The sequence below is a fragment of the Ammospiza nelsoni genome, chromosome 4, assembly GCF_027579445.1.
Source record: "Ammospiza nelsoni isolate bAmmNel1 chromosome 4, bAmmNel1.pri, whole genome shotgun sequence".
Classification (NCBI taxonomy): Eukaryota; Metazoa; Chordata; class Aves; order Passeriformes; family Passerellidae; genus Ammospiza; species Ammospiza nelsoni.
In genome coordinates this window covers 55,639,114-55,927,471 of record NC_080636.1, presented here as the reverse complement: position 1 = coordinate 55,927,471, position 288,358 = coordinate 55,639,114, and the positions used below count along the sequence as shown (strand labels likewise).

General features: G+C 40.7%; 2 protein-coding genes across 12 annotated transcripts in view; both read left to right on the top strand.

Annotated features, from left to right (window-relative positions):
* ARHGAP24 (Rho GTPase activating protein 24) overlaps positions 1 to 100,260 on the top strand; it is a 250,779-nt gene extending 150,519 nt beyond the window's left edge. For 3 of the 7 annotated variants that reach the window (XM_059470849.1, XM_059470851.1, XM_059470850.1), the window contains exons 4-10: positions 70,046 to 70,168; positions 81,676 to 81,883; positions 92,251 to 92,383; positions 93,148 to 93,221; positions 93,604 to 93,725; positions 96,288 to 97,359; positions 99,534 to 100,260. In XM_059470849.1, the coding sequence (XP_059326832.1) occupies positions 70,046 to 70,168; positions 81,676 to 81,883; positions 92,251 to 92,383; positions 93,148 to 93,221; positions 93,604 to 93,725; positions 96,288 to 97,359; positions 99,534 to 99,777 (1,976 nt within the window). In that variant the 3' untranslated portion in view covers positions 99,778 to 100,260. Of the gene's footprint in view, positions 1 to 29,200; positions 29,437 to 39,541; positions 39,608 to 70,045; positions 70,169 to 73,490; positions 74,292 to 81,675; positions 81,884 to 92,250; positions 92,384 to 93,147; positions 93,222 to 93,603; positions 93,726 to 96,287; positions 97,360 to 99,533 lie in introns of those variants that run through there. The other 4 variants (XM_059470853.1, XM_059470854.1, XM_059470855.1 and 1 more) reach the window with 4 other exon arrangements.
* A 35,436-nt stretch (positions 100,261 to 135,696) lies between these two features.
* MAPK10 (mitogen-activated protein kinase 10) lies at positions 135,697 to 282,360 on the top strand. Of its 5 annotated transcripts, none has more exons than XM_059469783.1 (14): positions 135,697 to 135,730; positions 185,677 to 185,833; positions 201,975 to 202,046; positions 211,481 to 211,650; positions 228,913 to 229,042; positions 230,901 to 230,959; positions 231,916 to 232,054; positions 233,018 to 233,183; positions 236,329 to 236,400; positions 257,711 to 257,893; positions 260,109 to 260,233; positions 269,382 to 269,445; positions 269,901 to 269,978; positions 274,992 to 282,360. In XM_059469783.1, exons 3-14 carry the CDS (start codon positions 201,981 to 201,983, stop codon positions 275,132 to 275,134), a joined length of 1,395 nt encoding a protein of 464 aa, XP_059325766.1. In that variant the 5' UTR covers positions 135,697 to 135,730; positions 185,677 to 185,833; positions 201,975 to 201,980; the 3' UTR covers positions 275,135 to 282,360. The 5 variants fall into 5 exon arrangements, with proteins under 5 accessions (XP_059325766.1, XP_059325764.1, XP_059325765.1 ...); XM_059469781.1 differs by lacking the exon at positions 135,697 to 135,730 and adding an exon at positions 135,767 to 136,121; XM_059469782.1 differs by lacking the exon at positions 135,697 to 135,730 and adding an exon at positions 135,767 to 136,121 and having other exon boundaries at positions 201,975 to 202,073.
* Positions 282,361 to 288,358: the final 5,998 nt, after the last annotated feature.

The window sequence follows — 288,358 nt, the reverse complement described above, 5'->3', positions numbered from 1 at the left end:
TATGCTTCCTCAGCTCCCAGCCATGTCAAAGCAGCCAGTTCTGCTAAGTATCTCCAGAAGCAAGGTCCCTGACAAATGCCGAGCTTTTTGGACTTGTGGTCCTCTGCCCTGCTCTGACACATCTGAATTCTGGAGTTGGCAGTGCCCTGCTCCCTTGAGCTACTCCTGGTGTGGGGCTGGCTGGCAAGCCAAGGTGTAGTGGTGTCACAGCAATCACATGCAGTCTAGAGGGTACATCTGGAATGGTGTTTTTGATTGGATATGGAATACCATTCTCAGCCCTGAAACATGGTTTGTATTACCATATTCTTTCTGTTAGTGCTAGGAAGAAGTTAGTATCTTGCCCAGAATTGTGTATGCACAAGAATGGTGCTGCACACTGCAGCCACAGGATTCCTGTGACTGATTGTGGGTGTAGATTCTTTACCTAGAATACACCTAGGATGTGCAGCCATTTCAGAAAATTCTTTCTTGAATATTTGTGAATTAAATTTTGAATAAGAAATCAAAAGTTGTTCTACCTTGAATTAATGTATTTCAAAATAATGTATCAAAACTAGTGTATGTTGAAGAGGATGATTCACTCTTCTTTTACAAGGGAAGTTCACCCTCACAGTTACTGAAGGTTGCTGAATGTTATTAAGTGTTTGTTGTGACACTTGACCTTAATGTCTGTGGAGCTCTGTGAATACTGGAAGTCTCGTTCCAAATGGCCTTTGGGCACCTCAGAAATTGTTTTGATTTTTGTTCTTTTCCCATTCCACTATGAAACCTATAAATATTCAATGGTTAGGGTAAATTTTTCAGATGCTATACTATGCTAACAAGTATTTAACCCCTGTGATGTAAGGAAAAGAAACATAATTCCTAAATGGAGGAATTTCATAATCTTTCGGAAATGTTTTACAAGAGACTTGTTGTAGATTTTGGTTTTGTTATAACATTTTAATGTTCTGGCTGCTGATGCTGCTTCAGGAGAACTGCAGAATGCTGTATCCAGGCCAGTCTCTGACTGACCCCACTGCACAGACAAGTGACAGAAAATCCAAAGCAGAAAGGCTGACATGGGGTGGGAGAGTTTCTCTCCAGATACCCAGCCTGGGGAGCGAGGAGAGCGTGCAGCTCCATGGATGCAGGCATGGAATTGTCAGAGGATCTGGGGCTGCCCCTTCCCTGTGCACTCTGATCCCAGAGTCCTGCATCTGTGTTTGGCAGGGTGGATGGGACTGAAATCTACTTCAAACATACTGCAAAAGATTAATTTAAAATAAACAGAATAGATGGTAGAGCTGGAGGGAAAATGATACCTCTCTGGGGGTGCTGGGATCAGGTTTCAGCCTCCTGTGCCCCAGCTCAGCTGGAGTTCTTATTCTCTGACATATTTGCAATATAAATAAAGCTATGTGTTTAAAAAAAGTCTGTACTATAGTGCCCAGCACTGTTTAACTTTTAAGAGCAGATTTACAGAGCAAACTAAAATAGTTCTTCTTGCCTCTTCTTCTGTGGTGTCTCTTAAATCTTCTTGAGAAATTTTTACATTGAAACACACCACATTAAAAAAATAATCCCAAGTGCAATTGGAGTTAGTCCCAGTTTACAAGGTTGGAATGTCCAGCAAACTGGTTAAGTTATGCCAAATTCTTTCAAAGACAGCGGGATTTAGGCTTGAGTTTTTGAGCAAACTAGGTGAGCTGTAAATACAGGTTTTGGTTGGGTTTTTTTCCCTCTCTGTGGAGGTTTAGGTTGGGTATGAGGAAAAGGGCCTTCACCCAGAGGGCACTGGAGCAGGCTCCCCAGGGAAGGGGTAACAGCTTCAAGCCTGCTGGAGCTCAAGGTGAATTTGGACAAGGCTCTCGGGCACAGGAGTTGGACTTAATGATTTTTGTGGGTCCCTTCCAACTTAGAATATTCTGTGATTTTATGACCTGAAATTGATTGCCTCCTGCTTCAGATTGCAGAGGGATGGAAACAGAACTTGAATGACCATGAAGGCCATGCTGTGACTATTTCTGGTGTTTGAACCACTTCTCTTTTCATGTAGTTTTGTAGTAAGTGGACAGATTTATTAGGGCTTGTGCTGGAAAGTCAGTATTTATGATCTGAGAAGCTGCAGATGTGTTGGTCTGTGCTGCTACACCTCATCTATCAAATATGTGAAAATGTTTGGCAAAATTGACTTCTCAGTGAAGATGAATCTATGTTTTTATCAGTACTGCAAAGCTTATTATTATCATCCAGAAAGGAAAATTTGCACCAAATCGGAATCCTGTCACAAAGTTGTTTTGTGGTTTAGCATCTTCCAAGAGAGTATTTGGCCTTCTTGTTCGTATGTTTAGCTGCCAGTATCTCAATGTTTACTTAAGAGACAATACTATAAATAAAACATGTGGTTTCATTAATGTTGAGGGACAACTTAGTTGTCAACACAAAATGCTTCTCTGTCGATCGTACTTGTGACTGGCTCACTGATTCCAGTAGTAATTTGCCCAAATACTCCAAAAATCTTAGTCTTTTTTTTTTTTTTAATCAATTGGAAATGACCTCTGTCTGGAAAACCACCGCTTAGAGCTTTGCAGCATTACATCTGACTCCTGATCCCAGTGGCAAAGTTCCCAGCAACTTAGTATAAACAAGAAGCAGCCCAATTATGACAGGATATTTTGGAAAATACTATCATACATTGAAATGGGAAAGAGGATTTTAGGTTGAAAACTACTAGGTACCACGTCTTAATTTTGCTGTAACAGCTATGTTTAAACATCCCCTCTCCCCCATTTCCCCATATGAATGTTCTGGGGGGTAAAAGCATTGCAAGGACTTGAGTAACAGCATGTGGTCAGGAAGTCTGTTCCAGATTTCCAGATTGCATCCAAAAGCTTTATATGTAATAAGATACACCACAGCTCTGAGAGTATGTTCTTACGTGGAAAATCAAACAATAACATTGGAAACTGGTCTGTTGTTCTTTGTGTAGCTTATTGCATTATAGAACTCCATGGAAGAAGAAACCCATACAACCATGCCCTCTCTAAGATGTTCCTTACCTATAATTTATTATAAATTAAAAAAAAAAAAAAGAGGACTCTGTGGTTTAGTTACCTGTGAAATGTATTGACCTTTAAATAAGAAAAGCAGGATTTTACTTTGGCTGGTTAGAAACTTTCTCTTGAATTGACTTAGAACAAGGTTTTCAAAGATCATGTCCTGTTTCAGCAATAAACAACACAATTTTAATAATGAAAGCATCTATGGGGTATGTTTATATTCAGCAGAAGGGATGTGTATATATAAATAGAAGGATGTATACTTGGTATTGTTTATTTTTATATGTAATGATATGTTTAAAAACACTTTGTCCTTTTTGAGGTCAGAATTTATGCTGCTATAGATAAAATCCATCCACAGGGGTGATTGTTTTCAGAAACTTCAAACAAGCAGTGCAACATCACAACTCTTCCACTCCTGTCCTCCATGCAGCATCCTCTTGGGAAGCTCTTTTGCCTTTAATGAATACCTGAAAATTCAGTGTTGTACATAGTGTAAGATGTGTAGTGTTAGATCTATTCGTAGCAAAGGATTTTTTTATCCTTAAAAGATGAACTTTTGCATACTTGTCATTATATAGGAAAACACATTTTAAAATGAGCAAGTGTGGTATAATCTTTAAAAGCTTTTGTCAGTTATAAAAATGCACTTCAAAGGTGGTGTGTAACTGTTCTTTACCTTTTTTTCTTGTACCTAGAATTTGACAAGATTCTGGCATTGGAAGAATTTTATTTTGGGGGTTTGGTGGTGGTGAGGAGGGTGATTGCATGTTTTCCCTTGATATTGCAGAATTTTGGGGGGGCTAATAAGGAAATACAGATATTTTTGTCCTGCCCTGTATCTAACCAGCCACATATTTGACAGTGTTGTGCATATTATGAAATCATGTCAGTATGTCCCATGAGGCTCAGCCAAAGATGAACTTTGTGTTCCTTTAATGGCAGGAAGCAGAAGAAAAAGGAAAAGGGCATTCATGTACTAATGCTTCCCATTCTGAGCTGACTCTTTTTTTTTTTTCCCTCCCAGATGATTTAGTGGTGTAGCCACTTAATGGCCTCAAATAGCACTAAAATAAACAGCTGCTTTCAGTACTTTCTAGCTAATGCAGCCTATCAGCTCAACGAGTCATGGCAGAGCCATTAGATTCACTTCATTACTGATGGAGTGACTGGGAGACTGCAGGCAAAGGTGTTTCCAGGAATGGCAGGCAGCTTAGCATCAACCTGATGTCTCACAAGTCCTGCATGCTTTTCTGTGGATTTGTTTCGGGAATCACAGGGAAGAAAATCTGGGAGCATGCCTAGCTTCTGAGAAGTGTTGGCAGTAAATTATGATACCACCCTGAGTTTGTACAGTACTCTTAGGATCTTGGTCCTCTTAAGAAGCTGCTTTCTGGAGGGGCCGAGGGAAGAAGGTGCAGTTTCAACTGGGGAAGTGTCTGGGTGAATAAGGTCTAAGTTAAAGGGAAGTCTTAAAGATCTTCCTCTTTCTCAATCTGCACTGCCTGGGAAACAAGACTGCACAACGTTTGGGAAAAAAGTGGTAGAGAAATCTCTAGCAGATGTATATGCTTTTGTTCTCAGACTTATGAATGTTGGAGTCAACACTTAGTTGGTGAAATATGCATCCTGGAAGCCTGCATTTGGACCTTGAAGTGACTGCTGTTGGATACTAAATGAATAAAACATGTGGTTCAATACAATGGGGGCTCTCTGCAGTCTCACAAACAGGGAGGCCATGCTCTTGCTGACATCCAGCAGGAACTGGGAGCACTGCAGCTCATGGAGCTGCCTTTTGACTGCCGTCTATCAGTGTCCCCTGCTCCCAGGGCCATCTCTTTGTCTTGGACCTTCTTCCTCTTGCTCCTGATTTCTGCTGGGAGCATTAGTGTAGCCAAACCATCCCCGCTGGTGACTGGGGCGCTCAGCTCCTCTCGTGTAGTGTCTGGGATTGCTGTGAATCTCATTTAAGTAGTTGTTGTGCTGTTGCTGAAACTTACTGTCAAGCAGCTACCCACTTGTGCAGCCCTTGTGGGTCTTCTTCTGTTCTTAATATTTCCTGGTTTTCCTGCTTTGGAGACTGTCCAGCTCCCCTTAGCTCACTTGTGTTGGTCAAACACTGCTGCCTTGTGATGCTGAGTGGCCCTTCTGCAGCTGTGCTGGGAGCACATGTCCCATTTTAGATTGCACAGGCTGATGGGAAGCAAAAACCAAGCACATTTCTCCTTCAGGAATGGATGTTTGCTGGAGTGAAATAGTAAGAAAAAATGCGACTCCTTTTTTTCCTCTCCTCCTACTTTATGTGGCCATCTTGTTCCAAATGCTGCTTGGACCTTGTTGTTCCTTGCTTGTTAGTGGTTGTGGATGTAGTGTGACACATTTATCTTGGGGATTGGAATGTGCTTGGGAACCATGAGAATGTCATATATTCATTTAAAGTCTGTAAAATTAAATAAGAAAGTGGTGGATTGAAAAGGAATTCTAAACCCAGGAAGTAGGAAGTACCAGTTGTGGTGGTTTGAGTTCCAGTTGTTAGGAAGCCCCCAGAGTTTATAAACAGAGGGACAGTGTTGTTTCTGCTGGCAAGTGAAAGAGTGGGTCTGGAGGCTGCATCCAGCCTTGATGGTTATTCACTTGTTACACTGTAGGAAATGGCTTGACCTTCTAAATAATTATTAGCCCACTTATTTAGACATGCAAAAATGTATGACAGCAGTGGAAAAAACCTCCACCTCCAATATATTCTTCATAGCATAATAGTTATTCGGCCATTATCTGATTTTTGGGTCCTTGCAACTGTGTCTGCCTGTTATTTCTCCCAAGGAGACATTTTTTTTTTCTGGGAGTAGGAATGTAGCCTAAAGATGTAGCGTGGGAGAATATATTTTTCTTCAGTGCCACGTAAATGTTAGGTTGATCTCTTCCAAGAGAAATGTTTCTTGACAAATGGAAGTAGTAATGCTCTCTAGCACAGGAGGTTTTCCTAAGGGAGCTTGCATTTAGGAAAAGATATTTTGCTTTCTAGGAGAGAAAATTCATATCTGCAAACTGTGGTGCCAGATGGACACTTGTGTTCCCCAAAGTTGATATTTCTGAAGGCCATTGGAAGGTTTTACATTAACTCAGAAAGTAAATAAAAGAGAAATTCAACTAGTATCACGAGGTGGAAAGTTAATTCCTTGTAAGTTTAATTGTCTCTTGACTGTGAGCCAAGTTGCATTCATGGGGTATTTGATACACCTGCAGATAAGAGTTTCGTGCTACAGTCAGAAATTTGAATGTTTGCGTGACTGGTATTGCAGACACCTGGGCAAAACAAGGCTAAGCTCATCAATTTTTTATTGATAAAGTAAAAGCATACCAGTAAAAGCTTTTATGTGGTATAGATAATCCCAGTTTATGCTGCATTATTAAGATAGTAAATGTGAATGGGATTTTATAATTTGATTTATTAATACATTTTTTTCTTTTGAGAACTAAAATTGGAGGTATTTTATCCTACCATGTTTATTAATTCTAGTCAGTGAAAGACTCAGAGGGAAAATAAGGCACATGTCCTGCAGCTGCTTTTCCATATCTGGAAGTGGTCCTTGGAAGCCATTAAGATTTGTATATGAACCTGCATCCAGTTTTAAAGATTATTCCATGGAGTGTTGTGCATGCCATGAAGTGTGCTACCAAAACCACTGAGATACTTGTTGGAGCTGTGTGTTGTATGTCACACATGAAGGAACAGGCCCTCCCAGTGTGTGAAATTGTGAGTTCTCAGTGCAGCTTTGGCAGGGCAGCTGCTCTGTGCCCACACTTGGAGAAGGGAGCTGTGCTTTCTCTGTCAGTACTTAAAAACTCAGTTCTATTAAACCTAAAGATCTTTGGGTGTCACCAGACTAAGGCAGGGATAAATTGGAAAATAAAAGCACTTTTTGTGTCTGTGAGTCATAACCTTTTCTGCTGCTTTGTAGCAGTGGCCAGCTAAGCCTGTTGTAAGCCTGGAATTAAAGGGTATGATCCCTAAGTGTTTTCCCTGCTAGTAGCACACATGGAACAAGCCCTTCCTTTCTGGCACAATATTTGCCTTCAGCCTGGTTGCATGTGAAGCATGAGCTGTGCCCCAGGATGCTGGGATGTGAGCTCTGTGTGGAGTCCTTGAGATGTGTGTGCCATGCATAGGGAGGCCTTAGCACCAGTCAGGGCATTAGGTACCCTGAACAATAAAGGATTTGCCTTAAGGTGTGGAAGAGGGGAAAACACGATGTAAGCTGGGATTTTCCAGTCTGCTGAGCCTTGTTCTTGAGACTCACATAATAAAAGAGCTAAAAGTGTCTATTGAAGGGTTTAATAAAGATTTATTAAATAAGAGAGAAATAGCCTTCAGACACTTATTCACTGCCTTTTCCCCTTCCTGAGCTGACTTTAAGGCACTGTTATAAATAGCTGAGTGCACAACCAAGCAGTGGCTTGAAGAAGCTCCACGCTGGGCTCAAAACTGTAAGCACAGGTAATTTTAAGGCTGGGATGGTGAAATGTAGCAGGTTTCTGCAGAGGGCAAGAAGGTTTGGGCTCTGGGTGCTATTTCTGACTACTGACATCTTAGCTACTGATAGACTGCATACAGCACATGAGGCTGAAATCATCCTTCTGACAGCATGTCCCAGGGCAAGGTATCCTCTTGGGAATGCTTCAGGAATGTGATCTTTATGCTTAGGTTTTTATGGATCTGTGTTAGGGATACGTAGATATGGTTTTTGCCCAAGTCTTTCCTACATGGGAAGCCTTCCTGCTGTTAAGACCTGAAACCCCATAGCAGACATAGAATACTGCAGGCACCAAATGGAGACTGAGAGACAGTTAGAACAGAGTTAATAAATCTGATGGAAAAGTCTGTTAGAGGCGGGTCAACGTGGAATGGGCACTTCTTCCCAGAAGAAGCAAGGAAATTGCAAAAGCCAGGAAAAGCCCACTCTTGTAATTGGAAGCCCAGGACCTAAAACTTGGGAAGTAATGTAGCTTGCTGGAGAACTCAGAATCAACACAGAGCAAGCCAAGGTGGGAGACTGAATTATCTATAAAACTGCCAATGTGAAATGGTTTACTTTCCATGTCCAAAAATGTAATAAACATATTTAAAATACGATTTTCCTTCTGTTCTTGAAACATCAGTGACTGAAACAGTACCAGTTAAAATTCTCAGTAATGGGGAGACAATACTGCTGTGGGTCTGCTATTTCAATTAATTGAACTGACTCTGTTTAAGAAAACAGTGAAGCCAGGAAGCTTGGGAAATAAATGGTAACACAGACTCCCCTTAGTTCCTGTTTAGAGAAATAGTTTCTCCTTTGGGCTGTTAAAATGTCTCCAGAGCATCGGCTGTGCATTTAATGTCTGAAGAGATTGGCAGTTAATAACTTGAATTTAAGAGAGGCAGAGATAAAACTGTCCATCTGTGCTGATAGTGTTATGTCTCCTGATTTGTGTTCACAGTTCATGTTTCCTGTGGTGTGGGAGGACAGAAGTAGTTCATACACATTTCTAAAGACATCAAAATATGCATGCACTGGAATGCAAAAGATGATTAAAATATCACAATTTGCTACTTACTGTAACTAATCAGCCCAGTCCACTGCATTTCTGAATCCCTCATTTGATGGAGTTTTTCTAATACTGTTTTTAATGAAAATGCTGAAATTGCAAGTAAAAATTATATATTTTGCTACTGTACATTTTATAAAGTCAAGTCATGGCCACAAAAAAATGAAGTACTGCATTTCTCTGGAAGACTGATGGAGATTTTACAAAAATATTTGCATAATGTCTGTTACCTTTGTTCTGCTACTGCTCTCAGTGGAGAAGGAAAGGATTTGAAACTGTTGTTTTATTTGTGTCTGTTACTTTGCCCACTGTAACCCAAGAAGTTCTGGTGGTCTGCATTTCCTGGGTGAGCCATTAAGAAAAATAGTGCCTTACCTGTTGTTTCTGAAAAATTTGGATGAGAAGACACTGATTTACACATCTTGATGCCTGTGCTTGAGATAGAAGTTGAAAGGGAATGTAGTTTGTCTTTTTAAGTTACAGACCACTTTCAATTGTCATTTGCCATTAATTTTTTTCCCCACATTTTTTTTCCCACTCTTCTTTTCTATTTAGGATGGCCAAATATTAGCAACCTGGAGTTCCCTAACCCTGGAACATGCCAGTTGTCTGAGACTTGATTAATTTCCCCCTAACAAAAGTGTTTGTGAATGATGCTGAAAAGGCTTGGAAGATGTGCTGACATTCATTGGCATTAATTTTTAAAACTTAAAATTATTCTGGGCCTGCAATGTTCTTGTTATGCCACCTGGTGCAAGGCAGACATGAAGAGATGCAATTTAATGAAATGGTTCTGTGAAAAGGTCACAAGGTCATTGTGCACTTCTGCTGCATCCTGGAGTAGCAGGAAGAAAACCTGGAGCACTGCTAGATAGTAATAAATTCTAAAAATCTATTGTAGTTTTAGGAATCAGAAATAGTATGGCATTATATAGCAAAAAGCAGCAGAAATGTGGGTAATTTAGTGTGTCACTACATTTTTTAAGGTCAGATGGTCTCTGAATTCTTCTGCATTAATTCCTCTGTGGGCAGTGCACTGAGTCTTCTCCCACTGCTTTTTGGAATTGGATTAATACCACTGAAGGCTCTTGTCTACCCAGGCTGCTGACATGAACTGTACAGCAACATTTAGATGGAAATTCCTGCCTTCCTCCCATGCTAAGGGACTTCAACTACTCATTGTTGCTTGAAAAATATTTATTCAATATTACAACCCAGAAAATCTCCTAGAGACTCGTGCTTCCTAATGGGAATGCACAAGCAGCCTGGCTGGTGCTGGCTGGGTGAGCACAGCTTGGAGTGTGCACAGGCATCACTCATTCTGCTGGAGTTTCTGTGGGCTCTGCACTTCTCACTTGGCTTGGCAGCTGTTGTCTGCATGAACAAATCCATCTCCCCTTTCCCAGACCACATCCTACTGGCATCCTGACCACAGGAAGCGAACAAAAGGAAACATTATACAGAATAACTCTTTTTCAGGGTGCTCCGAGAGTCAGGGATTTTACACAAACCCCAGATTTATACCTGGAATTCTTCTTGTAGTAGAGAAGCTTGTGCCCAGATTTCTGTCAAGGAATGCTGACAGGGTGGGCAGGCAGCCCAGCAGGAATCAGCTGGGCATTCTGGGGCCAGGGAGCCAACTGTGCTGTCAGCAGGGTAGGGAAGGGTGCCTGCTCCAGTCTGGGCTCTCCTGTACAAGGAAGACCCTGATGTACTCAAGTGTCAGGGGGATGCTGGAGCAGTGACAGGAGAGGAGAAGCTGAGGGAGCTGCCTCTTTTCAGCCCTGAGGAGATGAAAGGGACATATGCTAGAGGGGAGGGTACAGAAGAAGAAGGGAAGAGAGACAGAAATAAGCTTCCCCACCCTGTTCCTTGGTGAGCATTTGAGTATTGCTGACTGCTTTTAGAGCAGATTTTTGATACCATGGGTAGTAAACCAAAAATTTTGCTGCACAGGGATAAGGTAAAGGAGATGAACACTATTTTTTTGCACCAATATAATTGCTTGATGTTTATTTTGATCCCGCCAAGCAGCCTGAATCCCACAGCATCACACCAGCTCCTTCCTCCTTTCTGCTCTGAGTTACCCTTTCCTCAGAAGGGAGCTAATTCCTATCTGCATTCAGGGGGACAGCCTGCTCACGTGGCTTCAGTGCTTCCAGGGATCCTTCTGGATTTGTGCCCTGCCCCAGCTGGGGCTAGCGAGCAACAGGCATCCATATGGGAGGAATTTATATTGTCTGAGGGGCCTGAACACTGAAGTACTGTAAATGGTGTTTTCACACAGTGCAGCTAATTCCCACAGTTTCCATTGCTTTAGGCTGTTGCTTCTGATGAAAAACAAACAGCATAGTCTGGGAGCTGAGGAATGTGTCTGCAGCTCAGTCAGCACGAGGCCTGGCCTCTGCTGGGCTGGACAAATGGAGCTGCACAGGGATCTGTGTGGTGCCTGGACAGATCAGGGGTGTCCAGGCACAGCGCTCAGTGCTCCTCAGTGCCAGGGCCACAGTTCTTAGGGACTCCTGGAGCTTTATGCAGCTTCTCCTTTGTCCTGTTGCCTGCCTTTTGCTCAGACCTTCCTGCTCCTCTCTCAGTCTTTCCTACTGTTGTTGAGTCCCCCTTGCAATTTGCATGCTGCATTTTCTCTTGAGGTGAAATGTGTGATTAAAAAACCAGTCTGGTTTGGACACTACTTAATAATTCTTCTAGTGTGCAAGGCACATGGTTCCAAATGCTGTTATTGGTGATCAGCACACATTTATCACACCAATAAATAATTCTCTACTTCTTGCACAGGACAAACTCAGCCTTTTTTGGAGGCCCTCCATGCACAGCAAAATACCTTGCTTTGTGTAGTATCTAGGAATTTTTCCTTAGCTAATTCTGGAAGAGATATGGAATTGCCCTCTATAAAATGCATTCTGTCTAACCGTGCTGTGGTTTAACATGAAAACTAATTGAATAATCTTTTCCATGAGCTGCTGTTGGACATCAGCCAAGTCATTTCCACAGTATCCATCCACCTGTTGGGAGGAATTAACAGTGGGTTTGGGGTTTTTTTGAGGAAACCCTTTCATATTTTACCTAGATGCAAGAATAACTTTGTACACAAAGAGCTTGTTGCCAGTGCTACAAGGACCTTTTCATTCTTCCCTGCGAAAACGTAGAGATAGTAAAATGAAACTTTAAAAGACCAAATTAAATTATCAGTGGAACTTCAGACATTGCACATCTGCCTTTGGTTATTTGAGTGCTGGGAAATGCAGGTAAATCTGTGCTATGTAGAATATCACACAAGGAGCAGACTTTGTCAGAAGTGAGTCACCAAGGTTCAGCTGTGTGTCCATGACCAGGATTGGCTGATACCCGATCAATAAATTGCTTTTGGAGACCCACAGATGCCCAAAGGCCTGCAGCCTCTTCCTGACAAACCTGAATGTGTTTGCAGTCTTGCAGAAGACTCCTTGCAGGAGAATGCCATACACTTGTGTAGCTCATACAGCCTAAGCTGAAAAGTGTGTGTCAGCCCTGGGCTGAGAAGGAAACCAGTTTCTGGGTAATGATGTGATGAATGTCTCTGGGCTGTCTGGGAATGCCACAGGCAGCACTCCCCTTCACTCCCTCTGGGAAATGCCATGGCTGTGTGCATGCATGTCTGCCACAGAGGTCAGGGAAAGGAGTGTGTGCAGTTGGGACTGGTGCTCCTCCTCTTTGCTGCATTTTGGGAAGAGAAGAGGGGATATTTTTGTCATACTGACCGGATCAGATGTGACAGCTCAGTGTTACCAGCAGTGCCTTGGGAATGTGACATGAGTTCCCAGCAGGACAGCACAGGCTTTGAAGACTCAGAATCCTTGGGGACAGAGTAGTCAGTGCTTAGTATGTTTAGCAGTATTTCCCCTGTGATCTGTAGCACTTCTTATTTTGGCCATGGTACTCAGAAATTTCATTTGAGGTCACAGAGGTTCCCAAGTGTACTCTGATTGGGATGGTTGAATTGTTTCAATGTGCAGATGCTACTGAACAATCTCTGTGTAGGGTTGGCCTCCTGTCCTTTTGTAGGTAAAAACAACAAAACCAAAAATACAGTTCTCTGAGATGGAAAGAGTTTGTGCTTTATAATGCTGCCTCTGTATATGCATCTATAAAATCACATTTTAATTAAGATATGAGTGTAAAAGGGAGTTTTGAAGAGGGGTGTAATGCCTTGCACATGTCCAGGAGGTTGAGTTGTTAATAATTACAGTTATGGAGTTGCTATGCTAAGTTCCCTCTCAGGAAAAGATGATATTGGTTTCCGAGTCAGTGCATTTTTTTCCCCTCACAAACCGCTTATGTACAGGGAAACTGGGGTGGGGTAGGGGGATAAGTTACATGGAGATCTCTGCTGGCTGCACCAGGGGAGTTGCCAAGTGCATGAATCTGTATGTGATGGGATTACAGAGCACAAGATTGAAAAGTCAGTCAAAAACCAAAAACCTGAGTGCCTCTTGTAGTGCACACAATAAATGCAGTATTTTTCCCAAGTTAATGAAGATGCAGATCGGGGACAGTGCTAGGCTCTGCCCTCTGGCCTGTCAGTTCCTGGAATTGCTTCAGCTCTTCAGTTGTCGTAGATGCAGCCATGGCAGGCCATACTAAAGTGGCCCAAAAAAGGGGGAAGTTTTCCACTTGGAGGCACATTTTTTCCCATAAACCTTCAACCTTTAATCCTACTAACTCCAAACAAACCCTGACCTGGAAAAATCTTTACAGTTTCTTTTTTTCCCCTTCAAGTGTGGGAAGAGAAGTCCCTTAACCTTTGCACAACCACATATTAATCTCATTTCCTACTTATCATGACCTAGTCATTTGGAAATTGCAACTACACTTAATTTGATTTTTCTTTCTGAATTTTTTATATTATGTTTTTGTTGTTTCCCTGGCTCTTGTTTTTTGGTTCAGCACTGGTTCATTAAACTTCAGTCACAAATACCAGCTGGAGGGCTCACAGCTTGTTGTCATTTCAGCTAATCAGACATTTGTACATCACAAGGGGTTATTGCATATGCATGTGAAAACTAGGGCTCTCTCCTATTGTTCCTTCCCTTTCTTGGGAGACTGTGGCTGATCACTGTTTTTCTTTATGTTGGCCCACCAGGATCCACTTTTCTGAGAGCTTAGCATAATAATACTCTTTTTTTCTAGCTGATTCCAGAAGCTGTGCCATCCTCTGCTCCCTGCTGCTTCTGTTGTCCTTGTGCAGTATTTTGTAAGTTAGCACAGGCATTTTAGGATGCTAGAATGCACCTTATGTGTTGCTGTACTTTCAGTCAGCAGGTAAAGTCCAACTGTTGTATCTCATCACTTAATTGAGTAATAGAAATTAAAAGATAGAATTAAAGTTGCCTCAGAAGAAAGTACACTATTTTGTACTGCTGTGGGAAATACTGTAAGCTGTAATGGCAGTATTTCTGAGTGATCAGTAGCTGCCACTAGGTTTGATTTAAACCATTAACAGCAAATGCTCAGATCTCAAGAGATGTTGTAACCTTCCTGTAGCATAAATATCCTGGGGAAAATCAGAAACTTAGGCTGCTTTGAATTAAAAAGAAATAATAAACAAATTGAGTTATGGATTATGATGGGCAGTTGACACAACTATTTTTTTAGGGACATGCACCTCTTCAAAGAGGGAAGGAGATGGCTTTTTTCTCATATATCTTCCATTTGCTGGAGGCTTCACAAAAGATTTTCATTTGAAGCCTAATATTAGCACCATACCTTTAACTCCCTGATACTGCATAGCAGAACATCTTTTCCCATGCCTGTGTTTAATTGCTGCAAATCCAGCAGTTCCCATGACTTGTTACAAATTCTTTCCACTAAAATTGCTGAATCTTGGAATTCAAGCCATCAAAAATCGCATCTGTGAAAGTAATGAATCTTACATCAAATCCTGAGTGATTTGACATCACTTCCTTAACCGTTTTCCATGTTCTCCCTCCCATTGCTAGTTTGCCTTTTTTTTTTTTTTTTGGTAGAACTGTGCTCGCCCATCTGGGAGCAATATTCTTTTTTTTTTCCCTGAAGGCCTTACTGCTTAGATTGCAAGGGCAGTGTCATAGCAAACCCAATTGCTGCTTTCTTACTTTGATTGCAGTAGAACAACACATTCAAAACTTGGCATGAACAAAAAATATCTCTATAGGCCTTTCAAAAGTGCCACAGGTATGGATTTCTTGTTACCAGCAGGTACAACCCAAGTGTGCTGACAGCATTGCTGTAAGGGAGCAGGCTGCCTCAAGCAAGCTTCACTGGCTAAATTGGAAGAAAAGCAAGTGTAAGTGACAGTAGGAATTGTGAACAGCAGTGGGTTTTTTTAATCATACCAGACATTATTTTTAATAGAAATAGTAGCTTTGCTGGGGGCTATTTTAATAATGCCTTAGATTGCAGTTGAGATTGTCTCTGCACATTCACATTGCAGCACACACACATATATATATATGTACTGAAAATTCAGTAGCCTGCTGGCTCCCAAAGGAGTTGACTGCATAATCAGACCACTGTACAGCTGAGCAGTCTCTAAACCCCAAAGTTCAGCAGATGTGTTGCTCCTCCAGAGCATATGTACCAGAGAAACAAAAAACGTAGGAAAAGTGGCCTGACTTCTTTCAGTGGTGTGGGGATGTGCCTGTTCATTCTGAGAAGTAAACCAAGATGTCCCTGAGAGATTACTCTGTCCTGTATTGACTTTTCTTCTTTATTTTTTCCACCCTTAAAGTAAATGAGGTCAACTTGAGCTTTCTAAAACCCTTATTGGAAATCTTTTTCCCAGAGTTAAAGAAAGTGTTTGAATGAGTTTCCAATTAAGAAAAAAAGGCCCTTAGTAATATAAATTAGTTAACACCCACTGAAGTAGTAAAAGAAACCCCAAACAAATGAAGATCAAGCCTTTGAATGTATTCTATTTCCTTCCCTTAATATGTCCAGCATAAAGCAGGTGAGAGATGAGATTCTTGGTAACTGTGGGCCTGGCCCAGGAGTGTTCTGAGGGAAGGTACAAGTGGCTTTTACAGCAACAGTTCTATGTTAGAACCCTTCCACAGGGCATTTGCATATTCCATACAAGATCAAAACAACACCATAATAATTCCAGTTCATTTTACTTACAGCTACATTTGAGGAGAGCTGCCTATGCTGTAATATGTGCTTCCCTACATTCGCATCTTCCTTGATGATCCCCAGTTATTATACATTATCAAAAAAATTGCTGCTCAGCTACTTCCCTGCAAGGGTAATTTCTCTGTTACAGACTTCGATTCAGATGGTTGCCCCTAGATCAAAGCTGAGACAACAGGGCGCACATCTACTTAGAATTATCTTTATTATTAAATTAGCAAACAAATAATAAGAGTATTTTTGAAACAAGAGGGAGCAAAGCTTGGTTCTTGTTACCCAGTACCCATGGTACAAACCATGCCACTATACAAATGAATAGTTTCAGGTGATCCATCTGCCCTAAGTGCAAATAGATGCCACATTAAAGTGGGGGAAGATTACATTTGTAATTGCTCACCATTTATCTTTTTCTTGAAACATTTATGGTTCATGAAACATTTATACCCATTTATGCTAAGAAGCAAGTAGAAAATAAGTGATTGCACAGGGTGTTAGTTTTCTGAGGCAGAAGTGCACAGATGCATTCAGTAAACTTGAAGGAATAATTTACCCACTTTCTTAAGAGAGATGTGGACATTTTAGCATTACCTCCTTTTCTCCTGCAGAGAGGTACTTCATCTTCTCTAAGAGCAGAGCACAGTGGGATTTTGTTGTAAAGTAGCTAAGAATAAGTGCTTAATAAAGAAGGTGTAAGTCCTGGTGAAATTATGCACAAACAGCCAGTCCCTAATTCAGTGGGGAACCTCCTTCATGTTCATTCCCTTTATGTTGGCCCTTAGGACATTACCTTTGAGCAGAAAAAAAATACTGTGCTTATGGGGCACAACTGGAGGATCCATGATGGCAGAGTAATGTGATTTGTGGATCCCCAGCACTGAACTGCTCCCTTGGGGTGGCAGAGCAGGGCTGGACCAGCCTTTTAGTGCTGCTTTTCTGCATTTTAATCCACCTGCCTGTGCACAGCTCATCTCCAGGCTCCCTCAGGGTGAAACATTTCCTGGGCTGAAAAGAAATCCCTTCTAGCTCCTGAACACATGCACTATGTGCTTCCTTGTATGAACTACTAGGTGATATCCTCTCCCCTGGTGCTGTGGGTATGGCAAACTCTCCCTGCTGAAGGGAAGAGAGGCCAGGGCCAAGCCAAGGCAGCTCTGATGGCAAGCAGGGTCTTAAAACCCAAGTCTGGGAGAACCTTCACAAGGAGGCTGCTCACTTTGTAGTTCTGTGCAAGTCATGCTGAAATAATGTCAAATGATTTGGCATTTGCTGGTTACCAGCTAAGTATGGTCCCAGGAGGGTGTAAAAGGAAAAAAAAAAGTTGTACAGTAATTTCATAGATGAGTTTTGCAAGATCAGTAATGTTGAAAGGTGCTGAAGTTCCTTTTCAAGTTTTGATCCTTGAAAGGTGCTGAAGTTCCTTTTCCTTTTGATCCTTCTTTTTGCACCTTCCCTTGTGCTCTAAAGCATGACTTCATATTTACAGCTTGTGAATCACCTTAGCTTGGACCCAGGTTGTTTTTCAACCTCTGATTATCTTTTAATATGCACTTAATAAAGTGAGCCACTTACTGACTAATTGCTGTAATTTGCATATTGATAAACTGAAGTGATGGTAACTGAGCTTGAAAAGCTCTGTGAGCAATTCCTGTGGAAGACAGGGAATATCTCTGTTAATGCTGCTTTCATGAACTGTAGTTGCTCTCATTGTCTTGGAGCATCTTTGATTCAAAGGGCATTTGCTTAGAATCACACAAATGAGCAAACTTGCTTGCTCAGCCTGGACTGGTTTTTCTTCAGAGAGGCAGATCTCTGGTAGGAGAAGATTGTACTCCTGCATGCTGCCTCTGCTGACAAGGCTTGCTGTTTCTTTTGAAAGCCCTTTGCCTTTCTCCATTGTGTGGCTGACCCTGCAGCATTCCTGTGTGCCTCTGCCTCTTTGAGCAGTATTTTGAGATCAAACTGTTCACTCTGATCCATTGCATATTATAGCCTTTGGAAGTGGAACTTCCCTAACTGGAAAAGAAACTATTACCCCATCAAAATGTACTATTTTCTTACATAATTCAGATGACCTGCTCTATAAACTGAATATAGGGTCACATTGGCTTTAAACAGCTGTGTCCTCCCTTTGACATTGCAGGCAATTACTTTGCCCTCAGTGGTAACTGGGTTGCTTTTTGTAATGCAAGCATTTCAGAGTTTCATTAACGTGGTTCAGCGCCTGGGGCAAAGGCTTGCTGGCTCCTCTGCCCTCCCTTGTCCAGATGTGCTGTGCACAGGGCAGGTGGGTCACCCATGGGCTGTGCCTCTCCTTGGATGCCAGCATGCATGGTGAGACTCTGTGCACCTGCAGGTTAAACTGTGCCCTGGGCACTCTTGATGCCACCAAAATGTGGATTATGATACAGGACTTCCCTTGAGTGGCCAAGCCGTTCTCCAAGTACATTTTTCCTGTCTTAAATCACAACTGTGGTTTTTCAAGGGAATCCTGAGCAGATAAGACAGAAGAAAATATGGAAGAAGGCCTATTTCAAATTAAGGCAAGCTTTCCATCATTTAAAGGTTTTTCCCCTGAAATCTTAAAAAAGGCCTGTAATTATATGGTATTTTCCCAAAGCAGATGACTTTAACCAAGAAACTTGGCTTATGCCTTCCTGTAGAGCAGCCAAAGGAGAGGTAATATTTACCAGATTTGACATGAGAGGTCAGTAGGAATGTAAATAGAGTAGTCCTCCAAAAGACACTAAAGCCAGAGCAATCATCCTACAGCTTTGACAAATTTGCTAACATCTGTTCTGGTGTCATTTCTGCTGTACAGACCTGCCATTAACCATGGAGATGAAAAGGCTTTAATTAAATGAGCAGATTGACATGTTAAACTTTGATAACATTGTGCCATCTGGGTGGGTTATATTTGCAATTCTCTCTGCAGCTTCTTAGATTTAGGGTATATTTCAGCACTGTCCTGGTTATTTTCGGGAAGATACACTGACCCTAGCGCTCTGGGGTTCCTAAGGCAAGGTGTCAGGCTCTAAGTATGTGTAACAAGATGTGTATTGCAGCATCTCACTTCTGAGCTGCATAACTTTTGTTCTACAGTTTTGGTTTTGCAGTTAGGTCTGGTCTTACTAACACTTTGCTACTTAGTCCTGGCCACAGCTGCTACTGTAGATTTCAGATAATAGGAGCATAAAAATTACTTACTTACCATAACTAAACTTCAGTCAATAGGTAGTCAGGATGGGTTACAGATTAAGAAACCTTTAAGATGTGCTTTAAAACCCCCACAACTATTCATAGATTCATCCCTGCTGGCAGTGTGTCGCTGGGTTCGTACAAAGTAGTCAGTTCAAGAGAAGATTGCTCTTAATTAAGGTGGAAATTGATAAGTCAAATTTTGCAGTGCTTTAGATGTCTAATGTGCTGAGTGTATTCAGTTTACACTGCAGTATTTGTCATCCCTTCAACTTGTAATAGATTGGAGCAGGGTGTTTATTATGATGAGATGCTGTTATAAATAAAAGGCTTTTACAGCTTCAGAGAAAATCTTTATACAGCTTAATTGTGTAGACAGGTTCAATTCCCAGGAAGGCCAAGAGGGAAATCAGTTGATAATTTTAATCCAGAATCAATTTTCTTTAAGCTTTTGAAATGTGCTCATCCAAGTTTTTCATGCAGCAGCTGGTTTCTGCTGAAGTAGCAGGTGGAGTGTGGCTGGTGTGTGACTTCAACTGGGATCCCCTTTGTACAAAACTGAGTATCTGGTGAACAGATGAACCTGTTGGAGTTCAGGTAAATACTTACCTGTCTGCCAATACTCTTTCATCTCTGAGTGAGATAATCTTTCTGCTGCAACCTATGAGCCAGTGCTAAAAGTACTGCTGCTAAATGCTGTTTTTCTGCCTTTTTAGCTGCAGGATGCTGTCTCCAATGTTTCAGGAATCTAAAGGATTTGTCAGGACTTGAAGAGGTTTTAATGGCTGAAAAACTGCATGGGAGGCTATGGATAAAATTCAGTGGTCTGGGTAGAGTGCAGGAAAACAGCTTGACTCTCCCTCTTCGAGATGATGACACTTGAAAAACTTTATAACCTGTACTTTAGTTTTTGTTTATCTGGTTTCTTTGGAGTACACGATGCAGGATTGTCTTTGACCAGTTAAGCCACCTTTTATCCAAGAAACAACAAGCTTCCTGACAAATGCCCATGACTTGCACTGTTTTTCATCCCCATTTTTGTGTAATCACAGTTTGAAGGAAGCATGTCAGCTGAGACAGGTGTGTTTGCAAATCCTGATGATGTCAGATTGTAGCTCATTTAGTATGGGGAAGGACATTTGTAAGTGCTGTTAGTCTGGCTGTAATACCATGTCTGCGTACACATTTTGTCTGGATAGGCTTCAAAGAGAAATCAATACAGGCACCAAACAAAGGAGTCCTGATACCAGATGTAGGTATAAAGGAACAGGGAGAATGATACACAAAATATGGGATAGTGAATGCACATCTGCAGTTTGGAACATGCTGCATTTATAGTATTAATGAGAAATTCCTGTATGCTTTTGAAGTTCTCTTACTCCACTGGAAGCTTTTGAAAGGACTTTTGCAGGACATCACATATCCTGTGAGTCACACTGTGTCTGAAGGCTGCCGCTCTACAACTGTACTGGTTGGAAACATTTTGATTTTTTATCCTTCAGTAAATAGTACTGGCTGCTTCCAGATGTTACTGAACAGTTGTGACTCCTGCTGTGCAAGTGTGTAGTATATAGATGCATACAGAACACCTGAACCAAGGCTTGTGGATTTTCTGTGTGCATGTGTTTCACCTGGGGAGAATGGTCCAGCTGGGGTTGATTTGGCTTAGTTCCTCAGAGTTCCCAACATGCTTGTAATTGACACAGATGCATTTAGGATGTAGCATGCATCAGGGTGTTTAATTTCTTATTGCTCCCTAAGGATGATGTGTTTGTAAAGGGAAAACCAAATGTGCTTTATCTACTTTGAAAAGTGTGCAATTGTAGGAAGTATAGGAAAAGGTCATCTAAACAGTGTAAGACCATGGAACTATATTGGGTTGCTATAAGGGTAGTGATTACAGTCTCAGAAATCGCAATCTTGTTTCCCAGAGGATGATGCAAAACTGCATCTTGTGTTCCACAGACATCAGGATTGCAGTGAACCTGCTGCACAGGTCAGGGGAGCAGGACATGGGGGAATGCTCTAATGAGCTCTGTCAGAGTAAAAAGCTCATAAATATCACTGGAGCAGTGAATCTATCCCCAGGCCTCTGTTTGGGTGTAATATAGATCCTTCATGAAGTGCTGGCAGCAAGCCTGGATGTTTTCTGACAGGGCTCTGCTCTCAGCATGTTTTGATCCTGCCCTTTGGAAGATACTCATGACTTGTTTCTTGTCTAGCCTGGACTTACCAAGAAATTAAGGGTTTTTTATTAGCTGCCAAAAGTTGTGCAGGGAGTGTGACAGCCCAACTCCAACAGCCAGCAAAAATGGGCTGCTCAGGTAGGAGGCTGTGTGGAGTGGTAGATTCCAGGATTCCCTAGGGATGGCCACTCCACACTGCAGCTGAGCAAGCCAAATTGGAAATAAGCTCATGGCAATACCCTGCTCTCACTTCAGAACAGGAGCATCTGCTGAGAACACCTCTACCCTGGGCAAGGCAAATCTGTTGTTTATTTTTAGCCTTGTTAGTGATGGAGTGAGTGGTGGCAACAAACAGGGAACAAATACACTACATTTCTGTTCCTGGAGCTGCCTCTCAGGTCTGTTTTAGATATTTCACTGTTGCCCCATTACATATTCAGCTCTTTGGTCCCCAGCACAGGAGTGAGACCAGGGGAAGGGATACCACTCTGAACTACCTGGCCTCATGAAAGGTGTCTCTGCCCATGGCAGGGCAATTGGAACTAGATGGTCTTTAAGGTCCCTTCCAAACCATTCTATGATTCTATAATACATTCATTTTGCTGTGTAGCTAGAGGAATAATATGTTTATGTAACTGCCTTCTCAAATATATTTTATTATCATTAGCCATAAGAAAAACTATTCTCTTGTCTTGGTCCCTGGAAGACAACAGTTATACCTAGTAGACATTCGTTATTTTAGGACTTACCTGTGTGGGATATGGAAAATGAGTTTTCACTACTCTTCTTTTGTCTCAGCTTATGAACTACACAAAAGCCTCTGTGGACAGAAGCAAGATTTCTGCCTTCTTCCTGTGTTTTCCCTTGACCCTTTCTCAGAGTTAAAGCAATGCAAAGCACAGAAACTTATCTTTACCTTCCAGCTTGCTGTTGAGTCTGTGTTTTTGGAATAGTTTACTGATCTTACCTGCCAAGTTGTAGCTGATGTGCCTCTCTGTGTGTGAGTTGTGAAATGGTGGTGCACAGCTAGTTCTTGCCTTGTCCTTGCTATTCTTTCCCAGGTTCTTGCTATCTCTCCCAGGACCTTTGGAATAAACATAAAAATATGGAAAGGAAGAGTGATCTCCTGACAGAGCCCGCATTACACAGGATGAGACAGGTCCTTCATGGAATTGATGCTGTAACCTAGGAAAACTCCTGGAGTCCATATGTGTAATTTGTGTATTATTAATATTTATAAATTATAGCTGTAAGTCAGCTTTTTGTAGGATCTTTGAAGGTCCCACAGATGATCTGTAAAGACAAAGCCTCTTTACTGAGCTTGACATCAGAGGTGCTACTGATTACAGTAATTTTTATTGGGATGCTTCTCCAGCAGCCATGGGAGTGAAGCCAGTCTCATTTCATTGGAGCTGATTTACAGGCGTCAGGCTGTGGCAAGTTTCAGTCATCTCAGACTAGGGCTGTGTTTGAACTGATGCCCCAGGAGGGAGCTGCTTTAAAGAGCTGGATTCATAACTGCTGCTGCAGATGCACTGGTGCATGTGTCACTGAGCTGTTGGAAAAATTGCTGGGAAGCAGACCCAGAAGATGTGCTGTCTGGTTCTCAAGGGCTAAGAGTTTGAGAAATTTTGTTTGCCATGTAAGAGCAAATAATGTGCTTTTCTGGCTCACATGGAGGGTTGTTTTCCATGGTGAAACCTCAAAACTATGTTCACCTTCAGAACCTCTGCTTATTTTTTGACTTCCTCTCTGGATTTGAAACCAAGATGTTGCTGTCACCACATTTCACCTTGATACAGAGGGAGACACAGGTCCCATGTGCTCTCTTTGACTGAAAGTTGACATGATTATGTAATAAGTCTTGAATCCCCATCTGAGCTTTCTGAATTCCATGTTTAATTAATAAATTTTTATTTACTCCTTCTTTTCATAAACCAAGGAAGTAACAGCTGGTGTTTGCTTATGTCAAGCAGACAGATGCCTCACACGAACACCATACTTTTCCAGCATCAAAACTGAAAGGGAGTTAATATCTGAAGGGCAATTTGTGGATGCATCTGTGTTTATGAACCTGTTCATTCCAAATGTAACAACCAGATTTAAGGGGAAGATAGCAAATATGTTGTTCTTATGGATTATAATTTCACTGTAATTTTTTTCTGATGTTTTCTTCCAGACCTGCTAATGTTTCTCCTATCTCCCATTCCCCTTAGGAACAGGTTCTTTGAAAAACAGCATATTCTGGCAATTTTTTCTTGTGACCTAGCTCTTGGAGAGGGTTTCTCTAAGCTGCAAGGCAGAACAGCAGCCAAAAATGTAATTGGGCAAGTTAAATAGTGTGCAGCTGAGAGCCCTTTGCATGGTACAGCTGACAGAAGCTTCCATGAGAAGATCTCAGCATGATATTCAGGGTTATTTGGGCATCCCGGAGGGCTGCACGAATATAACCAATTCCAAGCCCAAATACACAAACATATGGAGAAAGACTAATTTCTTACATATCAGCTGAACTGTGTTTGGATTGCAGTGAAGTTGGAAGGAAATGGAGGAAAGCATTGTGGAAGATTTATTCTTGTGCTGGGATATGCAAAACCAGATGCTGCATCTGTATCACAGAGGAAATAATTTCTGTGATTGTAATGTCCTCTTTGCTGTTATGGTTGTGTGTGTGACTGACTTTTCACCTGTCTATGAAATGTGTACAGCGATTTTATCCAGCAGAACAACTGAAAGGACAGCTCAGCTTCTCCTAGGGCTGTCTAGTAATGCCTATTGCTGTAATGCTGCCTTTAGTAATGCTGAGGGACAAGCTGACAGCTTTGCTTTCAGCAGAGATTTATTGACAGCAGAGACTGCTGATAAAGTGCAGGGCAGATCGAAATCTGGACATCCTCACATGTTCTAGGCACTTTTAACAAAGGACCCCAAGTGTTCTTGTCACACTGAATTCCCTAAGCAGTTGGGGATTTATGGGTACTTCAAAGATTCCCCTTGTAGTGTTCTGCAAGTACCTACACTGCATAGCTGTCTTCCTCCATACCTCCTCCTTTAATATATTTGTGGTCATATTGTTAAACACATCCATAAAACACAAGGGATATGCTCAACAGCTAAATTTACATTAGCATATGATCCTTAATTCACATTTCTGGGTGTTACTCCCATTTTGCATGGGTGTAGCCCAGGTGGCACCTCTGAAAACCTGCCATAAAGTACTAAAAATGAAGAGAATTAGAGGCTCAAATCCCATTTAAGCACACACTGTGAAAGAAAGAAAGAATTTTGTTCTGAAGTCACATGAAGTATTAAAAATTACCCCAGTATGCAAAGTTGAAGTCTCTCCAGGAATAAGGAAGAATCTTTTGAGTGGGATGTGAAGTGGATACTCTAAGTGGCAGATCCCAAACCTTAGAGACAGAGCAGAAACCCCTAAGCAGTTGGTTTTGTCAGTTAAGAAATTTAATTTATTGCTTCTCATGGTACTTGGGGAGAAAGTAAAATGTCTGGCAAAACAGCTTCCCTCAGCCAGCTGGCACGAAAAGAAAACTTGTTGAACAGTCTGGATTTAGGGAGCTGCAGTCAGGACCATGACATTTGCAGGCTGCAAAGTTGCTGTGTTTCCCATCTTGCTGTCCCTCCCTTGTTCCCTGCCCACCTACACACACAGCTGCTCCCTGCCCAGGCAGCCCTGGTGTCCACCAGTGTCCAAAAATGTGAGGAACGCAGCCCCACAGTGCTGCGCCAGCCACTGGAACACGTGCTGTTTACAAAATACTGCTCTAAATATTCCCTGGTGCCACAGAGAACAGAATTGGGAGGCAACAAAGGCAACAGAAGGAGATTTTTTTGCCTTTTTAATGAACTCAGGAGGCTAGGAGGCTATTGCTAGCATAACTTTGACTGGGAGCAGTGACTTATCTAGGCTGTGGGAACTTGCATTCAGACTCTGCTCCTCTGAGCCCTGGGGAGGGCAAGTGGACCCAGGGACTGTGCAGGCTTGTGGCACAATTTTTTCCTGGGTTTCTTCAGTGCACTCCCAAGCCCAGCTGATTCACTTAGGTACAGCAACAGAGAGGATTAAGGCTAAACCTGATTTGTAATAAGAAATCCTACAGCACAACGCCTTGGATTTTTGTCTCAAATAGTTAAAAAATCCTGCTGTTTTCCAGGGTATCGTTCTTGCTCATGTGCTTTTGACCAAAATATGCAGCAATCTTACAGGTTGGCTTCAAACCAAACTGGTCATGTAGTGTCTCCCACCACTATACGGGACCACCATATGATTTAGGTGGATGTTCAGAAGGAATTTGCTCAGGACAACAGAGAGCTTTAACCTCAGCAATTCAAATGGAAAATGGTGCATACTTGCTGTGATGTGGTTCAGCTGTCTGCAGGGCCTTGGCAGTAGCAATCTTGCTGCGAGTTCAATAGTGAACTCTAAATCTTGGCAGCTGTGGGCCAGTATTTCCACTCGTCTTTCCATGCATGCTGTCAGCCAACATCTGACTCTTTGGAGAGTGGCTGCCTGTTGAATACTTGCATCACTGGCTTGCTTTTAAACAGGAGAGGTGAATTAGTCACCAACACTGAAAAGTTCTCAACACTTTCTTCACGTCCATCTCACCAGCACTGCTGGGTCCTAGACTTTGGGAGCAACAATCAGATTGGTGCAAGCACAAACCCACCATTTTTGCGGGAGGAAGAATTGGCATGTGAACTGTTTCAGGAGCTTGACCCCACAGATCCATGGGCCTTGACAACATCCATTTGAGGGTGTTGAGGGAGCTGGATGGCTTCATTGGGAGTCTGCTCTCCCTAATCTTGGAGATCAGAGGACATCAGAGAAGGCTACAAGAAGGCTGAACTCACCTGAATATACAAGAAGGGCTTAACAGAGGATCCAGGAGGTTACAGGCCCATCAGTGATACAAGGCCCTTCAGTTCCTAGGAAGTTACCAAAGGAATCCTCCTGGAGCTATCACAAGATAGGTGAAGCAGGTGATTGGGAAAAGCCAGGATGGATTCACCAAGGGCAAATTGTGCTTGACAGAGCTGATCACCTTCTATGGCAAAGGAAGTGCTCGGTCCAAGTGGGGCAGGTGGTGGACATTGTTTGTTTACCTGGATTTCTGCAGGGATTTCCAAATGGTTTTCCACAGCCTCCTCCTGGACAGACAGACACATTATGGTCTAGACAAGTGATGCTTGCAGTGGGTGGGGAACTGGCTGGCTGGAAGCACCCAGGAGGTGCTGGTAAACAGCTCCTCTTCAGGCTGGTGACCTGTCACAAGTGGGGTCCAAAGGGATGGATACTGGGCCCAAAACTGTTTAATATCCTCACAAGTGATCAGTGTGATGGGACCAAGTGCACCCTGGGGAGGTTTGCCAACAGTTCCAAACTGAGTGGGGAAGGGGACACTTCAGAAGGGAGACCCACCCTGCAGGAAGACCTGGGTAGACTGGAAGAGTGGGCTGCCTGGACCATATGAAGCTCAACAAGGCCAAGTGTAAGGTCTTGCACCTTGAAAAAAATATAATCCAGGGGTGCAGCACAGGCTGTGTGTGAGCTGCCTGGTGGGAAGCAGCTCTGTGGAAAGGGCCCAAGGGGTTCTGGTGGACAACAAGCTCAGTATGAGCAGACAGTGCTGCTGTGGCAGAGATCCAGTGGGATGCTCCACCAGCAGAGATAAAGGATCATTATCCAGTTCTACTCATTGCTTGTCAGGCCACACCTGGAATACTGTGTTCAGTTTTGGTACCCACAATACAAAAATATGTAGACAAGCTGGAGGGGTTCCAGAGAAGGGCCACAAAGATGATCAAAGGACTGGGAAGGCTGCCATATGAGGAAAGGCTGAGAGAGATGGGTTTGTTCAGCACTGAGAAAAGAAGGCTTAAGGGAGGCCTTATATATATGTTCCAGTAATTAAAGGGTGCCTAGAAAGATGGAGACTCCTTTTTACAAGAAGTTGCATGGAAAAGGTGAGGGGTAGTGGTCACATGTTATTCCTGGGGAGATTCCAATTTCTGTGATCATTCCATGAACTTACTGGAGGAGAAGCAGCTCCAGAAAGCAGGCTGCTCAGACCTGGGGGACGGGTGATGTCTGTAACTCTCTCATTGCCCTTCCAACTTTGTAGAATTGTGAATTATCCAGACAAACAATGTTGAGAGTGATACTTGCTCAACATGACTGCAAGAGGCTGTGACTTAGGGCTGTGTTCATATTACCAGCAGTGTTCCCATGGATTTCAGTAGGGAAGGAGCTGCTTTGTAACATTGGAATATGATGTATTAGGAGGGGAATATTTCTCTCCTACGGTGACTTCACTGGGTGCAGCTGGTCCTCAAATGTGTTCTGAAGTAGTTTCTCATTAGGATCAACTCATGGGAAGTAACAGATGGTGAAGTGAGACTAAATTAGTGAGAACATTGTGCTCGGTTAATGCTCTTTCTCTCTATAAATAATAGCTGGCGAGTGGAGCAGGGATGAGGACATTACACGGTTATGTTTGTGGCTACCTCTGCTGCTGCTACATAGATGTTATATGATGCCTTCCAGCATGTTTGGTCAGCACTAGAAAAGAACAGAGAGAATTTGCCAGCCCTTTCACGAGGGTGAAAAGATTGCAATTCTGCTGCAAAACAAATAAAATCTGAGGAATGCTCAAAGACTTATGAGGGGAAACAAGTGTGGGAGACAGCTTTACATTAACAGACAGTCAACTTCTTCATACAAAAGTGAAACAAAACCCAGCGTCTCTCCTCTGATATTCCCAGTAAGTCTCCAACTTTTTATTTACTTCTATCCTAAAACCTTCCTTTGAAATATATGTATTTTAATAAGACTTAACTTGCTGTGGTTCAGACATCCTGGCTTGTTGTCAGGCACACTTCATGGCTGGAACAACTAGTAGGAGAATCACTGTGGCTTTTCCAGCCTTTTAGAATGCCACAAGCGGCTGCTGCCAGCCATCACCTGCCCCTTCCCATTTCTTTGTGTGACACAGTGTGAATATGTGTGAGGCTGGCATCCACAGACTGGAAGTTTTACATTCAAATCTGCATCTGCCATCCCGGCTCAGATATTGGCAGTGGCTCTGGCATCTTTGTTTTGAATGACATCTTCTGCAACTTTGGTCGTCAGTGATTTTTTTTTTTCCAGGGCACAGCAATGAAAAGCTTTGCAAAAAATAATTTCTCCTGAGGTTTAGTTTTTTTTTCTTCTGGACTTGTCAGCCTGTGCCATAAACTTACCTTATGGGCCATTTTGAAGACTTTTTTGCAGACTTTATTCAGTGTCCTGCAGGACATATGCTTCTGTTAGTGAGCTTCTTGAGGTGTTGGCCAGGATAAAATCCTTCTCTCTTCCCCATACTAGACCTAACTCCTCGGTGGAAGCAGGTGCTCATACAATTACAAACAAACAACACAAACCCTAGCAGTGTGAAACTTTGACTTGCAGGAGGACACACAGATCTCTGAACGGCTCAGAGACTAAGGAGATATACTTCCTCCAGGGATCTTTTATCATAAAAGCAGCTTAAGTGACTCACTCTTCCCGAGGATATTCTTAAAACAACCCCACTCAGTTCGCCTTTTAGTGGTCAGAAAGAAGATTTATTTTGTGCTGTCTTTCAAAAAAAAAGGAAAGAAAGAAAATATTTTGAAAAAAGTCAATGGCTGTATTTCCAAGAGGATTTGGGCTGTATTAGAGGTCTGTAAGGCTCACTAATGCATGGGCTGACTGGCACTATCTTCACTCAAGCAAGTGCTCCAGTGAAAAATTCAGTGCTATTTTTAGTTCCCTTACAACAAACTGCTTGGTTGTGAGGCCTGGGGAGCGGTGACACCGTGATCGCGAGGGGTCTGCTGCAAAAGGCAGAACGACGAGGCACGGCAGCGTGCTGGCCACGCCGGGCACTCCGGGGGATGCACAGGGGAGCACGCCAGGAGCAGCTATTTCAGATCATCTCCCGAGCCTTGCTCTGCCCACGAGATGAAGCTGCTGGCCAGAGTCAGGGCATGAAAGCGTTAGCTGGCTGGCTCTATCTGCTCCTGCCCTTAAAGATTTCATTCCATAGATTCCTGTCCTGACCGTCAGCTTTTAAGTCGTCTCCTCTCGTTTCTTAGCCTTTTCTGGGATTCTGCAGGCTCTTTAGGCAACTTAGCAAATGGCAGTGGCGGGAGAGAGATAAGTTTCCCGAGCGGAAGGCGTTGTGCTCTGCTGGAAGCCCCGCCGTGGCAGTGCCTGGGTGAGTAGCCGGGAAGGAGCCGGAGCCGCAGCCGGCGGGGGTCGGTCCGAGCGGCCGGAGGGGCTGGAGCCGGGCCCGGGCCGTGTCCGGGGGCCAGCGGCCGCCGGACCCCGCCTCGGCCGCGGCGCTCCCCGCAGGTCGGTGCCGGTCCCGGGGGGCTCAGGGGCAGCTCCTGGGCGCGGTGGTCGCCATTCCTGGGCGGTGGAGTCACGGCCGGGCCGGGCGCCAGGGCCGGGCCGGGCTCGGCCGCCGGTGCCAGGTGAACGCCGGGCGGCTCCGCGGCGCTCCTGCCCCGCTGGGACGGCAGCGCTGCCGGCGGGATGGGCGCCCGATCCCGGCTGCATCCCGCCCGCCTCCACCCGGGTTCCAAGCGCTGTGTGCAGCCTCTGCCAGCCTGCCCTAAGAACGAGGATCCCGGCCTGCTGGAGCGGCGGCGGGGCTCGGCAGGGAAAGTTGTGCGTGTGTGAAGTGCCGTGGGGAGGGAGCGGGGCAGTGCTTTGCTGTCTCGCATTTGCACCCTTTTGGTTCAACTCGGCTTTGCAGCGCTTGTGGATTCCTTGCCTCAGAGTCAGAGCCAGGCTTTGGAGTGAGCGTTGATGCAGTTTAGCTGCATTGCTTTGTTTTAAAATAACTACATGTGTTTCACCCTTAATGATACCATTATCTTGAAATAGCTCGATGTGCTGCCTCCCTTGAGTTACTTGGTAGAAAAAACAAGGAAGGGGAACTGCTGAATTCCCATGAACTTTGTGTTCATAGATCCTGCTAGGCTTTCAGCATGCTGAGCTGCTGTAGCAGTCTTCTCCGTGTTCTGGAAATGTGTATTGCCAAACTATTCTCTGCTGTTGTGGTCACGTTCTCTGCCCTAGCTATGCTTAAGGTACATTTGAAAATACAGGTGGAATGGCACATCCATAATGGGGATTTTAGTGTACTCCTGTTAGATCTGTGCACCCATATATTAACAGTGCAGATGGTGCAAGCAGAGTAGCTATAGCATGTGCTGGCTTACTTGTGCATTAAATTAGTTCATATAATTAGATAATAATCAGTTATGCTCATGGGGGACGAAGGAGTTAATGTTTTGGTGCTTGTCTAAAAAAAAATTCAAATACCCTGTTTTGTTCTCACTGGTTGTGGCCAATCCAGAGTTTTATCCTCTAGAAATAGTCTTCATCACTAGTTGCCAGTTTGAGTGCTAGTTACTAAAACAAGACAATTAGAATGAAAAGTCAGTTACTCCATGGCCTGAATTCAGTAAACCGAGTCTGCATGGTTTAGAACTTGTTATACTTTCAGAGTAATTAAAATGAATTATTTGGGTTTTCTTCTGGCAGAAAGTAGAAGTGCATGAGATTTTATTAAAACTTCAGTGACAAATGTTGTAGTGTTAGGGCACTTCTCTGGGACATGTTGTACATGTCAGTGTAGATGAAAGCTCCGTGTTTGGTTATGGTGATCAAATGCACAAATTTTACCAAACTGCTGGCAGGGCTGACTGGATATTTCTTGATCAGTGTTGTGTCTTTCCATCTACTTGTCCTGTTATCCTGAGTGTTTCAAGGGCAGGTGCCACACAGCCCACCTCTAGAAATACCCTGTGGCATGTTGTGGTGTTTGTGTTTGCACAGAGGATACTTGTGCACAGTTATAACCCTGACAGCTTTTAGGCGAGCAGTGCAGTTTGTGTCTGGCACATGCTAGAATCAGCCTGGCACAGGGGACACTCTGTGTGACTAACTGCATTGTCTCATTTTGACACTCTGGTACCTCTGTATTGGAAAGATACATGGCCCTCAAAAGACAGGCTCCATTACCTCAGGGATACTGCAGTCCTTCTCAGCTACCTACAGATTCTGTCCATACCCTGCCTGAGGACAGCTCGAAGTAGCAGCACTTCAGTTGGTGTTTGGTAGTGCAAATATGAGAGGTAAGGGGAAGGGAGTTGCAATGCTTCTGAGAACTGTTAAGAAGTGAGTATGTGTTTACACAATATTTGGATATAAAACTGCTTTTTTTCCCTCACACCCTTGAGCCTTTTAGTTAGGTGAGTGGGTGAGATGCTGTGCTGCTGGTCACACATCATGCCCTGAGCGCAGGAGAAGGTGGTTCTGCAGGGTGTGTTGTAACACCCTGATTCTGGAGCTGCTCATGGATAGAGCTCCCTCCCTGTGCTCTGCAGGATGACCTGCTGCTGCCTCTGGGCTTCTCTTTCCTAAATGAGGTTACACTTGTACTTCATTGTCTGTGCAGGTTCTGAGACAGGTCAGAAATCTCATTTGAAGGAGGTGAAGTTCCTTCTGGCTTTATTGTACCAGTTGGGAAGTGATGGATTGCACATAAGCTCTGCACCTGCTATCTCTTGCAGGCCATAAATCCAAGTGATGCAGCTCAAAAGCAAACTGTAAAGTCCAGACTGACACTGTCATTTAAATGGCAATTCAGAGAAATATTGGTTTCTGAGCTACGGCTAAAGATGAGCAGGTGTCAAATTAATTCTCATGTCCTCTGAATGCAGTGCAGTAAGTCAAATTATCTCAGCTGTTTTAAAACAACTTTCTGGGGATTTTTTATTTTTTTTTCCCCCTGATCTTTGTTAGCTAATTCAAGTAGAAGTGACTTATAAATTAAACATCATTTTCTAATGAATCCAACTCATCCCTCTTAAGCCAAGTCTGATACAAAACCAAACTCATTTTAATCATTAAATGAAGTCATTGACTTTTTTGTCTGTGAATGTCAGATGGTAGCAGATTACTGAAGTACTTAACCTGAACATTATCCATAGACTGCAGCTCCCTCTTCTTCCAAGATATAGTTATGAAATGTTCTAATACCATGCATGTAAAAAGTTGGAAGTTCTCAGCATTCATTCCTGCTGGCAGAGGAGCAATTAGAAACTTATCGTGGCAACAGATTTTGTGAATAATGCAGGGGTTTTATTTAGTGATAAAAGGAAGTGTCAGACTTTCAAAATGACCAGGAACATGTTGGGGTCATTTAGGTTGTCACAAGAGCTGCTCTGAAACCTTCCCCTTTTCCAGGCTTGCAGCTAGGTCCAGGACCAGTGCACTTTTCAGCCCATCTGACAGCAGGGTAAAGAGGGAGCCTTGTACACAAAACTAAAAAAGTCCAGTTTCTGTGGATGAGAAGGGTGTTAGAGAATACCTGAACTGACATTTTACACTTAGCCATAAATAAAAATGGGGCAGCTAGTAGCAGCAAAGAATATTTGTGAAAAATAAGCATAGTATGTTTAGAGATGGCATGGGCTAGAAGAGAATAGAAATAGAAGAGAATTTTTCATTTGGAAGGGACCTATAAATACTTATTCAGTCCAATTGCCTGACCACTTCTCTTGATGAAAAGTTAAAGTGTGGTTATTAAGGGCACTGTCCAGATGCAACAGTCTTGGGGCAACAGCCATGTGTCTGAGAAGCCTATTGTAGTGTTTATCCATCCTCTCAGTAAAGAAATGCTTCCTAATGTCCTGTCTAAATTCCCTAATGCAGCTTTGAACCATTCCCAGCAGGAAAATACAGGTAATACTCAGCTATCTATGTGCTAGGAGTGTTTCCTGAAAATGTGTGGAAGAGCTAACAACATCCAGCAATTTTTTCAGCTTCCCTGTTTGCAGTCTGCTTCAGGCTTCATTTGGTTTCCTTTATTCTCCCCCTGGGATATCTCCATTGCAGATGTGTTGGATTTGTAATGAGGAAACACTAGGTTTCCAATACTTAGTGAACAAATCTCTGAAATGTTTCCTCTAACAGTTCAATTCCTCTAACTTCAATTCCTCTAAGAATTCACCAAGCTTGTCTGTGGATTTTAAACTTCAGCCAGTTAGGGAGCCAATTAATGGTGCTGTGTTACCAGAGGTAAAAGATAGTGTATTTTGGCACCATTTGTTCATGTCTCCCCATGGCTTGCCATTGGGGTCTTTGTTTCAGTATAAAAGGGGGTTAGTGGCTTTGGACATCTCTGTTTCTGCGTGCTACTAACAGGAAAACTAATAAAATGATAGGTTGAAGGTGTAAAATATAGCCCCAGAGTGATTTAAAATATGGGAGAGATGGCAGTACAATTGGAGCTTGCAATAAATGGTCAAAGATAAAATGGAAAAATCTATCCTTATTAAAAGTGGTGTGTGCAATATATTTATTTAGGCACTCAGAATCAGGAGAGTTGTGGCTGCTTCAAATGAGAAATGTGTTCTAAGGAAATACTTTCTTCATTTAAATTTAATTTGAGGAGGTTTGAAAGTAGAATTCATTCTTGTAGAATTAGATTATGCCCTGGTTGTTATATTTCCCTCTTCCACATCATCTTGTCTCTCTCAGTTCCACAAATAGCTTTTTCATCTTGGTTGCCACTGGCAAAAGCCTGTAAGTAGGATTTTTGGACACATAGGAGTGAATCAGAAATTCTGTGGTTGGAGGTTTTGCAGTCATTAGGAGGAGGTGCCGGAGTGATAGAAGGTCGGTCACTTGGTCAGATTTAATCCAACTGTAAGTTTTGGGGTTTTTTTCAGAAACAGGATGATAATGGTGAGGATATAGTGCCAGCAAGCAACCTCAGTGCTGAGTCACAGTGTCATCTGCCTTTCTGCAGCCTATGGAAGCTGCATCTCACATGCTCTTCCTTCAGAAATCAGGGTGCACACCTTACCCAGATCACACTGTGACCACCAGGAGTGAATCTTGGGCCACAACCAGTGCATTTCAGTACTGACATCCTGAGGGGAATAAGAAACATGGGCTTATCTTTGTCCTGTTTCTGCCTCCAAAAGATGAGATAGAGATTTCATCTCATCTAGAGATAGACGGGGAAAGGCAGATCTTGTTTTGCCTTTCCCCTGGGGTACTCTGGTACATGGCAGAGCCATGTCTCTGTGGCTGGGAGAGGTGAAGGGTGGGATGCTGCCTAAGAGCAGAAGAAGCTGATGGAAGCAGCAGAGCAATAGAATGAAGATTCTTCACCAAAGTAGTTCTTACCTTAAGCAGTCCTTGTCAGATCCTACAAGGATGTGTGGCCACTGGTGGGATCTGTCTGCTTTATAAAGGGCTTTGAATGCCCTGGACAATGTGATGTTCATCAGGCAAAACAGGAAAGGCAGCTATGCAAGTGCTTCAGCCTTACTCCTGTACTCCTTCCCAGCCTTACAAAACCTGACCTAACACCCTGAGGTTCACACCTGGAATAGAGAGGACTCTTAGGGGAAAGAAACAAATGCTGTGGGGGTTTGGGGCAGAGAAGATGATAAATTGCACACACTTTTGGTAACCTTAAGGGCAGCTAAGGGAACTGTCAAAAGCATTTTGCAGGCCAGCTTTCAAGCAGGAGTACAATTGTGCAGTGCCCAGGCTCTCCTGGGAGAGTCATCCTTCACCTGCCAGCCCTCCCTCCTGTCTCAAGGTGGCCAAGTTGTGGTCCCAGCTGCATTTGAATCCTTCTGCTTAGCAGAAGGATACCAAGGCAGCAGTGGGTGCTTGTGAAATGCAGTCACTGCTGTGTAATTATTACATCAGGGCCCCTGAGGTATGTGCCCTGGTCCGTGACTGGACTTGTGATGCTGGCTGGTGCAGCTGGCACGTTGTTCATTCGGGCCATGGAATCTTGCTTTAGTGGGAAATAATCCCCTGGGGGCAAAATCTACAGCTAGCCCAGCAGATTGCCATGGTAGGAGCAGCAGCCTGTCCCCTGCCCTTGCACACACCCCCCTGCCTGTTTGCTCCCCTGCACCTCAGGGATCCTGTCCTTCTATGCTGTAAGAACCCGGGCACTGGCAGCTTTCAGCTTCTGTACTGAAAGGAGTTGATTTCTGCTTTTTATCACCAAAACTGAAAGGAGGCTTTTACTTAGAGATAGCAATAGGTAGTAGTGAGAGAGCCATTTCTGCTTCTGCTTGTGTGGGTCCTCATTCTGTCTTTTTAAAGCAAATAATCAACCAGCTTTTATAGGTAGTGGTTTCTAACAGTTCTCACTGATTGCAAATACCTTATTTATCTATTTAGATTCCTTCCAGTTCACCAAGTAGCATGTGAAATTACTGAGTTTCTGATGGGTGTCTGTAAAATCTCGGTTAAGGTATGGTGGGACAGCATGTTGTAGTTATTTAAATTACAACTTTTTTTTCTTTAAACAACAGGATACTTTCTTGACGTACTTCACTTCAGGTATGACCTTTGTGTCTCTGCTGGTACATTTTTGAGTTTATGATGCACTTCACATTCCTATAAAGTCTTTCACTGAGCGTTCTAAGAGTCTTTACAAGATGTAATTAACTGAAATACTGTGTCTCCCCTGTGAGGTCAGTAAATACCCTTAATTGCTTTTTGCAGAAAGAGGAAAATATGGTAGAGAAATTTTAAAGGAATTCACCAGTGGTGGGTGAAAAGCTACTGAAGAGGCAGCAGCAGAGGCTGTGATTCCTGAACCCTCTCTGGTGTGCACCATTTCTCTTTCTTACATAAGCATGCATAGGAACGATGTAACCCAGCAGAGTGAGGTAGGATGTAGGTCAGGTTTCTTTTGTCAATGCATCTTCTGCTTTTTGACCTCTAAGTTGCTGAAAGCAACAAAAGCCTGTGGATGAGGGAGCCTTTTCAGAACTGGTTAAAAAAGCAACAAGCAACCCCTGAAAGCCTCAATCCCCTCTAAAGAGCTATTTTTAGGAAGCTAAATCAAAGAAGAGTCCCCTGGGGGGTCTGTACACAAAGTTGCTGTCTGGCTGCCTTCAGATAGCTTAAAGTTTTAATGCACTTGTCAGGCTGTCACCTTCTGTGCCTGGTGAAAACAGAGAGCAGGCTGAACGGGCTGTCGGGGACAGACAGACACTTCTTCAGGGCTGCTGAGGCCAGGCCCATTCACTGGAGGTTTTGGAAAGAGGGAATGTGCAGTGTTAAGATGACTTTCAGTCCCATTTTGATGAAAAGTTGTTGTTCACTCTGTTCTGAGTTTAAAGGGGAAACAGATTTCCACTGTGTTGTTGTTGACTGCTTTATCAGAAAAATGGCAGCAGAACCTTGAGCAGAAATTACTATATGTATTGCTAACAATATAAATGTGATGCCTAGCTTTAAGGACCACCAAGGAAGGAAGCTTAACAGGGCATCATTGTCATTTTGCAGCTGTGTGAAAAAGCTGTGTCTGTCCCTTCAACCGTGCTCCACACCACGTGGAAGTTCTTTTTTACCTTTGAGTACCTGGTGGTTTATTTTTCCTGAAAGCAGAATAGCTCTAATGACAAGGTTGGAAGGACTTTGAGGCATCCTGAACATCCTGAACGCAGAGGCAAGAGGGGACAGCACAAGCTGCTGTGTTGTTGAGAGGAAAGGGAATAAAGTGTTGGAACCAATGTCAGAGTGGCAGTGCAGAAGTGCCAGGGGAAGACAGTCCTTGCTGTGGTGCTCTGAAACACTTCTCTGGGAGCTGAAGCACTACTGGCTTTGTACAAAGCGGGCTCTTGACTGTGAAAGTTGCAAAGTAGCCAGGAGCAGCTGGGACAAGGAAGGCAAAACCTTTGTTTCCTTGAAGCCCTTGGCACTTTCTTTTACCCAGCACATGTTAAATAGATATAGTAAATGCAGTCGTGCAGTAACAAATTTGATGAGCTGATTTAGGTGAAATGAGAAACAATGAAGAGTTAACTCTAGATTATTATTGCTTTGATGTTTGCAGCTCACATATTTTTTTCTTAGAAAATAAATCACCTGTTTTTACAGGGACACTAGAAGGAAAGCTTGGAGACAATTTGTTTTTATTTCAGCTCAACCGATCAGGAATAAAAGCATGTCACTGTTGTGAGAGTGGAGCTGCTTTGCCCCAAGAAAGCCTCCTTAAAGCAGGGAAGGCTGGAGCCACTAGAGATTCCTGTGGCCTTGAACTGTGCTGGCACAGGATAGCTGTTGAAACAGCAGTTATCACTAAGAATTGTTTGGAATTCTTGCCTAGAGACTTTAACAGAATTAGCAACTGATCATTCTGGCTGATAGTGAAGAATTGTGATAGGTCAGGGGGTGACTTAAAACAATCTAAAATAAGAGCAGGTGCTGGGGGCACTCATTTAAACCCACAGGAAAGTAGGGACAAAATGAAGAGGGGCAGGCCCACGATCTGCTGTGTAAAAACTGGGAAGTAGTTTATTAGCGAATAAGCCATCCCAGTCAGCCATCTGAACTGAAGGAGGCTGGAGTGGGGAGTGTGTCACCTATGGCATGGGAAGAGACTGCAAGGTGATGCTTTCATCCCATTGTTTCACAGGACATAGGTTTGGTAGGTGTCATTCTGTATATGAAATTGGTGTGGTGATTTTGCATTAAGGACACTCTGCCTTACCTCCTGTGGTTATTGCTGTTAAATTTGGCCTGTGAGAGTGATTTGGTTGTTGAAATGGAACTTACACGGTGGAAGTGCCTTGGTGCTTGCTCTAACACTGTGCATCCACAGCTATCTGATGGTGCAGCAATCCCAAACGAGCCCTGCTGCAACCAGGCATTGGGAGCTATGGCCTCACACCTGGCCATGCCTCTGCTGGGTGTCAGGCCTGTAGGAAATCACTGTTACCAAGCTAAATGCCTTAGTGCTTGTCAGCCAATTCCAGGTATATTTTTAAACTACCAGGAAGTTTGAAATTTCCTTTATTGTGGCAGCAAAAAATTGGTAATACAGGCAGGGGACTTCAGTGTAAAAACTCTTCCGGCTTGGAAAAGATTGGGGTTTTTTGGGGTGGGAAAGTCCCACAAACCCTCCTGCTGCTCATCCCTTTTTCCTGTAGTGTGCCTGTGTTGTGTCTGCTGCATTGCAGATGGAACCAATGTTTCTCTTGCATCTTATTATGAACTGGTGGAAGTGTGTTCAGTTAAACAGCCAGGAACCAGAGTCAGGACAGAGTGGACCTGACCTTTATTTCTGATGGCCTGTCTTCAGAGTTCATGGTAGTATTCCCGGTGGTGCAGTACCTATGTAAAGATAATAATTCCTTTTTTCCTCTTTCTGTGACTAATATGGCTAAAGCTATCATTTAACAGCCAAAGACAGTCTGGATCAGGAAGGACTTCTTGGCCGTAAGGAGGTAAGGTGCAGGACTGTATAGCTGATTAATTATTGGATCTGGAAGAGGCAATACTGAGATGTCACTGTTTGAAATTTTCTATAGTGCTTTGTTAGCTTCCAGTTTGGGGAGAACTTAACAGGCTTGAGGATAAAAATGTAGCTTTAGTCTAGAAAATGTAGTTTACTGAATGACACCCTATTGGTGGTAGGTACCTGAGCATTTTCAGCACTGAGATCCAAGCATTGCAAAACCACATGACAGGAATGTTTTTTTTTTCTATAATCTGTAGGATTGACCTCAGTGTTACGAGAACAAAACCAGTGTCATGCTGTCTATCCCTTCTGTTACATGTCCCTGTGGATTTTTTACCTATTTCATGTATTTCTGCAGCTACCAACTCATTGAAGTATTGGATCAGTATTTTGGACTAATTTTGAGTGCACTGTATATATTCAGGGCACTGAAGATAGTCTCCTAGTGCAGCTGAAACCACACTGTGATCTGAATTGCATGACTAAAGTGAAAGGAGTCCTCTTAGATTCATTGCTTGACACTTAATATCCACAGAAGACGGTGGTTGCGTACTCATATGCCATAAAAGAAGTGAGTATATCTAAACCTGTATAAATAACACTGTGGGATTAAGTAGTTTGCCATCCCCTCTTGCAGCCACTTTTACATCTGACAAATCAAAGCTGCCGTTTGTAAAGTGGCATTTAAAAAGGCCTCAGACAGCAGCCCCAGAGGCAAGGCTGCTCTCCCGTGGCTGGCAGCCAGCTGCCTGGGAGGCAGCGCCATCCCACTCCCCTGCCCCTTTCCAGGGCACAGGGCTGTGTGAGGCTGCTGCAGACAGCAGAGGCATTAACAAGAAATGGCTCTGCCGCCTGGAAACCGCTGTGGCAGCGTAATCTTTGTCCAGGGCTGTTTAGGCAGCAGTCTGAGCTGCCCTAATGGGAGTAACACATACATTAGGCCAGTGCTGGAGAGCTGCACGGATATGGGCTGTTGGTAGCTGCAGGTGGGGCTGAGCTGGGACAAACCAGTGCATCCACACTGTCCTGGAGAACTGGAAAGGAGCTTGGGACTGGAAAGGAGCAGCAGCAGTGAGGAGCAGAGGTACTCTGGGTGCTCTTTGGTTTTGTACTGGGCAAGTAAAAGCAGCAGCAGTGTTTAGAAGGACATTGTGTTCATGGTGAGGTGGAAAACTCTCTTTTTCAAAAATGTATACTACTAGTTCTCCCAGCATAAATATCACCAGATAAAGTTTGTTTGTTGTATTCATTTTGAATGGGTTTGCCAGGACTGTGATCTGTAGTCTTACAAAGATGTTTGCATCCCTGCAGCATATGCTTTAATCTCTTTCCAAACCTTAGATCTGCTGAAACTTACCTGTATTGTGGAAATTTCAGCTTTGGTCAGTTCCTCAGAGTGAGCATGTGGGACCTGTGGCTATAATGCACTTCCAGCTGAGGGGCAGGGCAGTGCTTCCTGATGAGCAATTTCCACTCTGTCTGCTCTGGAGGAGCCAGTGCATATGTCATCATGTGCTGTGAATTTATTCCCAGTGCTCCTGACAGAAGAGAAGCCTGATTCTGGAGTCTCAATTTTTTAGATAACAGAAATAGAAATTATTTTTTTCTTTTCCGTTCTTGGAGAGAACTGTTTCAGTAAGTCCTACAACAAGGCAGGATTATTTATGGGTGTGTTTTGGGGTTTTTTTCCCCATCAAAAATGAATCACAAGGTTAAGGAAAAAGCCTCTCGACTTCCCCAAAGTAAGATCAGAATTAGAACAAGTCAAGAATGTGTTAAATTTGTTCTGCAGCCATGCTCTCTAGCTGTTACAGATCACAGGGGCATAGAATTGTGGTAGTTTGAAAAGTTGTCAGCAAACAAGAAAATAAATGTAACTCTCATACTTGAAACAAAATACCAGCTTATTTTGTCAGAGACTTCACAAACATGACTGCTTTTTTAACATAAGCCTGCTATGAGACAGATTTTAATGCAGCAGAAGCAGTTATGCTCAGATTTAGAAATGGATTAAGTGAAAGAGAATTAGAGGGTAAACTGTTGTTCTTGTAAATAGACAGAAAATAACATACTGAAACATGATAGTGTTCCAGGGTATTCTGATACACAGCTCTGAGGAAAAAGTTGACAATGTAACTCAAGAAAGAAATTGGGATTTATTGTGGTTGTCTCTCAGAGACAATTTTCAGGTGACCTGAAGGTTTATTTGTGGCACCTTCTCTTTCCAGTGCTACAGTTCAGCTGTCAACCTTTTTATCAGAATAGAGTGGTTGGTGAGAGGAAGCATGGGAGAACAACCTGGAAGGATTGGCTGCATCTCTATCAGCTCTGTACCTGACTGTACCAAAGGTCAGGGCAGTTGCCCAAAAGCTGCAGAGGTTTGGGAAGAGGTAAAAGTGGCAGAGCAGTTTGCAGGGATGGTATTTTGTATCATTTCAGCAAAATCTACAAGTCTCTTGCTGGGTGGAATTAGAGCTGCAGTACTCATTCAGTGTTTGGTGGTAACTTGTTAGATCTGGATGGAAGATATCCTTGCTTTGATAATTAAGTTCTCCAACTTTTTCCATCCCAATTTTTGGTCTTCCTTCTGCTGGCTTTGGTATTACACTACACATAAGCTTTTCTTCCATCCTCATTGCTATCACCGAGTTGGAAGGAACTGACTCCTCCAGTTTGTTCAGCCAGCTGTGCTCATAAAGGACTTTGCTTCCAGCCCAGATGCTGAAGAAGGCAGTTCTGTTCATGGGTCAGCTTCCTCAGCACAGGAGTCTGCAGGGGAGCTTGTCCTTGGTAACTCCTTCGTTATCTCATGCTTGAATTGCCTCACTTTCACGGCCTTGATTGTACAATGTGTGCAGAGAGAGGGCAGTGGCATCTCACACCTGCCCTGTCCTTAGTGCTCCTACTGCATCTGCATTGACGTGACACAGTGGGAACTATAAAAGGGGATCTGGATCAGCTGAGGCCCGTCCCTCTGGAGAAAGCAGGATTCCAAGGTGTGTAAAAGTCATGCAAGCACTGATAACCTGAAGAACCTCTTTGTTGTATAGTGTGATGTAGTTTAGTTGCAAGATTTAGCTCAGCAGTTCTACTCGGAACTAGAGGAATTTCCCAAGGATAATCTAAGGATGGGATCTAAAAAATGTTCTAACTCTTTTGAGGCTCAACTTAAGTGCTTGTGGTATTGGAGGCAACAAATGTCCTGCTTTGCAGTAGTGTTCACAAAAATGTGTTTCTTTCTATTTATCAGGCCTTTCATGCTGTAGTGTTCTATAAACCACATGTCTACAAATCCAATTATTAATGACTTGCTTTTTTCAGAGCTTGATAGCTTAATACAGGGAATGTATGGGATGCCTAGGACAAACGATGTCCCTTACAGCACATTGTACTTTCCTGCCCCTTTCCTAGCACCTGCAGCTTTATATTCCTTAGTTTGTGCTTGTTTCTCTGTGAACAGAGGCTCGTGTTCAGCAGCTTGCTGTTCAGCATGGCTTTCCAGGAGAAATGATAACGTGAGGAGTGTCCCTGACCTTTTTGTCCTTGGCCATAAAACCCTTTCCATTGTATGCAGCTGCATGTACAGCAGGTTGGTGTTTGCCTCCTTGAAGCACGTTAGGGATTAACCTTTTGCAAAAGCCAATTGGAGACAGTGAAACCTGCCCACTACTGCCACCTCTCACCCCTCTCCTTCCCTGGCTTGGGATTCTGTTTGTTTTTTGGCAAATAGAAACATCTGTCTTGCCCCAGTGAAATGAGAACGTGAATGAGGTTTTTGGAGACCTTCTGCACTCTGCCTTGAAAAGTAAATTTACTCAGGGATGGAGATTATTTTGGAAGAGTGGGAGCGAGAAAGTGATGCCTTTGTCGCAAAGGTGGAGAAAGCAGCCTGGTGGTTATGTTAAAATGCCTTTAATATTGACTGAGTCTGCTCAGAAGAAGAGAATGCTTATATTATGTGCTGTGGCTGAGGGGATGTTGAAATACAGGCAGGAATTATCAGGCAGGTTTCTGTCAGGGCTGTCATCACTGTTGTGTTTCTCTTTGGCTTTTAAATCCTTTCCCTGTTTGTTAAAAGAGCAATTCACAGAACACCTTTCCTGGTGAGAGCTTGTTTTACAGTTTTGGGATCTAGCTTTCCATTCCCAGGTGAAAAACTTTGGAAAAATGTAAGGGATGGATGACTGCAAGAATAACAAAGTGTAAATTAGTTGAAGATAAACATTTTGCAGTATGTTAAATACTGTCTGTGGGCTAAGACACAGTGTCCCTTTAGTGGAGAGATACGGAAGCATTTCTGAGAAAAACAGGACTGGGTTCCTATGGGGAAATGGGTGGGAGAGAGGGAGAGGAGAAATGAGAGCAGTAGAAGTGCCTTGGGCAGGCAAATGCAGATAATGGTGCAGAGCAGAGGGAAAGGGGCTGTGCTGCAGATCTCCTGCGTGAGCTCTGGAGGTCACATCGGAATGCCAGAATTGAAGGCCCAGGTGCTACAATTTTGGCTCTTGCGGCTGCAGGTGACCTCCAAAGAAATGCCCCCCAAACAAACAGCATGGTAGGGCTGGCCCCTGGAGCTCAGCTAGCAAAAGGTACCAGTTTGGGATATTAAACAGAATTTACAGTCGTTTCCACCTCAGTGATTATGGCTTTGTTTTTAGTTTGACTGTTAAGTATACATTGAGTTCAAAGCTGGGACGGCAGAAACATTTGTTTGCATCATGAACAGAAAGATCATTTGCAAACATTGAGGATTCAGATCAGCTTTCATGCTGGCAGGTAGTTGCTTGACCCAGGTCAAGAAACTGGGCAGCATTTCATGGGCTTCAGCCCAGACTGGCCCAGCTGGCCCAGGGAGTCAGGTTCCATCCCCTTTCTTGCTGCTGGGATCCTTCTGCTAAACCAAACAACACAAACACATCTGTCTGGTTCTGTACAGCAACAGACCACAGAAATTGCTGCTGCTCTTTATGCCTTCCATTTAATTCCCCATATAATGTATTTAATTTCCCATCTTAATGGTTTGTTACTAGAATTACAAAATGCCATCTTGCTTATAAAATAAGCAAAATGCCAGAGTTGGCAGCTAGGTCCCAGGTAATGTGTTGGCATAGTGTCAAAATGACTTGGTAGCAATCAGTGTGTCCCTGGACAAGGTATCAGTGTGCTAATGAATGTTTAAGTGTTTACAGTAGTTTTACTGCAGTCAATAAAAGGGGTGAAGATGGAGGAAAGCAGAGGAAGTGAGGAGTGGAACAGGTGGTGGCTGGAGTCTACCTGGGGAGCTCAGTGGGAGCTGCCTGCAGCCACAGGCAGCTTTGGGCATTGCCCTGACCACACAAACCAGATAAAGTATTTTGTGTTACCCAGGGCTTGGGTGCTCTAGTAGAAGAGGGCTGGAGCACTTGCCTGATGTTCTTGGTTAACTAAAGTCATACATGAAGTGTATCTGAATTTGCCAAAGAGGTCAGGTAAAAAATGTGAGTAGATTTTGTATGATGTTTCCAACAAATAACAAGTCAGGTGTTTTTCCTTTTGAGACCATATTGCCTCTAACATTATCAAGATTGCTATTAAAATATGGCATTAAATGAACAAAATACTTTATTGCATTATGGTGTATTTTTACTGCTCTGAAGTGTGCATTTACAGTTTTGTTTTACCAAGGAAGCCAAAAAGCTTGTCATTTTCAGTCAGTGAAAGGACTGTTTGGCTTTCTTTGGCCAGTGTTCCACAAACCCACTTATTCACATAGCTATAAATACCTTAATATTTTCCTATCTACACATTTTGATTTATAACAGCAGCAGCTTAAGAAAATAACTGCTTTCCCAGTCTACAGTGAACTGCTGAAAAATACCCTCACATGTCTTTTCCTTTCTTAACTGAGTTATACACATGACAGAAAAAACCTGACTATATGAAAATGTGTGTTGTCTTTGGGCCACAGCCTGTGATGGATATATAAATAAAAATATTTATGTGAGGATCAAAGGTATTTGTTGAGAGAGATATTTGAGAGGTATTGCTGTAAACAACAGCAATGAAGGCCAAGGTCCCTGAGTGCCCAGTGACAGAGCAGACTGAACCCCTTCCCTAGGTGTGGGGTGAGTTAAGGAAATGCTGACTTCACATTCTCAACCTCTTCCCCAATTATGAACAGGTTCAATTAGAAGCAGATCTGATTGCTGTAGCTGTCTGAACCGTGTTTTCTTGTCCCTTCCTCTCCTTGCCATGCAAATGTGTGTGTGTGAGGGACCCAGAGCTTGAGGACCTCTGCTCCAGCCTCCCCTAATATTGCTTTTCTAGGCAGGGTGTTAGAGGAGCCTCAGTGACTGTGTTTGCCCTGCTACCTCACTGCCTCATTCAGGGAACCTGTTGTGTTTTGTTGGCTGGACTGCCAATGCATTTCAAAAAATAAAAGCATAATTCTCTCGTGTGTCACAGGTCGCCTCTTCCTGTGGAGGGTTAATTCGCAGATCCTGGGGCAGGCTGGAGAGATGATGAGGGAAAAGGCATGTTTGTGCTGCTAAATGTAATCAGTAGAGCAGAGGGCTTTACTTGGGATGGAGCCATTTGTTTTCTCTTCTTTCATATTTTTCTTAGGTAAGCAGAAGTTTGTTTCCTGACTCTTTTCTGAAATAGCAGTCGATAGTTTAATGAAAATGAAGCAGCAGTGTTTCAAGGACTACAGATGTGTTCTTTTAATCTTTGCAGCCCCAGAGGGGATGAGCAGCTACCTGGGTGGGTGCAAAGCTGGTGGGCAGTTGCTGCCACACAAGGGCTTCTGTCATTGAGGCAGAGCTGTGGCTGCTTCTGGTGCATCCCCTCCTGTTGCTCCAAGAGAGCCAGGCCCATGGCATCTGCTGGGGCTATCAGCTGGTTAAGCCCTGGCTCTGATTTCATCTTTGTGGGGTCATTAGCAACTTGGCATCTGCTGGCAGCTAGCATGTTCACCTTCTCATAATGGGCTTTTGTTATCATTGCAGTTACCAGGGCCTCTTGCAAAGGGGAGCTCCACATGTGCATTACAATGAATAGCTGTGTGCTAGAGCTATTCAGATGTGGTTGTTGTCACCCTGAGAGCCAAAAGTTAAGTCTGTCTTCTCTTCTCTGTGTGATCACAACCCTTGGCTTAGGAGTGAATGTTATATGAAAAGCAGCCTGGACTCAAGGCACAAAGTCCTGATTCAAACTCAGCTCCCGCTAAGTGTTTCTAGGGGATGGGGCTCAGGTGCTGCTTTCTGGTGCAGGGCAGTCACTAATGAAAATGCTTCACTCAGATGGTTTCTGCAGTTCTGTCTCTGTGCCTTGATGCGCTGTTGTTGTCTGGGTTGCTATGGCTGTGCCAGCATGGGGCTGGCTCCCCTGCAAGGAATCATGAAAAGAAGTGGCTGCCTTTCTGCTCTCTTATCAAAATGTGCCAGGGGTGCTCAGCGACCTTGGAAGGCCTGTGTTTCTTAATAATCCATGTCTGCAGCAGCCAGTTGTTCAGCACCTCTCCGTGCCTGTTCACTGTGCTGGCTGTGATGGCTGCTAATGCCTTTTGCAGGTGCTGGGAACAGAGCAGAGCTGCTGTTGTTCAGCAGCTGTTCAGAAGTAATCCCTGTGTGAGGCAGCCTTGGCTGTTTAACTTGGTTTTGGGGTCTCTGTTTAGGAATGCTGTCTCCAGTGAAACAGCAGTGCTGATGGCAGGCAGCAAGTTGCCTGGTTCACTTGTTGTGACTACAGTAGTTCTCTGGGGTATCACCAACAACACAAGGTGCTATGAAAGTTGCTGGGTTTATGGAGAGAGTGGAACATCTGCTTCCTACAAAAGCTGTTGCCATAGCAGCTGTGTGCCTTAAGAATGGCTTCCTAATACAGTCTAGGTAATTAATGTGTACTCTAAGGGTTAAATGAAGTACAGAACAATCAGTTCAAGAGCCAACATTGGGCCTTGTGCTAAGCCATGAGCACAACTGGAATCAACCTTTAGGGCCAGCAGTCCTCAGCCAAGCATCTCCACACCCATCACACCAGCAGTACGTAGGCACGTCATGTTCAGAACTGCCTACTGTAGGCTGAACTTAGATGGAAGCAGGAACGGGGGTGAGGAAGCCAAGACAGAGACTGGTTTGCACATTTTTCTGCTGCAGGTATAGGAGAAGAATGAGGCTGGAGCTACAAATGCAAGCCACGGCATGGTTAAATTCCTGAACTGGCTTTTTTTGGTTTTTAACTCTATGTCATGTATGATTGATCTCTAATTTCTGCCTGCTGGGAGAAGGAATTTCAGTGTCAACTGTGTTTTCATTCTCCTCTTGCCGCTTCAGCGTGGAAAATGGTAAAATGTCATTTGTTTGTATAAATATTTTACATTCTCATTTTTCATTTGTGTTGTCTTAAACAAATCAAAATTGTTTGGGACCGTAATAGCCTCATTTTACTGAGGCACTATTATGAATCTGTAATGAGAGGCTAAATGAACAGGGAAGAGGGGGAAATAAGAGTTTTGTCAGATTCTTGCATATAATACAAGTTCAGGACCGTAAATCCCAGTGGTGCTTCATTGCATGTGGAGTCCAAGGGCTGGGTGTAGTGCAGGGTTTCATTCTGACTAAAATCCTCATCAAGCTCCTCATCTGTAGCTGTCTAATGGGATGGAGTGCTCCTTCCTTTGTGTGCCAGCTTTGGGCTGAGCACCACGAGCACTGTCTCCTGTTAGCCCTCATTGTCTTGAACAAGACCAAGCCATGCACATTCATTTACTTCTAGGCCATTCATTTACTTCTTGTTTTCTTCTACTGCTGTAGTCAGGAGGTTTTTGAGACCCATCTGCAGTCTTTATGGCTGCACATATTTATCCAAATGCTTTGTCACATTGATATTTCCTGAAAAATCCCTTCACCCAGGATTTTCTGCTGGGAAGCTGAGGAGCCTCAGAGAAAGAGGAAAACAAATTCTTATCATTTGCTTTTCCAGTGTGGTGCTCACATGTGGAATGTGTTTGGAGATTGCTTACCAACAGGTGGTAGTTCCATTGGTTTCATGTGCATTGTTTTGACTTATTGGCCAATCAGGGTCAAGCTGTGTCAGACTCACGAGTTTTCATTATTATCTTGTTAGCCTTTTTAAGTGTCCTTTCTGTATTCTTTAGTATAGTATAGTAAAGTAGTCCTTAATATAATATAGTATCATAAAATAATAAATTAGCCTTCTGAGAACATGGAGTCAGATTCATCATTCTTTCCATCGTCCAGGGGTCCCAGAAAATACAATACTTTAAAGCACCTGGTAGAAATTGTAGCTGCCAGTTAATGTTTATCTTCAGTGTCTTGAACATAGAAACACTCTTCTCCTTCCTTCTTCTACCATTAATTTTAGCTGTGCAGGTAAAATGTGTGTTATACAGCCCCTGTGGATAGTGCCAAAGAGGAGCTGGTGCACAGGGCCCATGCAGTGTCTGGTGCTGGGCAGCCTCAGATGATCTGCTTTGCCACCCTGGCCATTGGGTGCCCTGGCACCTGTGCCTCTGCAGCCTGTGCACTGCAGCTTAGTCTGCACAGAGCTCTTTCATTTTGGGCTGGGAGCTGTGAGATGAGGTACATTATTACATTTCCAGCCCCAGGCACTCACTCTTCGCTCTCTTGATCTCACAATTTACCAACTGTGTGTTTTTCTCAAATATGTCAGAGAAAAGTAAATTTGTAATTCCATCTCATTTTTCTTCAGCAATTACACCGCTCAAGGTTATGTGTTACCAAACTGAATTACAGGCACAGAGTGTTGAGTTGGAAGTATCACTGTCAATAGATACTGCAGTTACTGTGCAGTAATAACAGATCTGTCACATCAAGAGGTAGGGAGCCATAACAGCATGGTTTAGAGCCTTTTTCCTTGTGCTCCCTCTACCACAACTTAGTGTGACAATTGCATGAATCAAAACTGAAGCAAAGAGTCTAAGGATGTAAAACCTGGCAGACAACTATACTCCAGCTTGAAATGCCATCTTGGTATGTATTAACATGTGCTTTGCATGAACTGAAGGACTGGAAATATAGCTGAAAGAATGAGTTCTGAATGAGCAGAAGAGGGAAGCTCCTTTTTAATAAATGATAGCCAAAAATCTACTTTCTTCCCTTCAAAGCTTTGGATGTTAGTGCTGTCTTCATAGCTGGATCCCTGCTGCCCTCTAGGAATTTTTAATGAAATATTGTCAGCAGTATGACCATACCTGTATTGCAAGCTAGAGATTCCTTTATTAGTGTTCAATAATAGTGTTACTGAAAACACTTCAGATTTCTACAGGGACTGCTGGATTATCATTTCTTATTTTTGTAAGACCTTCAGGAGTTCTGCAGAGCCTCCTCATTACTGCAGTGTTCCTCAAGGCACTGGCAAAGTAAGAAGAAAGTGACTTTAAATAAATTAATAGATCAGATTTTTCATGCATTGATCAACACTCAGTGTCAGATTTCCAGTAGAGAGATTGTGTGCAGCAAATCTAATAGAAATGTAATTTCCATCATTAGAAAGGAGTTCTACCCTAAGTACCCCATAGCAGGATATTTAACATGGCATAGCATTGGACGTAATGGCTCTGTGTGTTATAATGCGATCTAGAGTCAAAGCAAAACCCAAACTGGGAAGGAAGTTTAATTGCAAACTGGCACTTTGTACCTCTGACAATAAGGGTCAGTATTGATGCCTCATCATCCTTCTTCCTCTCATAGGATGGAATAAGTGATATGAAAGCATTGTGTGGGATCCAGCCCCTGTTATGAAAATAGTGGATTAAGTAATTGTCTGTGCTTAATGAATGCAGCTTGGTTAGCTGGGATTAGTCCAGAGAGAAGTGCAATGAGAATGCCAAACCCTGGGCAACTGAGTATCCTGGAAGGTCTTTCTAGGGGATTACAAATTTCAGTTTAAATTAAAAAATACGCTGAAATTTGTTTAAGGGATAGACCCTCAACAAGTGATTTAAGACAATATTGTAATTAATACTTAAGAAGTGGAAGAAGCTCCACCATGATTGATGTGAGTCTTAGAGGCACAGAGCATCAAAAGTAATACTTGAGTATCCTGAATTCCCTGCAGAGAAATGGCACATGCGCAGCAGAGCACAGCCTGGCTGTTGGCAGGGCCCATTCTGCTCTCACATCCCGGCTTCTCGGGGCAGCAGGAGGCAGTGGGGGATCACAAGGTGGAGTTTGTGTGCTGCAGAGGTGAGGCATGGATCATTGCCTGCTCTCCAGCCCTGTTTTCCCAGGATTCATGCACTGAAATAAGCTCAGTGGTACTCAGGTGCTTCTCAGCAGCAGGAGGGTTTCTGGAGCAGGTCCTGACACAGTGTGCATGTTGAGTGGAGCTGCAAGAGCTGGCTGCAGTCTGGGCTCTGGCTGCTGCATTCATTCTCATAGTTAAATTCATTTTTACATGTGACTAGAAACAAAAAGATATGTTCATCTTTTTTGAAGACCAGATGAGAAGGACGGCAGTGTCTTCCATAAAATTGAAAATGAAAGATTCTTTTTGGGTAATGTGTTTTGTTCTAGTAGGTTTAGTTATGCATTCTTTCATGACATGATTACCATTGATATCAGTAGCTGTTTGAGATATAAACAGCAGTGAGATTTACATTTTTATCATAAGTTAAAAATCAGCATGCAAAAGCCTACTATAACTATGCTTGGACAAGTTTAACCCTACTGTTCTCAGTGGAAATATTCCAAACTTGCACTTCACATTGGGGTTAGGATTGGCTGGTTACTTCTTGTGTAGTCACATAATACATCTGTCATCCTGTGCAGTACAGAAAAGTCTTGATGCAGAAACACGTTTCTATTTATATGTTGTAATCAATGAAACATATATAACAGATGTCTGAGGTGAAATAAGCAGCTTAAAGTCAGAGCTGGTGGAAGCTAATACAAATCCCTGTAGTGAAATTAGGGATGTAATTTGCTATGGACTGATTTACAGGAGGGAAAATACTATCACCTACCCAGAGCTGGTAAGACACATAATGAATTTATGGTTATTGCTGTTAATGGATGTCCTGAAAACTGTGTGGCTTGCATCTGGCTCCTGCAGTCTAGCACATGAGGTTGTTAGAGAGGGAATTTATTTGTTCAGGGGCAGATAAATCCCCAGCACCTCTTTGAGCAGGTGGGACAGATTTTTGGCAAGTCTCAAATCAAAGAGGAGGAGCACCCTGGGCAGCCTCTGTGAGCAGAGCATGGTGTGGGGACTGGGTCACAGGGTCACTGCAGCCACTGACCCTGTGGCTGTGCTGAGGTCTGTGCCCCACTGGTTATCACTGCTGTGTCACTGTAATACTTTGGGATTTCCCTCCCCAGGTCCCCACGTTGCAGTGTAACATCACTGCAGTCTCAGTTCTGGAGGTGTAGGCTTTGTTTTTTTAAACTTGAAATATTCCCATGTTATTTCACAAAGATCAGTGGCTGTCAACCCAGACAGGTTCTCTGTGCCCAGTTTTCTGTTAACAGACTTTAAAAGCATCACTTGGGACCTGCCCTTCTGCTGGAATCTGGTGGATTCTGCTACCAGGTCTCACACGCCTGCTTGGTGATTTTGGAAACCTCAGGTGCTTCCTGTGCCCTCCCGCTGCTGTGTTTCAGTTCTGGCTGTGCTTTCAATGGGAGTGCAAGGACCTAGGTCTGGTTAAGGGCACAGAGACAAGCCTCAGTCCACTGCTGCTGGGCTGGTACAGCCTGCTGGAGTCCTCAAGTCTGTCCTTCAGGAAGCACTGGGGTCTAAATGCCCTTTATTCCCGGTGCATAAGCAGCCAGATGCTTATCTTCCTGTGGCACATACCTGAGGCTTTTGTTCTCACAGGAGAAATTAATGCTTCTCCTGATAAGTGTGGCTCCCTCCTGTTGTGTGGCCAGTGCCCCCCACCAGCCAGGGGGGAGTCAGGAGCTGTGCTGAATCCCTAGCTCAGCTTTCCTGTTGAAACTGGACCCTGAAGCTGGGGATGGAATGGAGGTTCCCACTAAGCTTGAAATGCCTCCACTGCTATCCACTCAGGGGGACATGGAGAACTGCTGAATCAGTTCTTTGCACGATTTACCATCATTTTTAGGAGTCTGTAATTTCATTAATTTCTCTGATAGAGGAGTTATGGTTTGGATTTACTTGGAATTTCTGTTGTTGTTGTTGGAGAAATTTTGTTTCTATTTTATGAATCAGATAATTTGTCACTCTGAATTTCAAGCACAGACTGTGTGGTGTGTTTACAGTATTTTCAGCAGAGGATTGAGGCTGAGAGCAGCTTCATGACCACATGCAATATGCAGTTCTTTCAGAAGACAGTGTTTTTTATATCAATAACCATCATATGTGCCTTGAAAACTGGTGTGTCAGTAAATATCTGTTCTTGTGGTAGGCCAGTGAAAAGTCTGTGCTTACTTGACAGGTGTAAATTCTGCTTGTCTAGCTCTCTGTAACCTCACAGACCACTCATGGAGCTTATTTTGATCAGCAGTTGAAGTAGCTCCTTCTTTTCTAAGTCATCACAAACAATGAAATATTCACAATGAAATATTCATTAAATGTCTCTGATCATCTTGGATCATTTGCAGATCACATGATAGAAAAAGTATTGAAATTGTGTGCAGTAAAGGCTGTATTGCACATCAGTATAGCAGCCTTTTTTTTCCTGGTAGTGCCATGGGGAAGACTGTACTGCCTGCAGCAGTGTGCACATGCAGGGTATGGGAAGGACAGTCTATGTCTTGGGGAAGTGTACCCAAGTGTCATCAGCAGGTGGACAGGATGGCAATGTACTTATTCATCACACTGTCATCTGAAATTTTGCATAGGTAATTTTCTGTGTTTTCATCAGTCTTTTGTAAATTTCTAATGCTATGAAGCGTCTGGGTCCTGGCATCCACAAATGACCAAGTAAATTACTGGTTCCCAAAACCTGGCTGTGATACTTGTCTATTTCTCCAGTATCTCTTCCAAAAACAGCTCTCTGAATATTTTTTTGCTTTATGGAGTCCATGGTCAGGATCAGGAACTCCTTTATGTTTAAATTAGCATTTCAGGGACTAAAGACAGAGGAAGTGGGTTTGGGTAGAGAAAACATGTTTGTTTTTTAAATAGTGTCTCTACTACACTTACCCAGGTGAGAAAATGCAAGGTTTTCTTTTAGAACTTGAGCATTCTTCCTCCCTTCACTGAATGCAGCCTGGGAACAGTTTCAGTGTGGTTTGTCCTTGGAGAGGATTTGGTTTTTTAAGTGGTTGGCTCTGCAAATCCCACAGTCTCCCTCAACTTGCTCCTTTCTACACTAAGGGTTTTGGCTTACACCAGGTACTATATGCACTGGGATAACTTCTTTGGATAGCATTTCATTCCTTTAAAAAAAAAAACAATTGCATGCACATCAACAAAATACCCAGCAAAGATGTCTTTAGATGACAGCTACATTTCAGTTCCCAGATGTATGTCATAACCCTAGAATGAAGTTCCTGATTCCACTCAACTGAAGTGCTTCACCTCACCCTTTCACTGCAGAGAATATTCACCCACTGTAGTTTGTGATGCAAATGACATCAACCTGCAGTTTCCTTCTAGCCCTGTATATTGGGGTGGGATTAGCAGTTTATCCCAAGCGTAGTCTGGAAGCATAACTCTTCTCTAATGGAATTGCCTATTGGTAGCCCAGCACTGGAATCAGACACTGAATTCTAGGGCAGGAAAGGCAAGTGCCCCTAGTTACAGGATGGCATGCAGGCAGCTGATTTGAGGATGCAGCTACCACCTTTCATGATTTAACTCTTGCAAATTATCCTTGTGAATTTACTATCAGATTGTTTTTCTGTGTGCAGGCAAGATTTTCCTGTGTGCAGTGAAGGTACTTCTGTCTCGCCATCTTAAGTGTCCTTCCAACTAATCAGATAGCCATGCTGGGAGTGAGATAAGATGTGATTTTGTTTTGACTGCCTCCAAGGTCAGAGCTGTTGTTTGCCTGGCTTCAAGCAGATTTGGTAGGCTGCTGATATCCGTGTCTGTCTTCTTTTGATGATAAGCCTCCTTTGTCCCTTCGAGGGAGGGGAGAAATGGAGAGGCCAACTGCAAAGAAGCATGTGTTTTCCAAGGCACTGCAGGTGAACTGTATGGATATCAGAGCAAAAAGCTGTGGAGCTGCCTGGAAGGTTGCTTGTGACCAGAGCTGCAGGCAGCACACAGGAGTAGTGCATTTTGAGCAGTGTTTCCCTATTCCCACCTGTTGAACAGCCATGGTCTCTGTGAGAGCCACACATCCACACTGGACATGAGCAAGGGCCAAGGTGAGCTGTTGGCAAGGTATGCAGAGCTTCCTGTGGTGTTCTGGAGTTGTGGTAAGCCAGGCTGTGATGGTGATGGGACGTGGTGGGAGCAGCCCATGTGCTGGACAGAGCCAAGTTCAGCTGGGGACCCTGGCAAGTGACAGTAGGCAGTCTGTTCCATGGCTGAGCTAGCCCTGGTGATGTGTCTGTGACCTCTGCAGCAGTGTGGGGAGCAGTAAAAGGGCTCTCTGGTGCATACCAGTACACCTTATCTGCTGAGCACTGCCTGCTCCAGGATGGCTCTGCAGCAAGGTTGTGCTGTGATTTCTTTCTCAGTGCCTTTAGAGAGAGGCCACTTGTATGAAAGTCAGCTGAGAATGACCATCTCCTGAAGGTGTGGGGCTGGCTCTTCCTCCAGCAGTCTGAGGGAAACCTAGCAGCCTCTGACACAGCAGGTCTGGTGCCCAGCTCTGGGTGGGTTTTTCCCACTTGTGTGCTTAAATACTAATGGGAACTCAAGTGGTTCTGCTGCAAATCTGAGAACAGACATGCTGTCTGGGAGGTTCAGTTTTGTTTGGTGGTGTCCCAGAGAAATTCAGTTTGCTTTGTAAACAAACTCTTGTTCAGAGGTTTTACTGAGGCAGCGTGCAGCTGCTTCCACAGGCTTGAAGCCTTATTTTAAAGCTTAGCAAAAGCAAATAGATGGACGTGTTGGTCAGACATGCCTGTGTTGCAGCTGCCCCTCACCAGCAGACAGTAGGGTGGAATATTTCATGCAGTCATGTGGGTATACTGAATTTGTTGAGTAAGTGGAGTAAAGTGACTGTAACACTGGGATGTGCAGTGGCAATGTGCTGGTGTATAGGTGTTGTACCTTTTACAGTGAGGTGGCACATTATTTTAATATAAATTTTATATGTATTTTTATAATTATAACTGGCCCTCATGAGCAGATCTCTTCCTGAGCTGGTGTGTTTTATGGAGCTGTAAGGGAAGTTTCTGTGCTGCTGTTGGGAGGGGATTGTTGGAAGGAGATACTCCTGCCCAGTCTCAGGATGTCCTCTCTTCTCTCTCCTGATGCAGTATGAATGGGCTGTGTGCATCTCTTGGTTCTTCTCTGGGATGGGGGGTTTTCTCATGTCATGGGAGGATGAATGAAGCTGTTCCACAGGTGCTGCAGTTGGCTGTTAGATTTCAATATGCTTTCAGCCTGGGAAAGGTAATACACTAGCAAAGTTAAAGGAAGGGAATATTGCAAGTGGTTGGGTTTATGGGATACCTGAGGTAAATGGAGTAAAGCCAATGTATAGTTGGCTGGATGCTCACACATACATATAGATGTATATCTGGAGAGTTGATCAGAGTAATTCTGGAGTGGTTGGAGAATCCCAGGTGCTTTAGATTTCTGGAGCCTAAACAAAGTGTCCAAGTCCTGCTGTCAGCCACCCCTCCCTTAGCATTTCCAGATGTGTGTCCTTGTCCAGTCAAGCCTCCTTGGAGCTGAAATTGCATCCCCATTATCCCATTCTCAGAGGTCACTCCTGAGATCCCATCTTAGCACAAACACAGTCATTTGTGGCCTCTCTCCACAGGTAATAACCTTGCATTTTATGAGTTATGTCTTCAGATCTGTGAGGTCAGGAGAATTAATCACGTTAAAAAAAAAGAAAGGCAAAAAAAGGTGGCTATACCTTGTATGGCAAGAAGGCCTCTCTTCTAAGCATGGAAATATCATTCCCCATTTTAGCTAAGAGTTTAATTTTTTCCTGAGGATGTGGGCTTCAGGAGCATCATGCAGTGGGAGACTTGTTCTTATTTATGCTTTGGAAGCCACCAGTTTCGATGTTGGGATGGATGTGTCAGGATTTCACCCCAGAAACAGGGATCCATTCCTACCCACCCATTCTTGTGCAGATAAACACCTTAATTTCATCACTGCATACTGGAGCAGAGCTGTTGGACGTGATAGCAGAGTCCTGCTGAGAAGCAGTTACTGAAAGAATTAACCTTCCAGTGACCCAGCCTCTGTGGCAACAAATCTGTCTCCCAGACCTAGGAGTGTGGTGTATATTTTAGTACAGTCATGGAAGTTGCCCTAGAAGGTCAAGAGCAGAGATCTGTGAGCTTAGCTACATGGCTAAGCAAGATCTATTTTAGGGAGAAAAGCTATTAAACTGCAGAAATCTTATTAGCAGTCCTAAATGGTAGACTTTGCCATTAGTTTTTTGAATTGCAATCTTGGTATGTTTGAGTTCTTCAGATTCATTTGAGGCATTCTTCTGAGAATTGTGCCTACATGGTAGGAATGCATAGTGACATTTAGTTTAACAAATTGATTCATTACCTCTAGATTTGTTTACCACTCTAATTGTATCATTATATTTCCACTATCGTTTTGAATTAACTTACACTGTCCCCTCAGATAGTGCTGCCACTTTCATTTTCTCTTCCATGGGATGTTGTCTCCTTTATAATTATTTTATCAGCATTTAAAAAGTGTTTTATGCCAGAATAATAAGCAGAGTAAGGCAGAAGCATTTGCCCCCATTTAGAGTATCTGAAGGTCAGGAAAATGACACAATTTTCCCAAATTCCTGAGTTAGTAGCAAAGAGCTCTGTGACTGTGGAAAACAGGTTTTGCTCATCTATCCTGTGCCTGATTATTGGAATATTCATGTGGCAGTTCAGGCCTGCACAGCATAACTACTGAAGCAGCCAAGTGCTGGGAAAAAGGACAACCTGGTCACTGGGGCACAGGACTGGATCTGTGAGCCTTTGGGACTGTGTTAATCCATTTGTTGATCTGTCAGTGTCCTCCCAGCTGGAACAGAAGTTATTTCTGTAAGTAGTCCAGGCCCCTAAGAAGGAAGGCTCATGGATTACTGCTGCCAGATGCCTTTCATGGCATTGATAGTTAATCCTTCATTAGAGGAGAAATCATGTTCTTTTATGTAAATGAAGTTTAGTTACTCTGTGCATATCAGTTAGAGAACAGATGAATCTGAATGTCGAAAGGGCCATTTCCCCACTCAGTCTCTATCCAAGGGCTAAGACCTGATTCACTGGGAGTGATTCTGCATGAGAAGTGAGTCTAGTCAGGGGCTCTAAAGAGAGAAATCACAGCAGAAAATGCACTCCCCTGCCACAGCAGACTCAGGCAGGAGCTCCATCCTACAACAGGTGAGTGCATCATTTCTCAGAGCCTCAGTAGCCTGAGCACAGGAATGACTTTTCCTGAAGTGTTGTCCCTGAAGTGCCACATGGGTGTACCCAGGTGAGGTTTGGCTTGGCTCATTCAGGTGTGGCTTAGCAGGATGGCCACAGCCAGCACAATTCTCATTATGGCCTAGTTCTTGTATTATGGACCCTGCTTCCCAGCTGGGGTTTTTTAACCGGATTGGAGTTACTTCTTCCCTTAGTCATGTCACTTTTCTCCATCTGTGGGTACTGTAGCGGCTCCAGGTGGAGAGATTTGGCTTTTTGTCTTTTTTAGCTGGGTGTCCTTTGGTCATTCAGCTCAGTTTTCATGCCATTCATTTCAAACAGATCTTTTCTGCTCAAAAAATCCCCAACTACTGGGCTGCCAAGCATAGGTTTCTCCCTTTCAGTGCTGTATAGTCACAGAATAATTTACAATGCTGGGCATTGGCTGATGTATTTAATATGTAAAGAATATGATGAGATTAACTGAATGGGACCATCTGTCAATCTGCAGAAATTAAGTTGTAATAAGTTTTAGTCTCTTTCCCTCTTTGATTAGGCATAATCAACTTGAGTTTTATTTTTTTGTAAGATTTTATTATGGAATAAGAGGTTCTCCTGTGAATTTTGTGCTTTCAACTTCAAAATGTAGCCTGTGTGATGGAAAGGGTATTCCTGTTCACCTTGTAATCAATAAGTGTTTTTACAGTAGAATAATCACAGGAGGCAACACAGAGTTCCAGGGAATTTGCTTAAATCCTTGAACATTTAAAGTGACTTTGTATCCAATTTACTTCTGTAACAGTTTGGAAAGTGACAGGGGAAGTATGTTTGCAAAGGATCACAGAGATGTTTTGAAGAGGGATTCTTTGAAAGGAAGTGAAATTTGCAGTGCAGGCACCAACACATGGTTGGGTCTCATCTAAGCATCCTCTTTCAAGTATTTTCCTTTGCTCCCCTTAATTTTTCATTTTGAAAACCTAAGCAGATGCTGGTACCTAGGAGAGCACTTCTGTATCCCCCAGCACTGGCTGAACAGCCCTTCAAGAAGGGTTTGATGAGACTGGTTGCACTCCATGTGTGTGTAGAAGCAAGGAGACCCCCAATCCACAGCCATTCCTATAGACTAAGGCTGTTCTAAGGCTGCTGTACATCTGTTGTTGCCTTTGGGCAAGGTAGAATTAGAATTGGAATTCTGCTCTGTGTGATTGCATAAAACAGCAGCAAACTAAATGTCTCATTTTGGGAGAGGAAATTGCAAGGGGAAGGTGGTTTTGAACTGGGGGCTAATTTCTTTGTGTCTGATAGATTGACCTCTCAATTTGAGGAGGTTCTGTGGCATGTAGCAGAAGCGACTGCACTTGCAGTGTGATGGGGAACTTCTCTTTACCTGGCAACTGCTGGCTGTACCATAAAATACTTGAAGAAAGAAAGTGCTGTGTCAGGCTCACCTGGGGTTTCTGCTCAGCTCTTGTGAGTGCAGCTGTGCCTCTGGTGGGGCTGTGCCACCTAAAAACACCCTGGTTTTAGGGCAGCCTCCCTCTCTGTCCATGCTGAGTGCCTGGCTACACTCCAGAGGGACTCAGCAGTTCAGCTGGGATAGCCATCAGAGTCTGTGTCCCTGTCAGAGGACCTAATGTGGGAAACCTTACAAGAGCTGGCTCTCACCCAGACTTTGTGATAATTGCCAGTTCTAGCTGTGCCACTGATACTGAGAGTCTTTCTAAGATACCAGAGTCACCTTTCCAAAAAATCACTCAGGATTTGGCAACTTTCATGTACAACATGATACAAGATCCTACAGTTCTCTCTATATTTTGAATAGGTGATGAGTATTGGTGATGCATTGGGTAATCTCACTGGCAAATATTTCTCTCTTATTGATTTATATCTTAACATACTTTTTTTTGGTCCTTGTTTTTTTTAAATATCTTCTGCCATACGTGCTGTGTGGTTTAGGGACAGTGCTCAGCACACTTAACAAGAAAAATACTCCATACCCTCCATATGGAAATAACATCCTCAGTGAATGGTAACCTGTCAGTGAATCAATTACCTTTATTTTGAGTGTTTAAACTTAGTTTAAGCATAAGGCAGAATTTTAAAGGATCTGCCATAACTTGGCATTCAGCAGTTTTGTAGATTCTAACGTAGCTGGAGAATCTTGTTAAACTTCAGTGAAATCTCTTTGTCTAACTCCTAGCTAACATTAGCATTCTCTTCTGTTCTGTGAGGACACCAGAAAGTTGTGGCAGCTTCTGTGGAGTGGCCTTAGTTTACAGTGCACATGGTGGTTATGGACAGTGAACTTCTCAAAGCAGAGCTGATGGTAGTTAAATTCCCGTCTCCTGTTTTGTCAGTAGTAGGTATTTGTACATCATCATCATTAGGTCCTTATCCTACACTTACAACTTCCTCTGGGTTAAGGCTCTGTGTTTCATGAGGGGGCACTGATTATCTAGAGGATAGATGCTGTCTCTTCAGTATTAGCTAATGTCTGCTGAGTCTGTGGCTTTGTTGGTTAATGCATTGTTGTCATCCAGATTGTCAGTGATGGATTTTTTTGTTGCCTTTCCCATTATCAGACTTGGAATCCCTTCACTGGTGCACAGAAATTTGCCAATAATTGTGTACCAAAATCAGAAATGCCTGTTGGTAACCTCTCAGGTTTGTCTTGCAGTCATGCCTTTACTATAAGGAGTCCATGTTTCTTCCCTACCAGAAAAATCAAGGATCTTGAATAACTTATTCTGCTTAATTGCAGATTACTTCATAGATTTACTGATATTTCTTACAAAGTAAATGGTTTGTAGGTACTCACTGTATAATGTCCTTTAAAAAAGAATACTTTGAAATACACTGGGTTTCTTTTTGCAAGCACTTTCTGTTAATGCACTCTGCCAGATATAAGACCCAAGTGATTTTTGTGTGAAAAAACCATTCCATGGTATATGGGCTCCAGCTGTCAAGGCAAAGGTATAGACTTACCCAGATCAGTAGTAAATTCACTCTGGGACTATTCTTGCTCATTATTGAGAGGGGAAATGCAGACCGTATCATGGACATGTCTGTGTCATAAATAGAGCAGAACAAGGCTGAAATGATGTTTTGTTCATCCTGCTCTATTGCAAGGTGTGGAGATGGACAGAACACTAAGCTCTGTTTGTGCTTTGCAGATAACTGGTGTTTGATGGCTCTTTCCACATGAAAGCTGTGCTTGAATCTGACATTTCAGAGACTGAGATGTCTAAAGGACTGGTTGAGCTGATAATTCATTAAGCAGCACACTTTTAAGTCAATATTAAATTGATATCCCAAAATAGTGCCAAGAGGCACAGTGTTTCTGGCTGATTTTAGATGAGCTGTGGAACAAATGTCCTGAGCTGATGACTAAAATCTCCTGCTACTTTAGATAAGCAAGGTTGTCTTATGCTGAGACCTAACACTCTATTAGGTAATTGTTTTTGGCATATGTCAATTAGACCACATGCTTTATTTATTTACTGAACTGCTAAAACATGAATTTGCATTATTAAATAAGTGATGCTTCAATAAAATTACATGTATGCATAATGTATACTCACTCATTTAGGATATTTGCATCCTTTTGCTTTTGTATCTATGCCACAAAGAGCTGTTATTTTTATCTGGGCTCAGATTTGAATGAGCTAAAAGGACTGGCTGCTCTCTGGGGAGATGAAGTGTTTCTGTGTTTGGGTCTAACTCAGTGCAGACTGGAAAGCACCGTGTCGAGAAGCAGGGAGGAGTATGGTCAGTTCCTGATGGAGAAAGGAAACTGTTTTTCTTGGAAGCTTTTGGAAAGACATTATCTATCTAGTTAACAAAATAATTGTCTGTAAAATTAGAAGGTATGCAATGTCTTCCGTGTTTGGGGCAGATCACTCTACTTGTAGGCCACTGTATGAAACAGAATTTTAAAAGAGTGTCTCAAGTTATCACTGTCACATTCACATTTTCTGAAAAATCCCTTTGCCTAGGATTTTTCTCCTGAGAAGCTGAGAAGCCTCAGAGAAAGGGAAAACAATTATTATCCCATTTGCTTCTCCTGTGTTGTGCTCCTGTGGAATGTGTTTGGAGATTGCTTACCCACAGGTGATTGTTCCATTGGATTCTGGTGTGAGTTGTTTTTGAGTCTTTGGCCAATTGGTGCCAAGTTGTGTTGGACTCTGGAAAAAGTCACGAATTTTCATTATTATCTTTTAGCATTGAGTATCATTTATGTATTCTTTAGTATAGTTTAGTATAGCATTCTTTAATATAATATAGTATCATAAAATAATAAATTAGCCTTCTGAGAACGTGGAGTCAGATTCATCATTCCTTTCTGCCACGAGGATCCCAGCAAATACAATATTATGGCTTAGCCACAATTCACTGTCCTGGGATAATGGATGGTTGTCTCCTGATGGAAGTTCTTTTGGCTGACCTCTGTGAAGAAATACCACATGAATTGAGCTGGTTTGTACTGAGTTAATTCCCCACCTTGTGTTGTGCACACAAGAGCATGCTTAGACTGATAAAGGAGCATCTCGATCTTTACCTGCCAAAGGCTCAGGGCATTCCATATTCATGAGGAACAGAGAGCTTAATGAATGGATGCTGAGAGCTGGAGAGCTGAATGAGCAAATGCTGAGAGCTGAAGTGAGCATGTGCTTTGAATGTTGTTCTTGTTAGTCTGTGAGAACAACCTTGCTCTGGCATCCTGACATGCTGGCTTTGCAGCCCAAAGTTCACGTCCCAGTGTGTCTATAGGTAGGCCCTGCCAGTCCCTGGGTGAATTTACACTTGAGGACTGCCATTCAGGTATTGATCCTTCCTTTCTTAAAATCATCAGAAGTTTTAATTTCCTGCTAGATCAAATGTCATACAAATATGTGCTGTGGACCTGACCTTTCAGAAAAATCCATTTCAGGTTGAGTGTTTGCACTTCAGTGCAACTCATGATGAGAGGCTGAAGGGCAAAGAAAGAATTTGGTAGTGCAGGGCAGTCATTTCCCCAGCAGCAAAAGCTCCAGGATCTTGTTTTTTTCCCAAAACAGAGTCCTAAAAGTCAAATTCTTTTAAAGCATTTTTTACATGTTTGACTATGACTACACCAGCAAATGCATGGGACTTTTTCCCCTCTTTCCTTAGAAGCTTAGATATGTTTGCAGAGACTTCCCCTAAAATCAGCTTGGAGATCAGCCAGATTTCAAATAACATAATGCTCATTTTGGTGTCCAACCTGAGAAACTTCAAAGAAGGTTCTTACTCTCAAAAGACAGTAATTTATCTTCAAGATGTGTCATGTGGGGCAGAGAAAATAAGTTGCTGTAGTAATTTGAAATTATGCTTTTCTCTTAGAATAAATAGTTACAACAGGTAACAGTGAAGTCATCCACAAGTTCTTGCACTACCAGTGATGTTTGACATTATGTGACCCTCAAACTCCTCCCTTCATAGGTCACTGAAAAATTCATGTTCTTCTTTCTCTGCTGTTTATTCTAGGAGGTCTCAAACAAGTTCTGTTGTCTGATAGGAACAAAGCTGTTGTTCAGAAAATAAATCTCTCTTGTCTCTGTCCCCAGGAAACAAGCACTGACAATTTGGTCTCTTTTGTGTGTACAAGTTTTAACTAAAAAAGCCACAGTATATTTTTAATGGTTTGTGACATTAGGCAAAACTCTGCTTTATTTTTACTTTCTTTAACTCAAAATTGCAGAGGACAGCTCTTTATGGTTCAAGTTTTGGAAGTAGGGCACTGTAACAGCACTGTACATTTATATAGACAAATGTGGCATGCAATGTTTTTTTTTTTCCTCTAACTGAATCAATATTTTATAAGCCTCAAGTCCTAGTAGTAATGAAGGATATAGAGGAGTGGATATCTTATGTCCAGACTCTTGGCTTTTGTTTATTTATGCTTTTCCCATCTTTCTGTCATAAAAAAAAGCCCACATGAAATTCCATTGCAAGAAGCAGTGTGTGCTCAGGGGCTGGTAAAGTGCAGAGCTGTGATGGGGTCCACACAGATGGATGGACTACTATTAAAACCTGTAAACAAACAGTTCTGTGTGGTGTGCCCTGAGCAAGAAGAGAGATGAGATTTTTTTTCAAGTGAGAGTGGCACTGGGAAAGGGCAAAATACAGAAGCGAGCTGTGTTGGCACCAACATCTTAGAGACAGGGAAGGGTGGGATGAACAGACTCTGTAAAATAGGTGCTACTTGTGGTCTGTGGATGAGGAAGAGGTGGAGGATTGTGAAATCTGTTTGAAGCATAGCAGAAGTTCAAATTAGGAATAAAGGAAGGGAAGCAAAAACGGGAGGGAAGAATGAGACATGCCTGAAAAGATTAAAGGGCTCTGAAAACATTGGAGCTCTTACATTGTGCGAGGGATGATTTGAATTCATGTCTCTCTTCCTTATTAATGATCTCTTTCTCATACAGTTATAACTGTTGATGAGCAAGCATCATAGTTCTTTGCCCAGGCATTTAAGCAATAATTACAGCTATGCAAACGCAAAATGCTTAAATATGGCACTGCTTTTATGCTTTTATTGTGCAAAACACTGAACTTACTCTTACACACTGATGGTGCTGCTCCTGTACCCCTGCAGCACAGGAGAGACCTACCTGTACAGAGTGTTCATTGTGTCACACACGAGGAATTCATTTCCTGAGCCTGATTTCAGATATCTGACAGCAGCTGGTTCAGTGCTTCATGAAAACAGCTCATTCTGTTGAAGCAGCCCTGCTGTCTTCCAGGCATTCTGAAAGTGGGGGAATTGTGCTAGAGCACAATGCCCACCAGGGAATGTACTTGTGTTAGCAATCTTTTGCCACTTAGCACTTAAATTAGGCTTCAGCTTTTATGTTGAAAAGCTAATATGTCCCTTTCAAAAAAAAAATACACCCATAGTTTAGAACACTGCTGTTGCAGATTATTAATGCTGAAGATTGGCTGAATATGAGCAAGAGAATGTTACATTTGTACTGAAGTATTTAAAAAGCAGTATCCTCATTACTGACTTGTTCACAGTTACTTGATTTCCCTTCTAGGAAAATGTCTTAATTCTTTGTGAAGACAGAAATTTAATAGGGCACCTGATTTGGTTTGCTAGTGAAAAAAAGGTGATTTTGATAGGTCTGTATTTCAAAGCTAGATTCCTCAGTGGTGGTGGCATCAGTCAGTTAAAGCGCAAGTGTTTTTTCAGACACGTCTTTGTCCTTTACATGACTCAGCAACCTTGAGCCAAACAATGACGGCAGGTAGAACAGGGCAGTCCTGGGAAATTGTAATTGGAATTGTAGTTTGTAGATCTCCCTCAACACAATCTATTACCTCTCGTTAAGGCTTTAGAGGTAATGCAGCTGTGTAGTGTTCTTCTGAAGACATGAGTTTTTGCATGGTCATTAAGAACCATTGATTGTCCAGACTTTCTTTTTTGTAGTTAAAAAAAAACAAACAGCAGTGACTTGAACTTAGGCTGTGTACTCCTTTCGTCATTCTCAGATGAACAGAGGGAAGGCTATAAATTCTTGGTCAAGTTTTATGCAGTCAGGAAGAACAGGACCAATTACCAGGCATATGCAGAATAAAGAAGCTTTTTGGAATTCTAAATAAACAAACAAAAACACAGAAAAAATCCCAGAGAGAGTAAGTTTCAAGTAGCTTTTTCTCTTTTGGTTTTCAAGTTGGTCTTTTGAGATGCAGCAGTTGCTCAGCCTTCAACATAGATTGTCACTTGCTATGAAGAAAAGTTTTCAATGAATCCTGAACCCAAGAAGACATTAAAATCTCATTAAAATACAATTACATTCTGCAGCTTAGCTCCTTGGTTTGTCTTTGCTCAGCCTATGCTTCAACCAAGCTGTTTGCAGTTAGGGTTTTACACTGTCCCACCTATGAACATGAAACATTTTAGTGTTTAAACTCATCTGCTAGTTCCATGGAAGTTTGAAGGATAAATTGTCAGCTCAATGCAGGAGCCCAAATCATCCTTGAAAGAAGCCATGTGTGATTTTCATCACACTCAAGGTGCACAGGGTTCATCAACAGAAGGAGTGGCCAGCAAAATAGTTCTTGCATTTCATTGAAGTTTAACAACTATGATGGAGTTCCTTGTGTCACTTGAGGATGGATGTATTCCATAGTTTCCAGCTTTGGTATATGGAAGACAAATGTGCAGATTTGAACTGTAGCACATCAGTATGCCAAGTCAGACCTGTGCTTAAAGCAGCAGTGCTTTTACTATCAAGGTTGAGTAACCAAAAATTTCTGGGTTTTTTCTTGAACAAGGAGTTTCATTAGAAAAAAAAAGGAGAATAAGGTTGTTCATATTTTCTCTGATACTGCCTCCACAATTTGCTGAGATGATTTCTGCTCTGGATTAAAATGTCTGAATACAAATGCTTTAAAATGAAAGTTAATGAAGGAAATCCAGGTGGGTTTTTCTAGAGACATAGATTAAGTATGTCAGTTAGTGTACAGTTCATTTGCAGCAAAGGGCAAAATTTAGGAACACAAAGTGTAGTGAATTTGATCATGATTATTGGTGTTTTGCTTGTGAAGAAATACTAATTGGAGTCCTGATCAGAAATGATAAATCACACAGTTTAACCATTCACCTGAACGGAGAAGAGTATGCTGGGAGGTGGTGGAGAAATGGGAGTTTCTGTTTGAATACCATATGGAAGTGCATTTAGTGTATTCATCTGAAACATCAGAATTTTGCTATTTACCATTTTATCAAATTTTAAAGCATCCAAGGAGGAGGATGTTTCTGGAGAAAACTTAGTGAGTTGTCTTGTAAGGCTAGTTTGCCTTTGATATTCATTCAGTTCCCAAGCTGAAGAGAGTATGGGTTTCAGAAACTGTGGCTAAGAGAAATGCACAAGGGAGTAGGAAACTGTTTAACTTTGAAATTGGTCCCCAGTTTTATTTTAATTTTTTGTTTAGAATGAGAATGTTCTTGTGAGGTTGTCCGTGACATTCTCAGCTCAGAAAAAATTGGATTAATCCTAGTTTTTTGATGTTCCTTCTGGGAGAAAATTCTCTCTTAAACAGTTGGTATTAATTTAATCCTTTCACATTCCATTCTCAAGAAATGCTGGAACCACTCTTCACAGGAAATCCAAGATCCTTTTTAAAGGACAAAGGCAATACTTGGTGCAGAGTTCAGCTGGGGTACATCCAGGTAAAGGAAAGGTGTTGGCTCAGACAGGAAGAGTCTACAAAGTAGTAAAAACACCTTTCAGGACTGGGTGCCAGAATGTCTGTGCCTTCTCCTTTAATGGATGGGCTGTAAGCAGCTGCAGAGCTGCTGAGCCTGGTACTTCAGGGAGCAGTCCCCCCTTAAATGCAGTGCCTGCTCCCAGTGGCTCTCCAAGCGGGAGCTGTGGCGCTGCATCACCAGCACAGCCTGGTCCCTTTCTTTTCCCCTGCAGAGTGGATCCCTGCAGGAATTGACCTCTCTGTATTTTAATTGTAGGTTTGGAGTGTGGAGTTTGGTTTTTTATTTCTGGATGCTGGCAAGAGTTGTTAAAATCTCTAGCTGGTGCTGGGGGTACCAGCAGCATCAGTCTGTGGGTCAGTGAGCCCCTGAGCAGCAGGACAGAGCACTGGGCACTGTATGGGTGTTATGGATAGATCCCTTTAATGAATAAGAGCTCCTTTCTGCTGCTGCCAAGGAAATAAAGTGGATTAGGGTCTGGTTAGGGCCACAGGAGTAACATTGTGTGATGGTATATTGTCATTCTGAGACTCCAGACAGTGTAGATCCAATTACTTTTGGCAGTTTCCAGAGGCTGGAATGTACAGGATATACACATCAGTGGTGCAAACAGAAGCTTTTCATCTCAAACATGCCAGAGTCAGCTTCTTTGATCAGGTGGGTTCTGCTCCTTCCAGCTCCTGTGGCACCTGCAAATTAACAAAGGGGAAAAGATGGGGAAAAAGTGGAGTTCATATTCCAGCCCCTTGAGTTGGCTGTGCTGTTCACAACCAGGCCACGTCACACAGGCTCAGGCATTTCTTGGACTGCGAATGCAGGCAGGGAAAATTGAGAGGGCATAACCTGAAACTAGAAAACAATATAGGTAAAATAGGTTATGGTTTGCACATGGAAAAAAGTATGGATTTACATCTGCAATATGACTTCATGCCGAGCACCATTTTCAAGTTGATGTTCTTAATGCTGATATCTGTGATATGAATAGATGTCTGATTATTGGAGATGATGATCTCCTCATGCTTCATTGTGGTCATAGCAAAAGTATTAAATGGAAAAAAGAATGGAAGTGGATGTTCCAAACAATGTCTTTAACAAATCTCCTGCAGAACTACTGAAGATTCAGAAAGGTCCTAATTCTGTTTTTGTTTTTCTGATATTTCTTATCTGTGATGACTTCTTTTCCAAATCATGGTCATTTCTTCTTGTATTATCTTGTAAATTTTGCATTTAAAATATACTCTCACTAAAAATTAATATTTGCAGTAAAACACAAATCCAAGTGCTATTGTGTCCCAAAAAATCTTTTAATGAGGCTTTAGTTAATGAATAATATCTACACTAACACACAAGTAGGAGAACCCTGCAAGATCCAATATTGTGTGTGAAAGAAAGGGATGTGAATTACAAAGTAGCTCCAAAATTGCTATAAAATGAAGAAGCTCTTTCTGTTAGGAAGGCTTCACTTTCTCATTTCAAGGTAATGTAGCCAAACATTATGCTTTCCTTCTCTGCAGAATCAGGCTGATTGTGTGTTGGCTCAGTGGGTGTTTACCTGAGCTAAAGTACTGCTCTGGAATTCACACTGTAAATAAGCTAGCTAGACTTCTGGGATTAATCCACTCTATCTGGAGAACACCCTCCAATTTGTCATAACATGGTAACTTGGTAAATACTGCATCATCTGTTAAGCAAGTATTACATAATCTGTTGAGTTTAAATATGCAGGCTATTAAAAGAATATGGATCAATCTGGCAGCACCTGAGAGTACCATCACGTGTCATGTTTTTTGTTGTCTCTGTAGTGAAAAAGCCACATCACCACTTTCTTTTTTCATTGCTGGATCTGATATGTATTATGTTTATGCATGTTTTTTGGGTTTTTTTTGTGTGGCAACTTGCAAGATCCTAGTCCACTGAAATGAAAAGGAGCTGCAGTGCAATATGATAAATAATTTCTTCAGGTTTTATAAGCCACCAAAAGGATTCAATTGTGGTGCATTATTTTTCTCTGTGCTGTATTTATTACTATTATATTTAATAGCTGTAAGAATATATTGAGGTTTTATGCTTCTGTCCTTAATTTTTGGTCTTTTTAGGGTGAGAACTATACATGATGTGTAAAATACTGTTGAAGTTAACCGAAGGATAGTATCATGTCTCCTTTTTGTCCTTGAATGAGAAATCTGTCATTTTTCTGGTTTAAATTGATATGTAAAAGGTAAAAATGGGGAGCAAGTTCCCAGGGCCTGTGGCTGTGTGTTTTCTGCAGGGCAGGGTTGATGTGGAATGTTAAGGTCTGGGATTCTGATGCTTCCCTGTCCCCTTACCCTTGTTCTCTGTGGTAAAAAGGATAGAACATAGCACGGAAGTAAGACCCTTGTTTTGTCCTAACCTTGTATTGGTATTTCTTGGTATTTCTCTTGTATTGACACTTAAAATAAGTTCATCCTTACTATATCTTAGAAAAAAAAAAAAAAACAACCAGTGTTCTTTAGACTTTTAAACTGTGGTATGGTCTAAAATGTACTGTAGTTTAGGTTGTTGCATTATTTGTTTTGATGCCTTTTTGAGGAACATAGGGCATATGAATGGCTGAGTTTTGGCTGTAGAAAACCAGAATCTCTGTTTACCTCCAAGTTAAAATTTAAGTTTTGAATAATTATGCAATCCTTAAGAATAAATTTTCAGTAGAATCTGCAAATGTCTGGCTTTTGTGTTCATCAAGTTTCAGTTAAGTCTCTTTTACAGTTGTGTGTCCTAGTTCTGTAAAGCCTGGTCTACAGGAGTAATTAATACAGAATACTTGGGGCAGGATTTTCTAGTCCTTAAGAAATTTCTCTTTAAAATCCTAGCTGTGTGAATGCCCAGCACTAAGCATGGCACTCTTCCAGGAGCAGTATTCCTGTTGTAATGAGCAGAGATATTTACTTTAGATATCACTAGGATAAAAATGGGAAGGTAAGAAGCTGGAAAGATGTGAATACAGGACTGACAGGATTTCTAGGTGTATTGCATTTGTGTGTGAAGTACTGGTGTATGCCCTTGGCACAGTGAAAGGGCATTAAAATGCCACTCTTTTTCTGGAAGGGTTTGGCATTCTGCAGTGCTGGAAAGGTGGTTTGAATCCTCAGTGCCCTTGCACTAAGGTGCCTTTTAGAATGGAGATTAAACAGTACTACAGGTCTGAAAACATGGAGCTGTGGCAAGCCAAGCTCTAGTTTTGACCTTCTTGGTGTGGGCCCATTCTTTACAGAAAGGATAAAAAGGCAGCGTGTTCCCTTTTAATCTAATCCTCATCAGAGCCGCCCAAGGCAGCAGGCTGTGCCGTGTCATCTGCCTTCTCCTTAGGTAGTCACAGCAGCACTTGGGTGTATCAAGTGTTACTGCCCTGAATGTGGCACAGTGTGTTCCTGAAAATAAGAATGGAGTCATCCCCGCTTGTTCAAAGCACCCTTATCAGTCTCTGCATTTATTCTCTCCATCGTGGTACAGTAACTGCTGCAAAATTTGCAGTGCCTGTATCAAGTTACAGATTAGTGCAGGCCCCCGTGGTTCTTGGAACAGCATGGGGCTGTTTTTGTTTACTGATGACATTTATCCTCTCATTTCCTTTTGGAAGCATGACAGCTCCTCAGTGTCTCATGGGCAATGTACTTACAGGACCTTCTTTTCATGCCATGTCTGTCAGCGAGCACTGCACAGTGTCCACGTCTGCTTGCTGTGGTGCTTCCAGCAGCCAGAGTGGCAGGAGCTTGGCTGGGCAGGGAAGCCAAAGGGTTCCTAAGGCAATTTTCTTGTGTTGCAGGAGCAGACCGGGAGCGGATGACAGCCAATCATGAGACCTACCTCCTCATGGCGAGCACGCAGAATGACATGGAGGATTGGGTGAAATCCATCCGCAGGGTTATATGGGCACCCTTCGGAGGAGGTGAGTCATGGAAGGAACATGCACTGCTCACAGATGCACAAAGGCTCACAGGGGCTCTTGTGCTGTCTCTGAGTCACAGCCAGGGTTTGCAAGTAAAGAGGAGGATGGTCTAGATCTTTCCAGAACAGTGGAGTAAACATGTTTCCATGCAGAGGGCTCAATTAAAAGACTTTGAACGGTCTGGAACTGCTTCCCTTGGTGAGGGTAGCACATGATAGTGTGAGGGGAAGTTTTAAAGAAGATTGGTCTTGTATGAAATCAGCTTTCCTGCAGGGTAATTCCTTTGGTCACCAGCTGAAAAACCATCCATGGTGTTTCTTAAATGCCTGTTGGAAAAGCTATCAGCAGTTCTCCTGCCAGTGACAGCTAAGAGCAGTAATAGTGTTATATAAAGCTGTGCCTCAGAATATTAGCACTAACAGTGTGGGAATTTGATTGGCATCTCCAAGGATTTCAGTAGTACTGGACCAAAATTTATCATTGGGAGTCTAGTTGCCTTTTTTAAAAGCTCTCTTACATTGAATGGGTTGCAAATTATTGTACTAATTTTCATCATTACTATTCTGGTGATAATATCTATATTATGAGTGTGATTGATACTCTTGCACAACATGTCTGTATGTTAATCAGTCTGTTGCTTGGACCTCTCAAATCTCTGAGTCTAGAAATATTTTCTTATACCTGTATTGCAGCAAGTGAATATTGTTGTCTGCAGATTGCTGGAAAAAAGTCAGGAGGGCAGGATTGTCTGTGCTGTTTCACGATCAAGAAGTGCAGTTATCACTGAAAACTCTTTTTGCTGATTTCTGTCTCTGAACTGCTGGGTAGAACACAGGAGGGAGGAGGATGGACTAATGGAAACTTTAAAGAAAACTTTTCTTGTAAGTCACTCATCTTCCTTTGTGCTTTATTCAGGTCACACAGTGTTTAGGAGAGGACTTTGGCCTCACTGGTGGGCTGCACTGAGGGACTTGGCCAGCTAGGGCCTGCCTTGCATCTCTGAAACATGACTGCCTTCTCCATGGTTTCTCCTGGGAAAATGTGCCTTGAAAAGATGGTGCAAATCCGTCATGTCACTGGCATCTGGCCCTTTATGTTAAATAAGATGGCACAATCCTGAATCTGGGAATGTAGGTCTTAAAATGCTTTAAAAAAAAAGGAAAACATACCAAAAAACCCCAAAACTCACCACGTGAAAGGTTTATCTTAAAAGGCTACAGGTATAGGGACTTGGTTTGGGAAAGAGAAGATATAAGTAGCACAGTCTTCTGTAGTCAGGCTAGGTAAGAAACCTGTTTTTTTACATAGCACAAAGATTACCCATCCCCAGCTCTCTCTGCAGAAAGCAGGCCTTGTGATGAGCTCCTCAGCATTCTCCTGCTCCAGTCCAGTAGCAGCATAAGCTGCTGTGGCAGGAATACATTTGGAGGCTTAGCAGAAGTGGATTTTTCAGAGTATCTTTGTGGATTTTTGTGCTTCCTGCACCACAGTATCTTTCTGTGGCAGATAATAGGAAAAGGCAGCCTTGCTGTTCTCCTGCAAGTGGAGGTGTCTCCACATGTCACAGGCAGGGAGCTGCCATTAGGTGAAACTAAATTCTAGCCCAAGTCAATGAAGAGGGCTACAAATAGAAACCAAATCTCTCAAGTCCTGACCCTGTGCTTTCTTCACCAGCTCCTCATTTGCTTTTATAGGGCAAGAGCTATTTGTGATTTGCAGCTGGGAATCCTTCCAGCCACCAAGAAAATTCTCAGGACACCATCATTGTAGCAGCAATGTTTAATGCCAGTTACTGAGGGAGGCACCTCGCTGAGGATTTTACTTGCTGATTTGCATGAAACTACAGGGGTGCAATCCTTGCATTACCTTTCCAATTCATTTGCAGTTAAAACACTTCCAAGTATGTTTTTATTTTTCTTTTTGCATTTCTTGAGCAGGTATACTGATTCAGGGTTGTTTGTATTGGGAAGCAAACAGTTAACTCCCTGGAAAATGCAAAAATAGCTGGAACATAGTTTAGAGTGTGGTGTTCATGGAGAAGGCTTGACTGTGATAACAAGGCAGAGGCAGTATCCTGGGATGTGTCATCATTAAGAACCAAGTTTCCAACATGTCCTCCATTTTATTCACTACTTGATAGAGCTATCTTAACAAGTATAAATAAATCCTGTTAACTCTTCTGTAATTATGAATGACCAGACACAGTCATATTTTTCTTATCCTTGCTATGGGGATGTTGCTACAGCTGCAGCAACAGTCTGACTCTTCTTAAGACAGGCACTTCTGCCTTAAGATGTCTTAAGAGCCTGCCTTTCTGATCTGTAGCTGCTGAAGTTAAAAATGGTTTTACATATTAAAAAAGATACAGGAAAGTTGCCATCACATGATGACGACTAGCCACTAACAAGTAATTACTTGCAACACAACATTATTTCAGACAGCTAATTAATCAAAACACTTGTTTTGTATCAGCTTCCTGAATTTCAGTGCTTAATGGTAAACCACAATAGCCTGGTGTCACACAAGTCAAGTGCCACTTTGAGTAACATGTGAATTTTCTGGTTCTTTTAAGCAGTGTAAGTAAGCTCTGTGTGTGTGTGCAGCGGATGTGTACAAGCCTTGCTGGGCCACTAACATTTAAAGTTTGTCTGGCAGCAGGAGAAGACTCCTGGTACCAGAGCGAGGAACTCTGTAAATAATTAACCTTATCATTAAATTGTTATTTGTTAACCTGTGCTGGAGGGAGAAGGTGGGAGGGGGGCAGGTGGGAATCTGCTAAGATCATCAGAAACAGGTTGTTTTTTGCACCAGAAGAATAAGGTGACTGTGGAAAGAAAAATCTGAAAGGGAAAAGAAATGCAAATGAGGCAGGCCGTGTAATGCCTGTTTGCACATGAAATTCCCCTCCTGATTAGATTAAAAAGGCAATTTTTTACAGAGCCTGCAAGTAAGCGGGGAGGGAGGAGGCGAGAAGAAGGAGCAGGAGCATTTTAGCAGGGGTGGGTAGTAGTGTAAGGTCTGGCACCTCCTGCAGGAGCCGGGCGCAGCCCGCTCGCTCTCCCAGCCGCCGCACATGACAGGCACAGCCTGAAGTCAACTCAAAGTCACCCGAGGAGCCTCAAACCTGCGCTGCGGCTGCCGCGCCGCGTCCGCCCCGCACCTGCTGCACGCAGGCGGCAGCAGCAGCACTGCCCTGCCAGCCCTGCTGCAAACCCTGCTTCCAGCCCTGCTGCCTGCCCTGCCGCCAGAGCATCCCCGCTGCAGGCACGGATTCCTCAGCCGCTCCCGGGATCCTGCCGGCAAGGATGCGCCGCTGCCGCATCTGACGCGCCTCTCCCCGGAGAGCTCCTGGTAGTTGGAAGGCAATAAAACAAGCGAGGAGCCCGTGAGAGCATCACACGAGGAGCTGGCCGTGTGAAAGGACTTTGGGGAGGAATCTGGTATGGACAAAGAGCTTTGACTGTTATTTTTGCTTCTCGGGTGCGGAAATAAAGGGTGCCAGCAAGGAGCGTTGTATCCTGAAGGATTCTTCTGTGGCCTTTTTGGTATTGTTCTTCTCTTTCCCCTTGCACACCGCACAGTGCTGAGCTTCTGCTGTGGAATTAGTCTCTGCCACTCAGCCTCCTGTTCCAGCTGGGAGGAAGAGGTCTTTCTCCTGTCCATCTGTGCAGGCATTTCTGTTTGAATGGAAGATACATCTTTTTGCTGAAACTCTTTTGTTGTGACATTGCATAATAGGCAGTTGTCTCACTGCAGGAAATAAAAGAAACTAAAGGAAATAGATGGAAAGAAATTGTTCCCCAAAGCAAAACTGAAGCAGGGAAAAGAACATCGAGATCGTTTCAAGCCCTACCCAAGATCTAGAAGACCACAAATCTCCTAGCTCCAGAGGAAAATACACTATTACAAAAACTCCTCAGCAGTCAGTAGCGATGATTAATCGTGGTGTTTTGTCTGGATGCTGCTGGTGAAGGAGAGCTTTGGAGGGACGTGGGGGCTCTGGCCTGTATGATGCCTGAAGACAGGAATGCTGGAGTCCGCAGCCCAGGTGCCTTAGCAGCAGCTCCCTTCATTCCCAAAACTACTTACAGGAGAATTAAGCGCTGCTTTAGTTTCCGCAAAGGTAGGTGTGCTCTGCGCTGTGCTGTGCTCTGCTGCGCTGGGGAAGCCTGGCTTCTGAGAAGGCAAGGGGGTCTGCTCCGTGTGCAGGGGCAGATGAGAGCACCCAAACAAAAGGCATTAAACAATGCATATGCCAACATTCCACGAATGATTTATTTACTCCTTTGTTCATTTGTTTGTAGCTGGCCAGCGGATACTGTCTCCTCTACATAATAGCCATGAATGCGGGAATGAGGTGGAATGAGACAAGATCATTGCAGTGCCTCTGAGCAGAATTGAGTGAGAGCACTGAGGGAATTAGACGTGTGATGCTCTGAGTTGCCTGTTTGGCAGAACATCGGAAAGAGAGTTTATATTTGCATTTTGTCTATGTGGGAGGAGGGAGGGAGGAGAGGGAGCAAAGCAAGGTGATCAATGTTTATCTGTGCAGAAGCTTGAGTCCTTGATTTCAGAGGTTTCTGATGGAATGAAGTGTAGCTCTACAATGCACTGTCCTGGTGCAAGGGCTGCATTGCCACTTCATAGTGCTGCCCTGCAGCCTGCCCTTGCCTTTTCACCTGCTGCATAGAGAGGTTTATAGCCAGTTTTGTTTTGCATTGCACATACCTCTGTTGAAGCAGAGCATGAAAATACTCGAGGTAAAAGGGCAAAGAGGAGACTGGATGTCATAATATGTCAGCTGAAAGCACTGGAATGGAAACACATGTCTGAGACAGAGATACAACGAGGGATAGTAAGGTGTTAGGGCACTTGGGATGGGTGGGGAGAAACTGTTTCCATGACAAGGACAAAAACTTTGTGTGGGGGGGAAAAGAGAATGGATATTAGTACTGTTTTAAAAGCTCTGCTGGACTGAGAAATCAAAGTGAAAGGGCTAAATTGTCATGTTCTTCTGAAGTGTGAGAAATTATTTTACAAATTTTACAAATAATATGTACAGATTATACAAATTCTGTCACCTTCTTCTGCTGCTCCTTCCTCGGCTGTTGCCCCGTGCTGCCGTTTGCCCTTCTGCAGGAGCAGGCAGCTCTTTGCTCCCAGCCTCAGCAGCAGTGCAGTGACATCATTGCTTTCGAGGGCTGGCGAGCAGGCAGGCAGGCAGGGGCGATGTCTTGGAAGGCAGGATCGCAGGCAGCGAGGGGCTCACTGCAGAACTGCTGCAGAGATCAGCTCTCACATGCAGCTGAGGGAGCACTGGGAGCTGCTTGCCCCCTGTACCCCCTCCCCAGGGCCCTTGGGGGCTGGAGTTCAGTCCTGCTGGAGGCTGGCCAGGAGGATGTGCGTGTGTATTGCGTTTCAAGGTGTCGGTGTGAATTAGAGCTGCCTGTGCCCCGTTTATGCCCTTAACTATTTTAGAAGTGTTTGGAAGTTGAATAAAGGATTAACTGATAATTTTGCAGACAGCTGCCTTTGTGCCTGGGTACAGCCTTATCTGCTCCAAGAAGAGCTTCAGCTGTTGATTCTTCCCCCATATGTTCTGATACAGAAACTTTCCATGTCTAGAACTCCCAAGTGAAGCAGCAGCACCTGGAGCAGAGGACCGAGGGATGGAGGTGATGCTGCTGATTTGCTCTCCTCTATGTAAAATTTGTTTTGGTTGCTTTCTTATATACATTTTCTGTCAAGGCCCCTAGAATCAGAGCTGTGGAGTGCTGGGGCATGTATTTAACTTGATCAATATCCCACTGAAGTCAACAGAAAGATTAACAGACATTAACTGGATTCAGTCAAGCCCTTACTGTGGGGGCACTGGCACATTAGGCTAACTGCACTTGTCTTATTAATTCATTTACTGGATTATGGCAACTTCATTTGCAGATTGTATACTTAAGTATAAAAAAAAAAAGGCAAAATTAGCCTTCTGTAAACCTAATCCATAATTGCATAAAGCAGATCAATTAGATCTAAGCTGTGCAACATGATGCAGAAAATAAAATTAGCGGGGAAAACCAGTGGCTAGTGGTGGCAAGACTTATAAAAGAGAATCATAACATCATCTTCACCAATTATATCAGGTGAAGAACCCTGATATATGATATCAGGTACAGAACCCTTTCTGGAAATCCAGATCAAAGTTCCATTGTGGTTGGCACCAAAAAATTAGATGCCATACTTTTGGGGTTTGGGAGTCACGTCATAGGAGAAGTCAAAGCTCAGAGGGCAGCATCTGAACAGAGACAGAGCCAAACATCTTTAAACTCCAGCTTGAAGCAGATGCTCTCTGTTTAAAGTACCACCACAGAACTTCCATAGAGAACATGCAGGGTCAATGGAGAAAGCGCACAATGTTGAGAACATTCAATAATGTGGTGAATTTGAGTAGACAGAGTTGTGGAGAGGGAGGTGGCATTGGCTGTGGCCAGAAAAAATAGTGCAGGCTGTGATGTGATCAATGTGACAAGTTCCTGGTGATGTTTTCAAGATTGTCTCCTTTCCTTTCCTGGATCTAATTGTGCTCTTGTATCAGAGTTGTTTTTGCAAGCAGGTTATTGGGGTGAGCATATGTTCTAAACTCCAGGGTGGGAGTTTATCTTACCTTACTCAGGCAGGAACAAAATTCTGCTACCACTGGTTTTGGTGGGGCTTTTCCTCTCCTGTACATTACAAAATTCTGTAGAGAAGAAGAAAATACTCCCTGTCTTTGATCCACTCAAAACATCACTTATTGCTGGGGAACATCTGAGCAGAAAGGTGATGGAAAATAATGATTAAAAGCTCTTTACTAGGTGTTGTGTGGTCATGACAGCCACTTCTTTGTGTTATTGCAGGACCTTTGTTCCCAGCCCCACTGTTGAAAGCCATTCATCTGATCTGTTATTTTCTGTCAATGAATTACTGATGAAGAATTAAGAGCTGTTCAAAAATTCATATCCAGATTCTAAGCTGGGATCAGTTCCTTTAACCTTAACTGACCCTTTCTGATCAGCACAGCCCATGAAACCAGAACTTGGTTTGGAAGCACCAGGCTCCCTTGGTCCTCTGCTGCACATGTACAGGTGTGGGTCACCTATGAAAACATCAGCCCTCAGTGCCTTTTGCTGTCTGAAACCTTCTGGTTCGCTGAATGTGTGTGCTGTGGTAGATCTAGAGTGGCAGGTGGCCTTTTTTGAGATATTCCTTATTTCAAGCCATTCCTTATGGGCAGAATTGCCACCTAGATTTTTCTCCTTTATTCCTCCTGAATCAGAAGTCCATGGACTTTAGATGTGATGCCTGCCTGTGTTCAGTTAGCTGAGGAAATCATTGACTAATAGCATTCTTAGATTTTAAAGCCATCCTCTAACTGTGACTATGTACCATGCAAAATAACCACAGTGCTTCCACAGCTCCTGAGAAGACACGTGCAGAATTTGCATACAGAACTGTGGTGTTTTTCATGAGGTTTTTGGGTATCTGTTAAGCATGGAAGCCCAGTTTCTCAAAGTGTTTACAAAACTTGTGCCACGGGAATGTTCTAGTTAATGAGTAACTGCTCAGCATGCCCTTTACCAACATGTGATTTTCCTCTTTGATGTTATGCGTGATCTTGGCTTAATTGGATATAGCTTTACAGACCTGCAAGGGCTCTCTGAAAAAGCAGTGCTGCTGATTAAATCTAATGACTGGTCAGAACTGGATCCTGTGCATTTCCCTGCCTTCCACCAGCTGTGGGGAAGCCAAACTAGTGCTATTCTGAACCTCACGGTTTCTTGTTGATTTGTTTCTCCTGTGGTACCCTATCCCAATGATAAACCAAGCCACAGGTCAGCTGTTGTGTATCTGTGCATTTCTGGATTTTGGAGACATTGAGATTTAGGAGCCACTTGAGTTTGGATTAGAACATGAGTTATGAGGGCTCTCTTCTACTTCCTTCTCCAAAAAAGATGTTATTGTTTAGTTGCTGTAGTGGAAATTTACTCCTAAGAAACAGCATTTGAGATTATCTCAGTGATTTTGGTTATAATCTAGTCTCCACAACTTGGACTGTCTTTTCCTTCCTTCTTTATAAAGGAGGTACAAGTAGTTACCCATTACAACTTCATTTTCTCTGCCAAACATTATGGAACTGCAGTTTTCACAGGAATACCTCTGCTTCTAAATAGTCAACCTCTTAATGCTTGTAGACTGTTCATCTGCAGCATCTCTGTAGCAGTTAGCTGTGGCATGAGAGGGGATGAAAGCATTAGAGAGGGGAGAAGGTATGCCTTACCCAGGAGACAGCAGAAGGATGATGAGCCAGGTAGAAGCTATGGCAGCATGATGAGGAAGCAGAGTTGTCATGTTTCTGTCCCTTCTGCCCCTGGCAACAGAGTGCCTTTGCCATAAGGCATCAGCAGCAAGTCTGTAACTTCAGGTCAATATTTGTGCAGGCTTATCACATTTCATGGCCAAGTTCTGCCTGGTGCGGTGTTCCATGTTTGTTAGGTGGAGGAAATGCTTCCTTTGGAGAATCTAGTTCAGGCTGCACTTAGACACCAACCCAAGCCTGCCTGAGATTAATTCTAGTGCCAAACAAATTGAAAAATAGTGTTTAATTCCAATTACAGACATCTTAGTGCTTTCTGGTTCCCACCTGTTTTCAGTACATTTTCTGTTGTGGTGCATCAGCAATTTATAATAATATGGTAAGGGTTTTTGCTCCCACTGCAAAATAGCCTTATTCTGATTTTATTCATTATCTATTAGATGTTCTTTGAAAACCAATTTTAAAATGAGCAAAAAATAAAAAGGCAGCATCAAAAAATGTATTAATAGAAAGTGATGTATTTTGACTGCAGTGTCATTACTAATAACAGTTCCAAAGCACTCTGGTCTAAGAACTTACTCTCTCCTACAAATGGAAGCTGCAATATGCACATTACTGATTAAAGAAAGTTAGCGTGGTCAGAAGAAGATATAACCAGTAGCAGAAAGCTTATTCCTGCCAATTGTACTGTCAGTGGGCATGAAGTGTAGTTATGTGTGCATTCTGGTATAATTTGAATATCCTATCATATTTTGTTTGAAAAGAGGCAAAGAGTCTAGTGTTTAAAACCAGGAAATCTCATGCATTCTTGCAAGGAGGCTTAGGCTGTATGTTCATAGGGCAAACTGGAGTAGGATGGCCCAGTCTTGTTCCTAAGAATAAATAACCCCAGGGAAACAGTTCTGGGGAAGGGACCTGGGTGTCCTGGGGGACAGAAAGCTGGATGTGAGCCAGCAGTGGACCTGGCAGCAAGGAAGATTTGACAGCAGTCTGGGCAGTATCAGCAGAAGCAGAGCTAGCAGAAGGAGAGGAGGGTGATTAATGTCTTCTGCTTAACATTTTTTAGACCATATCCAAATATTGTATCATTTAACAAGCAAAAACCCACCAAACCCAGGAGGTGGAGATAATGCTAACGTGACTTGAGCAAAGGATCACCAAGGGGTTGAGGAGCTAGAACACTTGCCCTTTGAGGAGAGGCAGAGAAAATGGGGCTCATTCAGCTGGGAGAAGGGACAGACTGGGGGGCACTGAAGTGCAGCCTTCTCGTATATTAACAGCTTTGAAATCCCCAGAGTCTCATAATCACACAGATTCCTTAACTGACTTTCAGTGGACTTTCCTCCCTAATTCCACTACTTTGAGAAGGAGAGTGTAGCAAGTGGAAGGACTTGATTTTCGGTGTCAACCAGCTGCAACTCTTGGAAGATACAGGAAACACAAATTCAATTAATATTCCTCCCATCCCCATAGTCAGTTTTTAGGAGGTTAGGAAGGTATGCAATAATTAAGAAAACATACTTAGCATACTTAGCTCCTTTGCTAACCTCAAGGACCCAAACTTTGTGGATGCTACTTCTGTCAGTATTCTTCGAAGCTTAACTCTGAAATTGCAAAAATTCCTTCTTTAAGTGCTAATTGTTGGGCTCTGGGTTTTGTACAGCATGTACAAAAGGAGTAATAAGTAATGACTGTGTGATGTTCATTCCCCTTACCTACTGCTGGTTTTGGCATCCCCAAGTGTGGGTACCATGGCAATCACAAAATACACTGCTCTGCATCTCAGAGACTCTCTGGATGTCTTAGCAGGACATCATTTACTCTCTCCAGTTACTTCCTCTGCTACAGTAAAAATAATTGCTTTTAACTACAAACCTCAGACCTTCCATACAGGAAACTTGAGACCTGCCCTACATCCCTGTGCATTTGCAAGGCAGCTGTCCTACCTACAACTGAGGTGTAAGTTACCTTTCTGTTGAAGGAAAAATGTACACATGAAAGGTTACCTGGATGGATGCTTCAATCTGAATTGAAATATACAGGTGAATTAAGTTTTTAAGTCAAAAGCAAAAGCTATCTATCTCCATTTTGAGCTTTTTTTAGAGAAAGCAAACCAAAACAATGATGTTTTTCTTGTTGAATATTTTATGTTTTTAAACCAGCAGGAACAGTGTGCTCAGTGGATGGCACAATTTACTGCCTCTTTTTTTTTTACATACTTTACAGTGTACGTCATTGCAAAAGCGAAGTAGTCATTTGGTCTTTAATTTCTGATCGTGACTGCCTTAGAACTATTCATTGTCTTGCTATATATAGAAATTGAATTGCCTTGCTTCAGCCCTAGTACTGTTCAGCAAGTGGTGGTCTCAAGAGAGAGCTTCCAGCACAGATGACATCCCTGAACATTATTGTGCTGCTCTGCACTTTGAAAGGAGAGGCAAAATAAGCTGTAAAGAGTAGCTGTCGTTCCAGTGGTAGCGCTGATATCCTCAGATCAGGGTTGAAATTAATTCTGTCAAAAAACCTCCATTTTCTTCTGAGCTTAAGGACGAATTCAGGTTTCCCGCAGTTCATCTGACATATTTCACCTTTCACGTCAGGAACTTCTTTTCGTACACAGAATTTATTACTGCTAAAGCAGATGGTGATAATGCAGTTGGCAATACGTAATGGATTTATCATTGTCTATTTGGAGAACAAAATAGTAATTTCATTTAGTAGCCACAAAATTCTGAGTTATAAATATTTTTCCCTCCATGTTATGTTTTTGGAACTGATAGAGGAGTACTTAATAAGTAGGCATTAACCTAAAAAAAGTGGAGATATTAATCACTTTTGAATCAGAGGTTTTATGACAGAAAATCCTGTTTGTGTTATTTCTGTTTCCTGTGCCAGTGATCTCACAAATAATTTAGTGTTTTATTTTAAATAAATGTTCAAATGTTTAAATAAGTGCTCAAATGTTTTTGGAAAACATGTCAGCACTGTATTTCCAGAAGAGTGCCAATGGTGAAACTGAGCATTCTGTTCTTAAGAAAGGAGTAGGTTAATTGTGCAGGCATTTAAATGACCTGCAGATTGCGTGGGTTGCAGGAGAAGGGTGGGCTCCTCCGATGTGTTTGTGCTGCTCAGCTGAGTCCGAGCTCTCTTTCTGGTGCAGGCATTTTCGGGCAGAAGCTGGAAGACACGGTGCGGTACGAGAAGCGCTATGGGAACCGCCTGGCTCCCATGCTGGTGGAGCAGTGCGTGGACTTCATCCGCCAGCGGGGGCTGAGGGAGGAGGGCCTCTTCCGACTGCCTGGGCAGGCCAATCTCGTCAAGGAGCTGCAGGATGCCTTTGACTGTGGAGAAAAGCCTTCTTTTGACAGGTAAAACCCTGCAGCTGTTCCCCACGCCCTGCAGCCCAGGCAGGGCACGGTGTGCTGGGCTGGCTGACCCACAGAGCTGTGAAACACATGGCAGCAGCAGACAGAATGACATGTTTTTGTAGGTTTCCCTGTATGTTTCCCATTACTGCTCTGAAATGTCTTCTTTTTTGTTCTGACTTTGATGTCTGATTTCAAAGCGTTTCTGGAGAGTTTCCTTTTGTGAAAAGTTGGTAAGGAGAAGTATTGCTAATGTTTTGGCTTAATCAAAAATATCTGGATTGCCTTGATCTTAATATCATTTGAAATGCAGTGGTGATGCTGGCATTTAGTCAGTTCCACAAAGGAAGAATTTCTGTTATCACCAGCCTCAGTGTGTTCTGTTACCCATAATACTGACTGGAAGGGAAGATACTTTCATGCATTTCTTTTTAATTTTGGGCGTTTGGTCTTACTTACTTGAAAGTCACTCTGACCATAAAAACAAGCCTATGTGGTCTTGAGGGTCCAGGTCTGATTTGTGTTCCATTATTTATGCAATTTTACAGAGTTAATGAGAGTTTCTGGGCCAAGGGAAACCTGGTCCTGTTCACACAGCTGGGTATGACTTTACTCTCCTGTAAGTAATTGTAGTCCCCTGTGATTTTTGTACTGTCTTCCTGTAAGCATTGGCAGCAGTGATGACGTGTACAGAGTGTGCAATCAGAGAAACAGCACCAGTGCATTATGAGTGCCACATGGACTTCTTAACTCTGACCAGAATTAGTATGATGGTCATGAAATTCCAGTTGAAGAGACTGTTAAACAGTGGTTGTCCTCAGCATGTGCCCTAAGTGACATCCATAAGTGACATCACACCCCCACAGTGGCACTGGCTTGCTTTGCTGCAGTTGTGGGCCCAATGGGAGTTAGGAGGAAGAGGCAGATTGCATTTATTATGTGAGACCTGTGTCTGATAGCAATCCAAGTAACAGGAAGGAAACTGTAGCTTGATCTTTTAGTGCAAAAACATGCCATAATTCAAACCTGGTTGCAGGAAATCATTTAGGTGCCTCCATTCCCTGTTTCTGTGAAGTGAGCAGATTCATTAAGCTTGAAGGTTTGTGCATCAGATGCACAGAAGGCAGGCACTTGTAATGTTCTTTCATCTCCAACAGTTTCCTCAGTCCTGACCCTCAGTTTAAAAGAAAATGTAAGAATCTATAACGTTCTGGAAAAGTGACTTGTCTTCCTATGACGTTATTCGTTTCTCTTTTGAAGGTGAGTTAGCATAATTGATGAGTAAATGACTTTATGGAGCCAGAGCACTATGGGAAGTGGCTGTGTTAGTTGATGAATGTTTATGGCATGCTCACTCACTGTTCAAATACCGTGAAGCTTATTTAAAGATGGTGAAGAAGCATCTACTGGGTACATTTCCTTACTTGGACAGTATGATAAATATTACTGATAATGTCTGTCTCTACCAAAGGGTAGGCAAGTGGCAGAAACAAAAGGTTATTTTTTCTGTGCCTGTAAACCAAATAATTGTAGAGGAAATGCTTAAGGAAACAAGCCATCCTGAACTGTGGGAAGATGATGTACTGAACACCCCACTGAGAGGTACAGCTTGGAGGAAGTGCACAAATTCTAACTACTCCAGACAAATGAGACCAGGGCTCAGCCGCACTAATTCTTTTTCAAGGTTATCTAGCAACATCTGTAGCACAAACTAATGAGCCCCATGAACAGGTATGCTGGCTGAGCTTTAGCAGATGAAAAGGAGAAGAGATTTTACATGCTACTGCTGTGAAGGATGCGCGTAATTTCTACTCTAGCAATTAGAAACAGCAGCAGGAGCTGCCTATAAATCGCTGGTCCTGCAGTTCTGCTTCTGAAGCTCAGAATTTATAGAACACTGACCTTGTATGTCCCCATGCCTTGCACAGGGTGCTTTTCCTGTTTACTTTTTCACATTTGAGTTTGGAGAGGTGTGATTCAGGTGTAGCAGTGGTTCAGAAGTCAGGCATAAACTCTGCTCTGATCTCTGCATCGTTTCCTTTGGCTATCTGCTTTTTCCCCCAGCCTTTTGTTCCATTTGTAAACTCTTTGAGGTGAAGTTCATTTCAAAGTAGTACCTGTGAGTAGAGTACCTGTATGGTGACCTTGGTTTGGGGTAACTTTTCATTGTGCTGAACAGCAGCATGAGCTCTGGGTTTGATGCAGCCTGTTTGGTAAGCTGAGCTCTTGGAAAGTGGCCACAGTATAAATAGTGCTGTAGAGAAAGAAAAAAACACATACATTAGGCATCCATGCTCACTTTTTCTTGTGAACGTCTAGATCCACTGTGTTTAATCTGTAATTAATTACATGTTATTATTAGCCAAAAGTCCCATCATGCAAAATCCACCCAGGTTCTCTCTATTAATTTACATCGATAGCAACAGAGATTTTTGCAGTTGGAGCAGAGCTGACATTTTTGTTCCTGGGGCATGGAACACAATGGAATACAGGTCACACTTCCGTAGCAGTGCTGGGTCACTGGCTCTGGCAGGGAGAAAGACTGGCTGCTGTCATCAGAGTTGGAACTAACACAAAGAGAGCTGGTGTTTGAGGAGTTTGCCACTTTCCATACTCACTTTTTTTCCATGTGCAAGTGCATGTTAGTCAGACAAACACTTCAGAACATGTGAGACATGTTGAAATATATGTGAAAATAGGCTTTATTTTTGTGTGACAAATTGCTGTTGAATAATTCTTCTTCTCTTTATGCCTTCATAGCCGATTCAGTAAAATATGTACCATAGAATTAAAGACAAAACCAAAAGTAAGATCATATACAATGGTTAGTACTCCTTTAAAATGCCATCTGTGTTTTAAGATGGTTGCACACCTCACCATGCTCGTGTTGGGAGATGGAGTTCAGAGGCACAGATCTGCTCTTTGCCCAGAGTTCAGCTGCTATCCATGGTTCTGTGGAGCCCCTGTCCTTCTTTGTCCCCTCTTGCCTTCCTGTCTGCACCCCCCTGGCAGAGAAGACCACAGAGCAAGCACAACCAGAGCAAATAAAGCAAATTAGAAACAATGGGAATAGCTTCACTCAGAAGAAAATGCAGAAAATTTCATATTTTGAAACATATAAAACGTACCTGAGAAATGGTTGCTGTCATGTGAGTTAGGAGCTGGGTGTTCCAATTCTGAAGTCAGTTACAAAAAACATAGTGGAAAGAACCTCCACTTAGTAATTTTGATCTTGATCTTATGATTGGAATAAGATGTTGCTGAGGAATTGTGTATGAGAATGGAACAAGCATTTAAAAATTTTCCGTCTCACCGACTGAGAAAATTCTGTGTCTGATTTGAAACATCCAACACCTCAGGCCCCCTCTGACAAACACTGGAACACCATCATTTCTTGCTGATCAGTATTGGAAAGGTGAGGTGCAGCTGCTGCAGCTGAAAACTGCTGAGGCCTCTTCTGTGAGGAAAAACACAACGCCTCAAAATTGTGTGTCAGTTTAGAAACAAAAATCAATAAATACCTCACTCCCTCTGAATGTATCTGTACATATTGTGAAATTTGCTCTAAGGAACTAGCTGTGCAATTAGGCAATCACTCATGCTTGCTACTATTTGAAATATCCTTGGTATTTCCAGTACAGCTCCACCTCTGTGTAGAATTGCCCCCTCCAGGGAATCCATTTTCTTCCCCCTTGGGGTATTTGCTTCTCTCTCCTTGTGTGTGTGGCTTATGTTTTACTTATAAAGTCCCTCATCTCCTTTACAAATCATGCATTTGTAATGACACAAAGTGAATTATGACCATTTGTTCTGTGAAATTAGCACAGAGAATATGGCACTGCATAAGGAAAATTGCATAAGGATTTGTTCTACAGTTTTTACCTTGGAGGGGTAAAAATTGGATTTCTTTTTCCATATTGCCTCTTTTCATCTGCTGTTCATCACAATTACTACCAGATGACATGTGAGATAAGATTGCTCAGGGAGAAAAAAATATTTGAAATGTCACTGAAACATATATTAATAAAAAAATGATATGATTGATGTGTGTGGCTTGGATTTTCATAACTATTACTGATGAACATAGTTCAGTGGTTCAGAGAGTTTAAAAGTTACATAGCTCACCCGCCAGCATTTGTGTGCATGCACAAGAGAGGAGGAGAGCACATAAATGGATATTTAGCAAAACAAAGTCCCTAATACGTTCTCTTATGGGTATGAATTGCTCTAAAAAAGGAACAAGATGTTACTGCACTGGTCACCATTGCAGTCAGCTGAGAAAAGGTGCCTAAGTTGGTAGAACGTGATAGCTGGCAAGTGCTTATTCACTGGAGCCAAATAATCCAAAATGTAAAGCTGTTATGTTCGTAGGCATTTAATCACTGGGGTTGTTGAAGCAAAATAAGACAGTGACAAGGATGAGGTGAGAAGAAGCACATGCACAATTCTTTTTCTTCTCCAGAGGAGGAGAAAAATATTAAAAGAAGAATTTAAAAGAATGTTATAAAGTTTTGGTGAATTCTGGAAATGGAATGTGTCTCATTTGGGCTGCAGTCTGCATGGGCACTGTGCAGATGGCAAGCAGAAAACACTGGTTGTAAAAGTTGTTCTTTGTTTTTCAGATCCAAGCCTGTACATAAGAATTTGTTTAGAAGCAGATAGTTTCCCACAAAGAAGGCGCTTCATATGCCTTCCTACTGGCAAAATGCAGTAATCCCTTAAACTCCACATTTTTATGTGAAATGAATCTTTACTCCAAGGCTTGTTCCTGCCAAACACAAATGGCCTTAGGCCTGTGACAATTCCTGTTTGTTTCTGCTGGTTCCAGCCTTTCTTCCCTGATCCTCTCAATCTGCTCATCAGCTATGCCTCTGGACCCACTTCATGTCCTTTCCAGTTCCAGCCCTTACTCTAACCAGCTAACAGAAATAATCACTGCATATGGCACAACTTAAAGACCTAGTCTAGCAATTAAATACTCATTAGGAGATATATCTAGTGTGTTGCAAGGGTCATTAAATTAGTTTAATTGGTGTCCTGTTGTGTTTTTAGTTGGGTTTGGTGTCCTCAGAGTGTTTTTAGTTACTGGCAGTGAATGAACATTTGTAGTGACTTTGCATAAATTTCAATTTCAGAAATGGTTGGTTTGTCAGCTCTGATAAAAAAAAAAGTCAGCTATGTATTTCATATGCCACTGATCAATGATTTCTTAGAGGGCCATGGTCATCTTTAGGAAAGGATGACATTTTGTTACCCTGTGCAATGTCTGAGACAGTGAGGTTTTTAAAGCCTTCTTGAAAAAAACAGATTGCAAAATTGGTGGCTTTCTCTTTCAGTAAACAAGAACAGGTAGGTTATTTGTTGTGAGTTTCCATGTTTTTACATATGCTTGCAGTCCCTGAAAAATATTGGAGAATCTTAACAGTTTTTCTGAACAATCTATCAAGAGAAGATAATTACCAGTATATTTAGTGGAGCTGGTAGATCTTTTTCCTAGAGGAAACCCAGCTGTTTCTTAGACCTCTGGCCACCTTACCTGAAAGCACTTTTGTATGTTTAAGGACCTGTATTTTTTGAAGTAATTTTTAACATCCTTCCCCATGGAGTTTGTCTTTTTCCTTGTCCTAAATTGCTGTCTTCATTGCTGTTTTTAAAGCCTTTATAAGCCTGCATAAATTGGCTGCTGTTACAATTACTGCAGTTGGTACCTAACTCAGAAATAGAGTCCGCCAGTCTTCACCATTCCTTGTGGACTGTGGAAGGTAGCATGCTTCCAGGACAAAGGAGCAGGATAGGCTTGGTTTATTTCTCTGTCTAAACCAAAAACAAGAATAGAAATCAGTTATTAGCTTATACTAGAGGCAGACTGATAAATGCTTTCATATATGCTTCACAAGGCGTGGGCAAAATTTAATGAAGCACAGGACTGCTTGTACTAGATCTCTCCATTATGTAGGAAAATTATCTAGAGTAATGCTTTGAAAATACCCACATAGAGGAAGAAAAATCACATAGGACATTAAGTTAACCTGACCTTTGAATTTCTGGACCAAAGCCTGTCTCCCAAAATCAGTCAAACTGGTACACAAAATGTAATGTTCTCCTTTGTTTTATTACCAGGACTCTTAAATTGAATTACAGCCTCGCCGCTTATTGTTCCCTATTGTTTGTTCTTCATGCAAACTGTTTATGTGCCATCATGATCTAGAGCTATTTTTGGCAGGGCATTAATCTTTTTGTGATGTGACCTTGCCTTGTTAATACTTCCTCTCGGGGAGTTTACGAGGGCTTGTTGGCTTTGTGCGTGGAGCGCTGACTGCAGCTCTCTGAGCACGCTGTCTGCTGCTCGGAGTGTGAGGGCTCTGCCTGGATTGCTGGTGACCTGCTGGGCTCCAGGGATATTGTTTATGGTGGAGGGAGTGAAAAACTGCAGGGAGTGTAATCAGTCTGACAGGCACTTCCACGGTGTCTGTGGTATCACAAAGGAAAGTGCTGTCAGAACAGCAACGCCATGAGAGATATTACTGACAAAGCTCAGATGAATGGGCCTTTGAATATGATGACTAAGGAGAGGCTGGGACACGTTTGCATTTGTCATGCCTGTGCATGAACAGTGCTGGAGCGGGGGCATGCTCCTTTGGAAATGCCACCATGAATGCAGGATTAATATTTCAGTGAGATAAGTCATCTTTCTTAGACCTCCCACCACAACATGCCAAAATAGCTGTTCCTCAGCTTGCTGCTGCTTTTTATGTTACATTAAATTCCCCACTTTGTGCTTCGTCATTCCCATTTCAAGCTTGTAATTGTGCACTTGGAGAAAGTCTGCCTCAGTTAATGAGAGTTGTTCCAATTTAGATAACAGAGGATTTTCTGCCAGAATTGACATCCTGTGTTTTAATAAAAATTAATGAATGCTTCTAATCATGTTAATTATGAATGTGTAATCATAAACCACTTTGATATTACACAGTCAGATAGCAAAAGAAATATGATGATAGGTATAATCATTAAATTTCTGTAGCTGTAATGATTCTGGAATGTAGGCAAGGACAGTGCTCAAGGGGGAAATTCTGCCCTGTCTTAAGCTGATCAGTTGTAACTGAAAAAAGTCCATGAGGAAAAGGTCCTCCATAGGCCTGCAAAGATCCATGTTTTAAAAACTACACCAGTTATCCTCAAGGCAGAGATCTAAGTGCTGGTTTTTGACTTAGACTGTCGATGGAACAGTGTAGATTAGAAAGGGAAATAAATGCTCCCAGCCCTCCACTTCAGCACTTGTTTGAAACCTACAGCTGTCCTCTGTGGCTGAAAAGTGTTTAGTGGTATTTGTGGACTAAAACACCCAAAATACAGATGCATTAGGACTGAAGTGTGCCATTTTAAAATTTTCCCCTGTAATTTAAAGCAGAAGGTGAAAAAAATAATACTACATTGCAAGGTCTAAAAAAGTCCCAGATGCTGAGAGACAGTCTTTTAGTTACATTATTTATAAAAATAATGACATTTTTTTACCCACAATTACACTCAAAGAAAGTTGCTAGCTTTTGTCTTAGTGTTCATAAAGCAGAATTTAAAAATCCAGTTCTTAAAGAGCTTGGCAAGCAGTATGTCTGTGTATGCAGGCTGTGTTTATTTTGTTTGTGCTGCCCAAATCTGTATGGTAATCTCTGTACAGATAGATTAAGTCTTAAGAAGTGATCCAGTACTGTTAAGGGAAAAAAAACCCAAATATTCCAGAATCTTATTTTGTGACCCCACCATCTTGTGGCAGTCTGTGGTATTGCTGTAGGAAAAAAGATTTGAAAATTAGTTTAAAATATTGTATATATGTCTCTGTCTGCTGATTGTGACCTGGGTTTCTAATCCCATTTTATAAAAGACCTTTCTACATACTTGTAAATACAGCATGTGCTTCAGGAAGTTAATTTGAGAGCAACACTTGCCATTTCCTTCCTCCTCAGCATCCTGCCTCCCTGTTTCTCTCTCAGTTCTTCCATGGCAGACCTGCAATTTATGGTACTCAGCTTACCTCTTGCAGTGATAACCTAACAGTACTTCACACCAAAATAAGAAAGTTTAGAAATTGCATTAAATTTCAAGGCTTCTGTCTCCTTCTTCAACCTTTTTTATCCTTCAGCTGCTGTGCCCTCTAGGAACAAGTATTCCACAGCAAGGACTGGTGTGAAATCATTCTTACATACTACAGGAAGCGTGATCCTGGCAGTACAAAGAAGGGAGGATGTTACTGTGTAATCCCCTTACTGAGAGACCTGTGTGCCACCTTCTAATTGTTCTTCAGTAATTTCCCTCACTTACCCTGTTTGATCCTTGTATTTTGGAAAGACCTCTCCAGTTTTATGCAAATAGACTCTGTAAAGAGGGGGTTAAGTCCTTCAGCAAGGTGTGAGGAGTGTCCTGGTTTAAATTAAAAAAGCAGTAATAATAAAATCATCAGAAAGATGATCAATGCTGAGTTGAGATTAGATAGAGCAGAAAGGTTAGAGGCCAAATCTGAGCTAGCATTTGAAATACCATTAAAGACTACAATCAGACCTAGTTTCATGCTAGTAGTTCCCCACATCTGTTATATATGTATTCAAAAAGTTTGGGGGGTAGGCAAATACCATTTTGAATTCCAGCCACTCTACAACAGAGGGTTGCAATCAAGAGATTAGAATTTGAACTTTGTTTAAAAATGTGGGTTTGCATTAGTGGTTTACAGAGTTTCTCTGGAAAACTTGTTTTGGAATTTGGGCTGGGAATTATTCATTCTGGAATTAGAAATGTTTTCTGCACATTCATTTTGAGGAGTTTGGTGGTGGTGAACATTAAAACATACACAGTGCTTTATCATCTCTCTTTGCTTTATCATCTCTCTTCTTCTGACATACCATACCACATTACTCTAAGGCTGTTCCCACCATTCCTGTTAAGATTTAACTTAGTAAAAGCCATTACTGCTTTAACAGATTATTCCAAAATAATGATTAACATACCTCTAGCAAAGCTTAAATGTGTCAAATACCAATGGCTCCCTTTGAGATACTGTGAGTTAAAAAGAAATACTCCATGTGTGAAGTCTTCAAAGAAAAAGAAAATACATAATAATGCACCTTGTAGGCGTGTGTGCCTTTCCTGTTTCTTATTAATGAAATGAGCAAAATTTAGTGCCCCTTCTGTGATTTTTCAGAAATCAGAGGGAAAGATAGCAGCTTGCAGTACAATTCTTTATCTGAGCCAGGGTAAGCATGTAGAACATTCCAGTAAGGATTTGAATAAATGCCTGAGTAGCTAAACCCAGGGATGGAGCCAGACATAATGCAAGAGAGATTTCTTCATGCTAACTTGTGCCTTATGTCTAATTTCTACTTACTTATTTTTAGATAAATACTGCTAGGTTAACAGGAGTGTAATTTACACACCACAGAAACATTGAAGCAAGTGTGATTGCATTGTCTGAACTTGTGGTTGTGATCCCTCTCTCTGTGTTACTTTAATGTGCCTGATAAACAGCTGAGGCTCCTACTAGCTGTATCCAAAAAAGCCTTAAATTTCTGCAAATGCAGTCATGGGAGGCACATGTTGCATCAGGCCTTTGACTGCTGGCCCTTTGATGTTACCTGTGCTACAAGCATTCACTCATTTTCTGTTTGGTGCCTCTGCTTACTTGGTAGAGGATAGAGCTAAAACTCATTTCCCAGGGATTTGTGGTTCTGAGTGTAGTTTATCAAGGTTTTCAGTGTAAGAGTACAGCTATAAGGCACAGCAGTCATTTAGTGGGATCCCACAGGAAAAAGACACATATCAGGGAAAAAGCTTTAATTCCAGTAGGTAGATTTCAACTAAATGCCTGTGGTAGATATGTTTCCTTTAAAACCTGCTTCTTGAATAGTGGTAACAGAGGATGTGGTGATAAAATGGAATTGAGACACACTGGGCATGTTTTGGGAGCTGGGGCCATCTCTAGTAGGAGAAAAATTCCCAGTGTGTAAATGCCTTGTTTCTAGCTCAGGTGAAAATGAAAAGTGTCATTTAGGATGAATTTTGCATGTCTGGAGGGAGATGCTTGTCAACAAGAGGCAGGATCTATCTCCTCCATACCTGTCTCTGCAAACAGGGCCTTATGTGTAATTATTTATGGTAATAAATCACTAGAGCTGATGGACATTTGCCTGTGGGTATCCTGAGTTCTTTATAGGACAAAAAAATCTAACGAAAAACAGATTACAGGTAGGGTTTGTAGATACATATATATTGGTGATGAGTAAAGTGTGGAGTGGCAGTGGAAAAGTGGCAGGTTTTAACTTGTCAGTCTCACAGCATCATCCTGATTCACATTAATGACTTCTTGTATTCCACCCCAACAGCAACACAGATGTGCACACCGTGGCTTCACTGCTCAAGCTGTACCTAAGGGAGCTCCCAGAACCAGTTGTACCATATGCAAAGTATGAAGATTTTCTTTCCTGTGCCAAAATGCTCAGCAAGGAGGAAGAAACGGTGAGTTGGTAACTCAAGTAAGATGAAATAAAAAACTGTTCCAGTTCTCAGGAGGAGAGAAGCTGGCAGTTGTCCTAATTTGAATGAGCATCTGTTAATTGAAGCAGGTTTTGTATGAAAATTCTTGCCACCTGGGTCCTTGAGAATTCAAAATAAAAGTGTGTAGCATAACCTTAGCTGTATTTATTGCATGTCTCTGAATCCAGTTCGAGTAAACATCACTGTAGTCAATAGCTTCCATTTTGCATGGAAGAGATGTATATTTTCATGGATTAGACTCTGAACTGTAAGAGGAAGGGTCTTGATGGTTGCTGTTCAACTCTTTCTGTTAAATCAGGAGTCATTTATTAGTCAGAATCTACTGTGGACCAGAAATGGATAAAATAACCAAATAGTTTCTTGTAGGAAATGCCAGCTAGTTCAAACCAGAACTGTTCCTGAAATGCTTAGCCTTGTTGTCAGCAGGAGGAATGGAGCTGATGCTCAAAAAAAGAAAGAATGAAAGAAAAAGAAAAGACATGATGAAACCAAGATATTTATTTTCTTGTTTATTTTTTTTCCAGAGTTAATCCATGTTAGCCTAATCCAAAATGGGTTCTACAAGCTGCTTGTTCTTTATCATAACCTGTATTTAATGCTGCTCTTTCAGTAGTGTGTCTGTTGTGTTGTAATTGGAATTGCTGACTTTTTTTTTTTTAAATCTCTGATAAAATATTAAAAAACTGTGCCTACTCACTCTGTATTTTTCCTTAAAACTCTTAAAGGGCCTGAAGGAACTGGTGAAGCAAGTGAAGAGCCTGCCAGCTGTCAATTACAATCTGCTGAAATACATCTGTAGGTAAGTGTTCTTGCAAGACTATCACAATGGTATTTATAAGTGTGAGCTGACAGGCAGACCTGTCTGTCTGTGTGCCCTGAAGGAAAAACATTACTCACACTTGGAGGGCTGGAGAACTCAAGTGAAGGTACCAAAATGGTAGGTTTACTGCATGACTAATGAGTAATTTGCTCTATCAAGATTGTGACTTTTCTTTCATAAGCAGGCAAGGAGTGCAAGAAAGTAGAAGTGAACATATTCTATCCTCTTGACAGGACCTTGTTTTTCTCATTTCTAACTGCAGTTATTGGCTTTGTTTGCATTTGGAATACAATACTTAAACTATGTTAGGAAACAATCACATGATTTGACTTTTTCCTAATTCCTTACATGTTCCCCACAGATTCCTTGATGAAGTGCAGTCGTATTCAGGTGTGAACAAAATGAGTGTGCAAAACCTGGCTACGGTTTTTGGCCCCAACATCCTGCGCCCCAAAGTGGAAGATCCTCTGACTATCATGGAGGGTAAGCTTACTGTACATAACTTGTAAGAGAAAAGAAGAAATGTCTTTAGGTTTATTACCAACATATACCAGTCTGTGCAGTAAGTTCCATGTATCTGTTATATAGAGACAGAAATTTTCAACCTGAATGAGCTTTTGGGTTAAATCTTGCAGGCTAGTGTGAAAACTACTGGAATGTGCAGTATTGCATAGGGACTTTGCATGAGATTGTTCTGCCTTGGCAGCTTCACTAAACATGGACCTTCTCTCTCAAAAATTCCTGCAAGCACGGCATGTTCTTACTCAGCACATGGAGTTGGAGTGCAGTTAATATTTCACCTGTGCTTCTTGAGGACAAGGAACAGCTCAGGTTCACACTGCAGTGACCCATGTAGAACCCCCACGAGGCAGTTGTGTATTCCATGCCTTGCTGAACAGCAGGAATCAATTTACCAGATTGATTGCATGCTCTCATTTACAGCCATGTTCAGCTGTAGCATTTTGCTGTGATTAAGACAAAAATATGGACATGACAATGTCCTCCAGTGACTGACTTTCTTCTAGTCTTAATTTTTGCAACTGTAACTCTGCATGAAGTATACAATGCCTTTTCTGCCATCAAACATGTTTTGTTTAATGTGTAGGATTTACTCAGCTTTCTCAAAAATTAGGGCTATCCATAGACTGTACACTGAAAATTTTAAAAATGCAGTTTTCATGGTTTATTTCATAGTGTATGGAATTAGTCTTTTCCTGTGAGTACGATGCTTTTTCTCTTCCCGGATACAATTCCCTTTATACTTTGTTCATTTACTTGTTTATCTGAAACCTTTCTTTTTCTTCTCCTTCTTTTTAATTCTTATGACAATGACCATGTTGTTATGAACAGAAACATGGCATTGCCAAATCATACATGAATTCTGTGAATACTGTCTGGAGCAGCTCTCCAGCCTGCTTATCAACAGCCCTAGAATTAAAATGATGGTGCCTGTTGCAGGAAACGGGATGGGTGCTACAATCTCTGTAGGAAAACACATAACACTTCTTTAACTATTGAGAAACAGGTTTGATTAAACAGATTCATGACGTCTTCTAAGCATTACTGTAAGATTTGATAGAAGACAGTGCTGATTTGCAATTGGGCTACACATATTTAAATGTATAGGGACTTTGAACAAAGACTACACATTGATCGGTGCTCATGGCCACCCTTCATCATTTCTCTTTGCCTTTTGGAAGATACAGAGTGCTTTTCTTGCACAATCATTCAAAATAAAACATGCAGCTCTGGGGAATCATATCTTTATTGATGGGGATCAGGAGTTGGTTTTGTTTGATTCAGCAGAGATTTCTTTCAGAACTCCAGCCACAGGGAATTTTTTTCCCCTATCAAATGCAGTTATAAAAGTTGCCTGAGGACAAAGCAATGTTTGTAGTAAAGTTCTGCACACAACAGGTAATGTTCTAAGAAGGAATGCAGCTAAGTGTGCCAGGGGATTAGCTAAGTGAATTTTCCTGCTGCCTAGTTCTAAAGTATCATTTTGCCTCAGCAAACAAACAAGTGAGAACAGCTAAAAAAGATACTGAGTACCCTCATTGAATTGACTCTTGGTGTACATGTATTTTAAAAGAATGGGATATAAAATCCAGAGTATTATAGAGAAGTTGATGTGAAATGACTTTTGCACAGTGGGAATTTATTGATTAGAAAAGCACAGCATGCCTCTCAAAGCTTTTTAACAGTTTAAAAATGAGGTGATTATTATAACTACCTTGACCTTGTTCCTGAAATATTCTTAATAAACCATAATGAGGGTCTGCGTAGCAAAATAGAGTTGCACATCTTTATCATGCCAAGTCCAGCTCTAAATGCTAGTGTGTAAATTACAGTGTAGTCAAGTGGTGTGCACACCAAGGGGCTGCTCTTTTAGAGAAGAGGTGGCCATCTATTACAGGAAGCAGCAAGCTGTGGTCCTGCATTACTTCCATAGTGTGCTATAATGTGGCATAGTTCTCTGGCTGTGTTTAACCACCATGGAGTGGTTAAATGCATTCACATTAAATTAATTCTGTCTCATTACTGCACTGTTTCGCTTCAGAAGACTAAAATGTCTGTTCCAGCAGTGCAAATCCCTTGCCTGCCCGTTTGCTGTTAAACTATCAGGCATAAGTGCTGTGCCAGAATGAGACTTTGGTTTTAAAACGTTCCCCACATTGAGTGGAGAGCCATCACTTAGAATGATGTTACCGTGTTCTGCTCATTATCTCCTCCTGTGGTCTTCATGGGATGCAGTTACTGTCACAGTAACAGCCTCTTTGCAAATGTTCCCGTTGTTTTTAGGGGTCTGTGAGGCCTTGCTGGCTTGATATGATGGAAGGAAGAGATCATGCTGATGTGGCCCTGTAGCCAAGAGGCACTTCAGCCTTCTTAAACATTCAGGGTGTTACACAGATGGCTGCATTGTGTCAATGTTTGTATAAGCTCAGTGTTAGCTAGGTATTTGTGGAATCTGGGAGATAAAATGTATTTACGCCTTAAATAAAACAGGCCATTCACAACCATGTGCTTGGTGTCCCCTTTCAGGTACAGTAGTAGTCCAGCAGCTCATGTCAGTGATGATTAGCAAACATGAAGAGCTGTTTCCCAAGGATGTAGACCCTCAGATGGGACCTGAGGTGTGCAACAACAACAACGAAATTCCAAAGAAAACCACTGCAGGGCAGCTACAGAACAAAGAGAACAACAATACCAAGGAGACAGCAGTGAGGCGCTGCTCGTGGGACACACCCGAGTCTCCCCAAAGGGGAAGCATGGACTGTGAGTCTCCGACTGCTCTGCCAGGCAGCAAGACAAACAGCCCCAGGAACAGCATCCAGAAACCAGATGTCACCAGGAGCCCGCCACTCATGGTGAAAAAGAATCCTGCTTTTAATAAAGGTAGCGGCATAGTCACCAATGGGTCCTTCAGCAGCTCCGTGGAGGGCTCGGAGAAGAGCCAGGCCGTGCCAAACTGCTCCCTGCAAGCCAGAAGAACGTCATCCCTGAAGGGGCCGGTGACCAAGATGGGCACCCACAGCGTGCAGAACGGCGGGGTGCGCATGGGCGTCTCCAGCACAGACGGGCACAGCACCAGCCTGGGCAGCCGGAGCCCGGGCTGGGCGCCCAATGGCTTCGTCACCCTCAGGGACAACAAGCAGAGGGAGCCCTCGGTGGCCGAGTCGGGCCAGCACAACAGGCTCTCCACCTACGACAATGTCCACCAGCAGTTCTCCATGGTGAACTCTGATGACAAGCAGAGTGTGGACAGTGCTACCTGGTCCACATCCTCATGTGAGATATCTCTCCCAGAGCACTCCAACTCCTGTCGCTCATCCACCACCACCTGCCCTGAGCAGGACTTTTATGCGGGTAACTTCGAAGACTCTGTGCTGGATGGGCCACCCCACGAAGAGCTCTCTAACCCCGGTGACTATGAGAACAAAAGTGACAGGAGGAGTGTGGGGGGCCACAGCAGCCGAGCCACCAGCAGCAGCGATAACAGTGAAACGTTTGTGCCCAGCAGTACCAACAACCACAGTGCTTTGCACAGCCTGGTGTCCAGCTTGAAGCAAGAAATGGCCAGGCAAAAACTAGAATATGAGACAAGGATAAAAAGGTAAGATGGTTCAGCGCTCTACCATCTGACTGCCTCTTGCAGAGTAAATCCAAGTTTTTCCTCTCGTGAATTGCACTAGCTGCAGTCACTGCTGTGTCACTCACTAGATGCTTGCCAATGGTTTGTCATCTTTCAGTGTTTACATTGCTTCAGTGATACTGTGATCCAGAGGAGTTTTGTTCAGAGCAGTTGTTTGCCATGTTGTGACACATTATTCTTTTGGTGTCAAAAGTAAAACCAGAACCTTGTGAGTGTCTGTATAAAATCTAATTACCAAAATCAGTAGCCTCTCACAGTGTTTCTGTTATTTCATGCTTATTATTGAGAGAAAGGCAACTGAGTGTCACCTTTCAGTGAAAGCATTGTTGTGTCATATTCCACTTGTAGGGGTTTTTTTTGGGACTGGGGAGACTGCTGGACTCCTTTGCAGTCCTCATTCCTCTTGAGAAAATGCAGCATCTGCTCATTGTCCTGTCTTTGCTCTGCTGCTGAGCCTTTCCTTCAAAGCTCAGACCTGTTAAAAGAGGGCAAGGGAGGGAGGAGGGTGTCTTTATCTACAGACAGTGCAGACTCTACTCATACAGAGCAAGGTTGCTGGGGTGGGTGGTTGTAGAGATCAGTGAATAACTTAAAAGTCTGGGCTTAGCATTAATTAATGCACTCAGCAGTGTGGAGCTGAATGTGCTCTCTTACAAAGGTTCCTCAGTCAAGCTGTTCAGGACTTTCTGTTCTCACCTCTGTTACACAGCAGCTCTGTGCTGTGGTACCTCTGGCACTGCAAGTCATAGATCACAGTGTGAGAGCTGCAGGCAACAGCAGCTGCCAGTCAGAGTGCAGCACACAGGGTGTTGCAGTCTTTCACCTGCACCACTCTTTCCAGCATGGTGTGCAGTGCAGTGAAGCACTTCATGTACAGTTTAATATGTGTGCTGACTGTGTTTAGCACTAACATCTTAGGAGGGTTTGGGTTGGAATGGACCTTAAACATCATGCAGTTCCAACCCCTGCCATGGGCAGGGACACCTCCCACAAGACCAAATTGCTCAGAGCCCCATCCAGCCTGGCTTTGAGCGCTGCCGGGGATGGGGCATCCACAGCCTCTCTGGGCAAGCTGTGCCAGTGCCTCACCACCCTCACAGTAAAGAATTTCTTCCAAACATCTCATCTAAACCTACTCTCTTCCAGCCTGAAGCCGTTCCCTGTTGTCCTATCACTACACCTCCTGATGAAGGGTCCCTCTGGCTTCCCTGCAGGCCCCCTTCAGATAGAGGAAGGCTGCAATGAGATCTCCATACAACCTTCTCTTCACCAGGCTGAACAGCCCAAACTTTCTCAGCCTGTCTTTGTAGGGAAGGTACTCCAGTCCTCTTATAACTCCATGGTCCTCCTCTGGACCTGCTCCAACAGGTCCATGTCCTTCTTTTGCTGGAGGCACCAGAGCTGGGCACAGCACTCCTGGTGGGGTCTCACTAGAGCAGAGCAGAGGGGCAGAATCCCCTCCCCCACGCTGCTCTGGATGCAGCCAGGATACAACTGGCTTTCTGGGCTGTGGGCACACATGGCCAGCTCATGTTGAGTTTTTCATCAGCCACCACTCCCAAGTCCTCCTCAGCAGGGCTGCTCACAGTCTCTTGTTTGCCAGCCTGTAGATGTGCCTGGGGTTGCCATGGCACAGGTGTAGGACCTTGCTTTACTGAACTTCATGACAGCCATATTTACACATACATACACTGCCATATTTGCAAATAATGCAGCGGGCAGGAGAAAGGAGATTAGCAGTGAAACAGAGACATTCAGGGCACTATTCTGACCTTGTGGGTAACTACTGCAACTAGCAGCAGCTGGGTGTCAACACTTCAGAAAGTAAAGTAAATAGTTAACCTACTCCTGGAGAATTAGATGGAGCTGTTTGCTTCTGTGCCTTTTGCTGTTCAAAGGCATTTTCTAATTGAGCTACCAAAGAGACAAAGGTATTTTTTAACAAACTGTCAGAGAGCTTGCCCTGTGAGAGCAGTTCATGGATGAAGCCATGGTTTGTAGATACACCCATCAGAAATTCAGTCTAAGCTTTAGAAATGAAAAGATGTGTAGGAATTTGTTGGTGGTGTGTGTTTCTGCTTGAGTGAGTGAGGAGTGCTGCTCAGGACCTGTCTGCTTTTATTTCCCTCATGCAGCCTGGAGCAGAGAAACCTCACCCTGGAGACTGAAATGATGGCCCTGCATGAAGAGCTGGATCAAGAGAGGAAGAAGTTCACAATGGTAGAAATCAAAATGCGTAACGCGGAGCGGGCGAAGGAGGATGCAGAGAAGAGGAATGATATGCTGCAGAAGGAAATGGAGCAGTTTTTCTCTACTTTTGGGGAATTGACGGTGGAGTCTCGCAGACCAGAAAGAGGCAACACCATCTGGATCCAGTGAGCTGTGGAAGCATAGGCTGTGGGACTTGAGGAAGGGCTTGGGGGTATTATACTGTATCAGGTGGCTGGTCACCTGTCTGAGGCTAGTACTCAGCAAATGTTACAAACCCTTGAAGGAGGAAATCATACATACATTAAGCAGTCATATCTACAGTGTGTACTTACCAAGTTATACTCTTTGAATGCTTCATGAGACTACTGTCAAGTGTTACAACTGGATATGTGTATATAAATTTAAAAACCACCTTAGAGCAAGAGATGTATCTGAAGAAATATTTTAATGCAAGTCTTGTATTTAAACTGGTAAATTGAGATGTTGTTGCAATCAAGCTTTATATAAAGGCTTTTCTCCCTTGCACTTAACATAATAAGCTATTTTTGGCATTGTGTTACCATCAGCTTATTTTGTATATCAAATGGGTTTTTTTTGTTTTTGTTACCCCTTTTGCTGGGGAGTGAAGATAAACAGATATGTTAAGGTAAATGTGTGGATGGTTAGCCCTGATTTGCGTCGCTTTCAAACATAGCAGGATTGAGAAACTGAAATATGGCTGAAGAATGCCATGGGAAAAATAAAGCAATACTGCTTTCACAGAGTTGATGGCCAGGGGACCAAGTTCTAGGGTACCCCAATATTAAATAACAACTGAGGATATGAAGTCAGTCTAGACTGGAGTCAGTGACAGAGGGATAAACTGCTGCTTGTTTGGGAGCAAATGTGGGTGACCAAGGAAGAAGTTGGGGATAGGGGAATGGGGGACTTGAGGAGAAGTTCATCACATGACCAGAGTTTTTGGTGTACCTTGAAGAAGCCCTGTGCTTCATCACTGCAGTTCAGAGCAGGGATATAAAACAGTTGTTCAGACCATGTTTGCATCTGAATTACCTCTGCACTCTGGGTGAAGGTAAGTCCTTTTTGTAGTGCTAGTGAAGGGACACACAGGGAGGTTTAACTGGGAATTCTGGTAACCTTGTCGGTGTAATGGGTATCAAAAAAAATAATAAAAAAAATGTCCATAGTAGAAATTGCTGGAGCAGCTGGCAACAAACAGTAAATAAGGAAGAAAACACACCAACATATTCACCACTTGTATTTACAGTGTATATTAACAAGTTATCACACTGTCATGAATGCTTCAAGGGATTATTGTCAAGTGTTACAACTGTGAAAGTTCCAGGCTCTCAGCATCACCAAGGGAGCGCCTAGAGGGAACAGCCTGGAGCGTCACAGCAGGCAGAGTGCCAATGGAAAGAAACAGCAGAGCCATCCTGTAAATTAATCATTTGTTTGGCATCTTTAAACACAGTAAGTATAACCTGTATTTTCTCCACCATGTTAAGAATGTTTGGTTTTAACTTAGGGTTTAGGGCTGCAGTATTATTAGGGAGGGTTTTTGAGACATCTTGGCTTCCCTCTAGTGTCTCTTAAATATATTGCAATTAGTTTTTAATTCCAGCTGAAAAAGATTGATGAAGGTGGCTTCAAAGAACCTTCTTGGTTATGGTATAGATATTAAACAAGTATTAATTGGATGTGGGAATTAGACTGGGAAGCAAACATGAGATTTTAAGTTTCAGAGAAATACAGAGCATTACATGTGGTGCTTGTGGATGCATTGTTTGTGTGTGGTGAGGTTCAAAGTCCTGTCAGGGCAGCTGTTGTATTGACTGCTGTGAACATGTCCAGTGCACCACCAATCTGTGTGTAAATCAGAAAAAAGTCAGAAGGGAGAGATCAAGGTATGAGTTGTATGTTTTACATCAGTTAGCAGCAATCACAACATGTAGCCACAATGGTGAGAGAAGAAAACAGATTACTATGTTAATTCTGGTTTTTTAAATTGAACGAGACCTTGATAACTGATGCAGTAGGCTTCACAATTTTAGCAATATCTGACATCTGTTGACATGACATCAAACCTCTAAATATTTTCTTAACTGGAATTTCTTTTTTTACACTAGATGTATACAGTAGTGAATGCTTCTATCAAACCTTGTGTTAGGCAGAATTGGTCTGTTTGTTTGAAGATTGACTTTGCCTGCATTTGAAGCTTACCTTCATGTTTCAAAAGGTATTTTAGTCAGTTCCTCAGAGAATGTTCAAATTCCAGTTACGTGGCTAAGCACTGACACCCAAATTTCTTGCTTTGCAGTCCAGAACAAGATTTCATCTCACTGTCTTGCAGAAATCATCTGTACAGAGGGGGAACTTGAGCAGGCACAGCAAACTTAGAAAATACCACTGACAGCAGATGTCCATTCCCATCGTGATCCATCCAAAGTACCCCATTCCACCTGTGAGATTGCAGCAGCATTTAGGCTGTGGTGATAAAGTTTATTTAGGTCCTTTAAATCTTCATGCTCCTGTTTTGTCCAAGTTCTTCAAAATCACAAAGTCCTAGATGTTTCTTATGTTCAGAATCTAACACTGGTCACTTCTCAGCTGGATGACACCATTCCCGGTGGCCCACAACTCATGAGCTGCTCTGTTCCCTTCAGCATGTCCAGCCTGTGTGTGCAGTGACCTGCTGGGGAGGACATGCTGATGGAGCCAAGTGGCCAACAGATAAAATCACATTCCCTCTCATTCAGTGCAGTGGAAAGGGGCAAGGTTTATTCACAAGATTAGGGTTAATGCAGATTGAGCCTGAAAAGGCTGTGAAAAAAAAACCAGTAAGGATTTCATGTAGTGCATTTGTAGATCAGTGTCTCTCATAAAGGATTCCTATCTGCTGAGGTACTGAATATAACTGAGACAACTCATTTTATCACCAGTTTGTGTAATGAAACTAGTAAAGTCATTACAGGCTAAGCTAACAGTGTTACCTGCTGCAGGAGAGCACTAAGTTTCAAATATCAATTAAAATAAGGTTAATAAATTTGCTTTCAGCTCTTCCTCACAGGTCTGTGAGCTCCCCAAGTTAATAATCTGTTGTATGAGTTCACTAGCCAGCCCCAAGCTGAGAATGCCAGTAGAGCTCATTCCAGCACATTGTCCCTCCGCCTCATGCGCAGCTCACAAGAGACAAACCTTTTAGAATTAAACAGCACAGATGGTGGGAAAAAAATCTGTTGAGCTGATGACCTTCTGGTGCAGTCCCAAGGTTCACATTACATCCAAAAGCATGGTTTCAAGACATACAAGCAGGCTAGAGTAGGGGCACAGAGAGTAAGAGAGTGGTGCACACTTAATCCCATCGCCAGCCACATCATGGGAACACTGGGATGGGTGCTCATACCCTTATGTGCTCTCGCGCAGCAGACTGGAGAAGTGGCAGACACACCCCATAACTCTTGAGTGTTAGATGCTGGTGCTCTGCTTTGAGAAGCTTTTGTCTCCCCTTCTGTTTGTGAGAGTCCTGCTACACATTTGGGGTGTGCTCTGGTGCAGCAGGATAAATCAAGTTACTACACATCTTTGCCACATGTTGTTATTTCAGCAAGTCAGCATCAGCTTCCCAAACACAAAGATTAATAAATAAAATACCATGTGAAGGGATTTGCAAAACTGGTGTTAGGTTTTCATGAGAACAAAGAGGAAAGGAGCTTGCTGATATTACTGCTCTTAAGCAATACTTGATCAAGTAGTTAAAGTGCTGGTCCAGAAATTTTTGAGAAAGATAAAATTTCGTAAAAATCCTTAATATTTAACAAATATTTCTTGTGTAGCATCCCTAGTGGGATGGAACAGAGTCAGGGTAAGGACAGAATGAATAAGCAGGTAGAGTGATTTGCACATTTTGACAGCCCAGTCAAAACAGTGAGTTGCCTCCAGCTGCTCTAAATTTGAGCACTTCCTGGATGAGTGAAACTCCTAATTAATTTCCTTTCTTACTCTAAAGTCCCTCTGGAGTCTGTCCATTGAAGAGGAGAGTGCAGACTCTGTGCCCCTGGCAAATCTGCAAGGAAGCAGAGGAGATGGAAAAGGGAGATGGGCAAATAGAAATTAACATGTACTTATGATGTGGGCATGCAAAAATAGAGGAAACGGATGGGAGAGATGAGGAAAACAAGGAAGTTAATATACCTGAAATTGCCATGTGTAGGTGGTAGTAATCTGCCTTCTGTTACGAGCATTCTTTGAGAATGTTGTGTTATTCTTTCAGAGCTTTTTTGGCTCCCAATTGCTTTGTGGGCTGACACCAGGAGCTGGCTCAGCTGTTCCACGACTACCTGCTTTGCTTTTGTGGGTTCTGTGTGCCAGCAGAGTGAGTTCCTGTGGGGCAAAGCCCAGCACAAAGGCATTGTGACAGGAGGGAGGGAGCCCAGGAGGCCGGGCAGTTCCCCTGGGTTGCAGCACTCGCTCTGCAAGCTGCTGATGGCCCTGCTCTGTCATCCAGCATCTCTGGAGCAGCGCTGCTCAGGAAATGAGATTCACGCTGATGCAAATTGCCGTGCCTCTGCAGAGGCTCAGGCAGCGGTGGGAGACACTGAGAGCTTTCCCTGCCAGGCTTTTAGAAGCTGTCATAATGTGTGTAATTACAATTAGCATCGGTGATCTAGTTTTATTGGGAAACGATTTTATTGGAAAAAGGCTTGTCAGCAATAAAACAGGTTTCTTTAGTATGCCAGTAATAATGGAGAATGCAAAAAAAATTTTGAGGCCAGAAACATGATCGTGATGCAAATGTATTCCTTGCTTTTTCCCAGAGGGATCCAGGATAATGAGCTTTATATGCAAGACAATTCCACTATTGAATCTTATAAATGCAAGAATGGAAAACCCCTTCTACCTCTGTGTATTACTCTCTTCATGAGAAAGAGGTTTAAAGTGATTAATGTTCAGTAGCACTTTGTGTTTAAAATACTATTATGTGCATAGCTGTAATTTTTTAAGTGTGTGGTATTTAGGAGGTGACTGGGCTTGGGACCAAAATAGGTAATTTTGAGCACCAGTATTTTCTCTGTTGTTCATGGGACAAAGGTGCAATCTTGATTTTTTGACCTTAAAAGTTAACATTTACTGAAATGTAGTCTACAGTTCAGTAAAAACAGTGGTGATTATTGCATGTAACACTACTTGCAAATTAATTTCCTAAACTGTAACAAAAAATGTTCTCTAAATCTTCAGCATTGCTGAGCTATGCTAGTAGCTGGTATTTTTGATTGTGCATTCTGTGTATCAAGATGAATGACAGAACGTGGATTTTGGCAGAGCAGGATGACAAATGTAGTGCTGTTCCCACTTTTAACCTAGACTGAGCACTCTGGTGAGGTTTTCCTTAATTTCCTCTTGCAGATGTGTGTAACAGTGAGACCTTACTCTGAGGATAAGTTGTGTGTGGAAAAAGTTACAAATTCACACCTCCCTCATTCCATAGGAGTTCCCATGAGTAGACATGCCTTAATACTAATAGTGCATGTGGCTAATGGATGTATTTGTATAGTTTAATGGTATTAATAGTGAGTGTATCACAAATGACTTAATTTATATTCTTCTGTCTGACTGGAGGGACCTACATCAAAGGAGGCTGAAATGGAAAGTAAGCAGGGTATGAACCATGGCAGAAATGAAGCATCTCTGGAGGCAATTCCAAAGGCCATTAAGAGAACAGTTCATGAACTATTAATGTATTTCTGTGCTGCCAGCTAGGCCTGTTTTTCCCAAGGCCCAAAAAGCACACTAAGCTATTAAAAACCTTGTCTAACAAGGGAAGAGGTGGAGACCTGCTAGTATCTACCCAGGAGGATATGCTGGGTAAAGATGGACAGCTTTGATGCCCTGGAGCCAGCAGGCGCTGGGTACATTTGCAGTAGCTTGCAGGACCAGGCACATGTCCCAGTTGGGGCTCTCAGTGCCCAGTCCAGCCAATAAGCCCAAGTGGCATCCATTTTAGGAATAGTTGTTTAGAAGAACTTCTTCTGTGTGGATTCTGTGTTCTTCTGTATTGATCACACACACTTTAGAGGTGTGTGGTGCTGTGGATTAATGGTGTGACAGGTTTTGTTCCCTGACAGTTTCTGGGCAATTTTTAAGAAAATATAAACAAATTACTTGTATTCTACTCCTCTGCTATTCAAGTTCTACTGTCAAGGCAAACAGGAAGAAAGAGGGGGGGGGGGGGAAAGAAAACCAGCTCCAGTTGTAGTATGTGTTTCTTTGTTTAAACCTTATAGTCTCAGTGGATCTGTATAAACCCTATTCTTTGCAAACCTGTAATTCCAATGCACTGAAGCACACCTCAGGCAGGCCCTGCTCTCTGCTACTTTAGTTATGCATTGCAGTACTTAACAGTAAATCTTGGTTTTACTGTGGGGAGCCAAATCCATCACACCTCAGCAAAGGCAATTAAAAATGCAGGTTGGCAGGAGACTGAGGTCCACCCTGATGAACACAAATCAACAGGCCTGTCACACACATTGATTTCCTACTTAGGAATTTTAAAAAATTACAGAATAGTCAGGTGTGAATGTTAGGTATAAATATTGCATTGATTTTGATGTGAAATAGAAGAGGAATATATAGTTAATAGGTGTGTGCTGAACACATACAGAGATCAGCAGAATGACTTTGATTTGGCCTGAGAAGCTGGAGTAAAATCAGTGACCCCCCTGAGGGCAGCAGTAATGCATCACCTTCGTGTGATTGCTGCCACTGAGGGTGGTGATGTTTAACTGAAAGCCTGTGGTACTGCAGAAATACAAATCTGCTGTTGTCCTCTACAGAGTCTCCTCTAAATCATGCAGGGCCTAATTAAAGTCCTTAGAGACTTGTTAAAGACTTAAATTTGGGATCAAACATGGCCTACTATCAACAGAAGATGGCAACCAGAAACTGCTTGGGCAAGTTCCAGAAAACTGTCCACAATCTCGACAACTTACTGGTTGTTCTGTGGTTAATCTCTGGGCATCTGCTCTGTTGGATTTATTTCCTTCTTCCTGATCCACTTTTGTTGAACTCTTGACACTGCAGCACCACTTAACAACAAATATTCCCTAAGTTCTGATTTATGCATGGCATGTATGAGATGGGGACACAGTCAGAAGGCAAGAGAGATGTCATCCTGCTAGAAGCAATGTAGCCACAAACCCCTATTCTCAGCACTGCAGAGGCTTTCAGGTGGATTATCCTGCACTCTGTATGTACAGACACGCTGTCACAACCATGACAGTGCTGTGCAGACAGAATATCTTTGTTTTTGCAGGCTGCTTAGTGCTGAATTGGCTGGTGTGGTGAAGGAGGAGGTGCCAGTGGATCACAGGAGCTTGTACATCAAGCAGTAGAATCAAGAGCTCCCTCATTCAGAGGGGGACTGCCCAGGAATTTAGAGATGAATGCAAAACTCTGCATCCCATCTTCTTTCTTCTTCTTCGTGGATATGGAGGGGCAATTGAAAGGCAATAAAGTGACAGAAAGATATAAATTTGTATTAAGACCAGACTGTCTGAGACGATACAGTATTGGGAAATTTCTGTGTGCCAAGTACTGTGGTCTGGCAAAACAAGCCCTTCTTGGAAGATAGCTCCAGCCCTAGGTGCCTACAGGATTGGCCCAAGAGAACAAAACCCAGGCGGTGGCTGAGTAATTGCCCAGGAATGCAGCAGAGAGGAATCAGGTAAATAATGGACTGTGTCTCTTTGTCCAGAGGCTGTGAAGTGACACCAAGGAATTGAATGTCAGGGAAGCTTTCTTCCTACCTTAGGGGAATGCGTGTTGTGCTTGATGACACAGCAGAATTTTCTTCTTCTTGATGGGACGTGTTTGGCAAGGACAAGTTCCATCATCAAGGTAGACTTGAAGATGTCTCCTGCTCCTCCTAATTGTTTTGGCTGCAGAAAAGGAAGGGCATCTTGAAAATCTGTGAAACTTGATGGCACTTTTGGCAGTGACCATTATCTACCCTTATACAATTTCCTCTTGGTCAATTGTAAATATCTTTAATATCTTCCCCCACAGGGTCCTAATAGCCATTGCTAAAGTCTTCCTGGTCTTCTTTTCAGCTACTAACTCAGTTGATTTCTAAGGTTTTCTGTGGACCACTAACAGCTTAGACCAAGTATCTGCACCACATAGCAGAAAATACTAGCAGAAGAAAAGCAGTCACAGAGTAAACCTTCAAATATAGATAGCTGCGATCCCAATCCAGGAACTGTGTGTTTTGATAAATCCCAAAGCCTTGAGCTTTTCATATGTATATATATTTTAGGAAGGATTGACCTACTCTATTGAAATTATGTGAGCTTATTATCAGGCCAATAATCACCTAAAAAACCCAACGAGAGAAGCAAAACCAAATAAATCACAACACCAGAACCTGCTTCTATCTTTAAATGCTTCCTCACATGCAATTCAAATGTTTGATGCTAACACCGAATGCCATTACTTTGCACATAAAACTTGTTAAATGTGTGAATTACTTGTTTTTCAAACTGATGTAGTGGAAGGAAAGGCTGCTCTCATCCTCTTCTATTTCAGTGAGAATCGTGCTTGCAGAATAACCGTGAAGGATGGCAATGGTTTCAAGCTTTAAGGACTTCTTTAGAGGAGGAGTAGATAAATACACAGTGATATATAAACAGATAGTACTCCATCTATATCTGAAAAGATAAGTGAGATTTCCTGAGACACATACAACAAGGCATTTTATTTTGTCCTATTTGACTCTAGTAACCACAGCATTTCTTGCTTGTGACCATTTATTCTTACTCAGAAGCTAAGGTTATCTGCAGCAGCTAAAATAACATAAATTATGTTGCCAGTGAGGCAGTTCCCCTGAATACTGATACCAAGAAGAAAACCCTCACAGCCTGCAATTCACATTAGGGAGTCATTTTTGGTAGCAAGAGCCTTACCATGGGCTCTGTGCCTCTTCCTCCAAGGCTTCAATCAGTGCTTACACACCTGTTCTTGGAGTGTTTTGTTGGTCCTTTAGATCAGTGCTGTGTAAATATAGAATATTAAGTTTATCTGGAGCTACTGCAGTCTATAAATATTCAAGTGTCTGCTACCAGTGTTGTGGATGTGAGATTCACGTTGCACTAATGGAAATTATAAATTCAATCACAAATGAGGAGGACTCTTGAGAGACACTTAAGTGCACTGCAGTATTAGACATCTAACAAGTAAAATATCCTAATAGAAAGGAAAATAACTGTGGCTTCTCAGTTACACTTCACAGCTAGTTCTCCAAATATTCTTTCTCTGCATCGGAATCTCAGTAAAGCTGAGAGTTCTGAAAAAAAAAAAGGAAAAATATTCCATTTTATATGTTTTGTGAAATGTGATTATTTAGTTCTGCCACCATGTACATGCCACTGTGTGTTCAGAGAAAGGGATGATGTTGCTTATGTGGTTCCTTCAGTCTCTCTGGAGCAGTTCTCCTCTGTGTCCTTGGAAAAGAAAATGGAGGGGAGCCTGGTATAAGAGAGTTTGCCATGTAAGGACTGATCCATGCCTCAGCATTCTCTACTGGGAAATCCAATGCCTTTTCAATCTCTTTCACCCAGATTTATTTGTGTGACCATTTTATTCTTAACATTCTTATGTCCCCTTGTGCTTTCCAATGATTAGGGGAGATGGGATTCAGCCATATTCCTGCCTTATCACCTGTGCCAAGAGGTTTTCTGCATCAGTGCAAATGCTTTTGTAAAGGGATTTCATTCTGCTAGCTATCAAGTGTTGCAGTAGGTGCTTCAAATGCAGTGTTGCATAATAGTGTGACTTGTTCAGAAAGCACATTGTAATGCAGGTTTTTAATCTGGGTACCAGTATCAGTGAAGGATAACAACAATTTCCACACTCTGTAGCTTCCTGAGGCTACAGCACAGGTTCTGTTTAGCACAGCACAGCTCATGTTCCAAAAAAGTTCAGAGCTGTTAATTACAAATTTATTGAAGGTTTATATGAGTGCATGTGAGCACATCTGATAAAGCCTACATCTAATCCTGACTTGATAGGTGCTGATCACAGACACTTCACAACTGCCATGCTGGCATAGGAGTTTAGGAAGCACATTGCTGTTTGGAAATAATTCCAGGATATCCTGAGCAGCATTAGGGATCTGCTGGGTAGGCAGAGAAGGATTATTATTTTTATATATTGAAATTTCTCCAGTTTAATCTGTGTGATTTTTTTAATGGGAGACAGGAACTGAAAATTCTGTTTTCTGAATACATGCAACCACTTTGTTATTAAAAAAGTGAACAATAACTTCTGGTTATTCTCAAATCCAGAAAGTGTTTCGCTCACATGGCATGGATCAGAGTGTAATGGGCAGCAATCATCACATTTATCAAATTTATTGGAAATCATCAAGTGCCTTTTAGCCTTTGTCATTCAAAAAGCATGCCACATTGTCGTCATGAGTTAAGTTTGGAATTACTAGAGCCAACGCTCCAAGTGAACTTCTTTATTGACCACCTCTTTTTATGTCCCTGTTAACTTTGTATCTTTCCTGTTGTTTCAACACTTGGCAACTTGATATGCTTTTCCTATGCAAAAAAAAATTACTGGATTGTAGCAATATGAAAACATCCCTCTTTGCATGTTCTTCTACTTCATTTTGCAGGAAGTTTTCCATCAAATCATGTTACAGCTCCTATCATCAAAATCAGTTTGGGAGCTCTGTACTGGTGCAAACAGTTTTCGTAAGGTGTTGATACCAGAAAGAAGAGTTCAGTACAAAATGCCATGCAGAACACCTTCTGGGAATTGCTGCAAAAGCCTTTTTAGGGAAGGTGTTTACTGCTCAGCTCAGAGATTCACCCACTGGACTAAGAGGAGAAAATACTGCTTTTTGTTTGCTTGTTTGTTCAGAAGAAAGGAAGTTGTGTTTGCTGTTACAACATCTAGCAATGGCTGCTCTGTGAACTAAAATTTGAAGCTTCTCAAAGGGAAATGAGAATTGCAATCCCAAACTGAGCCCCTGTGGCTAAATCTTTTTGATGTGTTCATTAATTAATTACCCATAGCTGAAGGAGATTAGAGCAGAGTTCAAAGCTGAGAAATATGCAAAAGAAAATACTGTATTAGACAAGAAAATTAACTGTAAAAAGTCTAGTTGAGTTTATTAGGGTCTTGCTCTCAGGAAAGTTTCACCAGACATTCTAGTGAATATTTAATTTCAATAGAAATCCAGCTCTAGAAAGTGTTGACGTCTCAGGTGTTTCTGTATTGTGCCTTTTAAAATATGTGCTGCCACAGCTAATTTAGTACTTCTGGAATTTATTTATAGCCAATCATACTTTTGTGAGTTTGAGGTGGACTGAAGAAGAGCTTGTCATTCCTTCTGGAGTTTCTGGATGTGTAAAGCTGTTGTGATGAATCTAACCTAAGCCTAAAGATAATAGCAAAATATTGCTTGAATTAAACTTTCTTTGTAACCCATAAAACCAGGCACAGACCCCAAGCTTCTAAAATAAGTTTACAGGTTAATTAAGATATTAATCTTTTCATCTGTAATTTCTGGTAAGTGCAGGTGAAGCAGAACTATACAAAGGAAAGATGGATTACAGTACGAACCCTACAACTCAGCCTTTTATTACATCATTTTGCCAAATAAAAGAAAATTAAACAAAGAAAACTAGCAGTGAAGCTGCAGACAATGAAGTGGTTTGCAAAGATGTATAATGTTTTTACTGAATAATCACATTGGGCTGAAACCAGCCAGCCAAACAATGAAAACTTAAAATCAGATTTCCTCACTGTGGGATGGGCAGTGAGTTCATTAAGGTGTATGATTCATTTAAAATAGCTTTACAATGCAAAGGATACAAATCCCACATACTCCAGCCTCTCTTCTAAATAAAGGGCATTGGCCTAGACTTGCACTTATTAAGTTCACTTGAAATATTTGAACTTCAGCTGTGGAATTTCCCAGTCTCCTCTTCCCCATGTCAGTAAGGGGTTGGAGCAGTACAACAGGTGAGTGTAATTTCTCTGATACAGACTTTTCTCCCTTCCTAGTCTCCCGTGGCACTGTTTCCTTCAGTTCTATAATTAATTAAGCAGTGAAAGCAGGAGTATGTTGGCTTGAAATGCAGTTCAAGAAACCATCTTACTTCCTTATCAGTGTGTTTCCTGCAAGATGAAAAATGCTGTGACTTATGAAGCTTCCAGAGAGGAATCCCATAAGGTGGGATTAAACAGAAAGATGTTCTAGGGTGTTCCCTGCTATAATGAAAAACTGTAGTAAATACTTGACTAGAATTCTGGGACCACTGGAATTAGAATTTAGAGTGTTAGGGTTTTTTTAAGGGGGAGTTAATTTCTCACTTTGTGAAGGTTTTATGAGCTAGAAGAGACTAATGGTCACTAAATGGTTTGGGACTACTTGTGAAAAAGTTTGCCTCAGCCAGGATTGAGAGGTGGCAGTGCTGTTGTCTGACCAGAAATTCCTTCCCCCCTGCTTGTGGAAAGGTAAATACAGGCTGGAGGCAGGTGTGGAATGGAATATGTCCCTGGGTCTTGGAGGGGAAGAGCAGATTAATGTTCCAGTAGCACGACAGACGTGGCAAGTGCAGGCTGGTGCTGCTGCAGGGCTCCTGCTCTGTGCACTCTGAAAGGTGGTTGGTGCTTCAGGGGACACTGGAAGAGAGAATTATGGTTAGTCCTTAAAAGCTTTGACAGTACAGTTTGAAAAATAGCCTGGGAGTGGGGCACAAGGGTAGAGAAATAGAGCTGAGAACCACATCTCCAGTGAGGTAATACTGCCTGCCACCAGAGAGCAGATTGAAAAGCCAGCTCAGGCAGGAGAAACTTATGCCAGGGCCACGGGTGAGCTGCTTTATCCTTGCAGATAATGGAGTGTGGGTGTCAAAAAGCTGAACCAACTGCCTTGGATCTGAGTTTTAAAGTGTATTTTTATATATATATATACATGTGTATATATATATATGTGTGTGTGTATATATACATACATATATATGTATATATACACATGGCTTATGTAACGTCTTAAAATACCAGTCTCGCTCAAGTAACTGAAATGTATTTCAAGGAGCCAAGATTTAAACTTTGCACATATGTCTAAGAGCTGTGTGTTACTTCTTTGTCACTACTCTACTAACAGAGGAAAGATTTCTCAATTACCCATTTTTTCCTAGCCCTTTTAACAAAGGCTCTCTAAAGAGTGGAAGTGTAGCTTTTTTTCTCCTTTAATTATTTACTATGGAATTCTATTTTACAGTTGCAAGCTCATCTTAATTTAGGATTTGTAGGGGAAAAAAATACAAAGGACTAGTTTCTAACTCACAATGTGCTGCTTACTGACAACCTACTAATGATTCTGCAAGCAAATCAATTTCCCCCACCTGTTCTATTTTTGATATGTGTGTGTTCATTCAGCAGCTGGAATTTATGGCTGAATATGGCAGCAGTACAATAGAATATTTTCAGGTTAAGAAAGTTATGTTTATTGGCTCTTTTGATGGAAATAAGATAAAAACTTTGACCAAGCTCCATCTTATAAGCTGAGCTATGATAATTCATAAGGGGTCAGAGCTTTCTCTTGAAACTATCTAAATATTTAAAAAACCCAAAGAAGTGTTTAGTTTATCTAGGACATGTTTCCAGTCCAGAGTGTAGAAACCACTAACTCAGGGCTACTACAGCATCCCTGAAGTGCCACAGGATGGCAGCCTTTCAGAGTAGTGCCTTGTTATCCTGTGGAAAATCCTATAACTCATTTTCTGCCTGAAAATTGATGAGTGTTCTGGTGTACTTCTTTGTTACAGAAACCACTGTCCAGCTGCATCATATTGTGTTTTGTCTGGATGGTCACAGAGCTTGAAAGGTTCTTCTCTGTGGTGCAGTCTGCATGTTAAGCCTGAAGCTGACATTAAAAAACAAGGGCAATTAAATATGGGTGTGGAATTCTAGTTCTGGGTTTTCTTCTTTAATCTATACTGTGCTTAACAGAGCCTGGAGGGTTAATCTCTTTTCCGCTTGCATGTGATGATTTGCTTTGCTTAGTTATTCATATCCTTCAAATACTTCCAATGACATTTTGTTTAAGGTGAGATTGCAACCTTATAAAGTACTTTGAATAAGGACAGCCGTTATTGTGGGTGGTATATGAAAAGCAGTTGTTACTGTTGGTTGTTGCAAAAGAGATTCCTGCACATGTGCAGGTCTCTAAGATTAGCACAGACAGTGAAGAAATTGTGTTCACATGGAGCTGACTGTCTCCATAAACTCTGCAGGACCTCAAAATTTATACAACTTTAATACCCATATAAAGAATTAATCAGTTCCACATGAGTTTGCGACTGTGTTCACAGGACAAGAATTGCAAACTTTTTTTTTAAATCTTGATCTATGACTCCTTAGTACATGATTGTGATGTCAGACAACAGCTTTGAGGTTACATGGGAGTTGATGATTGCATCAATTTGAAAACTCAATCCTTATAAAATGAAAGCAATAGCTACTTCTACATAAATCAAGAGAAGTACCAGGAACCGAATTCTCTTCTGAAGCAGCTGCCTGGGTCACATAAAAAAATGTGTGACCAGCAGATTGAGGGAGGTAATTCTGCCCCCCTACCCCACTCTTGTGAGACCCCACCTGGAGTGCTGCATTCAGCAGGTCTAGATTAGATATTAGGAATAAATGTGTTAGGAGGGTGGCGAGGAACTGGCACAGGTTGCCCAGAGAAGCTGTGGATTCCCCATCCTTGGAAATGTTCAAGAACAGGTTGGATGGGACTCTGAGCAACCTGGTCTAGTGGAAGGTGTCCCTGCCTATGGAACTGGATGATCTTTAAGGTCCCTTCCAACCCAAACCATTTTGTGATTTTATATTGAACCCAAGCCTCATTTCAGGGCATCATTGATCTTGTTGTTCCCAAAATCATCTTATACATATTTTGTCTACTGAACACATAGCAGTCTTAAAAACAAACCCAGATTTTTACCCTCTGTTAAAGGGCATGACAGAATATTGCCAGCTGCTCACATTTGTTCCAGCAGGGCATCATCCTGTTGAGTAAAGCTTCCTTCAGAGGCCTATCTTGAGCACCTCAACATGAGTGTGCAGGGCAATGTAAAGTAAAGAATCTCTGTGTATTCAGCAGGACCTTGCTGCCCACAGCCAACCCCTCTGTGGTGGAACCTGCTTGCCATGGATTCTAAAATAAGGCAATTATTTATGTTAATGCGGATCAAAGGAGAAATGGGGCCAAATGCACAACTGTATTATATAAAGTTTTCTTGGGCTTTCTGGGATTATTTTGACTGAGCTGCTCTAACCACAATTCATGAGCCACAGTCTCAGTTTGCTTTGGTGCACCAAAGGGTGCAGATCGTACTTAGAGCAAGCACACTCTGCAAGCATAGACTTGCAGTCATAAAATCAATGTCTAGGTTCACAAACAACCAATGCTTTATTAAAATAAGGACATCAAAAATTAAACAATATCAGAATTTTCCCCATTATTAACATTTTCTGTGAAGAAGCTCTCTCAAAAAGAGACAACTGCTTTTATTTCTTCCCCTGTACTCAGCACTGGTAAGGCCTCACTTGGATTATTGTATCCAGTTCTGGGCCCCTCACTTTAGGAGGGACATCGAGTTACTTGAGCGTGTCCAGAGGAGGGCTACGAGACTAGTAAGGGGCTTGGAGCACAAGCCATACGAAGAGCGACTGAGGGAGCTGGGGTTGTTCAGCCTGGAGAAAAGGAGACTCAGGGGTGACCTTATCACTCTCTTCAGCTTCCTGAAGGGTGGCTGTAGTGAGCTGGGGGTCGGCCTCTTTCTCCGGGCGACAACAGATAGAACAAGAGGACACAGTCTCAAGCTGCGTCAAGCGAGATGTAAGTTAGAATTAAGAAGGAAATATTTCACAGAAAGAGTGGTCAGATACTGGAATCATTTACCCAGTGAGGCGGTGGAGTCATCATCCCTTGAAGAGTTCAAAAAAAGACTGGATGTGGCACTTGCTGCCATGATCTAGTTGAATTGTTAGAACATGGGCTGGACTTGATGATCTTACAGGTCTCTTCCAGCCTTGAACTTCTGTGATTCTGTGATGCTGTGATTATTCTTTACCAATTCAGTTATGCTAATTTTAGATGTAATTTCTTACTGTTATGACTGCTATTTGTGTTAGGATGTGTTTCTTTCTGTACTTTCCTTTGGGATTTGTTTTCAAGAGGTCTGCAGTGTGAAAAGAAAATGCAGTGAAACATTCATAGGCTGAAATGGAACTGGAGCAGCACATTTTCAGTTCTTGCTTCAGTTTTGAGGAGAGATGGTAACCAAAGCTGGGCAAATGGTGCTCCTCGATTAAGGAAACTCTAAGAAATCTCAATATTTAACCCAAATAGGGTGAAGCTGTGCTGCAGCACAGTTCTGTGACCCTACAGCTTCTACCACACAGAAAATCAGAACCTCTTTAAAGTGTGAGGCAACTGCTCTGCCTTCTCCATCCTGGTGATTTTCCAGATCCTCAGTTCACCTACCACCCACGTGGGAAGGTGGTTCACAATTTATGTTGCACCTCAATTACCAACAAACCACAAACCTTTCTCAGCTTCCAGGGCTTTCTGAATGCACTCATGGGTCAGCTGAGAGTAACTGCAAAGGCAGGATTTTCTACCTTTAACTTTCTGCCTTCCTAAGGAAAAGGGGTTCTCTCAGATGAGGAATATTCTGAGGGGTGAATATTTCTGGCCCAAACTTCCCCCAATTACTGGCACATAAATCCAGGTGCTGCATTCCCTGGAAGCACTGATTATGTGGTAGGAATAGGATCATTTTTAACCTAACTGAATTGGTTCTTTCCAAGCAGCTTAGACACATTTTGAATGACTAGTTCAGCCCTTTGCATACATGATCAAGAGAAGGAAAATATGAGTCATCTCATTTTGAGAGCTTCTTCACAGAAGGAAAAATTCTGTCCTAGTGGTACTGTATATATTATCCTCTGTGGACAGGCAAAATAAAAATGGAAGTGATAGAAGGATTCAGTGGCTGAGATTGTTTCATAATGTGAGGGAGCTTGAAGAGAGCATATGAGGAAAGCCAGAAAGGTGCTGTCAGAATCACTGTTTTTCTTTTCCTGTTTCTAAAGAATTTCATGTAATGATGGGTGACACAGTCTATCCTATAACACCAAGTTACAGTCCATCCTACAAGTTAATATCAAGTTGGTTTCCTCACCCCCTATAGTGAGTGATTATATAATACCTTAGAACAGTACTCCCCAGTCTCCTAAGAAATGAAGAGAAAGTGGATATTTGATTACTTTGAAAGATATCTGGTATGTGTATTGTAAGAAACATTGAAAAAGAGATTGAGTGCTCCAAGGGGTCAGATAAACAAGTATTGATACTCATCTAATTTAGGTTTAAATAAAAGGGTAATCACATGTTTCTCATTTAGTTTAAGAAAATAGCTTATATAAGTAAATTGATAAATAGCTCTCTATTTCATTACTAGTGGAATTTTTGTCTTTGTTTTTGGAGAATTCTCTTCAAATTCTTAACAAATTCCTCACAGGGCAGTAGTTCCCTGTTTCCCTTTTGAGAACTTGGAATTGCAAGGAGATGGAGCTGAAGTTAGCTGCGCTGGTTCTTCCCCGTGCTGCTCCCTGCGGTGAGAAAACATCGTGGACTTCCCAGGTGCCTTGTACTCGGCCATGCACTACATTTGTGTTCTTTGCAGGCTGAAGTTTCTTTGGGAATGAAAGCACGGCGCATTCCCGGTTTCCCACGGAGGGAGGGAGGAATGAGGGAAGCGGCCCCGCACGGAGCTCCAGCTCCGGCCCTCCCCTCACGCCGCCGCTGCCGAGCGCGGCCCGGGCGTCGCTGTTTTAGGGTGAAAAAAGGGCTGAAAAGGGCCTCATTCCCACGGGATCTGTGCCAGGAGCACAGGTGTGAGGAGTGTGGCGGGAAAGTTTTGCGTTTTAACAATTTTCTCTTTCTTTTTTATTTTTTTCTTTTTTTTTTTTTTTTCGGTGCTTGATAAACGCCCTTCCCAGAGAGCCCCCTCTGTAGAGAAGGCGTTCAAATGATTTGGGCTTTCAGCAAGTCGCAGGTACTGCCTCAGTTGTTATAAATACACTCTTTTTTTTTAAAAAAAAAAAAAAAAAGAAACTTTAGTTTCTCCACAACAAGCGGTTTATGATGCTATAAAAACGTGTGTGTGTGTCTCGACACACAGGTGAGACTGGGGCATCCCACAGCCGAGTTCAATGGGAATCTGAGAGCATTATCCCTCTTTCCTGCCCTGAGGTCAGCTGCTCTGAGAGTTTTCTCTCATTTTCCTTCTTCTTCTTTCTCTCATTTTCCTCTCTTCACAAATGAGGTTTCCCTCATTTCCGCTTCTTTTTTGGTTGAGAAAGCATATGCAATCAGGAGAAGCTCTCAGTGAGTCCTGGACATAGAAAAGATTTGCATTGTTTTGTTGCTATGACTTTTAGGAAAAAACTCTCAAAAAACCAAAATTCTGACTTTCTTAAGGTGCTGACAACATAGGTGAATACTGACGTGGTTTTACTAAGTGTTATAATAGAATTAAGTGTTAAATTTTGTTAATAATTTTATCTGGTGGCATTCTCTGAGATACTCTTAGTTTTCATACTATGTTTTCATTCTATGTGTATTCCACAACCAAGTGGCATTCCTGATCATGTAAAAGAGAAATTACTTACATGTTGATTTTGAAGCTTTTTAGGTGTGAGTCTGTCTTCCTATACAAAACTGTTGTGTTTTTTAGTTTGTGGATTTTTTTTGTCTATTGCTGCCATAGTCCTGTTGCACTCCAATTCCATTACTGTTGGTTTCATATGGAGAAGGAAGTTTAAACTTTTTTTAATCCTATTTCAATTGTATGAGTCTTGAACTTTTGTAGGATTATCTTGTGAAAAATCTCTATTTTGTATTAGTAAGATTTATTGTTGCTTAATCTTCCCTCAAAAAAGAGTTTTCTTATATCTTGGATTTTCATTCCAAATGATCCTAAAAATAATTTTTTACCAAAAAAACACAATGTGTTTTGAGAAACTTGACACCAAAACCCACTAAAACATTAATCTGATAGCCCACAGCATTTAGTTTTTTTCACTGTACCCTATTTATACATATGAAAATTCTTTATCCTTAAACATTTCAAAGTTATTAGAGCGACTTCTCATAGTAGCATCTATCATTTTAAAAAGAATTATTTTTATTCTTCCTTGTTGAAGGTAATATAAATGATAGTTTAAGTGGATACCAAAACTAAACCCCCCAGATTCAGAATTATCAGTTTTTAGTATATTCATTTCAGGAGGTTTAGTTAAGCTGTGTCATTCAGGGGGCAATTCAGGTGCCAGAGATGGAAGAGATTTCCTAGTCAAACCTTTAAGGGACTGCCTGGTTTTACTGACAGGCAGATGGTCACAAAACAGTATTTTCTGTAAAACATTTCTCCCTGTGTGCAGTGGTTTTTAATGTAATTGTTGTCTTATTTTAGAGGCAGTGCAGCTGTTAATTTAGTCAGGCCCCAACATTAGTGTTTTGTTCTGCCAATGTAATTCTGCAACATCAACATGCAATAGCATTAGTCTTATTCTGAGATGTGTTTATTTTTAATCCCTGCTATTATCCCTGAATTTTCAGGTTTCCAGCCTGCTTATCAATTTTCTTAGCCTGGTCCTGGAGTCTCCAGGTTTTGAAAGAAGTCTGTCACATAATCTGCCTTTTTTATCCTGCTTAGTTAGTGATTTAAATGCAGGAAGAGGAAATGCTTACACTGAGCCACCACAAATACAATAAATAATAAAAAAAATACCCCACAGATAATCATGTGCGGGTAAAATTCACCAATAATCTTGCATTCTGCTATTTGGCTGGGTTTGTAACTACAACTCTCTTTTTGATTGTTATTATTCCCAGGATAAAGTTGGAGCAAAGAGATTTTTCTTTCCACAGTGCAATGCATCTGTATTAGTAAATAGGTGTGAGCACTCACCATCATATCAGTAGTTACTTGTATGCACACTGGTCAGACAAAAGTGCCTTCTCTGGTGTCTGTAACACCAACCACTGTGTCCTTGAGGCTCACCTCTTGGAGTAGGCTGGTTATGAACATGGGGTTGGATGCAGTAAGGGTGAATCAAATAGGGCTTCCTAAATAAATAAATAGTAGGGCTGAGTGCAACCCATGTCATCCATTGGTGTTAGGATTTCTAAGTCCTGTGCCTCCCCCAACTATGGACTGTAGTGTGAGGGATGCTGCTGCTCCTGGGAGAATTTGTGTATAGCTGGCTGTGAATCCCTCTGGCAAAATCGATCTGGACAGAGTTGCAAAGAAATGAGAACCTCTTGGTGATAATGCTTTTATTAAAAGCTTGCTTTAACAGTTTGTTCAAATAAATGCATACTTTTGAGCATGAAGACTAACCAAAAACCCAAACCCCAACATTTGCTGCTCACTCATGAAAGAATGAATTTTAGTTCAAAGTTTTACTGGATCTGGTTCTCTTGGCTGTACTCCCTGTTCCCTGTACAAGGCTTTTGCACTCAAAAAATGGAAATGGCAATGTGCCATACACCACATACTAAAATTGCACTGTTATAAAAGCAAGGGAAAAAGCACTTTGCAGTGCTTTCACTTATCATTTAGTGCCAGCTGGCAGTGTGGGATTGGAAAGGCTATTGGTTAGTCTTTTATATTTGGTCTTGCTAGCTGTGTGATAAATAATAGGTCTGTCTTCCCTGACACCTTTTATCTGGGATCTTGAACTGTTTCAGCTCTGCCTGTGGATGGGAAGGGTTAAATTACATAGGCCCTTTGCAGGTGTTGTATTATCCAGGCTTGTATTATACAGTTTCTTTACATGGCTGAGCTGATATGCACACAGGTGCTGGTGCCAGTGAATCTGTGGAATGCTGCTTGCAGTGTGCATCCATTCCACTGATCATAATCAAAACTCAATGAAAAGATGAAGCCCCATGTGCTTTAGAAGTGCAGCCTATGCAAAGGGAGGTTGGTTTTTTTCTTAAATAGCTAAAATCTTTAAAACAGAGGCCTTGATGCTTCCATCATGCTCAAGATCTGCCTGTGCTGAGCAATCCCCACAGTGCCAGTAGCTCGGTGAGCAGCTGCAGTGGGAGCTGCAGGCTGTGCCCTGCATGCTGGAGCCCCAGGGGAGGGGCTGTGACCTGCCCAGGTGTCACTGCTGGATTCAGTGGGAGGCTTTTCCTTACTTGGTGTGTTCCCTCAGTGCCTGGTGCTGTGTGTGGGATGTGAAGGTGTGCATGGACCCAGAGTCTCACACAGAGCAAGAAGGGGTGGATGGGAATACAAAGGTATGGCAGCAGTAGTTCAATGTTATCTAATTTATTTATGTTATCTAAGTATATCCACTTATTTGTATAGTGTGTGTGTGTATGGAAAGGCAGCAGAGGAGTGGGGGAGTTCGTGGTGGAGATGTATTGAATTGCGGGGTCCCCCATGGCAGGGAGGAATGATGCATCTCACTCCATGTTCTCAGAAGGCTCATTTATTACTTTATAATACTATATTATATTAAAGAATGCTATACTAAACTATACTAAAGAACACAGAAAAGATACTTACTGAATGCTAAAAAGATAATAATGAAAACTCGTGACTCTGGAAAGAGTCCCGACACAACTTGGCCCCAATTGGCCAGAGTCAAAACAACTCACACCAGAATCCAATGGAACAATCACCTGTGGGTAAACAATCTCCAAACACATTCCACATGTGAGCACAACACAGGAGAAGCAAATGAGATAAGAATTGTTTTCCTTTTTCTGAGGCTTCTCAGCTTCCAGGACAAAAATCCCGGGCAAAGGGATTTTTTCAGAGAATGTGAATGCCACAAAGCTTTGCCACATTCCATGCTGTGCTGGGATAAAAGAAGATCAGCAATGTAGGCCAGCTTAGACCCAAGGGAGAACTCCTTTTAATACCAGTTGTGTAGTGTGTGCAATGTACTATGCAGGAGCATCAGGGAGTAGCTTGGAGATCTCTCAGTGCTACCAGGTCACTGTTGGCATCCAGCCCAAGGCTGATGTGCAGTCACAGCCATTCTGGAATACCTGGGGAAATATAGAAACCTGAAATCTCTCTTTCCACTGGTGGAAGTCAAATTATACAATACTCAGCTGTAAAGAAACCTTTTGATTTCTGTAGGAATCAGAAAAGTTCTACAACATGTCTATAATAAGATCATTGGACTATAAATATAGCTTTAAAATGATGGTTGGTCCTTTGAAATCCTACTTGATACCTCTGCCCATGGCAGGGGTGTTGGAACTAGATGAGTTTTAAGGTTCCTTCCAAGAATAAACATTTTAAAATTTTATGATATAAATAGTTTGGAATCTGAATTAGAAATCATTGTACCTTTAATCTACTTCACTATAATCTTTACTGACTTTGGCCCTTCTTTCCCATGTAGAGACAGGTGGGGGAAAAAGACTTGCTCAAAATGGGCTAAAATAGATTTTGTAGTGGATGGTTGCATTGCCTCTCTGTTTACATGTCTGCAAAATGCATGCCTGCAAAGAATTTGGAAGTAAAAAAAATTAATTCTTAACACGGGTTTCTATAGCTTTGTGGAAATTGAGCATAAAACTTGTATGACATGATCAAATAAAAGTAAGTTGTGGGGGTTTTTTGCTAGCTTTTGTGTGATATTGGTGTCTACATAGGAAGGGCGGTTATTTATGGATCTATATGTGAAAAATAGATTAAAGTGGAAAAAAGCCCCCATATTTCTCCATGCATTTTATAGGAAATAAAAAAGGAAGATAATTAATGTTTATTTTTGTTTAGATCTGGCTTTTCAAGAAGAGATGCATTTTCACAAAGGTGTGGCGGCTGCACAGGACTGTGGTGTTTTCTTTTCTGTGAAGATGAAAATGGACCTGCTGCTCTTGTGGTATTGCTGGCGAAAAGCAATGAGCATTGCTGAATAAAAATGGCCTCTCTGCCTGGAGAAATGTTAAGGGGCGCAGAAAGCGACTTCTGGAATCTGTACTTCCTGCATTTTGTTTTAGGTACCAAGGTTTCAGTCTTGCTGAGGTTTGAAATTTCTGTGTTCTGGAAAGGATGGGAGAGTTACACAAGGTTTTTGTTGACAAGAAATCTCTCCAGTCCCAAGGATAACCACTATAGAATGGCATTTTTCACTCAGTTGATCATATCAGAACAGGCCTATTCTGATCAACTTTCAAACTGTTATCAAGAACTGTAACCCAGGATATTAACAGTTTAAATAATCTAGATTCACAAGTGCTAGGGTAGTTATAAAAACACCCAAACAAATGTAGTATTTCATTAATACTAAATCAAGGCAATCATTGGAGTTAAAGTTTGTCTTTATTTTTTTGTTGGTTCAGTTATCCAAGGGTCTGATTTACTCTCTCACATGCAGAAACATCTGAATCATCCTCTTAGCTTGTCCAAGGCAGCCTGCTTCAATACTGGGGCCACTGGGCTGAGGGAAGCAGTGTTGTAGCTGTTGGTGGTTTATTCTGTACTGACAATAAACATTTTACTTAAAAATCTTTCTTTAATAATATTGAAAAAAACCCCAAACCTCAATTTTCAGGAATAATTAAATTCAAAATGTTTGCTTCTTTCTGAAGTAATGAAGTTTTAAATGAAGGATGCAAGAAAAAGCAGAAGGGAAAAAGTGAACGCACTATGAAATGGAACAATAGGATAATTTATAAAAAATTTGGTTTTGATTATTTCATTCAGGCATAGCACATAACTGTTTTCTAGGGCAGGAAGTAAAATATTTGGTAGTAACTGTTACCTGATATTGTTAATGAAAACATAATGAACTAGGAAAATGTTATCCAGTCTGCAGCAATTGGAAACCATCAGATGACCTGGACCACACCCACAGTATCATGTATCTAATATTTGACTAATATTTTTTATAAATTATTCATCTTCAGCTGTTAGGAGTTAAGGATAAAACAAAGACACTTGTTTGAAATTTTGAGGTTGGTCTGTGGTTTATCCCTCATTCTCCCTCTGCTATTCAGAGCAGTGGTGAGAAGGACAAGTGTTCACAACCTGAGGGTTTTTAAACACACAAAGCTGTAAAGCCTTATCACTTCCTTATCTTGGCACTTGAAATTCTGTGCCCTTCTGTATGTATCAGATGAGATAATCACCTACATCTCTTTTAAATGTAGGGATTGAGAAATAGGGCAGAGCTGAAAACATTCATATCAGTTAAACTGGGTTCTTTGTGGCTGCAGCTGGGAATACTTTATTTAGGAAAAGCAGCCAGAGAGAGGGAGGGATGTGAAAGGCAACGCCTGCCATCTCAGTGGCTTCGCACATTCAACACAGGTCTGAGTTATTTTTTGATGCTCCAAAATCTGCTTCTCTCTGCTTAAACAGTTGTAGAAATAAACCCAAGGGTCCTCTTTTACCGCTTTTGCAAAACTGTGCAAGTGAGTTTGGAAGCCCTGTGAGGAATGACTGAGGGAGCTGGGGGTGTTTAGCCTGGAGAAAAGGAGACTCGGTGGTGACCTTATCACTCTGTACAATCTCCTGAAAGGTGGTTGTGGTCAGGTGGGGTTGGTCTCTTTCTCCAGGCAGCAACTGACAGAACCAGAGGACACATTCTCAAGCAGTGCCAAGGGAAATATAGGTTGGATGTTAGGAAAAAGTTTTTTACAGAAAGAGTGATACAGTACTGGAATGGTCTGCCTGGGGGAGTGGTGGAGTCACCATCCCTGGATGTGTTTAAAAAAAGATTGGATGTGGCACTTGGTGCCATGGTTTACTTGAGGTTTTAGGGCTGGGTTGGACTCAGTGGTCTTGAAGGTCTCTTCCAACCCTGTGATTCTGTGAGCTATTTCCTATTGTATTTGCTGGGAATGCCGGACGAAGGCAGGAATGATGAATCTGACTCCATGTTCTCAGAAGGTTCATTTATTACTTTATGATATTATATAATATTAAAGAATGCTATACTAAACTATACTAAAGAACACAGAAAAGATACTTACTGAATGCTAAAAAGATAATAATGAAAACTTGTGACTCTTTCCAGAATCCTGACATAGCTTGGCCCTGATTGGCCAAAGAGTCAAAACAACTCACACCAGAATCCAATGAAACAATCTCCAGACACATTCCACAGAGCACAACACAGGAGAAGCAAATGAGATAAGAATTGTTTTCCTTTTCTCTGAGGCTTCTCAGCTTCCCAGGAGAAAAATGCTGGCTGAAGGGATTTTTTTCAGAGAATATTAATGCTACAATTTCCCCTGTGCTTTATTTTTCTGATTTTGGGGTTTTGCATTCAATTCTGTGCAGTGAATCCAAGCCTGTCACTGCCTGGGAAAGTGGTTATGCCACTGAGCAATTAGCTAAAAGTGCTGCAACTTCTTCCAGCTGCACTTCAAAAATAAACAGGAGTCCTCTGGCCATTCGAAGAGCAGCTGCAGGCACCCAGGATTGTGAGAGGAGACATGGGCTGTCTATGTTCTGGACAGAGACAGGAATTTGGATCAAGTGCAGTGGAAAGTGCTTCCTCTGAGATAACTGGCTGTTTGTCATCCTTCACGCCTGCAGCTTTAGATAAGCTTGGCTGGAACGCCTGTTCCTCCCCAGACATGGTACGGGAAGCCTTGGATCGTAGCTCCGGGATCTGGATTCCATCCAAGGGAGCCCCAGGCCTGGCAGACAGATGTGTCAGTGGGCCACTCCTAGGTGTGCAGGTTCCTCACTGAGCCCAGGGATTTTACAAGAGGCTCTGTAGTAAATGCTGGGTTTGGTGAAGTGATCTGGGGCAGATTTGAGGTGGCTATTTATGGCACGTATTGAGTACAGTCCCCAGCATGAAGGTTTCGTTATATAGCATTTTGTCCATCTGTTGTGCGATTCTTTTATTTTTTTTCCTGTGATGGGAAAGAAGCTAAAATTACTTTGGAATTTGTTCTCCTCCCTTGCTGCTTGTCTAAGGGGGAGAGTGACGTGAAATGTCATGACTTTAATAGGAATTTCATGGATTTTCAATGCTTTCTTTTCCAGTTAACATTTGAAGAATTGGATTTTTTTCACATGTCTTCTTTCCCAATCCTTTCACTGCCAATTGAAAAAAAAAAAGTCATTATTATAAACCTTTGCTGGGTAACCACTAAAAATTAAGATTTACTTACTTTTGGCATCAATTTCCATGTTACCATTACTGCTGGCAGTAATGGTAACTCTTGGTAATGGTAATTTGCTTTTCTTTTTCATGCTTTGTTAGCACAAAACCTTTGAACTCCTCATTTCCAAGAATTTTCTGTGTTAATTAGAGCACCTCTTCAGAAAGCAGTTACCTGCAACAATGCAGGTTATGAGATTCTTTGAGAACTGTTGAAGATATAGGCAAAATATATTTCTATCCTAAAGGTAAAAAAAAAAAAAGGCTGACCAGATGCAAAAGTGCAGCAGCTTTGAATTTTTTATAACAATTGTTAAGATTATACCTACAGAAGCACTCAAAAGACAGCACAGCTATTTCTGTGCTGAGGTTAAGAAATATGCTTGCAATTGGAAATTGTTAAAACTTTACTTAAGAAAAGTCACTTGAAACAAAGATATGGAAGCACCCTATAATTTCTGTTTGTGTAAACTTGATTTATTGAATCTGTGCAGTGATCACTGATGTCCATTGTAAATAACTTTTAGCTGCCACCATCTATGTTTTTGTTTCCTTCAAGAGGCTTTCTCACTAATTTCTGATTAATTCTATTATTTCATAGGAATTTCAAGTACTTTTCTTGATTTCAGGAATTAATTTTTAAAAATATTAGAATGTTCCTTTCTTGTGAATCTTCCATTTGAGAAAAAGGTGAATGTGACATTCTTCATGTGAAGGTGCTACCAGTTCAAAGTGATGTTATTAACAGTAGTTATATTACAGTATTAAACTTAATGTTTTTTAATGCCTATGATGTCTTTCATCCCAAAGCCGCTTTGCAGAATGCGTGTCAGCTGTCACCTGCTGGATGGTTTAATGCCTTGGTAATGACTCTAAATGACACTGCATGCAGATGAAAGAACTTCACTGATTGACAAGGATTCATTGGGGCACCTGGTGCTTTGTTTTGGGAGGAAAAGTGCTGTGCTTGAGAGGAATCCATGTCAAGATTACACCTAGAATCTGGGATCAAAAGAAGAGGAAACAAGAGATGTTTCATGGGTGTCTTCCAAGCCATAGATAACAGTGGAAGGTAAGTTGGAGTGTGTCATAAATTGCAGCCTGACTTGGAGCTGACAACAGGCAGCTGGCTGGTGTGGGGTTGATATCCCAGGACATGAGGAGCCTAAATCAGGTGCACAAACACAGATCCCAGTGGGATGTGAAGTGCCACAGGGAATTTTCTTTGTTATCTGTATGCTAGTTCAGGAGCGATGTAGCTCTCCTTGGTGTCCAAGCCTGTGCAGGTTGTCCTGGCCTTCAAATGGTGTCTCAAACACCATCAAGTGCTCACCAGGAAATGACAGAATCCTACTCCATAAGATGCAAGAAGTCCAGCTCATCCACGAGGGTTGTTTGGATTCAAAGTGTATGATTTCCATAATGTGTTTGTTTTGCTTGAGTCCAGGGCAAATCAGACAAATCACTGGGGGGAAACCACAGGAGAGAGACCTGCCAGGTAAGTGTCAGTCAGAAGTGTTTCTGGGTTTTGTCCTGGATTTCAGCTCAAGTAAAATAAACACAGGGTGTCACAGGAGTTTGTAGTGGCCCTCAGCAAGAACCACTGTAGATAAATCCATCCCTGTAGGGGAATAGAATATAGATAAAGGAAGGTAGTATAGAAAGTCATCTTACCCCCTAAGGAGTTTCAGCTGGGTTAATTATTAGAGATTAGGAGCAGGCCTGATTTTAACAGGCCACAGCTGTAGCCAACAAGAACAGTGTCATAAAAGAGTGGATTGGCTGGTTGAGGGAACTGGAGTCAGTTGGTGACTGTGAGGACAAGGAAGAGTCAGTGCTTAGAGGAGATGACTACAAGAAACATCAAGGAGGTAGAAAACTCTAGCAATATGGCAATAGAACTCTTGCAATATAATGATAACAATCCCCACAATATGTTAATTCTTAGGCCTCAAATACAGATACCCAGTGTTATTTCCTTCTCTAAAATGGCCAGTTGCTGAACTATGATTTTGAACCTCTCTTTCTCTCTTGAAGGCAGATCATAGAATTTTCTGCAGATACTGACTTTGGTTCTGTTTTTGATTTCCAGCAGTCAGTGGTCTAGTTCAGTAGGTGTCAGTCCTGAATTTCAAGCTTTCTTAACTTCCTTTTGACTTAATAAATAGGAATATTTTGCCTCTTCCTCACCATAAACATCCTAGGATGTTGCAGTCCCTCTTCAGTGATGAAATTAGATCAGTTATAAGAATAATCCTTTGAGAACTGGCCTCTGCAAACTATTCTCAGTCAACAGAAGTGGTTGTCTAAGTCTTTAAACCTTGAGGCAGGTTATGGTCTTGACTTTCCTGTCAGCAGAAACAATGCAGTATTAGACTGAGGCCTGCCAGTTTTGGCATAACTTTCAGAACATGGTGTTATGGACTTTTTTTTTTTTGTTTTCCAGCTTTGCCTAGATTGATATTCCAATTGCTGGCTGTAGGTTTACCCTGATTTACAAGATTACATGACTGCATAGATCAGATATTTTATTCCAGTGTAGGAAAACAGACATTGATCACACCATGTCTCTATTTTTTCAGTGAGGTAACAGATTAGGATCCTTATATTTCTCTGGCCTTGGCAGGATTTTCACGAGTGTATAAATTTTTGGGGGTTTGGGGTTTTGTTTTTTTCTTACTGTTTCTGAGCATTCTTTGCAATAGGGCGGGATGAAATGAAGAATGCTGAGGCAATGATGAAGGGGAAGGGCTAGAAGCATGAACAATGCCTAAGTGGAATGAGAATGCCTGGAAAACATGAATAGCTCTGTTATATCTGAGCTATTACTTCAATTCTAAAATTGAAATGTGCTGTCTTGGAATTACTCTCTTTTCACATCTCTGTTCTGCACCTTTGGGCAATTATGGAGCTGTCGAGCAGAGCCAGTTTGTGCATTGTCCTCACTTAGCTGCTGCTTTGTTCCAGAATCAATATTGAAATATGGTGTTTAAAGTGTAGCTTTGACAGACCTGCACAGTGCTGTATGACAGCAGCATCTGAGCACACTATGGAAGCAACAACCCCAAGGGTCTTATTCTGTTTATCTTCAGATGTGTCTTGGCAAACAGGATCCAAGTGTGACGTTAAATTGTGTTTGTACCCATTCCAACAGTGGCCTTGGATTACTTGAGGAGCTGTGGGAGGGAGAGGAAATGTGGTTTTTCAGGTGGTTTCTTAGCCCCATGCCAGCCTGTGTGGCACAGAGGGTGCAGGGTGAGCTGCTCCTGCTGAGGTGGGGCAGCCAAGGCTCCCTTGGGCAGTGCTGCCTCAGGTGGGATGGGTACATGCGAGTGCTGGTGCAGCATCATGTGTAATTCACACTCTCCTGCCTTTGTCCAGCGTTTGAGAGCATCACAAGCATTCCTGAGGCATCAAGTGTGGAAAGCAGGAGTGGTGGAGGGAATTTTTACATGCTTTGAGATGGTGCATCTCATGGATGTTGCACTGGGTAGCTGCCCTGCCTTATCTCACTGTGTTTTGCTGTGAATGAAATTTGTACAAATCAAATGAAAGTTTGGCTGTTCTACTTCTTTTTAACTCACAGGCAGTGCTGAGTCCTCGGGGCTGGTTTGTGTCTCTATGAGCTGCAGCCTTTACAACTCCCTAGTTTAGTGAAACATTTCTGACCTATTTCTTGGGTCAGGGCTGAGATAAAATACAACATCCAAAAATGCTTTTTCCATTTTGTGATCACTCTGTTCCCAAAGGGGAACAAGAACACCTTTGAAATCACGTATTTGGAAGTAATACTTGGGGGAACCAAGTGCATGGAGGCAGTCAGCCCAATTCCTTTAAAAAAAAAAATCATGTACTGCTAATTCTGACATTATATAATCTTAGTGTGTAGTCTTAGTTGGAACTGTTTGGTTTCCTTGTGGGAGCAGAGACTTGCTTATGTGCAAGAAATGTGTAATCAGGACTTGGTAAATGAAAGCATCACCTGGTGAGCTTGAGAAAAAAATCGATGAGTGGTTCAAGCTCTTATGTGAGAATTAAATTTGAGAAATGAAACAATTCCCAAGCAGGTTATGTACCAAGAAAGATTTTATAAGAAAAGGCAGTATATTAAAAGTTTCTGAAGCAACCCAGGAGCCAGAGTTTTCAGTAGCAGAGGAGGTTGAGCCATCTCTCAGCAGGGTGCTGAAATCCATGTAGTTGACTAAATCTACTAATGCATTATTTTCCCATTTCAGTAAGTTTGAATACAACATCTTTTAGCCAAGAGAATTATTTGGCCCATATCTTCTAAATCCTACCTTGGGGAACATACTATTGTCATGGTAATATAGCCAAAGTTTTTACTGTTAGCTCAAGATAGGAATCTGTATGTTTCAAAATGTATATTTGGAGCACAACTTATTGAAATCATCAATATTTATACCACAGACAATATCTTCAGACAGGCTGGACACCATCTGTCGCAGTCTGATTCAATTTTATGGTCGTAGCAAAGTGAACTGACAGTGTGGAATTTTTCACAGGAGTCAGCTGGAAGTGTGTCCTGGTTTTCAGGTAAACCTGTGAAATGTTGTAAATGATGGCTGTGTGTTCATGTTGTGTAAATAGGGAATGTACTCATCTGGGGGAGGGACTGGTTTCTGTTTGTTTGCATACTGAAACAAGTTTAAATTCTGTTTCGTGCTCTATTGTACTGGAATCATTTGTAATTGAATCCTTCATACGTGCCTTATGGATCTCTGCAGGGAAAATTGAGCATGAAATCATGCGCTCTGGAAGAATTACTGAATACAGGAAGTGGCAATTTTTAAAATTAAATAAGACTTGAGCAGTTCATGGCATTACCTTCAGATGGCAATTTAGAATTAAGGTTGTTTTCTTTTTCATAGTAAGCATTTGGTTTATGGCACCTTTAGCACTTTATGTAATGTTTTATATCATTAGAACAACAAAACATCCATGATAAATTGATTCAAAATTATATTAGTGCATTTTAGGGTACATTTATTTGCTAGAGTTTTACAGGACATGCCGCCCTTGACAGCCGACAAAGCAGTTTCAAAAATGGCAACAGTATTATTGTGTACCAAAGTTATTATTTTGATATGTGTGTCATCAAATAAGTAGTAAAATATTTTACATAACGATGCAGTAATTGAAAGTACAGATGTAATAGTTTCATGTACAGTGAGACAGTCCTGTTTCTCTAACACTTGGATGCTTGAAGTTATTTGTTAAGTTCATTCCCTTTACTGAAGTAAGTAGTTAACAGTCCAGTTTTGTGCATCTAATTAACTGCTGGTGACATATGTGCATCTTACTGTTTCATGTTTATGGGCTTGCTATCACGACATCCTTTTTCTAATGTTGATGAATATAAAAGCTTGAACCCTTCAATTTTGTGTATTCATGTGCATGCATTTATGTGCACATTTCCCCTGTGTTACTGCCTGTGGTTTTGCTGCTCAATGCACATCTGCCAAGATTTGTTTTGTCCTATCTTAGATTTGATTTAGGACTGTATGGGTAATGAAAAGCACTCTTGACTTGAAGAACCATTTTTTCTGAATTTGCTCTTATTCTCTACTACATCTAAGCTAGGATTTCAGTATCTAAAATAATGCATTTTGGTCAGATATCTGCTGGATTTTGTTCTTGTTTGTACAAAGTACAAGCAAGTGATCCGTGCAACTCCTTAGATCTCTTATTGTTAATCAGTCTGTGTTTTAAGAATACTTCTGGGTGCATCTGTTGTGTTGATTCACTGTTTCTTTCACTTAAAACCTCCCCTGTGAATAAATGAATCAAGTGGACTTGTCCAAAAGCCGTGCCCTGCCCTGTGGTATCACTGCCTGTTCTCAATTACCCGGCTTTGTCTCCAATTACGCTTTGTAATTGCAGCATCTCTGTGTGGGTCAGGCCTCAGGAAGGTAACAGGAAGGTTTACATTGTGCTTTACCACCTCAGTTATATAGAAAGCTGACCTGATGCTGGTCATAGTTAATACTCCATCTCAGTTTAGTTCTGTTACATTTGTCCACCTGCATATCAAAGTAAGAGAAATCCTGAGGTTAAAATGTCCACTTCTTTATAAAGTAGCAGTGAAGAGGTAGTGGGAGGAAAGGGGGTGGAAGAGATTAAGGAGTATGTGTAGCTTTCTTCCATTTTTTTAAAAGCCTTTCTCAACCATTGGCATAATGACAATGTAGAAAATATAATGGCTTTGAAGGCCTCTTGATGGAGGTGAACACAAAATCCAAGATTATTATTTCTTTTGTCTTGGGGAAAAGTCCAGGTCAATGTTCATCAGTAATTTTTCCTTGATAATGAGACTGAATAAGAAAGCATTGCAAATGTTTGGATTTTGTTAAAAACTAGTGGAGAAGTTCAGTACAGTGGAGGCTTGTATGGCAGACAAAGGAGAGATGCAAAACAAGGGTTGGTTATATTGCACCCTTCTTGAAGAATAATTTTTGAACAAAGACACACTTGGATTTCGTGTACAGTGGGTACATACCTGGGGAGAACAGCAGTGGCTGGTTCCATGGAGAGCCTGGCACAGTCTTCACTGTTCCACTGGAGACTGCAGCATTGCATCAGGCTGGAATCATAAAAATCTGTGGCTGAAAGTGATGTTGAGAAATCCCTTAGTCCTGGCGGTAGCACTGACTTGGGTGGAAGAATTTGTTCAGAGTTTGGTTTGTTGCTTTATGCCTTAAAACATGAAGATGCTTGCTCACTAGGATTTTATTGTAGTGGCCTTAATTTAATGTGATTCAGAGCAATATGACCCCTGTAAGGCCGACAGAGCTGAAGGGGGCGTGTGGCAGCTCTTAAACCATCACAGTTTGCAACAACTGTATGAAGCCATCACCAAGTTCAGATTGCTTTGATGAGCTGGATTGCAAACTGTGGCAATTTAGGAGTAGCTACATTCAGCCATCCATGCAGCAGGCTCTGGGAGAAACATGCTCCCAGTGCGTCTCATGAATATCAGTGACAGAGGTACAGTCCAGCTTTCATCTCCTGGGATACAAATTGTATGCAGAATTTGCCTTTGAAGTGAAATTATTTTTGTACTAAGGAGGACCAACGCTGAATGCTTTAGAGGCACAAAGAGGAGGTCCAAGAGCTTAGCTGAAATTAATTTAGTTGGCTCATTGTGACCTTTGTAGCTAATTTTGTGCTGTAAACATCTGCTCACATCCAGTCGACCTTAAATTTAGACCATAGCCACTTCTGGCCTCACCTGTCACAGAGAGCATAGCCACCAGTTAAGACTGGGGCAGCTATTCTGGGAAACTGGTGCCAAAAATGATCTGTTTAAATCGTTGGATGCCAGTCTGATGCACTGTGTCAGGCCATTACAGTGTTTAGCTGAGGCCTGATTCCGGTGTGGAATGCGTTTTGTGGCACCTTGCTGTATCTTGGCCCGGCCAGTAAAGCGTCTTGGGAGGACACTGTAATCACCTGAGATGAATGTGGAGAGAATAGGTGTTGAGCTTGAGGAAGCAGCATCCCTTGATTGGGGAAAGAAGCATTTGAAAAGCCACTATTTTCCATTAGATACATTGTTTCATGGGCAAGTATCCTAATGGCACTCCAAAGCTTCTGTGACTGCTGCAGAAGATTAGGCTCTTTGTCTCCTCTCTGTTTCTCCAACCCCACTCCTGTAATTATGTCAGAAGCAGCCACCCTTAATCCCTTCTGCACCAGTGAGTGGTCAGTTAGTGGTATTTTCAAAGGTATTTTCCTGACTCACACAATAGTGTGGGGTTGTTGGTTTGTTGGGTTTTTTTCCCTATGAAATTTAAATTTATTGTACGCTGAATGTTTTTGTAATGCAGAAAAATATGTGTATGGATATATTTTAAGAAAAAAAATCTTTCAGACAGGTAATTTCATCCTGGTTTTTTTACCTAAAAATAGTGAGTTGTTGAAGAAGACCAGTACTGAGACCAGTAGCTTGACACATTTATCTGGCTTATTGCTTGCTTCTACTGTGCAGACATTCCCAAACTGCAGTGGAAGTTGTGCCCTGCTGCCCTTTGTGCCTCCGCAGGGCACTGGTGACAATGGCAGGACATCTTCACGTCTTCTCTTGGTAATATGTGGAGTTTGGGGAGGCCTTTCTGTGGTGATGGTTGGCTTGTGGTGGAACTGTTAGGTAAATAGGGGGGAAAGGCAGCTGTGTGAAAGTTGGAACTATAGAATTTTTTCTCGCTGCAACTAAATGTGTTCAGACCATCATGCATGTATTTATGTATGCAGGAATGATGCATGAATTAAAACAAAATCCTTCACATCCAAAAAATAAGAAACAGGCTGATGGAGAAGGGGGAGTAGTATACGTAGGCAAGAATGGGCAACCAATAACTCAGGGGCCTGTCACAGCCATTTACTTTGCTGTCTGCAGTCAGGTTAAACGATTTAAATGTTTGTGTGTCATGCCATATGTCAATGTATGGGCTGGTAAAGGCACTTGGATGGCCCTGAGGAAAGCAAGAGTTGCCCAGCCTGGGTTAGATAACCTCTGTGTTTGAGTTCCTGGTCACACAGGACTGTGTTTGGCTCTGGGTGTGGTAAAACCTGTGGAATATTCAGACCAGTGGCCAGAAAGCTGCAATGAGTTCCTTGGTGTTCTTTTGACCAATGAAATTGATATACTGAAGAAAATGGTTTGATTCTTTGAAAGGGTATTTTTGGCAAGATAGAATGTCACCATAATAGGAGGAAAGGCAGAAGGGGATTGGGATTGTTCAGCCTGGAGCAGTCTTTGGGGTGACCTAACTGTGGCCTTCTATAACCTGAAGGGAGCCTACAGGAAGGATGGAGAGGGACTTTTTACAAGGGCCTGGAGTGATGGGATGAGGGGGAATGGCTTCAAACTGAAAGAGAGCAGGTTTAGGTTAGATATTAAGAATGATGGATGGATGAAAGATGAATGAAAGACTGGATGTCCCATCCCTGGCAATGTGCAAGTCCAGGTTGGGTGGGGTTCTGAGCAATCTGATCAAATCAATGACATCCCTGCCCAGGGATATTTGAACTGAGTGATCTTTAAGGTTGCTCCCAACTCAAACCATTCTATGATTGTATGATAATATTTCTGACTAGCTCTTATCCCAGCCTAAATCTCATGGACGTGTAGTAGCCTTCCAGTGTACTCTTTTTGCTGTTTTATGTCAGATGAGAGAAGACATCCTGCAGTTTGATATGTGCAGAAGAAATGTTATCTGCTCAATTTTTAAACTGGAGGGCATCAGAAGTCATCACTGAATCTGCTTGGTTCTGTGAGCAAAAAATGCAATAGTTCCTCTGTGCAGTGGTAGTTTTCAGAAGTGGGATTTGTGGCAGTCTAGCAGTGGGCACAGGCTACTGCTGATGGGGAGATCTTTAGCAGGTCCTTGGGCTTCTGAGGGACTCAGAGAGCTGCAGTGCTTGTTCATTCGAACAGTATCTGTGTTCAATAGCTGTGGACAAAATGTGTTGTAATTTTATTATTTTTTTAAATCCCTCTGCCAGGCTGAAGCTTGATTGAATTTTAAAGGTGTTTGCATTTTTAGGGTGATGAGCATTTATGCCTTTGTCTAGCAGGTAATGTAAATGAAAGAGCAGATCCACACTGCTATTACCTCTTCCCTCTGTACTGCAGATGTCTGAGCTGCTGCTGCTGCTGAGTGCTACAGGAGGCTGCTCAGCTTCCCTTTGCAGGCTGCTCTATCCCCTGATTCTCCAGGAGATACCATGGCTGTGGCTGCAGATTAGATTTTTCTCTCCCTCCCCCTGCGAGACCTCTGTGTGCTTTGACGTCATGTGTGCTCCTTTCAGTTGCCATAGCAGCCCCATTCCCCAAGCTCTCTGCCTGTCTCCTCTGGTAGGTTCCACAATGGTACAGCCAGCATCACGCTGCACAATGGTTTCCAGGCAGTGAAAGAGCGTGATTCAGCAAGCCACTCTTCCCCCCCTCCCCTTTTATTTCATTATTATCAGACATTTTGCCTCCCCTTTTTCTGTTCTCTTCTACCCTCTTCCCCAGGCTTTTATTCAGTTCTTTAAAGGAAAACGGTGATTTCCCTTGAAACCAACTGCCCATTTTTTTTTTTCTTTTCCTTTTTTTTCCTTTTTTTTCCCCCCCTCTCTATTGTTATAAATAGCCCATTTTTTTTCCTCGGCACTGTTTGGAATGTGATTTTAAAATACCACCTAAAGTCGCAGTTTGGGGAAAAGGTTTCTGGACGAGGAGAATAGCTGGCGAGCAAGGAATGGTAGGTGGCGGATGCTAATATTCTTTGACTAACTGCTTTCGCAGGGTGGGGTGATGAATATTGATTGCTGCTTGAGGAGGAAAAAAAAATATTAAAGCAGGGGAGAGGGGGAGAGAGAGAGGTTAATGAAGTGAACAGCTAAGCGAAGCAAGGAGGCTGCACCTGTCCATTTTGTGGCCGGAGGAGCATCATTTTCCTGTCTGTGCGGGTGGGTACCAGCGTTGGTGTTGGGCGCTGTGGGTGACAGTGGAGCGGGGCAGGGGCACGCCGGGCATGGCACTGTGGTGCTGCTGCTGCTTCACCAGCTGGCTCCTGTAAACACTGGGGTTTACTCTGCCTCATCGCCTCTAACGCTGCCCGCGGGCTTTGGGGGGAAGGAGGTGCCTTGGCTTGCGGCTCAGGAGGAAGATGAGGGTGTTGTGAGGGGTGTATGGTAATCCATCCATAAACAACTGTGGAAAATTTCAATGTGGAAAAATAAAGAGAGGACAGGGAGCTGGAAGATTCAGAGGACAGAAGTCTTGGCCTTTTGCGGAGTGATTGAATGCCAAAAGAAAGTGTGCATGTGGAAATGTTTGACAGACCTTGTTGGATGTGGGGGTGGGGGTTGTTTTTAAGAAAGTAGCCTTTAATCATCACTCTTCCACATTGCTTGCATTCAAGTGAACAACTCAGCCCACTGGGTTTAACAGAACCACAGAGCTTTCAGGAGAAGTGTTTACAGCAATCTATGGGCCAGTTATTTTGCAAAAGAGAATTAACAATCTGTAGATGCTGCAGTGAAATCAATGTTGCTTTGCAGGGAGATCCTCTGGCAGAAAAAGCTACTGCTACAGGATGAAATGTTGGTTTTGTTTTTTACAGCAGAAGTGACATTATTAGAAATAACAGAAATTTGCCTTGGATAATTAATTGTTACAGCATTGTTTAATAAGCAGGCTGTGCTCCCAGTGAACCATGATGGGCATGTTTCACAGCATTCGTGTGCTGGGGGATTGTCAGCTTGTTTACATGGGCTCCTTTTGCTGCAGAGCTTCCTGATATCTCAGTGCAACTTTCCCCTCCTCTGATATGTTCACTGTAAGTTTTATCAGAGACTTCTACAGGGGCAAACTGACACTATGTGGAAATACAAATTTTGAGGGAAATTATGGCACAGAGTAGAAATGTATTGGGAGGAACATGCAAATAAGTGTATTGTAACTAATCAGAGGAGTCTGAAATCAGCTTGATGGAGGACACAGAGGTTGTCCTGCAAGCCCAGCTTTAGCAAAAGAGAAGGGTAAAGACAGAACAGGCTGGTGCAGGTATGGCACAGGGCTGTTTGTCTTTGCCCCTGTGTAACCTATCTTCTTTCCCCGGGCCTTGGGGAAAATGGGGTGCACCAAACCCCCCCTGTTTTAGCCTTCTTTCAGTACAATGCTGTGTAATCACTGGTCAGGAGCACTGGAGCAATATTTTCTTCTGTGATCCTCTGGCTGTCTGCTCTCTTCCTGCTAGGAATGGTGGCACAGGAATACCCTTTCAGTTGGCTTAGCTAATGACTTTGTCTTACAGGGATGCGGATGTGAACGACAAAGGTGATTTGACCTCAGCCATTAAACAATATTCTTTTTCCCTGACTCTCAATAAACTGCAGTCTTGCTCATAGCTCTCTTCTGCTGTTTCAGAGTATGCATAATTTTTCAGGGTCCTGTTGTAATTATGGTTTTGTTGAGGAGGGTTAAGATTACAAGGATGTTCCTAAATAGGATAAGGACAGAAATCATTTACCATGAAAAATAAGTTAACTTAGCTGCCTGTCTGCCTCCTTGGAAAATGTCCTTCTCATTGTTAAAAAGCTCCTTCAGTGCACACACAGGTTTCTATAAGCAGATGACAGGGATGAGTGTTTTCTTGTAGGTTTGGGGCTTTTTTCCCTGCTGTCAGTGGCTGGCATGTTTGCAGCTGTTTTTTAGTGATTTAACAGTACTGGATCAATACACCTTCAAACAGTATTACAGTACCAAATCTGGCTTGGGAATGCAAAGAGAGAGTTATCAAAATTTCACTGCCATGGTATTGGAGAAGGTCATGAAGTTCATTGTAGTTTACAGTTCATTGCAAAATTCATCCAATTTAAAGGAGGGCTAAAGCAGGCCCAAAGGAGGGTGATTTTAGCATTGCTTTTGCAGACAGCATCATAATTTTCTTAAGACTTGGAAGAGAGAAAAGCTGCATTTAGGGAAAGGCCTCCAGCTTTAAAACTGGCAATCTCTTAAACTGTTGTTCAGTAGATACTACCCAGTTCCTTGCACAATTCCAAATTACAAAAAATATCACCGGCTTGTTGATAAATTTTCAAATCCTAGTAAATTTTTGGGTTTTTTGTCATTTTTGAGGGTTTTGTCACAAGCATTTTATACTCATAGCCCCTCCCACTCCAGTGATTACTTTTGGAGCTTACATTAATAGCAGTACTAGAAATGATGTCCTGAAAGCCTAGTGATTGCAGAATCACCATACTTGCTGCTCTGTTATGTCATCAGGAGTAAAGGAGAGAGGCTTCATTGAACCTACAATACTGAATATGTATATATTATATATAATATATATACGGATATATATACACACTAATATATATATACTATATTAAATATTATATATATACTGAATATATAACATGTATATATTCAGTATATATATATAATATATATAGTCAGTGTATGTGCGTGTATACTCCTTTTCTATGATTCTTGGACACTTACTGTTTTGAAGGCTACTTGCAAGGAAAATGAACCCTCATGAAAGGACCACCAGTGATTAAAGTAGAAATCAAAAGCAGTAGAGGGAATGGGATGGAATTTCCTGGTCCCCTCTCCACTGTTTATGAAAGTCACACAACTCTTCTTGAGCTGCTCTGCTGTGTTTTAGCCTGATAGCTGTAGCTTTGTTAGCAAGCTTTAGAGTTAGTCTTGGCTAGCTGTTAGAAGAGAAAGGCAGGAAATTCAAATCCCAAAATGTTCTCGTCTTATTGGTTTATTATACAGTGAGATTTCAGGTAGAAGTTTCAGTGTGTGAACTCACTAGTGATGGTGGCATGTTTTCAGTTTCGTTTCGACACAAAGGATGTGAATTCATGGGCTTTATTGTACCCTAGGATCTTCCTGACTATGCCTGGGGCACAGGGCAGTGTCTTTTTACATCAAGAAAAAGGCAAAGCCACTGTTGTGTTTTCAGGCAGGTTCTGGGTTTTTCTCCCATCTAAGAGCAAGACCATGTTGATGGCCCTGTGAGTGCAGCCCCTTGCTCACATCACAGCAGTGACATGGGAAATTTGGGATGTGTTAGGACCTGATCTAACACCCATTTTGGAGTCTGTTGGACTCTCTCAGGACTTTTATGAGGTAATATTCCGTAAAAGTTGGAGGTCCAGAAGAGCCTTCCAGTCAAGTCAATAGCTGCTTCATCAGGATTCTACACTAACAGATCAATAGCCCAACAAATTAGGAACTGTAATTTGAGGGTGGGATTTCAGGAGCCTGAGTTGGGCTCTTTTTGGTTAAGGAGTTGTTTTCTCATGAGGATTTTTCATTTGCTGTTCTTAGTACAAAGTTTTAGTTCTCAGGTACTTGAAAGCATGTTGGGGTACAGATCAAACCTTATACTTAAAAGTAATCACTTCATTTTGTTCACTGGTTAGGTTCCAGAACACCATGTTTGATTTTTACTTCTCTTATTCACTATCTTAATACCACAGCATTTGCTTTTTCCTACAGTTCTTGAGGTTGTCTGTAGGTTTCTTGCCTGCATGTGCTTTGTCAGTTAAACTTTTTTGTCACATGCTTTGTTTTTAACAGGATGCTTATTTGATAAACAGCATTAATTCACAGGCCTTTCCTGATGCCTATATGTATCCATATCACACAATTTTTCAAGCTGTTAATAATGTCACAAGTCAAATTTAATTTCCATCCCCAAGTATTGGTGGCAGGTGACTGTGTCCATATCTCAATTTGTAATAGGTGAAATTTCTGCTCTTCCTCTTTCCAAAGAAAAAATTGATGATCTGGCCTGAGAAAGATAGATAGTATAGAAACAAAAATAATTATTTTAGATCAGTTTTATGTTTTGTTTTTTTTTTTTTAGTACCATCTGTTTCAATCGGAACAGTCTTGAACATGTGCTCTTGAGCACTAAGGCCTTGATTTTTTTTTCCTGTTCTTTTTTACTGGTGGGAGAATAGCTGTGACACACTTCTCCCATTTAAACAGCACTTAACATTCTGCATTATTTTCTGTCTCCTGCCTTTTTTCTTTGTGTGGAAGAAAGGAAATTTATGGTACAGATACTGCCTGAATGGGATGCATTATGGTATTATCAGAGGAAAATCTAAATTCTTTGTTATATAATGTGCAGATATTGATATTCCAGGTTAGTTTAGTTTTCTGAAATTTTCTGTGTCAATCGGACTTGAAAAATAAACCCCAAATATTTCTTTCTCTTTTTTGTGCTTAGGGCTAGTATTAGAAACCTGTACCAACAGCAGGCCAGACTCAAATATCAGCTATGGCAACCCATGCATGAAGTTGATGCCTTTGAACTATTTCCTATAGATGAGACATAGCACATGCTGTGGTGAGTCAACAATGTATTATCTTATTAAGTCATACTTCTTGGCAAAAAAAAAAAAAAAAAGCCAAAAGATGCTTAATGCAGAAGTGCATGCTGATTTTTTTTACCTTCTCTTTTTTTTTTTTTTTCTTTTTGGAGGGGGGAGGCAGGGAAAATTGAAGTTACAACTTGTAGCAATTTTTAGTACACATTAACATAATGCTGTCATCTTATAATGAGTTTTCCAAGTGTATAATTTCTGCATTGCACAGTTATCAGATGGAGCACATTCAGAATGTGGTTTCAGAGGAAGTGTTAATATAGCAAAATAATTTTAAAAAAGACCCTACACATGCAGTGTTCTGAGCGCTATTTAAAATGGCAAAATCTGTTTCACTACCACAAAATCCACAATTTTGGACTGATTTTTGTAACTAATGTTTTCCATCTCTTAGATTTGGTGTGGGGGGAGAGGAAAGGTTTTTTTTGTTTCTCTTTGACATGACTGAAGAAGTCTGAGGAGAGTCATCACAGACATTTTGTCATATATCTCTTTATTCTTGGACAGGAAAATAGTGAGAACAATGTCAAATAGTCTTTTTAAAAATTCTTTGTAGCTTTAACTGTCTTAAGTCTGCTAATAATTTCAATCCATATGTCATACATAATAAGTAATTTTGGTTCTGACAGTTTCTTTAGGATGGTTTTGGTGTACCTTTGGGAGATGAGGAATTGTTTTCAGATTTCTCATGTAATCTCAATAGAGTTGTTGTCAAAAACTGCAAGTGTTTCTCCAGTAAGGTCTAGCTCCAAGTCACTGAAATGTTTCTGTAGGGAGATAGAACGCTTACTTGTAGATGTGTCATGTAGGGTGATGAAAGGACCCACCAAGGGTGATGGAATGAATGCTCTGGTGACACTTTCAGCCTTGATGAAGCTGATGAAAAAGATTTAAACAGGTGTCAGTTAAATGTATCTGACTGCTTTGAAGTGAGATGGGTAGCAGAAAGCAGTGCCTGCTAGAGTGCCACTCACAGAATTTGTGTTCTGGTGGAATATAGAGTGTTTCCCAAGGGGAGAAGATGTACCCTGGACATGAACAGTGATTTGTGGCATGAGGAGGCACAGTCTGGATGCTCTCATCCTTGACTGGTGGACATCCAATGGAAGCAGTACATTTATGTAGAAATTAATAACCTCTTTTTTTTTTACTACTATGATATTTTTAACTTCTTATGGCTTTTAGGGCCCATTGTCCTGAGGTAATTCTGGTTAACACAACAGCCTTCATCTTGGCTTAATGTCTGGGCTTTAGAAACTGTAATACTGAGCCTTTTGCATATGAATGGGTCTGGGTGGCTTTTGCATTTACAATGAAGCCTGAAACCATATTTTTTACAAAATTAATATTATTTTGCTTTAATTCTGTGTTTTAGAGCCTACAGATAACCTGCTAGTTGTAGATAATAAGAACTTTAAATAAGCTGGCAACAGCAAAATATGTATGATTTCTGGTAGTTGATGGAGTGGTGCAAATAATGGATTTTGTTAACATGTCCATGATGAATGGTTGCTAAACAGATGTTGCATGAAATTTTTATGGTGTTTTGTACATGTTAATGCAATTAGCTGATAGTCATGGCAGCTCAGTTCCTCTCACCATTAACATTATTAAATTGCTGTGTAAGTAGAAAAATAGTTCTTAAGAAGCTGACTGATGCTAATCCCCACTCCTGGTGATTTTGCATTTAGTAGTGCTAATTTTGGAACACATTGATACTGCTGTCTACGAGCAGTATGACTTGATCATTTGTCCCCCAGGTCACCAAGATGTCTTTATCTTAATGTTGCAGCTATTGATATCTGCTGTGTGGTATTTCAGGCATTTACCAATGGCTCTGTTCAGATTCCTTTCTGAGTTCAATGCACATCTAAGTCACCTCCCCCAGCTCTGTTCTTTCCAATTTAGATTTTAGGGTGGGTAATCAGTGCAAATACCAGGTTTTCAGAATCGGCATATGAAATGTGTCAAAAGAACGCAGAGATGTCATAGGGAGAGAGTTGCTTGAGAAGTTTCCTCTCAGATGACACAGCATTAATAGGCAAAATTAATTAAATATGCTTAACAGAAATTAAAGACTGTAAAATAGTGTTGTGAGGCTACAAAAAACATCTGTAGGTATCTTCAGGCATTTAATACAACCCTTTAGCATGGATTTAAAGTTCTATCTGTATAGGAATTAGGTATGCATTTCTGTAAAAGTGTGGGTAACAAATGCAGTTTGAAATCTGGGGTTTATGCTCTCTCCAGTGCAGGCTTTCTCCAGTTAATATTGCTCATTAAGACAGCTTGATCATATAGCTTTATTTTGCATTCAGCAATATCTGTTGGTGAAAACACAAGCTTTGCAACTGTAGAAATTGTATGTAAAATCAGAAACCATGTACAAAAATTAGCATATAATTAGTGAAGTTGAATTAACTGCCAAAAAGGTTCCTGACCTTTTTAAAAAGGTCAGGAAAAGAAGCATTTGGAGAACAAAAGTACCTATCAATATTCAACACAGAAAAGATCAAGCAAAGAAAAAACTTGGGATGTTCTGTTTACCAAAAAACTGATGTTTGTGCCGTGGGCAATAGGTGTTTTTTACAGCTGAGTTAGTAATTTTATAAGAAACCACATGAGAGAAAGGTTTTGCTACATCTATGCAGAGAAGCAAAGTGCCTGGGATAAAAGAATTTGAGGGCTTTTTTTAAGTGCTTGAAAAAAAACATTTGAAAAAAAACTATTTTATAGTGTCTTGGCTTGGTATCTTGCTATGACTACAGTCACATGGTATTTTGGAATATTGTGTTGGTTCCTCTAATGTTCCTCACAGGTGTTAAGTGCATGAGGAAAAATCAGAGGAACTCAGAGCACACTTTGTCTGAGAAACTTGTGTTCTGCTCCTCTGCCTAATAGGAAAACCATGTTTATATTAAATTTGCTGCATATGATAAATGTAAAAACTTACTACCTGTTGCTGATAATGGCCATGTAATGTGCAACACGTTTCCCCTTGGAGGATCTTGCCTGAGCCTATTTCCAGAAGCTATTTGTCATGTGATCAGCTACATGCAAACAAAGGTTTTCCAGAGGTGAGCTCTAAGACTCAACACTTCAGCTGCTCACCTTCTCTACTTTTCAAGGGGGCTGAATTTTTTCCAGAAAGTGCTGGGATCTTCACTTTGGGTTGTAGACTTCACTTTGGATTATAGAACCACTTGATCACCTTTTATTTCAATAAAGCTCGCTGGACATGCTCATAAAGGGAATTTTCCTGCCTTTTTTGGTTTTTGGGGTTTTTTTTGGTTTTGTTTTGGTTTTTTTTTTGTTGTTATCTTTTTTCCTTTATATGGATTTTGTTTTTGTGTCCTCAGGTTATTGTTTTGCAGAGTATTTTCACTGCCCTTTAAACTCAGATGTTATGTGGGTTTATACTAGTAGCTCTTATTCTGATTCCTATCTCTTCTCCCTCCATCTTTGATTTATCTTTAGTTATTCCTACAGCCCCTAAGATTAGTATTTTAATTAAATTATATTGAAATATAGTGTTGTCAACTCATGCAGTATTTGAGGTTTTTTAATGCCCTGGGCTAAGTATCACATACATGTGAGAAACTATGAGTTTTCTTTTAGCAAAATGTAGGCTTTTTGTTTATATTACTGAAAAAAATTGAAGCTTGAGTATGTGAAAGAGTGAGGCTTCAAAAATGTACCGCCCTCCCACCAAGATTATTCCCTAGTGGCATATTGGAATTTTGAGATCATATAACATGAGTCTAAGACATTTGGGACAGATAGTCTTAAAAAAATATTTTTTATTTATTTGGAAAGTGAATATTTGCTACATTTCTAATGCTTGTAAAGGCACAGGCATACCATATGTTGTATCTATGTCTGTATTCCCCCAGTAGTTGAACTGGCCTAGCAAAGGTCAAGTTATTTGCACATTTAAAAAGTGAAAATAAAATTTATCAAAAAAATTCAAGTACTTGGTGTCTGTGTTTGAGGGATCTCTGGTTTAGTTTTGCTCTGGATTACTGCTGGACCAAATGCTTTTATTCTGCCACATGTCAGTCTCAGCTTACTGAAAAGGAGTGAGCTTAATTTATGAGCCTAATATGCTTTCCTGTGTCAGGCATGACCTGTGAATATATCCCATGAAATATTTGTGTCTGCTGTATTTTGTGAGTTCCTGGTGGAAAAAATAGCTCTGAACCACCTGCCAGGCTAGTTCAGTATTTGGCAGGCTCCTCTTCCAACCTTATGGAGAATATCCAGGACTATTGCTGTGGAATATGGGAGTAGAATGTCAGACAAATATCTTTTGAACCTTTGAGTAGTTTTCCAGCGTGATTCTTATGAGCTGTGTTAAAATAATTTTAATAGCCTGCAGAAGAATAAATGGAAATGCCAAATCAATAGCAAAAAACACCCGGAATGATGCCAGCAGAAAGGTGGAAAAGAGACCAAGACAGCAGTAAATTCAGCTCTACTAATGGGCAAGGCATGCAAACCCATATTTTATAAAGTGGTCAGAAGTATTTTGTGACCACAGGGAGAAAGGTTTTGCCTGCTTCCTCTCCAAGGCTTTTCAGTGTGCTGTGTCTCTGTGTCTATTGCTTTGTGGCCTGTCCTTGTCAAAAGTGCTTTCCCTTCTCACAGTTTGTCAACAGGAGCAGAAGCCTGGATATACCATGCAGTACCGCCAGCTTTTCCTCTGCTCCTGTGTGTGCTGGAAGGATTGGGGAGCCCTGGCTGTGGGTGAAGGGTGTTGCTCTTGCAGGGAGGAGCACCCACAGTGCTGGCAGCATCGGCTGCTGCATCCCTGCTCCCTGCACAAGGATTTAGGGGATGGTGGCTCAAGGCTGCAGTGTGCCAGCTGCTGTACAGGCATTAGGTGAGCAGCTTTAAGCTCTTGGGCAGTCATTTCCAAGCTCTAAAAGGGAGTGAAAGGAGCCAAAGGTGTGGAGGGCATTATCAGTGCAATGCAGCAAGTATGACATTAATGTCATGTTCCTTCTCTCTTAACTATCATTGTTGGGATGGAGAGTGGCAGGCAGGTTTGAAAGCACAAAGGAAAAATGCATGGTGCAAGATTGTCCAGAAGAGTGAGGTTATCCAGAGGTCATCCCAACTCACTGTACATCCACAGCCTCATGTACAGCACTTGGTATCCTTCCTGCACTGGATGCAGACTGAAGGTTGGCAGGAGGAAAGGGAACACTGCAGGCATGGTGCAGTACTTGTGCATTCCTAATGTGTTCAAATCCCTGGTAGAATTAATAGGAGCAATTCACCAGTGAGGAGTTTGAGGAGATGTAATTATTAAATAGGAATTCCTGGGCTATTGGATGTTGAATAGCTCTAGATTAGTTTTATAAAAATCGGAGTTCCTGAGGCTTACAGTTTTTAATCACTTTAAAGAAGAGTAAGAATATAAGAACAGCCAGTAGTCTCACAGGAAAAATCGATCTAGAAAAGGCTTCTGTCCTCAGTGGCCATTAGCTAAATATTTGGAGAAGAAAAGTAAGAACAAGATAAGCAATTACCAATGGTTTTCTTGTTGTGTCCTCCTGTATTCTGGCAGTCTGACTTTTTTCAGACCTAGTAATTTTTTCTTTGTCTTAAAAATTCTCTTTTCTAATTCACCATTTTCTGCCCAGTATGTGAGATCTTTTCTAGATATTCAATATGATGATCAAGCTCTGGTTGCATTGAAAATTCGGGGATTTTATTTGTTTTAAAAAGGGATATTTAGCGTACATATTACCCCTATTCTGGGGAAAAAAAATTCTTGTGTGAACCCACTGTAAAAATGCAGGGGCCTTAAAAATACTATAAATTTATAAAAGTACTCTGATAAGATGTTCTGTTCCTAACAGATATGAAATAATGGCTAAAGTAATATTTAAATAGCAGGCTGTGGAGTAATTTATTTTGTGTATAGCTTTGTGCTTGCATGGTTACTATCCCAAGCTGCTTTATCTAGACCAGTGCAGCAGGTAGAGTAGTACAATAGTTTGGGTTGAAGGCACTTTGGAAGGCAGGGCCTATTTTCTGGCATTAACTGGGGTTACCGAGACTTTGATTTGCTTCCTGACTGCCTTTGTTTAAAAATCCAACTGCAGTTAGGTATCCAGCTAGTGGGGCTGCTTTCCTTGGAGCAGGTGTCAGTGCTCTCCATTCTGGCCTGGCAGCACTGCATAAAAGGAGCCCTGAATGGGAGGATTTTCTTGATTTATAGGCTGTTAGGATTGAAATAGAGCACTCCAGAGAAGGCAGGGTGGAAATAATTACCCTGTGCTTCACAGAGTGGATGTGATGTTTTTTCTTGGTCACACATCAGAACCAGGTAAAATAATGAACCTAATGACAGATATCCAAATGTTCCTGTCCCTGTATTCTCAATGCAATTGTTCCTCTGAGCATAAGTGGTTACTGCTATGTCTGTGTATCATAATTTTTAACTTCACTACTTCATACCTAGTTCAAATCAGTATGAACACTATATATGTGATTCACCACCAAAAATTCAGAGACAGTGTTTAAAAATTTACTCCAACTCTCATAACAGAGACTTGAAGGGCAAATCAAAAAGGAAATTGCATTTTAATGCTGGTTTTCTCGAAACATAAAATTCTCTCTGAGACGTTCCTGAAAAAGATAGGCATATCTTAATTGTGAATCATAATACTACTTAAATGCCTGCATTAATTTTCTGCAGATTTCAGTCATCAGTGTGTAGATAAATGTTTTTGTGGCATATTATGAATGCTTGATTTGCTGCTGTACTTAAAATTAATTTTTTTTATCTGCCAAGCTGTGCAAAGAGGATCCCATGGACGTTTTCCGTGACACAACATTATCAAAAAAAAATACCCACATGGTTTTACAAACAGCAATGATCTACAAGTCCTTTCATAAAGTGTTTTGAAGGTGATATATTGAGACCTCAATGTCACAAACCAGTAGTGCAATTTTCTGGTTTTCCTGTAAGAATTTGGGAAAAATAAAGACAAGGATATCTGCTTGGTTTTAGCTTCTTTGGGCAGATGTGGCAGTTGTTGGTTGAGGTTCCACGTGTGGGTCTGTACACAGAGCATGAAGCTCAAACTGTCACATGGGAAGAAGCAGTGTTGTCAGAACTGAAGTATTCAAAAGCCTGCAGTGAAACCCTCAGGCTTTGAACTGGTTGATTTTTTGTGGGCTTGTGGGCCACCTTTACATCTCATTGTTAAGGTTTACTCTGAAAATCAGAGATGTAAAAGCAAGCAGAACGTGGTGGGGTCATGGAAACAATATGAAGGTTGATTCTGGTGGAGGTAGATGCTGCTTTAACAGGCTGAAGGCAATGGGGGCAGTTTTTAAAACAACAAAAAGTATTACACATAAAGTTACTCCCTAGAGACCCTAAATCAAACTGTAGCCCCTCATATGTTACAATGTTTTTTATTGGGCTCTAGGTATAAAAGAGAGGACAACATTTAATGTATTCTAAGTCTTCTGTCAGGATTTGACTGCCAACAACAAAATCCAATGTAATGGTCATTACTAAAATGAATTTGACCTCTGACCTCACATCTGGAAATATTGCACTTTGTACTGCTCAGTGATCAAATTTTAATAATCTGCAAGCACACATCAGGTCAATTAGCAGGCCTACTCCTCTCAGGTGAGACTTCACCTGGAGTACTGTACCCAGCTCAGTACATGATGGACGTGGGCCTGTCAGGGCAGGCCCAGAGAAGGCAAAAAAAAAAAAGATCAGAAGGCTGGAGCACTTCTGCTCTGAGGAAAGGCTGAGATACTGGTGCTTCAGCCTGGAGAAAGAAGGCTCCAAGGGAAGAGCCTTCCGGTGCTGAAAAGGGACTTCTAGGAAAGTTGTGGGGGCTTTATAGTAGGGGCAACAGGACAAGGGGTAATGGGTTTCAGCTGAACGAGGGTCAATTTAGAGCAGATACTGAAACAGATTGTCTAGGGGTGATAGATGCCCTATTTCTGGAAAAATTTAGGATCAGTTTGGATTGAGGTCTGAGCAACCTGGTCTGGTTGAAGATTTCCTTGCTCATTGCAGGGGACTGGACTAGATGACCTTTCAAAGGTCCTTTCCAAACAAAAAGAAAGAAAATAAAAGCTTGCTCAGTAGATAAACCAGTAGCCCTGCAGTGGCCTAATGGCTGTGCTCATTAAGCAGCCTGAACAAGCCTTGCACACATCCTCCCTTCCCCACTGATGCCTCATACAGGCTTTGGGGTCACCAAGCCTCAGGATTTTCCTACCCATCCTGCTGGGTTACAAAGCCCAATTGCTTTGATCTTGTGATGTGAGCTACTTCTGTCCCACCACCTACTCCATTTTGTGCTGCTCTAGATAAACACTGCTTCTTTTTTGCTTTGCAATTTAGGCACTGTGTAAAAATACATATCATCTTCACAGCTAACATGGTTCTCTGCATGCTGGATCTTTTTGCAGAGGTCAGCAGAACTCTGCTTTGGATTTCATTCAGAACTTTTGGAGGGATGTAAAGAAGGAAGCTTGCTCTTTTTATTTCATCCATCAGGATTGCCAGTATTTTGCTTTAGAACCTGCTTGTAAAAACAAGATTCCAGAATCAAGTTCTTCTTATTTCTATGCCTTACTGACAAAACCATTGTACCTCCTCTGTATCCACAACCTGTTTTTAGTTTTCTTTTCAGTGTCTAGTTTTCTTCAGTTTTGTTGCTTTGTAGTTTCATCTTTTGCAGTCTCTGTGTTAGAAACTGTCCTTGAGAAGGTTTGGTGGATGTTTCCCAAAATAGATGCTCAAAGTAGCACTGTATGGAATGCCCAGAAGAGCAACTGCATGATTTTGGGCTAGATCTGGAGGCTGGTTTTGTTTCTAGTACTGCTCAGGGTGGTAAGTAAATGTGATGTTAAAAATTTGAAAGAAGGTTGCATGGCATCTTCAAAACAATACCATAAAAATTCAAATTTAAAAGAAAAATTCAGCCCAAACATATAGAGCAAGTTCAGACAAGCAAGTCTGTACCTGGAAAAGCTTGATTGTGATGAGACTTTTTATTGGCCATGCTGGAAAGGAAATAGATTTCCTTGTTTGGGATGTTCCTTTATTCAATCAGTAAATCCAGACCAGAAATCAGTGGCTGTTTGAGTTATTTCACTGGGCACCTTTTCTTTGGATAGTGAAGAGGGAGAACAGACAGCAAAAAATCAGTGTACCTGTGTTCTGCAGGATTTATCTTGCTGATTTTTTTCCCCTGTGTGAGGCACTTGCTTTTGACACTTCAAATTTATGTTATTTATTTTTGATCCTTATGTTCTAGTGAGAGCTTCCACTTGGAGCTGAGAGTTGTCTGAGGGAGAGAGTGCTATGAAAGCCTTCTGTTTTTCTGTGAGAAGAATGTTCCTGTCCTCCAGAAATTCTGTGTTGGAGCAATGAGCTGCAGTTTGGAAGGACTGTGTATCACTGCTCTGAAGGACAAGCATACGTAAAGATAACTGGCTCAGCAGCCAGATAGAGGCAGAACGGGGATAGATGCAGCAAAATAGAGGCAGAATGAGTTTTAAACAAAGGAAGACTTATGTTTAACTGTGTTATTATGTTGGATTTATATCTGTTACATCATTGCACTTAATGAGCACATGAGGAGCTTTGTGATGTTGAATATACCTCAACCCACGGAGAGCTTTTTTCATGTTTATTTCGCCTCCATCTGATATTGTTTACAGTAACTTTAATGAATATATAACTAGCCATAAACCCCAAAATGTTAATCTATATTCATGGTGAATAGTATTAGAGTATCTCTTGGTACATTTCATGGTTTCACATTAATAAAACTTTCTGCTTTTTATTACCATGCAGGAAAATAAAGCATGGTATCAAGAGAGATTTAAGCCACTATTCCATCTCCAATACTGTGTTATTCTGTAGATGGATAACATGAAATTCATGCAGAGAATTACTTTGTTCCTATAGTAAAAGGAAATATTTGGGCTCAAAGCTTCTGCTAGGCTAGTAAGTCATCAGAATAAATAAGATTTTCATTGTAGGTTTGGTATTATGAGTTTATGTAAAATATTGCTTTTTAGTATGTGATGTATTCATTTTCATTCACTTAGGGTGAGGCCCAAAATACATCTGCCTCTTTATCAAAAAGAGCAGATGTTGCCATTGAATTGCTCAAATTTACCATCAGAAAATGGTATTGCACTTCTGTTTTGGCACTTAGTCTTTATACTCAGTTATTTTTTTCCATATTCAATATCAGTCATTTAGTGATGGCTTCCATATAATACATATAATGGTGATTGGGGGTGGAAACCTTCAATTCTGGGGTTTACTGCAATTTTTTTTTTTTTTTTTAAGATATAAAATGCTGTAAATTTATGGAATACAAAGCTATTTCCTCAGGATGCAGAACTTGGCTCCTTTGTGCATGTGGTATTTTGTGCTATTTTCAGTGCTATAGAATGTTATGGCTTAATTGTCTAGCAAAGTGCATCATCAGCATTGCACATTTGCATTGGCATGCCAGTCTTGTTTTTTTAAATAAATAGAATATGTAGTAAATCATAACTGGCTTTTCAGAATTAAAATTAGGTCAGTGAATGAATTGATTTGTCCTTGCATATGGAAAGTGTGTTTGTTTGCAGAGTACCATGCTTGCTGTTGAGATGTGTTGTAACTGAAGGATTATAAAACAAGGAGAAGAAAAAGTGAGGATGGTGTGGGACAAAGGACAGCAACTTTGACACAGTTGTTCTGGGAGCCCAGGTTTGGATGCTGTATGTGACATCCTGCAGTATTTTTGCAGGAGGCTTTCACACAGTCAGTGTGGGTTTGTTAAACATTCAATAAGTCCAGTTGACAAGTGTGCTATGTTTGCAGAACTTGCAGCCCAGAAATATGGAGGACAATGCAAAGGGTGTTTGCATAAGAGGGCAAAAAAAGCCTGCTGCTAATATGACATTAAGCCGTTGTCATTGAAGTTGGTTGGTTGGTAGGACAAGCAAGTGTCATGGGAAAAATCTGCCGAGGGAACAAGTGCAATTAGTTACCAGCATTTGAATTATTCATCTGAATTAGGACTTCAATCTGTTAATGAAGTTAAGAGTAGGAAAATACAAGCAAGTGTCTGACACTGGTGGTAGCTCCAGATTGGACAAACTTTTGCCTTCAGCTAAGTTGTCTCAAAGATAGGAAGTTGTTTTTAAGGACACCATGGCTGCATGCAGGAGGGAAGACCCAGCAAACCAGTAGAAAACCTTGTGGCTTTCTGAATTAATTGTGGCTGAAATGTCATTAAGGGGAGGAGACAAGGTACAGGCATAGAGAGAACCAGGTACATGCTAGTCCTTAACTGAGATTTCCTCGTCTCTTCAGTAGCAGCAGTCTGCTGTAGCTCTGTGACATTGTTCATGTTCTCTGGTCCATCAGAGGCCTGTCAGTACTGAGGCTTTACTCTTGCAACTGTTCTTATTTTCCCTTTGCCTAGAAGGTGTCAAATAGGCTGTTCTATCAGATCATTTTGGTGCATTTGCTCTCTCAGTTCTCCATTTTCCCTCTCTCATCTTGTGCTTGGGGGGCTGTTGGGAGTGGCACGTGAGGTGATGCTCCAGGAGTGCTGCAGTGGGGAGGGAGCAGTGGTGGCACTGCTTCTTCCAGGCAAGGTCCAGCCACACATAATGGCCACTGACTGAAATGTCTTGATTTTACTGACAGTTTTCTTGCTGGCAGTTTTCAATGGAAATTCTGGAGAGCTGCTTCCTTTAAGACTTGTTTTTTTAACCTTACAGAATTTAATTTAGATTAAGTAGTCCTATTGGTGATCAGTTCTGCTGAAATTGTGTTTGTTGATGCAGACCTTTGGTTTGGGTCAATATTGGTCAACATTGGATGATATTGGATGTCTCTCTTCATCTCAAGTCTTGGCTTTCACTGGATGTTCATTTTGGGGTCCTTTTTGTTTTGTTGGGGATTTCTTGTTGTCTTGCTTTGTTTTTTGTTGTTGTTGCTTCACACAAAACCTACCCACACACCCCTCCCCAGCATGAAGCATCTTTTTCTTTTTGTGACCATGGAAAACTACCATTGCATTCCCAGACATAGCAATTCTGGGCAGGGAACAGTACATGCCCCCAGCTCTAGAGGAGCTTTTTAAAAGGCACTTCAATTTAGCATCAATGAGCTAAATGAGCAGTGCCTTATCTAAACAGATTTTTTTTTCATTTATTTGTCTCTTCTGGTGAGCCTCTGAAGTACAAATTGGTGACAGGGTTGGAGGAAATGGAGTGAGCTTATTTTCTTTCTGTTTATTGTCTGGAAATGATCCCAGAGTTCTGCCTTTATTTGTATACATTGTGGAAGTGTCAGAGTTTAAGCATATAGAACACATTTGCAGAAGATTTGGGAGTGAAGTGATATTTGTTTTGACAAATGCGTTATGGCAGGTAAAAGCAAATCATTTTGATCAATTCTTTCTGTACAACGATTGTGTAATCCTTAGTGTTATGTAGTTTTATGAGTCCTGAGTTGTCTTCTAAGCAAGCCATTTAAAGGATTTCATATTATTGTTTGATTCAAGGAAGAACTGTGCTCTCTAGGATCTGCAAATTTGTGAAAGAATCTTATTACAAATTTTATGTTATCTTGGTAACTTGGCGACTTCATCTTCATAAAACCACAGAATGGTTTGGGTTATAAGGGACCTTAAAGATCATCCACTTCCAAGCTTCCCTGCCATGGGCAGGGACACCTTACATCAGACCAGGTTGCTCAGGGGCCCAGTTCATCCTAGGTCTTCCAGGGATGGAGCATCCACAAATTCTGTGGGCAGCCTGTGCCAGTGCCTCACCCTCACAAGAAAGAATTTGTCCCTGAGATCTAAACATACCTTCTTCAATTTAAGGCAATTTCCCCTTGTTCTATCACTATACACCCATGTAAAAAGGTTGCATGCTCCAGCTCCAAAGGGCTCCAACTTTCTTGTAGCCCCTTTAGGTACAGAATGCCCCAGGGAGCCTTCCCTTCTCTAGGCTGAAAATACCCAACTCTCTTCCTGCCTTTGAACGAGAGGTAATTTAGCCAATTTTCCAGGTTAGAGATTGCACCAGTGACACTCATATGTGTAGTTTATTTTAGCAAACAGAATGGGTGTGTAGGGAGTCTATTTTTATTTTTTTTAATTTGGCTTCTAGTGATGACAGATCACCAAATATGTTACTAGGTATTGTTTCTTGATTGATTTGACACTAAATTTAATTTGCATGTTGCCTCTTCTTAGCTGCAATATGGAAAACAAATGTCGGATTTAGAGAAGAGGGGATTAGTGATAGCAAGATGCATATAAAATCATCTCACACTGTTTTAAGAGTGAGCAATTGCTGGCTTGCAATTCAGAATTCATTTTTCTAATACGCTTATGTTAACAGTTTTATAATTAAGCTTCACTTAAAATTATAATAATAATTTCCTTTTCCATTTAAGCATAACAAAGCACTTAAACAAGCATTAATAAGCCTCATATCATCTTGGAAAAATAAGTATTATTGCCCCTATTTTATAGCTGGGTAAACATAATTGAGGGTAAGTGATTTAGTGTGAAGTGACAAATCCTGAAAAGGGCACCTCTGGATACCCTTTCAGCTCGGTGAACCTCCGTGTTAAAATGCAGATATCATGCTAGATCCTTGAGTATTGAGGCTTAGTAACAAAAACAACCTCAACAATGCTTAGTGAAGTTGGAAAACTGTGTAAATAATGTGCATTGTGGTAGAAAACGTGGCTCTGAGATTCCGGTGGAAAAGACTGGTCTGTGGTGCATCACCCTGGGCAAGGGTGGAGATCTCTGTGCTCTCTGCTGCTGTGGAGATGAGGAGCCAGGAGCACATCCTGAGGTGGGTGACCACCAAAGCAATCCATGAGCATCCTCTGAGCAAAGCATCGTGGTCAGTCTCTTATTTCACAGCTCACTTGTTCAAACATGAAGACCCTTAATCTTGGCTGGGTTACAGACTTTGATCATCCCTTCACAAAATGCCCAGCCCAGGGATTTGAGGGACCTTGTGTGTCACCTCAGTTCTTTGAAGTTTGTCCAGTAGCTTCCAAGCAAAGACTTTGTATGTAACCTCTTGATAATGTGTGCAAACAGAAAAAGAAAGCAGTCTAGGGACAGTTGCATGTTCACTTAGGGAAAACTTTCCTTTCTTTTGGGAAGCTGACTGGTGGGAGATCGTCAAGGTGCATTTAATGAATAAAAAACCTAATAGAGTAAAATTAGACTGAATGAAAGCTGATGTTGCTGCCACTTCCAGAAATATATCCTCACCTGCACCACAGCAGGAAATGCAGACTAATTACAGATCCCTCAATGGAAGGCATAGCGCAGCAGGCTAGGAATAGAAAACTTTCCTTCCTTTGTAGAAAAAAAAAAAAAAAAAATAGAAGCAAACCATCATAAATAGTGATGAAGCCACCTGGAAATTAAAAGCCCACCTTTTGGGGAGATGGAGACTTTCAGTGTGGCCAAAGACTGCTGTTGGCTTCTAACTTAAATTACACTCTGGTGTTGCTTACTGATGTTTTTCAGAGATGTCCTCACTGTACTTATGTAACATGTGTAAAGTCCACAAAAACATAAGTTAATGCCATTTACATTGATCAACAGCTTACATCCATTACTGTGGTTGAAAAGGCCATATAACATATGTTATGTATAACAATGCATATACATTGCTGTACAGCATATAGACATCTGTCTATTGTAAATTCAGTATTACAAATTTATAGGCAAAACATTTTGATATGACTGAAGTGTCTTTTTCTTTCTATTTTCTGAGAGGTAATTGAGATATGAGGACAGAAGGTGTTCCTGACAAGTATTTAACCTTGGTGCGTATTAGAAGTTCAAGTACTTACCATAGCTAAGCAGTATTTGTCCTTAAATTAATTATTAAATAGAAGCTACATTCATGAATATTGATACTAACCCACAGATTAAAGGGGCAATGAGTCACTTGGCACCTGACTACTACAGAAGGAGCAAAAATTGAAGCAGTGCTGTCTCTTGGTTCATTTTTAGGAGTGAAAAACAATGATAATGAAGTTTTATTTTCTAATAGGAAAGAATACAATTCTTTTGCTGCCTTGTTGGTGTTAATAGTAAACTAGAAGTAAACCTACTCTGTCTCTAGGAGGTCTTATAAGGAACCAAATAAGCAATGTAATCAGGATACTAGAGTCAAAATGGAAGAAAATAAGAATTTGGGGTACTCCTTTGTATTAGCCTGCAGTTAGTTTTGTTTAACCTTGATTTGAGATGGAACAGCACTCATTGACTACGGAAAAAAAAATTATTAATCTGCATTCTGTCATTTTTGGATGCTTTATTGTTACCATCAACAGCATTTCTGAATGCAGTATTACCCACAGGACTGAAAAAGAGAGAGCTCTTTATGAGGATAATTGTATGCATACTTAATTTTAAGCAACTGAAGCATCCTAGCACATCTAACTTTAAGCAGTTGAAGAGTGTCTTAATCAGACTATCCTGGTACTTAAAGCACTAAGAGCATAACTGCATTATGTTTGAATGCAGAAAACAGAATTGCAACCCAGCAGAAGCAAAGTTTCCACAGGCAGAAGTCAGTTTTGTCTCCAGGGTAAGTCTTTGACAACCTCCCACCAGCACAGTTGCATGTTCCTCTTAGTTTTATTCAACACCAGCAATACCAGGACGTTTGTTGGCTAAAATTGATGGACTTTCTCACAGCCACTGCAGTTAGACCAAGAGTGAAATAAAAGGCATGAGGCTGAAACAGAGCTCTCATTATTGGGTAGCAGACAGCTATAATCCCATCTGTGGAGATGTACAGCCAGCATCTGGGTCATGCGAAATGCTCCCTCCCTCCAACCAGAAGCCCTCTAATGATTATTCATGATTAATTTTAAAGCAAGCTCTGCAATATATTAAGTGAATGTATTCTCATATTTAGAATCCCTCCCACTGAACAGCATTTCAAGCAGCTATTATTATAACAGTCCTGACAACTCCCTGATTAATCCTCATCCATGTGTGTCAGATATTATTAACACTTAACTAGTCAAAGCTCAATCTTTATTACTCCTTGAGCCTGTTTCTTCATGCAGAGCCTGAATGGAGCTGTCACACATGTCACCCTGTCAAGCCAGGATGCATGACCCCTTCCCACTTGTTAATTTGTTTACTGACATGTCTTGTGTAAAACGCCTCTCTAAAGATGGTGGTGGCAGTTCTAAGCACTGGTGCACATGTCAGTGGTGGTGGCTGCTGTCCTTTGGGGACAAATAAGTGTGCTGTAGGTATGGCACACAGTGTTAGCTGCTTCCCATGCACGCTGCCTGACGCTCAGTCTGCTGTGACTGCAGCACTGGGCACCAGTGGTCACTGTGTGGGCACAATCTTGGCCAGAGCAGGTGGCTTGGCTCAGACACTCCCAGGAATGTTTGTCCTGCTGTTCCTGGTCTGCTGTCATGTAGCAGTTGCTGCAGTGGCAAGATAGGTTTCATCTGGCATGTTCTGCAACTGGATCTTCCGGAACAATTTTTACAATTTTTACAATTTTGGGTTTAGAAGTGGCCTTGGATTCACTGGCTGGGTTCTGTCAGTTAAGAGTAGGTGTCTCATGCATTTGTCTTCTTTCATTACAAACTGAATTTTACCTGGACTGACCTTAAAATTTTCTGCTTGGGCCTTTGCTGTCTCTGGCTTCAGTCTCTGCCTGAACTGATGATGCTCTTATGCTGTCATTAGCTATTATGTGCTGGCAACACCTTCAGGTTTTTTTTGTGTTCATTAGCAAAAATACTTTGTCAGCTTATTCAATTTAATTCCCAGAAATAAGAAGAATGCAAAGCATTTTCCCCCCCTTCTTCAAAGTATGTGCTTGAGACAGTTGATTTTCTGATCTGATTTGTCAGTATCTGTATGGATGACTAAGTATCTTCTCAGCACTGTGGCTGCCCTGAATGTCTGCTATGGGAACTGAGGAATGCTGTCTCTCTATAGCCTTGCTAAGAAAATGGAAGCAGAGGTGGATTCTATTCTTGCTATATCTCTCTTAAATTTGGCCAGGCTCATGCAGAGTGGGCTTCAGCTGTGAGTCCCTCCATTTACCAGCTCTGTCGTTGCAAAGGGCCCATTTCTGCACCCACATATGATGGCTGTCACTCAACAATTGATGTATTAATTGGGCTTATTCAAGAGTTCTTGTACTTCATCACATTTCTGGGTATTGTGTAATCAGCTCTCTTTTGGTGTTGTGTCTCTGTTTATAATAAGATTATAATGCATGCTAGCTGTAACTTTACATATTCATCGAGTTGACATTAAAATAGAAGTGGAGAATTGAAGAGTCGCCTTATCCTTGAAATGGAGGATTTCACTACCAACTGTTCTCTGATCTCCATACGTTACAAAACTAAAATTCAGGTAGTTTTTAAAGCACCTTTTTCAAATGCAGGGTGGTAGATAAACTTTAGCTGCAGTACTGAAATTGAAATGTATGAGTATACTGCTTTCACAGCGAACAAAGTGCAGCTGAACTCCAGTCTTCCACTGAACTAGCAGGGCTCCTTTCCCAGTATGGCTCAGAAATGAGACCTAATGCACACAAGGAGCCTGGCTGATAACTTGCATTGCCTTGGTGCAATGTGTCTGCAGTTTGGGCGTTTTCATTTAAAGATTTTTCACTCTTATCTGTGAGGTCTTACACAGAAAAACAGCCTGATCACGTCTGGCTTCAACAAACCATTTGCAGGTCTTGAATGCCTAATTTTTGTCTATTTGCATGGGAGAAGAGGCATTTAATTTTCTACATTTTTATGGTACTTCAAGTACTGATCATATTTTGGGTGGCTTTGTGCAATTGCAGAGTCCTTTCAATTTGTGTGACCTGTTATTCTATGTTTACTTTCACTGGTCCAGCTCTTGCTTTCCTTACCTTGAAAATACTTTGGTGCAGGCTGGTTAATACAAGAAGTCTCAGCTCTCTGAGGCTCTGCAATTATAATTTGCTTTTTGCACCTTAAAGCAAGGACTTTCAATAGCTCTAATCTTTGTCTAGGTAGAATTCCTGGAACTGCTGGGACTTCCGCACAGGACCTGGTGTTTTGTTCTGTCAGTCTGCAGCTAGAAACACTTTTTTTCCCTACATTTGAAGCTATTTTGTTCACCACCATCCATTTTGATCCTCTTTGCTGGTTTCATTCCCTGTCTTTTGTTGCAAGTGGTAAAGAAGCCCTCAATTCTGGCCCATTCAAGAGGTTGTCAGAAGTAATGGAGGTATTTTTTGGCATCTCTCAGCTTGCTTTACACACACACACACAGACACAAATAAGTGAATCATCCCCATGGAGTCTCTGTTTAAATAGCTGAAATAAGTGTGTGGAATGAGAGATGATTGGCAGGCAAATATCAGTACAAAGCAGATAAAAAAAATGTGTCTAAGCTTGTGGAGAAATGTTGATTCTGAAAACTAGTTTTAGGCACAAAGGCCAATATGGAGAAAACTGACAAAAATCCTGCAGCAGGAAGCTGAATATGTCTTCGTGCAGCCTGTGCATTTGTAAATTCATAACAATAGCAGCTGCTGCACCAGATAGTCTCTCTGGCTCACCCCCTGTCCTTTCCTGTGAGAAGATAAGAGGAAGAAAATGGGAATTGCATTATGTTTCCTGTTCCTGTTAATTTCAGATCTGGAAAGGGCTTCTGCTTTGCTCTGGTAATTGGGTTACATACTGCAGAAGACCAATATATTTTCATGATTAATAATCTGTTTTGGCAAATAATGTATTTCTGAAAAGTACATGTAGGACACTGCATTTTAATCTTGGAATAACCATGGCTTGCTCATTTATAAATATGCTTCTCTGCTCTTGCATAAATGTGCATAAATCACATTTCAAACATGAGATAATCATCAGCAGTCAGTAAAAAAGATATTTCCATGGCAACAGTTGCTAAATTGAACAGTGCATCGGTACCTCCTCCCTGGCTTTGTCCAGAAGCCTCCCTGACTTACCCACGAGTAACCAGATAATCATACCTGTTAAAAAAGAACAACCTCCCCATTGCCTGTGTAAGGAATTATTAGATCACAAATTAGCAGTAATTCACTACTGCTGAAAGTACTGGGCATCACCTTTTTACATCTGCACTTCTGTAACTCTCCATGGGCCCTGTCAACTTACTATGGCCTTTCCCCATGCCTGCAGGAGTTGCTGTAATTGTGTTTTGAGAGCTCTGGAAAAATCATCTGGCCTGGATTAAAATCTGACCAGTTCCTTCCTGGTTTCTTCTTGAAAGAAAGGAAAAAATGTGGAAGTGATGGCACTTCCTATGGCTTTATGGTCTTTTTTGCTCTTCTTTGTGTATGTCCAGGAAAATTGCTGTTTAAAGGAGTGAGCTGAAGTTGTTCAGCAGGCACTTGGAGGTTGTTGCTCCTCGATGTGCAAGTAACATCAGGGTGAGCATGAGGATTACAGGAGGATGGACACTGGGCTGATGTGAGGGCTACTCCTTGGACACCATACTCGATGGGGTATTTTAGGAGGGACTGAGGCAGGTCAGGAAGGACATTTATAGGAGCTCACCTGTGGTGGAATGTTAGAAAAGAAAATTGGGGTTTGTTCCCATGAACAGTTAACAGCATCTTTCTGCTGTACGGTTCTCCAGGATTGATTACTCTTAGGCAGTTTCTAACCATAGGTAATATTTTACTTTTAAATCTACCTTAGCACTAGTGTGAAGCACTGTTCTAAATTTCAAATCAAGGTTTTCTAAAGAAGAGTTCAAACAGGCAGAGAATTAACTGATACTTCTTTCAATTTTTTTCTTCATGTCTAAGCTGCAGGGACATATTTTGTCTGTGTATTGAAAGAGGAACATCTCCTTGCTAGCATCTAAAGTGTTTCCTATTTACAATGCTTTCCCTGAATCTCAACCCTCTCAGTGTCCTTTTTTTGTTGTTTTGTAAGGCATGAACTCACGTGGCCTTGTTCCACCAGCACAGTGCTCTGTTCCACCTCCTTTATGTGACCTGGCTTATCTTGTGCCTTGTCTTTATCTTGGCCTGTTCTTCCTTCATCATAAACTAGAAACTGGAGAACTGAAGGAAGAATGGCAGAGGTGGACCACGCTTATTCCTGCAGCCTTGGGAATCTGGTGGGAAGCTGAAATCTGCACTGTTCTGTTCCCTGTCTCCTAGAGCTATCATAGGCAAACACAGAGAATATAGATGCTAAGGCATTCAGAAACACTTTGCTTTCCTTTTGGGCCAGTTGGAGGTGTAGAAATGGACTCTCTAATGAGAGGCAACTGAGGAACAGATGAGTTGCTAAAGGACTTGGAAGGATGATGGCTGTCATGTGTCATGGCTTTTAAAATCCTGTGTGTCCCTGACCAAAATGGGAATGTTGTCAGGTTGCTTGGTATATGGTAATTTCTGAAATGAATGTAGAATGTTTGCAGGTCTTACTTGATTTTGCACCTGCATTTTTTTTTCTTTTATCTGAGAAGTAAAACTAAATTTAGTCACTGTTGCTCTTTATTAAGAAAATGGAATGCAAAATCTCAGCTGTCTTTAACTGTCCCTGCATCTCTAAACCAGCTAATTTTCCATTTCCATCTGACTCTGTATGTGATCAATTGTGCTTCATCTGCTGAGTATGAAGAGAGTTTAATGAAGTTTACTCAGGCAGGATGAAAAGCTGCTAATATGGCCATTCTGAGTTCAGGAGGTTGTGTGATTGTATTCTTATGAATTTCCTCACAAATCTGAGAAAGAACAGCTGTGTAAAGTCAATTTCCCAAGGAGAAATTTGCTTCTGTACTGAGAGAGCTTGTCCATATTTTCTGGAGGCTATCTGTTCCATTGGAGTAAATTTTAAGAGGCTGTTTTTCATTATTAAACCTGAAGGATCAGGAATGCTAATCATACCTTAATCATCATAAGGTCATAATTAAACACAAAAAGCCTGGTCTTGGAGTTTCTGGAAATAGTTGTGTGGAGCTGTTTCCGGTTTAGATGCACTGATTGACTTTGGGATGACTTGACCATTTGTTGGTTTTACCAGTGTATGAAAACCCACTTTTTTTGCATTCTTTTGATTTTATTTGCCTGGTGAGGTTGTGCCTCAAATTGTGTATGGAGTTCACAGACATACTCAGCAATATTAGGGATTTCAGGTAGAGCTATCTGTAATTTAGGTATCCAAATCCCTGTTTCCAGGGTAACAGCATGGGATGCATCACCAGGAACTCAGACAGACTAGAAAAGGGGTAGGCAGTATGGGTAGAAAAAGCAAAAAAAAAAGAAATTGTAAAAGGTGCAATAAGAAAAAAACAAGAAAAAGGAAAGAAAGAGGTGCAGAGGAAAAGAATATACTTGAAAGAAGGAATGCATTAAATTGTGAGACAGCAAGCAAGTTCAGGAATGGAATTAAGGACTGAAATTGGTGGAGAAAGATACCGTCCCGTCTGAAATCTGTGCTTCCCCACAAAGCTTTTTTCTCCAAACATTTCAGATGGACCATCCCCCTTGTCTCCTCTGTGTTCCTGTGGCATCTTCACTCAGCCTCTCTGTGTGTTCCATGCACTAATTCCTCTCTCTGGTGGTTTACAGTCCCTGCAGAGGAATGGCAGCTGTTGCCAGCAATTGAAGTGGGTCTGTGGTTGTTTTGTGTGAGCAACAGGGCTGGTAATTTTATGGGTTTTCTCCTTGTACCTCACAAGAATTAAACATTTGTTGATGAGGGTAGAAGTGAGCTGTGCTGGCTGCTGCTGTAACTCCCAAGGCAGTCACCACTTGCTGGTGGAGAAACATCTTTATGAGACCAGTCCACAGCAGTGATTTTATCTTTGGCTTTTGTGAAGGTAAACATGTAAAAACTGGGCAGTCTGAAATTCCTGCTTTGTGTCTCTTTCTTCCTTTGCACTTTCTCACCCCCTTTTTGGCATCTGTCAAGAGACATGCTGCTTTGAGGCAGTGACTGACAGCACAGGTCAGAAATGTGTTCTGCCTGTCCCTCTGGAAGTGTGTGTTTGTTGCACAGAGCTCATTCATATTCTTGTCACATGTGTGACGTTCAGATGTTGTGAAATGCTGCTGAGTGAGACCTGACCTCTCGGGCTGGTGCTGATTATTATGCTCAGTGCAGTGCATCCAAGCACTGTTTGCCTCTGCAAGGTTTTATAATGAGCAGAAGATGAACTAGTTAGACATACACCTGAGTTTTATGTATTTGCTACCTGCTGTTGTGTGTGTGTGTTTGTTTCTAAGCTCCAGACACAGAAATCAATGAATCCAAATGTGGAAGTAATGGAAAAAAAAGTTACTGTGTGAGGTGTATTTGTTTCTGAATTCAGTGTCTTGAGACCAAATAAAAATGAAATAAGAATAGCCTTAAATTAATATAGCAGATAAACAAAACCAAAAGATATGAAGAACTTTAAATTTAGCTTCTGGGCATAAATTAAGTCTTTTTTTGCCATGAGAAAGTTAGACCTTCATTCCAGGGTCTTCTGTAAAATTTCTGCAAGACTTGGTGCCCTTTTCAGTGACATGGCTGGTGATGACTCTCAGTAAAGGCAGTTGATAGACGGAGTGCTAGGGTGATGAATAATGCAAGCTCTGTTGGTTTTTGCAGTGGCTGCTGTTCAGTGCCTGTATTACTGCTGCTGTTAGTGGCATTGGTAAGGTGGTGACTTCCAGACTGGGTCCCCTTATAAAGTCTGCAGGGAGGTGCTGGTTTGGGTCATTGAAGAGAGGAAACAGCAGCTTACACAACTGCTTGTACATCTCTGCCAGGGGATGGAGGCCTTCCATAGCTTGACCTGTACTTGGAAGCACAAAATACAATTTGCAAGCAATTCAAACAGTTAAGCTTGTGTTGGGTCTTTAGCTTTGTATGAATAGTTTGATCAATGAATTCTAATATTCCTAACGAGTATAGGAAGGGTATGCTTCCTATGTAACAGCTTTGTTAAAGACTAATTCCTTTTGAGTGGAGCTGGGCCAGGTGACAGTAACAGAGTTACAGGTTGGATACTTGACCATTCTTTTGATCATTTCACTCTCCAGCAACCTTTCTGTATTTCAGCAGCATGCATTCCTACTTTGGACTTACTGCACTGTTCTGAGAACAAAATTAACCCAGCTCATACTAACAACTTTAGCAAAGCATAATGCATGAAAGGATTGGAAATCTCAGAGTTCAGAGCATGCTGGGCTTTGTGTTCTGTTGTGGTTTGATGATAAATTGGCATCTCAGAAACCCATATTGGCAAGCATAGGAAAGCATTTAGCTCAGCCTAAGGAACTTTTTGTTTGTTTGCTGAGCAGTACAGCCTTGACGCAATTAAAGGTCCTGGGGCTCTCCACATGTCCTCAAGGAATGCTCCTGTTTTCTGGGTGGAAGAGACTTTGGTGGTGTTTCAACACATGATGTCATTGTGTATGGAAAACATCTGGGATGTGAAGCAGAACTGATCTTCCACTTCTGCTTGAAATAATTTTGGCACGTCAAATGGCCTGCTGAACTGAAACTGACTCAGGAGCGCTCAGTCCCTTGTCACAGATGAGAGCTGTCATTAATCAGCAGTTTAGAGAGTTCAGGATCTAAGCTGAAGCAAATAACCCCACTTATGTTGAAGATAAGTGGTTATTGACATGGGAAGATTTGCCAATACTATTAAAATGATCAGCAACTGTTGCACTGTCAGCAGTGGAAAATGTTCAGCGATAATTTAAAATTGATATCTCGGAGCTTTCATCTGAACACCTGCTGTTCAGGACTGGAATATGAAACATTAACTGTAATTATTCTCCCTTCCAACCTTCACTCCAAAAGGCACCCAAAACCAAGCAGGTTTTACACCTTAAATTAAAATTATGTCTAACATCAGTTTAAAAACTGTAATGGCAGGGGCATGACTAGATTGTATAGAGAGTTCCTGGAGTTCACTCTTTGTAATAAAGCAAATCTACATTCTGGTGAGGGATCAGTGAGTAAATTTCTTGTGGAGCACAGCCTATGAGAAATGAGACTGCTGGCCATTTTTGGCTAAAGATGAGCAGTGTTGCTGTTCACTGGGAGGGACAGGAGAAGAGACAAGAAATGTTGCTTTGGCTGCCAAGTTAAAAGGCCTCCATGTTCAAAGAACCACATATGCTCAATGAGTCTGATTAGATAAATGCACGTGGTATACAGATAGCTGGTGTATGTGCTAGATGTACAGTAAAATGTGGGCTTTAGAAGTGCTCTTGATTTAGGAAATGTAAATAACATTAATATGAACAGGACATATGGTCCATGTTGTGGTTTCTTTTACACTGTTGTATATCTGGTCTTATTTAGTGTGATAAAAGCTAAGAGTTTATGGAGTTGTTCTTGGAGGAAAGGAAATGAGAATTAGCTCTCAATCTTTCTGGGGTTTTTATAGTCCAATTTTGTTATCCATCAGCTGGGTAGTTTGTGTTTTAGATGAAGGAAAAAGGGAAAGAAGAAGGAGTTTCTTTATTTTCTACTTTCGTACACAATGGATAAATCACTATTTTAAAAATCAAATAAGTTTTCTTTTTCCTATCTTCTTAAACACTGTTTGCATGCAGGCATTTAGGAAGCCTCAGAGCAACTTAATGAGAAACATATAGAGCTACCTTTGTTTTTGAAACAGATGCAGAAATTGGAGCAAGATTCTGAAGGCTTCCGCTATTTTGGAATATTTCTCACTTTTGAGTTCTCAAAGAAAGAATACTTTGGAGCTGCATGTGCTCAAACTCCTATGGAAAGTTTGGGAGTCTTTCACTAGTATGGATTTGGGAGTCTCTCACTGGTTCTAGATTTCCGCTCTTGCAGACAGTTCACATAGTCAGAGCTTGACACAGGATGAAGAGAATTACTGAAATTAACTGCCCCCTGTGAATTTTAAGGGCCTATCCATTTCTATACCACCAGAATTGCTTTAATAGCAACACAAATGGTTTAGTTGCGTGGAATTTGAGGTGTTGGGAGCCCTCTTTGGAATGCCTGGAAGAGCTGAGCAGGAGGGCAGAGGGTGGGAGCAGTGTCAGCCCACTCAGTGAGCAGAGAGCTCTCCTGTGCCAGTTTCTCTGTGTGTTTTCTGTAGTAGGGTGTGGCTACTGGATTTCATTATGATTGTTTTATCTGGCTGTTCCCAATGTCCATGTGGACGTTGTGATTTATGTTTGATATTTCCAGCCTCATTTGCTGTAGGTAGAATGGCCTTTCTGAGAAAAGCATGTAAAATAATAACTTAAACCAATGACCTGAGTAGTCCCAGATTATTAGAATTTTTACATTGCACATGCAGGTAAAAGCAGCCTCACCTGGATTGTTGGATCATTTAATCTCCAAACATGTTGAGTTCTGTTAAGAAATGTACTAAGCCTGGGTCAATTTCAAGCTGTTTGTGCTACTGTACTTTATTTCCTCCAGTATGTCATCTTTTCAAAATGCATCTGTTTTTAGAAGGCTTTGTCGTAGACTGTGTTTCACACATGAGAAGTGATTGAAGGTGTAATTGCTTTTTGAAGCTCCATTTGCATTTTCCTTAACACGTTAAATCACTCACATAGTACATGCCAGATCTACCTTATCTCACATCTGCATTTTAATATGCTCTCCTGTGCTGAGAAATCATTTCTAACTTTCCTAATTCTTCCAATTTCTAACTCTCAGTACTAGATGCAGATATTAGCTAATGTCTTGGAAATAATATTTTGCAGGGTAATGCCCATAGGAAGATGAAATGAAAAATGTCATAGAGTCTGTATTAATTTAAATAATCTTGATTTATTTCACTATCAGTGCTTTTTGGGTTTTTTTAATACAATGGAATTTGTGGCAAAGCTTGCTAATATAAATTTGGATAAATTTACTGTAGATTTTAATATACCCATTCATCTATAAGCTGTGCTTTTATTTAGAGATTTGCCTGTATTTGCAATGGTTTTCTATTTCTTTATCCAGATTAAGGCTATGCTCTGCTCACATTATTCTGTCCTGACAATACAAAGGTATCATAGACTAGCCAAATAAACAAATTTGCATCTACTTTTATCATCAGTGGCTTTGATTCAAAATTGATTTTCTGTAGTCTAAAACCTTAAAAATGACTAGAATTTCAAAGTATCTGGAGTGATGGCTTTTATTTAGAACTGAGAACAGGCATTTTGCTGTTGTCCACAGCAGCAAGGAAGAGGACTACAGGTATGGTAATGGAAACTTCTTGGCAGTTGGCTGGTTAAATATTTTCACGTAGACAGGTGAGTTTTATCTGGGATAAGAGTCAGATATGCAGCATGCTGTTGGATATGAATGTTATTCACATGCTGCTTTTTCCCCCCTTGGAACAGCTGATATTTTAAACACAGGCAGAACTGTGGTTGCCCACGGCCCTTCCAAATGAGGCTTTCTGTGTTGTACCAACAAAGTACTGCTATCTATTGTTCAGAAAACAGACTGAAAAATAATGAAACAAGACCAGCCTGGGATTTTTGCTCCCTGTTTGCCTTTGCAAATGCTTGTGTTGATTCTAGGGCAAGATGTATGGCCTGAAGCTAAAGGAGGAAGAAATTTTTCACTGGATATTAAGACATCATTCCCAAAAGGGAAAGCAATTAGTAAAATAAACCAAGTGATCATGGAGGCAGCAAGGCTGCAAGTAAACCATAGCTTTCCAAATAATGATTGGCAAGGAGCCACACAAAGAACAGAGGCTGGACTCTCCTAGCCAGGGTGTGCTGTGCCTGTAATTCTACCTCACATGGCAGTTGCAAAACAGCAGGACTTCCAAAATCACGCTGCATATCCAGGTGGTACTTCAGGTTTTCCACTGAATCCCCTCTCCTCCAATGTGCTTTTTGCTATGACATTTTAACTAAATAATTAGAAATTCAAGTCTCCCTACAAAGTGAGTTATTTCAGGTCAGGAATGCACTGTTGCTCTATTTTTAGTGTGCTGCTCTCCTTGATCAGTGCACACTAGCAAGTTCCTAAGCATGTAAGGAATGCCAAGGAAATGAATGCAATGACTGTTATCTTTGAAGTTAGACATATATTAATTTTCTGGATCAACACAATGCAGACAAATAAAAGCATTTCTGGAATAGGGGATATGTTTTCTATTATGAGTATTACATTATCACCATTAGTAGCATACAACAGGTGGCTTTGATAGTTTCTTATTAGGAAACAAGATAGAGGAGAGTAGTAATAGTAGCAGCATGAATTTTGACTGTACAAAAAGTAATTATCAGAGTTGGTCTTTTTATAAGTAGAAGATAAATGTAACTTGTGCCAGAATCACCAAGTTCTTTGTTGCTACTTAAGTATTCTAATAGTTTAGAAAAATTATCAAATATGTCTCATTGTCTTCAATACTTAAAATGCTCTGGTAATGTCTCCTAAGTATTCCTTTTGAAAACCAGAAAATTTTGCAGTATAAGATCACAGGCTGAAACCATTTTATTCCAAACATTTCCTTATTTGTAAGGCAAGGTAGTTGCCTAAAAATGCTAACATATTTTATTTTAGTGAGTCCAGGATCTGAGCTTCAGTAGAGATCAAACCAGCATTCAAATGTTATTGGGAAGCTACAGGTACTGACTTCAGTTGGGGCACCACTTCATCCTGAAACAGTCTGGTTTGCCTCCACAGGACTTGATGGGAGAGGATGTAAGGCTGTGTGATGTTCCGGTGGTTGATATGTTTGGAAGGAGATCCAAAGAATTTCTCAAAGTTGAGACACTTGAAATATATAGCCAAAGGTAGCCATATGTTTTTTTAACAACATAAGTTTTGTCACAAGAATCATGTGGGATGGGACCTGGCTGGTGGGACAAGATTTCTGGAAAGCCAGGATTGCTGTTCTTTCAGCTGGTGGAGTCAGGATGAGGAAGGGGAGCATAGACAGCAGACACTGTAGAAATCACTTCCATTGTAGCCCTCACTCCATATGTACTACCTTGGGAGTTACAACTTTAGGTGTGTTAACCTCTGTTAATTTTAACCTTGTTAAGTTAAACTTTGGTCTTTGGAGCAACAAATATCTCTGGCACTTGGACACAAACATATTAGGCAGAGGGGTCAATGGGAATGTTCTGTGCCCAGAGCCATGCTAATATAAGTAGTTGCTTATTTTGTCTTTGCTAAAGCTCATGCCTGAACTTGGCACCCCAAATTTCCTTTGGCTGAAATGTGAGATATAGAAACTGGTATTCTGTGAACTACAGCCAGTCCTGTAAAATGATGATTAACATTTAGCAAGATTCCACATTTTGGGACAGAGGCGGTAACTTTGGGGCAAAAATGGTAAAAAAAATTGAGCAACAGGAAAGGAAGAACAGTGATAAGGTGGCAGAGGAATAGAAACAGAGTTCCACTTTTGTTTAGGATGGTGAATAAAATGTCCTCGTATGAAGAATAAAATTTTTTTCAAGCTAGAATTTATCATCTTAGGATAACAGCTGAAATAGTGAAAGGACCATTTTGAAAGGATGTAATTAGTATAATCTGATTCAAATCCTTTAATAACATGAAAAGCAGACAATTTCTGTTTCTATTCCTGTTAACAAAGAAGAATTTACTTTTTGATGCATTGAAAACATCCTTGCATTTTGATGATAGTGAAAAACCATTTCCATAGCAGCATTGTGACTCCCTGTCATTTGAGTATGAAGGCTTGGTTCTGGAATTCAATTAAAGAGGAAGAACCAGCAACTCCTGTAAATTCATTAAAATAAAGATGGAGTCATTAAGGACATGATAGAATATCTTTGTCTGGGACTGGGAGAAAGATTTCAATATTTCTAAGCAAGTAGAAACGTCATTAAGAAGGGACATCTGCCTACTTTTGTAATGGACATAAGAGAATCTAGGAAGAATGCCAGGAAGGACAAACTGTTGCACAAACAGGCTCAGCTACAGGAATACAGCTCTGTAGTAAAGTCAGACCAATTAATTCTTTAAAGCATCCACCAACGCACATCAAAGGTTACAAGCTGGGCAGTAGTCAGAGAAATGGAAAATATATTGCCACCTATTTTTCAATACTTTAAACTGAAAATATCTATGAACACTTCAATGACAAGAAGAAAGAAAAACCCAAAATAAATTATTTGAAGGAAGACCCTCTATTTTTGCATTTCTCGTTCATTCTGCATTTAGACGTTTGACATGTTTTTTTGATGAATGCACTTATCTGAGTGATGAGAAACAGTTTCAGTTATAATATGCTACAAATAATATCCTTCTTCTTCCAGTCTTATTCCCTTCTTCTTATGGCATTTCACAGATATTCTTTTCCCAATGGATCAGACTTCTTGACTACAATGGAACGCTCTTTCTGTTGTATTCCTGTAATTTTTACAGTTTGCTCTTTTCTGTCCAATAAGTGTTATCTATCTGCAGTTATCCATCTGACTCCCTGGTATGGAACACTCAGAAGCTGCTCTGGGACTTTGTGGCCCAGAGTGATGTGCAGAAATAGAAAAATATTTTTTTATGTTGCATCTCTGGTCTGGTTTCTGGTACAAGAGTATCTGCAGTTCACAGTCAATTCCCTAAACCACGGCTTATTAAATGCTTTAACTGGTGGGTAATAACCATCTCAAAGAAGGAGGGACCTGAAAACGTCCAAGTTTAAGAAAATGTTTCTGCCCCATGGCTCAAATTGGGAATTTTTTCTGTGTCAAAGGGATTTTCTGTGTTTAAGGGATTACTGAATTAGGACCACTTTGGTTGGTTTGATGTGCATTTAGACTATCTGAGCTGCCATTTTTGAAGGTTGCATTTGTTACAGGGCCTTCAGGCCACTTCCAGAATTAACTAACAGATTATGACACTCAGGAGAGTTCATTTCATTTAAAACAATGTAGCATGCAAAAAGTTGTCCAGCCCTTTTATGAAACTGGTGAATTTGTACTTTACAGAAGGTCTTTGGCATTTTGTTTAGCAAAACAATTGTCCCCCCTTTTACTATCCTCACCTCCATTAAATTACTAATATGGGATAAGGGGTATTATAGACACAGATATTGAAACTTCCTCCTTTGTGATGTTTTTTCATACCAAGTGGTCTCTTTTTTCTCCTTAGGATTAAAAGATTAATCTTATCAATGCGGTCAGGGGTCATACATTGTTTTGGCATGCCAGTAAAACCCATTGGTTTTCTGGCAGGTATGAGGTGTACAGAAGGCCAGTTGAGTTGATTTTTCTCCTAATTAGACTGCTTTTGAATAGCTGCATGTAATATTGTACAAGAGTGGAAGAACAAATCAGCCAGCCTTTAACTGCCCTAAAATTCCTAAACTCTAGGGAGAGGGCAAAAAAAAAAAAAAAGCTTGTTTGTACCAGATATATTATTTCCCTGAGCAAGAAGAGGTAGATAAATGCTGTTTTAAGATTTTATCAGTTTCATGCTTTGAAAAAAGTCCCATGTTCCAGAAACAAAGTTTTAAGTTTATAAAGTCACTTTGACAATCAACTGCTTAGTGCTGAGGTTCTGCTGCAGTGCTGTATTTGCAGAATACTGGTGACATTATCTGTGCTGCACAAGACACAAATATAAAGGGAATTTCTGCTCCAGTGAACTCCCATTCCAGAAAGCAGACACAAAGGAGGCCTCAACTTGCTGTGCATCCCAGAGAAAGGAGGTGATTGTATAAATAATTCCATGTCATTAAATAATTTCTGGAAGGCTTCCCTTACTGCTTTTAGTTTTTAGTGATTTGGGTTGGCAGCTGCAATTTACAAATTTGCTTGGCAACGTCCAGGAGCTTTTCAAAGTGGTTTCGATAACCTCTGGCAGGGAGCAGAAGAGAATTCACTTTTTTTGGAACAAGTTTATGGCTTCTTACTTTTGAATGTTTCTTACATCTAATAGTCATGTTAAATTGTGGCTTTCCTTGCCTGGTGGCTCAGATTTTTTTACTCTAGTGTCAGTTCTTCAAGCTGTTGAAGATATATTTCAATTCAGTATCCAGATCGTTGGAAAGCTGAAGGACAAGCAGTTCACTGAAAGAAGTCCAGTTCATTTTTTTCTACTTGTACAGAATTGTGCTTTCACTGCTTTTGACAAATTATGGGATTGTGACAACTGCAGGCTTGTGACTACTGTTGCTCTAGGGTTTGTGGTAGGAACAATGGGAGATAAATATAAGCTTGGAGGACAAAGATGTGCAACACCCAGCATGAAATGGACATTGGTTATCTGTCTGGATTGCTGGTAAAAAATAATGCAGCATCATAAAAATGAACTCTAGGGGAAAAAGGCTGTGATATGGGAGTGCCAAGCTTCTCTGGAGAAGAATGGATAGGAAGGGTCAGGCCAGACCACTTTTCTCTAAGGTTTTATTGTGTATGAAATTATTAAATTATTAAAACAGACTTCAAAAATTAGAATATACATTTTACAGCTGGAGTTATTGAAGTGAATAATGAAATAAAACCTTGATTGTTTTATGTTTCACTCATGAAGGACTTGGGATCTTAATGGGGCTCATTGATGGGCAGAAAACTGGTGAAACTCAGTGAGCACACTGGTGCTTGTTGAATGTGATTGTTGCTGGAAGTTTCTAATCATAGAGGAGCAGAAAAAGGATCAACAAAGAAAGCCCACATGGGAACAGTAGGGGTTTACTTGTAGTTTGAATGAATATTCCTCAGTCTCCCGTGCTGCAGCAAACTGAAATTAACAGAAATTAGGTGCTCTCAGAAGAGGTAACAGGCTGGAAAAAACTGCAGCCAGCAAGGAGACAGAAAGTGTTCTTCAAGCAGAATTAAGAAATGCTTTTTTTCAGAAAGAGGGTTATGGTCATCTACATATACCTAGAACACCAAAGCATACGCCATAACATCATAGTTAGGTGAAAGGATAGTATTTTTTCACTTAAAGATTACAGAGGCTATTTCCAGGAAGCTTTCTGGTGTACATAAATTTGTTGACACATCAGCATGCCCAAAATAGGTAATTTTAACAGTTTCACACTGTGTGGCTCCAGAGGTTCCTTTATAGTTCATGGAAGCACACAAGAGGGTGGAAAAATGCTTAAAATAAAAAATGCTCTATCATTGGCTTTAATAGAAACACACACACAGAAGTATGTTAAAAGAAGCATGATAAGAAACATTGCAATAAAAGAAATGCAGAATTTGGGAATTGGAGATGCTGGCAATACAAAGATGTTACTTCTGGAAAATGTGCTTGTACCATTAAGTAGACAAATATTTTCTCAGAGTTTGGTGAATAGTCAGGTTTGGGAGGTGGAGAGGGGAATTCAGGGACCTCTAAAGAATCCTTCCATTGCTTTGTTTACTTTTAGAAGATTGATTTTCTTCTTTAATAGTAGACCTTGAAGAGACTTCCTCTTGAAAAAAAAAGAAACTACAAAATTATTTACCTTTTCTGTCATTTTGTGGAAGAAAGGGTTCATTTTTAAAAAAAAAACAACTCTTTTTTTCTTGTCTGCCAGTTCACTGAGAGCTTAACACTACTCAGTATGGAAGCATTCACAATTCACCTTATCTTTCACTGTATTTTTGGTTTATGGCTGTGTTGCAGGCTATAGCTCTGGTGATGGGCAACTCATACCAACCAAAGTGTCTGATGTGAAGGCAGGAGCTGGGGAGATCTTGCTACTAGCGGCCTTCAGCTTGTTAAACCAGTTGGCTTACTAAGCTGGGAAGTCTGACAGTGAATTTGTGCAGGTTTGTGGGATGAGGAGAAATGGGATTGAGCTTTGCAGCTCCAAACAGCATCTGAAAGGTCCCATGTTTTCTCAGGAAAGCACTGAGCTGTCATCTTGATCATCATGGCAAAAGTAGGAGATTGTATCATTAACAGCAATAACAACTGTACAATAATTAAGCACTAAAAACAAAGTATATTTATCTATTGTTGATTCAACTGAGTTATAGTTCAGCTTTTTTCTATTGTGATTGTTTCATGTTTGCTCTTTACTGTTGTACAACTTAATGCCATTTTGGACAACAGCTCTGTGGGGCGCAGATCGTGTGTTTTTGGTTGTGGTGGCTCTAGAAAGAACTGCTGGTGTAGCATTTGCCACTGGTGGCACTGAGGTAGGAGCATCAACTGCTGATGCCCACAGTTTTTCCACCAAAGTTTATCTGCTGTATGTATTGTAGTTAGGTGACTCCCATGATTGCGACTGTACTTTACCCATTGTCTTTGGTTTTTGCAAAAGAGTGGATGCATTTCCCCAAAAAGCATTCTGTTCTGAGCAAGTCAGTGCTGTAGTGGTCTTCTGCTTGTAATCCAGGCTGGCAACTGTGCCAAACTTCTTGGCAGTACTTCAGAAAGATAGCATTTATATTTAAGGAAGGTGATGCATTGTGAAAGCTGTCATGTTGTGTTGTGCTGATGGAGGAGTCAACTGGAATTACTGAGACAGAGCTCTCTTCAATCATTGTAACCTGTGATTTCTGAACTGAAAATGAAAAGCTTTTGTTCTTTTTTAAAGGTAGTGAAAACGCATCTTTAGGTACCTTGAAGCAACAGATGCTGCAAAATACTATAAACACTGCCAATTGAATGTTTCATACATAGGGATTTTATTTAAATATGTCAACTTTAAGAACACTTATGAGTTAAGTTTTTTCCAGGAATATAAACCCATGGAAAGAGATGTAAAAATAACTGACTATGGTGCATGGTTTCTAGGTCAACCCATTATATTTTTGCCTGACCTGCCTTTTTTTACTGAATGCAATCTAAAATAAAATTCTTGGCTATAGAAAACAATCTCATTTTAGCCTTACAGTTGGCAGTCTTGTCCTTCAGGCCTTCATTTCTTCTGATCTTGGTTACATTGCTATTTATGAAGAGATCCTATCCAAGTGGCAGAGTTGAATGTGATGGGATGCCTTTGGAAATGTTTGGCAGGTAATGGGATAGATAGATAGATAGATAACCAACCCTAATTTCAGCTGTCTTACCTGCCTGCAAGTCATGTGTGGAAGAGAATTGGATGGGGAAATGGGATCAGGCATGATAGGTCCTTTACTGTGACATTGGAGAGACCAGAAGAGGCTGCTCAGAGAAGCTGTGGCTGCCCCATCCCTGGAAGGGTTCAAGGCCAGGCTGGATGGGGCTGAACAGGCTGAACACCAGGTCTGGTGAGATGTATCTCTGCCAGTGGCTGGGGTGTTGGAACAAGATAATCTTTAAGATTGTGAGTTCTAAGCAAATCCATGTACTGACTTAGGCCCTCAAACAAAGAGCAACTACATGGAAATGCAACCTTGCTCTGTAGTGCTTTCCTTTTAATTATGCCCAAAACTCACTCATTGTTCTGAGGAGTAAGAATGTGAGAATTAAATCTTTTTGAGCATATACAAGGTCATAGCACATCTACAAAAGCAGTTTCTATGTCAGTCAGTCTTCATGTGCTACCACAGATCACAAACTGGTACAGGTAACTACATCAAGGAGAGTCTGTGAAGTGAACTGAGAGGAGACCAGAATTATGACCAAAGCTAAATGAAATGTGAGCTAGTAGGTTCACTTTGATACTTCATCTTTTGGATATCCTGCTGCTTTTCTTATGCAAATTAACTTTTCAAAGGGTGGAAGAGGAAAAGAGGATCTTCAGGAAGCACTATAATTCATTCATATTTCTCCACCTGTGCTTCATGCAGACACTGGCGGCAAGAGGCTGATCTAGTATTTAACTGTGTCTAGTTATGTTATTAGACTCTGAAATCATTAAAAGAAAACTTAATAAAGATTCCTTTGAGACTGAAAAAGTGGCATAGAAATGCAACTTTGAAAAATCATCAGTGGCAGACATTTTTATCTAACCTACATGTGATTTGTTTGTGGTGGCTAAGGGTTTTTTGAGGGATGCTAGGTCAGTGATGTGGAACTGGGCTTTGGCTCACACATCCAGCAGTAAAAACCTGTTTGGTGAACCTAACTTGGGGTCTTGGTTTGTGGACATCCAAGGCAACTGGATATGCTGCTGTTTTTTGTTATCTCATGGCTGCACTGCAGCACCTACTTTCAGTAATTGTTTTAAACTGTTTTATTTTGCATTTTAAACTCTAGAATCCTGGTGAAATAAAAGTTAAGTAAAGCATAATAATCTAAATCTGTGATATCAAAGGTCTATATAAATATAAATAAAGGTGTATATAAATATACTTAGTAACAACATATTACATATTTCATTATACAACCTTATTGTGAGTATGTATAGTTAATAAAAGAGGAGATCATGGTCCTGACATGACAGTTAAGGGCCTAGAAGAAATAAATAAGCAAATAACAAATAGTTCACCATAAAAATATGACTAGCTACCTGTTTTCAGCAGCAGTTTACAGTCAGTGCAGGAGGACAGAGGCTCACCAGGTGGCTTTGTCATTGCTCCTGTGCCTAGAGAAGCATGCTGGCTTCTCCCACAGCAGCAGGACTCAGCCTCCATCTATTCACAGTATCACAAGAGCAATGGCGAGTGCCAGGGTTGAAAAACTTTTCCATTTCTCCATGGCATCCCTTCTTTCCTCTGGTGATTAACTGGGACAACGACCTAGTGCTGCAGCTCACTCAGTAATGCCACACTGATTTATGTTAACATGTTAATAACCAGAAGTTTCTAATTTATTTTACTTTTGCTTCAACTTACACAGCTTTGACTAAAATTTGTTGGTTGGTCTTAGATCTTATGTAATATTTAAGTGGTGATAAGTGCCTCTTAAAATGACAACATTCAGTTTATCAGTTAAGCAATTTTCAGTTTGATATCTTGGATTTGTTACACAAAGTACTTCAGCAGATCCATCAGGGAAGTAGAATGGTCCAGACTAATTACTTTGCTGAATCTGGACTGTAAAACACAACCAAAAGCTATTGGGCTGGCACCATAAATATGAGACCTTTATTGCAAAGCAGAACACCTTTTAATGAAATAAGCCAAAGCCCAGTGAAATCAGTGGAAAGATATCTATTGACTGCAATAACTCACTACCAGACAAAATGTCAACTGCAGTAATTTTTTTGAGATTGCATATGTGTTGTATAATCAGAAATGAAGTTACTGAACTGGCACAAAAAATTACTCCTACGATTGAAGCTTCTATATGGATCATAAAAATCTTCTCTGAAATGAGAGTAAGAAATCTTATGGTTTTTATAAATAATGTAATTCAAAGACAAGATGCCACTGATATTCGGGAAATGGGGGTCAACAATTGCTGTCAGTATCTGTACATGAAGATTTATCTTATTTTGAGCCACTGCTAGCTAATTTTTTTCTGAATGTGAATGCCTTTTGGGAGATATTCTGTATCTTCTCCAGGCTGAAACTGTGGATATTAATTTTTTGCCTTTTAATTAGTACTATTTGGCTTTGTTTGAAAACTTAGTTTCATGGTGACACATTTTGTACTTTCTTTACTAAACATGCTGAACTGTAGCCTCTATGAAAACCTGAAGTAATTGCAGAGACTTTTTCTTTTGGAGTTGGGAGCAGCCTGTATTTCTACTGCTTCCCTTTCTCTGTGTCTAGTTGCATTCTTTTAATTTTTTTAGTTGCATTCTTTTCAGACTCCGTTGTTGTGCTAGTCTTGCTTATAGTGGGGTTTTTTTGATGGGAAAGAAATGTCACCTAACAGATATATTTGAATCCATACAGATTCTATTTAGTACTTTGTGCAAATATTTAATCCAATTAGATGATTAATGTTTTAATGTTGCAGTATTAATGTCCATTTCTGTTGAATAGACAAGTTTGTTTGGTGTTTATAAGAGTAAAATATTGAAATAATGATCTGCCTTTTTTCCCCCATTTTCTTCTATGCCTAGTCAGCCAATTTAGGTTCTGGGAAGGGTAAAGTCCCAGCAGTGTGGGACTCTCTGTGAACTGCACTAAAAATGGGTTGATCCCCAGCTTGTGCTGCTCCTGCTGCATGCTACCATGGCTATTTTAGGAGGTGAACTTGTGGTGATCCTTGTGGGTCAATTCCATGTCAGGATATTCTGTGATTCCATGATGTATTAGCAGTGCTCACAAACCTATTGTGGGAATGAAGCTTGCTCTCAGTATTGCAACAGGTAGTGTGAGACCTGAGACCTGACTTTGGACACTGATAACAAAAATTTGCTGTCCTCTGATATCGATGCAGGGCGTCCCCATTGGAGGGAATTACGTGCTCTGACTCCATGACTCCAGAAGGCTGAACAATGCTTTATTAAGCTAGGTTACATTACACTAATACTATATTAAAACTATACTGAAGAGATACTATACTAAAGAATCCTAAAGAAAAACCTGTAACTGTCTTCAGACAGTCATGACACAGCTTTGATCCAGTTGGCCAATCAATCCAAACAACCATCAGCAGAGTCCAATTAACAAATCAGTCTCAGGAAACAATTTCCATAATACATTCCACATGTGCCAAACAACAGGCGCAGCAAGTAGAGAAAAGAATTTTCTCTTCTCTCTCTGAGCTTCTCAAGGAAAAATCCTGGGAGAGAGAATGATGTCTCCCTCTGTTCAGAGAATGTGAATAGCACACTCTGAGACCTGAAGGCATTTGGGTTTTGTGTCCAGGTCCAGTACAAAACAAATAGCCAAGCCATCAGACTGTCCTCTTCAAAGGGGGTTTGCTCTCATGTCCTTATTAATCTGTCCCTAAACTTCACAATGTCCTCCAGTGTGACATATACAATTATAGCAGTGGCAGTTTTCAGACAGGATTTTAATGAAGGGACTTGTTTTGTTTTGAATTATTTGATGAGCACTAATGCATCAAGAATGTGCATATCTGACAGTACAAAGTGATGCACAGACCCATGCTTGCTCTCTGTCAGAGAGGTTTTTAAATATCTTACCATTTAATGTGCTCCATTGCACTGTAGAGGATGTAGAAAAGCTGTAGGTTGAGTTTCAGCATGAGTAATTTAGCAGTATATATAGAAAAGTAACTGTAAATCCAGGAAAGATATTAAAGTAACTATTCCTTCAAATTTGAGAAAAAATGCTAACTGAATTCTTCCTGTGTACCTCAGTAAATTTTCAGAGTGCCTTTCTAATATGTTTATTTATGGGAATGCCATTGAGCCAATTACAGTAGTTATTCCAGCCTGCCTATAGACCTCATTATACTTGATTTTGCACAGTAGGTAAAGAAATGAGAATTTCATGATAAGTTTTTCAACTCACCATTTCCATGTTGCCAAGACTGATGGTACTCCAGAGCTGGTGGTGCCTCTGAAGTTTACTTCAGGGATCGATTGCATATGAGTCCAGTCTCTGAATGCTGTCATTTTTATCATACCCTGTCTGCAGCTGGTGATGAGTGGATGTTGGAGGTTCTAGCAAAGGCATCAGTATCTCCTGGCTGTTCATTCTGTGAGCTCCTTGAATATACCTTGTCTGAAAAGCGGTGCTGAAGAGCACTTCACAGAAGGTCGATGGAATCAAACATGGGATTACATACGCTTGTCACAGTTACAGAAATCTGAGTAACTATGCAAAGACACATGCTTGCAAGGACTGCTGCATGATAATGAATCTGTACACACCTGAGCTTTTCTTTATGTGAATTACCCTTAGAATTTGTGGTGCATTTTGCCAGCCGAGGCAATCCCAGATGTTGCATTGCTGGCAAGTAGTGCTGCTGCTTTGTGTTGCTATGAGTTTCAGGAGGGACAAGAAATCAACATGGGGGCACGTGTGAGCTGAAATCTGAATTTTCAGATGAAGGATGTAAGAGAACTCTGGGTGCTGTAAGTAGGGAGAACATGTGTCTGACAGTGAAACCTTTTGAAAGTCTGTCACAGTGGTAGACACTGAGCTAGGGTTGACATGAAATGACAAACAGGGCCCTATCATGGAGTTTTCATGATCTAAAGCCACATTCACATTTGTAATTAAATACATCAGATGGCTCTCTCTCCTTAAGGCATCATCTTTCTTGAAGAAGAAGGTATTTTCACAGTATTTTCCTACATAAAGCTGACTGTAGGGGAGTAGTTTGCCTGTTCATAACTTATTTCGCGTGAGGAGAAATGAAGGAATGTCAGTACAGTACAGTTTAAGACACTTAAACACTTAAACAGAGGTTTTCCTCCAAGATAAGGCTATTGCTGACTGGGTTGTGAATGTTGAAAGAGAGATAAAAACTGAAGGAACTGGAGGGAATTGTAGCTTATCCCAGGCCGTATACTTGTGACTTCTGACACTTACAGGGTCTATATAAATATAAGGGGGGATGTTCCTGAAGTGCAAGGGCACAGTGGTCCATGCTCAATGTGGTGTGTCATTAGGACTGTGAATACAACTGCAGGCCTGTAAGGAGGGACTCATTAGTGGAACAGAGTGAATTTTGGTACTCCGAAAGGAAACATCTTCCTTCCTCAGCAGATAATTGCACGCCTTTCAGGTGTGGAAGTATAGGAAACCTTAAAAAGTTTTGTCAACCTCATGACTTACACTATGCTATGACAATGACATGTCCTGCCCTATAGGACTTCAGGCAGCTTGAATACTGAAGCAATATCAAATTTTTGGATTATGTATATTTTTTCTGATACTAAGTCCTTTGTACTTAGACCTTGGTTTCCTTCCTTCCCTTTGAAGCTGACAGGCAGTACCAAAAATAATTCTTTTTTTCTGCCCTCACTTCTGGTGAGGTCCTTCAGTCTGTCAGGCCATTCTTTTTCAAGAGCACATGTAGGAATCCAAGGTTTATGCTTGGATTTATGCTTTTTTTTAAGTTCATTTAAAGGTTTATGCTGTTTTTTAAAGTTCATTTAAATATCTCAAACAAACTAACCCAAGAAAGAAATATAATAAAATACACTTTTTTCAGAAATTAACCTCTCCACCCGTTTCCCTTATTTTTTTCTCCTTAGTGAAAAGTGATTGAATTATTTTTAAAAGAAAGACTTAAAAGAAAGAAAAACCAGACCACGCATTCTCATCCCAAAACTAAGTTATGTGATTGCCTCTTAGAAATCAAACCAAATACAATATTTAATGAGCTTTTACAGCTCTATTTTTTACTGCATTCAAATCTTGTACTGGTTTATAAACATGACCTATTGATGTTGTCAAGAATAGCTTCCAAACATTTTGTACAATCTTTATTCTTAATAGCTCTTGCATAACCTCCACTACCCTGTGCTTCATAGTTTCTCTAGGTCAGGGCAATTCAAAATTATATCTGACACCCACTTTGCAGTAATTTTGCCAGATGTAATGGTTGTGACAAAAAGAATTCTACTGTGAAACTCTGCATAGGGATGGAAGTACCTAACTGCTTCACAGCAGTGTGTTTGAAAATAGTCTGGTTTAGGCAATGCCTAAGAAAGAAAGCAAAAACACTCCATCTCTCTCTCTCTCTCTTTTTGTCTCTCTCCCTTTTGCCCTTCTGCCCCAGCTATCAGCTGTTAAAATTGTTCCAGTCTTCATCTTAAGTCAGTGCCATTCAGTGTTTCCTCAGTGAGCAGTGAATGATTTGGATTCATTAGAAGCAACTTCTTGCAGAGGGCTTACATTATTGTACACATGAGAGGTAACAGGGGCAAGTGTGGCAGCAGGAATTCATACCTGTAGTGCAATGAGGAAAAGAAATCATAATTAAACAGTGAAACAGTAATGAGCTTATTTCCCTCACTGGTGTTAATTTTTTGCATATATTCACAGTTCAATTTGTGTGGTTGAAAAACACTGCTTTGTTGCCCTGGCTGACAAGAAATATGTTGGCTAGTACGGGATTCTTCTTGGGCCAGCATTTGGGAGGACAATTAGATGGACAGTGTACAAGTTGTATTCTAGTCAGTTGTTGCAGCATCAACTGAAAAGTTGTCTAGAGGAACTGGATGTCAGTTCTTACTATTGAAAATGGTTTATGCTTTTTATGCAAGTCTTTTCTTTGCACTTTTTCAGCATTCTGTGTCAGGTGGTCATGTTACAAATACATTGAAATCTCTTGTTACAGAGGGTCTCTGATACACTGGGGCAATTTCTGGCGAAATAAAATCCCGTCCTGTAAGCCAGTGCCCTGCAGTTGCTCCTTCATATGTGCAATCTTTTTCTCAAATTAGGCCAAGAAGATTTCAGTACTACAAAATCCCACACACATATACTTGTCTTGTATGCATTCATAAGGGTTACAGTAGATTTATAGACTGGCTAGATTTTAAAAAATGTTTGCTGTGCAGTGCTCATGGTCACAGTGTTGATGAGATATGGTCTGTGTTTTGGCTCTGCATTACACCAAGCTGGCCCTTAGTTAATGCTGCAGAATTTTATGTCAGTGGAAATTTCTCTCAGCAGATTAATTCTCCACCCTGCTGGCATACCTTTGCTTGGACTCTCAACTCTTGTATGGTGATTCAGCCTTCATTAGCAGTGACTGACACCAGCCACCAATGAACCTGCTTTTCCTCCCACTGCAGGAATTACTAGAGTTTCCTTTAAAGACTGCTGTTAAAGGAAGGCATCTTTTCAAGACAAGAAACTATTTGAATTTATGGCCACATGTTGGTTAAATAAGCTCATGCCTAGGTCTGCCTTTCATTTTCATATACTCAGAAATCATGAGTTGAAGTCGCAAGAGATTACTGGGTCATTTTGTTTCTAAATGAAAAATGTTTGTATGATCTTTATTTTTTTGACCTTCTGAGGCTATTGAATATGTTCTTTGTTGCCTTCCTGCAACTATGAGGAAGAGAAACATCTTTTAAATGAAAGATAAAATTCTTAATCTGAAGCTTTGAGAAAAGCAACAAATGCCATTGGCCTTTGTGATACCAAAGGCTTGTCAGCAATAGCTGTAGTAGACATAGGAGAAGTGAGCAAAGGCTGGCCCTGCTGGGCAGTGGATCATGGCCTTTGGAGGACAGCACACACCTGAAGTTGGAAGGGCTACACCATGCTATGGATTTAAGCAAATAATTAAAACATTTATTTTGCTGAGTATTATTTATAATTGCAACAGAACTCAACTTTTCTGGTAGTGTTGGCCTTCCCATTAGAGCCTCGAAATTTATCTAAGGAAGGCTTGCGATAAATTTTGTGGAGTTGCACATGTCACATACCTTTTCTCCTTCTCCCCTTCTCCTCTTCCAACTCAGTGTAGAATTCCTGCACATTCAGTTTCCATCCTGTCAGCAGCAACAGCTGCTTTGTGCCCTGCTGACTCTGATGTCTCTGAGAAGTTCTGCTTCAGGAGCTGTCTCTTCCATTCCCAGGAATGGAAGTGCTTCTGCTGTGAAGATGGTGTAGTGTACAAATAATTTTATATTTATCTTCATTGAAACGCAGCTGGGACTAGGCATAAATGGACTAAAAGGTCTTGGAAATGGAAACATCTTTCTGTGACTGGTATAATATGCCTTTCTCATTGAGAGTTGGAGACATCCATCTTGCTTTTTAAACATCCCATTCATTATTGCTGCTGCTGTGAATTTCATTTGTACATCTCTTTCAACATTTGACTGATAAACTGCATCCTGCTTAACAATAGGATAGAGTTTTAGTTTTTATGTCATCACTGAATGTTATTCAGGAATGATTAACTATTGAACAGCACATGCTGGCCAGACTAGAAAAAGATCTGATGATCTTCTCTAACCATTCAAGGATTGCAGGTAAGCTCTGTGTACCGAAAAACCCCAAGCCCCCAAAATCCCAAACATTGCACTATGTGCTCAAAGTTTCTCTCTCAGTTTGGCAGCAGATGCTGCCTGGTTCTTTATGTCTGAAGACAATTTTACTAAATGAGATAGGCTTAATTTCTAAATTTCATTGAAATGTTAAGATTAGTCCAGAGTTTATGCCCTTTGTGCAACCCAGTAGAATTGTTTGATTGGTAGTTCATGGCTGTTAATTTGGGGGAAATTCTGTTCTACATACGACAGATGGATGTATGTCTCATAGAAGAATGGGCCATTTTACAACTTACAGACTAGGTTGTTCTGCAATAATGTGGGATTAGTAACCCACAAATATGACTTTATTTGTCTTCTGGTGTATCTTTGAGGTAGGAACTTCTGTTTAAAGTCGACCAGCACCGTTTTAATTGACCAGCTTTCAGGTATTGTTTGGATTATACAGAGCTATAATTATAATAATACACACTGTAAAAGAAATAGGCAAATGATAAAAGTTCATTGAGCTCTTCTGATCAGGTTGATTAGACCTGTTTCATCAGATTATGGTAATTCAAATGCAGTGGCTGTTTAAGATATTTGGCATGTGTAGAGCAACTGACACAAGACGATACTAAACACACAGGCTCTTCATTAACAGATAAAACTCTCAGACTTTCTGGAGGAAAACATCATGGGAGTGGTCATAAACTGTGATTAACCTTTCTACCAGCAATTAAATTGGTGTATAAATTTGCTGTGAATTCTTGCATATCTTTGTGAGCCTTGCACAGTATTGAGCACTGTTCTCCTGATGCTACGGATTTTATTCTTTGTAAACAGGAATTCTCCACTGACTGTAATGTAAATTGCAAGGACATGTTGCATTGTGAAGAACAAGTTATGAAAATATCTGTCAGAAATAATTACAGTTGATCCTGCTGTCAGGCAGGAATATAGATTGGATAATTTACTGGTGTCTTCCTCAGCAGTGTTTTTTATAGCTCTGTTATCAGGAATATTAGAATCTAAAATCACTTGTAAGGAGGATAAAAAAAGGAAAGGAAAAGTTATTGATCTTCTTTTCTACTCTTGACTTTGCCTGGTGGTTTGTGGCACGGGCTTACTTGTGCATGACTGTGTAGAAAGCAGAGTATGATCATTGATACTGCTTTTTGAGGATGCAGAGGCTCTTGATTGTACAAATCCTGTTTTTCAAGGGTGTCCTGAAGGCCTCAAACAACTGTTTGCTCCTTTTGAAGTTTGTAACCTAAATCAGATGTGGCACATAGTACAAGCCTTTGTAGGAACCTAAGGACACCTGGAGGTAAATGTGCCCTGTGATGGTCTGAAGGGTGTATTTTGCCAAGTCGTCCATGCAAGTGACATTTAAGGATCCTGCAGAGTGAGTAAATGGGAGAAGCTGCAAGGCTATTGATTGCCCTTGTCCTCCCTCCCCTGCGCTATAAATTATGAGACCTGCTACAGTTGTTCAGGACAGCAAGGCAAAAGAAAAAGATGGAAATGTATAGTTGGCAGGTAGGTTGGTAAACAGCTCTTGTAATTTCGTGAGATTGGTAGAAATTGAAGTGTCAGTATTATTCCTAAAGAGTGGACAGCAATACATCTTTCTAATGTGCCCTCTCCTCACAGATATGCAGCTGATAAGATTTTATTGATTTCCTCCCTTAAATTTCTACTCCTGATTACTTCAACACTGATGTTTTGGTGGTTTTAATTTACCTCTCCTCAGAAAGTTTCTTTATTTCTCCAGATCAGGAGTACTCCTTTTCACAAAAGCCTTCACATAAGCCTGAAGAAAGAAGATGCAGGATGTAGACTCCTTAAACTTGTCTAATGGCCCATTTAAGGAGTAATGTATTTCTTGTTTATTTGCCTGTTGAAGAGCTCTCTATACCTAAAGGTCCATAGCAACAGAAATGTTCTCTGCCACTGACAGGTGTCTGCCTATCACAAGGCATCATAGTGATCTCCAGGCTTTTTTAATCCAACAGACTATGGCAGTGCATGAAAGGACTGACCTTGGAAAAGCTGCAGAGGGTTTAAAAAAACCCAGCTACTCTAACGAGAGAAAATGGACTACTTGGTATCTGTACTGTTTTAACCTGGAGCATGTTAAAAAATGGAGCAAACAATCCCAAAATGAGCTAAGTGACCCAACTGAGACCAGCTGAGGCTTCCTTAACCCTGCCTGTGTTTAACTCCTTTGCAGCTGTCTTCCACTGGGACAGAGGTGGAACTGGGACAGACCGCGTGTGCTGAGCAGTGCTCCCCAGATCTGCAGCTCTCCCCAGGAAGACCTGAGAACAATTGCAAGTGTGTCACCTGGACAAAATGTAAAACTTCGCTGTCAGACTGTCCTATCCCTGGTAAGGCATCTAAGGCCACCTGATTACTGATGAAAGCTTAATAGAAAGGGAAATAACCTGTAAAATAAGGGGAATACCAGAACATGTTATGTGTTTGTGAAATGTTTGCAATAGGCTGTGATGGGCATACTGTAAAAATTGCATGCAAAGTAATAGGAAGAAAACTAGTGCTGGAAAAGAAACACTTCCTAAAGGTGTTCTGTTGGTTGGTTTTAGATATTGTTTTTAGTCTGCCTCCTCTGAGGGAGAGCTGGTTGTAACCATAGATTCATTTATGCAAAATGCCTGTATGCGTTAGGACAGAGCAGGTTTTGATTTGCCCTGTCAATGAATGCTGGAAAAAATATTGAATGAAAATATATAGGTGTAGATGACAGCTCTAAGCCTGGACACAATGGGGAGGCAGACCTGACCTATTTAGCTGCATATCTTACAGTGACATTTCACCACTAAATCTAATTCTAATGTTATTTCTCTTCTATAAGAATGACTGTGCAGCTGTGGATCCTATGCAAAGCCTTATGCACATATTTACCTCTGTGGTCTAGAGAATATTGTACATGCTCATATTCCCTTTAGGCCTGTATTTATTTTTTTTTCCCAAAATCAAGGTCTCAATACACTTGTAAAATTCTCTGTGTAGTACTAAGTAGAACAATTATGTAAATGTTAATATAAAAGATGAGTTAGCAGTACCCAAAAAATGTGACAGTTCTTAGGTCATCTTTGAATGCCCATGAATTAATAAAAGATGATTAATTGTTATAATGTGCTAAAACACTAAGAAGGACTAAAGATAGTTCTGAATGACATTCTGTGTTAAATTCATTTGCTAAGCAAGGCTGAGAACAGCTGCAGAAAATCACAAAGCATTCTTGTATCTTATGTAGCCTAATTTTTTTTCCGCCTCAGTGAGTGATTTACTTAAATTTAACTGTTTGGGGTTTTTTGTGGTCCTTTTAGTTTGATAAACATAGTCAATTAAATTCATGATAGGATGTGACTGGGTAAACTCAGTTTCCAAGGAACTGATCCTACTGGAGGTACAACTGTTGGCTGCATGTTAAGTGAATGCACAGGAAATTGGAATAAATGAGGATTTTAATGTTTGAACTTAAAGCTCTTCTTCAACATTAATGATTCTATGACTCTATTTCCATTTCTGGGTCCCCAGTATGTCATGTTAAGATGACCTGCCATTAAACAATGCTTGGCTGTTGCTGGAGAGGAGATGCTGGTGCTGTTCCAGCTGTTCTGCTGGAATCCCTCTCAGGTCAGCTTGGGAGCACCAGTGCAGAGCCTGTACCAGGATTAATTTTGATGGGAACAGCATTGTCATGATGAATTTGAGGTCTGTTCATACCTGTCTAGGAGAGGTGAGAGAAGAGACAGAACTGCTCGTGAATCTGTGTTGTGGAAGAGTTGATGGCAACTCAAAATGCAAGACAGACTCACGCTGAGCTTAATAAGACTTCGATGTTCTGACTAGATTATTACAAGAAAAAACCTTTTTTACCTTTTTACTTTGGGTCTAGTGAAACCTTGCTCAGTACCAGGGCTCTCTAACATTCCCAGCAACAAACCAACAGCAAGAAGTCACTGAAATGGTGGAGCTGGCAGTTTGTGGCTAAAGACAGGAGGATTAGGGCTGAAGCATGCAGGCTCCATGCCTCCCCAAGCAATTTCTTGTACATTTTTTAGTTTCTATGGGCTTAATAGAAAACAAAATTAATCCTCTTCTCTGAGACCATAGTGTCTGTTGGCTAGATGTACAGGGTTTACCTTGCCAAGGAGGTCAGTATTTACATAGCTTAGATGTGAAAAAAACACTGAAATTATTACCATACATGGCTCAGAATATCTTAAAGTGTGCAGCAGCTGTGCAAATTCTTTATGTCTTAAAACTGAGGATAAAAAGTACACCTCACCACAGGAACATTTTCAATATGCTGTACTGGATACTGAGACCTGTCATTCACAAAATCTGTATCTGTTTCACATACCTAGTCTGCCAAACCTGTTCCATTCAGTTTTCAATTTTTTTGTGTTTCTTGAGACACAAATTTACATGGTCAGAGTATAACAATATTCTTGAACCTTCTTTTTTTCAAAGTTAGTATCTTCAGCTGTAAATTATGACGACATGCTACCTGCAAATAAAATGTTGCTGTTAATCAGGGAGCCTGAGAGATTGTGAGAGGAAACTGAAATCAAGCACAGTGTTTGGGCAGGACTGAGGTAGGCTCAGTTGCAACTCAGAGTAATCTGCTGAAATTATTCCCTCTTGTTCTTTCAAATAATGTGTTTTATTTGAATTACATAGCACGGGGTACTGAGCCCCTGTGTGAGCAAACTAAAGACAGCTGGCACAAGGGATTAATAGTGATGCTTCTTTTTTGCAGATGTTTGGCCCTGTAATTTAGAGAAATAGGCCACAGTCATGAGAAGGAGAACAGGGCAGCATTTCCCCTGCTGTTCTGTTGAGGCCAATTAGTGGCATTTCTGCTGATTGAGTTTCAGTTTTGGAAAGTGTTTGAACAGTTTTGTTTGTACTGTGTATAATGCACATACCTATGTGTATTTGTGGAAAATCAATAACAGTATAAAATGCCTGCCTTCAGTTTTCACCCCTTTTGTGTAAATCAGGGATGAAATGTTTTTATAAAAACATTTCACCAGATGTCTGCTGCAAGGAATTTGTTGAACTCATTAAATATCATAGAGGACAAGATGCCCATAAATTCACTCAAATTCATGAACAGTTAACTACTAAAACCTGATTTTCTCCATGTTTCTTGCTCCTGATTAATTACACTTCCAAAAGTCATTCAATGTTGAGGGACGAACAGACAAGCTTTATTCCATTAGGGGAAAAAAAAGAAAAATTAAAACTTTCATCCTGCTTAGCAATGTGTGCAGAAATGGCAGAGTTTACCCTGAGGTGCTGCAGGGCGGGAGCTGTCTCAGCCTGCCCAGTTTACAGTGCAGTGTCACCCACAGGTACCCTCCTTCACCGGAGTTGCACTGGTTCCATGTGGCACCTTTTGGATGAGCTCTGCTGAAAGGCAGGAGGGCTGGTACAACTCACAACAGGGTTTGTTTGGTTACAAATAGCAGCTGGATATAAAGTTTGGAACTAGAAAACAGCAGTGAAGGTTAACCAGATTTCAGGCATCTTATGGTGACCAGTCTGGCCAGTCCTTATTTATTGTTGTAAGTGCCCAAAGTGTTATTATATTAAAGATCTTTTCATAATGCAAACAGACCTAATAAAAGTTGATTTTTTTTCTTTCTTCTGCTTTATAAAGGTGTAGCATACATTTAGAACTCTACTTTTAAGCAGATTTATTCGTGGTGGTCAGCTCAGGCCAAAAAAAGCCAGAAGACCCTTTTAGTGTTAGCCACAACTAAAACCAAAGCAAAACCCTCTGACTTCCAACAAAAACCAAAGGAAATATTTAAAAACAAAATATATTGTGAAAGTAGCATCTGCTTTGATAAACAATACATTTTGCAAGATTGTTACTCAAGCTGATGGGCTATTGAGATTTAAAAATTAAATTTAGAAAAATACGGTATTATAAAACACCTTCTTGTGAGGTCTGAATCTGGTGTAAGATTTTATCTTTTGTTTGTTTTTAATGCTCCAGCTTGTGTATTGCTAATTGTAGGCACTTAAATTACACAAAATCTCAGCCTTCTTCTTTGTCATGCCCTAAAGAACAGAGCATTGAGGACAAAGAGGATCAGGGGGACACAGAATGATTGATAGAGAGTCTTTGTTCTCATAAAGAGAGGTAGGGGCATGGTTACTTTTATAGCTTCATTTACAAGGGCTTTAAAGGCTCATCCTGCTTCAGAAACATCATGTTCCTTTTCCTGTATCCCATCATCATTCACAAATGTCTGCCCAGCCTAAGTTAAAACTCCCTGCCATTCAGAAGAACATGAAATCTGTTATTATTCATGTATCCGTTTGATTTCACACCAAAACCCAGAAATGTGTTGTAGGGAAAAAAAGATTATAGAAATACAAGATTTCACAGAGAAATATATCAGTTTATTCAGCTGCTCATTTCTACTCCAATATGTTTGGATTTGAAAAGGAAATGCAAAAAAAGAAAGCACTTGGTTATACAAGCAAAATTGGATTTTGTTCCTGTGTTTCTGGGAAGCAAGGATGGGTTTCTCTTAAGTCTTCCTTGACAGAAACACAGTCTTCCTTAACTTTTTTTTTTGTTTAGGAATTTAACCTTTCTTATTTATATAACTTTTCAGTAGGTGGATTAAGGACAGGCATCCAAGCCACTATTTCTGCCTGAGTGAACATATAATTTATTTTCCAGTGCCTTTGTTTTATTATCTATCAAATGTTTGTGGAGGAACTCCTGAGGTCTTTACAAAAGAACCTATTTTTGTAAAACATTTATATCCTATTTTTGCATGGTGCAGCGTACTTGGAGAGGGGAGAGGTCTAAAATGTGTGGTTTTATCACCAGGTTTGCAGTAAACAGTCACCTTGGAAATACATTCACTATGCACATTATTGCAAGGGGTTTATGTAGCATAGGGTGTGAAAGCTGCCCTGTAGTCTACAGGAAGCTGGAAACATGTGAAGAAAATTTCTTGTCTAAATTCAGCTATTTTCATGGACAGAGTTATTTTTGTGCCAAGCAGCTTTGTGGCATTCATTGCATGTTGCAGTAGCTCACGCTACCATTTTGAAATGGAGAAGAGGAATCAATCAGCTGTTTCACAGTGGGATAATGCCTTGCAAGTGATGTCAGGTCACTGACAGTTGGATTTAAGTTGATTTATCTCATGTTTAGTGTCTATGGGAGCTGGAAATGATATCGGAAAACACTTAGGCTCAGTCATATCTGATTCTCTGAGCATCTGTTCTTGTTGAGGAGGCAGGCTCAAACTAACTTGTGATACAGGGAATCAGTGCCCTTCAGTGCAGTGTTTGCAGCTTGGCACTGAAAAGCAGGCAGCAGAGCTGGCTGGTTGGGCTTTCTGGATGTGTGGCCTTTGCGAGGTTCAAGAGAACAAGGAAATGTATGAATATATTCTTTATATTTATGTCACAGACATGTTTTATGAAAAATCTTTTCCTTAGGATTTTTTCTCCTGAGAATCTGAGAGGCCTCAGGAACAAAATGTAAACAATGATTATCTGCTGCTGTGGAATGCAGCAGGTGGATCTGTGATTGGTCTCATGTGATTGTTTCTAATTAATGGCCAATCACAGTCCAGCTGTCCGGACTGTCTCTGTCAGTCACAAGCCTTTGTTATCATTCTTTCTCTATTCTTAGCTAGCCTTCTGATGAAATCCTTTCTTCTGCTCTTTTAGTATAGTTTTAATATAATATATATCATAAAATAATAAATCAAGACTTCTGAAACATGGAGTCAACATTCTCGTCTCTTCCCTCATCCTAAGACCCCTGCAAACACCATCACATATTTATGTGTTTTATGTATACATGTTTTTAATAATATTTCATACCTGTTTAGAGGTCTAGAAGATAGCAACACAGTTAAGTAAGCAAGGTGCTGTAGCTTGTGCCCAGTTCAGGAGAGTTTACATTTGTAGTTGAGGTATAAAAGCAGGAGGAGGTGGCTTCAGCTCCCCTTACATTTGCTGTTCTGTCACTCACTCAAACTGCAATTGCCTTCTAGTGGTGTGTAATTCCTTGCCTGCTGCAAGAAAAAAGCTCAGTGTAATTGGGATTTTAGTGGCCAACAGATATTCCAGGGACAGAAAACAATCCCCTGCTGAGCCCTTGATAAAGGCTGCCACCCCAAAAAAAACCAAAACCAAAAATGGTAAAGCCCTGAAACCTTAATCCCAAACTCCAGAGCTCTGGTATGTGACCGAGTTCTACTTTTTTTCATTCATGTTTACATTTTAGTTTAGGACAGTGAATGCCAGTGCTCCAGTGGGATTGTGCAGGGGCTGTGTTATGCTTTATGAGCATGGGCCTCCACTGAGACTAATGCAAAGCTGCACTGTCCCCATGGGAGCTCTGGGAAGCATTTATGCCTTAGGCACACACACTAAATGGTGGGGATTTTCCTAGAACAAAAAGGGCATTTGGGTTTATATCTCCCTTAAGAGCTTTCTCTTCTTCAGATGACCATGAGCATTATGAACACATATAAGGGGTGTGATTATTATTGCTACTGATCTGATGGCTTGGGTGCATGAAGCTTTGCAGGATGTGCAGTGTTTGTGCACTCCAAGCTTGTAATCTGACTGGGATTGGTGTCAGGCAGATGGGTTAATGATTTATAGGGAATAGAACTAATCAAGTTGAAAGGCATTAGGGCAAAATGAAGGATATTTATCTTGCTATTTTCTTGTAAGCCTAATGAAAGCTTGGCACATTGGACATCAGAAGGTTTCTAGCTGTGGAGGAGCTCTAGTAATTGAGTCACAGCTGATAAAGAAGCCAAATAGGAAGAACAAGCTATGGATTGTAGCATTTAAAAAATGACATAAGAAGGTTCTAAAAGGAAGAACCTGAGAATTATTCTTGCACTTACATTTAGGGAATCAAAGTAGGATACGGTTGTGTTCTTGTACTTCTTAAATTCTTTAGTATAAGTATTCATGTAAAATGTTTACCCTTTTCATGTCAGCATACTTTGTGATACTCATCTTGGGTAGTCCAGTCCAAGTTCTTTCCAAGTAATACATAAGTTTTTAATTTAAGTTTTCCTTTGGTCTTTCTTCCCTTGGTGCTTCCTTGCACTGCTCACCATAGAGTGCTGGTGGCAAAGACTGTCTCCAGGATGCTCAGTTTGTTCTTGCTGGGGTATGCCTCACCTTATTAATGGTAGTGTTTTGGGGGAGAGGAAAGACATCCTCAATCTATCTGGTACCCAGGTAAATTAACTTGTTCCTTTATTGTCCGTAGCTCCCTTGCCTTACTGGCCCAGCATAGTTGTTGTGTTTGCCTCTTTTCCCAGCTCTGAGGGGAGCTGGGATACAAGAAAGAATAGAGTTTTTAATGTCATGTACCATTTGAGTTACATCCAGTACCTGTGACAATTTTGTTTTCATATGAGGTGCTGGACCTTGTATGTTTGTGCAGATTTTTAAAGCCTTTTATCCTTGTCTCTCAACCTTTTGTTCCTCAGCAGAGTCAAATATTTCAGAAAACTTTCCTCAACAACACAAGAATAGGAGAGGCAGAGTCACCTGTTTGTCTGAAATGTCTGTGCTTCAGCTCTGCTTTAATCAGTTCCAGCATTTCTGTCTAACTCTGAGGGCACCCATGCTTTGAAGTGCTGCTGTGGGCCTCTGCCTGGAAAAATCAATTCCAAATTGTTGTTTACCCATAGCAGGGAGACTTTCCCTGCAGTTAGAAAGATGTATGAGCTAGTGTCCCTGTGTCTTAGGGGCAATGAGGAGGGAGGAATTATGGAATAGCCTGTTTTGGGTTCCACTTTTCCTTTTCCCAAATGATTTGTCTAGAAAATTGCAGACTTTGCCTCTTTGGCTCCTTTTTTTCCTTACTGAAGAAATTCCTATCCCTTGACTTATCAAAGTCACTTTGTTCCACTGCTACAGAACAAAGAGAGCCAAAGAAAAGAAATTACTTTCTTGTGGTGATTACCTTTTGTATTTTAACATGCTTTTCCTTGTTTTCTTTTATGTAAGAACCTAAAGGGAACGTGACTTGGTTTTGATCACTCCTTACCTATCCAGTCTAAGTTCACAGGACTGTGAATTTTTTTCCTAATGTGCTAGTTTGCAATTATCTGTATAATAGGAAACTAACAACAGCCTTCATGATTCTGTATTTATGCATTAATCACCTACTGTATTTCTGGGTTTGCATAAGGAAAATCAAATGGCACTTGCAGCAACACCCCTTGGCAGCAGCAGATATGCTTTCTTTAAGTGCTTCATCTCCCATTGTTTTGTGGAACTCTGGAAATTTAACCTTATTCAGTGCATTAATAATTATCATTATTATCCCTTATGCTTTGAAGAACTTTCCCCCAGCATCATCTATAGATTGGAGCAAGGAAACACCCACTTTTTCTGGGTTTGTATCTCCCTGAATCAAAGGGGTGTTTCTTTCTTGAGCCATTCTACATTAGTATGACACATTCTAAATAACAGCAGCATAGGTGAATGGCTACAGTCCAGCAGTAGACGAGCTCTTCTTTCCTGTCAGTTATTGATCATCTGAAACACAGGGTATTTTCTTACTCCATTAAGAATTTTTTTTTCTCATAAATTTAGGGTTTTAATCAAAAGCAGACAGAAAGTATCAAAATATTTTCTGTGTTTTTTAAAACAATATGTAACTGCCATTTGATATTAACAGCTTGCAGAGATTTTGCAATAAATCCTGCTTGCATCCTGGAGATGAGTTGTTCTAGTAGTGTTTTGTTATGGGAGTAATTAAAATTTGCAAATATTAAAGCTTAGAAGGGGGAAAAGCTTTTCAGAAGCAAATGAATGTGTATTTTAGTTGTTTGAGAAATAAACTGTTTTGTAGCTGCAGAATTTACAGTGTAATCTGCTCATGGCTGCAGCCTTGCACTCCATAACTAAGCTCCTTACATTTTTTAGTGTTTTTAGTTGTGTGGCTTCTGGATGCACCCACAGAACTATATGTAAATACAATATGTATTTATAAATATGTAAATACAAACCAAGGCAGGGAGTGAGCATCCTAACTTTGCAAATAAATGAAGCAACTGTCCTTGTTTTGATTAGAAAGTTTGGATTATAGCTATCCTAAGGGCCCTTCCCAGGTGAGTGGTTTTTTGCTCTGTTCCTGAATAACCTTGAGGTGTGAATTAGCTGGCTCAGTTCAGTGGTTCAGCCCTTTTAAAGTGGTGATGATAAATACAGATGTTGCAGCTGAGCAAGTTATTCCACAGTCCTGAACTATTTCATATTTCCATCATGCATACTTTGATACAGGAAAGATGGACATTGGTAGAATGTATTAAAATTTTTATCAAATAAGTAAAAGCATGGCTAAATATTATTTTGGCTGCAATTTTTTTTCCTCTTAAGTGACCAAACCTGTCAATTTTCCCCCTAAATTGAATGAAGCTGACAGAAATTGCTGTTTACTGCAGTGCCACATAGTTAAGGTACACTGAAACAGGATCTATAACAGTATCTAAGTGCCCTGGCCTTTTATACATTTCTCCCAAAGTCAGAATTTTGCTTTTGGCTGGGATAGTAATTATTTTTACAAGCACCCTTCATTAGTGGAGTGGTTAACATGTGTAACAGAGCAGCTTGTAAGAATGAGATCCAATGCCAAACAGTTTAACTAATCAGAAATTGACTCCAAACTATTCACATTTAAAATATATGTTCTAGTCAAATCTAATTATTTTCTTGATACTGCTTGATACAGACAGTAATCAAGTGTTTGTCTCTATGTAGTCCATAAAATATAGGTCATTTTCACCCATCATAAAGTGCTAGGGACATCTGTGTTGAAGGCAAATGTAACTGAATTTGAATTAGGTTTGCAGGTTGACTTGGGAGTTCATTAAAAATAGTTTTGATGTGATTCAGTACATACCTTCAGGCAGCTTTGCCACTGACATTTATCCAAGGAACAGCTTTATATTGATTTTACTTTTTAATAGAGGAAGAAAAAGTTCTGAGAGAGCAGAATTTTTCATTCAGCTGAGACAGTTACCTCAATTTTTAATCTTTTTTCCTCAGAAAGAGAAAGCAGATTAAAATCAAGTGCCAAAACAGGAAAAATGAATAAAAATTTAAAAAATATTATTTTCACTATTGTGGTAAAGGTTATCTTATGTGAGGCAGGCAGTGTTTAACTGTGCTCATCTCTTTCCAAACAGCTTTTCTTCTTCTTTTTTTTTTTTTTTTAAGAGTAGTAGCCACAGTCTCACACACTTGCCCCTTCAGGTTCATCCTGCAAATTCAGAGCTGCTTCCAACATCAAAGTTTAATTTTATGACTCTAGGAAGTGGCTAGGATTTATTCAGGGAGTGAAGAAATTCAGCTGCAAATGAAAAGATGGTATGAGAGATTATGACAAGATCATCATAAATTTGACTAATTAATCTGCGGCAGCATCTTGCAGGAGTAGGTTCTTTTCCTCATAATACCTGTTCATAACAGTAAGTATTTCCTCTGGAAGTGGTAACTTGGGCTGTATATATTTGGCATTTAGACCAAATATAGTCAGGTGAGGAATTCTCTCTCATAATAACTGGCTGGAGAAAAAAAACCAAAAAACAAGAAGTTGGTGGCAAGATCAGATTTAGAGCTCATTTGTTCCTGTCATCTGCATGTGAGCTGTGCTCATTAGGAATATCTGCTTATCAGTCCCTTGTCTTTTCAGTTTGTTTGTTCTTTATTTTTTTATATATATTTCCTTTTCAGTGCTATTCCAAAATGGTTTCTTTCCTTTTCATTCTCTTTTCCAGCAGCTGTTTTAGAGCTACTTGTGTGATCCTTGTGATTTTTAACATGCCATCACTTCTCTTCCCAGTGGAAGATGATCTGTTTCTGCTGGGATATAACCTTAATAATTACATTATTCACATCACTGCTTTCCCTGGTTATTCCAAGAATAATTAAAATGGGAGAGTAGACACAACAGAAAGGCACTCTTTTGCAGTAGGAACACTCTCCTTGACTATTATTAATCCACTTGCAAATGGCAGTTCATATTTATCCTCTGAGGCGTCTTTAAGCTTCTTGTTAAGCAGTGGGTCTCCTGTTGCAGTGTTTTACATTAGATCTGAAAGAAAAAAGTTATATTAAAAAAGCTGATAAGCCTAAAGATTTGGTCTCTGAAGTGAAGACAATTTGATAGGATATTTGAACATCTAAATCCCTCTTATAAGTGGCAGCAATTATATGAAAAAATGTGGGTGAATTGCAGGACTTCTTCATCGACCCAGCATGTTAAAGATGTCAGAGCCCACGTTTGAAATTCTGTAGGAGTTTGGGGATCAGACACTGCCATTCTCTGCTGGCACACTTTGTCATGCTGGGTGAATTTGTTCAGGTCTTCATTATTTCCTTCACTCTTGTTTACACAGAGCAGAATAGCCAAGTTTCAGTAAAGGAAAAATATAGTTACAGGAGTTAGAACATTACTGAAAGCTTCAGAGAACTTCTACTGTGGTAAGAGGATGTATTTTCAGATGAAGGAGAGAGGAATTCCAGTACTGGAAATGCATGAAATTGTTCCAGCACATTTTCAAAACAGGAAGCATTAATAATTCATGAAAGTATATCTTTGAACATTAGTGTTTTTAAAGAAGGTTTTTAAGTGACAACCGAATTGATCAATTGTCCCCTCTCATTGAATTAGGACAGGATGGGTTTTTAAAATAACTTTTAGTGATGGTGCTATTTCATTAATTTTTTTTTCATGCCCTGAATCTTTATGAATGAAACTAAATGAGGTAATAATAAATACTTTAATTCTCCTTTTGTAGAACAAGTAGAGAACTGCAAATTGGTGAAGATAGGGAGCACATTCACTGTGCCCATGGTGCACATGCCATGTATTTGGGGGGTAATATCATATAAACAGAATATCAAATAAACAGAAAAGCTGGATTTGATTACTTGATATGAATATATATTGCTTCCCCATATTACTGAGATTATCACAATTGATGGGACTTGGCCTAGATATTGGTGGATGTCCTGTGATTCTTTTACAACCTTCCAGTTTGCAGCCACAATATGCCAGGTTTAAATCTAGTGAAGTTTTACATACAAGTAATTCTTTCTACTTTATCTCCAGGAATCAATCTCCATTTGATTCCTGTTTAAATTAGGACTTGCATTTCTAATATTTTTTTTAATTCCATGTGGGGCTACTTTTTAAATTAGGAATTTAGGCTTTTGTTTTCGTTTTGTTTTGTTGTAGGCATGTAAACACCTCTCAAAGTATGGGAGCAGGTGGGAGGTGATGAGAACAGCAGCAGGGCTAGTTTGGGATATTCATTTCAAGTGCATTTAGACACTAGTTTAAATACAGGTCAAAGAGCTGCTGCAGTTTTTCCTCATGGAGAGCCTTGTTTGAGCCCTGGATCAGTGTGTCTGACACAGGTGGTTGTGCTTGGGGTGAGAGGAGCAGCCCTGCCTGCCTGGGCTGGGGTGAAGGAAGCAGCAGGGCAGCTGGCTCCTTTATCTCTCTGAATAAAAAGTTACATGGGACTTTACTGAGGCTCAACATTGGCCTCCTGACCTTTCACAAAAGGGTTTAAATATACTGTGTCAGGCTAAGGCACTGTCCATTGGGCAGTGATGGATGGTTTACTATCCCTGCATACCCTGTTGATTAGGGGATGCAGGGATGATAAACTATCATGAAGGTATTTTCTCAAAAGAAAGTGACTGTGATGCCTTTTCCAGATAACATGGTGGGTGCAAGTGCTTAGGCTCTCCTTGGGCCAGCACAGCAATAGCCCAGAGTCCTCAGACTGGAGGTTGGCATCTCTTAGGCTTAAGGCAAACACACCCTGTCCATGATCCAGGAGACACTTATCTGAAGGAGAAGGCAGCTTGGGTAGAAAAGGACGCTCCTAGGTCAAAATATTTAATCTTACTGGGCCAAATTGCCCATACATTCCCTGGGTACCAATATCCTACAGCACTGAGGGTGAGGAAAGAATTCAAAGATGAGCAGAAAGGTTTACTGTGGGAGGCTCTATTTGAGAACTGCAGCTGCTGTTGGTTTTCTGGTCTGTTTTAGCTGCTCTCATGGTTTTTTCTCTGTTCTCAGTAATTATACTAATAGTATTGATTTAATCCTTTCAGTCTTCAAAGAGATGTTTGAATAGTAATTAGATAATCCTCCTGACCTCTGGAGAGACAGATATCCATTATTTAAAGTGAAAAAGCCCTAAAAAGTCCTTGTACAGAAAAGGAAGATTTGATAGGAGCACTGCAGGTAAAGAGAAGTTCATGCCTGAAATTTGGGTATGTCTTTAGTCCACATTCTGTTTTAAAGAACAGCTTTCCATAAGGAAGGAAGAGTGGAGTGAAGAAGAGGATGGCAAAGCAGCAGGCTAGGTAGAGGCGAACCTCAATGGATCCATCCAGCAGTTCCCTTGGAGCTGTGCTACTGTACAGTTTCAGGATTTTCTTTATCTTGCCTTCATGGCTGGTTTCCTCTTCCTGATTTTAGTGCCTCCTAGTTTTGTTTTGCCTGAAAGTGTGTGATATGTTTGCTGCTGAGTCTTGTATGTTTTTGTGGCTCCTGGCATACAGTTGCCTTGATCATAATGAAGATTTGGGATCCAGTTGTGGCTTTGCTGTTTCACAGACAGGTTTTCTCCCTTTAATGCTACAGAAGTCTCTGGCTTCCCAGAGTATTTTATTCTATCAGCAGTGTTTTGTTCTCCCAGTTCTCCACCCCTTGGGTGATTTCACTCAATTTTGAAAACATAAAGTGTCAGAGGTGGGGTAAAGAAATACTGGATGCTTATGCTCTCACATAAAGCTCCAGTCACTGGTGAGCGATGCTGTTTGTCTCAGTAGCTTCTTGTTTGATAACTGCTTTACGTTGTAACACAATTATCTCAGCATCAGGCCAGTTCTTTATTCTGACACTTCTTAAACATCTCCAGTGATGTGGTGTCAGCTCGCACCAGAGGAGACGTGATCAAGGAGATCTGTGCAGCTGAGTGCGAATCTGTTTTCTGCCTGAAGGAATTAGAAGTTACATACATGTGTGATCCCTTAGAAGGCACAAAGGGAACCTTGTATGTATTCAATAAACATGAACTCAAGTCTGTTTTGTCCTGGGTACACCTTTCTGTGCCATGGAAAGGTGGCATTCATTCCCATTGTACAGCTGGATGAACTCAGCTCTGTAGTGATTCATTTGATGTATCTCATGTACAGAGGAATATGAGTATTGATGTAGGCCATTAAAACATATCATACTTCTATTATTTTATAAGCATTAACTTCCCACAAGGACAACATCATAAATTCTAAAATGTATTCCAGTTCCTAAAACTCACCAGTCTGTTGTTCTGCTCAGGGTGACTATTAACAGTCACAGTAATTCCTGTGGACAGCTGAGGAGCAGGGTATGACTAGTAATGCATGCATAATACAAAGTATATCTTCTCAATAGTCCCTCACAGCAAATTCAGGGAGAAACCAAATTCCCCCAATTTTCTTCCCTTCCTTTCTTCACTTTCCACCATTAAGCTATGTCTTGAACATGGTGTGTCATAGCTATTGACATTTCAGTCATTGATTGTTATAGCAATGTAACGCACACAGCCAGGGAGTGTATCTGCAGCATGACAGTGTAATTACCTGCTGGCTTTCCAGAAATCATTGCAATATGACTAATGTTAAAAGCTTCTTTCCTTCTTCTTTTTGAAAAAAAGCTTCCTTTCTTCTTTTTTGTTTTAATATAAACTATTATAGCCTCTGTGGAATATGAGACTCTGGTAATGACTCAGTGGGCAGTGAGACAGCAATCTCAGACACTGAAAAGTGATGCAGAAAAGGTCATAAACTTGCTTTCATAACAGGATTATTCATATATTCATTCATTAAAAATTAAACACATGTGGGAGCACATGGTGCATAGAAGTTGGCAAGTATTGGTGAATAATTTCTTGTAGTTTCTTTACTCCTGATCAGTTGGTGTGAGTTGAAATTACTCCAAATTAAGTCTTGTCTTATTTAGTGCCATTTACACTTGAATTTAGTTAGTTGTTCCTACTGAAGACAAGTGCCATGAGTAACTACCTAGCATTTCAGAATCATAGCTTTGTCTTTTGTGGAGTGATGGTTGGATGGTTGTTTTGTTTTCATTTTTAAGTCTTTAAAATGAATTTGTATTTGACAGAAAAACATTAAGTTCTATATAATGTATCTAATTTTAGCTAAAAGTTGCTAGTTTTTTCCTTGTACCATTAACAGGTTTTTGTTGTTGTTTTGTGTGTTTGGCTGTGTTTTTTTGGTTTTTTGGAGTCATGCAGAAGAATCAATGTGCTCCAAATTCTTGTGACATAGCTGTCTACCCCAGCCTGACAACATTGCTGTGGGTGTTGGCCATTGATGTGCCATGCTGGGATGCAGCTGGGACAGGACTGGCTAGGCAGAGCTGGATGTGCTGCTGTGGAGCTAAATTAAAACAAAAGCAGCTGTGATGGGGTGCACAGGGAGGCTGTCTAGTGCAGCCTATGGCTCCCTGGGCCAGTATCAGATGACTGGGAAATCCAGAAATAGCTGAGCACGGAGTGGCAGACTGTGACTCAGGGGTGTCTTGAGTCAGGGGTGATATTTCCGAGGTTAATAGCCTTCAGCAGATTTCTTCTCATGTGAATTTGCCTAATCATATTAGTGCTTGTGCTGACTTCTGGCTTCCACAGCAACATGAGATTCACTGTGATGAAACAGTGTATGAAGAACTATTTCCTATTGTTTATTCTAACTCTGATAACATAACTTGGTGCCTTTTTCTATTTTAATTTGAAAAAAAAGAAATGGAAGGGTGTTTTCATTTTTCAGTGTGCCACTCATTTTATGTATCTCCAGCATATTTCTGCTCAGACAATTCTTTTCTAGGTGGGAAAAAAAAACCCAAAAAAACGTTCTTTGTGCTTTGGACCCTTCTTACTGCCCTCTGCTTTAGCTTTTCTAGTGGTAGAATGTTAAGACCAGAACGAGAACTACTTGGGGTGCTTACAAAGTGGATGAATTTACACAGTGATGTAGCTAGTCTTTCCACTTCTATGACTTTGCTAATACTTGTCAACTAAGGACTTTTTTTTTCCTTCACATAATAATGTCTCCTATACCCACATTATTTAGAACATTATTGACCTGATTTTGTTGTTTTTATTTTTGGTGTAGGAATACACAAGTGATATGATAAACTTTGAATTAATGGCACCAGTTACTGTAAGGTTTTCCAGATGTAACCAAGTCATATTTGGGGCCATGACCTTGACAGGCATTGGACAGAATTTAAAGCTTTTTTACAGTTCAGTGTTACGACATTTCTGGTTTTGACAGGCTGGGTAACAAATCAGGTTGGTTTTATAATCCAAATGAAGCTTGACCTGCATTATACTTGCACATCAGCAGCCAGACAAGAATTCTATGTCTGCTTTTCTTTAATTGCAGGTATTTATGAGCCGCCATTTCTTGTATTATTTTGGTGAACCTACTCTGGATGTGAAGATTGCCTTTTGTCAGGTGTGTGTTCCTTACAGGTAAAACAAGGTACAGTATATACTTGTACTTCATTTTTGCAATACATGCTATAATAAGAGAAAAATAGAAAAGAGTTTCAGCAGCTTACTGCAAGTAACTGTTTATAAAAATGAGGATAAATACCAAAAAAATAGAGAAATTAATCCCAAAAAATTACTTTTCTCTTTGCCCTCAAGTTTATTTTGTAATTTGGTCTTAATGATTTTTCATTTTGTTTTGACAAACTATTAGTTAATATTCTGAGGTTTTTTAGTGGAAAATAAAGGCACAGTATTCAAACGGAAAAACTGCAAATTAAAACTATTTTATCTTAGTCTCTGTTCTTCTGAGAGAGAGCCTTTCACATTGTAGCACATGACTAATTTTCTGTTTACCTATACTGGAAGTGAAGGAAGAGTAATTAAAATTGTGGTCTTTGTCTTGTCTCCCATTGAACACCATGTGCTATTGAGGCCCTGGAGCCATGAGGCTGCACTAAAGTCAATTCTGTATTTCTACATCACCCCTGAGATGGTTTGATCACAGTGTATGGGAGCCCACAAAGCTGAAAGTAAATCTCTGGTGCAAAGAAAAAGCTTTTTGATTGATCCAGTTTTTTATTTTCTTGGTTAATTTAGTTAACATATTTAGTCACAAATCTGTGTGCATAATTTTCCCTTGTGAATGAAAGATTACTTTTTTTGCTCACTTCTGAACAATGTTTTGTGCTTGAATTCTGTCTCTTCGTAGTTATAAGGCTTTTTTGTGAGATGGGACATCAGTAATCTAACTAACTGGAGAGATATTAGGGACATTCTTCACTTTTTGAAGTGGAAAACAATGCTGCATTCTTAGAATGAATTCTAAGATGAATTTATGATAAACACTATTTTTTTCTTTTATATTACATGTGGAGTCCAAGTGAAAGCACAATTGTAAAAAAGGAAAGGGCTATTACTTGTGTAAAAGCAGTTAAGATGAGACAGAGGTGTTAGAAAGTTTGCTTTATGTTTTTTAACTCAGGGACACTTAATATTAATTCTGCTGAGAAGGTTCAATCTGGATTTAGGAACGATCAGCTCTGGGATGGGTCTTGGCAATTCAGTTTGATAATCTGCTTAACTGTTTTTTCTATTTTATTTTATTTTATTTTATTTATGTGCATGTGTTTAACTGGCTTAATTCTTCCACTGGCAGCTTTGTCAAACATAGTATTTTTGTAATGCTTTGAAAGAGTTTGCTTCCAAAAAAATATTTGCAGAAATTGCAATTTTTTTCCTCAGATTGTATGAGAAAATATTAATTATAAAATAATACTTTCACTGTGCAGAATAGAGTTTTTTTGCATAGCTCTTCTCTCCTTTTTACTTAGAGCATTTTGCATGCATTTTTATCACTGAGTGAGATTAATTCCTATTTGATGGCTGCAGCAGGTACCCAGAATGGCACCATCCACTAAATACATACAAAGAGATACTGTCCTAACATTGCAGGGAACAGAATTCCATCCTTCAAGCCCTTGCCACACAGACACCTTATCAAGGTCTTCAGACCTTCGGATCGATTCTCTTGAGGATAAAAACTGGTTTAAACTTCATGTTAATTTATTCTCTCCATAAAGATAGGCTCTGATCCAAACAACAGCTGTAACCATCTGCAAGAACACTCTCTAAATTAAGTGTCTGCTTGCATTAAGGCCTGTCTTGGGTGCTTTTCATTTGTATTGTTTAGAGTGGGATGGGGGTTATATCTCTGTCCTTGGTACAAGCATCCAGATCTTTATTTAGAGACTAGGAATAGTGTCCAGGTGGTAGTATTGTTTATTCCATTCTTATTCCTACTTCCATTTGAAATTTATGCCTCACTGCAGACTTTCTCCAAAGTGTTTGTGCTGAAGTGCCTCCCTTAAAGCTCCAATATTGATGGGAACCCTGATTATTTTTAGTACTGGGGGTGTATTTTTCTTGTAATATGTATTTATAGCCTAAAAGACATAGCTTTGTGTTCTCTGAAGGCAAGTGACATATTCATAATTACAGGCTCTTATCTTTTACATAGAGTTTGTCCCTGAGCATACTCGTTTTGTACAATGAAATGCTAATTCAGCAGGAATAGAATTTTAAAGATTTCCAGCTTAAGGAAAAAAAAAAACAAAACAGACCTTCCTAAGAAATGCTCAGCAGCATAAGTAGGGTAAATATGTACCTCCCCACCCCTTCACCCTGTCTGCAGTGTGAAAACACCCAGGTCTGGAATTACTGGACATGGGTAGCCAATTTATCTTCAGAAGCAGCCACTTTTCTTAAGGCTGAGGAAGAGAACATCTGCTTTTCTATCATAATAGAAAAGTAGTAGAAGGGCTATAGAATTTCATTACACTTCTGTAAGGCTGGTGTCACCAACAAACTTTTTACTGTAGGACCCTACACATGTTTATTGTAGCACAAGGTAATGCAGAGTACTGTGTCATGAGTAGAACAGGGCATTAAATTTTGATACTAATATATTAACAGTATCTAATAATTCCAAAAGAATACTGACTTCTTCATCCATGTTTTTCTCCATTTAGTCTTTCAGTATGTTTTTTTAAATCAATATCAAGACATGTGTAGCCTGTCAGAATTTACATGTTCCCTAAGCTGTAGGTGTGAAGGATACCTTTATTTAGAATGCAATTCTAAATGTAGTGTGTCCTACGATTATGCCTTCTATCCAAGGAGATCAGTTAACATTCAAAAGTTACCAACAACTGATGTATTAGATTTCTATTAATAAAATGATTCTTCATGGGGTCAAGAACTGTCCATTTCTAGCTAAAGATGTGATTACTTAGCTCCATACATTATTTGTAAAAGGGAGAATTCTTTAATTAACTATTGTCTCCACATCCAATACTGTAACTGTATAGTTCTGTTGAGAAATCTACTTTCTCTCCTGTCTTTGGCTATATTTTGCATTTGGATCACTGATTTAGTTTGTCTCCCTAAAGAAACCTCAGTCTCAAGGAACCTTTTCTTTCAGTGTTTCTTGATCAGTCCTTTCAATCTCCTTTGGTGTGATGGCCAGGACTGGATGTGACCTGTGTGTCAGCATTGAGCTCTTCGGGCATCAGGGGAATCAGAAATCATTTGCAGTAGTGTTTTCTTGTGCAGATACTCTCAGATTGCTCATCTGTGGGAATCTGGCCTGGCATGAGGGCCACACCTCTGGGACACAGTGACTTCTGAGCGATACATGATACCACAGTTAGAAATCACCTATGAAAATTTGGTATCTGTAGGAAGGAATGAATTAAAAGTACCAAGAGCTCAGTGAACATGTGGAGGACAAGAGAAAAATAAAAAATAATGCTTTGCCTCATGTTTTGAGTAAATACAATTGAAAAGGAAAAGGCAGACTTGCTGCTTTGTGTACAATCAGAGCTAGGTAAGCTGATAAGTTTTCGGTATCTCAGTTAGAAGAGGTTAAACAAGGACAGAGTGTTTAAACAAATAAATAAAAAATAACACCTATTAAAAACCCTCAACCTAACAAAAAAAAAACCAACAAAAACCCAAAAATCTCCAAACAAACCCAACCAGCACTTAGAAATGTTGTACTACATTTAATAAAATGCTTTAATATGGTGTGTTGAAATGGAGTGAATAAAGCAAATGTAAAAATATCAATCACTGATCAGTCAAGGCTGAGTTGTTGGCAGGGGTCTGTTTTCTGCTTGAAAGGCTAAGTGCAGAAAGCCCCCTGTCTGGGGGGCAAGGCAGCTGGAGAGAGATTAAAAGAAGGCCAGAAATTAGCTTTAAAATCCCTCTCAAAACACACTAAAATCAGGAAGACTGGGTGACTAATACAAGCCTCACAGGAAGAGAATGAGGTGGAAGAATGAAGAACTGTGGTATGATGTGGCTGGTAAAACCACAATCTGTAATATTACATCCAACCACACACACACAAGATGAAACCCTGTGTAGGAGGTTGGATCATTGTTTATGGACTTTTGAGTGCAGGGAGAGCCAGAAGAAGTGAGAAGTCTGGCTTTATGGGGAGAAAGAAATAGATAAAATTTCTGCCATAAATGTGTCATATATAGAACACAGAGTGTTTTAAATACAGAGTGTCTTCTATGTAAGACACTCTGTATTTCCCAAGTGACAGCTTCTGTGGCCATTCAAATTTACACAGCAAAACCTGTGACCATGAAATTCAAAGCAGAGGGCTCAGCAAATTCACATTCATGGCAGAATTCTGGCACTTGAGACTTCTGTGAGAATTAGAGCTGTGCAAGTGGGAGGACAGCCATTAAATTCATATTGCTGCTGGCTGGGCAGGTGCACCCAGGTGAGCAGGCCAGAAGCCTGAGGGTTTTACCAGACTCATGAATGCTGGTCTGCACAACCTCAGCATTTGACTTTCAAGGTTAAATTGTAGCTTGAAGATATCTTTTTGTGTCCTGAGGGATCCAAAGGCATCCACATCTGGAATGTTGCTGTGGTCCGCACCAGATTCTTTGTCTGAGGCTGGGTGTGGATGTGGGGGCTCATGGGGAGCCACCATGATGTCTGGCTCAGAGCATCCTCTCTGCTTCATCCTGCCCATCTCTGGGCTCTGTGCCAGCTGGGAGTCAGCCTCTCAGCCTTCCATCTGCTTCTTTCACCCACCTGCATTTACACACACCTGCAGGGCTTTTATTGATCTCAGTATCCTTGCATCATGGCACCCTCAAATGGGTGCTCCTGCCAGGATTTCTGTGGACAGACAGGGAAGGATACAAGCACTGAGGTAAAGTTTCCCCTCTGCTGATGCTGCCAGCAGAATCTGTGACAGTGCTTACTGTCTCAGAGATGCAAGGGAGAGTAATTTGCCTTAAATTGCTGCTAGCATGGTTTGTATTTATAAAAGCTGAAATGTATGAGATGCTGAGCTTCAAGACATAGCCATATTTTAGGCTCGTCAATAATAGAAGGATTGGTGTTCAGAAACAAAGGCCTGTCAGTAAAATATGATAAATATGTTTATTTTGTAGGATAGAAATGGACAAATAAAATGGGATATCAGGAAGCAATTCACCTTACAATATAGAAAATAACAATTTTGTTTCTGTTGGGCTTTTAAACTCTCTTGCTCTCTGTACTCTGAAAGAAAGGAAAGGAATACAGTTTGTAGCTCTGTTTAAGTTATTTGAGTTCCACTGAATTTTTAAATACTTGTCCTTTGAGAGCAAAATGCATCCTCTCTAAGCAATTAGTAATGGTGGGAGTATCTTTTTCCTTCATCTCAGATGCTTGTGTCTTGACAGTTTATTTTCTTTTCTCTTTCTCACTTGTCAGGTTACTAAGCAAACAGCATTGCAAATATGCTATGTGCTCAAGTGAGCTAACAAGGATAGTTAGATTTTCAGGGCTGAGAAACTTTTACTTCTCTTACTCTTAAATTTCCCAGTATGGAGGAAAGAGAATGGCATTGGGAAATGTGTGTGTGTGTGCACTAGAAGTTTTCAATTAGGTACCAAAAGGAGAAAGTAATGGTTCATGCATTTTTGTACCTATAAAATGAAGGCTAAGTTCGTCTCAGTGCTGAAGTAATGTAATTTCATTGTCCAAATGTTTATGGAAACTGAGAACAAATGGCATTTCCATGCATGCTTTGTCTCTGAGGAATAATCTTTCATCTTACACAGAGGTCTGAGAAACTTAGATGAGTTTTGTTCAAAGTTTCACAGCTTCAATGTTTACTGTTGTTATGGGGCCTCAGTATTGTGGCTTGCCCAATTTCATTTGAGGTTCACCTGAAAATATATTAACTCACTGTGATTCACTTTACTCTATGAGACTTATACATTTTTACTGTGGTATCCTGATTGCAATGTATATCTATAAACTTCCTTCCCCCATCTAGTTCTTAATGAAGTGCTAATTCCTGGTTTCTTATGATGTTAGCCTCAATCACATTTGAAAGGAGTTTATGGTTAGGTGCATCTACAGAAGGGTGTGTACTGGAAATTCCTAGCCCTGGGTTCCTTTCTGATGCCACATAGTCAAAGCTTTAACTTAAGCTGTTTGTACAGGACTTGTAAGCACTGTGCAGTAAAACCTGAATGTGAAATAGCTTAGTGGTGTACAGAGGGGCATCTGGGGGAATATCAGTATCTGTACCAACACCTAGGATTCTGGAAAGGCTTTAAATGAGCACTGAGGATGTAAGAGGTTAACAAAATGTAGTGTGTAGGCTTCTTTAAGATGAGCTACGTGAATTTGAAGACTGGGAGAAGAACTTTTTCATCAGGATTGGAAACTAAAACTAACTTTGACATGCTCTGTAAAGAGTATGAATTTCCTTGCTAAAGGGAAAAGATTTTTTATCTTAATTTTGGAGTGAAACAAAACTGCCATTTCCTTGTCCTCAATAGGAAGTGGCTGTGGAATCAACCAGAGAAGGTTCTTGATTATGTGTCAGCTTGGCTTGGGGATCTGATCAAATGTGATTAATTCAATAATGGTGTTAATTCATTGACTTTGGGATTTGGTTTAAGTCAGCATCATGACAAGGATAGTTATATCGCTCATCTCCTGTTGTTATGAAAGTAAGCAGTGCAGTGGGCATCAGTAACCTTACAGTGCTTTTGTTTTGCTTGTTTAGGCTTTGGTAAAAATTGGAAAATATAGAGTAGAGGTTTGTTTCGGTGTTTTGTGGGGTTTTTTTGGTAGATTTATAGCAGTGTGGGTTTAGAGCGAGGAAGCAACTTAGACCTTGGCCTGTCCACAAAGCTGAAATTTTTGTCACTCAGAGGAGGCATTCTACTTGAAGTAAACTTCAAACTAAATCAGCCTGCCTTGAATTTTTACAAGTAATGCTTGGTGTTTGTTTTCTATCAAAAACTTTATGGGGCACAAATTTTTAAGTAGGGAAAAAGATACTAATCTAAAAAGAAAAAAATATTCAATGGAAAATAAAACAGTCTTTACCTTTCCCTCTGTCGCACAGTTAGGAGCAGATTCAGGACATCATCAGAACATTCACCTTTTCTTATCAGTTGTGGTCTTCTGGGTCCACAACTTTAATTGCTGTTGACTGAAGCAATTGGATATGTTAATTACTCACATAACTGAGGTGCTACAGAATGGTTCTTCTCAGCTGTTTTAATTGATTTTTAAGACATGTCTGGATTTAAAAGAACCGGCTGCTGGAACCACAGCAGTTCAGAAACCCCGCTGTATGCAGCTTGAGTTTCCTGAGGCTAGTAGTTCACACGGTCAGGCTAACTTAAAAGCAAGTAATTTTTATTCTAGACACAGAGTGATAAAATATGTGCTCCCATGTAGCTCCATGCCACACAAGGAGCTGTCAGGTAGCTTGGGAGTGAGGACACACACAAGTTGTGGCAGGCCTGGCTCATCCAAGCCTTAACACAGTCATCCAATTTGTTTTAAAAATTCACTCTGTCTGTACTTCTAGAGGAGCTGGATATGAGTCAGGCTCACTCAGGAATGCAATTTTTATGCTGACACTTTATATATAAACATTGGTTTCAGAGTAATGGGTGTTAATGCTGAATATGTCCTGCATTATTCTGATAATGACATCAGGAAAAACACGCTCCAAATGTGCTTGTCTAGCCAGAGGGAGTTGTGAAATTCCTGTCAATCAGGAGCATGTTATTAAAAAAACAAAAAAACCTTCCAGTTTCAGGTCTGGTATGAATACCTGAGCTGAATAGCCAAATTTATGCATCTCTCTTCACAGAATGGAAGACATTTTAAAACTAAGGCTACACAGTGTGAATCAAATGCAGCCTGTTTTGTCTTCCAATGAGAAAAATTCAAACCTCTTTTGGAATTGTTTCACTCTCTGGAAGCTTCAATTTAGCACTGTGTCAGTGTCCATAAATCTCTCACTTTTTGTGTTAGGGCAAGACCTCCCCTGCTCTCCCCCTTACAATATTTGAAGAACAAGTTAAAGTTTCCACTTGGTCTTCTAAGATGGGATTTTGTGTTTGAATGAAGAGCTGCATTTATTAAAATGTTTCAAAGTCTCTAAATGAGGTGTTTAGGATGATGCTGTCCAGTACCAAAGGGCCTTCCAGTCAGATAATGGACAAAAAAAATAAATAATTTTTCCAAGGCAAACCTTAAAATCCAAGTTCTTTGCAAGGTCAGTAATCTGTTTATAATGGCCAGAGTTTTGGAACACTGGAAAGATGTCCTTTTTAATTGAACGAGTAATGTAATCAGAGTCAACTTTACTTTTTTCCCAAGTTCATCAAATTTCAACTTAGTAGTCCATAAACACATAATGCATTTGATTATTCAGATTTTTTTGGGGGAAAGAAATTTATAATAGAGCAAATAAGAAAATTTATAAGCTGTGTTTGGGAGCACTGAAAAAATAATGCATACACAGAGGCATAGCTGTTTTTTGGGTTTGCTTTATGGAAGGCATCTGGGCATGTCTTGGCTTCCATAACTGAAATGTCAACTCTTTTAGGGCAGTTCTGTTGTAATATGTTGAGCTTTTGCATCCTGTGCTCAGAATCATGTACTATAGAATCCTTAATTACAAGCACTTAATTCTGATTTTTATCTCAAATTACTATAAATTTGCTCAGTAGTCCATAGGGAACTGAGCTCAGCAGTAGTCATAAAGGGGTTATAATGTAACTTGCTGCATGGTAATTTTACAGATTTGAGGGAGGGTTTTTTAAGTCTTGTAAAAATTATTGGGTTTTAATTTTACAGTTTAGGGGAGGAGCACTGCTGTGCAGTGCTAGCTATAGGGCTTGGTTTCATGTCATGAAAATTGTTGTTTGCTGCATTTGTTAGGTCACAAGAGCAATCCTCCCTCCTATCCTTAGGAAACCAGAACTCTTGAAGACCTCTGGAGCTTCTGGATGAATCTCCATGATACTGAGCCATGTTGGGTCAAACTTATCTCATTTACTGCTCTGTTTCTTTTGCAACCCATGTTGGAAGGTTCTCAAGGCCTTTATCACGTGCTCAGGGAAAGTTTTAGCACTCACGGGAATACATTTGCTTGCTCTGTCTGATCCATAATGAAGGGCCTGATTCCTGTGTCTCTTGTCCCACTTCCACACTGATGAAAGCCATCTTATTTTAAATTAATTGCAAAACAAATGAGGGCAGAATCAGCATGAGCACATAACCAGTAGTCATGAGGCAGGAGTGATGGCAGGCAGAGACCAGTAGTTGGCAGTGGCTGTGTCACAAACATCAGCTGGAGAATTCTTTAACTGGTTTTCTTTAATCAGTGCCTTTTTATGGTGGCTTCTGGCATGAAAGAAGATTTGATACAGTCTTTATGAAAATGAGAATAATTTATATTGAAAAATTAGGCTGACAGTGCTTTATCAGTGTTCTAATGCTTTACCAGCCTTGGTTTCTCTGTTTTTACCAACCCTTCTCCCCTTCCCTTCTTCTGTACGACAGGGATTTGGGAAACAAGTGGATGTGTCATATATTGCCAAACATTACAACATGAGCAAAAGCAAAGTTGACAACCAGTTCTACAGCGTGGAAGTAGGTGACTCGACCTTCACAGTCCTCAAACGCTACCAGAACTTGAAACCTATTGGCTCTGGGGCTCAGGGAATAGTTTGGTGAGTATCAGCACTTTCTCTTATGATGCTTGGAAACAGAATTGGCATTTTGCATCTCCTCACAGTTTGCCAGCCACAGCTGTTGTCTAAAATTGCAAAAATAGCAGTCAGGCAACAGACATCCTGAGGCAGAAGGAGCCCAGTGGTTTGCTAATAAATTCCCTGGCTGGTGAGAGTGATAGCACTGGGTTTGTTTCTCCACACAGCAAAATGCAACTAGCAAGAAAGCAGGAGAGAGATCTTATCATAATTGACAACTGGGGCTCTATTTCCTGAGGCAGTGCAAATAATATCCCAAGAAAACCCCGTAATTTTAGTCTTTGTACAGTAAAAGTCACTGAGAGCAATTCAGAAACTAGTCACATCCCATAGCATTCTCAGATGTTCAGGGTGGAAGCCTTTGAAATAGAGGCAACTGCTAATGTTTCCTTTATTTCTTAAAAGTGATGTTGCAGTGATGTGAATAATGTGAGCAAAAGATGAATTCAGTAGCTCTCCTAAACAATGCAATTTGAATTTATCATGTTCAAAAGTTGTGGAATCCTGGGTGGCTTTTGCCTCTGCATTTTTAGACATGGCTTTTAAATATCTGTGGCTTGTATTTAAATGTCTCTGTGCAAGCATTTGTTACCTGTTTAATTATGAGACATTTGGGTAGCTATAACAATATTTTATCTATATCTTGATCAAAGGTGAAGTCTTAATTTCATCTGTCATGTCTGTCACTGGGTTTTTTTCCTGAATTTGATATAATGTGTGTGACTTTACAGGTGTAGGCAGTGGTAAAGCAAGAGGTTCCTTTAATCCAGTGGCAAATGTTTTTCCATGGATTGTTGGCACTGGCACCATAATTGCCAGTGTAACAGCACTGACAGCACACCCTTATGTTTCAGTCCATCACTTCCAGTGTTTAGCATACTTTGAGACCATGCAAGTCCAAAGATTGATCTAAATGACCATGCACCATATTCCTTATCTTAAACACAAAACAACTCAAGGTTGCTTTTAAATCAGCTTTGGGAAAGAGGCATATTTTGGGTTCAGTACTACTGAAATTAATTTTGCACTGTTTTTTCAATTCCATATAAAGCAAAAGTGGTTTTCTTCCTCCTTTCTATCCTCTATTTGTTTCAGACGAAAATCAGGTTTTGTTGAACCTCTCTGCAACTGAATTGCTGTAATGATCAATTGTGAGCAGCAAAAAATAGAGAAATTAAGCTAAATAAAATCAAAGGCATCCTGTGAATGTTACTTTCATACTAAGATTTGACAGCAAAATTTATGAATTTCTTAGGAAAGAAAATCAAATCAGAAAACAAGAAAGTTCAAGTGAAAGTTAACACAAATTTCCTGAAATGGTGAGTAGCATGCAGAGGCCATAAAAGGCCTTTTTGGTGATAGAGATATAGACGTATTACACAATAGATGGGGAAGATAATGAGCATTTTTTTCTTAACTTGTGTTACATGCTAAACTGCCTGTTGTAAGGCAGAATTTACCAGAAATACAATAAATCATCCATCAGCAAACATGAAGAAACAATGGTGAAGTGATTAATTAATGAGAAAACAATTAGGAGATAAATATTTGTAGTTTAGCTAAGAGAAAACAATACATTATAAGAAACATCCTCAGTTGTGTAAGTTTCTCGTTACCTCATATTTATAAGCTTACACAGTAAACTTTATATTAGAATAAGTTTCTACTGTAGAAGCTTACTCTATTTAGATGGAAATAGAGTTACGTCTAGAAAAAGCTGATTAAGGTAACAAAAATACCAAAAACCTGCCTATTCATGCAGCACAGCATGCTCTGGTGGAGGTGATCTGCCCTGCTTGTCTTGTTCCTTTGCAAAGAATAGCCACAAGGAGTGCCTCTATGAAAATAGCAGGGAAAACCTAGGTCATAGCTTCTTTCAGATCCAGTGGCTCTGTTTATATTAAATGGCTTGTTCAAGAAGTGTCACAGATCTGGGATGCAATTCTGTCCCTTCCTGCCAGAATTAGGAGAAGTGTAGAAATCAGGGTGATTTCTGATTGTTCCCTCTGCCAAGGGCAGGCACAGAAGGGTTAGGCTCAGTCTTCTCAGGGCATGGACAGTTTCTGGATTTTCCTTCAGGATAACTATAGGAAAGGACATACCTCTCGTTGAGTGGGATAGCTGGCTGCCCAGCTACTGGAGACAGCAGTGGTGCATTGTGACACTTGGTTTTATGGAGTGATGGGGCAGGGCTGCTGAATGCTAACTCCTTTTAGGGGGAGAGGCTGATTTTTGCAGGCTCTGGAAGGTGTTGCAGGGTTCCTAGGCAAAGCCACAGAATACTGAAACCTTCCCACACAGTTCTATGAACAGGTTTCAAGATAAGCAGGAAAATGTCAGTGGAAAACAATTTATGTAGTGGAACAGAAGCAGGCACAGGAAGCAGGAAATGTGGTTATGAAAAGTAGGGACTTGATTTCACTGGGTAGTGCTGAAAATTACATCAAAGAAAAAAATTATTTTCTTCATATGGAAGCATTAAAGATATTAAATCTTCATGAGATGATAATTTAGTGAATTATGTGGAAAAGACAAAACCATATGGTGTGATTGTTATAATTGTGCCCATGTGTAATAATTATAAATCCAGTGAGGAAATGGTACTTATACAGACATAGTATATGTAGGATCTTTGGAAATTAATCTTTGGTCTCTTTTAATGGGTTTTGTGTTAACTATGTTCACAAAATAATTTTAGCAGCCGAAAGAAGGAAAGAAAACAAGCTGCTTGGAATATCTTGAGCAGGGAAACTGCTCTTCATCCTGCAAACACTACTCTTTATGAAAGTGTAGGCTGTTTCCCCACTGTACATCACACTGACATCTGTGAGAAAGCCTATAAAGGGTGTGTTTGCATATCATTATCATGTTGTTAATACAGGCATGATGACGATGGGGCATGGCTGAAACACAGCTTGGTGTTTATTTGACCAAACTGTAGTTGTACAAACTGCACAGGCCTGTGAGCACACTAGTTCATCCTTGAGTCTGTCATAGAAACAGAAAACAGTTTTCTGAGTTTAATTAGATATGTGCCATTAAACTGCTGAGAGAAGAAGCAGCTGATACCCCTCTGCAGTGTTAGAAGGGAGTTGACACCTACCTCATTTTGCAAGGGGCTGAGAAAGAGAGGCAGGTCACTTTCATCTTGGGTTTGTGCATGGTGGGTGATGGTGGATGGAGAGGAATTCTCATGTTCCATAAAATCAACAGAAATATGCTGATGTTGGAGTGGGTGTTTCTTTATGGTTTCAATGAGTGCTTTTTGCCTGGAAGCAAGGTAATTGATCTGTAGGTTTTCTGCTGTGGTTTGCAAGCCATCATTTTTATGTTGCCTGTGATATTTTTGATACTGCCTGTGATGTCTAGAAAAATGGTGTTGTACAGAAATATTTCAAAAGCAATTTGAAGGGCCTCTGACAGCTTTTGAATTTACGATTGAAGCAAGGGTGAAGTCCAGGTTTCTGAGGCAGATAGGGAAGACATCACTTACAGGCTTGAGGACACAAGTAATTAAAATCTTAGCAGTATCTTATAGGAGACATTTGGCCTGGTTTATCATCACATGGTGGCTATGCCTGTGTGTATTATCAGGAGAAAGTTACAGCTTTGAAAACTAAGTTGTCTGAGTGAACATCAAATAAATGAGTCTGATGATGCCTTTCAGCTGGAATCTTTTATCTTGGTCTTTTAAGAAAAGTGAGCACAAGCTTTCATGCTGCATGATGTTGAGATGTGGTCTAATGACGTGCCAGCTGGACTGCAGGGGTTGGCCGGGAAGGGCTTTATTCTGTCTTGTTGGTGCAGGAAGTTTCTGTGTGAGTAATGTTGGAGTGGAGGATATGGGAGCAGGAATTATGCTTTTATGAGAGCTTTTCTATGAGTGCATTATAAATTTAGAAAGACACCTCATCTGCAGATATAGAGAAGACTGTAAATATATTCCTGAAGTAGTAAATTGGGAAATGTGCTGCAGATAGTTTTCTTTGAATTAGGGGGTTTGATAATACTTTTGAGCCTGAACCTAAAGGAGATGATAATATTTTAGTGCTCCTGTAATAGGTAGAGCCAGCAAGACAATAGAAAGCTTCCTGTGTTGCCTGATATTACCATAGGTTCTCCTTTGCTGATTTAATTGTAATTTAGTGGTTGAACCTTATGGAGTACAGAGCTCTTTCAGAGCAGCCTGTGGTGATGGTGTTGCTTGTTGTAGCTTATAAATCTGCTGATTCTTTCCCTAAAGTAATCACAGCACCACAAAATCATTTAGGTTGGAAAATACCCTGAAGATCACTGAGTCCAGCCGTTCCCCCAGCATTGTCCATCACTAAACCATGTCCCCAGGTGCCACATCTGCACATCTTTTTCAATACCTGCTGGGGTGATGACTCAGCCACTTCCCAGAGTGTTCAAAGGCTGGAAGGGAAATTTGACAGGTATTGTCCACTACAAGGTGCAGAAACACTTGAGCTCTTTTGTACAATGATTATCCTTCAGTTCTGGTTTTGTGTAGCACCATTGACTCCTGGGCTGACTATAAGGATCTCAAGGGATACTGCAATGGGAATAATGGTAAAAGCCATAGAAAAGAGCAGTTGATGCTTCTGACCATAACCAATTCCAAGCTCATACTTTTGCTGTAATGCAGTGGGAAAACCACAAAGAATAATGGTTGTATCAGTGTCTTACAGCTAACACACAGTTTTATTTGTACTGTTCAGCTGGGCGCTGGTGTATCCAAGTTTTGAGACTTGAATAATTTTCTCCATTGTGGTCCTGCTATCCCAGCAGTACTGTTTTGATTTCTTTGTGTCACTGAATTGAAATACTCTATTCCCTGATAGAGATCAACATTTGCGCATATATAAATTGGTATAGCTCCATTGAAGTTTAGAGATGTTCTCTGTGGGATCAATCACTAATTTTCCTCAGAAGAGGAGAACAAAGAATACATGTCATTCAGAGGCAAAAGGGGGTGAACAATGTATTTTGATATGCCTAGAATTTCAGTGGCCCTGAAGAGAGTGGCAGCATTAATTCTGTCAGCCCCAGAGTCCCATGTGAAGCAGAACTGAGCATATGTCATGAGTTTGGTTGCTTCCATTCCAGTTACACTTACATCTTGCAGCTTTTTGTGCTTAAACTTCTGTTGGCTGGCACTGCAGATTGATCCCATTCTGTTGTAGATTCTTCAAATTGTGTCCATTAGTTCAGCCAGTGTTCTCTTCCTCAAGCTGTTGTGTGCTTTGCTGATGTGCTTTAACATCCTGCTCCCAAGGAGGTTTCTGAAAACAACTTTTAGAGAGTTTTACAAGTGTGTTCTGTGAGAGGGATGTAAGAAATAGCAGTCACTTTGCTCTGGGAACTGTTGCTGCACTGATAGTGAAATAAGCATTCCAGTATGAACAAATTCTGCCATGTTTCCCAGTGCTAATATCATCCTGTACACATGGCAGCACATGATGATTTAAATTTTTTCCTCCTTTTGTGATTTTTTTTTGTGTTTTTTGGGGTTTTTTTTTTACATTTTGGGAAATTCTTGTTGCAATACCAGAATACCAGAAATTAAACTCACAGCAAGCTTCAAACCTCTCTCATTCATTTGTACATTGCAGGACCTTTCCCCAGCCCCCAGTTTGCAGTTACACTGTGGTATTCTTTGGATTTTCTAGCATGTTGTTACTTTGAAACACCAAAAGCTGTGTGTATTTGGTCTCCCATTGATCTGGTGTACGTGTGAAGCAGCACATTCTGCTTTGTGGTTCTGATGTATCTATGCCTTGGTTCTTGAGAGAGACAGCAAATGTCCCAGTTGTGCTTGGAATCTAGATCCCCAGCATGTGAATTTTCAGGTGCTGAGAGATTCCCAGTGGGTGCAGCAAAGGCTGAGTATCTCTCTGTATTTGACCTCCAGAATATTGAGGTGCTTGTTTAAGTTGGTCAGATTTGTGTTTCTCAAGCTGATTTATTAGAGTTTGCATATTAACACATATCCACAGACAGTTTGCTTGCATATGGAGTGGGAGGAAGAAGCCATGTCTTGGAGTGCTCTTGCAGCAAAGAACTGAGCTTGGATATGGAAGGAACTGCTGTTAGGATCACAGAGAACTGTTGCCATGTGACAAACTATACATAGCATCTAAAAAATAGGACAGATGGATTGTGTTTGAGTCATTGTTTGCTTTGATTCTTGACACTTCTTCTATCTACTACAACTGTCTATAAGTGAGAAAGAGGCAAAAAAAAAAAAAAAGAAAAAGGATATACCCAAAAATATTTCTCAGTTTCTTTTTTTTTTTTTTTTTTGGTAATGTCCTTTTTCTATCAGAATGCAGAGATTCTTAGTAGGCAGGGATTCACCACATATTTCACATTTGTCTTTTGTTTCATTTCCCTTTGCTTGTAGAGAGAAATCTAAAATGTAGCGGTAATCACAAATTGTATGTAATAAAATGTGCTACAGTATTCTTTTATAGCAAGGAAATCATGCCCTCTGTCTCTAAAATACACTGCCTATATTTCTATGTCCTTTTTTGACTCCTTTCTCCTTAAAGAACTCGTATGGTTTCCATGACTACAACAGTTAAGCAGGCAAAATCTATTCCATATTTATACTCTGCAGGTTTATGGGGGGAAAAAGTAAATAAGTTTGTGAGGGAGCCATCTCTGTGCAATCTGTTTTTGTGAACCCTGGCAGCAATGCTCCATTTACCTGGTCACAGATTCAGAACTGTAAAGGCAGAGTCAGGCTCATTTGAGAGCCCTGGCAGCCAGGTTTTTCGGCTGGATTGGTGCAACTCTCAGGCATAGAGCAGGTTAGTTCATAACTGTGGCTGGACCTGTGGTGCCCTTGGAGCCATTTAAAAATGCTGTTTGTAAATTCTGTGTCTGCAGGGACATAACTGATGATTGTGAAACTTAAGTTGGTTAGAAACTCCATTTAATTTACACTTTTAGACAGAGATGTTTTCACAGAATCACAGAAATTCTAGGTTGGAAGAGACCTTTCAGATCATCGAGTCCAACCCATGTTCTAACACCTCAACTAGATCATGGCACCAAGTGCCACATCCAGTCTTTTTATAAACTCTTCGAGGGATGGTGACTCTACCACCTCCCTTGGTAGATGATTCCAGTATCAAACCCTCTTTACAGAAGTCAGGTGCCTATCTGCTCCTGCACTGTAAAAAGCTTCCTTTTGGTTGCTGCCAGATCTCCCTTTTCTCACATTTGTCCTGGGTCGCCACTGTGATGCAACTTACTGGAGAGATTTTTTCAAGGCTCTCTTTGCTCCTCCTGGAAATCCAGGATTGGCATTAATTCCTGTCAGTGCATTGTGGCTGCTCCTTAAGAGACTTCAGGCTTATCCTTCCATGTCATTCCCCTGAAATCCCATCCCCACTGACATGAGCACCCTTGCATCATCATCACTCATCCTCACCATGTGTTTCACATGAGACCAATTGCACAAAACACTTCTGTTCCCTCTTAGGACCAAGGGGTTTCTCCTGTGGTAGGACAATGGCCATGGGCACATGGGATCAGGGAAGTAGGGCAATAGGACAGAGCACCTAAATAAAATGGCAGGCATCAGAAAAAAAGAAGCAGTGGAACCAGACATAGAAAAACTAGAGCCAATCTGGAAAGAAATGCAGCTCAGGTAATTAAATTTTCTTTGTCAGCATGTATTGCTGATATTTATTCTCTAAGATTAATGTAGTCTACAGATGCTCATGGTGCTTTACAGAAAGCAATATATTGTGCTTGGTCCCAGGAGCTGTCCTTAGACAATCATAAAGAGGCAGTGACAGCCCAAAAAAATTAAAAAGTAGTTGTGGAAGATAGAAAGACAGTGGGAAACAAGATATTCTGTGTGAAGCCTGGGTGAAATTTGTGAACAATGCAAGACATGTCTGTTATGACATGAGTGGGAAAACAAAGAGTGGGCAGAAGTCTGCAGTAGATACAGATAGTTAGAAAGGGAAGCAGAAAGTAGGAAGACTCAAATGCAGGAGTCACTTTGCAATTCAAAAATAGGACATGGAGGAGTTGGTTTGTTTGTTTGTGGGTGTTATTTGTGTGGAATTTCTTTTGGGGGGGTTGGTGGTTTTTTTATCTTTTTTTTCTTTCCTGGCTTCAAATAGTGTCTTAAAATTCTGTTTAAACAACTAAGTATTGAAATTTCTGGTGTAACGTGGCAACTCAAAAACCTAATTGTGGGGTGAGGGTCCGGAGTGACGCAGAGTCCCCGGGCAGATGCAAAGGAGAGCTGCTTTATTGCAAAAACCAGGCATTTTAAAGCAGTCAGGCCTTTCTCAGTTACACAGGATTAAATCTTAACAAACAATTCAGCCAACCACCATACACCACGATGTGAACATGCTAGGGTTATATAACTCATTTTTCTACCCCTAATTCAGCTGAGTCTCTTTCCCATAGTCCTTTTCTACTTATCCAAATTTGCAGGCCTGAGCCATGATTTTACATGGCCTTCTCTTTGTAAGGTTTTACCTCTATGCAACACCTAATAGTTTTCATTTTGTTCCCACTGGAAAAAGACGCTTTGGCTTGTAATGCAGCAGGTAATTTATGCTGGTTTTGTCTGCCTAGAACAGCCTTGTAGAGATTGCAGGGTTAGTTTGGGGGGAAACAAGAATTTGAGCAGCCTTTTAGGGTTAAACTTCTTACCCTTTTTCTCCCATGATTATCATGTTGTTGGTGAATGATTGGTAGTAGTACACTTTTATTCCACTCTTGAATTTTGATTTTTAATCATTTGAGAAATGCAGCAAGAAAAATGAAATAGCATTTCTTATTCACCCAAGTGACAGCTTTTGTTCTGTTTGTCAGGCAAGCAAGTCTTTTAAAGTATGGTTGGGAGGGAATAATAGTGAGATAGTAGCTATTCCAGTTTGTAGGTCCAAAAAATAGCAGGTTTATCATGTGGCTGACATTTTGAATGTGGTAGGTACTCTGCTTCTGCCAGGTGCATAGTCTCTGCCTCAGTGCCATTATTTCCCATGTCTTTTAAATTGCTGTTAAACAAGGAAACTGGACTTTTTCTGGCTGTGCTGCTTAACAATCTTGAAAACTGTCGAAAGTTAACATTCCCTGCTGAGTTCAGAGCAGTAAATGTCAGATATCTTTGCCATATTCAGTGTCTTATACTCATTTTCCAGATGTGGGGTAAACATCTACTTAATATGGTTTACCTGCAGATCATGCTTAAGCTTCTTTTGCCCATGTGTTTCCTGCCACTGAATATTGATGGGCACCCCCAGCTCTGGTCCATTTTTCAGTTTTTCACTTTGCTCTGGCTTTGGTAAATCCTTGACCATGCCAAGAGTGAGTAATGTAGGATATTCTGGAAACCATGAGATTGTCATCTCTTACATGCTTCACATGTAAAAGAAAGTGTATTGGTCTAGAGCCCTTTCAAGGCAGGATGGAAAAGAATCTTGGCTCCTTTTGCTGCCCAGGTTGAATTTCCTAGGCTGGCAGCTAACAAAAGCTCCTGGCAGCTAGCAGACTGTGTAGTGAGGTAGTGACAAGAGACATTCAAGACCAGAAAGTGCAAAGTACTGATTTTACAGTGCTGTTCAGAAAAGTATTAAACAGCCAAGCGGCTTTCCGAGCCAAGCATGAAGAATTAGCGGAGCACATGCAGATGAGAAGTGTGTAAACATGCTCCATACTCAGCATCCTCATGAATATTTTAATCTCCTGCTAAACTGAACCAGAGCCCATTGAGTGGTGTGCCAGGCAATGTGTGAACTTTATAGCTGTTTCCACATTCCCTTTCCCACTGTATCCCTGTATCCCCACTGTCTTTGTGAGAGAAAATGACTATGGAAAAGGTTTTATCTTGCATCAGTATGCTCAACTGGTAACTGGTAGGTTGCAAAAAGATTCTTGTTAGGGCATCACCAGCTCAGGTAATTAGAAAGATAACTAACTTTTATTGTAAATATCTTTATTAAAAATAAGTGTTCCATTCTTTCTCCACTCCCTGCAGCTTCTTTTACATTGTCTTATATATGATGGCTCAGACACCTTTCTTCAGACCCTCTCATCTGAAATTTTGGCAGATAAGAACTCTCTCAGCATGACTAAATTGTGAGATAGATTTCACAGAGAACTTTTCAGATCCAGCTGTCCTTAGAATTATGAATGAATTCTGCTTCCACTTTTATTTTTGCTGCAAGAGGCTGCTTGGCTTTGGCATTTTAGGCAATGACTGAAGTAGTTGACAAAGAATGAGCAATACAGATTCAAAATTGGACAGTTATGAATATGGCAATGACACAGTTTAATCCTTTATGGGTGGGAGTAAAGGGACTGAATGATATGTGAGCTTGGACTTTGTGTTTGCATGTAAGCATGTAGGCTATTGAGCCAGGTAATAGACAAAAAAAAAAAAAAAATTGAGTATCTCATTCATCATCTCTCTGGTAGGGGTCTATCAGAGAGAAGATGACTGAAGTACTCAACTTTTTCCCTCAGTCTTCAGGGGCAACCTGTCTTCCCACACCTCTGCAGTGGAGGGACAGAAGGACAGGGACTGGGGGAGCAAAGTGCCTCCCACTGTAAATAAAGATCATGTTCATGGCCACCAAGGAACCGGAATGCACATGTGTCTGTGGGACCTGATGGGAGGCACCCCAGAGTGCTGAGGGAATTGGCTGATGTAGGTGCCAAGACAACTCTCCATGATATTTGAAAGTCCATGGCAGTCAGGTGTGTCGGGAGTTTAGTTCAAGCATGGCTTAAAGAAAAAGGCCACGAAGCCATGCAGCTGAGAGAAAAGTAACAGGTAGCTGTGAAGCAGTTTCAAAGCAGTTTCCAGCCTGACTTCTATAAACAATTAGTCTCTCTCAGGCATCCTTGCATAAACAATAAAGTTCTCAGGCAGTCTTCCCATAACAAAGGTAACATCCTCTCTGGGAAAAGATGGCACCCTGGGAACAGTTATGGAAGTTTTGAGAACCGTTCGTATCACAGTGAGAACACTGATTTTGTTTGATGTAAACAATCAACGGTATTGTAAAACAAAAGGAGTGGTTAGAGTTTTCTCTGTTAGCCTATCATAAAGCTGTATTTTGGAATATGCATGAAGTTCGTTAACACTATTATTTAAGGTGACGGATCGATCAATAAAGTTGGAGTTCGATGCATTATAGGATGGTCGTTCTCCCCCTCACTTCAACACAGGTGAAGTCCCAGATGATGGGAAAAAGGGAAGCTTTGTACCCATCTTTAAAAACGATAGAAAGGAGGACCTTAGGAACTACCAGCCTGTCAGCCTCACCTTTGTGCCTGGGAAGATCATGGAACAGCTCCTCCTGGAAGCTGTGCTAAGGCACAAGGAGCACGTGGAGGTGATTCAGGTCAGCCAGCACAGCTTCACCAAGGGCAAGTCCTGCCTGACCAACCCTGTGCCCTTCTGTGATGGAGTGACTCCATTCCATCAGTGGGCAGGGGAAGTGTTTCACATGTCATTTATCTGGACCTCTGTGAAGCATCCCTCTCTCTAAAATGGGAAGAGGTGGATTTGAGGGGAGGACATGTGCATCCAGAGGGTCAACAGGGCAGAATCCTGATGGACATCAGTGAGAAGTGGTGCCCCTCACTGGTCCATACTGGGATCAGGGTTGTTTAATATCTTCATTAATCACAGACAAAGAGATCAAGTGCACCTCGGCAAATTTGCAGGGTTGTGACCTTTAACAAGACCAAGTACAAGACGCTGCACCTGGGCTGGGGCAACCCTGGGATCAGCACAGGCTGGGGATGAACAGATCCCAGCAGCCCTGCCCTGAAGGACCTGGAGCTGCTGGTGGGTGAGAGGCTGGACATGACCCAGCCATGGGCACTGGCAGCCCAGAAAGCCAAACACATCCTGGGCTGCATCCAAAGCAGGGATAGGGAGGGGATGAGTGAGCCCAGCTGTCTTTCCTGATAAAATGCTGAAATGTAAAAATAGAGCCATATTTGAACTTCTTTCTTAAAATTTTTGTGGCACATCTTTGAAGTTTAAGCACTACAGAATTCCAGAATTCACTATGAATCTTGACAGCAATGCTGAATTTTCATTCAAGGACTGGGATGATAATCCCAAAAAATACAGGCTCTTCTGTCCTCTCTCATGTTACTTCATTCCAACACAAGATAATGGATCACATGTTTCACATACACGTTTCACATGCACATTGCATCTACAATGCAGGAAGGAACACTTTGAGCCTAATCAATAATCTCTGCAGTAATGAGGAACCCCATGGAAAACCTTGGCAACTGATTTATTTATTCTGTGAAACTGGTGATAGTAAAACAATGGTGACTTGTGCAGCAGCTGGGGAAGCAGCTTGGTTATGTTTTGTAATCTAGCTGCTTCTACTGGCTTGCAAGAAGCTGTGAGCTGATGGAAACATACAGAAAAACAGGCTGGAGCCATAGCTGGCAACAAGAAAAGTGCAGCAGTCATCCATTGTGAGGCTGTATTGGTCTTCTTTAGCATCAGCTCTGAATATTGTCTCAATTTCTCTGCATTTTCAGAGGGAATAGAACTGATCCAGAGAGTATAGTAGCCATTCCTGACAAGAGGTCTGCAACTCTTCAGTACAGTCATACTGGATTTTTTTTATTTTCAGCACAAAGGGTTGCTTCCAAATCTAATAGAGACATCTAAAGGCTTTTTGTTACAGTGGCCTTTGACTTGTACTGCTTGGGGCAACCTTTCTGCACCCTGGTGCATGTATGGAATTCTTTTATTTTTTCACTAGTTTAATGGAAAACATTCACTATATTTAAATATACTTTCTGGAGAGTTTTCACTCTAATAACTTTTTTTCTGATTAAAGTAATTATTGAAGAGCAGAATATGCACTGTTTGTATGAATATCTGCCTTTAGAAACTTGGAAGTTATTTATCAAGAGGAGAAAAAACAAGTTAAGAATGAGAAAGTCTAATTTCATTCTAAAATTTTGACTGATATGTGAGGGCAATGCAAGGAGCAAACAAACCAAACCCACCAAAAATCCATGCCACAGTAAACTTAGAAAAGTTTGCTTGAAGCAAAATAACATTTTCACTCATTTTTGTTGCTGTTCAGTACTTGGCTGAAAGGGGACTTCAAGTAAAGAGAATGTAAAGCACTTGAAATATTTTATGGTTAAAGCTTCATATACCACATTTACAGAAATTCTGCTTGATGTAGGAAAAAATTTGGTTCTTGTCATTCCTATAAATTACTTCTTCAGAAACTGCAATAGTGATAGTTATCTGAAACCAAGGGCTTTGAAATTGCCTCAGAGAAATTGCTATGGAAAGGATTCATATATTTTCTTTTTTATCTCCCTGTGCATATACATTTAGATGTGTATCTCAGCATTTCTAGGGAAGGTGCTCCACTCCATATATTGGTGGTGATTGGTGGTTGAGGATCAGCCATCATTAGCATTCTTGTTAAATGTGATTCCCTGGTTTTCCTTTATTTTCCTAAGAACCCATCTCCAAGTGTTGGTTTTAAAAGATTTTCTGTGGGTTTAACAGTCTGTTCTGGCAGGTAGACTATAATGGAATTGATAAATGTTGAATTTCCCTGTTGATGAAAAGATGGGAGGAATAAATTTAAGTATTTATTTGGTAAGTGTCTATTGAAATAGAAAGTTGGACATGAAACTAGAATGCTTTCCATTTCTTTTCAAAATAGGTATAAAAATGAATGCCTGGTCCTCCAAGTGCCTGACAACAGATCATTGCTCATTGATCATCATAGTCTGAGCTCACACAGAATATTATAGTAAATGATGACCTGGGTTTGTGAAAATCTGACTAGGAGGAGTTTCATTTTTTTCCTGCCAAAGTCAGCAAAAAGCCTTGTTAAATAACTGTGATTACATATATCTCTTGGTAGTCATGAATTTATATTCACTAAATTTTTTTATCTCTGCTAAATAGGTTTGTTTCAAATTATTTACAGTTTTAAAAGGCATTTTTAGCACTAACATTTGCCATGTCAAACTAACTGTAAAGAGGATTTATGGGGAAAGAGTTTATTTACTGCTTTTTCTGTCTGTGCAGCTGCCAGGGACATGGTAGTAAACGCTGAGGATTTTTCTGAGCTCATATTGCAGTAAAGCTATCATTTTATTACAAGATCAGGGGTAATTTAGAGTCTGCTATAAAATCAAGAAACTGTACAAATTAAAGAATAAATTCACAGTTCAGCAAGAGGTGTTATGATAGAGTTTCCAGAGAAACTCTTTTAGATGCAAGTCCAGTCTCTTATTTGAGATTTAGAGTGACTTTCACACTCAGCCTTTTCACCAGAGTTCACAGACACTCATTACTCTCTCTCTTGTTCCTGATCCCTGGAGCCAAGTGTTTATACAGCCACTCTCCTGCCAGTGACTGAAGTTTGTCTTAGGGAGGCTTATCATCAATACTAACCTTGGTTTTCCAAGGTAAGGATTTTGTGTAGCCAGCAGCAGAGAGAGGACCTACATCTGGTGTCTGTAGTTTCACTGTAGTGAAGTGCAGAGTTGGCTGGCTGTAAATAAAAGCTTCTTTCTGGTGAGCACAGAAAAAACTCATCAGGGCTGTGGGTTTACCCAGTGCAATGAATTTATGTAATGACTTCTTCAAGTAGTTGGATACCTTCCATTTGACAGAAGACCATGATAGAATTGCAATCAGCATCCTTGTGACTCAAAGTACATGTCTTTACAAAGGATTAGGAACTTTAGTTCTTCCATGGTATGCAAAGAAACAGGAATTGATCATAAAAGCCAACTGCTTAAGAAGCCTTTGGTTTTCTGATTTTAGATTGATTGTTTTGACAGAGAGAGAAAATTCAGAAAAGCGAACAGAGATCAGAAGCTGAAGAAAATGTTTGCTCCAACTTTTGTTGTTTTCTAACTCCTAGTCAGTAATTTTATGACGTATCTAATGAGATTAAAATACAAAAAAAGATTATTAAAATGATTCACAGTACTCTTACACAGCTCAGATGAGTCTTACATCGGCTTTTCATCCTAAAAGAAGTTGGGTAATCAAGATGGATTAGCTGAGAGATTTGTCTGCTGAAGTATATTTGCAGTAAATGTCTATGAACAATAGGGACAGAATATTTAACTGTTAAAAGATCCTGTATATTTAAATCCCTGGGCTTTGCATTTGATTTGTTCAATGCTTTCTTAATGGAACTAAAGGGTATTTTAGCTGTGGCCTTTATGATGCCCTGTTGTGGCTGAACTACATCAGAATGAGAGACACAGTTCTGACAGCAGGACAGGAGATTTGCTTTCTGCTATGTACTGTCAGGCTGTAAATCACATGTCATGCTCCTCCTAACACAAGGTTTAGTTGAGTGAAATTCTTTGGCTAGAGAGAAATCAAGTCAGGCTGGATTTCTGATAGCCTTGTCACCTAAGCTGCTGCTTGTGTGGTTTAACTGCTGCGTGCAGTACCTTTGTGCATGTGACTAGCTGGGTCATGGAAGTCACATGCCTTATTCATGAATAGGATAATACAGAATTGTTACCAACTGACAGAAGGGATGATGTTGGACACCTGGTCCAACCCAGCTGTTCAAAGCAGAGTCAACTAAAGCAGATTGCCCAGGACAACTGGAAGAGTCTGGCTCCACCTTCTTTACTCCTCCCGGCTGATACATAAGAAAATTGATAAGATCCACCCTAAGCCTTCTCCAGGCTAAGCAACTCCAGCTCACGCAGCTGCTCCCTGTATGACAGATGTTCCAGTCCCTAATAAACTTCATGGCTCATCAGTGGAATTGCTCCAGTCTTTATCTTTCTCATACTAGGAAGCCTGGAGTACCACCCAGAGCTCCAGATGTGGCCATGGAAAGATCACTTCCTTAAACCCACTCTCAGGAGACTTCCTAAATAAATCCTAAAAGCAATCTTTGCAAAACTTCTCATCATCTTTGTTCTAATTTGTGGGATGCATTTGGTGCGTTATTTATGCAGATGTAGTGAAAATTCAGCATTTCTGATTCTTCTCTTCTTGTATGGTTTCCCAGACAAACATTCCCAACAGTTTCTTACCTATTTTGAACAGCTGTACATTTTTGTTGGCTTTGTGACTAAGCTTCTGATGCTTGCATGCTTCTGCTCAACTTGGTTAGTTAGCCTCTGTCAATGAGTGTCTGAAGTAAGCAAGGGTTAATGAAAAAAGTTTTGCAGGATTCTGAATATTTACTTCATGCTTAGGAAAGCAATTTTTAGAACAATGGGTGGTTTGGTTGATTTATCTCCTGGGAAATACACTGTTGCTTTTCATGGACTAGCAGAAAACTTGTGTCATGCAATTCCTCTTTCTTGGTAAAAGGAAAAATCAGGAAATGAGTCTGAGGTGGTTGTCCATTTGGGGATGCTTCTAGTACTTAGTGTGCTTTATGGTATTTAGAAGTCAGAAATTATGTAGTCGGATTTGAACCAACAAAATAAGTGTTTCACATACATAAGGAGTAACATTTATAAAAATTAATGAAGGCTGTGAAAAACACATAAAAGTTTAAGGAGCATTTTAGGGCCCCAGCTTTAAAAGTTCACATCTCAAACAGTGTATTTCTTCATTTTCAAAAGTTGTAACTGTGCACATGTAACAAACTTTTTTGTTACTAGGAATGGGTAAAAATCCTCGTGAAATGGTTCTGTTTCTAGGTATGTTATTTATGTTATTGGAATTGGTTGATATGGTCTCAAAGAATGATTAAATAACTTGATTCCATTAGAAATATCATAAGGAAAACACAAAATTCATTTGGGGTAAGTGGGCACTTGGTTGTTGAACCACGTTGTGAAAGTGTTCATAACTGCAACAGAAAAAGCAAAACCCTTTTCTGCTATAGCCTTGCACAGAGAGTTGCTTTATGAAACAACTTCCTTCTCATCCATTTTTTATTGTATTTTTATCTGAATTTGCTTAAATTTTTCCCCCACCCCTTGAAAATAAGTGTTAATTTCCAGTGGAATTGGAGTTCAGAAGTAGTGGTGTGTGCTGCCTTCTGCTGATGTGGTGCTACGTTTCCTGTTGATCTCTTACTTTATTTTTTTTTTACATGGAAACTCTTCTTTTTTTGTCCCAGTATTTTTCTCAGTGGAAAAAAGGAAAAGGACCTGAGGTTCAGGAATTTGCCATGAGAAGTGCTGGATACCCTCTAAGATGCATAACCCCTGTGTTTGTCATCACTACAGTGCTGCATATGATGCCGTCCTTGACAGAAACGTGGCCATTAAGAAGCTCAGCAGACCATTTCAGAACCAAACTCATGCCAAGAGAGCTTACAGGGAGCTGGTCCTCATGAAGTGTGTGAATCATAAAAATGTAAGTGTTCAGCAGGAGAAATGGTATGTGCATTGCTGTGTTAGAAGGGAAGTTGTTTTGTTGGGTTCCTTTTTAAATGGAAGAAATTACAAGTAAACTATGCTCAAGGGCTACACACTGTCTGGTACTACAAGCCCACAGGAGAGACTGAGGGTATTCCATGTACTTATTTAAAGGCTCTGCCAAACTGGGATTGTTCTAGACTTTCCTGCTTCTTACACTATCTCTTCTATTGAATTGAGTATCCATAATGAATGAAAATATTTCTGTGCTGCACAGGGGTGTTATTCCAGGGCTGTGTATTAATTTTGACCATTATCTGTTAGAACTATCTGCCTGACACTGTATCAACTGCTTTTTTGTAGTGAAATTTGTAGGATTGCCACACTGCATTGTAAAGGGATGTCCTACGGATTTCATCTTCCTCCACCTCCTAGATTTCTCGTTGCCATATCTATGTGCCCTTTCCTTTTCATTAGGAGAGAATTTTTCAGTTTGCAGTGTTTACTTGTCCCTTGGATCTTGCAATGACTCTTACTCCTTATGCAAAGCATAAATGAACTTAAAACAATGTGATGCAAGGGGAGATTTTACACTTGTTCTCAATCACATGTTCACATGGAAAGAGGAAGGACTGACCATAAAATGGCAAATTGCAGGACTTGACACTACAGTGCCTCTGCCTCACTTCTGGGAAGGGATTTATCCTTACATTCCCACTGTGTTGATCAGGACTGTTCCTGTCTCTTCCCTGTTGACTTGATGGAAGCTACCTTCAACCAGCCCAATGCATGAGGATTTGAAAATGCAGGGATGAGCAGAAGTTTTTTAATGGTCTGGAAAGAGCAGAGGGGCAACAGGAGTGTCACTAATTTTAAATACATAATTTTAAACATGGTGCATGACAGCTGCTAACAGCACCACATGGGTTGGGTCAGAGCTTTAATCTGTCTGCACAGAGAAGTGCAAAGGAAGGAGAGGATTGTAAATGTACATGTGCAGAGGGAAGATTCAGTCAGAATATGTGGAGTAAAGAGAAAGAATGTTGAACAATTTGTGTTAGAAAATCTAAAGAGGAAATGGAGGTGGGAAGGGAGATATTCAGATGTTGCCTTCATGGCAGCAGTGCTGGCGTCCTCTACCTCTGTTACCTGCACAGAGGGAAAACAGGGGAAATCCAAATCTGTGAGGTCGTGTTGTTTCCTCTCTTCTTTTTCACACATTCTTACCAGTGTCTTTCAGCAGCCCAGCCTGTTTAAAATAAACCAAACAAAAATGCTAACCAAGCAAGAGAAAGGAGAAAAGGAGTTGAAGTGTGCAAAATGTCTTTGCTCAGGGGGATCTCTGGTTCAAAGTGCTTCTATTGAAAAGTTGTACCTCTCATGATGGAATTTGTATCAGCCAGTGTGTGCATGTGTGTGCCCTCAAAGGAATTGAGGCCATGTCAGAGGGAAGGAAGGAATACTGTTTGATAAGATGGTCCTTGGTTATTTCTGCCCTCAAATTAGCCTTCCTCATAAATAAGAACAAAGCACAAAGACTGCTATGGTAGATTGAACTGAAGTTGATCCTTGAACCTGCAACTTCAAAACTGAGAGGAGTGTCTCACCCTTAGTACTTTGTTTTGTCACTGGTTATCCTTCTTTCAGAGGATTTCTAGTGCACCTAAAAGAAATCTGAGAGATCTGTGGTATTTTATTTTGAATGCTGCTGATTTTTTTACTGGTCCATAAAGTGAGAAGTGTTAATATATACAGAGCAGTGAAAAAACAGTTTATTCTTTAACACAGTTCAAAACGCATTCAACTGATTATGTATATAATTTATTTTTACTCTTTTTTCTTACTTTGCTTTTCAGATTATAAGTTTATTAAATGTCTTCACACCACAGAAATCTCTGGAGGAGTTCCAGGATGTGTAAGTAACGGGGCAGTAATTAAACTAAAGCTTTAGGGATGTGTGGGGCATTATGGTGTACCTTTACCTCAGCAAAATACAAAGGTTGCAGCCCCCTCTAAAATTAAAGTGTGACTCTAGTGGGTAGAAAAATATTCTGAATTCCCATATTGGGAGCTCTTTTGATAATTTAAGGTGAAAACCACCAGTTTCATATTTGTTGTTGTGTAATGTTATTTGCCTGGGGAAATGGGGGTTGTTGTAGAAGAAAATCAACACCTCTGTTGGAACCTTGCCCTGCTAGATAACCACTTCTATGCCCAGTATGAGCCTGCTGAGAATGAAATTTTAAGTATTCTCTGTTTTATATTGTTGGCCTCCTTTTATCTTCCTGTCTTTCCCACGTTCTGTGTACATTGCATGGAAATATGTTCCTATTCTATCTATAGTCTGATGCCAGGAGTAACCAATTAATTGTAAATGAGAATTTTGTGAAGTCATGCAAGCTGAGGAGAATTTTTGAAGGCATTCTGCATAGGGATGCATATTTTACCCTCTCAGACACCTCTGTTTCTCTCAGATTACTATGTGTACTGTGGAAGCCATCCTTGCTGTGACCAAAGGCTGAGCAGTTACATCATCTGGTGCTTGTGGGTCTTTTGGGTTCAGTGCCTTTCTGTGTGGTGCTGCCTGATTGTCCACGTAGGGTACAGTGTCTGTCATGGGGAATGCACCAAGAAAGGGCAAATAAGCCACCAGTTTTCCTGGTATGCTGAAAGAGTGGTGTCTCAGCAGTGAGATACAAACACCACCGTGGTGCTGTGGTTAGTGGGCCCAGTCTCCAGCTGGGTTACTCCCAGTCATCAGAAATAAAGTGAGTTTTAAAGCAAGAAAAGGCATTGTTTCTTATTTGAGATGATGCTGTGATTTGCCTTCAACACAAAAAACTAACCCTGTGGTTTTGCCTTTCCATTCAGCTACCTGGTAATGGAATTAATGGATGCCAACCTGTGCCAGGTCATTCAGATGGAGCTGGACCATGAGCGAATGTCTTACCTTCTGTACCAAATGCTCTGTGGAATCAAGCATCTTCACTCTGCAGGGATTATTCACAGGGTAAGGGACCTTTGGCTTAAAACTTAAGGCAGCATATGAGATGATCATGAAGACTTTAAATGCCATTTGGCTCTCTTGTGTATTGGGGATCAAAGGCCTGTGTCCCAGTGGAATGAATAAAAGACATAAAAGCCACAGTCAGAGGTCAGAGGATATGGAATTGGCATTTGTCATCATTTACATGTGCTGAAGCAGATGAAAAGACTGCGGAGTCTATATTAAATGCATCCTCTCATTTTACATTTTACACATCAGTGCTGTGCCTGGTAAGGATGTGGTACCTGGCTGTGCACGTGTGATAGTCAAGAGCAGAGGGGGATCGGGTCATGTCACTGTGAGCAGGAGGGAATTCTCAATGGATTGAAAAGACTGGCTTAACTTCTTTATTGAAAAGGGCTTTCACTAATTTGGGATTTCCACATCAAAAAAAAAAAAAAAAAAAAGTTTTCCTAAAGAAAAGAAAGGCTGATAAAGTGGGCTACAAAGTGGATGTTCTTCCACAAAGTTCTCCTATCTTGGCATGTCATGTGTTTAGCAGAGGGTTATAGATTTGGCTGCCAGATAGTCATCCAGCAAAGGATGAGTTGAATTATTATAAATAAAGCATTAAGGTACCTCTCCAGGTGCAGTAGGAATGTCTCTAACAGGTTCACAGTGTTAAGAGAAAATAATCTAATCAAAACACCACTCGGATACTAATCCTAGTAAATGCAATTAATTTACTGCCAGTAGCTCCTGTTATCCAGGTAAAGCCCAGTATGCTGAGGTAGAACAACTTCCAGAACAGTTTGCTACAGAAACAACGGCAAGGTTTTGCTGTATATTTACAAGTATTTCTGATAGCAACTGGGTCGGAAGAGGGAAAGAGTATTTGAAGGGTGACCTAAAGCATCTGCTGGAATCATAGCTGTGCCTGGCTTTATAAAGGACAGTCACATGGGTTTTTTTCACTGTCTTTTGCAGGATTTAAAACCAAGTAACATTGTAGTAAAATCTGACTGCACGTTGAAGATTCTGGATTTTGGACTGGCCAGGACTGCAGGCACTAGCTTCATGATGACCCCCTATGTGGTGACACGTTACTACAGAGCACCGGAGGTCATCCTGGGAATGGGCTACAAGGAGAACGGTAGGGCTGCAGTGCCACTGCACCAGGGCCCCTCAGGGGCAAGCTCTGCTTCACCACTGTGAGGGAGGCCCAAAGGAGGGACAGGAAATGTAGTGGGAAATGGTGGGGAATGACACCTGGAGTTAGAGCAGTTCCTCACTGCTGTGAACTGCAGCTGCAGAATGTATTTGGGATGCACTGCTGGTGAATTTATCAGTGTGGGATGGCAGAGTAACAGGGAACTTATTCTTAGTTATGTTTGAAGTTACAACTACAGTCAACTCGTTTTGACCAGAGCTTGCATCTTTGCCTTCTGTGGCCGTGAAATAACGTGGGAACCACTGGAATTGCTGAACGAGTCATGTGTTCTAAATTTGAGTCTGGATCTCTGAATTGTTTGAAGAAACAAGAAGTACAAGCTGAAATAGAAAATCCTAGCCCTTCCAGCATTTCTCTAAATCCAGAGCTCGATCTGAATTTCAGGAATTAATTCCTTCTTCATGATAAATTTAACAAAGTCCCAGGTTTTGCTGACAGGTTTCATCTTGTCAAGATCTAGGTATAAATTTTGCACTTTGAGTTTTGTTTTTTTTAAATGACAAGTAGAATTGCAGAGAAGGAGAAAAAGCTGAAACTAAAAAAAAAAAAAATAAACAAAAGATATAATTTGTATGTAATCTCCCTAGAAGTAAATAGGATATTTCTCTGAATAGTCTGAGAGAGATCTTGGTCCTTGGAAATATTGTGAAAAGCAGGTGGGGGTGCTTGCTATAGAGAAGCTGACAAAGAAAAACTCAAATTTTGCAGAAGATGAAGGGAAAACTTTTGAAGATGTTCTCATCTTGTAACAAAACTGAGAATTGCATCTGAGTGCCAGGTAGACCAGGCAGGAAATGAAGGAATAGCTAGGGCTCAGATTTTGCTGTCAAAGGTATAATTTGTCTGTTTGAGGAGACTTTTTGATGGCAAATACAGCAAATGTAACAAGACCAGGAATTTATTAAAAGTGCCCTGCTTAATTTATGTTGAGGAGGGTAGCTAACCTACAGGAGAACTTTTACTAACAGCCACTTTACAGCACCCTGTAAAGGGCAGTGAAACTGATTTTGGGAGCCAATTCCATGGCTTCAGCACTACTGAAAACATAATCACACCACCTCTTCCAAAATTAGCAAGTCCCTGTATGGATAATTTGTAATGTTTATGAGTTTAAGTATAAATTTTAATACAAAAGTCTAAAAAGTAGAGAAATTATTATTATTGTTGTTGTTATTATTATTATTATTATGACGCTTAGCTTAGAGAATAATTTCTGAAAGTAAAGGAATTATATTCTTTAAAGTTTTTTGTTTGAAATTTTTGCTAAGTGTCATTAGAAATTTGAGCTAGCACTCTTTATCAGTATCCAGAGATCTTCTGTTGTCAAATGAATTCTTTTGTTGTTCTTTTCCCCCTCCAGACATTTAGCAGATGATTAGGATTATTGTTTCTGTTATTGTCCATGAAAGGACAGAGAGAGCCTTTGCTTTTCACGTGATTAAAACTGCACCAAGAAGAAGTTAGACACACTTTTGTGACACAGCTTGGAAAGTTCTAATGTTTGCCACATCCAAGGGCCCTGATCAAATGCCCATTGAGGTTAACACAGAGACTTCCTTTGACTTCCCTGGGCAATCAGTTTGGCTTAAGATGAATGACCTTGTCTGACTTGGACAAAGCCAAAATAAAGAGAGGAAGAAAACAAAATGTTTGAAAATGAAGCTCATCTGTCAGAGGAACTGCTTTGCTTGGAGGCTCTGACCCAGCTCCCAAGGAAGTCAACAGAAAGGGATGATCTTTGCTTCCCTGCTCTGGCCTATGCTGCCACATTACTGAAGCTCCCCAACTTTTTTCCTCTCTATGTACACTGCCTGTATAAGGACTGTTCACTGCTTTCATTTTCTTTCTGCACTTGGTTGGCTAAAGATGCATAATTATTACCAGTTTGCTGCACTTCTATGGAAGGCCCTAAAACTGTCTCTAGGAAGAAATCTCTGCCTCTGCCTCTGGCATGCTTCTGCTGTCCCATGCCCCTGATACCTGTACCCTCCTTTTCCCAAATGGAACATTTCACCTTTATTTTGTTTCACCAAGAAATGAGTTGTTTGTTTGTTTCTTTGGTTTGTTTTGGATTGCTTTTGAAGGTTAAGAAAGGGGAAGAAAAAGAGGAGAAAATTGGTTTTGTAGATCAAACATAACCAGAAAATGAGGATTTCAGCTCAGAAACAACATAGTCTTTTAAAGCATTTCAGAGCAGTTTTTACCTTTTCACATGGAAGACAGGTTTTGTTTGTTTTATTTTATTTTTTTTTCTGTGAATACTGTGTCGCTATCTATCCAGCACTTCTGCTTTAAAGACTTAAAGAGCAAAAAACCCCTATCCAAGTCAAGCATATAAGGTAACTGTATATTTAATCTAAAAGCTGAAGGCAGGATTAGGAATAGGAAATGCTCTTAGTCTTGTTGATATTTGTCCTTTGGAGCTTTTGTTACAGCTTTTATTTTGAGTGCCTACACAGTACAAAACAGAGTCCACTCAGGTCATGCTCTGTGATAGGTACCTATAGATAGGATATAGGTATAGATCCTGAAAGAGGAGATTTAAATAACCTTTAAGGGTGGTATTTTTCCACATGGCCTTTACCTGTGTGAGCAGTTCCATTTGGAACCTCTTGTCAGCAGCTGCAGAGAGACTCAGTGCTGAAGAACAAAGCCTAGGAGCTCTGCAAGTAGGATTTATTCAATTATCATTATCTGGTTGCTTTGGTTTTTTCCTTTAAAAAAAAAAAAGAGTGGTTTTTAGCTGTAAATTCATTCATAAATGCCATGGGTCTGTGCAGTTGTTACTTAATCTTTACTTGCTAGCTCTAGACCTTTACCCAAAATGTTGTTTTTTAAACTTTTTCCACTGTTGTTACTAACTGCTATTGAGCTGACTGACACAGCTTTTGTTTGTTTAGTTACTTATTTTAGCTTTTGGTAAGACATGAAAAAGAAACCCAACAAAACCACAAAACAAACTGTACTGTGCTGATCAACCTTTTCCCCCTCCTTTAGGAGTGAAATGTTGTAGTTAACTTTGCTTTTTTTTCCCTCCTTCTTCACTTCCCTGTCTCTGCTGTTCTAGTGGATATATGGTCTGTGGGATGCATTATGGGAGAAATGGTTCGCCACAAAATCCTCTTTCCAGGAAGGGACTGTATCCTTGTGCCATTTGCTGCAGCTTCACCTATTATTTGTTCCTCTCCTCCACCCCATCCCTCTTACCATAAAATGACTATACCAGGACTGTAAAGATAGAAGCAGAAAGTTGAATCTCAGAGGTATGGCTAAATAAAAATAGCACACTACTGATATGCACAAAATTGAAAATGAAAAACAGATGCACAGAATTATTTCAGTCAATTAAATTGCTCTAAAACCTGTAATCATTCCATTTTATATACTATTTATGTCATGTCAATAAGCAATATAGAAAACAAGCATTATGATGGCAAATTGGACAGCTTTATTTACTATTCTTAAAAGGAAAAATAAGAAAAAAAAAAAGTCCTAATTTGGCCCATCTCATTCCTGTAAATCTGTTTTTCTGCTTTTATATTTTGGAAATATTGACTTCATAACATTTGTGGTGACATCATAATCTTTTGCTTGCTAATGCATCATGGTTTTGGATTCATCTCAATGCTGTATGGGCTCAGTGTTGAGTCAATACAACATTTTTATTTTTATTTAAAACAAAATGAAGAATTTGACTCACCCAGTTTAAGGCAACCGTTTTTCTGCTGTGGTGTCCAAATTGGCCTGAAATCAGATTCTCTTGATTTAAAAATGAACTTCCCTTTACTTGCATGAGGTCTGTGTTGTCAACTAAACTTTATTTCCCTCCTATCTTGTTCTTCTTGTCTTGAGTGATATTATTTTTACCCCTTCCAAGGTGGTGAAAGCAATATTAGAAAATGAAAACAAAAGAGGAGGTGTGTACTCAGCCTCCTGTTTATCACAGACTAAACCTGCCCGTGCTGGCTTGGAAATGTAAGTAAGTGTGTTTTGCCCATCAGAATAAAATGAGGCAACACAACATCTCTTCACTTTTGGAAACAAAAAGGCATCTTATTTTCAGCTAGTTGGCAGAAAGGCACCACGAAAACCTGGCATCAGCAGCCACTGGCAGTTGGTGTGCAGAAAACCCAGCTTTCACAGACATGGAGCCGTGGAAGCAATTATTTTTTTGCTGACTTTTGAGTAATTCCTGTCATGTTTGTCAAAGCTGGGTGCTGCCTGTCCTGTTTTCCCAGCTCTGTCAGCTTCCTCTGAAAGCTGAGCTGTGCTTGGTGGCCCAGTGAAGATGCAGTTCTGCTTCACTGGCAGGGAGATGGAGGGACAGCAGGGACCTCCTGCTTGCTCAGGGGGTGACAGCAGCACTTTACTGCTCCCAGTCTTAGAGGAAGAGGGGCTGGAAAGTTATTGGATGCAAAACAAGGCAGAGAGGCTAAAATGGTGATTTTCTTTATCAGTAGGTAGCTTTGAGATGCTTAAAGGTGCTGAGCTGTCCCTGCAGCATGAGGAGCAGGCTGCACACCCAGCTCCAGCTGTAACCTCTAAGTGCAGAGCAGCTCCCACCACGCCCAAGATCTGTAATTCAGTGTGATGGTTGTGCTGTGTTTCAGTGGTAACACCACCTCAGAAACACCATCATAATGCTTCCACCAAACAATGCACTCTTCTCCTCTTAAAAACAAAGAAAGAAAAAAAACAAAAGGAAAAAAAAAAACAAAAATAAAAGAAAAACTAAACTATCTATAGTACACTTGAGGCTCAGCAGTAAATACTGAGGATATTTCCATTTAATCTTTTCTGAGTGAAGTCTGAGATGTTAGTTGATAAGCAGCTGGAATTCATACAAAGAATGGTTTCAGGATAAAAGCATGGTTAATGGGTTGCTCTCCTTTTTCAACAACAAATTAGGAGATATGTTCTTTTGCCCCTGTCTAGAAAAAATGTTAATGCTATATAAATCAAACAATGTAGCTTTTAAAAAAATCATTCAAACATGAGAATGACTTTGTTTCTGTCTGGCTGTGGAAACAGTCTCTTATGACAGTGTTGTATTCAGGGATAACAGAAAAATAATCTTAAAATTTCTTTTAATATTTCAGCATCAGTTGAAAATAACAACTGAATTTTTGAAAAAATGCAGCAAACATTGTGTAAATTGTGAGATAGTCCTACTTTTTAAATCATTGGAAATCTTGTATCCTGAAATAGAATTTGGGCCAGGTCACAATTACTACCATGCTTTAAAGGTGGGTTTATTCAGGTGAGCGGGATGTTTAAAAAAAAAAAAAAAAGGAAGAAAAAAAACAATTAGTACATTCATTTCCAAGTCAGCACTCATTTGTTAACCAGTTTGATCCCATGAATGAGTTGTCAGTGTTGGAAGGACTGGTTTGTGTATGGATCCATATGATTTCCCACCCCTCCATGGCTGTTGATGAGCAGATCTAGTTTCCCTCCTTCCCAGGTGCAGGAAGAGCTGGAGAAGCATTTGTGCAGCTGCAGGTAAACTTCACAGAAGCACATTACATACTTCCCTTGGGCTACTTAAGGCTTTCCAGCAGAGAGTTCTCTAGCTGGAAGAGGCAAGTCTGTATAGAAATCAAAAATACCAGTTCTTTTTAATCATTCAGAAGACAGTCTCCTGTGTGCACTTGCTATCAATATGAGCTTACTCATTTCTAGTCTGGAGTAGGAACATTTGTGTATGGCACAGTATACATCTAAGAAAAAAATCACAGCTGCTGCCATGTTTCATGGAAAGAAAATATTTTAAAATTTAATCTCACCTAAATCATCCCACTGAGTTACCACGGCACTCAGGTGCTGCTGACTTGAAATGAAATTTCATTTTTAAAGTCTTTGTGGACATTAGAACATGGAGGGGATTAATTTCAGATCTCTCATCTACATAAACAAGAAAGTCTCTCTTAAGCTGCTGTGAGAAAGCTCTGGAATCTGGGTAGACTGCAGCTGGTTTTCAGACAAGTAAGAACAGCCTCCAGTGTCCTGGAGAGTACTGGGCAGAAATTGCCTGGCAGGTACCCTCATTCCTTGTTTTTCAGCTAGGGCAGACATTTCAAAATACTGTCAGGGAAACTTCCTTGTCAGATATAAGAACCTCTTGAGAAGAAATCCACCTTTCAATCCATTTCCAGATGGATTTTCAGACCAAAATATTCCTGGCAAGTTCCAGTAAGCTTTTGTAGTCCACTTCTGAGTCTCTTGCTCAGTGTTTCTTTGATGCCTGTTCCATTTCTGTTAAATTGGAAAGAATGCGAGCAGCTAAAAAGTGCCTGAATTCTTGGATGCCATTGGAAATATGTTAGAAAACCCCAGGGCTTTCCCAAAAGCTGGTTCAGCTCTAGGTAATAACATCTTCAAAATCTCATAAGATTTCAATTTAAGGATTGGAAATGTATTTCTGGTTTTTTATTTGAAGAGAAGGGAAAACTTAAAATGAATGCTTTCAGGTGAGACAGTTTTATTAAGATCTGAGCTGCCAGGTTCCACAGTGATGTCCTACAGGCACACATGACTTAGTGGGGGAAATGAAGTGATCAGAGCATTTATTTTCAGTACTGAAAAGGAGGCATTTAGAGAATGGTACTATAGCAATTTCACTTGTGAGTCCTTCAGCAGATCAAAGGAACACAGTGATTTAGCCATAGAAATATATAGTGATAATAGACAAATGTCCTGAATTTGGCTAGGCCTGAATTTCCACTGTAAATATGAAGAACAGATTTCCTACTTCAAGTAGCTTAGAGTCTTAGAAAGTCAAAAGAGAAAATACCATTAAAGTAGGAAGAGAGAAAAGTTCCAACTTTCTTCTATGTAATTATGAACATCCAAGAGGAATTGTGAAGAGATTTCAACATTAACAGATAGAGTTAATGTTTTCTGTGGCCATATTTTCAAAAATTCCGTTGCCCACCAGCTGTCTTTGAGAGTGCTGGGATTAAGAAATGCTCTCTGACATCTGACAGAAAGTGTTCTATTGCCTTAGAAAAAGAGTTTTCATCAAGAAAGTCCTTCAGGAAAATGTGGTGCCTTTCCACCACTCATAATCAGAATTTCTCTTTGTGTTTGATCTGCATTGATTAATAGGTGTAATTTTAGTGTTTTGAGGGCATTTTTGGGTGTTTCTTAAACTACAGTATAATAAAAACTTCTGCATTTTTGTTAAGCGCAGTCTGTTGCTTTACTTGTTCCGGGTGGTATTTCTTAAAGCTCGTTTGGTCTTAAAATCAAAACCAGCAACTAACATCAGGATTATTTAAAAGACACTGTTAAGAGTGACTGGCCTGGCTTTCCAGGTGGGATCAGCTGGTTCATGTTAGCCTGCTGCTTAAGTGTGTGCTAGCTGTGATGGCGTTGATAGCTAATTTTGGATTTTGTTGGCCTGAATTATTCTTCCCTGGGTATTTGGTTTTGGACTCAGGATTTGTCTTAAAGTTTGCTCATATGAGGTGAGGTCTGTTTCAAAGAGGTCTCAGGATAGATGTGAGGATGATTTGGCTGTTGCCATTTTTCTCATTTTTTTAAATTTCAGATATGCCTACTCCAACAGATTAGAGTGTAATTTGCACTTAGCATGAAAGCCCCATGCTGTCTGTCATCTGAGTGGCTCTTGGACTGGTTCCCAGGTGCCACAGTGAAGATGATCCACTGCTTGTTTCCCATCACTCACCTTAAAGGTTTTCAGGATGTACTGCTGCCTTGAATGAATTTCAACCAAGGCAAGTTTTAATTGAGTTTTCTGGCACCTGTGAAAATTGGATGGTCTCAAGTGTTTGGGGTGTTATCTCAAGTTATTTCTGTGGCATTAGTCATTTTTTTCTTGATGGCAGCTGTGCTAAATTGAGCTGAGACAGACTGGAACAGTTGAGCAGAGAATTTAGAACATGTGGACAAAACATTACTCAAGTGCCTTTTGTCAAGAGCATGCAGGTATTTGGACAGGACCAAAATAAAGAACTGGAACACCTTCAAAATCACAGGAAGCTGAGTTAGGAGGTTTTGGTTGGATATCAGGAAAAGGTTTTCACCTAGAGGATGACTGGGCACTAACACAGGGCAGTGGTCACAGCACCAACCCAACAGAGATGAAGGAGTGTTTGGACAAAGCTGTCAGGCACAGGGGGTGACTCCTGGGGTGTGCTGAGCAGGGCCAGGAGTTGGACTGGATGATCCTGATGGGTCCCTTCCAGCTCAGCATATTCTGTGATTCTTGTTCCAGATATGAAAACTTACAAATTATCTGCTAATCTGTTTGTATTGTAGCAAGAGAGACTACCTGTGGGTTTCCTGCTGGAAGAGGTAACACAAGAGTACTTGAATAGTCTTTGAGACCTGAGAAGAGATACTTCGAAATCAAAATGTAAAAGAAGCTAAAAGAGGACCTGAAGCTAGGAAATGCAGGATCTCCAAAACAGATTTTCAATTTTCAATGCTATGGTCTGTTAGACACAGGGTAGTGTGTTTACATTCCTTGGCAGGACTATCTGTAGGTCTCTCTTACTGTGATGGTTTGTTTATTTGTTTGTTTTTTATATAGATATATCCAAAAGAAAATGGGAGAAGGGGAAGGGTGTGAGTGATCCCTTGTGTCTCCACTCATTCTTGAACTTTCTACTCAGGATTCCCATGGCTTTTTCAGTCATTTTTTAACAGGCATTTTTTAGCACTTTTTTGGCACTGCAGCCAAGGAGGCAGGAGCCTTCTCCACTTCAGGCTTCCCACTGGGTCACTGAAAGTTTGAAAAAAGACAGAAATTCATAGGTTGGTTTGAAGCCTCACCCTTGTAAAATGGTGACAATTCCCTTTTGCTTCCGTATAGCATCTGTCAGAAGAGCACCTGTATTCCATGGTGTTTGGCAAGAAGAAAATTAGAAGTCACTAAGGCAATTATTAAAACACTTAGGAATCTTATTGCTGTTATTGAGAAATATTAAGGTTTTCATAACATCATATGGAAAGTGGTGTTTCAAATTAGAAAGGAAAAACTTTCTCAGGAAATCCTAATGGATGAGCTGATACTGTGCTGAGCGAGCCCTTGTTAAAACATGTTGGAATTCAAGCATATAACAAATACAAGCACAAAGGGGAGGGTTTTGGTATCTCTGCAAGTTCTCAGCAAGGAGATTGGAATGTCAGAAAACTGGGAGTTTGCCATGACTTAGCCAGAATTGGTAAGGGTTTGGTGGTTTGGGGAGGGTTTTAATCCTTTTCAAGAGTTTGAGCCATCTCCACAATGGTCATTGGGAGTGCCACACATCCCAGACTTTCCTTGGCATTGGCAGGTCTGGAGTCTTTATAGCTGTGGTATCTGGAGCATGTGAAAAAAAAGCATCTATGCCCATGTATAACTGAAAACTACCCTGTATTTTTATAAACCATGCCCTTTTTTTATTGCATAGCAATAACAGAAAAACCTTTTAAAAAAAGGTACAGCATCCAATACAGGCTTATTGTTATTTTTCATGCTGAAAATTCAAGTAAGTGCCTAGAAATGGTTCTTCAGAGCAGACATCAATACAGATGTGCAGGAGCACTAAAATCAGAGATGGAGGTAAAGAAAGGTCTTGCCCAGCAAAAGTGTCTGTCCATTTTAGGAGAATTTGGAGAGAGAAGCTCGCTGTTATCACAGGCATACTCAGCTGTCTTCACTGGAGTTTGCACCTTAGCCATTGGCAAGCAGTGTTGTGGGCTAAGTGGCCTACAGTTACACAAGTAAAATCAGGTGTCATTATTTGCTTCATTAATATGTTTATCATTATCTTCTTCAGTTAGTTGTGAGGAGGTGAACATCTCTTTTCAGCTGGCAGAGGGGAGATTCCAGCATCACTGAAACAGGAGCTGTTACAAATGTGAATGTTTGGTATTCTCACCCGTGCTCTGGGAAGAAAGTGTGAACCAGCCCATGAGGCTGGAAAAGGTAGCAAAGCTCATTCAGGTGTGCATGCATCTCTGGTCTCTGGAGTGTCCTGTGGCTTGCATTTAATGAATTTCATTTTGAATGTCACCATTTTCATTGGATGACAGTCAGATCTTACTGAGTGCAAGACTGAAAAGCCACCTCAGTGGGAGTTTGGGCAAGGGCGGTTGCAGATTCTCCCTATGGACTCCCTCTCACTGTTTTGTGAACTCCCAGAGAACCTGCAGTTTTGAAGGAGGAGAATGTAGATTTATCAGGGAGGTTTCTATGAAAGGTTGACTTGGGTCCTCTCCATATAGAAACATCTTTGGGTAGTGCTACAATTCCTGACCCTTCTGCATCTCTGCTGGAGGGAATTTGAAGTCTAGAAGGATGAGCAAGCACTGATTTGGATCAGGAAGTACCTGTTTGGTAGGGAATCAGAGCCAGGACGTGGCCCAGAGAAGAAGATTTTCTGTATGGTTAAAATATTTTTTCCCTTGTTCAGGAAGCCATGTGCATTTTTCTGGTGAGTGCTTGTTCTGGTGAGCTGGCTGTGCCAGGGTGGCATTTGGTGTCCTTGGCAAGTTTACTCTTATTCTGAAGTGTGTGTACACATTTAAGAATGTATTCCACAGTGTGCAGTAATCTGGTTTGTAGAGCTTCTAAGCACATTAAAAATCCCCTACTCCTGGTAATCCAGGACCTGGACATTCCAGTGGTGAGTGGGCTTCCCATCAAGGGCTACCTAAATCCCAACATTTCCACTTCAGAGAGTCTTGAACAGCTGGAGGTTAAATTCCTTAACACTGTTTCACATGATCTTAAAGACATCAAGGCAAAGAGTTGCTAAACTGAAGCTTCACCTTGAATCATGAAGAGGTCTGTCACTAGAAGTTACCCTGCCCTTGATTAAAGCTTAGGGATGTTCCATGTGTTAATGCAGAATTGCCAGCATTTGTGATTACTCACATTTGAACAAAAAAAACTTTTACCAGGTGTAGATTTTCAGTGCTTTGGAGCTAAATGCAGGTGTTTAGAGATTGAGGTGTGCTTGGTTTTTTTCTGATGCTTGTATAAGTGAAATTACTTGGACTGCAACATCTGGTTTGATGTTGGACTAAATGAAGCAGAGAATCAAGGCATAGATCTCAGTTCTGCAGTCCTTTCTGGAGCTTTGCACAAGTCTCAGTGCCCTGACTGGGTCTTCTGACAGCTGCTGCTGTATGTGCTAAAATTCTTAACCTCCAACTAACTACTTTTAACATGCAGCCAGATCCTGGTTCCACTTTGATTTATTTCTAATTGCCTCAGGAGGTGAAAAACAGGCAGCAGTCAAGAAGGACGTTGGTTATATTTAGGTGTTTATCTTTGCTCCTTCTGGTTTGGAAATTTTCAAAGAGCTTCCTTCCCAAAACCTCAGGCACAGAGGGGAATAATCATCTCTGATTTTACATGGTTTGCAGTTTAGTAAGGCACTAGTTCAACTTGTGTGTGTGCCCTCTGGAGCATAGCAGAGAGCAGTGATGTCAGGAGGCAGCCTCTGAAAAGAAAAAGGAATTAATAACAGACGAACAAACAACTGCTTGCTCTATCTTTTCCTGATATTTTGCATGCCATTTAGCGTGTGATGAAAGCAGCAATAATTTGCATCTCTAGGTCTGCTTATTGCTTCCAAACAAGTAGCCTTTTCTTTTGTTCTTTGTTTTTTGTTTATTGATTTATTTATTGTGTAGTGTTGAAGCTTTTCATATGCTAAATAGAGCAACGAGGGAACCTTAGACCCGGGCATATTAAGATTTCCACAAATAGGGCATTTGCCTTCAAAGTCAAATGCACTTTAAACTGTTGCTGAATATGAAATTGTACGAGTTAATTTAACCAAGCAGCATGATGCTTTCATATTTTTTCCCCAGTTCCTGGCCCTGAGACACCAGTCTGTCCCTGTGCTTGCTTTCATGCCCTATGACTTATCATAGAGCAAGGACAGCAGAGGTAATGTGGTTACATGGACTCAGTATGGGGGAAAATGTCACCTTAATCCTGTGCTGGATATAAGGAGTCTGAGTTTCATCTTGTGGTCCAGTGTAAATTGTGGTGAGCTTTGTTTGACCCAGCTGAACTGCTCTTCCCTGTAGGAGGTAAATAGGCCCCCAATTTTCTCTGAATTTCACTGCAGAAAGTGCAGCTTAGCACCTCTGTGTCTCAACTGGCCTATTTAGAAATCACCATTTCCTATCATGGCAAATAGAAATCTTATGAGATTCTCAAGATCCCTGTGATGGATTGCTGGCTTCACTGAGATTCGCTGGAAGTGAGCCAACAGGCCCTAAAGCAAGCATTGTTGGAGTTGAATGATCTCAAAAATTCTATTCATAACCCTGAATCAGCAGTGGATATGTCTTCATGAGGACCCAAGTTCCTTTTGTGGCTTCTGGCAGTTCAGCTTGTGAAAATATGCATGGATCTCTGGTAGCTGGAATGATAAAGGAATAGCAATTTGCATATCCTTATTGAATACAGAGACCAGCATTCATTTACAAGACAAAGCATCATAAACCTAGGTAATGAATACAAATGAAAACTTGAAAAAGACAAAATTAATTGGTAAATTTTAATTACAAAGTTTTATTATTACACAGTAGCCAGCCGCGGGTCTCAGTTGGGTTTCTGTATTTAATGGCATTGTCTTTCATCCTCACTGGGGTAAAGGAAACTGTTGGAGTTGATTTTTCTCCGTCCTGCTCTGTTGTCATGAAACTTGTGTGCTCAGGCAGAAAAGCAGCTGCTGAGAGCAAGAGGCAGCTCTGTGTCTGCAGGCTCTGTGCTATAGCATGATTGGATAAGTCTTCTCATTTGTTTGTTGTTCTGTTCCTGTTTTCTTGTTTACCTTCATTTCATTTTTGTTTTCAGTTGACATGTGGTCAGTAGGGTGCATCATGGGAGAAATGATTAAAGGTGCTGTGTTGTTTCCTGGCACTGATCGTATCCTTCCTAGCAGCCACTCTGGCCCCTGTAGGTACTTCCAACCCCTTCCCTTCCAGCCCCTTCCCACTAGACTAGTGCTGACACACCTCTGTTCTGTACCTAAAGAGCTGGCTTAAGTCCCACTGCAAAATCCCTGCAAGCCAAAATGCCACCAAACCATCACTGCCTCTCAGCAAAGGCCTTAGGTGAAAGCCACAGTAAGTACAGCACGAGGAGATGGAAAACAGCATCCCACACAGCTCATCAGCATCATTTTCTGCAGTGAGTGACCACAGCTTCGTTGTCATGAATGTCTCTTTATTAATTTGGTGGTGTGTGTTTGGGAGGGGTGAGTTGCACAAGTGAGGGTTTTATAAAGGTGGTAGAAGGGGAGGCACAAGTCGCTGCTGACCTCAGGGAGAGCTGTTAGAGGTTCTATGTTTCACATGCATTTCTGCATCTCTGTGATACTCAGACATAAATCATAGAAATGCTTATTTGTTACAGACTCATAGAATTGCTTAATTGCTTTGTTTCGTTGCTCTTCAGGTGGTAATAAAGTAGAAAAGTAGGAAATGGTTTCAGTTTGGGCACAGCTTCTTCCCAAGACTAAAATCATCAGTTACTTGGTAGTAATTTAATGACTCAGAAATCTGGGTGTTTCTTGGGAAACTGTTGTAATGGATTTGGGTCTGCCATCTTCTATTTAAGAACATGGAACTATTATGTGAAAGCAGAATATATTCTTGGCATCAACAGGAAGTGATTTACAGATAAAGACACTAAATCAGCGGACAAGCAGACTAAGAATATATTTGTTTTCCTTAGAGACCATTCTACACTCAGGGGTGAGGCAGCCATATTTCTTATTTTATTCCATGCTTTATTGAAGCACTTTAGTATTTATCAGATTGTGGAACACTTCCTTGTGTATAACAAGAACTGAGATCAGTACATGCTTGATCTAACTCCAATCTTTTACTGTCCATAGGATCATGAATATGAAAAATGGACATGGCCTGTGTATGAGTTTTCCTTCTATTTTAAATTCAGTACTTAGATGACAGAGGAGTTTCCAGGCATTATTAATTTTTATGTAATTTTCTTTGAGTAGGTGTGCATGCACACTTTTGTGTGTATATGCACACACTTACCAGCTCACTTCAGCACTTCTGACCTCATTTACATTTTAAAGAGTTCAATATTTTGATCAAAATGTGGGAAAAGTATCATCTGAAGAGCATTAAAGAAATGAATGTAGGTAATTATATCATTAATATTTTCACAGCGATGCCTAGTAAGATTCCAACTTGTGTTTTGTCCAAGATGCTGGGTGAGCATGCTCATACTAAAATGAGCAGTGCACTTTCCTTGTGTCTTTATATGATCTGGAGCCCATCTCCTGTACCTATGTGTAAGTAAACTTTTCCCTTCTGTGTGTTAATGGGAATCATTAGCACCAGTTTGGGCTCCAGATCTGCTGTGCTTCTGTTTCCTGTCAATGTGGAGTCAAACATTTAAGCACCCCTCAGTGATATAATCATAACTGGCTTTATGTTCATAGACCTACATTTTATAAGCTAGCATTTAAAGATACTCCGAAACAAGTCCAAAAAGAATTGAATATGTCTTAAATAGCACTTCAAAAACTGGTTTCTTTGACACAGCTGCATGCTTGTTAAAAAGAACTTGCACAAAGCCTCTATAATTAAAGCATTGTGTGCCATCTATTATTGCAATAACTCCACAGAAATTGTCATTACCAGCTGCTGATTTCTTTGGGCTTGGCCTGTAATTGAGTTCACATTCTTCATTTTTATTTATGATACGATACATTGCTAGACTTGCTCTGTGTTTTTTGTGCCTCTCTGCTTTTTTTCTGCTGTTCCATGGCCGCCAATTCCATGGACAGAGAACGATGCCATCGCTTTCTTTCAGGCTGCTCCTCAAAGCCACCTCTTCTCCAAATCCATCCCCCACACCCCTTCCCTGCTGCTAAGCAGCCACGAGCAGGGGTTCAGCACTTCTGGCTCCCCTGCCCATCTGTGCAGCTGGAAACCAGTGGGGAAGCTGCAAGCTCCAGCCCAGCCTGCTGAGATCCCTGACCTCGTGCCATCCTCTGCCTTAAACCTGCACAGAAAATGCTTAGCATGCTGCAAAAAGATTATTTCTTCTGAGCAGTGATGGAGTTGGGCAGCTGGATAATTCCATCAGCAGGGACTCTAAGCCCTCAGAGCTCGAGGGCAGCATACTTAGGGATGTGTTTAAGTGCAGGAGCAAGAGTAATTAAACATCGTTTCTTTAAAAAAGTTTCCTCTTTGACATAAAATGGGTTAAGCCTGGCAGTGTACCAGAATCTGCTATCAGCAATTTTTCTTAACAGGCAGTGTTTCATTCCACATCCACACTGTGTTTTGAAGAGTATTTAATACTAATTTGTGTCAATTTTTATGCATAAATAACCATGAAAAGCAGTTTTGAAGCTAAAAGATTGAATATTCATGAGAAATGCACTGTCAGTCATATATTTGACTGCAAAATTTTCTATTTGCCATTTTCTAGTGGTTAAGGAATGCAGGTCATTTGATGCTGTTACAGTTTACACAATTAAATAGTCCATTCAGCTAACTTTAAAAATTTCAGTAGCAAAATTCAGAAGCAGAAAAGCAGAAAATGTGTCTGAGTAAGTGCAGAGTGGAGTGCTTTGCTGGGCTGCTGCTTTGTCCCACTCCTGTAATCCATCTGAATTCACTGAAATCACTGGGGTGAAGCTGAGAACAGAACCCACCTCTATTCTCTTAGCTCCCAGTTGGGAAGAATGATTGGCTGTGTCCAAAATCCTCATGGTCTTTACTGATCCTCAAAATTTTACTATTTCTCCACCATTTTTGGTGTATGCATGTGATACACTTAATTCGTGTGCTATAGCTTTTTCTTTTTTTTTCTTTTAATTTTGTTAATTCCATATGAGAACTCCATTTCAATGTTGGCAGCAGTAGTTCTGCTTTCAAAAAGCAGTCAGCATGAAGCTTGCACCTAATTATGCCTTGAGCAAGGACGTGGTGTGTTGTGTTGCCTCAGGAACAATGGGATAAGCTGGCTGTACCTGAGTCTGACTCTTATTCCACATGTTCTCCTCAAGATTTTATGAGGGAGACTGTTAACCTTTTCTCATTGTTGCATGGATGGTCTGGAGGAGTGAAGGAGGTGCCTTAGTCCTCTGGTGAGCTGTGAAAGTGTAGTTACACATTTTCTAGCCACTGCAGGCATTTTGGGCAGACAAGGATAAATGTGCTTTTAAATCCTGTACTTGGACAGGTTCAGGGAAACAATTATGTATTGAGTAGAGAGATGTGATGTCAGCTGCTCTTAGTATGTGTCTGCACAAGCTTATGCAGCCTTATTCTACCTTATTCTACAACTGCAATCCTGCCATGCATGTTGTAGAGATGGAGGATAAGGGGATTGCTGGCTCTTGTGCTCTGTGGAAGTGTCCTTAAATACGTGCCAGCTCTGTTCTGCTCCCTGTCCCTGAGGGCAGCTTCCCACACGGTCCTATTGTTCCAGACTCCTTAAACAGCTGGAAATTTGCTTTCCAAAAATTCGGGGTCCTGACTTTACTCTTCACCTGACCCATATTCCTCAGGGCTGCAAACTCCACCAGTGTAGGATGGCTGCAGCCCAGGCAGCCTTCAGTGGACTTTAGTGGTGTCTTGTCAGTGCTGGGTTATCAGCTGGGCTCAATGATCCTAAGGCTCTTTTCCAACCTAAACAGGTCTATGACTGTATGAAATTTCTCACTGAAGTTATTAGGTATCAGTCATATCAGAGCTCTTGAAATCTTCAGCCAGTGCCAGGTGCAGCAGCAGATGTGTTTGTAGAGGAAGTTCTCCAGCCATCAACAGATTTGATGAGCTTATACTTCGGCTGAGCTGCTGAAAAAATGCTGGGCAGAACTTCAAAGCCATATTGTGGAATTCGGGAGATAAACAGGGCCTTTTTGAGCTCAGGAAGGACAGCTGAATTTCAGAAGATAACCAACATCATTAAAGATTCTCCTTCAGCTGAGAAGGAGTTGAGCTGAGACTCAGTGCTCAGAAAGTGAAGAACATGCCCAGTGTGAGATGAAGAAAATAGACAGAAATACGTGTAAGCCATCAATACTCTTGAAGGACCTCTTTTTTAAAATTCACACTTCTGTCCATTGCATTTCAACAAAAACAAAACTGTGTTTTTCAAGACTCATGTCCTGAAACACTAGTTTCACCTTTTGATAGATTCCTTCCAGGCATAGAGTTAATTTACTTACAAACTTCACATCAAATTGATCAGCATTGCTGGTGAAATACAGAGCAGAAAAATTACTGTAGGTTCTGAAAATACTATTCAATATACATATTTTGCCTAATAACTTTGTCTAGTTTCCATAAACCAATGCTGCTGTATTGAGTCAGAATGATCTATAAAGTCCAGCAATATCTGTGCACAAGTCATTATAGCAGAGGCCACAATCTTTTTTAAAAAGATAGGTTTGTACTTTCTAGGATTAGTGGCAAAATTATTTTCTCAGGCATCAAAGATCTCAATAACTGCCCTAAAGCTTTCTTTGCTTTATGCAGAAGAGGCAGAGACTGTTCTGAAAACATAAGAGAACAGGTTATTGGAAACTGTTCCAGCAAACCTTCCAAGAACTAATTTTTTGTACCTTTTCTTTGTCAGGAAATCTGAACTGATAGAAAATGGCATAGAGCCTGCAGAAATTTTGCACAGAAGTCTACTGTGGTCTTACCTGTTGAAAACAGTACAGATTTAAAAGTTACAACAGTAAGAGAAACAGCATTTTGTGATTTTCAGGGTATCAGTGGCAGTTAGAAATCATAAACTCCTTAGGAAAAGCAGCTTTGTGAATTTGCACAATAAACTAATTCTGCTTTAAATCCGAGATGAGAATTATACTCTATTTGAAAAGTAATTTTTTGGTGTGGTTTTTCTGTGAGCAAATTTTTATTGTGTGAGCAATAATGCTGAATGAGCAGTGGTTCCATGGAAACAGTGCTATTTGTGGATAAACCACCAAAAAATGAGTGCCCAGGCTGCAAAATTCCACGCCCAGCACTATTAAATGGATGAAAGATTATTCATTGCCTATTAATTATTTTCAATACAGCAATGTAACTCTTTTAGAAGTGTTTGTACCAAACACAAATTGTTTGAACTTTGGCAGTGTGCTAACAGCTTATCATTTTATCTTGGAAAACCTGCCATCTGTATGTAAATACAAAGAAAATGAGAACACTTGCTCCTATCCAATAACGCAGCTCAGATAATACATTTGGACAAGTGCTCTATTGCATATTTATTATATTTTCTCATGAAGATTTTTTTATTTCTCTCTTTATTCAGCCTTTTCTCTTTGCTGACTTTCCATCCTTTGAGTGATGTGTACAGCTTTCACTGTTGGAAGTTGGAGAAAATGTAGAGATAGAACTGATGAAAAAGATTCATAAAGTATTAGTGAGCTGAGGGTTGCTAGAGGTGGCTCAGCTCATAGGTAGATATAGACTGACAGATACATGAATATATAGAATGGTGTATGTTGTTGAATATTCTTGAGCTCCAAGGCCAAAATTTGTCTTTCCTTAAACACTGAGCAATTGAGTAATTGTTAATTGTTGTAAAAACTCACTGGTAAAGGGCAAAAGGAACTTTTGAATAATTACACAAATGAAAACACAGAATGGTTCTGTTTTCTCCTGATTCTGGAAGAGGAGCAACCCCACAGTTTCCAGGAGCCTGTTTTCTATGTTATGGGCTTGAGGAGTCTATTCTTGGTTTCTTATCCAAGTTGTCCGAGGTACACCTGAGATTCAGAAGCAAGATAATACCAAGTTCACTGACAGTAAAAAGAGAAACATTTTAGGATTGTGCTCTATCACTAAGATCCTACTTCCAATGCCAACTCCTAGGTGGCTTTTATAAACACCTGTAACCTGTTTGTGGTGTAACAGCTGTGCATGCCCATCCCTGGAAGTGCTTAAAGCCAGCTTGGATGGGCTTTGGGCTTTGAGCAACCTGGCCTGGTGAAAGCTGTCCCTACCCATGGCAGGGGACTTGGAATGAGATGATCTCTAAGGTCCCTTCCAACAATGATTTTATGATTCACTTGCTGCTGTGTAAGCACAGATGAGCAGCAACGGAATGAAATACCAGCCAAAAAATAATATTTGAAAATTATAGTTAAGGAGCAACAAATGAGCATCCAAAATGTTAATGATGGCATCTGCACAATGAACACTGCTATCTCCTAACTCCTGAATTATCAATGGTAATCTTCTAAAGTAATTTATTTGTGCTACATCTTGGTTTTTGTTATCACCACATCCTGTTATCCCATATAAATAGCAATTATTATTCTCAACAGTGCACAGTATTTTCTGTTGCAGTCTAATTTTCACAAATGCCACATTCTTCTCAAAGTGTTCACCTTGGAACAGAAAATACTTTATAGTTACTGTCTTGTCAGATGGTAGCATTTTCAATTCCTTTTGTGCGGGTTTTTTTTTTTGTAAACTGCGTTGGCATCAATGTCTAAATTGTGGGACTGTGGAAAAAATATGAATGTGACACTGATGTCTCCCACAGTGAAGCTGGCTAGTGTCTTTTTTAGCACATTTATTTTAAAAAGAAGTGTCCAATTAAAAATTAAAAAAAAATTGGCCTATCATCTTTGCAGTTGTTGCCACAATTTTGGTGTTGGGTAGGGAACTACAGAGCTTTTAATAGTAATTATTCTAAATTTGACAAGTTATGAACATTAAAAAAATGCCTAAAGTGGAGCAGTTAGTTTTTGTTGGTGGAATATGCAGATTTAAGGAGAAAACAATCAGCAAGGTGGTTCCCTCAAGATTTTGAGATTGAAAAGAGATGATCTTCCCCTGTCTGCCTGTTACAAACAAAACACCCTGTGTCTGGTTTTTTTTATGTTGTGCCTACCTTAAGAAAAGCAAGATTTGTCACGTCCCCATTTTAATGATGTCCAGAAGCAGCACATTTACCCAGAAAGAGCAGATCCTGCTCCTGCACAGCAAAGCTGGTTCAGAGGTGCTGCTGGGCAGGTGGAGCAGGAGCAGCCCAGGGTGCCGGGCAGGGCAGCATGATTCCCACAGCACCAGCACTGTCCAGCACAATGCCAGCAGCTCTCTCACAAACAGCCCTTCTGGCACAACCACTCCTGTTTCCCACATCACACTCCATTGATACTGCTCCAGGAGCATTTCAGAAAAAGGCTTCTCTTTCAGATGAACAAACATGAGAGATTAAGTTATTTGTATTGCAGTACAACTGAAACATCCTAAGGCAAACGGTGACTCCTGCAAACCTTGCTGTTGAACTTAACAAAATACAATTTTTTGCTCCAAAAAAGAGTGTGATTTACAGACACATCATGGGAGGGAAAAAGAAAAATTGTGACCTTGAGGCTAGATAGGGAGACAAGAATTTGTTGTCTAAATTGTTTTTGGTTTTTTTTTAATTACAAGCTACATTTTGTACACTGTAGAAATGCTTTTAATATTTTCTGATTGAGACAGAGAATTATTGTAAATTTTCTCTTATAGCCAAACTGAATTTCCTTATAGTTGTATGGAAATTTTCAGGAATTTTATTTTACTGAGGTTTACAACTGAATGAACAAAACACTGTTTTTTAATCCATGCTTTTGAACTATATTGCATCAATGCACACAGAAAAAATAAATACTGGTACACTTTCAGCCTGTGCCTCTAAATAGATGACTTTACAGTGAAGTCTGGTTTTTTTCAAAATAAATGCTTTATTGTTAATTCACAATATTATTTTCCCATTAAATTTTTATGCCTTTGCTTTAGAAAAATATGTCACTTAATCTGCAGTTCAGCTTTGTGTTGTTTTCCAAATAAATAACCAAATATTTAGAAAGCAAAGGAGAACAATCCTTGGGAGAGTATGAAGCTGAAAAGAGAAAAGGTGGTGGGTGAGCTTGAGGCAAGCTGAGGCCTCAGTGATAAACCTTCCTTCAGAAGATACTCATTTTAGATCTATTTTCTGAAATCTTTGCTGTAACCCTGTGTGGCCATGTTAATGCTACTAAATGCCTTATTGTTAGTGCCAGAGGCAAGCTAATAAATCCAGGTTAGATCCCTTCTTCTGTCTTAAACCATACAGATGCTGCTATGAATGGTTTACACGTTTTCTTGATCCTGCTCAGGGCAATCAACAGCTGAACTGATTCAAATAGCTTTTAAGCAGAAATTCCATCCTTTTTCAGAGCTTTGGGTTGGAATTCTTTCCAATTGTCAGTCTGTCTAACATTTGCTTAATTTCAAGGGGAAAAACAGGGTCCTCTTTTTTTCTTTAAGGGATTCTTTTCTTTTCTTTTCTTTTCTTTTCTTTTCTTTTCTTTTCTTTTCTTTTCTTTTCTTTTCTTTTCTTTTCTTTTCTTTTCTTTTCTTTTCTTTTCTTTTCTTTTCTTTTCTTTTTTTCTGGAAAACTTCTGTCAGAGTTATATGCTCACTAACTTTCAGTACCATTTTTTCAATAATATCAATAGTTACAATCTCTAATCAATTCATGTCACCTCCAGTAGATTTTGATTCACATTAGGACTGTCCTGTAGTAACATTTGTTTTCATGCAGAATTCCTGAAGCTAATGCTGGCTGGCAGCTAGAGAAAGCTGTTCCTTTGCTTTGATGTGTAGACCTCAGATTTTTTCCAAGACTCTTCTATAATCTCATACCATGATAAGTATAACTTCTCATCACCAAGTGTACCACAGATGCATCACACGCTGTGACTGCATAAAACATTGCAGTGAAAAGGAGCCGGACCAGCAGATTATAATCCAGTGGTTTTAAGGTCTAGGTAAGGGGAGCACCATTGCTAGAGAGAAAATGTGTGTGTCCAGCTGGCTAAAACATTATCTAGCTGCTTTCACTTAACATGGTTTTGTTATTGCTATTGTCAGGACAAAAACAGTCCTGAGTGCTCCATCATGTCAGTTTGTGTGTGTGTGTACATGTAAATGTATGTAAGGAGAAAATGAATGTATTTTATTTAAGGGTTTTGGCAGTATACGAATAACATAAGTCAGAAAAAATACAGCAAAGAAGCACAATTACCCATTCAGATCATTCATTACTCAAAACCAGTCCCTGAGGTTGATGTGACATAAAGCCTGACCTTTTGGCTCTTGGTTAGAGCAGGGCTGCAAAAGGTCCAGTGCTATCCTGCAAATCAGGTCCAGTCAAGGAGCAGGACATGGTGGCTCTGCCTGTTCTGTTCCCTTTGGCTCTGGCTTTTGCAGGGATGACTCCATCTCAACATGTCCCAGTCGTGGGTGGTAGTCTGCTTGTGTGTTGTGTCTTAGTGAGAGCCTTTCTGTCAGCTTAGAAGAAATGTGTGCAGTGGGAGCTGATCCGTTGTCTGTGGGTTTTCCTTCTCCCTTCTCCATCACCACTGATGGTGGTTCCCATCATGTAGGCCCTACTCTGGGAACTTCTTGCACCCCTTTTCCCTTATTGCTCATGTCTAGGGTATCTTACTCCATCTTCCCTCTCAGTGTGTCCAAGTCCCACATAATTCTGTGATCCCAAAGATCAGTTTTCCTTTGGCCTTCACCAAATGCCTGGGAGATGGTTCACCTGCTCTGTACAGGGGTGACCTTCTTTGAAGCAAGTTCTGTGTTTGGCCCTCCCAGTTCATCAAACACTTCACTTAACAAGCACAGGTAATGCTTCCAGTGATGATTTTAGAGCTTGGCACTCTCACCCATTTAGCTTCTCTTGGCACAACTAACAGCCTCTTCATTTCTGTACTCTGTTATTCTCTGCAAAGCATTTGCACCCTCTGTATTCTCAGGTTCCTCAGAGAGCTGCTTCTGAAGCAGTTCAGCTAGCAGTCACTGAGGGGTCTTGACTTGAACATAAGTTTAAAATGTCAAACCACTTTATTTTCTAATGAAATATTCAGGCTACTCTTTGAGCAGCTGTAGTCTTAGATAACTTTACTGTTGTTGCAATTGTTCAGTTTTCTGTTGAGAAAAAGATATTTTTCATGGACAACACAAAATAAGCTACATAGAACCCACATAGGGGGTGTGTGTGGGAGGGGCTTTTCTATATAAAAAGTTAGTTTAAAAAATAAGAGGTGTTTAGAAAAATCTTTCCAGGCTGCTTCTATTTCTACCAACCTTTTTCAGGTGACAATAAAAAAATTTAAAACACTGTTTTAGAATTCTTAAAGCATATGTTTAAGTTATTTTCATTCCTTTAAGCACTTTTGATTATTAAACCTGCAATTTTTAAATGAATTATTCACTTTTTATTTTGTTCAATAAGATAGTTCAGGTAAGTCCAAATTTAGTCTGTCTTTACTTTCCAAGATATGTGAAAATACTGTTTTCATTTCTCTAAAATAAAATATTTTTTAAAATCTGAAAATGCTACTGCAACCAAGAACTGCTTTTGCTTGACTATATTTTTTCTGTTATCTGTCTTAATATTTGGAAAACTCCTCCACACTTATGATACTGATGAAAATAACTTAAAAGAATACTTTAAAAAACAGAAATCTCTGTGCTGAAATGCTTTGAATGTTTGTCTTTTAAAAGCCTTTTCTTTCCAGTGTGTTCTCAGCAAAACTCTCTTCATCATATTTCTCAGCATCAGTGTACCATGGCTGCATGTAACCCTCCTTGTTTTTCCCCAGGTAGGCATCAGGTTCTTAGCTCTGTGAATTAATGTGATGTAGAGATGCTACTGATAATTTGCTTTTTTGTTGGCACAGTCAGTCTTGTTCTGATTGTGGCTAAAAGAGCTACATAACACCCATCAGGTGCCTAAATGTTAGCACAAGAAAACTAAAATATCAACACCTCAACAAATAAAAAGCTCAGTAGGAAATGCCTGTAAGACACTTTCTTTTTAGGCATTAGAGCCTGTTTCCCATTATCCAGTATCAGATTAGCAATCACTTTCTCAGTTAAAGAGAAACATCTGCCTACACCTGTGCATCATTTGTCAATAGGAAATGAGTCCCAGTGCATTCTTGCAAAATCAAACAAATTGTGTTTGGTTGGCTGGTATTGGAAAAATTAGCATCAGTGAAGTTATTGGAGAGAGTAAAGTGCAAAGCAGGCGAGTGGAGGAAGATTTTTGTCCTGTGCAGAACTTCTTTAAGCCAGCTGGGTCTCCCTCTCCACAGTCTGAATAGGGAGGCAGGTGCACATGTTGTTCTTCCAAGCTGAAGTGGTGACAATTATCTGCATGTAAAAAAAGGGAGTGCAAGTCACTGGATATCAAGTTTAAAAAAAAAAATGGTAAAAAGTGTAGATGCAAAGAAATTGTGTGTGAGAGTTTTTCCCTTTGCAGGCTGTTGGACCTGGAGGAATAGTGAGAAGGAAAGATATTGACTGTAAAGATATTATGAAGGGAGTTAAATACCTCTGAGGACTCTCAGAGAACACAAGCAGAAATGTCAGGAGGCTGTGTGGGGGTTTGCATTTTGTTTCCCTTAACTACTGCTGTTCAGATATTGATCAGTGGAATAAAGTTATTGAGCAGCTGGGAACACCGTGTCCAGAATTCATGAAGAAGCTGCAGCCAACAGTACGGAACTACGTCGAGAACAGACCCAAGTACGCTGGCCTCACGTTCCCCAAACTTTTTCCAGACTCTCTCTTCCCAGCAGACTCAGAACACAACAAACTCAAAGGTATGTCTGACAAAGGGATGTGGTTCACGCGCAACAGCTGCAGTGGAATGAAGGCTTTTCCAATTTTTCCTGTCTCTAGTTGCGCTCCATTTAATGGAGTTAGTTGCAGACCAGTGACTGCATGGTTTTGTTCAGCTGAGAGGCAGGATTTGGAAATGGTTTTTGGAGATCCTGGTGCTTGGGCTGCCAAGGGAGCATAATCACTGATGCATTGATAATATTCCCGTGGTGTTCCATGTGATGATCCTGTGCCTCAAGGAATTGAGGTGCTCCTTTACTCTTATTCTTGAACTTTTAACTCAACGGAGCAATCGAACTTCCATTGGGAGATCTCAGTACTTGCACTGGTTTTTTTAAGTGAAAAATACCAGTTCAGCCAAATGCCTGCCTCATAGCTCTACATTTGCTAGAAAATACAAATACATTATCAACATCAGCCAAAATGAAGTAGCCGAGGTTTAGTATCCACTGGAGTGGATTTCTTCTTTTGAAAAATCCTGTGGGTCACTTAAGATATGTGAAGTAGAAAACTAACTTAAATACAGTGTGACTAGTTATCCCTAGAAGAAAAATTGCCATGATTTTAATCATATGTTGAAGTATTTTTTTCACTTGAATGGGGCATTAACCTCCTATGGGAAAGAGTGATTATTGTGTGTTTAGTAGGCATCCCTGGAGCCCTTGCAGACCTGTGCTGTGCACTGGCTCTGCACCCCTCCAGTCCTTGGACCCACTCTCACACTGGCATTTAATGGTTTCCAATTGCTTGCAATTTGCATGTCATTACACGACCCAGAGTTTTCTTCCACTTAAAAACTGCTTCATAGCCCAGCTGCTGTCCTGGCTCTGGGAGTAAGGGGAGAGGTCTGGGCAGATGCTTTTGGATACACAGAATTTTATACTCCAACCACAACACAACTGAAAAATGGAATTTTCCTACATTTGCAGCTAATGTATAAAAATGACTGTCAAACAGTGCTGTTATCTTTTGGGTACAGAAAGCACATACATTTGAGCATCCTGAATGCCAGTTTTGAAGATATAGCCACGCAGCAAGAAACAGTGCATTCAGGAACCCCTACTTGTGCAGCACTGTATCATCCCATGCCCTGCCTAAATATAATGTAATATTAATGGTTTAATTAGATACTCACCCATGTATGATGAGATACCTACTAATATCTTTGCACTTACTGCTCTTTGCAACTTTTTTCCTTTCATTGTCTTTTTCACTTACACAGCAAATAATTTTGAGCGTCCAAGGGCTTAGAACACTACATAGTTAATAATAACAATAATAACATAAATATGTGTTGTTAGAATTTTTTTGTGTGGGTTAAGATGGTATTATATTTTTTACAAACTCCAACTGGGAAAAATCCATTTGGGTAATATAAAGCGGAGTTTGTGGCTTTGTTTGCCACAGGCAAACAGGCATTTTTTGCCTGATCAGGCATTGTTTGCCTCATGGGCACAATGGAATATTTAATCAGGTAAAATAAATCAATGCTGCAATGTAAAATTCAATGTTTGTGTGTGTGTATATATATAAATATATATATATATGTATATGTAGTGCAGGATGATGTGCCCCACTGATTTAAATTTCATTATGCAGGATAAACAAGACTCAAGGAGTTCCAAACACTTCCATACCCCAAGGCTACAGATTTGAAATTATTGCTTCCAAGGGGATGCCTTAAGATTAACCTAATCTCTATGCCTCATTACAATGTTTAATGCCTCACAGCAGGTTAGATGAGAAACTTTAAAACATCCAGAGAACTGTGGATGATTTTCTGAGCCAGTCTAAGAGTGCCTGTAAGTTTCAGGCTTTGATTTAGTAATGCCATGATTTTAGACTTTATGTGAACTTTTGTACTCTGACCCTGCTAATAGTCACAGACACATCAAGCATGTTTTCTTTAGGGTATTATTAATCCCTCTGTGTGGAATCTGCACATATGTAAAACATCACTAAAGCTTGCTAGGGAACTTATGGTGTCAGCCCTGATTTTGGCACTTTTCTAATGAATCAGACCTAAAATGATTGCTGAAGAGCTCTTGCTATGAGGAGGCAGGGGAGCAGAGGTACATACACAACCAATCTCTCAAAGGGTTGTGCCACTGCTCTTTTCCTACCCCTACTAAGGCTCCTCTGGAGGCAGGGGTTGTTTTGTACTAACTCTGTGTTTCTCTGCTTCCCTTGTTCCAGCCAGCCAAGCCAGGGACCTCTTATCAAAGATGCTGGTCATTGACCCGGCCAAGAGGATATCAGTAGATGAAGCCTTACAGCATCCATACATTAACGTCTGGTACGACCCAGCAGAGGTGGAGGCGGTAAGTGAGGCAGCACTGCTCCCTCAGCATGCCCAGCACAACTGGGATTCAGGGATTCCTGCTGCTTTACAGCAGCGCAACAATGAGCATGCTGGAAACAACAATGCCGGGACTGCGGTGGTCTGGGGAGTGATGTGAAATGAGATCTGTAGGGACAGCATCTCTCTCTTTATTGCATGAACTGATAATAGATGGGAGGAACAAAACCACTTCAAGCATATGAAGCCATTTTTTGCTCTCTTCTAGAAAGGATTTTGAATCCACTAGCTCACCTTTTTAGATATAGAACTCAATCTGGCAAAAGATACTATCTTTCTTTCCAAACCTTTCCCTGTGGAAGACAGCAAACATCACTTTTTATGTCTGTGTTCAAGGATATATGTAGAGAGGAGGAGAATTAAGCAAAAAAATAGTTGGGATTCTGGAAAAAAAATCCTGAAGTCAGAAATCAGAAAAATCCGAGCAGGACATAAATTTTTCCATAAAATGAAGGAGGGGCTCAGGTGTTTTCCTGGGCTATGGTTCAATGTACAGTATCACGTACACTGCATGCAAACAGAAAAGGATTTTTTCTTATAATCCTCTCGTGCTCTGCACACCTTTCTGTAAGCCTTGGTGAGGCTGCTGTTAACAGGGATAAGTGCAATCTGTCAGCACTTCAGTGGCATGGTATAAAAGGTATGGTATAATGGATATAGGTATAAATTCAGAGAGGTGCTCTGTAATACCCTGTATGAAATGTATGAAAACAGGTCCAGAAATCTGATTTGGCCACCATAGGAAATGAAGACCTAGCAAAATTAAATCACTGCTGTTTGGTGATATGCTCCAATTCAGGCTGTGTTCTTGAAAGTGCAGTAAACTTCTAAAGTAAATTGAATGTTCAAACCCCCATCAAATTTCCAGCACATGAGATTTTTTCAGAGGATGTTATTTAGGAGTACTTTATAGGGCTTCATTTTACCACTCTCATTTTCAGAGGTTAAGTCAAATTGGAAGACTTTCTTTTCATAATGAACAGTTTATTAAATTATAAATATCCATCTGTTCATGCTGACACACCTTCAGTGGTTAGCTGTAAGTAATTTACTAATTATTTTCTGGAGGGGAAAAAAATGTGGAATATTGATGGTTTTCTGTTCTTGCTCGGAAGGGTGTTCTCCAGCAAGTACTCCACTGAGATATCTGCCCTGTTACAGTTGTACAAGAGTTAGGATCAAATTCAGTAAATATTTCCTAAAGCCATGGGCAATGGGGAAATGATTCATCTCATGTATTTTTGTTAGATCTTGCCAAATTTATAGCAGGGGTGAGACTTAAAAGACATCTAGAAACATCCAACAAATTAGCTGTTTGAGAGGTAGATACTTTTGCTTATTCACTTAATAATCTGACTCAGTAAATTTGACTATATTGAATTAAACCACAGAAGTTATAATAGGATACAACTGAACAAAGAAAGTAGTACCTGAATGACATTTCAAAGCCTAAAAATGTGGCTTGTTAATGTTGAATTTGCAGCATGACGAGACTCTATGAGGCAACCCTGCTTTTTCACAGAGTGTCCTGCAAATGTGCAGCCAGGGAACCTGACAAGAAAGCAATGGGAAAATTAGTGACAGAGTTGTGCTTAGTCATTGCATAATGCTTAACTTCCCACTATTTTTCCTGGTTTCCCCACTGGGATTTAGAAGCCTGCAGTGTGTGGCATCTGCCCATGTTCACAGCACTCCTTTTTTTTGGTAATACTTGATAAGCACTTTTACACAGAAGTTTTTCATCCTGTAGCTAAAGGTTTGGTAGTGAGATGTTTTGGGATTTTTTTTAACTTCTCTTCCCATATTGTGATATGAGACAGAATTCCTCCCACTATCAGTAATCCTGTACAGTAGGGATAACAGAGATTAGGATTATTAAACAAGGTGACATTTTCAGCCAGTATAGTACTGGGGATGGGGCAACAGGAAGCATTTAATGTGACAGGAATTTTGAAGTGAGCTGTTGCAGCATCATTAAATGTCAGCATGTGCTGGAGTAGACAATGCAGAGCACTGAAGCCAGCTCAGGGAATAAACAGAGAATTTGGTGTCAAAGTTTAACCTGGAGGTAACAACCCTCTGTGTCTGCTCAGATTTACAGCATTATAAATGTGAGTGGAACAGATAAAACAGCCCTACCCAGTGAAAAAGCAGACTAGTGAGACAGTTTCAGTCCCTTTTTATAAGTCTATTATAAGTTTATGGTCTTTCAGAGACTGTGTGGGGGCAATAGAACTATTATGTCTTGTTCTAATGGGCAAACACTGTGCACAAATGGGAAGTGCTGGGAATGCAATACCTTTTCTCCCACAATGTGTCACAGCATTAAACTCTTCTGGGTCGTCCTAAATGCTCTGATTTGATTCTCTGACCCAGAGAGGAAGATGAGCCGTTATTAGATGTGGGACTTGCCATTCACCAGCCACCGGAGGTTACTCAAACAGTGCTGGGGCCCTCCCACAGAATTTCTTCATGAAACAAACACAGCCAAAGCCCTCAACAGCTCTGAAACAGCCTCATAGTCACAGCTAGAAACAGGCCTTGCACAGGTTTGGAGCTTACCTGTGGATTTTGGATTTACAGGGAATTCTTAGGTCTAACATAGGTAGTTTGCCAGGTTCTTTTAAGCACACGCAGCTTGCCACAGTATCTCTGATTAAAAAGTCACAGGGTTAGTTTCTCCAGAGCATACACCTTTTTTCTGAAATAATTTTCAATAGCATTACTGTTAAGATGATTTCTGTATTCAGCCAATGACAACTAAAACCTGTTTCTAAAAAATAGGAGAATATGCAAAACATGAACAGGAGAACATGTACAGCTTGGGTTCTGTGGAATTCCCAGATGTTAAAATCTGTTATCAATCTTCACACCTAATTTAAATGTAGGGAAACAAGAGTTCACAGGGCAAAAGTATTATTTACTAATACAATGCAGGAAATCTACTGTAAAATCAGGATAGGAATTTATAGAACTTACTTCTCTGTTTTATTCTTTAGTTCAAGACTCTCCTGGAAGTCTCTTTTTTTCAGCAACTGTCTCAGATCCACTTTTAAACAAATATTATGTTTATTACTTTGATGTGAGGATATTTACCTATATAACAGCATTTGGACTATGATATGAATAAATGACACACACAATACCTATTCTCCCTCCAATTGCTCTGTTTTCTGGAAAGAAGAGGTTTCCAATATCTCTTGCCTCTACATGCAGACTCTCCTGTTTATTGTAGATAATCTCAGTATCTCCCTGATGACATATTAGCTTCTCCATTTTCCTGTCTGAAAATGCTGTGCTTGAGACTGTTTTCAATTACCCAGCTGCTTTTTGTTTGTTTGTTTGGTTGGTTTTTTTTGTTGTTTTGAAGCTGCTATACATTCTCATCTTTCACTGAGATGATTTGTGAATAAATCCCAAATCTGGTATTTAATTTTTCATATCTACCCTAATGTTTATGCCTACTTGCAGGTCACTGGGTTTTATCCCAAAATGATCAAATTGTGAACAAAATGGATTCCTACACATTGCTTTAGCACAGTAAAGTTCTTCATTTTCTTATTGACATATTCAAAGACACCATTCATGTTGTATTGGATTCCATTTTGGAACCTTTTGAATGTATGTGTGATGTCATATTGATTCCTACTTGGGAAAACTTGTTCCATTTCATGGGAACAAATTCAGTTGCAAAATTTGCTGTAGATTACTATGTGATGCTTCTGTTAACTGGTTTCAAAATTTGTCTTGAACTTTCCTGTACCTGCAGTTATTTTTTGTTGTCTGATCTGTGCCATCCATTAGAAGAGAGATTTCTAAGAAACAGAAACATCAGATGTTAAAAATATTCCTTTCAAGCATTCCTCTATGTTTGACAGTATTTTACAGCAGTGATAGATTTTGTAGGGTTTTATTCACTGTAACTCATACAGCTTTCATTCCTGGTTTTATTTTCACAGGATTTATATTTCACTGGAATATTTCTGCTTCTAGAACCATCCACAGGGGGCTGAGTTGTGAATTATCATTCATTTTTCTGTGCATGCCAATCTGTGTGTTACCTTCTATTAATGTGATGCTGTTTCCAGTGTTGCTAATGAAAACAACTTTATTTATGGTTCTCAGTCTGAGGTCCAGGACAGAAACTGCTGCTGTATTGTCTTAGCTCTATATAAACTATCTATGACCAGCTGTTAAATACAATTTTTTAAAACTAGTTTGTCACAATTAAAAAAAAAAATCACCCACCTCTTATTTTACCTCTGAGTGCGAAGCATCCATTATGATGGAGAAGCACTTTGGAGAGCTCTGTGACCTTGGTGAACACACTTCAAAGTGTCACCTTCACTACATGACATAAGCAGGGCTGGCAGGTTGTGCATCATTTCTGCTGTTCTTTTCTCTTGCTCAGCTCTGTATGTGTAGATGTTGTATAGAAAGACTTCAATGAGCTGCCACATTCTTTAGCACCCAGTTACAGGGCTTGGTTTTCTGCTCAGAGATGGATGGTGTGCATCTGTTGTCTCACAAAAGAAGTGTGCAGCTCTGCTTTGTGCACAAGCACAGACATTTCCTCTAGTCAACAGCATCTATCTGTTCATTGCTGATTGATTATGGAAGCTGAACACAGCTTCTGCAAAAATCTTTGTTAATGGCAGTGAGGAGGAGTGGTTAGAGAAGAAAGGCATTTCTTTTCTCCTTTTTCTTTTTTGATCCAAACTTAATCTTTTTTCAGCTTGCTTGTTTTATCTTCAAGCTGTTCAGTCATCTGTGTGTAGCCCAGTAATCTTGACTCCTGCTGCATGCCATCCTTATGGTCCAGCTGTTCAGAAACAGCTCAGTCTACAATTTCCTTGATGCACATAACGTGTGGAGTTTTCCAAAAGCTCTGCACAAACTCCAAGGAACAAATGGGCCCAGAGTCCTCTCTTCTTCCATATCCATAGCTGAGGTCATCTGTAGCCCACTGTGGAGCCCTTTGGCAGTACAGGGTGAAATCCCAAGCCGTTTGTAAATAAGGAGATGCCAGACCTCTGGTGACAAGCACGCTGGTGTACTTGGGCTTGCACTGCAAAAATGAATATATGAATGGTATCAGTAACACAATTTAGGTTGTAGCAAAACACCAAGTAATTTTTGTATTCATTTGCTATAAGGATCTAAGCTATTTAACGAAATGTTTAACCTCACACCATTAATTTTTGCATCCTCCAGACCTCTTTTATCTGCATTATCTTGCTAATTCCATTGCTGCCTCATTGTGCTGCTCCTCAACTGCTGCCCCAGACCCTGCAATTCTGGGAAGAGATGCAGACTCAGGCCTTGCTCTGTCAAGCTCTCTAAAAACAGCTCATCCCAAGGTCTCCACTGTGCTGGCACTAGCTCTGCAGAGGCAGGGACAGAGATGGCAGGATTTGCTGGAGTCTGAGCTCCAGCCCCTTCCCTTTGCTTTCTAGCAGTGGCACACAAACCAATCTATGTGGCTTTGGGAAAGTGAGAATACTTTGGTTTCAACATATGTTTTGTATTTTCCTGTAATGAAAAACCTCCCCTCTCTGGATATTAGAATGGTATTTAACAAATCCAGTAGTCTCCTGGTGTTTATCTGACAACATAAACCTCCCTTGTCTTTTGTGTATTTTGCTTTTTGGCTTGTTTTATGATTGGTTTTGCTTATTTGTTTGTTTGGTTTGCCTTTTTTTTTTTTTTTTTTTCAGAAGGAGACCCATGTTGATATTTTCTGTTGGGGTTTTTTTTTTTTAAATTTTTATTATGTCCAATGAATGTTATATTTATTGAAAAATATTACGAAAATTAATTTGTAAAAGGCAAGAGCCAAGACCCATTGAAACAACAGGGGGGTGTTTTAGTACCTATAAGAAAAATATTATTCATTCTTTGCTTCCATATACAAAAATAGATTCTATTCTTTGTTATTGTTGCCAATGCAGCTGCTTGCAAATTAATCTCTTTTGGGGAGAAAATGGCTGCCTTAAACTGAAGCTGGATGCTGCCACCCATAGGATTGATCCACACTCTGCCTTGATTTGATGCTACTTGAACTTGGCACTTTTTCTGAGACTTAAAGAATTGCAGAATCAGCTAGGTTGGAAAGGACTTTGGAGATCATCAAGTCCAACCTATGACCTAACACCACCTTATCAACCAAGCCATGGCACTGAGTGCCACATCCAGTCTTTTTTTAAACACCTATAAAAAGTAAACTGTGTAACTCTCAGTTGGCATGTGCAGTATGAAGGATTTATAAGAATGTCTATGGCACTGCAGCTGCATCTACATGGAAAGTTAATGATTATCTAAGATTTAAGTAGCAAAATCAGTTTTAGGCAAAGCTTTGGACCAAGACTAAAATCAGATGCCCAGGAGAATGTAGGTATGGCAGCTGCTCTGATTGGTATTGCTGAGACAATACTTTTTTATTGTTAAAAACCTCTAATTTTATTATCTTTAAAAACCTCCTCCCGCTAAATTTAGAAATTGGTTTTTAAAAAAGCCACAAAACAAACAAGTTAGCAGAAAAGGGGTGGTCAGCATGGAAAAGATTACAAACTATTGGTAACAGTGTGCTAAGCTTTGTGGTTCTCCTATGAATTAATGAGAATTGTGGGAAAATGAGTTCTCAATATAGTTTTGGTATTCACAGCTCATCTCTGTACTTCGACTCAATGAAAAGGGAGGATTCAGGGAATTTTGATGGGAAAGCTTCACTTCTCCCAGTGTGAAGCACTGGCCTGGGCTCTCAGCAGAGCTCCATTTGACTGTGCTCTGCACAGGCTTTAGAGTGGTTACAGACCCAGCCTCTGCAGAGCAGGGATTTAGTCATGCTGTTTTCTTGCTGAGTATTTGTTACCCTTGGCTCCCTCATGCCTGCTGAGAGCCATGTCTCATAGCTGTGGTTCTGCTAGCTCACAAGTAAATAGTCTGCAATGTCAGCCCTGGCAGAGCAGTAGAATGCTGTGCAGGTGCAGCTTCTGGCATCCTGCAGTGTGTGAGGGACAGCTTGGTTGCTCTCCCTTGTTTGATTCTACAGAAAAATAGGAGCTGGGTAATGAGTGAGGTTATTCTGGGCTCTCTCCCTGGAAAATGCCTTTGTTTCCAGAGTGTATTAATCTAGGCAATGATTACTGCTGATTTTCTTGGTGCTTATTAGCCAATTACCCCAGCTGAAGATGTAGCTGAATTAAATTAGAAGAGAAATAAGCCGAAGATTCTTTGGTTATGTGAATTGAGGGCAGGTGCATCTGATCACTTGTTCCTTTTGATCCTGCAATTTGTGTTTGGGAATTAAAGTAGTGAGGGAATCTATCCTCTTATTTCTGTCCTGGGGGAGAAATACAATTTTTTCTATGGAAGGTGTAAAAAGAGTGTTTACACTTGGTAGAAGCAATTTTAACCCCACCTATGCTTTTTGTAGGCTTCTCCCTGAAGCTTTTAGAAAGCTGCTTTCAGGGTATTCTGGTCCAACTTGGTTTGCCTGTTCCCTTTGCACCTGGCAGAGAGGAGGTGATTCTGTCACTGTGGTTCAGCTCAGCCAAACACCTCCCCTGCTGCTCCTGTAAATCCCTACCCCCCTCAATTTTCTTGGCATGCTCCAGGGCTGGTTGAGGGGCTGAGCAGGAGCCCAGCAGGCTCAGAGGGAGGAGTGGAGCTTACCTATCACAGCCCACTGGTCAGTGGTGAGGATCACCTGTACTCTTGTAGCATCCAGCTCTCTGACAACACCCAGCAGGAGCACAGAATCCCCACAGAGGTTGTGCCAATCTTGGTGGCGTCAGGGCTCCCTGGAAAGGAATGAGGAGGGTGGTTATGGTAACAAGAGAAGAGCTGCACTGGTCTGGGGCTGTGTCTTACCTTGCTGATATTACAAAACCTCAGGTAACCGTGCTGAGGCCTGGCACTCACTTTAATTCGTGATGTGTTTCCTTCTCAGATATGAGACTCAGCAATCCATTACTTCACCTAATCCCCTTATCTTCAGCCCTAATATAAATGTCACTCTGGGGAAACTGCCCTTGTTTTCAGTGGATTTGTCCAGTTCAGCTATCATATAATTTTCCTGGTCCATATCATGTCACTGAGCAATTACTTTTTCAGTAGTATTTGTAGCATGCAAATGGCTTAATGGACTGATGGAGTTAGAGTCCTGAGAGAAAATTACTAAATTATCAGTGATTCAAGAAAACAGCTTGGGAAATATGCATTTAGTAGGAGGATGTTTTGAAGGGGACACAACAGCAAGTGCCCAAGATGGAAGTCAGAGGAAATACATCTGAGCAAGAAAAGTGTTGTGGATCTTGTTTCCATCTTCATTAGGTGCTCTTACCTCAGATGCTGGAGTTTCTGGGTAGAAGGAAGGAGGGCAGAGTCTTCTGCCTTCCTTGGCTGCTGTGTTTTGCAGCCAACATCAGGAGATGCAATGAACATATGGCTTAGTTGCCCAATGAAAGCAGGTGTTCAGGCTCCCTGAAATTCTAGATGCCGTTGTCTCAGTGAATTCCAAGGTCTTCCAGTTCTCTGACATTTCCATCAGCTAAAAGAAACATAATTTAAAAAAAACCAAAAACAAAAGTTAGTTAGTAAAGTTAGTTAAAAAATCATATACTGGAAATTTTGGTAATTTGGAATATGGATTAGAGACTGTGGCATAGAGACTCAGTTAAAAATTAGGGTTACTTTGGAAATTCTGTATAGCAGCAAATCCAAAGAGCAAATTAAAAATTAATATATTAATGTTACTACTAATTAATTAAGACTGCTATTTGTTTGGTATACTGACAGTACCTCTCTGCTGATACAAATAATTTGGGTGTGGAATTCCTGGGCTCAGTACAAGCACAATGACATTGTTGATCTGGGTTTTATTTCAACTGCATTGAAAAGGAAGACAGAGAAGTATGTTGATTTCTTCTACAAAAAGAGTTAACTTCCAGGAGTGTTAATCCCCTTAATATTCAAATGTGTTTCAGATGTTTTTGCATGTACAGGATGGATTGCAGAGAGAGGAGAAATTATCTTGAATTAAGTAATTAGTCCTGATTATTTACACTATAACAGACAATTGACTAAACAGCTGTGTTTCTTTCCTGCAGCCTCCTCCTCAGATATATGATAAACAGCTGGATGAAAGGGAACATACAATCGAGGAATGGAAAGGTAATTGCTGTTTAGAATTACATGGGAAGGAGTATTTTAGTGGCAAAATGGCAAAAACATAGCAAGAAATATGGAAAATGTTCTGAGGGCTATCATTGTCTACATAGGTTAATGTTAACACAGGAGGTGTGGATTCCAGTGCTTCACTGAAACCCAAGGAGAACAGAATAATGTTCAGCAGGGCAATGCATCAGAATTTTAGCCACAGTGCTGCTTCTCTTCTAGACAGTGCAGCATTAAACAGTTCCCCTGCTCTGGCTGAAGCCCATTTGACTCCATTCAGCTCCAAAAGGAGATGAGAGGAGGGGAATGGAAGAGAGAGGTCTTATGTGAGTAGAGCTGTCAGACTTGGGGAGACAAGGCAGGGCAGACTTAGGAAGATTATGTGGTATTTATTCTGTTGCTGATCACAGGCACTGGCCTCTGTCACTAACTGTCCCAATTCTCTTTTCCAGAACTCATCTACAAAGAAGTAATGAATTCTGAAGAAAAGACTAAAAATGGCGTAGTAAAAGGACAGCCTTCTCCTTCAGGTACTCAGCCCCAATGAATAACCTTGCGTTCTGTACTGGCAAAGAGAGAATGGAGATTGCTGAAGGGCTTAGACTACACTTGCAGTTATGCAGGCCAATGAAGAAGTTTTTATGAGATTCAGATGAGTTGACCTTTATTAATTGTACTCCAGTGTCATGTTAATATAGTGCTTCAAAAATTGTCTTCTTGCTATTTGAGGGACAGTTGTGCTGGTATTGTCTGTGGTTACAGATTGTATTCCTCTGAGCGTGGAGGTTTCTCTCACACTGGTATTTTCATGCTGCTTGTGACTGGATAACTGAACTAACACTTTGGTAGTTGAAACAAGCAAAATTGGTAATGTTAGCACACATTAATCTCTTGGACACACAACACTGCACACCTGACCTCCACCCCAGCCCCATGTAGGTGTCTGGTACTAATCTGGTAGTCTATCCTCTCAGAAGTCCAATCACATTAGAACAGCTGGCTGGCAACTCTTGATGACACTTCAGTGGAAAGGGAAAGTTGTGTTAAACTATTGACTCCTAAAGTCCTGTCACAAAAAAATCACAACTAAATTTTTTCAGAGTAGAATTCACATCAGCAGTCTTTTCACAGAAGTGCAAATGGTTACTGCCAGTACACAGAAATACATATTTGTGAAGGTACAGTTTCAGTGGCAAACTTGAAGTGCCCAGATTTTGAGCACAGTGTTTCAGCAGTATTTATGAGTAACACTGCCTTTCCTCAAAGTGTAATCATTTAACTCAGTGTTCTCTGCATGTTTTCAGACAGTTTTTTTCACACTCTCATTTTTCACTTGCTGCTGAGCCAAGGTAATGTTAGAACAAGAATGCATCACTAGTAATTGACAGGACAAGGGGGAACATGGCAATAATGGAGGGAGTTAATAAAGTGCTGGATGGTGATGTTGGAGCACAAGCCCTGCACCTGGATTTTAACATGGATGAAGTAATATATTGGAAAGAATCCACTGTGTTCTTGCCAAGTAGCAAAGAACAGAACTTGAAGATTTAATTTACTTAACTATGGTGCCACCACTGAAAAGAAATCTGGGGCCCTAAAGCTTATCTGATAAATCCTCATCCTTAAATTTTTCTTTCTTGCAGAATTGTGGCTGCAGGTTGATTTATGATCCAGAAGCACTATAGGTGCTTGTTTCAGGAATAAACTACCCAGGAATTTCTTTATCAATTTCATATTCTATTTTTGCTATGTGGGAGGTTTTTATTGTTTATGTAAAATATTTTCAAACACACAAAATTGTAATTTTTTACCTAGAATGTGTTCTGCTGTTTCCCTTTGTCTGTTTTTTGAATGTTAAGCACTAACAAGTTCAGAAAATATTTCAAACTGCTTTCAGATGAGACTGTTGAACAGAACAGTAGATTTCCTGTTCTTCACTTTGTGTTCCTGACTTAGGGTTTCAGCTGAATGAAATAATGGAAGAAAGAGGTAAAACACCAGTTCTGAGCATGAGGAAAATGAGAGATGCTCTACTCATTGGTTGGTGTTCTTGGCAAGAATTCAGAAAGCTGAGATTTAGTGCTCTGTCAATAATCATGGCAAGCAAGCTGGAGCTTAGTTTCCATGATTACTTGATAAGAGTTTTGGGGGAGACTGCTGAAGCTGACAGCATCAGGGATAATAATTGCTCGTTGACAGAGCCACTTAGAGTGCCTGTGTATCAGGCTGTCAATCTCTTTTCTGTGAAGAATTGGTTAGTACAACATATCAGCTTGGAAACTCAAGCAGCTGCCCCTCGTGCTTATGTTCAGTGAATAAAATCAACAATGTCAAAAATTGTTCCCAGCAGAGGCCACTTCTGCCTGTCCAAAAAGTGTCTCTGTTATTATCAAACAGCAGCATTTGAAAAAAGATAAGTTTAATACAAAGCTGTAGATTATTTAGAATTAAACTTAAGTTCTGTCCATAGTATCTAACCTCCTCTCACACTCTCCCCTAGCCTTCACTACCCAGCTGTAGTTTCACACATAACATTTTCAACTCTCTTGTCCTTTTTGGGTACAGAGTATAGTAAATAAGAGAGATCTTAGTGCAGCTTATTTGTAGCATTCCCTTTCTAGGTGAAAATGGATCTTTTGTTCTTCATTTCCTGCCTTTTACTTGCTGTCTGAATTGCCATCACCCAGGAACTACTGGACACCTTTACTAGTAGGACACCTCCTCTGTCATGTGCAGACTTTAAATTGAGCAGCTGATGGACTTGCCAAGCACTGTGACACTCGATCCCAGGAGCTGCTATTCACACAATTTATGAGAGGCTGAGCAGATCCCCAGTACAGACACTGAGCTTTTTTTGGAAACTGCAAAAGCTGCAGTTCTCTTTTCAGTTTTTTTACCCCAAGTCTGTATCACTTGAGTTGAAGTCTGAGAGGCACTTCCAGTGGTGCTATTTAGCAGCTTTTCTCAGGAGCCCTTTCAGGAAGGAATCCCTTCTTTACAGCACACAAGCTGATATATGCATTAAAAGAGAAGCTGTCAAGGCAATAGCAGAGCCAGGAACAGATCCCAGGAGCTGTTTCTCACCTGCTCTAACCTTTAGCACTTTTCCTCAATCCTGCAGTCAGTGAGAAGCTTCCTGCCAAACAGCAACTTCATAAATGGGGCTCTTTTTCTCTTTTGAGTGCACCTGTGTCACATCTCCACTGTCTCACCTGGCACACATCCCTCCAGGAGCAAACTGCTGTAGCACAGCAAATGGAGCATTCCTTACTGACTGGGACAGCTTTGTTTGGGCTTCTGAGTGCTGCTGCCCAAGTCCTGCTTTGTGCTGCTGAGCTCTTTAATTCTGTCATTGAGGTTTAGCATGGTTTCCTTTGTTTTTGTGGATACTTCATGAGTCTGGGTGCTTTGGGGCTGCAGCAGGAGCTGTCACATCTGTGTTGTGTCATGTGGAATTGTGCTGAAGGCTAGGAATAGCCATAAAAATGCAATTTCCAGAAATTTGTGGGCTGCACTGATACTTGCTGAGAAGATCATAGCAGGGTTTATTGAATTCAGTGGTGCTGAATCAGACAGAGTGTAACAAAATCTTCACCCATACAATTTCTGCAGCTATTTCTTCAGTTATTTTGCCTAGCTAAGTTGAGTGAATGTTTGTCCAAAAAAGCAGCAGTTTGATCAAAAGTTGATTAAACCTGCTGGAATTCTTTCCATTTTATTCTTAGGACAGTATCCATGACTTAATGGCAGGCTTCTGCCCAGCATGGTAAACATAGAAAGGTAATATATTGTTTAGTCATTAATATGAATTAATTCAGTCATATTTTGACTACCCATAAATGCACTTGTCTTGACTGATTAGTATTTTCATAAAATACCACATGATTAAATAACATGTAAACATGGAGTAACAGGCTTGTACTGAAGGATGAGGTACACATAAATAACACTTTGCAAAACACATTTTATGACAGAGAGGATGGATGATTGCTGTCTGCAGCCACCAGTCAGATTTCATTAATTCTGCTCTTTTTGCAGCTCTTACAAAATTAACTATTTTGTTTTCCAAATGTATCAGGAGAGTAAATGAATTTAATTGGTTCTGATGCCATAATGTACAACTAGAACAGCAGAAAGCAGTTCCCATCTGGAGCTCTAAATGTGAGCATATCTGTCTCTGTTTTGTGCATATTTACAGTGGATGTGTATAAAGGGAAGAAAAAGTTGAGGAATATAGAATAGTAATTGGAGGTATGGTATGGTGACTTGTTTTCTCAAATTAATGTTTTTATTGCAAACTAGAAAGTGACAAAAATCCTTTCCTTTTGCCATAGCAGCCGTATATTTTGCCTAGGCTGTAGAGAGACCTTTTAATGTCTGTATTAGGAATATATGAGTTGTGTAGTTTTACTGGATAATAGATGTTAATTTCTAGCCCTTTGGTAGAAATGAAAATTTGCAAAAGTTGGCTGAGCACACTTTTCAGACAGAAGAATGAAATGGCATCTGTCTGCAGAACAAAGACCTGTGTCACCTGCCTAGCTGTAATTTCTAGCTATGCAAGATCATACAAAATGACATATTTTATTATCATGAATATTTAATGGAAATTAATCTATCCCTCTCAAGTGGAAGACAGTGCTAATTTTGATATAAGAGAACAAAAAAAAAAATTGCCTGGAAGTTCAGTGGGAAAAAAACCCAATCAAACAGGTTTATGCTTCTCTGCAAACTTTAGTTTGAGCTGAGGTTAATGAGCAGTAACAGCTAAGCAATCATAGGTGCAAGATAAATACATTCTTTACATGGCTCTGTATTTGTCATTCAGTTGTCTGAATTTATCAGGCAGATAATTTCTGATAATATTCAGGGATGTGGTGAATGTTCAGTTGTATTAATGATAATCTCAGGCAGGTCATTCATAAAGTCAAAGTGATTTTTTGCAATAATATCTGGTACCATCATAATTTTAGAGAGGCGAGGTAAACTTGGCTGTACAAAAATACAGTCCTGGCTGAAATCCTGGGCTTAGTGCCCTAATCCTTAGTAAGGGAAAGAAACCACTCTGCATTTCCACTGGGTGATTTGATCCCACCCACTCTATTAGACTGCCACTAAAAAAACTGGAATTTTATGAGAAGAATATGGAGGAATTTATGAGAATATGAGGAATTTATGAGAATATGAGAAATATATGAGAGGAATTTATGAGGAATAGGTGGGGTCTGCTTTTGTTTTGGTCACGCATTATATGATCCTAATATGCTGTTGAGTGTTGTGGAACTCCAAGTGGACTAGAGCGAAGTGGGGTGACAAACACTGTATGAGCTATAGCTTTTCAAAGCAGACTGAGAGACAGAATTTCCTGGTAAGATAATTAATATTATCCAGTGTCTAAAGTTTGCATGATCCATTTCCTGCTGAGGTTTGCCACTGGATAAAATGGCCTGCATACCACCAGGTAAGCACCCTCTGCTCTTTAACACGTGGCACCTTCTGGGGTTTCGGGTTTAATCACGTTGGTGTTCGTTTTCGTAGCACAGGTGCAGCAGTGAACAGCAGTGAGAGCCTCCCTCCATCCTCATCTGTCAACGACATCTCATCCATGTCCACGGATCAAACCCTGGCGTCTGACACGGACAGCAGCCTGGAAGCTTCTGCGGGACCCCTCGGTTGTTGCAGGTGACTAGCCGCCTGCCTGCGAAACCCAGCGTTCTTCAGAGGATGATGGAACCTAGGAGGAAAAAATGATGGGAGCTAAGAGATGAAAAGAAAGAGAAATAAAACACAGAGATTTAAGTGAAACAAACAAAGAAACAAACAAACAAAAAAATCTTTTCAGCCTGCTTCTCCTACAGAGTTATGTAATGCAGCTAAGCTCAAGTGTGTATTTAACTTATAGTTGCTCTGCTTTGGTCTTCTTCCAGTGATGCTTACTGGGGGGCAAAAGGAAAAAAGGAACTGAAAAAATCCTTTTTTTACCCCCCTCCTCACAAGATGTAAAATGAATGGCTGCAAAACCAGCAACCTGCAACTGTCTTTTTCACACTGGCATGACAAGGTGTGCAGTAGCCACGCTCCACCATCTGAGTGTGTGTCTGCCTTCACTGTCTGCTCTGCCATCTGCCCAGTGAGGCAGGCAGGGATCTCCATGCATTTTTTCCTCACAAACATACACACATGTGCCAACAGAATCCTGGCAGTGCATGCAGCTGTGTGCCTGCACATCTGCACAGGCACTTAGTGTGCACTCCACGACTATAAATGGCCCATTCCAGGGGAACTGCTTAACTACATATGGGATCTTACAGTACAAATTCTATCCGTTTGATATGAGGACTTGTGGAAGTGTAAATAACCACATAGAACTGTGGCTCCCTCAGACACTTGAAGATGTAGCACCAAATTTCTGCTGAGAGTTGTATATATATTTTGAAATAATAATCAGTTTTATTGAAAGAAGAAGCCACTGAGCTTCATAGAAAAAATGCTAGTTTGTGAATGTCAAGACTTGTTGTTCTGATTTTTAGAGCAGATATGCCAAGATAAGACTGGGTTAGAAGGAAGCACATGTATCTTTGCAAGTTACAGGGAACAAGAGTGAAGGGGTTTTATGCATGTCTAAGCCCAGAAAGGTATCAGTAAGCAGCTTTTTCTGTCAATGTGAAGTGAGTTATCATCTTAGGGCATAGATAAGCTCGCTATTTTGAAGTACATGTATGTTTGTAAATTAGAGGGTATGACAGGGTTGGGGAATAAGCAGACTGTGATCAAAAGGACATGCACCAACTTGTTTTTATTTTGTGTCTAGATCTTTATTAGGTTAGCTAGAGAAAGGATATTTGCAGCTCACTCCCTCTCAGTGTGTGTTTGCAGCTCAGAGGTTGTTTTCCCTTTTCATCATTCCCTAGCAGGCACTTCTGCTACTCAGGCATTCTCTGGGTGCTTTTGGCTCTTCATTTCCTCATGACAAGTCAGTGGCCTCCCCAGGAAGTTTTAGCATCTGTGTTGCGCAGAAAAGAACCACAGAGTGCATGGGTCTAGTTTTCCTACATTCTAACAGCCAAGTTATCAATCAGCTCATGTGCTGGCCTGGAAGGGTCACAGCCAGGGGTCTTGGGCAGTTTGGACAAGTTCTGAAGAACCCAACAGTGACTGAATATCAAATTGAATTTGCCATGTAATAAAGCAGAGGATTTCCCGTGGTAAGTAACAGCAAGAATGACAAAATTCCACACAAAATTTCAGAACCGTTGAATTATTTTTTTTCCAGCCAAAACAGCAATTGGCATTTTCCACAGCAAGGTCATCTTTTATCTGAGTTGGAAATTAACCAAACTCCAAGTCATCTGTCCTTTTACCAAAGTGTGCCATGTAAACTGAAATGAGCTAAATCCTACTCTAATGCTTTTCCAAGTGCCAGAGAGAGAAACTGTTTAGACTATGTTAGTGAATATTTTAAATTCACTAACTCTCTAGTATTCAAAACTCTACCAAAATAGGGCTGCTCCATTGGGTGGCTTACAAGCCTGCCATTCTGTGGTAGAATAAAAAATTAGTATCAAATCAGATTTTTTTCGAAGGGAAGAAAGAGAAGGAAAAAACTTCTCTCCAGGGTGAGGAGGAGGGGAGATAAAAATGAAGAGGATATAAAATAAAATCAGACTTGGTAGGTCTGAGCTGTATCAGAATTGCTATAAGAAGTGGGGGTCTTTCCTTGGTTATATTTTTGGTAGATTTTTATCAAATTGTTTTTGGAGAGTAAAATTAGGTTGTTAATGTTCTAAAAACTCAGAGCAGTAATTTTAAAAGCAATAATTTACTACTGCTAAATATATTTAGCAATATTCTCTCTTAAGCCATGAAACATCAGGTCATTATTGAGTGATGTAACTCTCACTCCAAAGCCAATGATCATAAAAGTAATGAAAGGTTAACAGCAAAGCTCTGTAGGTATGTAGGCAATAACACCAAGGGTGACTTCTTAGCAATAATTAAATATATCACCTCCAGATTTAATTCACCATAGATACATATTAATAATATTCAGGTAACTAGTATCTACTTTACATTCCTTAGTGTGCACCATTCGGGTGTGTTACTTAAGCAAAGCTAAACTAAGTCTCATTGAGGCAAAACTGCAAAAATATCACCAGTGTAGACTGTAGAAACTTGGAGTAATCCCAGTTCATTGCCAGTGATGTTATGGAGATGTGGCATAGGCAACAGCAGAGAAGCCATTTAGAGTAGATGGAGACTTGTAGACCTCCCATGTTTCATCTCTAGAAGGCAAATCTGTGCTCTTAGTCTCATGGTATAATTCAGTCCTGTTTGGGTTCATATGTGCAGGGTGGAGAAGCAGTCACCAGAGAAGGTGTCCTTAGGTGAGTGCTGAATGGACTCACAACACAGGAGTTACATGATCAGCTTTATTCCCTGATTCTGCTAAGCACCAGGGCTTGTTCAAACATCTCATGGAGACTGTAGGATGCTTACAAAAAATTAACTAGCGTGTGCTTTTGTCCTTTGCTCAGCAGTGATCGACATCAGCATGTGCTTAAGTGCCTTGCTGAAATGGGGCCTGAAAGAATTACTGCATCTCTTTTTGTCCTCAAATCAGTCTCCTTCATGAGAAGCTCTGTCTGGGGGAGGAGACGGAGCTGTCCACATTGGACACTAGAAAAAAAAAGCCATCAATGAAGAAAAGCATTAGTTCTGTAAAGTTCTGGTCCTTGTGTGTCCAAACTGAAGCAGCAGGAATAGCATCCTTTGTTTTGCTTTGGGCCAGGAATTCAGTGCTGTCAGCTGATACCTTACAATAACACATGTACTCTTGAATAAAGGATCATAGTGAGGATGTTCTGAGGATGTTTTAAGGGAAGCCACTTTTTTATTTTCTGATTCTAGAAGTTTTGATACCATCCTCTTAAAGTCTGCTCCCCATTATTCCAAAATTATATTCAGCTTGATAATGATAGATTCTTTCCTTAATTTTGCCATTGATCTTTTAAACCTACTTCTGCTTAACACGTTACTAAATGTAGTACTTTGGCAACAATTTTCACTTAATTCTCTGAGGTTTGCAGTTGTAAGCATCACTGCCACCAGTGCAGAAGTGAAGGAAACTGGGAAGCCAAAGATCTGTGACAGATGTTCCAAGGTATTTAGACACCATAGGGGGCAATCAGTGAGCCTGTGCCAGAAGTGGCATAATTTACATCATCCTGAATGGCAACTGGACACCTTGGCATTTCTGAAAATATGCCTCAGAGCCTCTTGGTGTCGTAAGTGCCTCAATACCCAAGGAAATTCCGTTCCAAGTGGCTCACATAAGTCATGTATATAGGCAACAGCAGGGTGAGGAAAATGGCACGAGCATTATCTGTCGGTGACTGCTCAGAGCACTAGCTGCATTGAGATGGTAGAGAGGAAAATTGCTGCAGAACATCCCTGCTTTTTTTTTTCTCAGATGGAGAATTTTGGGATAGTATGAGGAAAAAAAAAAAGTCAGAACGGTTCTTAAAAGACTGTCCTTCTCTTTTCTTTCTCACTGCTGAGGTTAAACAAGGATGAGGCATTGATTTATTACAAGTTGATGTAAGGTTATGTATGTTTTCAATCCAAAATTTTGGTAATTTTTGAAAACAGTCTTCAGATACTGACTTGATAGCTGCAATAGTATTTTGTGAGCTTTGACTGTATTCCATTAGAATATATCTTCAGAGAGTTCAGATATTTGAGTTGATCACTGTGATTTATGTGAAATGTATTGTGGTTCATGTTCCCCTCTCCCATCTAGAATTCCACGGCACAAAGAAATTCATGTATCACAGCAAGTTTGTATTACATAAAACAGATTGAAATTGGAGTGCAAATATGGCAGTGTGTAAAAAAAAAAAACCAAAAAACCCAAGCAGCAAAGCTACAGAAAGCCTGATCAGGTTTTCTAAGCCCTAATGCACTGATAGTTTTCCTCTGGAAATCACCAGTTCCTGCAAAGCATTGGCTTCTGAAGGTTACACAAGACAGATGATCATGTCACTCTTCCAAATTTATAGGCAATTTGGTTCATATACATTCCTTTATCTTCATAGATATTGCTTTACTTTCTAATTCTGGGATAACAGTACTGAAGAAATGAGACCTGATGCAGTGCCTTTTGGGAGTTTCCCAAAGTAGTACTACTTAACTGATTTGGATTGTTTTCTAAACTTGTCAGTGAGCACCGGTGATTTCTTTTCCACCAATTTATTTTCTCATGAAAAACATGCTAATAGTAACTTTTAGTACTGCCTGAGAGAGTTACTTTTAGAAAATCTCCCAAATGTTTTATTAAAAAAGTGTTTTGAATATGTTTGAATTATTGTAAAATGGAATTGGAATATTTTAATTCAAAGTAACTTCTAGTAACCAATGCTAGCTATTTATATTGCAAGCTTCACAGTAGTTTAAAGGACCAAAAACTATTTTAGTTTCAGATCTATTTATTTCTATTCAGATCTATCTATATTTCTTCGTTTGTGCTTATTTAGAGTTTAAAATTTTGTGTGAATTCAAACATGCAAAACCAAGCAAACAAACAAACAAAAAAGGCATTTTGCAACAAACTCTGTGCTTCCAGGGAGAGCAATATGAAAGAAAACCTGCAGGAACCAATTAGTTTTCTTTTTAAAGTCTGAGCTAGTCATTCCATTTATGTTTAGGCTTTTCTTTACTTCTGTATGTGTGTGTAGGGAAGAGAGGGTGTTCATATGGATTTGCAGAACCTCTGTTCCACTTGTGCTTGGTCCCAGTTGTCAGTGTGGATAAAGAGAGGAATTGTAACATAATCACACATCTTCAAGAATCTGATGGCTGTGCTTATTTGAACTTCCACCACTTTAAAAAGGACACAGTTAACTGATTGCAAGCTCAAGGTGATCTTTTTCACACACACACAAACACACACACACACAAAAAAAAAAAAAGAAAATCATTGTTCAGTAGGTTTGAATACTACATGAATATGTAATTGTCTTAATTAGTAAGATGCTTGAGGTATGCAGGGGAATGGTGAATGTGTCATCTTCACCAATGAGCTGGAAAACCAACCTGTCCAGTGGAATTTAGTGGAATCTTCTTAGTGTATTAGGAACTTGCCAATGTGGTCTGATTTTTCTTTCATTTTTGTTGTAGGTTTGGGGTTTTTTTAATCAACAATTGATTGCAAGAAGTGAAATGTTTAACTTAATGCATGTTCAGGCTCGTTGGCCTATGGCAAGTTTGAGTTTTAAAGAGAGTTTGATTTGACAAAAGAATGTTGAAAAACTTCAACTGAGGCTAATGGTGCCTTTTTACCTGAGAGGGAAACGCTGAAAAGCACACATTGAAGGAAGACACAGTCAATTTGGGAAATAAATGTATCCTTACCATGCTTATCATTTCAGACAGGTCTCTTTTGCTAATTTTCACTGAACAGGGCCATTCTTGTCTTCTGGAAAGCAAGATATTTATAATGTAAATAGTTGTATGGACTTATTTTTTTTCCTTCCTCTGTAACTAATATGTAATAATCCAACACGCTATTTCTGTTAAAAACTTTTACAATAAGGCTGCTGTTTGCCTAAATATGGTTGACCTCTGACCTTTTTCTGAGTCAGTGACGTGTTGATAAAGGAGAGTGCTGGAAGTTTCAGTGTACATATAGAATCATGTATATTTAGTAAATTGGGTAAGTGGGACTTATGGCCAGTATACATTAAGCCACGACAGTAACAAAGCTCCAGATCTTAACTAGCAAAAACAACTGTTCACCTTGCCATGTCCATCCTGTAATAAGATCTAAGTTGCACCTGCCTGTAGTTCTGCATGATCAGACTTCAAAGTATAACTAACAAAATCTGTAATGTATCAGTGTTGATAAACGTAGATGTAAACAAGACAAAAAAAAAGAAAAAAAAAAAGAAAAATTAAAAAAAGAGAAAAATAACAGAAAAATTTAATAACTTGATCAACAAAAGAAAATGAGCAACAGCTCAGTATCAAGACTGGAAGATGAGACGTGTCTGATTTTGTTGCACAGTTATAACTGAAAAGAACAACCGGTGTCAGTCAGCATATATGGACTACAGTAAGACATTTGTTAAGGAACCAACATTATTTCCATACTGTTTTGTTCTTACCCTGTTTACTTTGAGCATCTGTTGTTCCCTGTGTGTGGCACAGGGGAGAACAGGGCCTCAGTGATCAGTGTTTTATGGGTCAATGTTGCATCAATGATTTCCAATTTCTGTTTGTTTAGCAATTACTGAACGAAGATGGGACTCTCATGTTCTCCCATGTGTCAAAAGGAATCCTGTCAGAGCTTCCTCATGAGGATACTCTTCTCACTGCTGTCCTGACTCCTGCCTGCTGAGTGACTTTGCAGTGTTCCCAGGAAAGAGCCACAACGGGTTCCATGCGGGCACGTTGTGCGTTGCACTTTCACAGGGACTCAAAGTCACTCGGGGACAGGACTCAACCGAAGTATGGTATGTACTCTATGCATGACGCCTATATCACACCTTTATGACCTTATAGTGGTAAAACTGATGATCTTTGCAGATGTGGATTTGGACCATCTTTTTTTTTTTTGGAGGAAAGCTGTCCTTATCCCACAAACCACTTGCTCCTATCCAGAGCAGCTAAATGGAAGTTAAAGAGGTGCAAGGGCCTTCTTGGGACCGTGCCCATGGGTGAATTTCATGCTGTTTGAATGTGATCTTGCCAAAAAAGCCTGTATATCTAGCAGGGGAGACTGTGACTGTCCTATAAGGAGTGTTTGTGTTGTTTACTTTAAAACAAGCTTTGCTAATTAAAGTAGTGTATTCCGGAGTCTATTTGAATGGCATGAAGGGTATCAATGAAGAAGGTGGAAAGAATTCTCCTACAGCTCTCCTGGCTTCTTGTTTCTTTTCCTTCAGCCCTTTCTAGGGGACACACATAAAGCAGTAAACACATGGACATTGCCAGGATTACTGAATTCAGTGCTGCTTTGGGTGGGCTTTATTTAAGAAGCATCTTCAGAACTACAGAAATGTAAAGGTATCTTAAGACATATGAGACTCAGGTATTTTTTCTTTGAGTGGCTTTGGAGTCTATTCCTCTGGCTGACTGCCTAGGAATATTGGAGGGGATGGGGGAAATGCAGTTCTGACATGACTGGTCAGAATGAAGGAAATCTGCCAAGTAAAATCTAGTCCCTCTCCCAGCTCTCCCCCAATTAAAAAAATGTAAACCAAAATCAAGCCAACAACAAGAGACCCAGAAGAAAAACAAACAAAAAACCAATCCCCAAACCCCCATACTAATTGCAGAGTTAATAATTTGGAGATTGATTTTCCACAAATTTGAACGCACTTCACTCTAGATGAAATATGAACGAATAGGAAAGAGATGCATCATTTCGAAAAGATTGATGATTTTTCAATTTTTGCATAAGCTAGCTATGTCCAGAACATTTCCAAGCAAGTCAAACCATAATACACAAAGGACATTTTTTATATTTGGATTTATCATGTATAGAGATGAAAATTAAAATCCCAAACAGCTTTCTGCCAAAGCAATTTGAAGGCGGGAGCTGCAGAAAAGGATGAATTAAAGCTCCTTGTAAGAACTGTAAGGAAAGAAATTCTTATAGCTGTTGGTACTTGAATGTTGTTTCAAGCCTACTATGCACAGTAGTACTCTTGTTTTGACTTGCTGTCCTTCTCCCAGTTCCTACGTGCAGAGATTGGCCAAGCTACACAATCTAATAGAAACCTCTGATTTGCAGTGGCTGGGGAATTTTGGCTTTGTGATTCTTGCTCCAAAATGGGAGGGATCCATTTTATATAGGGATCTATTGTAAATCAAAGGAGACTCTGACAAAGGGGAGAGAGGATGATGAGAACTCCAGCTTATCTGAAGGCTAATGAATTACTTTGTTATACTATACTATGTACATTTCATCTAAACTGAATCTGCTATGCGCTCACTGTTGCTCACAACTGCACAGAACTGCACTCATCTCTGATTCTCTTGTGACTGTCCTGTGGCAGTCCGACACACACACACACACACACACACACACACACACACCCTTCTTGGCCCTGACAGGCCAAGGGAACAAAACATCCTCACTTTGGGTAAACAATCTCCATATTGCACAACACGGGCACAGCAAGCAGGATAAGAATTGTGTTTTCCTTCTCCTCTGCTTGTCTCACAGCTTCTCTCTCTTCAGAGGGCACGTGAATACCTCAGGGATCATCTTTTTTGTTTTACTGGGTGATTTCTGAAACAATTGAAGGGTCATCATTTTTGAGAGGTTTGCCCTTTTCACGAGACACAATTTTTATGGCCGTATTTCAGTGATTGATACATCATGGAGCCCTGAAGCTGTAAGTGTGATTTGGCTCCCCACAGGCCATGTGCTGGCCCGAGCACCCCACACGCGCTGCAAGGCCGCAGCAGGGCCTGCGCCAGATCCATGGAACCCTCTGTGGGGAAGGAGATCAAAGTGCCTCTCTTAAAACCCCTGAGCTCTCTGGCTGAGGCAGACCAAGGGGATGAAGGTCAGTGACCAGCCCTCTGCTCCAGCTATGGACATTTATTGAGCACGGTGCTGGGAGGCTCCTGGGGGTGCACTGAGACCAGCCCATGGCGCCCTCACGGTAAGCGGGACTGCGTGGTGTGCGTGTGGCAAACTCCCTGGTGTGATGGCAGAGGGGAAGATTTGCTGCTCCTGTGGAGCCGTCTGCTGAAGCCTGCTCAGTTTTTATTGTTTCTGTGTGCTGATGCTTGGAAAGCAATGATTCTCCATCAGCTGCTCTGTGGCTGGGGCTCTCCTCAAGTACAGACAGAGACTCCTGTTTCTTTTCAACACGCTCCCCCAGCGTCTCTGTCAATGGCAAAACTTAGAGCCTGAATTGCAAAACTGCTCAGCCTCCAAGAAAACGTGATTTCCTGTACAATGGAAGAAGCCAGGGAGAAGGTCTAGCTGGTGAATTAATTCCAGTTTCCTAACTGGAAATTTGGTATTTGTCTTATTTTGAAATTGACTGCTGGGAAGAAGTGTTGTTTGTCACCTGATTCTTCCATATGATGTTCTGCCCCATTCCAGGAGCATTTTAACACAAAATTTTACCCAGGAATTAGGGTCTGGGATAAAATAGCTCCCTTTGTGAATATGTCTTTTTAATGGATTGACTGGGGCTTTTGTTAAGTAAGTCCCATTATGGGGAATGGTTGATTGTTGCTGTCTGGAAGATTTTAGCCTTTCTTGCATCATTAGCCTGTTATTAACAATGGGGGCATTTAATGTTCCTCCAGGCTAAATTTAAAATGTGTGAAGTTATTCCCTGCTCTACTCCACATCTGCCAGTGGAAAATCAGGGAAATTAGTTTTGATACTTACAAACCCGGGAGGAAGAAATTACAAAGCAGCTAATACAACAAAATAACCTTTCTATTTTCCAGAACAGTTAATGACTTAAGGTGTAGATGAGGTAAAAACCTGTACCAAGACCCCTTTCTGCTGTTAATGCCAACTAGGTGGATACATGTCTGATGTTACAAGATTAAGCTGATAGTAATTAACAAGTTAATGGCAGATCCTATTAAAATGTCTTTGAGTCTTGATTTGCCATTGACAAATGGTCAGAAAGATTACTTCTGGAATTTTTTGCCTTGGTAGATACATTTATGCTTATGCTTTGATGGGTTTGTCCTCAGCATTCTCTGGACAATAATGGAATAATCTTATCTTTTCCATTCAGTTGCATCATCTTAGAAGGAAAAGGATATGTTTTAAGTGTATCATAAGAATGCTAAATCACAGCTAGAATAAATGTTCATTTTTTTGTTTTCTTCCTTTTTTTTTTAAATATGAATAATTATTCAAGGTGCCCTAATAGTGAAAATCTTCAGGTATCTCACCACAGGGTGCTGTTAAATGTGCCTACCCCATATTTGTTTTCCAAAGAGCAGTTTGCCTTTCAGAGAAAAATTTGTGGATATGGGTGTTCGGGGGAATGGAGACTCTTTCTTAGTATCAGCCTCAATTCAGACTTAACAGGGTTTGAACACAGATAAATTCAGAGTATTAGGAGAGCAAAAGCTCTCTTCAGTAAAATTGGAAGTACTGTAGGGTCCAGCATGTTACTGAGTGGACTGAAGGATGAAGTTCTAGTTTCAAAATCAAAAAGCATTATAAGAAATAGTCCAGGAATCAAACCTAATGTCTGAATCCCACTGATTTCAGAGTTCCAAGCAGTCAGAACATTACCCAAATTTGTTTTCAAAATCCTAATGTCATGTAACAGACCAGAAAGTACACCTATGTTCTCAAAGCAGGAGTACTCTGAGGGTTTTAGTGCATGGCTTTCTGCAATGCCAGTCAGTTGAAGGATTATTATGATTCTCTACATAAAGGAAAACACTAATTTTTGGCAAAATGCAGAACTCCCATGTTTTTCATCAGAAAGGAGAAAAATAACACCTTGAACAACACTGCAACACAATTCCATGCTGCTGGCTGCAGGTGGGTCGGTGGGATGGTGCTGGTTTCAGGTTTCAGCACAGTTGTACTCATCGATTTTAGCTTTCTGACATTTTAGCACAAGAGAGGGTTAGTGGACACAACAAATTACAGCATGCATTGTTAAAATAATTCATCTGACAACGTTGTCATGTGATTTCTGAAATACATGAATGCTGTTTTAATTTCCCTTCTTGGCCATAATTATGAGCATGAGCAAACTAACAGGACCACCCAAGCCATCCATCACTTTTAGTGCTGGATTTCTAAGCAGTTATCACACACACATGTGCTGCAAAAAATTTACTACCACTGTTGTGACACTAAATCCAGCACTGTGACTGTACATCAAGTTTAGACTGTGTTGCAACCAATTCACAGGAGCATCCAGCAACTGGGAAGGGCGAAAATAAATTTAAAAATCAGAATGTGCAGTGTTACAGAAGGAAGACAAGCAGCTTGGTTGTCCCGGCTCCGTGTTAGATCAGATCCCTCACCTCAGGTTAATGTCACTCTCGTCTTGCTTCTCTCAATGTGGTATTGCAGAGCTGTAGCAGCAGAGCAGCCTTGGAATTCCTCTTCACTCGGCTGGTGTGGCACAGACACAGCTCCCTTCAGCGAGGAGGACGCACGTGCAGGTGAACAGTGACACCTAAAGGCACAAATGTACTCAAGGCTCCAGCAAGGGCGAACTTCAGCGAGCTCTTCAGCCTATAAATCATCTACTTGTTGGGTTTCTTCTCCAGCCAGATGGACCCTGGACAGTTCATCGTGGACTTAATGGTCTGCAGCATTTCTTAGATGCTCCAGGTTTAAGGGCAATGCATAATTCTATTTTTTCAGTAAGTTTTTGTTAATTTTTTCTTCCCTTTCTAGTAGTTTTTCTGTATGGTTGAGTGTAAAGGGCTCTCACAGGAGAGAACAAGAAAGATGGTCAAGTGAGCAGAACTGAGGGGTAGAAGAGAGTGATGCTTAAAGCAGTTGAGGGTGTGGGTAGATTTAGGTACCCTCAGTCTCTTCAAAACTGTTTGGAGTCCTGAAAATAAGAGGCCAAAAAGAATTCAGACAATTACCTTTTATGCATTTTTAACTCTCTGGTCTGTGACCAACTAGAAATTACATAATGGAAACTTCTTCCAACAGAGCACGCAAAGCTGCATCCAAATAGATAACTTATGTTAGACTATTCCTCTTCCCTTTAGATAGCTCAGCCATCAGACAGCAGGACAACCCTGCCATTTTGGGAAATTCCTTTGTGTTGAGTTATTTTCAAATCTATGCTCTTTTTGTTTTCATGTTCACTTCAACACAAAGGCATTTTCTGGGCCATTTGTGCCAATGCCTCATCACTTCCACAGTAAAGAATTTCTTCCCAATATCTAACCTAAACCCACCCTTTTTCAGTTTAAAGCCACTCCCCCTTGTTCTATCACTGTACTACCTTGTAAAAAATCCCTTCTAACTCTTTTGTAGCCCTCTTTAGGTACTGGAAGGGGCTCTAAGGTCTCCCCAGGGCCTTCTCCTCTCCAGGCTGAGCAGCCCCGGCTCCCTCAGCCTGTGTCCATAGGAGGGGTGATCCAGCCCTCTGATACCTCCATGGCCTCCCCTGGCCTCACTCCAATGAGTTCTGAGCTGAGCACTCCCAAGCTGGACACAGCACTCCAGGTGGGGTCTCACCAGTACCACCAAACTATAGAGATCAACCTTATCCTAATATTAATTAATTAATAATTATCCCTTACCTCTATAACAACTTCTTTAGCAGTGGGAACAGCCAATGACTACTAGTAACAGGCTAAACTTTTATTTAAATCTGTACAATTGAACCTGCTGCTCCCACATAGAGCAAACCTTTTAAAACTTACACATCTTGCCAAGTGATACAGCTTTTCATCTTCTGTTTTATGCTGTAGTGCATTTATTTATTACAGGCTACTCCATCAGCTCAGGAAATGAGTTCTCTTAAAAACAGCATTCAGTAATTATCACATCTCTCATTTCACCATGTCAGAGAAGCCATTTGAAATGATGATCACATGCAAATTCCTGCTACACTGCCTGCAAGATGTGTATTACAAGTAAAGAAAAAAAAAATTGCAGCATCCACATTGCAATTTTGCTGTGAGGAGCTAATGATTTGCACTAACTAGTGAAGTCCATGCAAGAAATTCATATTGTCATTGATTTGAGGTTTGAGGTGGTCTACAGTTAATGTTCAGGGAACAGGTACATAACACAGCAAATGCACACAAAAGAACTCTCTTTTTTCCTTCATTGAAGAGGAAGAACAATCAGAGTAATAACAACATAGCCACAAACTGAAAAAGTGCAATTCATTCAACACACCAAATGAAAAATATTTCCTTACCAGTT

What these genes read in the sequence shown, in the direction of transcription:
- MAPK10 (XM_059469779.1), top strand. An exon ending in GTCAGACTGTCCTATCCCTG is followed by an intron (nt 185,834 to 201,974) that starts GTAAGGCATCTA and finishes CTTTAATTGCAG; the next exon opens with GTATTTATGAGCCGCCATTT. An exon ending in ACCCAGCAGAGGTGGAGGCG is followed by an intron (nt 260,234 to 269,381) that starts GTAAGTGAGGCA and finishes TCTTTCCTGCAG; the next exon opens with CCTCCTCCTCAGATATATGA.